A 256922-nucleotide genomic window follows, 5' to 3' on the forward strand; every position below is an offset into this window, starting at 1 on the left:
TCAGCTTGTGTTTTGTATTTGCAAGGTGGTGGTGAGGCAGGCAGCAGACTGTGGGCCAAGTTTATGACTGGGACTATGGCACATTGTAGGCAAGTGTTTAGAGAAAGAAAAGCACGTGTCATACGGCATCCTGTGGGCACAGATCACCTCCAAGGGAGGCTTTGGAGAGAGGCAGAGAAGGCACAGAACATGAGTACCAGATCAACTGAGACAGCAAAAGAGTGTTGATGAAGTTCTCCACTGCTTGACCCCCAAGCTCCTCTGTGCGCTTCCTCACTGCTTTTTGACTACCCATCCCTCTTCCCAGTCCAGGTCTGAACAGCAGTAGCATAGTAACTAGAAATACAAGCTGAACAGGACACTCTGCTGGCTTTAAACTCCCTCAAAACAACAGCAAGGATATGCAGGCCCTTGAATTTATCAGCTCCGTCTGCCCTTGCTGCTGGCTGGGTCTTGCATGAGCTTGGCACCTGCAGAATTAGGAGGCACCTGCATGGGGGAGAAAGGGCTTTACATGGTCTTGGTGCAAGAAGCAAGATTTTGTGTTTTGCAGTAGGGCATCTAAAGAGGATATCCTGCTCCAGGAATGTTTTTTTCCATCTTGAGATAGCAAAAATTTGTTTTAACTGTAGTGTTGCTGTGAGCCTTGTGCCAGCTATGAACAAGACAGAAAGATGCGGACCTATAGAGAACCCTGGAAGCTTTGGGAAGGTTTGCTACAGCAAGTATATCCTTCTGTATGAGAAGCGGCTGCAGGAGGAGCTGTGCCTCCTGAGCTGTAATTTCTCTTGGACTGGCTCTGCACCAAACCCAGCACAGACATGCACATACATGGCATAATTCGCAATTCGCCCATTTGGGCCAAATGTGCCATGATGAGAGGTCATCTATCCTAGGCTTCTGTCACTGTTCCCAGGAGGGAGAAGACAGAGAAGTGCTTCGCTTGCACCCATAGCAAAGATCATCCAGCTCTTCTTGCATGCCTCTCACTGCCCAACTCATTCCCTAGGGTTAAGATGTTTGTTCATTGAAAAAAAAAACCAAAACAAAACATAAAAAAACAACAAACACAAAAGAATAGAGAAATAGCCTCACGAGATTAAAAAACATTCAAAGCTTGATCACACAATCTTAGCAATATGAGTACGCAGGAGTATTTCTTTCCAAACACACGAATAACCTTATTTTTGATAAAGTTCATTGCAGGTAACTCATGCCCTAGGTTGTATTAGTAACATAAAACACACTAATACTTTACATACCAATGAGTTATTTTATGTTTCTTCCAGAGCATTTGCTTCTCACTTACTGACAGACAGTAGAAATTCCCTAATTCTCCGCAGGTATCTGTTTTATTAACCAAAGTAATATTGAAAGCAATAGTAAAAATAAGACCATCCTATTTTTACAGCATGTGACAAATATCTCATAATAAGTAAAGCCTACTTAACATATGCCTGAAATTTTTAATTTTTTTTTTTTTTTTGTGTAAGCTGTAGTACATTTAGAAGGTTAGGTTGAAAGATGAAGCTTAGATTGTGTGGAGTTTCTCAGTGTACATAACAGTTCAGCATCTACAATTTGTAGCCTACTAAAACCACCTGTGGTTACACTTCAATGTTAAAATTCTTTGGATTGCAGAAGGAATAGAATAGAATAGAATAGAATAGAATAGAATAGAATAGAATAGAATAGAATAGAATAGAATCGTTCAGTTGGAAGGGACCTACAACAATCATCTCCTCCAACAGCCTGACCAATTGACCAATTCAGGGCTTACCAAGTTAAAGCATGTTATTGAGGGCATTGTTCAAATCCCTCTTAAACCCTGACAGTCTTGGGGCATTGACCACCTCTCTAGGAAGCCTGTTTCAGTGTTTGACCATACTCTCAGTAAAGAAATGCTTCCTAATGTCCAGTCTAAACCTCCCCTGGTGCAGCTTTGAACTGTTCCCACGTGTTCTATCACTGGATCCAAAGGACAAGAGATCAGCACCTCCCTCTCCTCATCCCATCCTCAGGAAGCTGTAGAGAGAAATGAGGTCACCCCTCAGCCTCCTTTTCACCAAACTAGACAAATCCAAAGTCCTCAGCTGCTCCTCACAGGACATTCCTTGCAGCCCTTTCACCAGCTTTGTGCCCTCCTCTGGATGCAGTCAAGGACCTTCACATCCTTCTTAAATTGTGGGGGCCAGAACTACACACAGTGCTCAAGGTGAGGCTGCACCAATGCTGGATACAGCGGGATAATCACCTCTCGGCTGGATGTTTGTCCTGTGTTTGATGCACCCCAGGATGGGGTTTGCCCTCTTGCCTGCCAGGGCACACTGCTGACTCCTACTGAGCCTGCTACTGACCAGCACCCTCAGATCCTCTCTCCAGCCACTCCTCTCCCAATTTAGATTTGTGCCTGGAGTACAGGACTCTGTATTTGGTTTACATGGTGAAGTTTTGTTAGCAGGGTGGGGCACTGCTAGAGTGGCCTCCGTGGCTTCCAGCCACATTTCAAGGCTCATATGCAGAATTTTATCTCTACTTTCCAAACAAGTAGATAAAGATATCCATAGTGTGCTTGGCTGAGTCATGTCTCTCTGAAGCTTTAAATAGCATCTTCAGAGGCTGGTGGAGGGAGCAGGACACAGTACTTCTGTAATGATGTGCCAGCCAAGGACAAAAGTGCACTGTGCGTCTCCCTATTTTAAAATACATGGGAGAAAGAGTGTCAGTGGCTGGGAGGGGTGTCTGTGAAATGCCTGCCTTGTTCCTATGAAGGACCTCTCTGGATTCAGTCATGCTTTTATTTCTGTACTGCTGAAAAGTTGTAGCTTTAACAGTGTGGTTTGTCTATGGCAGATTCTTAGAAGATGTTTTTTTTCAGATTATGGACAGGTTCTGGCTGTCAGTTCTTCTTCACTTTGCGTTTATCCTTCCAGAACGAAACTCTCAGAGTTGGTCTTCTTGTAGTCAGCCTGGACTGATTTTCTCACGAAAAGTTCACTTTCACGGGCATGTGACCCTCTTAAGGGGTGGTTCTTACAGCTACAAACAGGTCAGATATTTCCTTGCAGAGTATCACTAGTGCTTCTAGCTTCAGCCGTTCACACATGGTTTTGTGCTTAACTTTTCTTCTAGGATGCCCCCCAAACAACTGTGGTCATTTGCAAAATGTCTCATTTTAGATTTTCTGGGGCATGGTTTTGCTCAGTCAGGCCCAACTCAAGATTCAACAAGCTTGAAGGAGGCTATTTACATCTTTCACATGTGAAGCCAAAACAGTAGGTTCAGCAAGGAGCAGCAGCAGCCTGCAGCAAATAAGACTGAAAGGTCTTAGAGAGATGAGGAAGGCCTGCAAAGCTCTTGGAAGCTAAAGCTAAGCCTGGAGGGGATGTTTATATTGTTTGCACCCTTTGCCTTTGCAATCCTTGTTCACAAGTACATAATGATAAGCCTTTAGCAAAACATTGAGGAACAGTTTTCTGGGGCATGATTTTCCCACTGTTTCTTGCTAAATGGTCCTACCAGCTTGCATTTCTTTAATACATCCACTTGATAACACTGTACTGAGCTCTCTAATTGTTTGACTCTGGTCAGCTCCTATTAGGCTGTGGAAGAAAAAATTAGAAAGCAAATGCACTTCTGTATTTGTACTACACTACTAATCTTACTTCTTCCTATAGAGTTATAAACCAGAAGCACCATCAGATCATCTCGTCGGACTTGTTAGATGTCAGACCTGTTACCTGCCATGCAGTTACTTAAATGTTAATCCTGATCACCTGTGGCTGACTAAAGTCTATCTTGAAGAAAAACGACCCCTCTTCTTTTAAAGATATTTGGAATGATGAAGTCACCACATTTCATGGAGGGATGTTCTAGTAGGTGATCAACTTCCAGCAATAAGTACGGACCTTGTTTCCAGCCTCATTTAATTTGGCCAGAGCCCAGACTTTAGTTCTTGTTAAATCTTTTCCTGGTAACTTAAAAGCCATTGTGTAACTACTGTTTCTTCATTAAGGTTGATTTTATAAATTACATCAAGGTTACTCGCAGTCTTCTTTTCATCAAACCAGTAGATTCAGCCCTTGAAGTTCTCATTATAAAACACCCTTACTTGCTAACTCCAGCTGTATCTCTGATCTTGCACTCCCTGCAACTCTTCATTGTTCCTTTGTCAAATGCAGACTCCAGTAACCTTCCCACTATTGCTACACACCGAGATGAACATTGCCTTGTTATTCTTACATTCTTACAAATATATGGCTTCCCAGTTTCTGTATACAGAATCCAGTAATCCAGTTGTCCTTATTTGCCATTAGAGACTTCTGCTTAGTTGTTTGCCTTCCATAAGCTGGTGTGCTAGTGTTTGCCACACTACAGTCTTCCCTTTTGTAAGAGGAAGTAAATTGTAACATGAATTTGTCATTCCTCTAATCATAACTTCACACTTCAGTGTGTTAGAATTAACTGTGGTTAATCAGGCCAGTTTATCACGCAGGTCAGATCGTTCCGTACAATTGCCCTGTCCTTGGTATTACTCAGCACTCCATCCATCTTCTACTGCATATCTGGCCAGTCAGGATGTCATGCTTGTTTCCAAATCCCTCATGAAAACATTAAATAGAGTTTGAGACTGGTAAACTCTTAAAAACTTCTCAGAAGAAAACTTTTTTCACTGATGTTTTTCACTGAAGACTAATTCTGAAATCAGCTAACAAATTCTTAATGTTAGTAATATATACTGTTTTTCAATCTTTGCATAACAAAATCTAATTTGCACAACAGACTACAAGTAAAAAATCCCCCTGCAATTACAGGATAGAACAAAACCAGCTTCTTATTAAAAAAACCCACTATTTTATACTGACAGGCTTCCAGGAGGTAGCTCAGGGCTTACCAAAACTGCTCATCACCTTACAGGGAATCTGTAGCTAATGCTAAACCCGGAAAGTTTTCTTTCATGCAGTTACCTTGCATCACCATTTTACTCTCCCATGCACCTTACTGGTGGGACACCCTGTAATTGCTTTGACATCCTTTACAGCTCTATTGCACTCTGGTCACTGAAAGACAGCTCCAGGACCCTGGTTTGCAAGATCAATGCATCCATAGGAACAGCACACTTCTTTCTTGGCCATATACCAGCATTACCTCTAGTACATAGCTAAGATAAGGAAATAAAGAAGAATTTCTGTGCATAATCCAGATATAGGTAAGACTCACAAAGCTTAATAGAAATAGATTTTAAATAAATGAAAAAGAAATGCACAATTATATCTACCTTTATTAAGATCAGCTTCCAACAGATTTCCTGTCCTTTTCTTCTGTCCTTTTATTTCCCAGCTATATAGTTCTTAAGCTCTTTACTGAACCATATGGCTAGGCATTCAGTTCATATGCAAGTCAGGTAGGTCCCTTATTTCTGCCTTCATGGAAAGGGTTTCAGACATCATTTTTACTCCAGATCTCCCTGGGTGTTTTTATATATGTATACACACACACACACACACACATATATGGAATTTGACTGGGTGGAACCATCTGCTGTCCAGACAGTAAATTGTACTAGTTAATGACCAACCTAAGGCTAACTAACTACATGTCATCAATCTTTTTTGGGGGAAAACACTCCCTTGTGTGGTGAAGTTTTCAGTGTATAATTGTTTTGTACGCTGAAACTTGTATTTAATATAAACATGCATACATCAGCAAATGCTGTACAAAACATATGAAACATGAATCAGAAGAATGTATGTAACCCGAAACTGGTTACATGCATTAAAATAGGTATTGCTATTAACTACTTCAAGGATGATGGAGCTTTTGGTGTCTATGACTACCAGCCCACATTTTTGAGTAACAGCAAGAGAATCAAGAGTGGTATTATATGATAACTGATTTTTAATTATTCACATATTGTGCCCACTACTGCAATGGCAGCCCGGGTAACCAATCTACTGGTACCTCAACGTGTTCCTCTTGCTATTTTCGAAAATTGGTACGATATTCACTTTCTTTCCATTTTCTGCAGTTCTGCAGTATCCCAAGAATTAAAACAGCTGGACCACAGACAGTCAAGAATCCTCCCAGACTACGCTTTTGGAACTCACTGGTAAGAATGATCTCTGTTCTGTCTTAATATGTGTTGTGTGGCTATGTGTTGTGAAGCAGTTCGTAATATTCATTGATGAAACATGTAAAGTCTCTTCTTTCCCAACATAGAATACAAGTGTTTTATTAGCATTCCTCTTTAGCTGCATCATTAGTAATTATTTTGCTATCTCTATGAAGTAATATGTATAGGCCTTTAATAGGATTTTGCTTTCTCCTCATATAGGTTTCCTTTATATTTGTTTATATACATGTGTATATATATATGCTTCCTATTGTCACCCTTGGAAAATGTGTTTTTTCTATATTCTATAAGTTTGATTTATGTTGAAAGTTTCCTTTTTCCCATTTTCCCATGTACTGTGCATTGCTTTGTCACATCCAGCTGCTGCCTTCCTACTGCCTCTGAAAGAGGTCGGGCTTTCAGCCAGAATTGTGCAATTGGGATAGCCCATATACCACTGAGATTTCCTCAGCTGCAGCAGGAACAGATAGTTATGTCTCCAGAGACATCTTTTAGCCCACCGTGACCTTTCCCACTGTTTTTTAGCATGAAGCTGCAATGTTGAGCCTCCAAAGCAGTAGGAATTCCTCATTGTCAATCACACAAATGTTTTATCAACTAGTCTGACCTTATCATTGTCTTGGACTTGTGGAACTACAGAGAATAATTAATTTTCCTTTCACGTCATATCTGTGCAACGTGATCTAATTGAGTAGGTTTTAGTCATTATATCACATACGGTCAAAGTATCAAAACCATGTGAGAGTTGCATGCTATATCTGCTTAGACAGGTTTCCACATGCTTCAGTAACATGTGGCTCCCTTTCATTTATTGTAATGGATATTCAGCAATGTTCGCCTCTATAAATTTTTCTTTCTTTAATCTGTGTTTTCTTGACCTGACCTAAGAGTCATGCTTGCCTTTGATGTCTGCGAGTTTTAGCACAGTATCATGTTGCAATGGTGTTTTAATTCAGCATGTAATAGGATGTACTTACATAGTTGTCTATCTTGATCTCCAGGAGAATGTTTCTTTCCTTACGCATTTCTGAAACACTTCCTTAAGATGTTTTGCAATTGTTTCTTTAAAGCCTTTCCATGTGGAGCTGTTAACATAGTTTAATCTTTGTGATCAGCCCTTTTGTGAGTAAGTGGCTACACTAGATTCCTGCACAGGTTTATATTTTGTTCAGTGGGAGCATGTGGAATGATAGCTGGATTCTTTTGCCTACCAGCCCCAAATTCTCCCACACTCAGCTCCCCAAACAACTGCAAAGCCTTTTGGGACTCCCTGAGAAATGGCTTTGTATTGTTAGCAGCCGTGTGGAGTCAGGCATGTAGCATCACTAAGACCACATCCCATGGGCAGCTGGTGCAAGGCATGGATGATAGGTCCATCTATGATGGCAATAAATGCAGGTTTACGGGGTGTCTGTGTGACTCCCAACAGAGACGGGGTTTGTCAAGCACTGCTTACATGACCTACCAAATGCCCTGGAAAGGCTGTCACTCCATCCTCCCAGTGACAACACACTGTATATAGGGCAAGATACGCTGCCATGCACACCTCTTCAGATTGCACAATGGGTCACAAGGCTTGAAGGCAACAAGGCAATGGGAACACAGCCTCTGCACATGTGGAGAGATACGGGATGCAAAAGCTTCTGCAACAGCCAGGCCTTTCTCATGCAAGAAAGAAGCACCAGGAATTTCAGCAGTGCAAGATTAACTGGAGTATCACCTAACCCTGTGCTTCCTCTTCCTCTTCAGCCTGCAAGTGGGACGGGAAAAGTCCACAGTGCCTGGCAGCCTTTCCTTGGTTGGGTATGCCTTCCCTAAGATTGTCTTTTTCTTATAGCTTGTGTTTTCTTGCCGGGGCTCTCATACTGGAGGCAACCACCTGCCCCAGGTTGTGGAGGAGAAGGGAGCTGATTCTTTTAGGGCAGAATCCCTTGGCTGTTTCTGTCCCTCTCAGTTGATTAGGAGGGAGAGTCTTCATTCTCTTGCAGTACTGCATCAGATGTGAGCTCTGGTCTCAGAGTGCAGTGTCCTATCCTCTTCTGTAACACAGCAAATGACAGAAAAGTTAGCAATTTCCTCATACCGAAACCTAAGCCATTGCCACATTGAGAAAAGCAGTCTCCTGATGTCTGCTGAAACACTCTGGCTATGCTGCTCTTGGCTGAAAAGACAATGCACTCAGAAAGGTGACATGCTCACCTTAACACTGAGGAAGTAAAAGAGATCCTGCTTAGCAATGAGGAAGACTTTGAGGAGCTACCAGAATCAGTGGCAAACCTGTCACCTGCATCAGGGTCCCCTGATGCTGCTTGGGACTTTCAAGTAACAGTCTTTATTGGAAACAATTCTCTCTCTCTAGTCAGCAAATGCACTCTGGTGACCAACAGTTTTATGCATGGACTAGATTTTTGTAATTTAACTCTTGGAGCTAACTGAAATGAACACTGGAAATTTAAAGTTGATGACAGCATATGCTAGACAAGAAAAGGAAACCCAAAGGCATAGCCCACCAGCACTTGCTGCTTTTATTAAGATACCAAGATACTGTTAACTTACCACAGCTGGAAAGGTTTAGAAGCCAATTATTTCAGGATAAGTTGCTTTAGCAGTCTTAATGTGTTTTAGTGTTTGATGGGAGGCTATGGTGACAGTGGTAAAAACTAGGATCCTACACAGGGCATGCCTTACAAAAAGAAAGTCTAATATAAGAAATTTATATATAAGCTTAGTAATAAAAAGGTATCGTGCTCATTCACATGCACAGGTCTCACAACAAGTTAGAACAACCAGAAGAGAGGTTATGTAAGAATAACCAGACCAAATAATCTTGCAAATCCGAGCTATTGTCAGTATTTTTCCGGGACATTAAGCACTTCTTGGACTGTTTCTGAAATATTTTCTGAATTTAAGTTTTCTCTAAGTTTGGGTAAAGTTAGTACATTTGTAATGACAAATATCTATACCCCATATTTGTCATGGGAGGAGCATACAGGGCCCTCCTAAAAGCAATATAATACTCCTAGTGGAGAGAAACACCTCTTTCTCTGCTGATCTGACTATTGTCCAATTTTTCTCAGGCCATTTCCCTTTTTCTATACTAACGTGTTCATATTTGTATTATGGATAAATATATATATACCTTTCTTATGATGAGCAATATATTTATGTTATTAAAATAAAGGGCATATTGTTCAGCAGCAGCAACAATGTGGATCAGGCAAAGTTGCACAGCCATTGACATTATAAAGCTTGATTGTTGTGAATAATATTTAGTATTGCTGTCATGGAGACTGCTATGGTCTCTCAGTTTCTGACATGTACATTTTTGCTTTTATTCAGATGGAGTACCATGTATTACTGCTTTTAATACGTCTGAAGCATCATACTGTTATGAGTCACATTGGCTGCATCTTCCTGTATCCCTGGGGAGTAGAAGATGGCTGCTTCTAGTAAAGATACTGAACAGGAGTAAACCAGAAGGGCTTTCAGGGAAGCTGGACCCTCCCTTTCTCCTTTTTCAAAAGGTGATCTGGGAAATCTGAGGGGAAGATGTGCTGAAGCAAGAGGGGCTGATGACTTTGCTAGGGCATGATATGAAAAAGCCCATGATATGGGGATGAGACATAGAGAAGAGTCTATAAGCTGCAAAGGAGCTGGAAAGGATGGGAAAGAGGCTGAAGGGGGTTATCAATGGGAACGATTGAGAAAAGTCAAAAGAAAACACAAAATCTAGCTGATTTTTTATTTGTCCTTAGCAATCACTTTAATAAATCTTTGAGGAATTAACTCTGATCCAACAGATGTCCTTGAGCATTAATGTTAAAACTGGCCTAGCTGTGTCATTGGTTGTAGTTTTAGATCATGTTGATTGCAGTCTCAGCTTAGTCAGGAAAAATAAAAAATTATTACAGGAAAAAGCCTCAAATGAAAACCAGGTCAAGGCAGACCAACTTTGAATGATTTCCATCTCACCAGTAGCTCACCAGCTGACAGACAGACCCCAAAATTACCATAACTGTGGGTACCTAAGGGTGGCCTGGCATAGATTTTCTGCTCCTTGAGCAGCACTTTGACCTCTGGAGCTCTGCCCCACAAGTGTGGGAATGCATTGCTTTCAGATAGCTGTAGCAGTCCTCTCCTCTCTGTCTTTCTCTCTTAGATTCCCCATTTGTCCCAAACATGCCTCAGATGCTTATGAAGCAGCTGCTGAACTTCCATAGACTTCAGCTTGGGGTTTCATGGAAAACTCAACTTTGTATTTTTCCCTTAATACCCCTGGGCACGAGCTACCACTGTGCAGCCTGTGCTTTATGAACAGCAGTCCCATGTCAAGCTGTCCCGTTCATGATCACAGCGGCCTTAGGTGATTCTGAACTGGAATATGGCAGGAAGTTTGTACTTGTACTGGTACTTGCAGCATTGCATTTTGCATTCTCTACCACTCCGATTATTGCAAAACCTCTTCTTTGTTATTCGAAAGAATCCATGAGAGGATTTTTCATTTGTATGATAACAGAGCTTTTGCCCAAGGGTGTTTTGCAGCTTCACATTTTGACAGGGTGAATCACATGTTAACAACACAACCAAGTTCCTCAATGTCAGGTTCCCTCAGCATCAGTAACTTTGGAAACAAGCAATCAAAGAGGACATACTGATTACTCAAGGTGGGATTCACCTCACCTACCTTCAGCCATTCAGAATTTAGGTGTCAAGTATGACCTGGACATTTAGGCTTCTCCAGAAGAATCCAGTATAGGGGGACTTAGTCACTACCTGCAGTTGCCACACTTGCTTTTTCCTCCATTGAGTACACAGGGAACACAGGAAACCGGCTTCGACTGACATTTAGATTACTTAATTCAGGTGAGGTCAAGCCTATCCTAAGTACGTGCCTTCTGAAAAGGCCATGTTTGCCTCAAAAGGAATAGTGTTTCATAGCAAAAAGCAATCTGAACTATGAACTAATTTAGGAAATTCAATACCAGTGCCAGCTTTGAGTCAAAGGTACCTTTGGCTGCCTCTGACTTGAGCTTAAAGAACAGGTATTTCGTATCAGGAAGTCTTGAGTCAGGAAAGAAGAGTTAGTTGTTAGGCAACAAGCAACTCTTAGTCACCTAAGGGATGCTGGAGGCTTCTTCCCCTGCCTCATTTCCTTTTGTCTTAAAACCAAAGGTACAATATGACACACGTAAATGAAAACCGGATCTCTGCAAAAACCTCACACCCATTAGCTTCTATACATAGCAGAAACAAGACCTGGAGCTGATAACCTTTGTGGGGCACAATTACAAAGAAATTGTAGCTAACATTCTCATCCCTCTGTTGTGGTACCACACCTCTTCTAGGCACTTCAATCAAGGATACAGATAGTCTGTAACAGAAGAAACAGAAAATGTGTGTGCTTTTGAGTGTACGGCTACTTTTCTTTAAATTGTTTCTTGCAGATTCTAAATTTTTTTTTACAGAAATGTAAGTGCTCATACTAAGCAAAGCATCAGCTGAAGTGTGGGAGAGGCTTGTGACTATTCATTGGCTACTGCCGTAGTTTGTCTAATTTTGGTTTTAATTAAGCAGTTCCTGTTCCATCAAAAGGTTTCAATATAATGATGGCAAGAAAGGGAATTTACATCAAACCTTTCCCTTGCACTATGCATTAAAATAAATGTGCTTATTTAATTTAAAAAAAAACCCCACACAATACAAAACCAAAACAGAAAATGTAGGCATAAAATTAAACCTAACAAATCAAACTTTTGCAACGATGGAATACTGCAGGTAAGACGATCAAACTGTCTTGACTTGTTCTCCTTGTAACCCCGGCTTTTCATATTGATTCCTCTGTGCATGTAAGAAAAGTATGTAATGAGACTGCTAGAAGTGATTTGGTTTGTATCTAGTTTCTGTCAGTCAAGGTTCTTGTACAACATTGATTGCCACAGTCAGCATGGCTGTGATTTCATACTTATGCAGGTCTCTACTAGGAAGCATCATGCTTTGTCACCCTATTAATCTCAAGCCCTTTCATAATCACTACTTTTAATCATTTGGGAAGACTTTCAATACAAATGTATGTATATCTAATAATGCTTGCATAATGTATTAGAAAATTTAATCATTGAGCTTCCTAGAGGTGTGCTGAACACATACAGATCCTCATTAAATAAAAAAAATCATAAAATGTACAGGATTAGTCCATTAAATTCCAATTATCTGCTAGTAATGCCCAGCTGGATGGTGATTTGAATAAAGTTGCTCAGAAATTTGAATGTTTTTTGCATCAGAAAATTACATTCTGAACTGGGGGGGAAAGAAAAAGAAGAATTAAAATCTCCTAAATCACTAAATTATTTTAGTTTGTTGGAATGTTTCATGATTTTTCAAGGTGAAATGTTTGAATCTCATTTAAATTTCTTAAGATATATACTGTATTAAATGTAAAGTCCAGAAATAAGTAAAACATTTTAAATGGAAAAGTAATACCTCATGTTTTAGAGGGCACAAAAATGTTGCCTTTCAAATTTCTCCCTTATTCCATTTCTTTTGAAGTAGAACACAATAACAGAAACAAACACGTATGCACAAATCATGATGCAATAGCACTTTTCAGGGTAAAATATTCCTTCAGAAGAATTCTTAATACCTTCATACATAAATGTCTTGCTCCTAATGATCAGCCTCATTTTTTTTAATTGGTTTTTTATTGTGGAGGCAATGGCATGTGAAATTCAGGGTCTTTGCATGAAGACAATAGGTAGATGTGTCTATTAGGCTATTATTATAATCACTTTTAGATTGTCGCAGTAGGTTTACCTCTCATAGATCATCTCTATCAGATCATCAGTCAGGTTATCACTGTTGTTACATTTCCATGAGCCCCCAGGTGGGAAAGATTTACTCTCCTAAGCAAGCTAGCTAAGTCACAAGACCTGCAGATACGAACATTCACACCTTACAACAGATGTGCTCTTTGGACAAGTAATGTGGGTGGGAAATTTTCCTGTTTCAGAAATCATGGAGGGGTGGAGCTCTGACTCAGTGTAATAAAGCACCTGTTCAGCAGCTTCTGACACTCTTTAAGGCTGTAAATTTGTTTCAGAAGGCACTGGCAACTGTGGAGCCTAATACTCAGGAGCCATTTGCAGCACCTGCTTTTAATGCAGCAGCGATCTCGATGGCATCAACCCCTGCTTTCCCTCAGGTAAGTGGAAAACAGAACAGCCCTGGCAGGATTCTCTGAGAATTTGATTCAGATTGTCCCCAGACTATAAACAGGTCAAGTCCACTGTTATCTGTAGGACGTAAATCTATAAGAAAACAAGATTGTCCTTCCTTGGCTATTGCAGCTGTGAGGACCTGGAGTCAATATCTTTCCACATAGCACAGAAACAGCTGCCACTTTCCTGGCACGTTCATTTTATCCACCATAAACAGTGAGGAGGTGTGAATTGCTCACACCACATTGCAATTCCACATTGAGGAGTTTAAATAAGTAGAAAAATTGGTCTTTACTCTCTTTTTCATTGCTTGTTCTCTGTCCCTCAACAGCATTCAAGCAGCAAATCAAGCCTCTTGGAAAATGAAGAAAGAAAAGGGATGATGCACTACATAGCCCCAACCAACATTGATGCTAAGGTACCAACCTCAGCAAATTAAATATAGGTGGGACTAAACCAACATTTTTTTGAAAAGGGTAGCATTTTTTTTTTTTTCTCAATTTGGTCATTGAAGGTTCATATGTGTATTTAGAAATAGAAATATTTCATGGAAGAAAATTTTATTTAGGTGAAACATCTGCATTCCATTATTTTTTATTTCATTCCTTTATTTACATAAAGTGTGGGTTTTTTCATGGTTTTATTCCTTGGATAAATTCCTTAGGGAAAATGTTCTTAATTTACTGCTAACATGGAACTGACTTTGGCCTTCTTTTAATGCTATCTATCTCTATTGACTCTAATGGAGTTTTAGCCCAGAATGAATGGAGAATGTTGTCAGTGTTGGAAAGTCAGAGCATGGTTGGTGGCGATCCTTTGGGTTTTGGTCATTGATGCTAGTTTCCAGAACAAATGCTCACTTTGATCACTGGGCAACTCATCACAACAGAAGAAGAATAATTCTAGCAACCTTTGCAGGGCCTGTGACAGAGATACATTTGCATCAAACATATACCATCTGTATCAGTGATGGTGTTGCCTCCACTCTCGGTTAGCTTGCAGCTGAGTAGGCATTGTGTCAAGCTGCCTCAAAGTGAAACTGGGGGCCTCCAAAAAAAAGTTAACTCACTTTTGATGATATCTTAAATGGCATGTGATTCAAGTGTCTATAGCTCATAGGAAACCTGTATGTTTAATTTCTTGTTTGTGTAACCAGACTTCCAAATTGATAGAAGACTAAGAATGTAATTTTTCTTATGTATGTCACAACCTCATCAAACTGATCAATCAAACTGATATCTTGTTAGCAGCGTTCTGCCATCTCCTACAGATGGAAGCTAGTGTACAAAAAAGGTGGCAAAATATCAGTGGGGTGTGAAACAATGTAAATGGCAAAGTAGCATAACCAAAACTGACACAGTATTTGGGTGTTCATCATTTACTCTGTGTGTGCTAAAGCTCAGCAAGAGAATGTACTAAAGCAGGAAAAGCAGCTATTGGGGAGTGCAATGACATGATCTCCGTAGCATTTTTGTAATGATTTACAGTATTTATACTGAAGTTGTATTTTGGTTTAGAATATCCATGGCTAAAAGCATCCAACCCTTCTTTATCACTAAGGTAGTTACATGTCTATAAAGATTGTTAGAATCCAGCACACTTTTGAATGTAAATAAAGTAATATTTAAAAAATCCTGTGGCCATAAACCCCATACAGGGGTGATGGGACCCTTTCCACAGATTCGTTGTTCTTGTCACAATTTCTCCTTATCAAATGAACCTCTGAAAGTTCTGTTTGCTATCCACAGACAATCCCAGGCACTCTTTAGTTGCCACCTGCTTTTGAATATGTCTTCTCTCTTTTGTAATAAAGCTCGGCAGAAAACTGGCATTAAAGGCACAAACTTGTGCAAGCTTGCAAATTTCTGCCTCTTACTGGCATTGGGTTTCCTGGGCAGCTTTCAGTAATTCCCTTGATTTTACAAGCCATAGCTTGCCATCTGCAACAGGAGGTTATTTATTAGTAGAGAGGCATTATACAGTATAACGTGCTTACAGCAGATCTTGAGTTCCAGAACAATCAAACAGGTGCAAACCTTTCCTTAATGGTAATGTTTAAGTATTTGCCTGAGTACTTGCTTCAGTTTGGGAGGACTTTGTGTAGCTTTGTGATAAACTGAATAGTTACTGCATTGGGTTTAGAAAAACACGCCCAGGGTCTGCGCATGGAATTTAGCGGTGTTGCCTACCTACAGCACAAAGTCAAATATGCCCCATGCTAGATTTTCAGGAAAATGTAACAACCTTGTGAAACCTCCTTTATATTTTAAAATGGATAGGAGCATCAGAAAACATCTCTTTAGCTGTTCCAAGGAGTTCCAAGTTGACAGTTTGCCTTCTAGCACCTTACACGTGAATACAGGAAAGATGAAACATACTAAAGGAAGATCATAAATAGTTGTAAGGTAGCCCACATTACAGTAAATCTAGAAAATGTATCACTGGATATTATTTGTTAGTGCATTGTCTTCTACAGAGCAATTTGTTATTTCCAAAAGTAATAATAATAATAAAAATATTAGTGTTTTCTTTGGCTTAGCAGCTTAAAAAAATAGTTGTTGGCTCATCATCTGTGAATGCACTGAAAACTTAAATATGGTAATGCAAAGAGCAAGAAACTAGGACGCACACTTTCAGTTCAGGATTAGTAGTATTAACACAGGATAGGGTGGGGAGGCCCTCCCAAGTATTCTGCTGGACACAAAATCAGAAACCAGAGAAGAACTGGGACAATTTTAATCAGTTTTTTATTTGAGTGATACATGTAGTCATGCACATTCCTTAACAGTTTGCCACAAAACTAGAAAAAGCCATGACATTACCAAGGGCTCTGTCACCCCTCCCTCTTAAACAAGTACCTGTGACTGAAGTGTGTCATGTAAGGTTATCTTTTATATGGGTAACAATGAGCCTTTAAGGATGGCTGCTCAGTCTGACCATTACTCTGTCATTGCAGGGATTAGCCCAGAGGTTCAGGGTACACAGATTTTATCTTTGTTAGAGTGGACTGCAAGAGGATTTTCTTATCTACTGTGAATTCTCAAATTTTGGTAATACTTTCTTTGTTCTAGGTATCAGAAATTGCTCCTGGCTTAATATGGAATGCAAATTTTGTGCTGAAAATGGTTGTTTATGATAATTAGTCACTCATGGATAGTTGATTACATTACCAACTCCCTCAACTAATCATTTTTCTAATGTAACACAAATGATAATCAGTAGCAGCAACACACTTGCTTTTTAGTTTATTAGCATTGTTCAGTGGGTTATTGCAATGAAATGCTGACTGAAGGGAAAAGCTGATTAGTTGCATGACTTCCATTGATGGCACCAGACACCTGAGCTTCAGTTATAAGAAGATGTTATTCTGCTCTTTGAATTTTCTGGAGTAGTTTTCATGTCTGGCATTTGGCCATGAGAAAAGTATTATATGGAGTAATTTTTCATTAACTGCCTTCTCTAAGGCAGATAAGTCTCCTTCTCATGTGTCTCAGAGATGTGCTTTATAGTTAATAGTTTGCTTAATAGTAGCAGCTCTCTTCAAAGGCATTGGTGTCTCAAAGTATTATGATGATGATCACTGAATATTTTTCCTCCTTTGATGCCCTAAGAAATGGATGAAAGTGTTTTCTAGGACAGATTGTTTTTTTCTGAAGGACTTTCATTTAGGTGGTTTGGCCATCTGAGTGTTATACTGAGAAAAAGCAAGAGGGGTTCAGAGTCAGACTCGTTCCAAGTGCTGTGAAAACTCTTTTCTAATTGGTAAAAATGTTGAGAATATGGAGATAAAACTAGCATTTTCATTATTCCTTCAAATTTAAAGTAACCATTGTTCTTGGGGGCAGGCTAATACCAGAATTAATGTTCCAAATAAACCATGCTGACCCAATGAGTAGACCCAGAGAGCGAGGCTCAGGCTGAGGGAAGTTCAGCCGTGACTTGCCTGGCTGCATGTTCTCTGCCACCAAACACACTTACTGAATGCACCTCTCAGGTTCACATCACACTTTCCCCTGTTTTTAATTCCTTGAGTCTCTTTCTCCATTCTCTCTCTTGTGGTCTTTGTTCCATGACTGAATGCTGGGTGTGATCTGGCTGATATAGCCTGTACCTTTCTGTCTCCCAGGACTCTGATTTCTCAGGCAATAGGGTGAGATTTTCTCCTGGTACACAGAGTTTCCATGCACAGCTCACTGGCTTTTCTCTTACACAGCCCTTAATCAGAGCTCTCCTCCTGGAGGTGAGAAATAATTCTTGCTTCTCATTCAATCAAATTTCTAATCTGTACATTATGGCTGATCAGACACTCTGCCTTATTGTTGCCTTGGCAAGCTCTGCAAATTTAAATAAACTCCTGCTTTTTGCACCAAGCCACCTTCCTGTGACACTAAATATCCCCATTCTCTTTCTCACCATGATTCCGCATGAAATTAGGTGTTTGAACCCTTGCATAATCTTTGATGCTATCTAATCTGTGTAGTATCTTACTATTCTTCATGGAAACACCGGGTATGTTGTATTGTTTTGGGGTTGGGGTTTTTCCTTCCTAATATAGCCCTCCCACACACTAAATCTCTTATCCGTTTGTCTTCATTTGCATGCAAAGTATGAGGTTCTTGTGATGCATTCTTCATATAACCTCTACTCTAGTCTGCTGCAATTGCACTCAGGAATTAGCGCACAATCAGTGCTTGGTGTAAACGTGTCTTCACAAAATCCACACTTGTTTCTGTCATTCTACTTCTTAAAAAGTCATGGTGGTTCATACACATCTCTGACAATCTTTAAAAACACATGTTCCAGAATGCTGGCTGAAGGACTGGTGGCATTAAAGAAGGCTAAGAGAGCACCAACACTAAATGCAATTCCTTTAACTCTTTCCTTTATTTCTTCTGAAATATGTCTGCTAAAGTTTTTATATATTTCTCTAATTTAAGTACTATGTTTGAGAAAGGTATAGAAACAAATGGGCACACCCAATGAGTGTTTGTCCTTTAAGAACACAACAGGTTGAGGTAAGAAGACACAGAGTTATTCCCTGATGATGAAAAAGGAATAGTCTAGCAATAACCGCTGAAACAATAGTGTGGAGCTGGCTCAGCCTGGATTCTGATAATGCTGAGATCTTACCTCCCCTGTCTAGAACAAACAGCCCTATAAAATATCATGTGCCCTATATACAACTTTAAGCAACAGTGATTAATTTCCTATTTAGTTTTGGAATACGCCCACCCAGAAGCCAAGATCTTCTACTCCCATGCCTGATAAAGGGAATGTATTTGTTCTGCACTTAATAGCCCTCTTGTTTTGGGTGTGCTGCTGCTGCACCTCACAGCAAAAAAGTATTAGCATTTTAACTAGTCAACTTATCGAAAACATTCTGACACTACAATTCCTGGTTATAAGCTTGAGCTTGTGGGCAAAGCATTATGGTTATTTTAGGCACTGGTTTTAATATAATAAAATAAACTTTTAGTTAATATGTGTTTAAATTACCCAGCATTTTCTCAAAAAAAATCATTCTTGCCATTTCATTGGATAATTTCATAGCTTGAGAATTGTTGAAATTTTGTTATTTTTTTCAGCAGGAAGAAATGTCACCTTACTCCCTGCTCACTGTAAGAATCATAAAGTTGACAAATGCTCATCAGGCAGATGTTTGTAAGTACCAGATTTTCTTACTGACATTATACAGTTCTAAAACTACTGAATCAGCCCCTGCCTGTGCTAGCCGCTGCATAAATGCAAAACACAAAAAGAAATCACAATCGAAGCCAATTTCTGCCACAGAATATCTATTCACAAATTTAGAGGTACTATGTTGTCTTTTTTTTTTTAAGAATTCAACAACAGACCAATGCCAGGTAGGCTATTGACTAAATCTTTAAGACTTTCATCAGTCAGAAAAGCACAGACAAGTTGGCTATTTCAGAGGTGTCAAAATATCCTAACACCAGTTTTAATACCCAGGTGTTTATATCCCACGCCTATAACCAATACATAGAACACAGGGCTGAAATATTTACACATCAGTCACTCTTAATTCTTTTCTCTAAAGAGCCGTGACACGTCACATCTCAAAAGTTCAGTGAGGTGTACAGTGTACATGTCCTAAGCAGCCACGTTTTTATGGTTGTTTCTGACTCTTGCCCACCATTGAAAGCTGTATAACAGGAATCTTTTGGGGACTGTAGTACATGATAGCTTTACAGCTTACATGCAAAGTGTTCTGAGAATATGCGGTATGTCACCAGCCCTTACCTGGTGTTCCACTTCCACAGAGGTTTTTCTCTGGAGAATTTTCTCCTGCCATTCCTACACGTGCCTCATGAACATGGCAGGTCAGTAACTACAGTTTTACATATCCCTTTACCATATTGTTCCTCCATTTGCTGTGCATTTTCTTTCCCTTTTGGGAGATTGTGCTGAAGTTCACTAACACCACAGCCTCTCCAGTGCCCAACACTTCACATAACACGTTACCTCACTCCTCTGTCTTTCCACATTTTAATATTTTTATTACAGCCAGAGGATCCATCAAAGTGAAAAATCATTTACAATTGCTGTTTGCACAGGCCAAGAGTCAATTCTTTAGCTATGGTACTCCAAAATGTGGTGGTTTCAGTGCAGTTACCAAAGTTGTCACAGAAAATGGCTGTACATCGCATGTCACACCCTCAGATTGTCTTGATACACTCCCTGAAGTTAGAAACTCAGACAATATCTATGACACGCACACTTTTCCAAAGAAGTAAGATGAGGTACCCCATTCTGCCAGTAAACCAGCAGCTCTGATCCAGAGTACTTTGGCCTGGAGATCCTACAAGTTTTTTTTCAGAAGACTACTCTGGACTAGACTCCTCACTAGTGGTCAGGCAGCTCTAAAGGTCCATCTTTCCATGAGGCAGCAAGTCATCTGACAGACTTTGAGGAAGGCTAAGGACATGGCAGGATACCTTCTTGTTTTCTCCAAATGAACATTACTTGTTTTCCACTGGATAATTCAGAGACAGCAACATTTTCACCTCAAACACTACCATTTGTTTTTATCTTCATCTTCTGATGGAACAATATTCTACAGAGAAAATTTCTTACCACCTCTGTATTCCACTCACTTTGGCATTTCAAGAATGTGGATGTCAACACTGTTGATTTTCCAACCAAATGGAGAGAAGTGTTCAGTTCACATGTTCTGGGTTTCAGAGAATAGAAGAAATATCATAGGACAGCAAAGAAGGTCAAATTAATCTCTGTTCTTTTTCACAGCTATGAAGCACTGCACATACATGCAAGACCTCATCTTCATACTTTTGAAGTGCTGATTTAATTTCTTTTAATGGCACCCTTGATACAGAATGGAAATTGAATGACAAGATTAGAACCATGATTCACTGGCTTATGCAAAGGGATTGCACAAAGCAAAATGATGCTGCGTTCTCAGAAAACAGAGTTACTGTTATGACCTTGTCCTCCATCCTGAGGACAGTGGGAATTCAGAAGTCTTGCATAATGAGATGCAGACATTTAGAAAATTCCCATTATAACCAAAATGTAAATCTCTGGAGCAGTGATCAAGATGTGCTGGCTCAGTTTTTAGCTCTGTCAACAGCCTTGTTGTATAAGTTTAGACAAGTCATCCAAACACTCTGTGCTTCTGTTACCTTACATATAAAACATAGATAACAGAGTATCTTCTCCCGTACATTTTCTCTCTTGTCTATTTAGATTATGTGCTCATTTTGAAAGGGATTATGTGTTATTATGTGTAGAGAGATCCTAATTTAAGATGCAAAGTAAGTCCTAGAAACAGTGAGAAGTATCTTCAGACTCTATTGTTAATTACCAGTAAACAAGATTTGGGGACCAGCAGGTGAAAAAAAGGATGTCTTTCTCTCCTTTCTGCTGGTAATTCCCCAGGTACTCTGTGACTTTGGGCCTGTTTCTTAAGGATATCATACCATAATGGAGCACTGTAAACCTTCACACCATTGAACAAGGGAGATAAACAAATACTGAATAGCTCTTTGTTGACTGAGCAGAAACCTGCCTGTGCTCTCAAAGAAGCTGGAGTGTCCCAGGAAAAATAGTGTGAGACCATGTGATTTAAATACTTAAGTATTTAAATACTAAAGTACAAGGCAAAAAGATATCTTGTAATTTTTAAGTGCTTGGTTTTGCACTGATACTGATGTCGTTTTAACTTAATGTTTTGTTTTTAACACTTGAAAGTACTTGAAGTATCAGAAAAATAAAATAGTTGTACATGTTGATGTGGGCTAATGAGAATTAGTAAATGATGTTTACCTAGCCTTGTCTTAGCAATAGGATCTTTTCCCCTGGAAAACAGATTATAAGCAGCTGATACAGGTGCTATCTGAGATATCAGTGGAACGCTGACAATTTTTGTGATAACATATTTCAGATTTCCCTAGATTTTCACCTTCCAAGTATCAAATCCGGGAACAAGCCACCTTTCCAACCAAGTGCAGCAGCTTCAATGACTTGCTTTTTCTGCCCACATGCTGTCTTCCCATCTTTCTAAGCACACAGTTATCTGTTTGCTTGAGTTTCTGTTCACCTCCACTTGGCTAAAACCTGTGCCATTTCCCTGATTTTTTCTCTCAGTTCATTGCAAGTGTAGTCATGCCAGGTCCTTTGGCCATTAGAGCGCTTATATTTTTCTTTGACTGACTTGCCATATTCTGGCTTCATTGAACGCTGTTTTCTATATACTTTCATTGACATTCCTCACTATCACATACACCCAACTTGATCCTGGGTGTTTTTTAAACACACATCTCAAGATTCATGGGATGCATGTTTCTCAAGCCTGGGATGGAGTCCCAGTTTATCCTGAAAACTGATGTTACGGCCTTGTCTGTAAACAACACATGCTGGCAGAGCCTGGCAATGATTGTATCTGTTTTCACATAAAGAAAAAAATTCAACAAAAATAAAGCACCCTGATCCTCCTCAATGGATCAATTAGCCCTATTCATATACCTACAGTCACTCCACCACTTTTGTGGGCTCCTCTACACTTAAGTAATATTCAACTCCGACGTTTGCTTCATACTTCATACAACTGGTTTCTGCCTTATCGTGCAAATGCTCTTGACAGACCTGAGATAATTAGTTTTCACTGTGTTCCTAACTGACCTTTATGCCACTTTGTAATCATGGGGCAGACTCAAACACACATTTCTGGCACTCCCTGACCTCACTGTGGGCACTGGAGAGGCTGGTGTGTAGATAAGATCTCTTACACTCAACCAGTCAGGCTGAGGAGGTGGTGGGCATGCTAGAAAGGAAGCAATCCTGGTGAAGTTTGTGGACTCCTAGAGTCTGGTACCTGTTTTGCAGTGCTATTGCCCTCCTCTGTCTGAGACTGCACACAGCCTTGGGTAAAATAATTATTTTTGGTCATCAATGTGTTCATTTTCTCCTCCTCAGCTGGAGGTTGGTGCCAGAGGCCTTTACCAAAGCTCATGTTTCCTGGCTCTATTAACAGCATCACTTCAAGAGAATTCCCCATGTGTAGGAGGAATATCTGGACAGGATGAAGTTGCAGGGGAAACTGTGTATTAGCTCCTTTCCTAGATGCTAACATCCCTTCCAGTGACTTTCCCAAAACGATGAGAAAGGAACCAGGCGATGGGAGAAAAGAACCACAGTGGCACAGGCTCTCCAACAACTTCCAGCTGCTCTCTTAACAAATGAGTTATTGGGTGGCCACACAGAGCTGCACCAAGCTCCTAGCCTGGCCCACCTTTGCCATCATTAGTTTTTCTTGTTGGTTTATGGCAGCCCCTAAAGCCTACAGCCAGAGCTGACCTCCTTACCCCACTCCTGTGGATGAACAGCTGATCAGTGAGAGGATCTGCCTGTCTGGCATGAGGGGAATTGCCCTGAGGCACCATGAGTGGAAGCAGACGTCTCCCAGGTCCTTTGGCAATGCCAGTGACACAGATCTGCAGCGATGCCACCCTCCCAGCTACAATTTAGTACAAAGTGAAAGAGCTGAACTCTCGGACTCCACTGAATCGCACATAGCCCTGAAGACCTGAGTAAAGGGGTCTCTGTGACAGGCTGCTCTCTGAAACCATGGCAGCCTCTGTGGGTACCAGCTGATACCGCGTACCAAGAGCTGACCTTTGCTGCTGGAGAGCATGTTCGGGCTCATTAATGCAGCAGGATTGAAGAGGGGGGGGTGTCAGGTCTGGCTTGACACACTCAGCCTCACTGGTGCTGAGTGTTTGCAACACTGCCTGGACTGCAGAGGTGAATTTGAGCTGTGTGTCCCAGTAAGAAATTACTTGGAGTGAGTTTCAGGCTGACAGGTGATTTCTTCCTGGAGGCAGAAACTTCTCTGTGCATGTTGCCCTGCTAGTCCAAGAGGCTGTGGGTAGGGGATCTCTGTGATGTAGCTGTCAGAGCTGAGGTACGACAAGGTGAAATCCTGGGGGGGGAGGGGTGTGTGTTGAAATGTGACTGTGATTATCAGGTATATTTTCTAACTGTAGAAATCAGGTGCATGTGGAAGCTGTCTCAGCTGTGAAAGGAAACTTGTTGGTCTTAGCTGGGAGGTCAGAACAATCACAGTGGTCCCGTTACCCTTCCTTTTGTTTTCAGATCTTCCGGTTTTTTCATCTTTGAAGAGAGACCTTGCATATTTATAAAAGAGGAGGTCAGAGTCTTTCTCCTCTCCCAGTTTATGAAATTATTTTGTGGAAGCTCCTCTTTTATCCATTTGGAAGAAGTGAGTCAGTTCTGGGGTGATACACCCAGAGTCTTTGTAAATCAGAGTAATTCTTCAAAGACATCAGGGGTTATTTTTGCTATGGAAAATAAATGCAAGCAAATTAGGGAGAATACGCCCAGTGCAGGTGATAGTCACGGTCCTGCCCCAAGAATGCAAGTGGTGCTGGTGGTGCAGGAGGTAGACAACCCAGGAAGCGAAAGCTTTGCTCTGTGACTGCAGCAGGTGCTTCACTCCCTGAGTCTGCGCTCCAGGGAGAAAGCCCTACTTTGCCACTCAACATAAATGGCTGGACAGGGTGAAGGGCTCATTCACACAGGGCTCTGTTCATTCCTGGTAAAGGACATCACTGATTAAGCACAGCAGATCTATGAGCATTTGTTATTTCCACAAGCAAGCTAGAGAGAGTAATATTATGCTTACAGATGAGTGTTTCATGTGGATACTTTAGAGGACAGAGTTCAGTTCAAACAGCTCTCAGATAGACCTCAGTCGGAGGTTACTTCTTAATATTGTTTGCATCATACTATGCTGCTGAGGGAAAATATCCCCAGAGTCCATGTCTGATGATTGAGAAATGGGAGTGGCTCTCCTCCTTCTAGGTGAACTGTAGTAAACTAGGATTCAAAGGGAACCCATCTGTGCAGGCGGAGAAAAATTCACTAAGAGAAAATTATTTCTTCTTTTTGGCATTCTGAAATGCAGTAACAGGACAGATGGGATTTTATAGTTTCCATTCTTTGTACTTATGAGACTAGTTTTTCTTACATGCTTTGATTTTTCAGTGCTGTAATTTTCTTCTTACTTGTGATGGAGGTGAATGATTTCAGCATGTGATGGTTCATTTGAGAAACATGTCACAGGACTGTACTCACAGAGCAGCAAACAGCTGCCTGCAGTTCTGAACTTCTTGGTTCAGTTCTGAATTTTTAGCCTGTCTTGAAGACAGAGTTGAGAAACAGTCCCACCAACACACAAATGCAACTGAATCAGAAGTTAAAAATTGGGAAAGGATATCAAGGTCACTTAGTGCTGACTTCCAAATAGACTCTAATTTCAGATGTCTCAGCATTGGCATGGGGTGATATTATGTCATCAGGGAATGAAGTTGCAACATGGGAACTGAAGTAAGGGCCTGGCATGGTGTGAAAATGTTAATGATGCCCAGCAGTTTTAAAATTAGAGCATGAAGAAAATGCAAATATATATTTTTTTGGTACTAGCTCCCAGGTAGCAATGAAAAAACTGGAAGATTTTCAGTAACTCTCTTGTACGCTTTTTTCAAGCATAAGAGGGAGCAAAAAAAGCTCATTAGTCATTTCAAGTGCTCCCACGTAATGAGGGTATTGTAGTCTTCACAGTATTCAGCAGACATCCAACTACCCTGTTATTTTTTATTTGTCCCACTGTTTGCCTCACAGCTTAGCCTGGCTTCAAGTGAACTGCCACTTCTACAGAAACACATAAGCTCAGTTAGACTCACAGCATGGGGAATAGCTGGTACTGTTTGTACAATTCAAGGAAAATATAGAAAATCACAGGAATTTTATGAGAAACAATAACCTCTCTCCATCAGTAGGGACTGTAGATGAATTGTGGCAAAACCACATATGGCATAGTCCCCTTTCTCCATGGGAAGAGGACATGCTTTGTCCTTAGTGGTTTCACCTGACCTCATCTGTATAGTTAAATTTGCAATCAGTAGTTACTAACAATTATATGTAATTTGTCTGTGACCAACTAGCCTTGATATTGCAGAATCACAGAGAGTGGCTGAGGTGTGAAGGCACCTCTGGATATCATCTAGTCCACTGCCCTGCTCAAAGCAGGGTCACCTACAGCAGGTTGCTCAAAGCCATGTCCAGTTGGGTTTTGAACATCTCCAAGGACAGAGACTTCACAACCTCTCTGGGCAACCTGTGCCAGTGTTTGACTTCTCTCATGGTAAAAAAGTTCTTCCTTATATTTAAATGGGATTTCCTGTATTTTGGTTTGTGTCCTTTGCCTCTTACCTTTTGCTGGGCACCACTGAGAAGTGTCTGACTGACTTTTCTGTTTCCCTCGCCCCACCCCTGCCAAATCAAGTATTTACATGCATTGATAAGATCCCCCTGAGCCTTCTGTGCTCCAGGCTGAAGAGTCCCAGCTCCCTCAGCTTCTTCTCATATGGCAGATGCTCCAATCCCCCATCTTCTTTGTGGACTTTTATTAGACTCACTCCAGTATGTCCTCACCTCTCTTGTACTGGGGAACCCAGAGATGGGGCCTTGCTGAGTACAGAGGAAAGATCACCCTCCATCTGCTGGCAACACTCCTTCTAACACAGCCTAGGAGGCTGTTGGCCTTGTTTGCCACAAAAGCACATTGCTGGCTCATATTCAACCTGGTGTCTACCAAAATGCACAGGTCTTTCTCTGCAGATCTGCCTTCCAGCCAGTCAGCCCCCACCCTGTCTCAGTGCATGGGGTTATTCCTCCTCACGTGCAGGACTTTGCATTTCCATTGCTGAACTTCATGAGGCTCATGTTGGCCCAGTTCTGCACCCTGACCAGGTCCCTCTGAATGGCAGCGCAACCATCCATTGTGCCAACCACTCCTCCCAGTTTTGTACCATCTGCGAACTTGCTGAAGGTACACTCTGTCCCATCACTCCCATAAAGATATCAAGCAGCATCGGCCCCAGTATCAACTCCTGGGCTACACTACTAGTGACTGGCCTCCAGATGGACTTTGTGCTGCTGATCACAATCCTTTCAGCCTGGCAGTTCAGCCAGTTTTTAATCCACCTCACTGTCCATTTATCTAGAGTGTACTTCATCAGTTTAACAAAGAATTGTCAATAGCTTATTTTAAGCAAATATTTATGAAAGCAATACACATATGGAAAAAAAAATTAAAAAGTAGCCTCATGAAAATGTTTTGTCAAAGAAAACACTGCAGCAAATCAGTAAATTCCAGACAAAACAGTAACAAAAGACATTCATAAATGCTGCAGCTGTTTATTCATGCTTGGCTCAGAGTTTTAGAACTGTCAGCTTTCTCAGTTCTATCATAAGTCTTGTTTTTCACACTGTGTGGGTGAAAGCTGGAATTTAAAAAAGTTTTCATTAAGAAGAAAGGACAAGAAAAGGATTGGCCTTCACAACTACACCAAAAATATAGAATTGTGTCCTTCCTGCACCCTATGATGGCCAGAAACCAAAAAGGAGAGAAATTATGTCTCGGATCAGTCTAGTATTTCTGAAGTATATACTATCTCAGCCACTTTGGCGATTTTGGGGACGCTGGACTCATATCTTCAGAACACTCGAAATCAGCAGTGCTAAGTGCATTAATGAAAGGAGGGATGGTCTAGACAGCCTGAAGCCACATTTGGTTCTTGGCCTTTGTACAGGCTTCCTATGTGCTCTTGAGAAACTCTGTAGATCAGAGGCAGTAATACCACTTATCAGGATGAGTACATCACAGCTTGTCAGGCTGTCAGACAGCATGGCAAGGGGAGATGTTTCAGTTATCAGACAGATGGGTAATCAAAGCCCTCCTGCACTTTGTAAATTGAATATTACACTGGTAATTGCCAAAGTCAATATATTATTCTGTCACTTTGATTATGTAAACATCTGAGATGCTGTGGAATGTCTGTGGAAATAATTTCAAAGACAGAAAGGTAACCTACATCCTTCATGAGGGAAAACTCCTGGCAGTGTCAAGAAACTCCTTCAGAGTTAGCATGAAAAGTTACCTGTGAATCTCCCTGCCTGACAGACATCATCCTCCAGGGATGTCCCAGTCACAGGGCCTCTGGATTTCAGGCAATACCTTATATTTAGGCAAAAGTTCCCAAAGCAATGATATCCTGAGCAAAGACACCAGGATGAACTCTCTTTTAACCTTAACTGACTCAAGACCTGTGCCACGCTTACAGATAGTAAGTGTTCATCTCTCTGCTTATGAGGTAGTTATCTCTGTTGACTGCCATGGGACCAGACTTCTCCCCTTCTCCTCTTTTCTCACCAAAGCCTGTGTTTACACAACAGGATGTATCAGCCCTTCCAGTTGCATCTGGAAAAGTTCCTGCCCAAGGTCCGAGAATCTCTTTGGTGGTTGCTTGGTTAATGTTCTACGGGAGATGATCCCTTCTAGTAAGTGCAGGCTCACTCCTTTCATCCACAAGATCCTTTCTGCCACTTCATTTTTCCTGGGAAGAGACATGGAGTAGGAAATAGCTTCCAGGTCTTTCAGGCATTGGCAAACACCAGGAAAAGGCTCCAGCTACCTATTGGCCTCCTGAAGAAGCGATTGTACTGCTGGTAGGCCTCTCCCTTCCTACCCCACCTACCAGACAATGCTCTAGGTAGTTGGAATAATTAATTTTCTATTGTGAAGGGTTAATAACCAGGTATGTCAGACATTTGTTATCTGAATCAGACTCAAACCTGATTCTTTTAAGATTTCTCACAAAGCTAAATTGCTGCAAAGGCAATCTACGCCAAATCCCTCTCAGGGTCTGAGGCTCACTCTCTGCTGCATCAGTCGCAGTTTCCCCTCCTGCCAAATCTGCAGAAAGCTGAAGCAATGTTGACAAGGAGCAATATAAGACTCCTGGCTATACATGTTGTTCTATCCACTGGCTAGGACTGTATTTTTTTTTTCAATATGTAGGATTGTGCATAGTTATTTGAATATACTGCTTATTAAAAACAATGTGATGAACAACAAATTAATTTTATCCAGCTGTGTGATTTCTATCTTTCTAGTTTGGCCCATGTATATCAGAAAGAACGGGCCATCTCTCATCCATGTTCAAGCTACAGAGCATTTCAATGCCTCCACTTCTTGTGTCATGCTCCCACTGCCAGATATTTTATGCCTATGTTTCTACAGTAAGCCAACCCGATTGCTACGTGAGCCTCTGGTTGCCAACCGCTTCAGATGAAAAATTCCATACCAAAACCATCAAAAACTGCAGAAATCCTGTGTGGAATGAAACTTTCTACTTTCGGATACAGAGACAAGTCAAGGTACACAAACCAAAACCTCTTTTCTTCATCTCATTTCTATGCAGCTTCTTTCAGTTTAGCCCAAAATAAGATGTCATGTCTTCTAATGCCTTTCTGAGTTTACTTAAAATTCCCCTACCAACCTGGAGCAAAACAACTTTGGCTTTTGCTAGAATCCACTTCTCTCCTAACAGACAGTTATTATTTATATATCAGTAAGGTGAGTATGACCTCCTTGGAGAAGGCTGATGGGACCAATGACAGAGTGACAACAGAGAAACTACGAAATGAAAATATAAAGCAACACTATAACAGAAAAACACATCTTTCCTTGAAAGGACACGAAATAATGGCCTATCAATGCCAGGAAGCTCCAAATTATTGATTAAGATCTTTCCTCAGTTTGCTGCTGCTAAGCACACTACACTCAAATACCTATGAACAGGTGGCTGAAAGTGGAAAGCTCAAGGACATAGAAAGGTGGTTATTGATATGAAGTGACCTCTATTGCCCCTGTTGATAAGGGGCAATATAGGACTTCTGTCTATACATATGCCTTCTTAAAATACTGCATTTTTGGTGAGAGATACTTAAAAGCATAAAAGGTGACTCAAGAGAAATCTCAGTTTGGCCTTAACTGATGAGACTAGAAGCTGTTCCTTATAAAGCGGATTATACCCATTTTCTTACTCTTCCTTTTGGCACCTTGTCATCAATATTTCCTGTTTCCTCTCTGTAGAGCAGGGGCTGAACCTAGAAGAGCTGCAGAATGTAATTCTTCTTGAGTATATGCTAACAAATTAGATATTTTTAATTTCCTTTCCCAGAATATTCTGGAAATTACTGTTTCTGATGATGACATCATTCACGATGATGACCATGCAATTGTGCTTTTTGATGTAGCTAAAATCCCACTTGGAGAAAAAGTGTTTATGGCATTCCTACTAAATCCACAGGTAAGACCTCAGTCAGACATTTAGTACATCTTGACATCTAGTCTCTCCCCTCTGATTAAAGCAGTATGCTGTCTCTTCCGTCTTTTACCACTAGGACCAGCTTGGTGGTAAAAATGTAACAGAATTTATTAAAATCTTGGAAATTGCACATTAGTGACAAAACAGATGGCCTTCTCAAATTCCTGACAGTTTCCTCTGGCACAGATCACAGCCAAATTCCCAAGCCCCAGAGCAGATGCAATTTTAGGGAAGCTTTGCACTTTTAATAATCTGACAGAAAATGACAGAGTTTATCTAAAAGAAAAACAATACAAGGACAGGAAAATGGCCTGTTTCCACAGTATTTTAGTAAACACTAAGTCTTAGCATGTTGTGTTCAGCACATGGAAGCTGTCAGGGAAGAAAGTGTGAAAAATAAAGGTTTACTAAGGAGACTTGTAAGCACCAAACACCCTTTGTTCCTAGTACAACTGAGATCATCTTTTTCTTGGGGAAGAAAAAGCTGCCTCTGTCCTCTAATGCTCACAATAGCAAGGACAAACCACAATATTTTTACTTATTAAAGCATAAAGGAAACTGTGCTTGCAAAAATGAAGGTCACTTTGCAAACTTCTGCACATGTTAATTGAGACCATTTCATTTCTTTCTTCTTTCATTTTCAGAGAAGGGAGGAGCTGGAAGTTGAGTTTGTATTGGAGAGCATGTGAGTAAAACCCCATTATTATGGAAGCAGCAGCTTGGAGTAGTGCATCAGTGCAGGGAAAACTTTTGTACACCCAGTATCATCTTGATAGCCAGTTTCACCCTTTTTCCAAACCTAATGTGTGCATCAGCAAATCATTGCAAGAAAGGAAAATGCCATGATGTGGAGAATGAGTCCAGAATTTTTAATTCTGTGACTTTCTCTTAAAATTTATATATTACTGCCATAGTTCAGAGATGGTTTTCTGGGGCTAGTAAACCCCACTGCAGTAAGTCTATAGATTTTTCTGGAGAGCATTCTCTGGGCAGCTTATGGCCGAGGAGAATGTCTCTACCCAATGTGTGACATACCTATGCTATTGAGGCTGTTACAAGCACTTTCCATGTGCCTTATTGCAGTTGAGTAATTTCTGCTATGTAGTTAAGCAGCATCTAGCGGAAAGTGAGCATACTTCTACAAACAACGGGGAGGAACAAATGAAAAAAAAATAAAAGAGAAAAATGTGACCTGTTCAGGACAGTACCGGATTATATTGTTTACAAAATGCTATTTATTTGTTCTTGTTTTCTAGCCGGGGTCCTCCTGAAGCCATCACCACAAATGGGGCAATAGTGGTAAAATGTTCTTTGCTTTGTTCTCTTGTGTTCTTTCCCACACTATTCCTTATTTAGCTGACTATGATGACAGTGAAGTAAACATTGGAAGTCTTCGTTCTTTAGTGGTAGTTTTTCTCTTCGGAGCTGTATCTTTGAGGAAGCCAGCATGATCTCAAAAGAGCCTTCAGACTGCCATCATTTTCCCTTGTTCTGTCTGCATCCATTGACAATTACAATGTGTTTAGACAACACCACCTTCCCACATGATGATGAAGTTAATTCTGACTTTCACTGGGTCTGGCAGAAGCCTCTGACACAGTTGGCCCCCACATTCAAGCAATGACACTTCCTACAATGACCCTTCCGACATCTGCCAGCACTGATGCTGAGGTGGCTGGATGAGTAATCTAATTCTCTCTCCCCATCACGTCTATTCTAGTGCCGTGAAGTAGCCTGCTTGGAAGTTCACTTGGACAGCAGAATGAAAAAGAAGCATTTTTCAGGTAATCTTGTTAATACTTTAACAGAATATGAGTGATTTTACCCTGTCTAACAACACCTAGAAACTGCATTATCGAAATATTAAGGTTTTAATTGACCATATCTAAGGCCATTTGTAAAAACTTTGCAGTGTGTAATGCCACTTGTTCTGCAGCAGGTGTAGGTTCAGGGTTCTGACTTCAGGGGAAGCCTTGTGCCAGACTAGAAACAACATCAGATACTTGTACAGAAGGTATCTAACCCCAAGCTGAGATCCTGAAAACCTCTGCTGTAGTACTGCTAAACCCTGAAAAAGCTTACTTCCTTAGGCACAATAGTCTGTGGCTTTAACTTTCCTCAGGATCGACATTTCAACTTCTGCATATGCACAGAAACACTTAATTTTTTGCAGGGGTTAGCCACTCAGCAGCTGGCTCCCACCTGACCCTGATCAAGATCCAGAATCTAGAAGTTCCTCTGCTCCCATCCCCTGAGGGGATGGATCTGGTAGGCAACCTCAGAGCATGTGTAGCATGCACCAGCTGGATTAGCTGATCTCTTCATATAAATATGGTCATCTGCTGCAGAGTCGGGTCTTATTTTAGGGGACTGAGAACTTCTCTTGCTCTTTATTTGGCCTGGGATGAGGATGATTTACAATGCAAAGTACCAGGTTGCATTCATTGTGTCATGATGCAACTGCAATAGAAATGCAGCAGTCTAAAATTCAGTGCCATTCACATCCCACTCCCATCTGGCTTCTTGCTCAGCCCATTATAAAGATACAGCCACCTGTAATGTTTGGGTCTTGGATCACTTTCAGAAGACAGCTTTCCAAATACAAAGGAAGGGGAGAAGGGGTTTGCTCAAAGCCGCATTTTGCTGCTTTTTTTTTCCTTTCTCTCTTTTTTTTGCAATTAGAAGTAACTTTTTGTGTGCATTTTATCTCATTGTTTTAGAGAATGAGCTAACGTTTACAGTGAGAGGATCCTTTGAAGAAACCCAGAGAGTTTCAGTGGGCTGTGACTCGCACTTCCCTCTCCCAGATCCCACTTTCTTCCACTATGCCAAATACAAGCAACCCTCCCTGGATGTTGCACTCACAAAGAAGAGGAGGCTTCCCGCCTTTGTACGTTACCCCAGAACATGGTAGACAACACAGACAGTCTTATGATCTGACCTTTACATGTGAGTAGGCAGCAAGAGGAGAACATGTCTGTCTTAATCAAAAAGCACTCCATGCTCCTTTTCAGTGTGCTTGCCTGCCACGCGGAGCAAGGAGAAGCGTCCCCCTGACTCTCCCTCTGAAGTCGCTCCCCTCTGAGCAGGAAGTAGTTGGTGAGGTAAGCGTCCGCTGGCCATGGGGAATCCTTTGCAAGCTTTTCAAAATTGTTGCTTGTTCCCAAGAAACAGAAACCGAAGACCACCTCTCTTTATACAGAACCAGTTGTTTTCTAACCTCCCTCAAAGCTACAGGGATGCATAATGAAGTAAATTATTTGAAGCAAAATAAAATGGGAAATCCAGGGGAGAAAAAGGAAGAAGAAAAATGTCTAAGCTTTTGCTCATGCTCCTTCTATTGTCCATGAACTTAGCCAGGCTGGCGGTCACTGGGTGCCACCAGGACAGAGGGGTGAGGCTGCAGCCTGGCACACTGCTATGGGAGGTAAACCCATGACACACTTCTGGGCTGCTCAGCCTCTTTGGCTTTCCCTTGTATCTCACATTTGTTGTGCAAGAGACTTTGGTTTCAAGACCTGTGTTTAACGGAGGACCCTTCCAGGCAGGCGAGGCGTAGCCCTGCAGCTCTTCTACTATTTATTTGTGTAGCTAAGTAGTACCAGTGTTTGAGTTTCACAACCAAGAGAAAATGCAGATGATCAATGATAATACCAAAGTCTTAATTCATTAAACTGGTGCACATCTCTGGATACTAATGAAACATTGAGAGGAGAGTCTCTCTCCCCGTCTGAGTTTACAAATGTTCAGAGCTTTGAGATATAATGATGAGCCAAAAGAGGCAGTCTCATTTTGAGTGGGGGAAAGATACTGTTTTAAACAAAATATCAATATTCATAATTTTACCTTTTTAATTTTCAGCACAGAAAATTTGATTTGCACTTTAAGGTAAAAAAATGGTAAGATATCTTATTTATCTTCCTTCTGTGTTTTTCCCCTTGGTTCTTTGAATTTGGATAGTTGTCAGTCAAGTTCTAATCCCTTTGTTACTGCCTGCGTCCTGAATGCTGGCTTATTCTCATTTCAGACTATAAAATAAAATGGACTCAAACACAGACATTTTCAGTGGCCACAAGTTTATGCAATGGGCTATACAGTGAGTTAAGAAAAGGTTTTATAAGAACACACCACCTTTCTATTGATATTTCGTAATCAAAATTATGTGCTTAGGGCCACCGTAGGCACTCTTTGACACCTCTACAAATTTTTGCCAAATGTGGATTTTCAATAAAAGCAGCATTTCAAAACTAATTGAAAGAAACCTTTCTGCTTCTCAAGGTCAGAGGAAAAAAAGACCAAAGTCAGAGTACCTGGCCACTCTACGATATGAAAATAATGAAATCATAAATGTACGTGCATTTATTTTTTAATACCAACTCAGAGATAAATGCAAATTAACTCAATCAAGTGAGTGCTTATTTCTAAACCAAAGAAACACTTCGTGTATTTTGAGTATGGTTAAGGCCTTAGTAAAATTTATAAGATGAATGTGTTACACTATGTAACATATTGTAAGGAACGTTCTCTTCCCTCACAAAAGTAGGTTCATCTTCCATTGTGCTGTTTATTTTCAGTAAATATGCTATGAGATATACATAGAGTTTACAGCTGTCATTTAAAAACTTCATCCTTACCACACCCAAGAAAGACTTTCATAGCATCTTCCTAACCACTCAAAAGCCACCTTTAAAGCACTGCCCTCTGCAGGATTTTGTCTTCATGTCTTGAAGGGAGCAATTATGTTACTTGTAGCTATATTTAATTTCAGGTGTTTTTGGGGGAAAGAAAAAAAAAAACACACAAAAAAAAGAAACCCTCTCAGTCCAAAGGAAAACATACTGTTTTTTTTCCAGGAACAAACTAAAACATTTCATCTCTTCCTGCTTTGCTTTATATAGACCTTATGGTGAAGGCAAGTCTATTTAAGAAGTAGAAGCAGTTAAAATGCTGAATTAGACTATAAACGTGATGTGAGATACTTGATCCTCTGTTCCAGCCAGGAAGACCTAGACATACGCCTGGGGTTTGACCTGTGTGCCCAGGAACAGGATTTCATTCGCAAGAGGAAGAAGGTGGTTGCAGCTGCTCTGATGGATATTCTCCATCTGGAGGAGGACTTGCAAGACGATGAGGTATCTCAGACATAATTATTCTCTGCTTTCTCCACAGCTGAGTGTCAAAATGTAGCATTTGTTTCCAATTCCCACTTTCCTGGAAACAGGGTAGTTTCATGTGCAAGCTAAGGATGACTTCTTTTCTCTATACTAGGGAAGAAATGAGCGTTCATACGAAACACTAATAAAAACTTGTAGCCCTGTTGCTACAGGATCTAGATTTGTGTTGAGTAGCAGTCTGCACAATAATGCAGAGAAGGGCTAGGTGCTCTCAGGACCAAAGCCAAAGCTTCTTCTATGCCTCATAGTCATCTTGGCCAGATTTGAATCATTCTTCAGCACTTCTTTCCCTCATGGTTCAAACTGGACTTCATTTTATTGTGCCTTTTGTGTTGGCATTTAGGCTCTCATTGTGTGAGCACAGCATGCTGCCAGTCTGACTTCATCATCTGCTACAGCTACAGCATGCGCTTGCTTGGCAAATGAGGATGACAACAGAGGGTCCAAGACAGGGAAATATCAGGTTTCTCTTTTTAAATTATACTCCCATGACTGCAGTGTGAAGCCTGAATCCAGATGGAGAGATGACAAATTTTCCTCACTTCGCCCTAAACTGAATTCAGCTGTTTTTTGCACAGTTGGACCTTTCACATACAAGACCTTGCTTTAAATGCCAGCACTAAGCTGTGGGCCATTTCCTCCCCCTCAGATGTAGGGGCACCCATACTTCCCTGCAGAACTGTCTCCCTAGAGTATCCTGATGATTTGCACATGGGATAAATTCACCCCAATGCATGGTTGCTATCTTTACTGTTAATGGAACCAATTAATATTTATGGATTAATCCTTCTTCTAAGACTACCAGACCCTGGATTTCTGTATCATCACAGAAAGAAGTAATTGTGGCTGACTTGTATACTAGTATTGTATGTACACACACGGGAGGTAGAGTAAGCATGATTTCTCTTTCCCTTCTGCAACTGTAAAAGAGGATGGTGTCACCAGCCTGTAGCCTAAGGGGATCTGAACTGGTCAGCTCTCTTAAACCCATCAGTCATGATACATCTAGAATGGCCTGTGAAATAACTATACAATAGTAGACATTTTCTTTAGCAAACTTCAGTAACAAAGTGTTTATTACTACTTACATGAAAACTGCAAGATAGCACCTATGTTTTCTGGTCTATCACATCTGATAAAAATCTGGTTCAGATGGCAGGAGGTATCATTCCCCTAATTTTTTTCCTGGTGTTACTGGTTTTGCAATATAGCACTGAAAACCTGATGTTTGAGATGACGGATTCCATGTCCTAATGCACAGCTGCTTGACAGAGGAAACATGAAGTATTTCTTACTCCCTCTATGCCCCATTACTAATTCAGGTTTTTCTTCTCTGTGCAGACTGGTGGCACGCAGCATCTTTATTTTATCAGTGCCGTAACTTTTCTAATCAGAGGTGTCTTTCTCCCTTCTCATATTATATCACTAAATGCGTGTATTTTGGGATTGAACAGGTACCTGTGGTGGCAATCATGACAACAGGTGGCGGAACTAGAGCTCTAACAGCCATGTACGCTCACCTTCTCAGTGTGCAGGAACTGAATATCTTGGACTGTGTCTCGTACATCACTGGTTTATCTGGTACAACATGGTAAGACCAAGATAAGCAAAGTCTTCATAGAAATTTTCTATATGTGATGTCAAAGTTATCTGAAGATTTTTATCAACTTTACCATCCACAAAGGGCTTTCTTTTTCTGCTGTGGCTTTTTCTTGTTTCTTTCACTGTGTATTTGCCCACATCTGGAATTAATTCAGTCCTGATTAAATATGTGGATGGTAACACACACACATTTGCTTCTTCAAGTAAATCAATGCATGATACACAAACCTTCATAACTTCCCAAAACTCTGCTTCAGAACTCACACTTCTTCTGGATTTTGGGGTTTTTTTTAGGACCATGTCAAACTTGTATGAAGATCCTGACTGGTCCCAAAAGGATCTTAAGGAAACACTCAATGATGCCCGAAAGCATGTTCTCAAAAATAAGTTCTTTACTTGTTTTGCACCCAATCGTCTGAAATACTATTTGAAACAGTTGTACCAGAGGGAAAAGGAAGGACATCAGATATGTTTCACGGATCTATGGGGACTCATCATTGAAACCATGTTACATGAAAAGGTACAAAAGCAGCACCTTTCTCTTCAGATTTGAATATTTAGCGAATATTGTGGTGAGGGCATAGAATAAATTAAGAAATAGTTGAGATTGGAAGGGACCTCTGGAGGTTGTCTTGTCCAACAGCCCTCCTCAAATAGGATCAGCTAGAGCTGGCTGCCCTGAACCATGGGCTTTTGAATATCTCCACACTGAAGACTCCACAGCTTCTTTGGGTGACATATGCCACTGTTTCACCACCCTTAGAGAAAATGGGCTTTTTGCTTGCTTGTTTGTTTGTTTGTTTTTCAGATAGATGCCTAAAGCAGTGCCTTGGCATTATCATTCTTTGTGCTTGTTGGCTGTATTATGCAGATCTTAACATCACACCTAGTACAGAAAGGGTGGGAACAAAGAGAAATAATGGGGAACTTCTAGTATGAACAACTTTAAAATGAATTCACATGTAAATATTCAAATTAAAATCCTGCTATGCACAGTGCGACAAGGCAAAGAAAAATCGCAAATCCAAAGACAGTATCTCCGACTTGCTACTGGGACTAAGTCACCCTGTAAACATTTCCACCAAAAGGCAATGTTTGGGCTCTATGTTAGCATTCGTGAATATTTCCTTCCCAATAGGGCATTTGTACTTAAGAAAGAGAAAACACTCCCCCTGTTATGTGATTAATCTCACATGCATCCAAATTTCTACTGCCTGAGCACAGCCCAGTGGTAGAGACTCCCTGGAGGTGCACTCAGCAGGGAGCTGTGAGTGTCCCTGCAGTGCCATAGTGCTGTCCCTGGACCAGCACAACCCCAGGAAAGCCCAGTGGCACTAGTGGCACAGCTGTCCTTCCAAGGGCTGCCCCAGTGTGCAGGAGGACCTGCAGCTCCCATTCGAGGAGGACTTGAACTCAGCACCCTCTCAAACCTTGGTGCTACTCCCAAACGGCCCTGCCCTTCCACCCTGCCTGACTATGCAAGATGCTCCACAGCAGAAGCAGTAAGGGTCAAGGCTCGATGAACATGAACTCTGTTGGAGCTTTGGCTCTCTCAGAGGTCTGAGGGAAAGATGGCTTTCTGTGCAGTCAGGGAAGGGTTTACTCTCATTGAAATATTTCCTGCCAAGGTGCTTTTCAAATATTTCCTGAAAATTTTCCAGAAAACATTTTTCTGAAATAAATAATGTGAATGTCAACATTTTTTTCCTGTTTTTTTTCAGCATACGAACTTAACTTAGGACTATTTGTGTGCTGAAGTGCTGGGGCAGCGGAGGGTTGGAGATAGGGATGACATCACCTCTCTGAACTAACCCAGTGGGGAGCACCCTAGTTGGAGTCTGCTATACACTGCGTTGTCAGAGCCCAGGCTTAGATGAAGTGGGAGGCTCTTTGTGTCATCTAACTGTCCTCAGCTACTGTACTTCTTCAAAACAGGAGGACTCCCACAAGCTCACAGATCAGCAGCAGGCACTAAATCAGGGTCAGAATCCCCTGCCCATTTACCTCTCTCTCAATGTGAAGGATAAAATCAGCGACCAGGATTTTAGAGGTAATAACACTCCAGAATTGCCTTTAATATTTAATTCCAATAGTGGTCAATTTAGGATTAGGTAAAGAAATCAATTCAGTGCACAAATACTCTAAAAGGCCAATCCACCTAAGAGTAGAAATTTAATAGTTAAATTTTTGAAGGCCTTCGTATATGCAGCTGTATTGAGGAGCAAAAGCAGGATGATGGAGGACACTATCATGAAATTACCTGCTATTCATTTCTGTAGAAAGCTTCAGAAATCTAAAGTTTGTAGAGAAATTTAGATCTAAGAGAACAATTCACTCTTCATGTTCACCTCTGTGAAATGTACAGTGAATAAACGTCTGCTTGCAAAGTGTGTTAGTTAGAAACCAGTCTGCCTTAACCTGGCCAATATTATATGTTTCATTCAACTAATTTGTGCCTCTGCTGCTGTAATCAGCCTGTCTTGTGCTTTTTCTTTCAGAATGGGTGGAATTCACCCCTTATGAGGTAGGATTCCCAAAATACGGCGCCTTCATTCGTGCAGAAGATTTTGGTAGTGAGTTCTTCATGGGTCGCCTGATGAAGAAAATCCCGGAATCCAGAATCTGCTTTTTGGAAGGTGATTTTTTGCTCCGGGGACATGTAATGTAATATAATATAATCTGCTCCTGTGCAAACCCCTCTTCTGAAATGAAGCAGTTAGTATATTTTGTATCTGCCAGGAGCAGTATATGGTAAAATATTAGAACTGATAACAGGTCACTAGCTGCAGGATTTTTTCTTTTCTCGGCAATTTTATTCAGCTGAACAAATTTATTTGATGTCATATGTGGTTATGCTTAATGACATGAGGCCTTTGCAATATTTACATGTCTTCATCAGCAGCAAAAGTTGTGTAACATTGTCACTAAGTTAAATCATTAGTCTCTTCTGCAACCCACATCTCTAAACCACATTTTATCTACAATGCTCCTGCTGCACCTAACCCTGTTAAATCCTTCAGGATAACACTTCCATTTCAGAGTGCAAATAGGTCACAATATTTAACTTTTTTCCCTCTTGCGTAAGAACGGTAAAAGCAGTAAGGAAAACTTTTTTCCCTTTGTAAAAGCAACATCTTGTCTCATTGTTCTTCCTACTTCCACCAATTGCATAAAGGAAGTTTCAGGGTGTTTTTGAGAAGTTAAGACTTTTTGCTTGTGTGGAGATTTCACTACAGCTAGTGGTGAGGCGTAAGGAAGAAAATCAGAATCTCTCCATCCCTGGCTGCAATGTCAAACAAAGCACCCAAGTCCTCCCTTCTGTAGTCAGAAATGCCAGCAGGTCACCAGCCCCCTTCCTACACCCCCCACCTTGGCACTCTCTTCCTCCCTTCTCTAGAGTGATGCTGGGACATTTCTGCCCCTGTTCCTTGCCAATGACCCAGAGTCCCCTCATTCAGGCAGCGTTACTTAATCCAGTGACACAGTTATTTGAAAGGTTTTCAGCAAATTCCTTCACACCCCAGCCCCTGAACAGAGCAGGGACTGACTACATAGGTCCTGCAGCTCTCTCCTGCATGGCTGAGCCCATTCCTCTGACTGCAGGCCAGCATTGCTGGGTCAGGCAATTGCCAGGCTGCTCAGGTGTAGCCTCTTGTATCCCTCCCTCAGTTCCTCCCAAGAGTGCCAGGTTTAGTTCTGCAGTTTGAAGGGTTTGGGAAGGCACCGTTGCACACTCGGCACATCTAACCATATCAGATAATGGTGTTTTATCAGCCTGAAAGCCTGGAGATAGGTGGCCACCTGGACTGCCATCAACTTTGCTACATCTACTAGTAGAGGAACTCGAAAGTGTAACTCAGATATGCCCTAAACCTTAAAAAACAGAATACAAATCAAAAGACTCATATATTTGCAGTTACTGTTTTCAAAACTTCTAAGTCAGCTTCCTCATTCTAAGGGATATTAGTGTACGAATCCTGAGTGTTTTGCGGCTGACAGTCTTGCATGAGAACTGCATACCTGTAACAGGATTATGCTAGAAATAAATAAAACCATTAGAATTGCAAATGCTGGCAACTTGGGGAATAGCAAATGTTGAGGACAGGTGGAAAATACTAAGATGAACTTGACAAAATGCTATTTGCCAGATAGCAAAAATGAATCTGTTAGCAGATATACTGAAAATACTACCAGCCCTCTTAATATACACCAATAAATTAAATTCTTTATATACATTATGGATTCATATACCAGTTTATAAGGACAGACCCTTTCATTTGTGCACTAAGATAATGTAATGGATAGTTTGCTAGAGAATGCAGAAGGTACTGAAGGTCATTGTGAATTAAAATACTTCCCGGTCTTTACTGGTTTACTTTCTTTCAAATAACCTATGCCACAGGGATCTGGAGCAGTGTATTTTCCTTGAATCTTATGGATGCTTGGTATCTATCTGTTCATTCAGAAGACTTCTGGCATAAATGGACCCGAGACAAAATTACTGATATAGGTGAGTTATTCTTATGCCACTATGTTTTGTTTGTTTTTTTTTTTTTTTTTTACCCTCTGTGATGCTATTCTCTCACTCACTTTTTCAAAGCCAGGAATTCCTGTAATCCACATGGAAACCAGGAGGAAATTCATGCTGTGTATAACTGTTTGGCAGTCATTTCAGTTGTGTGAGAAAAGAATCCATGGAATCTGTCACAGGAAAAAAAAAAAAAAAGAGAAAATGGACCTCATTTGAGCCATTTTCAGAGCACAAGGGTAAAACTGGAGAAAAATATCCCTGTAGAGTAGGAGAGGCTGACAGCCTTCAATAGCAATCTGCAGTCTTTCAGTTCCTCTCTTGGAAGCTGGAGTGTGGCATAAGGCTTCACAGAAACAAGAGAAAACACCATCCTTGCGTCGCTGGAGTCTACAAAGCATGGTTGTGAATGTCAGTACAGTTGGAAGTCATTCCAAACTAGTCATAGATTTGCAAAACATGCTACCAAATTAAGGAAGATCTCCAGGTTGGGATTTCAAGGGGAAATACACAAGATAGGCATACTACAGAGAAAAAAGATGAGAAGGAAGAGAAAAGTAGCAAAAAGGCTGATATGGTTTATCTTCTTGCACTTGTAGGGGATAGCCTCTGGTTGTTAAAACACAGAGCTTGCATTTGCTAGTAAGGAAGAATAATTATGTTTGTGTGGCTGAGAGATCATGATTCTGTGTCTTTTTATGTGTGTGGCTGAGAGAGAAACCGTAACATGGAGTAGAAAGGAAGACAGGGTAACTGCAGGACATTGTAGTGGATAAAATCACAGAAAAGCAAAGAAATTTACAGTAGGTGAAATGGACTCTTTTGCAGCACAAACAAGGCCTTTACCACTGCGGAGTGAGAAGAAGAAATGGATTTTTCAAAGCTTAGCTGAAAAACTGTGAGATTTGTAGAGATACTGGAAATAAAGAGAAAGAAGTCCAAGTTTTGCCAAACATGCTAAAACAAATTATGATTGCACATATTGTCATCAACAATGACACCACACAAAAGAGCTGTGATCCTTCCTTCTGCAGATGATGAAATCCTATTCCCTACAAGACCAAATGAGCTGGATACTCGAGTGGTTTGTCCCACTGACAGCTTTTCAGACATTTTCCGAAATGTTGCCATGTCACGTCCAGCAGCTTCAGAGATCCATAACTTCCTGAAGGGCCTCCAGATGAACAACAATTACATAGAGAGCAAGTTTTCCAAATGGAAAGGTATGGTAATAGCACCCTGCTTTTAGTTATATTTTAAACTGTCCTTGTGAAAAAGTAACAATGTTTAAGAGATTATCAAGCCGACTGCCTTTTTGTTCTGTTCCCATCCTCTGCTAATATTTGAAACTGTTAGACACTAAAAGCTGAAATTAGGTAGCAGGAGAGGCTTCAAAAACAAGTTCTTAAAAATTTCATGAAGTCTGGTGACTGATAGATGAGAAAGATCCTGTTTAGCCAACCAGCTTATGTCTGCTGATGTGCCAGCCAGCCAGCCTGCATGCTTGTGGCATGGCACTGGTGCCATCACACCACTGTCTCTTACCCAGCCAATACTCAAGGGATGTGGGAGGGAGCCCTGTTCCATGTTACCTTTTCACTTGTAAGTAAGATATAACCTTTGTGACAGTACTCCCTGCTACTCGGTTTGGGAATTTGTGTTCAGTCTGGTACCAGATCTTCTGTGTACCTTAGTAGCTGTGTGCCTGTTCTTGTACCATGCAGGGCACCAAACATCTTTAGTCTTTAGTGTGTTGAGACAGTGAGATGCCATTTTAATTTTTTTCATATTAAGAGGAAAAAAAAAGAACCAAAAAACAACCTGATCAGTGTCACACATAAAACAAGGGCGTGGAATTAACCCTACTCTCCTGAGCCCCAAGTTAATCCCTCTTAATTAAAGGAAAGCCAAAGAAATTGCAGAGTAAATAGTGAAAAGAGGAAGACAGATGAGGAACTGAGAAATGACTGAACTGCAGCTATCAGCGGTTATAGGTATGTCGAAGACCCAAGAACAGCTGAATTCTCTTTTTGTTAACAGTTTACTTTCCTCAGCACCTCTCTTGCATTGAGCACCTACTCTGAAAAAAAAATATGTTTCTTTTATAGACTGTGAGCTTGACTCTCAGCCCAACCACCTGACAGCAGGAAAAGACTACCTCATCCTGATTGATACTGCATTTGCCTTTGCTACCAGTTACCCACCCCTTATGAGACCGGAAAGGAAAGTGGATGTCATTTTGCATTTCAACTACAGTTCAGGTTCCCAGACAGGGGTGAGCCTTGTGCATTCTTCCTTACTGATACCTGTTTCACCACTAAGTTCCCAGAATGGCTAATCATCTACTTATAGAAGCATTTTTCCCCAGAGGGCTTAAGAGAGCATCTATCATTCATTAGTGGCCAGCCCAGCCCTAATCCGTGAAAATCAGTACCTGGGAAGTGTAAATAAACTAGCAGTTTACCAGGGTGACATATCTTTACCGAACAGTACAAGTGTTTTCAGCAAGTAAGAATTTAGTAAACTGAATCTGCACATTTCCATGTGTAAATGTGCTTTAGCTGATTTGAAGGCAGACAGAACAAAGCTAAATGCATTTTTAAAATTGTCTAAGACTCCTCAATGCAATCATACATATTCTTAGGCATGGTAAAATGTACATTCAGGACAATACAACTATAACAATAGAGGGGTTTGATGCAGAAGACCAGAGATGCAAATAAATGCAAGGAGAGTTTGAATTCAGGAATTTAAAATTCCTTAGGAATAAAAGGTTGTCTAAAGACAACATTTGTAATATCCAAATGTGGGATGTAGATTTTCAGAGAGGCATGTGGACCCAGATTCATCTCGCTTAACTCTGGCTTTCCAGGTCTTGGCTCCATATACAGCCTACACCTAAATTGGGCGCATGCCATAATCTGTCAGAACTTGGCCCTTGCCCCACAAACATTCCCAGTGAAATTGGGGTTTGGTCAAATTCAAACATACGTTGTGATGTTTTCTTTCGTTTTGTTTTCCTATTGCGGCAACCAGCCCCTGAAAGAAGCCTCTAAATACTTTGCAAAACAGGGAATTCCTTTCCCTACAAAGTTACCAGATGATCAGGAAACCCTACATCTGAAGGAATGCTACATTGTTGGTGACAAGGAGAGCCCAGAAACGCCTATTGTGATATTTTTCCCTCTGGTAAATGACACCTTCAGGGACTACAAAGCACCTGGTAAGTTTACAGTTGCCCATCATGTTAATGGAGGTAGCGGCCGCCTGTTTTCTCTTTTTTATTGTACAATATCTGTTCTTCAGATCATGCTGTAAACACAGACTCAGACCCTCTTTGCTTAGATCTGAAAAATATCAAGAAGCTTAAAATATGTAATTTTTACTGGACAGGAAAGTTGAGCAGAAGTTGGGCTCAGCCTTTGGCATATACACCCCTCTTCAGATTTTTTTTTGGGGGGGGGGGGCTTTTCATAGGTAGGTTGTAGAGTTTACTGATGGAAAGTATATTCTGTTTATCTGCAGTGGCAGAAATCAGTAAGGTTATTTCCTCTCATACTTGTCATCCTTTCCTGTTAGAGAACGCTCTGGGGAATCTAAGGATTTCATTGTTTAAAATAATTTTGAGGCTAACAGCTAGGTAGATAACCTTGAAAACAAAAGTGTGAACTAGCAAAGTGACGAAAATACAACACTGAGTCATAGTGAAGTGATGAAAACACAACACTGAGCCATGCCAACCATTTCTTTTCACTTCAGTGAGTCCTACTTTGGAATTTTAAAAGAGCTTCAATAGCAACATTGCCAGTCACTTTAAAGTCACTTTAAAGATGAATTCTAAATCCTGGTGCCATATCCCATGACTCCACGCTACCTCTGTTAGTGTCAAAAGTCTCAGTTACTCCTTCTCCAGATGATAAAACTCCTAACTCATGCTGTGAAAACACTTATTTTTCAATCACTTCAAAGCCCCACAATATACTGAAAACCGAAAGTTGCAGGGTGGTATAAAGTACATTAAATCTAATAAAAAAATAAATGCAGAAACTAATGTCCAAATTGTATTAATTCTTCTCCTTTTTTTTTCAAGCAAGTCATAAAAAAATCATGTGACTTTTGCTTTGTAGATATTCTGGATTGAGTTCATGGCACATTTGAGGTATACAACTGTGGTTTTGAACAGGTTTTACACAAACACACACACCATTCTACCCCAGCTCTTATCACAGATCAGATAATTGAAAGGCTGTTTTCTGCAGTTGCCCTTTGTAGAAGGAATTAAAGAAAGGAGAAAAGGAGAAAGAACTAGAACAGGAACTGACAATTAGCTTCTGTACTGCTCTGTAAGGGAGTTTGCCTCCCCTCTCCCCTTCAATAATTTCTGGAACCCAGGGATATTGTGCCTGACTCAGTTATCTAATACCAGGTGAACATCAGATGATGTGCAGACGCTATGTGTCAACATAAATTATCAGGGAATCTAAAAAAGGGGTGTTACTAGGTATGTAGAAGATGAATATGAAGATCTGAGTGATATCTGCATATTACATATACTTGTGGCAAGCTTGTGCTGCCCAACTGGTTCAGCTGGTAGTTGCAAGCTAAGACGAAACAGAAAGAGAGAGAAGGGATCCTTCTCAGGCCCCCACAGATGACATGTCAGCTGAGCCGACATGGAAAAGCTCAGCTCATGCAGTCTTTTGGGAGGGCTGTCACCTCACAGCTGAGACATGACCTCCACAGCAGCAGGATAGATGCTGCAGAAAGTCCTGGGAGGCTGGAATAGATGTCTGCCCTTTCTTAGTGACAGGCAGAGATCAGCTTAATTTATAGTGCTCCAGTACCATGCCCTAGCCCAGATCTAAACTGCAGATCATGTGAAGTATTAGTTCAGTTACATGAATGAGCAGTTTTTCCATAGCCAGCTCATCTATCAGCTTGTTCAGCAAAGGGAATTTACAGCCTGGGCAGTAAATGAGTAAAACTCACGTATTCACACTGGGTTACTCCTGCATTGGTTAGACTATTTCACAACTGGAGTAGAAAGGGGAAAACCTTAGGCAGTTTAGACTGCTTCACTCGAGCAGTACCAGTTGCTTTAAAACTCCAGAAGGAATACATCTATCAGACTTGGAGAGACCCTTCCAGAAAAATCAGAACCCTTTGATCAATGTTGTTAGAGAAGATCCCCCAAATGCATGTGGTCCTGTCAGTAGGACAGATGCTGACTTTTCACAAAGCTTACTGCCCTGCTTTGGTACAGATGGTGCAGGTATCTGTGACTGCGGAGGTAGATTTTTTGCTACGATAATGACCTCCTGCCAGTGTGATGTTCTCACTGGAGGCTGACGGAAAAATCCTCCTGTCTCTGATGCTCTCTTATCTGTGATGAGAAGGGGATCAAGAATAGTACTTCCTGCCTGTGTTAACCTATACTACCTATCCCTGCCAATATTATCTACCATTAGTGCCCACTTTGGGGTTATTGCTGCTCTCTTTCCCTCACAACAGCGGTTAGAAAATTGAGGGGTCCATTGTAATGATGGGGAAGGAAAAAAACACATGTGAGCCCTCATGTCAGGTGTACAGGCTAGCATGCAGCAGTGGATCTCCACATCTTCAGGTCTCTGGCCCAGGGGTGGGAGCCTCAGCTGTTCTTTAGCAAAGACATATACTGGAGTTCAGGAATGGGCAGAACCTAATAAAATTCATTGACCTTTTCCTTTCCAAGAACCTATTTATTCTATGTACTAACAAGTAAATATAATTTCAGCTGGCCCATATGCTTTGTCCCACCAGTGCAGAGTCAAGCCAAAACTGGTATGGCCAAGTGGGCTTCTTACACTCTCGAAGCGCAGTCAGAGAGCGCTCACTTTTGCTTAGTTCAGGAAGGGCAAGTTTGCCTACTGTGCATTGAGTATATCACTTAGACATACCCTCAGCTCAGAGGGTGCATTTGCATCTACTGAATTTAGTGTACAAGTGTATTTTCACCAATTCAGTAAGTGGTGGTGTGTCCAAAACAGCAGCTAAATCAAAAACCACTCATGGTATCACCATCTAGTGCAGATGGCCAGGTCTGAGCCGAGATCAGCTTTACTTTGAATTACAGGTGACTTACAAAGGTCCTAGAAAAACAAGTGAGGTGATGTGTTTTACATCTTCTGCATCCATAAATTCGTGGAAATTCACAATCCCCATGGTAAACCTTGGGTATTTTTCTCCCTCTACCAGGAACCTACTGTGGAGGTCCCTGTGGATATTTTCTCTGTGATAGCCTACAAATAAACTTCTGCATTAACTTTGGATCTTGTTTCTACTGTCAAATGAATTAAAATAAATAAGTTAATTTGTTTGTCTTCAGATCATAAGATATGATGGATCTAATATTTCCAGAGATGACACTTGTGGAACTACCTGCCTAATTATTTTGCCTGGATCCGTGATGCATATGTTGATTATCCAGGGATGATGAAACTGGCATGAAAAGTTCTTTCAGTATTCCAAGTCTTAGTGATCCAGGGAATATCAGGTTCACTCTCATTGTTGAGGTTACATAGAGCCCGTAGTTTTTTATATAAGTAGGTAGCTCAAGGAAATGACAATAAATATTTGTGCCATCTGCTTTTGGGATATGCCCGGATAATGGCTTTGTGAAGTCTTTTGGTTTAGATAATAGAATTTACGTTCTTAGGTCTGTTTTCTGTATTTTTTACATTCTTCCCAGTAGAAATCAAGAGTTGATGTAGCAGATTGTGCTAGGGGATGTCCTAGGTTGTGCTGGGTGAAAGAATACCTGTCAGGTCTCTGAGAAGGCAGGTGAGCTTTTGGAAAGACTGAATCACTGAAATACACGGATTTTCAGCAGCTTATTTCTGGAGGCATGAAGGATAGTACTGAGAGAGATAACGCGATATCGAGTTGAGGCTGGAAGGCACAGAAATTGGCAGTGGCTTCAGGCTCATGGCCCAGAATGAAATCATACTGTCATGAGGTCCTTGCCGCTGTTGTCTGCTTTGGGAGAAAGGGAGGAAGGAGAGAAAGAGTAGTTGCCATGTACTTGCACCTTGGCTAGAGGTGTAGCACAGGGTGATGGCTAGGAGACAGCAGCAAGGCAGAGGCTGGGGCTGGAGAAGTGTCAGCGCTGAGGGGGGCCTGGGGACCATGCTGACAGCTCAGTCCGGAGCGAGAGGAGGCAGCAGGGAGCTTCAACCTCCTGTGCTCAAAAAAGGAGCTACTACTTGTTTTGGCATTTCCAAGAGTACCCAGGACAACCCCTACTTGCCTCACCACCACCAGCTTATCTACACCTTACTGCCAACCAAATATCCCTGCAATAAAATGTCTATGGAGAGAAAATTTTGTGTTGTAATCCACTATGTGTGCACGCCTGAGAAACACCCAGACCCTAATTGCATATCGCTAATTAACCATGTCATTATTTATCTCTTAGGTGTGAAACGTAGTCCCTCAGAGATGGCAGAGGGTGATGTTGATGTTGCCAATAACTGTGGTCCATATTACATAAACAATCTGAGTTATTCAAAGGAAAATTTTGACAAACTCGTGAACCTAAGTTACTACAATGTCCAGAACAATAAAGATTTGATTCTTCAGGCCTTGCGTACCGCCGTGGAGCGGAAAAAGCAGCATAAGAAAGAGCAACCACTGCAAAAACCACCCGACGAGGAAGGTATGTGTGTGCCTGGTCGAAAAGGAACCCAGCATTTGGCTGACTGCCCAGCACTAGGGAATATGAAATAAAATATCTATGAGTCATGTTAATGAAGAAGAAAAGGAGTTTGATTAGAGAGTGAAGAAAAGACAAAGAATGCTAAGAATAGCACTTCATTTGTCATCGAAAATGTTAAAGCCTGTCTGTCAGTGAAGGGAATAAACACAAAAAAACAGAGCTCTTCCTTAGTGAATTAATGTGCTTCCCTTGTTGACAACCTCAGGAGCATGGCTAGGTGAGGCTGTGCTCTGCCTGTGCTTGCAGAAGTGACCTTTCAGGCCAAGGCCAAAATGCGTGGACAAGGAAGTGTAAGGAAGTTTACATTGACTGTGTTTGTGCTCTACCTGTGCTATAAAAAGAGAGGATTGTCAGTCCAGAAATGCAGCAGAGAACAAAATCCTTTATCTCTAAAACAAAACCAAGAAGCCCATTTGTCAACTAAGGAGTCTTTATGTGAATGTACATAAATATTAAACTTTATATAATAAAGCACTTTTTTGGAGTCAGAGTTACAGCAAATAAACATTTTTCACAGCAAATACATGTTAAAGCCATTTCTTTTAGGTGCTTCTTCCTCTACTAGCAAACAATTAAAAACAAAACATGCAGACTTATTTCATAGCTTCTGAAAAATTATTGAAAAAGAAAATTATGCCTGGTCCAGACCCACATCTGAACTGCCCCAGGATCCTGGGACCCCTTGAGCATACGATTACACTTAAGACCCATCTCTACAAGAACTGACTCATGCTAATCTATTTTATTAAGCTGGATTTAAATGTTATTGATACATATCAAAGGTTTGACGCTCTAAAGTTTTCGAGACTGTTACATCTGAAAAGACACAAGAAACACAGACAAAGCAGATCTAAAATTGTGTACCTAATATCACTCGCCCAAATGTGATTTTTTTTAACTTGCTGTAGATCATTGTAACTGAAGTTAACAGAACATTAACTTAGAACTTTCTGATACTATAGCCACCACATTAACACAGCTCCTTTCAAGTAAGCAGTCTGGTTTTTTGACAGATGGAATCACAAGTCTCCATTTATTCTTTTTCTAAATTAACTTTTATTCAATGCTATTGATTTATTTATTAGACATCTTGAATCTACAAGACCATGTTTCCTACAGGCTTCCCTGCTCCTCAGTTCTGCTGTAGTATCTTTTGTCAAGAGATCCTATTATTTGGGGCCAAAAATGGAAGCCTTACAAACCCCTTTGCCCTCAAGGTTGAGGGTCTGCTCCCAGGTGGTGCACATAAACGTAATCCTTCTGTTTACCACTTAGGTCAGTGAATGCCTACCTATGGTGCACACTACAGGAGCCCATACAGCTCCTGTATGGGCTATATGCCCAGGGTTTACTTCCCATGGAAACAAGAGAGCAAAGACGGCAGTCGTGCTGATGCATACTGGATCTCATCGCAATATGGGATGGGAAGTAGCCAGAGGGCATAGCCAGACCTGGGAATCTGGAAGCCCTCCCAGGTTTCCGTATACAGTTAGAGCTTTATTGTCTGAAGGGCAAAAATTATCCCACTGACAGCAGGAAGCATCCAGGCAGGAAGTCTGAAGACAGGGAGAATGAGGTGTGTGAGTGCAAACACTTCCCTGCCCTTCCTGCAGCTTTCAGCAGCCACAAAGGGGTCACAGAGAACAATGAACACTTTACCCCATTTCAAAAAGCTTACATGAAAGAATTATTCAGTCTCTCTGAGTTCTCCATATTCCCCAAGAATACAGTGGAAAATGTCAGGGCTGATCAAAGTGGTGGAACAGCTTCCACACAAGGGGTGAAGAGATAAGGAATCTGCAATCTAGAAAAAGGACAGCAGGAGTGAAAGGCAGAGAGGAGAGAGATCTACAAAACCTGGAGTGCCCTGTGGAAGATGAAGAGGGAGTGACCATGCACCTCTCTTCTAACACAAGAACTGGAATGGATCAGACAAAACTAGCAAGCAGCAGGTTCAAAGTTAATAAGGTAAGGTAGCTCTGCACACAACATGTAATTAGTTACAGACTTCTTTGACACCCTGGATGTTTGCGAGTTCAAAAAAACTGGTTGATGCATTCACTGAAAAAATTTTAAGGACTAAAAAATACAAAGGCTCCGCATCTGCCTCAGTCCTGCACTGAGTCATCAGTTCCCAGAGACTGAGAGGACAATTTGAGGCAGTGTTGTACCTCCCCCCCTTCTGTGATGTTCTCCACTCACTAAATACTGGATGCACAAAAGACAAGTGGGAAAGCAGTCTCAGCTCAGACTGCAGTACTTAGGTTTTCCACAGATCAGATATTTTTGCAGATAATAAATGATCAGGAGTTGTCAGAACTCCTAAAGATGTGGTGATACAAGACTCTTTTAAAATAAATCACTTAAGTAGCATGGAGAAGATGTAAGTAACTGCAAGGATAACTTAATTACCTATGGATTAATCTATGAGGAAAAGTCACGAAAACGAGAATACAAAACCAAACTATAAAAAGTGGATTTAAAAAAAATGAGGAAGCCAGTCAGCAAGACCCTACACGAAATAGTACAAAATCTTTAGACTCAGCATGGAAATTGCAACAAAAGAGTTGCAAAACACACGCACAGCCCTAAATAAAACCTAAGAAATGGCAGAGTGGTTAAATGCTCAGGATTGAGCATTGTTAGAGCCTAACATCTGTTCTTTGAGGAACAGCATGGGGAGGAGGGAGATGGAAAGGGTACATCTAAACCTGCTGATGTATTTAGAAAAGAGCTGGAGCATATAGAGAAAATGTAGTATTCAAGATGGAAATTAGGAGGAAGAAAGGTACACAGCTAAAAATGTGAAGCGGTAGATATGAGCAAAAAGAAATGTAAGTGCTAAGGATGTTGCGAAGGAGCCAAGGCCGTAAGTGTGTAACACAGAAGATACAATTCTAATGTAATATTTACATAGATTCAGCAAAAAATGCCCCTTCTTTTTTTTTTTTTTTTTTTTCTGAAAGCGCAAGCTTTTGTTTTCTGAGTAGTGAGTAAGCACAGACAAATTTATGTGTAAAAAAAAATTAATTTCACTGATTTCTTCAATGTTTTAGTGAATATGGTATTGTATTCTACTGAAATCTTTGCAAAATCAGTGGAAAAGGTGATCCTCCCACGTGGCTTAACACAGATTCAAGACCTAAGGTTAAAGATAATGGCCGTATCTGCTACACACGTCCCACAGCAGAATTTCAACGTTATACTCAGAATTTACACTGTAGCTGTCCAACGGCGTAGCTAACCCCCACGGCGCTTAGTCACACACGTCTTTGGCATCCAAAGACAGCACCCATCACCGGGAAAACACGCAAAGCGCTTGGGCCAGCCTGTGTTAGACCGGAGCTGTCAAAGGGTTTCAAGTGGCTGAAATTTCAGCGCGGGAGAGCAGCAGGTACAATTCACCGCCAGAGGCGGACTCGTGGCCGACAAAAATCCTCCCATTCTGAAAAAAAGTAACAACGGCCTCCTCAAAAACAACCCCCAAACCTACCCGACGCCCTGGGTATTTGCCACAGGCAGCCGCTCGCACCGACCCCGCACCGGGTCCGCCCCCGGGCCTGGGCCTGGGCCGCGTCTGCCCGCCCCCGCGGCGGCTGCGTGCGCGCGCGCGGAGGGCGGGCCGGCAGGGCGGCGGCGGGCTGGCAGTGAAGCAGTGAGGCGGCAGTGCGGCGGGGCGCTGGCGGCGGCGCGATGTTCAGCTGGCTGGGGAAGCAGGGCGGCGGGCGGGACCGCGTCGGCGGCGACGTGGTACAGACGGTGACCGGGGGGCTGCGGGACCTCTACCTCCGCAAGCTGCTGCCGCTGGAGGAGCACTACCGTTTCCATGACTTCCACTCGCCCGCCCTGGAGGAGGCCGACTTCGAGAACAAGCCCATGGTGCTGCTGGTGGGGCAGTACAGCACCGGCAAAACCACTTTCATACGGTAGGCGACCCTCGGTGCTGCGCTCCAGTTCCTTCTCCTGAGGCCGCGGTCGGCGCCCTGCCCGCCTCGCCCCCGCCGCCCGCTCGGTAATCCTTCATCACCTCCTGCCCAGGGCGCTTCTGCTACGCCGCGAACGCCTCCTGCGCGCCAGCAGCGCACTCCGCGGCGAGCTCGGCCGTGCTGGGCAGCGGGGAGCGGTCCGCCCGGTGAAGGGCGGCGAACAGCTCCCCGGCGGCGGGTCGCTTCGGCAGCCTGGGGCGGCGGGAGGCGGCCGGTGTCCTGCCGAGGAGCGGGGCGTGCCCAAGCGCCTGCCGTGCCGCTCCCGGGTCTGCTATACGCTCTGTAACGCTCTTGCCAGCTTCCTGTTCGAGAATGTAACCTCCATTTCATATTCTGCTGAGAAAGTGTCACCTCCTTGTCTGCTTCCTCTTAGCGTTTTCAGTTTTGTTTCTTTTTCGTTGTTTTTTGTTGTTGTTGTTTTTGGTTTTTTTTTTAATCTATAAATTATTTCAAAGGAGCACTTTGCGTTAAAACGGCATGACTGCATCGGCCATCACAGACCGTTTAACCTTACCTCCTCCTCCTTCTTTCCCAGTAAGACATAGGTTAGATGTGAAGATAAGAGAGAAACGCGACTACAGTTTTGAGCAAAAACCGCATGTTATCTGGAAAGTCGTGTCCGTCCCGTCCGTGTCAGTCCCCCGTCGCCCCCCGCTTCCGGCCAGTTGCATTGAACAAGCGATGTCACTAAAAAGGCAGTTTAACAATGTTGCTGCTGTTGTATTATTTTCTGGCTTTCCTGTCTTCCTTGTTGCTAAGTTTGTTAGTAACCGATTTTAGGAAGCTGAAGTGTGCCTTAGGATTACGAGCTTGTGAATATTTCGCATGTATTTGAGTCTGTTTGGCTCTCACATGCACCTTACAAATCAGTCTAATGTTATACGAAACTTTGCAAAAGACACCGAGGGGTCACTTGGATCAAATTTTGACCTACTTACTGTATCTGAGGTTCATTATAGTCCGTCTGTAAATTTTACAAATGTTTCTCTTGATTCCAAAGGTTACAGCCAGCATTGCAATAACACTGATTTCTTTTTACAGTGCAAAAGACCTGCCTCCCTTCTCTATTGAAGAGCGATGTTTACCTTTACTCACCTGAGATAGTTTCAGATGTTTACAGAGCTAATCATGTTTCTTTTCTAGTTTTACAGCTGGCTAATTGGAAGCTTGAAGTTGAACTTGGTTCTTTACCGGGTATTACTGAATTCCTGCAAACACTTAAAGTGGTTTTGCTCAGAGGGTTACTTTAAAAATAGAAAATAGGGCTGTAACTAAAAGAGACAGTTTCTGGATCTCCGAAGGTAATCACAAGAAAGCGTGTGTTTGTGGGGAGGGTGATTTGGGTTTTCCTAACATTTCTCTAGCCATGCTGATTCATTTTCTCCATTAAAATTACACTTGTTTTGTTAGTCCGTATACATTTCCAGGTAAATGTTGTTACCTGACTTATGGACAGGGAATGGGGAGAGCATGGAAATGTGGAGACAGAATGGTCCCACATCTGTACGTACCAGAACCTGCTTTGCCTGTCAGCTGAGTTGCTATGTCATTTGCAATCCATAGTATGAAATTTTCCCCTGCTGTTAGGAGTTTACTTTCGATGAGAACACATGTTCTTGATTTATGAACATCCAACTTTTCTGTCCTTTACAGTTGCCCAGATTGATTGGAGTGCAAGTCAGTATTGTGCTTAGAAACACTGATACTCCTTGCAGTGCCTTAGATGTGGTTTTGATACTGTTGCTTTGTGAGTAACTTGTCACCTTAACCATAAAATACTGAGCCAGAGCATTGGCCGACACTAATACACAGTCTGAATGATAAAAGAAGTGTCATTTATTACAGCTATTTCCAGCTTTTTTTTTTAGGATTGGTCACTGCTGGGCAAAGGTGGCCAGACGAATTTGACAGAGGTAAAGTTTTCAAAGATGTTTTCCTCATGCCTTTTATTAAAATATCTGACTCAGTGGAGGAGGTGACTTCTACTGTGATGTGCCCTTCTCTTCACTCACTCACCACTTTCTCTTCTCCCCATTTTAGGTAGATTGCAGTGGTTTAATCCCATACTAGGTATTGGAGAAGACAGGAATTGACTGTTGAGCCCCAATCAGTGATAGAACAGCTGTTACTGCTTCTAAAGGACCACAGTCTGACCTCACCATGATGAACATTCATTATGTCAGTGTTCACGATAATAGTTGGCTGAATCAGCATGAGAAAATGCTCCTTTCAAGATGGGCAGCAGCTTAGACAATAGTGTCACAGTGACTGTTACTCAAAATCCAATTTAGAGGAGGAAATTAAAAAATCAAGGAAGAGACGTGCTTATGTGGTGAAGGGAAGACTTAGAAGATCATGTGGGAAAATATTCTAGTGTCCGGGTCAGCCCCAAATAAATTTCCCCTCTGGTAGGCTGAATCTCCCATGGAAAAATGTCATACACTCTCGAGATTGTTATAATTCTGGGTTAATTGTAGATAGTTGTTCTTAGAATGAAGTTGGACTATATTTTTTTCCCTGCTAACCTTTTAACAAGCAAACATTATTTAAAATCTTAATTAAATCTGCTTTTTATTCCACATTTCTCCGTTTCGTAGTCAGAAGGGCACACTAGATCTATGTAAGTGTTTACTATTAGGTTTATGTGTGAACATAACCATTCTGTTTAGCTGACAGATATTAATTTGGGATTTACTTTGATTTAGATGTTACCATGAGATCTTCACACTTTCATACCTCTGACACATCCATATCCACCCAGTTTCTTCCACTATGTCTTCATGGAAGACACTGATATAGCAATGACTGAATGTCCCTGGGGATTAAGATACGCAAACAAATGCTTCCAGGTTTCTAACAGCTCTTCTGTTTTTTCACTTGATGCTGTTTATCCTCTTTGCACTTGGAACAATGCAGTGAAACTGTCCAGTTTCACTCTTTAGGGTGTAGTGTGGTGATACTGTTTTATTCAAGTATCTGATAATGCTGACAATTCAAACAGATATATCCAGGCCCAAATGTTAATACTTGTCATATTGTTTTTAATGGGGTGGGAGGATGGGTGAAAGGCAATGCTTATCTTGCATGTGAGCTGCTTGGCTTTGCGGCTTCTGTAATTCTCTGAATTTCTCCTGGCTGCTTTAGAGAAAGAAGTGGGGAAAGGAAGGACAGGAGAGAAGAATTGTTGTGTACAGAAAAAGAGATAGGAGCTGGTCAGTGCGAGTTTGTGGTTGCTGACCTTTTTGCTTCCTTCTAAAACTTCTGGTCTAATAATGTTTAACTTGTTAACAGCTTTTCTATTTTAAAAGTGTAAGAGACTGACTTTTTTTAAAAGAACTTATCAAGATGAGGAAAACCAGAAGTAGATTCCTCAGTTTGCTAGGGTGTGCTTTTACTTTGCTCACAGGTATTGCTCAGAGGTTAAAATGGTAGACTTCCTTCTCTTTAACTCAGCCAGAGCTGGGTTTTGTGAAAGCAACTTATTGTATGCATAATTTCTGGAGTCTGCAAGTAGTGTGCAATCGCTTGTACGGCAAGAATAGGCTGCATCTCTTTCTTCTGGGGGGGGGAGCGAGGGGAAGGCCCCTCTTGATGTCTTTGTGTGAAAGCTGGAACTTCTGTGTTACTAGCTCTACATGAAAGTTTTGAGTTATTTGGAACAGATTTCTTACACTAAAGCAAACATTTCCTAGTTTTGTTGTGTTTTTAAAAAAAAAAGGTGTGGATTTGATGCAGTATGTAGGTGAGCAGCCTTATGAAAGGAGACTTGAGTTTGTCTCCCCGTGCATCACATGGTATCCCTTCCCAGTGCTGCTCTGTCCAGCTCATCTGTGTTGGTGGGTTAGTATGGCTTAGCTAAAGCATTTAGACTTCAGATGATTATCAGTATGCAAAACTTTGACTAACCTTTGCTATCTCTGGAATTTTGTAAACCAGTTTCCCATAGTCTGGCTATAGATCTTGCAAAGGAACAAAAATGGATGTTTATTGGCAAAGCAGAAAGGTTATAGCCCAGGTAAAAACAAAGGGAGAAGAGTCAACAGGATGTCTGTTGTTTGATCTAGACTGTCTTTGGGATGTTCGCTATTTTTAAGCATTCTTCCTGTGAACCTTTTTGAACTCCCTTTCTGCTGAGAATTTCTGAGACGGGCATGCAGTTGCAGATGCTAAAAATCCAGGTATTTTCCTGTGTTAGTAGAGCACACTGTACAAAAACATTTGCAGCTTTTCTGCTTACAGAAGACTGCTCATCCCTTTTGTGTGGCTAAGTGAAACTGAAATTTTCATGCTGTGAGAGTTAAGTGTGATATAGCCTGTACACCCAGTGCTTGAGAACTAGGGTTTATTTTAGTTTGTACTTGTTCTTGATGTGCAACTGTGAGCCAGTCTTAATAGAAGACACTTGCCTTGCAAAGTGTTTCCTGTGTCTGTTGAATAGCTGTTACCAGGTTCAGCACTGTGACTGTTGAGTGGGACTTGGTATTTGGAAGGAGATCTTGCCTCCTTGGATTGTTACCACTCTAAAAGCCTGTCTTTTAAAGCCGCATCTGTGACGTTAACTTGCAAGTATCATTGCAGTTCAGTAGCACTTTATTCTTGTTTAGTCATTTCAATAAGCATCTAATCTGAATTTGCATTGTTTGAGTTCTGAGCTGAAAATACAGATGTTGGAAATCCAGAAAGGTGCTCCATACTTACTCTTTGTAAATTCTGCAAGTGTTACGTGTGCAGCAACTTCATGAACAGGCCATGAGATTAGTTTTTTTAGTTGTCTAGAAGACCACCACCAGTGAATGTCCATAACTATGCCTGGCAGGTTGATGAGCTTACAATAGATAGCAATTATCCTGTTACCCTGGAGGTGTCTTATCCTGCATTCAGATCCCATCACACAGTTTTCTGTGGCATTTTATTGTGACAAGTTAAAAATCTTATTTTAGAAGCTAGAAGTGTAATTGATCTTTCAAAATCAATGCCATTGGTAAGTCCAGTCTGGAAAATTGTAGTGGCTCTTGTGAGTTAGCCGTTGCATCCTGTTCTAGAGGGATCTAGTCTGCAGTGGTGTTCCATGAGGAGGCAGGAACACACTTCTGTTTCAGGCATTTAGCTGTTTGCTACAACACTTGAAAGTCCCAGATTTCCATGCATAAAAGGTTCAACTGCTGAGCTATCAAAGGAGTTTTGTCTTCATTTTGTTGCATGATCTGCTGCATTGTGCACTCCTGCATGTGCAGAGAGGTTTGAGTGTTGGTTTTCTTGCTTTTTGTGAGGAGTTAGTTTTATTTCTCTGTTGCTGTGCATTAGGTACAGCTTATTTGTAAAGTAAAACAAATTTACTTTGGTGTGTTCTGGCATTATGACTTATGTTTCTGCTTTCCCACAGTTTTTAACATTGGCATTTTTTTATTTGTTTGTTTGGAAGCAGAAAGCTGCAGGAAATCCCATGTAAATAACTGTTCCATGCTTTAAGCCTTCCAGATCATAGGTTGAGCTGATTGGAGCCAGTTTGCTAAGGCTAGTAGAAAAAGGTCTTTGAAATATGTAGTATATATTTAGTTCCTTAAATTCAGCTTCTGTGCACTGATCTATAAAGTCTGAATGTTTGAGTCTTGAATTTAAAGACAGATTGTTCAGCAAGTTCAGACACTTTGTAGAATGCTTTTTTGCAGCAAAAGAAGCCTGCAAGTCTTCTCAAATCAATATTGGTTTATGAAACTATAGCAGAAGGGGCCTAGTGCTATTTGATTAAGGGCCAGAACAAACCTATTATTCAAAGACCCATGTTAGTATAGATGGGCTCAAACCTAACTACTGCTGTCATTGAATGTAGGACCACCACCTGTGCCTGAAGAAGAATTCTCATTTAAATCCAGCTTTGATTATATAAAAAGTTAAATTGTAGTTCGTTAAAGTTGTGGATTTTTAAGAACTCCAGGGCAATATGGAACCCAATGTAATCTCGCATTACAGCATATTTGAAAACAATTTGGTATTGGGAGACCATTTCAAGCTGGTGCTGTTGTGAATGAAGGCAATAGCACTCATACTTTAAAGTTAAGCAGGGTTGTCTGCTTCTGTGTTTTAAAAGTGGCAGATGTCATAGTGTAGGCTGGAGGCTTGCTTGATAGGCTTGAGGCTTCTCTTGCTTCTCACTTACCATCTAGGAACGAATGCAGACAGGCTTTTTTCTGCCAGAATGCTCCGGTTCTGTTAAGTTTTAGCACTTAAATACGCATGTCCTTTGTTTGAGACTTTATTGTCTGGAAAGTCAAGACCTGCTGTATCAAACTTGGTCTACTGAGTATGTGCTGTCTGCATCTCTGAGTGGACTACTCAGAGAGATGAAAGGTGGTTCCTGTTGGTACAGCACTGCCTGACTTGATGCCTCTCAGAAATAGTTACTGTTAGGCTTCACGTTCTGCAGGTCTGACCTACTTAACAATTACTTTCAGATATGGAGGTCAAAAAAGAAAAAAAATCCTTTCCTCGCTGCCAAACAGATATAATTGTATTGTCTCATAACTGTGTTATTCCTGCCTGTGGTAAGATGAGTTAAAGTTAGTAAAATCATACTGAGTTCATTGAAGGGTTAGATCTGTCAGCAAACTGGTGCTGAATGTGCTGTTTCAAACTGCTCCCTTTTAGTAACAGCACTTGTGTAGGCTTGAAAAGCACAGAAAAGCAGCAATGTCTTGTTGTCTAACCTACAGCACTGGGATCATTTGTAGAAGAGTCCACTTGAATGGTTCAGGTGCAGTGGTTGAGGGAATACTTTCTGCCCTGTTTTTGTAAAGAGGTTTACTTTATCCTTTTACCTAGTTGTTGTGAAAAAATGGAATTCAGTTTTTTGGTTTTTTTTTTTCTCCTGGTTAATAGAAATAATGAAGTGCAGGAAGAATGTAATGTTATTATTATAGAGTGTGTGTATCCTTGGGAATTTTCAAGCAAATTATAGGTATTGCCTTTTGCCATAGCTTCCAGTCATTCATTCTGTTACTTTATGTATTCTCCATCTGTAGATACCTGCTTGAACAAGACTTTCCAGGCATGCGAATTGGTCCAGAGCCTACCACGGATTCTTTTATTGCTGTGATGTATGGAGATGCAGAAGGAAACGTTCCTGGAAATGCCTTAGTTGTTGATCCTAAGAAGCCGTTCCGCAAACTCAGCCGCTTTGGAAATGCTTTCCTGAACAGGTGAGATCTCTTTGCTTGCTGTCTTTTGATTTTTATATTTAAATTTCTACTTGTTACCATCTTCAAGCATCAATGTATTTTACTAAGTTTTTTCTGCTGTATTTGTTTTGAACAGCATGGAATAAATATTCAAATACAAGGAAGAGTGGTGGCAGTTCAAGTGAATTAAAAAAACAAAAACCAAAAAAAAACCCCAAAAGCAGTACTAGGTAGGATAGCACTGGCACAGATATGTTCTGTTAAAACCAGCTCACAGAAAATTGCTGAAATAAATGCTCCACCAGCTGACTTGTTTGTAAGGCATTACACCAGCTGGAACTCAGGATTGGTTTGAGCACAAATTCTCCTGCTCAACAAAACTGATAGATTAATACTGTTATTGAAAACTACCATCCAGAAAAGGAAAAAAAAAAAAAAAATCCCCCTTTGTTGCTGGCTTGTTCCTTTCTGCTGACATCACCAGAGGTCTTGGAATAGCTCTTTAAAATTGTGAATTGCTGTGATACATAAAAAGGCCTACAAGAATGGAGAATATTTGAATATTCTTTCTGGATAAATAGATATTCAAGCTGTTAAGTGTTTAATTTTGACTAACTGGTCTTCAAGCAGTCCCATAGACCAGGATGATAGCGTTAGCTTCTGGATGGCTGCTGTGTATTTGCAAAAAAAAAAGAGGAGTTGTTCAGGGGCTGTGAATATTGCCATAGGTAACTTAAGTAGCAGGCTAAATATTTCCAGTTAAAAGTTAATAATAACTGTGTTTGCATTGTGTGAGCAATCAGCTTGTTTTCTTCCTGTATTTGATGGTAGCTTGACATGGAGGCCTGGCTTTGCAAGCAAATTAATCTAAATTGGTTCTCTTTTAACAAGAAACTTTCCTGTTTGGCTGATAAACACTGGCCTATGTGTTAAAAGTTCTTCATGTACAGTCTTATCTCTTACTGTGCTTATTCATAGAAGAAAGTTTATAGCTGCTTGTAGCTGGCTTGGCTATCGCTTTGCTGAGAGATAAGAATATGTGCTGTGGGAAACTGCAGTCAAGTCCCATTTTAAATAGTAATTCTGTGGTCCAAGACCCCTTTCAGTGAGATGATTAGCCAAGTCCTGTCCCCCAGATCACTATTCTGTTTTTTCTCTTTGCCCACCATTGTGCTCTCTACAAAAAGTTCATATAATTATACCGTCGATAGTATTTTGCATAATATTCAAGTATTTACACAGAATATGCAATAGTGCTATGTGTTTGTTTGGATGAATGGTATACATATAACTTTTTGGCTAAATCATCCGTCTAGCTAGTTGTGTCAGGTCCTGAATCTTACGCAAGGAATATTGTTTGCTAGCTAAAAAGATGTACATTCAAAGTAACTGACTGAATTATTCCAGTTCTTTTGGTGACTGTGATATTGTTATATTGCAGTGCTGTGAGCAACCTTATCTTCCCCAACAGTCACGTTTGCTCCTTAGTTTTTCAGTGGAGATCTAGGTGCTTATATTCCCCTAGCATCACCCTCAATCTGCCACTTTGATCATATTGCTGCTTTTTCAAAAGTCATCAACTCCTTTCTGTTTTCTACTTCACCTAGTTGAAAATGTGTTAGGCTTCAGCTCAGTACCTTTGAGTAACTTCCCACTGTTCTTACCGGCAGACATACTATGTATTTTACTCTGCCTTCTCTCATTTGCCGTGCTGACAATCCTTTATATCCAGTATTATGTCTTTCATTCCTGTCTTAATAGATTTTTTGCTACTCCCTCCCCCTCACCCCTGCTTTTTTAAAAAATTATTTCCCAATCCTAGTGCATTGCTTTATGGAAGAACTTAAGGCTATGGACACTTGAACAGCGAAGTTAAGTGCCCTTTTCATCTAAATGTAACATGAAAGGAAATAGTGGCTGAGGTAATGAAGAAACTAAAAACGAACAAGAACACTAGCATAATCAAGGTTTGTAGCTAGTAATTAGCCACATTAATTTAGTGATGTTACCTTTCTTCTTTTTTCCATGACCCCTTCTTATTTCCCCCTGTATCTCCCTGCTTGTGATAGGTTCTCTGTAAGGCTCCTGAGTATAGAAACTTGAGAGGACCTAGAGTGCACTTGGATGCTGGTTAAAGTAAGTGGGGAAAGAATATTGCAGTATACCAGAAGATCACAGGAGTAAATTCGTGCTGCTGAGAAGAAACATGTGGTCGTGCTCTATTCTCATGGCTGTCTGAACAGACACAAAAAGGAGTATAAATTCTTACTAAGTTCTTTAAGTCATCCAAAGTTAATTAAAAAAATAAAACCAACAGATGATTACAAAGTTGTTGATTTCATTTTTGCAAACAATGTAATTTATTTTTGCAAGAGTAGTCTGACAGTGCTGGTTTTCTTTAACAATAGTTTTATAATAATATGAAGAATGACAATATCAAAGGTCTAATGTGTCATAAGCAGTTACAGTCATCTCATTCACTTAACTATTTTTATAAAGATTTTTTGTGAAGGTCCAGTGTTGTTAAGGTAGATGGTATGTAGTTTTGCTTCTTATGAGGTAGAACTTAAAAATCACACTTCGTACAGGTCATGTAAGAGTAGTGGTTCGGAGCCAAATCTCAATGTCAAAAGATATATTCAGGTACAATTAGCGTTATGGTTTTAAGTTGTCTGAAATACCAGTTTGATGTAAGATTTTTAACCCATCTGTTGCCTTTAGATTATGGATATATTCTACAAGCTATAGCCAGTTAATTCTGAGTTTATCCTTCTATTTCGTATTCTTTTCCTATGTATTTTCCTGCTCCCTTTGCCACCAATGACTGCTGTGAAGACTGCAATGTCTTTCCATTTCTGAGGCCTGCAGTTCTCTTATTTTCTTGCAAAGCCTTTTCCAGCTGTCCCAGTTTGGGTGATGCCTAAGTCAAAATACTGCTGTATTGTTCAGCTGAAATAATAATGCCTGTTGTCTTGTAAGATAGGCCTAGAATCATCTCAATGATACTAAACAAGTGCTGGGCTTTCTAAAGTGAAATAGTGTTTAAAAAAAAAAAAAGAAAGAAAATTCAGTCTGTACACCATTCCAAATTTATGAAAGCTACTTCATGTTGTACACACTAGTGATATATATTTTTAAGGCTGACATGGTCAAATGTATTTTCTCTGTCACTTATGCACATGCGTTATACTTGCACAAAATGTTTGCTTTAGCTTAGTGTCTTCTTTAGGTTTTCGAAGGTTTTTTTTAAAAAAAAAAAGTTATTTTATTCAATAGTGCCTCCCTACTCTTCCAAAAGCATCTCTTAAAAAGATGAAACTTAGTGGAAAAGTTTGCTTCAGGATATGCAGTATTTTCTACACCTGATGTTCTGCTGAAAAAAAAACAAAAAAAAACCCCCACCCCCCCCCCAAAACCAAAAACCATAAACCCACAACAACCCAAAAAAAACAAAAATAAAAATAAAACCAAAAAAGCCCCCACACCCCACCCCCTCCCAAAAAAGCCCCCACAACAAACACACAAAAACCCAACAACAAAACAAAACCAGAAATGGTAGTGCTGTTTATGTACCCTAAGGTGTTATCAGGCCAAGATGCTTGCTGTTTCCTTATTGCCTCTTGGGTTTCGGGGAGGGGCGTAGCTGATGCTGCTGTTTCTGTGATACTCAAGAGGGGATGCTGTGTGCTTTTGTTACAGACTCATTACACCTCCCTTCATCTTATTTTTCAGGTGACCTTGTAGTAAGAATTTTTTTCTTCCTGGTTTCCTTTGAATTATCTGGATCATTATCTCATGATAGCTTCCAAATTTTGATGTATCTTACATTTTGTGTGTAATATTTGACTACCTGAACTCTTCCTAACTCAGATTATCTTTAGTCTTAAAGTTCTTGTTTGACCTTGGTATGGTTAACACTTGCTGTTGGGGATACTGTATTTCTTGAGATGGTGTGCCTTCTAAAGGGATGCAGGGCAGCCATCTTATGGCCTGAGCCTGCAGCTTAACCCTATGCTAGGCTGCCTTGGGGAGAAGGGCCACTGAGCTCCACAGCCTCACAGGAGGAGAGGGTAGGTATCAGCTGCTACCTGATAAGAAGATTAAACTCCTATGCAAATCTCTTAAAAGCAGTTTGTAATGAAGGGAGGTGAAGTTCTTCAGTCATGAACTATTCCAGAAGAATCTGAGTAGTTTGGATTTGACACACAAAGTGTTCTGCATAACTATCAGAAGCCTCGTGAATGATTAATTTTTCATAATACCACCACTGAATTTGTGTCCCATCAAAGAGTCAGGAGCTTATTGTTTAGAGCCTGCTGGGTGTAACTTGAACTCTTGGTTCTGGCAGTGTGAAAGCTTTTACTCAGTTTCACAGGATCACAGAATGTTAGGGGTTGGAAAGGACCTCAAAAGATCATCTAGTCCAACCACCCTGCCAGAGGAGGGCCACGTAGAGTAGATCATACAAGAATGTGTCCAGGTGGGTTTTGAATGCCTCCAGAGAAGGAGACTCCACAGCCTCTCTGGGCAGCCTGTTCCAGTGCTCTGTCACCCTCACAGTGAAAAAGTTTTTCCTTATGTTAATGTGGAACCTCCTGTGCTCTAGCTTGCACACATTGCCCCTTGTCCTGTCATTGGCCATCACCAAGAAGAGCCCGGCTGACACTCGCCCTTTACGTATTTATAAACATTGATGAGGTCACCCCTCTTCTCCAAGCTCAAGACACCCAGCTCCCTCAGCCTTTCATCGTAAGGGAGATGTTCCACCCCCTGAATCATCTTTGTGGCTCTGTGCTGGACTCCTTCAAGCAGTTCCTTGTCCTTCTTGAACTGAGGGGCCCAGAACTGGACACACTATTCCAGAGGAGGTCTTACCAGGGCAGAGTAGAGGGGGAGGAGAACCTCTCTCCACCTACCAACCACACACCTTCTAATACACCCCAGGATGGCATTGGCCTTCTTGGCCATGAGGGCACATTGCTGGCTCATGGTCATCCTGCTGTCCACCAGGACCCCCAGGTCCCTTTCCCCTACGCTACGCTAACTGGTCAGTTTGTAGGACAAATACTGTTGTTCTCAGTCTTCTGCAAGCCCCATCTAAGAGCGTGGTGGGTTTGAGGCTGGGACTGCTCAAACACTGCTGGAGCAGGTGAGAGGGTGACTTGCCAGTAACTGGAATATAAGCGCGTCATGTATGTTATATAAGTATGGCTTTTTGCCTGCTTCCCTCTTCTTTTGAATCTCTTTGAATTTGGGCAAAAGTTGGGAGTACATTAATTGTTTCTTGTGTATACTAATTTTAGTCCTAGCAAAATTTTGTTTTATGCAGACTTTTTAATGTTGCGTGTATGGCTTATGTTGTCAGCTTTTGCAAAATCTGGAATTTTATCCAAATTGGCACTTAGAAGTGTGATTTTGCAGGCTTTCTTGTTTTTTCTTTTTTGAGAAGCTCTGTGTTTACGTTTTGTTTTCTTAAACATGTACAGTTGCTGAACATATGGGTTCATTAGGACTTAAGAAACTTTTTTTTTTTTTGAAATCTCACTCAAGTCTTTCTAAAAGCAGATACATAAAGGGGAGCTCTCAAGGGACAATCTACAAGTCAGCTAGAGCTATTGTTAATGTTTTTTCTCTACTCCTTTCCTGCAGGTTCATGTGTTCTCAGTTACCTAACCAGGTACTGAAGAGCATCAGTATTATTGACAGCCCTGGCATTCTCTCTGGAGAGAAACAGCGCATCAGCAGAGGTGAGTTGCAGGGCTTGAAAATAACCAAACTCCCTAACTGTTTTTGCTGTACTGGACAAGTCATTGTCTTAGTCTATTGGGGGCCTGTTTTTAGTGGTTTTGAGTGGTGGTGTGTTCCAAACTTCCTTACTGCAAGGCCTATTAAACCCATATTTTAAGGCTGGAAGTAGGGTTTGGAATTTTTTCGCTCGAAAACTGGTGGGGTGGGGATTTCTATCATCCTGCTGCTATGCTGCAAATAGTGGTCTGTTGACTAATTAGTGCTTTGACACTCCTGAGGAAAAAGCCTTATTTCCATAATTTTGATGGCTTTCCACAAAGTAATAATGAATAGATTCTTACATATACTACTGAAGTTCATGAATGAGGAAATGTTTCAAAATAGTTGTAGCTTTTTCAGGCTGGTCATGTTTAAAAACTGAGGGATTTGGGCTATAAGGTGCATTTATTGTAGGCACAGCTGCTACTGTTGCTTCTTAGGGTTGTTTAGTCATGTTATAATATAATTTTCAGTCAAAAGAGTTAAGGTAGCAGGAGGAAGAGGGAATGAGAATTTTTTAATAAAATGAAAATTCTGTGAAGAACTGAACCCTGTTTTTAACATGCTGTTTAAGAAATTAGTCTGTCTTTGAGAAACTATTAAAACAAAACAGTGTGATGTAAATAACTTTCTCCCTTGTTTCCTTCAGCTGCATTTAAGTGCATGTCAGAGGTTTCTGTAGAGTTGCAAATGGTAGTGATCCATTGTGTGGTTTATGCTGCCTTCTGATTTAAGAAATGGAAACTTGGGAGGGGGAAAGTAATTGGTTCTTTAACATATCACAACTGAAGTTTTCTGAGCAAATCTTGGAATGAGCACAATATATGCCAGCTCTGCAACCACAGTCTTGTCTTTACCTTGCACTGAGAGAATATGAGACTAACTTAAGACTAGTCTAAACCATGATGGCTTAGTTAACTGGTCTCCTAGATGTTTCTGGATTCTTTGTTCAGTGTCTGAATGTGGTTTTTGTCCTCTTTATTGCTCATATAGTCATGTAAAGCATTTATCATGGGGAGAGCTGTGTTTTCCCATGTGAATTGGTGAACCGGTAGAGATGAACAGCAGTAAGAGCTCTACATCTGTGCCTGCGAAGGCTTCAATGTTGCCAAACCAGATGAGTGAAACAAATACTGCAAGTTGGCACAGTATTTCTAGGCAGAAACGACCAAGTGTATAACTAATCGTCTTTAATCTTCTCATAATATGTCCACAAAATATTTAAGTCTCATTTTACACAGAGTTTGATAAAATCAAAGGTGGTCTTAAATATCCTACTTCTGCTTCAGCATTTTGGATTTCAGCTCCCTTTTTCCTCCACCAAGAAAAGTCAGGCTTATCTTTCTCCCTCTCTGCATCTTAAATCAAGGGAAAGTGATGCTTGGCAGCACTCAAGTGTCTGCTGCCACTTCTATAACACTATAGAAGTGAACATGAAATAAGCAGAAAACTAGAGCATCATCTTAATATGCCACTGAAAAAGTAAGCAATTGTGTGACAAAATTCAACACCGTTAGGGATTGCTGTGGAAGTCCCAGACTTCACGTGCAGGACAGTTGTGTTTCACTCCAGGTTGTGTTTCACTGGTAGTCCTGTGTTGCTTAAAGGACCGTGGCTCTTCACTGCCGTCTGGAATTGCTCTTGTAACGTAACGAAACATATGACTGCTGTTCCATTATTGCTCAGAATTTTTGATGGTATGTGCTTTATCAGTTGTTTTTATGGCCTAGCTGGCCTGCCCTTTCATATGCTAGACTCTCATCTAAGTTGACGGTGCTCAGTCATAACCTCCAAATCTTATCTGTTTCACGTGCTTTAGCTTGACTAGTTTGCATTTCATGAATTTTTTTTCAATGTGTTAAGGATTGTCTTGAATATGTAACTTGGCATAGCTCTTTTATCACAAATGAGGTTCTCCTGTATGCTGTTTAGCTTTAACCAGTGTGGTTGTACCATAAATAAGGTTTAGGGAGTCAGCTTTAGAGCACTGTTCTCTCTGTGCCCCAGGCTTGCAGGGCAACTGCTGACAAGATTTAAGGTTTCATATACGTAGGCATCAGCATACATGAAGTACCTACAAGTCACTGTATGGACCTGTTGCATGCACCTGTTGCATGCTCTTATGATTAGGAAATACTGCGCTCATCCTTGTCTGAGATATTGCATAGTCAGATAAATTTCCTGCATATGACTTTTGGGCTGCTTATGCAGTTTCCATACAGGTGGTTTTGAAGAGTACAAACTTAACTTGTCCTGTGGTGCTACACGCAGCAAGGCCTGTCTGACCTGCTTCCCAAAGGACTTGGACCGACTTTAACATATTTATGCTACAAGTCTCATTTAGCACATTTTGAAGTTCAAGTTGGTTAGATTACTTTTTAAATTGCTGTGTGCAAAAGTAAGCAAGATTCTACAAGATGGTTTCTGCTGTCCCTAAATGTGTTGCAGAAGGTTCTGTTTGTACACCTTCAGACCAACAAAGGTTTTTTCCTACAAAATGTGTGTTGTTACCCCTTAAATTCACTGGCTGCTTCTCACTGAAAAAGGTTGTAGCTGGTGTGCTTCACTGTGGGAACTGCGATTTACTTTCAACTGTGAAGGTGATTACAGACTTGAGCATAGGGATGCTTTTCTATGTTTGCTGGAAGGATCTAAATATACAGGGTGATTCTTCAGAATTTCTTTTCTGACAATTTCACAATTTCATATTTCAAAATTTTATAGTTCAGCAAATTTTTTAAGTTTTCGGTTTCTTTCTGTTTCTCTCTTAAACTTTTATTTTTCTTATGAACCTTGCTGCTATTTTCTAAATAGTATATACAAGATAAGATTGTCATAATTCAGTAATGGAATATGTCATTTAATAACACCTGATAAGTATTCTTAGATGCTTTCTATTCTGCACATTATTGGTTCATCAGTTCATAACTGAGTTTTTAAATTACCTTTCTAGAAGTTTAGCTTGTTTCTAACATTGGTGAGCATCAATTTTTCTTATTGGTGAAGTTTTAACGTGTTTGATGGAAGAACAACATTACAGGACCTCAGTGTAAAACCTTCACTGTGCTGGTTTTTTCCATCTTCCTCTGAGCAACTGTTTCAGTATTTACCTATGAATGGATGTAACACCTACATAATGATAGAATTTGACAGGTATCACTAGGAGTAAGGTGAAGCCTTTTGAGACCAACAAAGCAATCAAATGTTAACTTTCAGTTTTAAAATGCAGGAAAACAGTAAAGGGACTATGTGAAAAATACAGGATAGGCACTACTTCCCAAGATGTTTTATTTATAACTCTGGAAAGCATCCAGGCCACAGACGAAGGAGCTGATTGCTTTCTGAAGTGTCAAAAATATGCAGAGTGCAACGATCAAAGCTGCCTCTCTTGACACACCTTTCCCGCTCCTGTTGTAGACAAAGGGATGTGCCAGAAGCTTCATGCCAGTCAGTTCAGGGGCTGCATAAGTGTCTGGAGGAGAACGTGCAGACATGTGTCAGCATTGTCCCTGGTCAGTGGGACCCCAATGCCCATCCCTGTGCTGCTTCTGCAGCATCACTGGTGACGTTAACAAAGCCTGCATCAGACATATGTGCATATGGTCTGTAAGATATGGATGCAACGATGAGCATGAGGATAAGAGGAAGGAGAAGCAACGTCTGTCAGTGTGTGAAGAGGAACTGCTTTTTGAAAGGGAGGGGTTGTTTGGTTCATGATTGAGTGGCGTGAAGGCAAGGGTTTTGAGAAGTATGGGGAAAGAGCTCAGAGGAAAATGGGGGATAACGGTTAGCTTGCATTTTTAGAACTGGAGTTGCTTAAATACAGGTAACTTTCTCAGTTCAGTCTGGCTTGTGAAAATGTAGTCATGGATTAAGTAAGGTGATGGACATAGTTGCGGCATTGTGTCAGGGTTCCCCTCACAGTGAGACACTGTACATTCTCTTTAGGATTAGTCCACCAACAGGAGTGCAATAAGTGCGTTATCCAGAAGTGGTGGATGGAGACAGGCTTTCATTAACATAACTGGAAACTTCCACCCCAGACAGCAAAAAACGCATCTTTCCATGTGGGACTGAGCTTCATTTGAAAGATTTGGACAGTTTAGATGCTCACCTGTGGCAAAGCATTAGAAGAACAGCAGATGGACAGGGGGAAAAGGATGCTCTTGTCCACATCCAACTTTTGTCTTTTAGCCTTGATTATGTAGGACTGGCAGGTGGGATCGCTTCAGCACTCTGCCCACCCCTGATTCATCTGGGATATTGTTCTCTGAGCTTGGAGGCTCCTCATTGCAGGAGTCATCTGAAAGGCTGGTGTGCTATAGCGCCAGCCGCAGGGGCGGAAGAACTGTCTGTGCTCAAAGAGGATGGGTGGAGCCCATCAAGCCTCCCTGATTGTTTTCAGAATTGCAGATGCTTTGGGAGATGGTATTAGAGCAAGCTGGAAATTGTTTACCTTGGGCCCACAAGGGAAAGCCTACCGTTTGTTTAAATCTTTATTACTAACTGGCACAGAAAGTCGACCATGCTCATGCTGCACGATTGCACAGCTGTATCTTTGATAGATAGATAGACAGCTGCAGGCTGTCACGCACGGGGCTGGTACTTTGCCCTGTGCTAATGACACGTGAGAGCTCATGATCATTCCTCTGTCAGTGTTTCCAGGACTGGTAGCCACATACAGTTTCTCTCCATCTTTTTAATCTCTTCTGCCTTGTTTCATATTGTTCTCCTCTGTGGTCTCTGCTTAGCCCATTACTGATGCCCAACAGTTATGCCTCTGTCAGAGGCACCAGCTTGCTCCCTCCCTGCAGCTTGGGATGACCTCAAGAGCTCTACAGTGCTGCTGGTGGATTGTTGCTTTCTTCTGTCCTTTAGCTGGGTACAAGGGTGATTTGTGACTTTCTAATACGCATTTGCATGTAGATGTTGTGCCTGGTGAGACATAGATCCTCAGGCTGGATATGATTGCTGACATTGGTCGTTGGGAACGAACCTTTGAAGAAATAGTAGCAGTAGAGCAGCAAGAGGCTGAGAAGCATGAACACCAAATTTTTTTGGTCAAGTTTTCCAAACTGATCAGTGTTGACCTAGTACTGCTCAACTTTGAAAGCCCTAATCCACACACATGTACTCTATGTGACAGGATCCTAAATGTGCTGCCTCTCTACTTTTCTGGAGTTCAGATACACTCTAATGTATGACCACTGAATATGTATGTATATAAGATAGGTTCACATCTAATGACAAATTTTCATTAAAAAGAATAATTATTTTTTTCAGATTTTGTTGAGATCTTTTTCTTACGCATTTTCAACAAGTGAGCTTTTCTTTCTCAAAGCAAATGCGTCATTAATATTTAATTCATATTTAAAATTAATTTATTGCTAGTTAACATACACTTGTTGACTGTACAGTTGTTTTTACAGTTCAAAATCCATCAAATGTGTGGTGGGAATGTATATATTTATTTAACTGGCCTTATAAATCACCTTCTCACATACCCACTTCTGGAAAACTTAATAGAATTTAACTTGCTTCATTTTGCAATTTTGTGTGTTTCATTTCAAGCATATTTCCTTCTATGCGAGTGAAATCAGATCAGGTTATTGTGTAGCTCATATTTGTGCACAGTTGTGACTATGTTGTGACATGCAAGTGACATACAAGATCTCGATTCTCCCTTTCCTGCTAAATTTTTATAACGATAAATTATTCATTCTGGTTTTGATTAGATTGTTGATGTAAGTTCTCTTCAAGCTGTGTTTTGTGCAGCTTTCCTTCTTGCCCCCCCCCCCACCTCTTTCATCTCGTGTTCAGCCCTGGTCACAGGAAAGAATGTATGAAAGCACCAGAGCGGCATTATCTGCAAAGGCACCAGATTTTGCATTCCTTACAAAGTAATCCTATTAATGGGAAAGTTTGTTGGCTTTTTTTATAGGCAGTTAATGAGTCTGACCTGCATTCTTTGGGCTCCTAATAACATCTTTTTAATGTAGCCCATTCCTTTCAGTTTGATGTCTGTGCTGGATTTTTAGTGGAGTTTTATGATCTTGTTTTTGGGAGGGGGTGGGCAGGGAAGACAGGTAACTGGGGACATTTTCATACTGTTAACTAGAGTTTCTGGATTTCATTTCATATGCTATTTGTAATTTTTAAACAAAAGATTTACAGCCAAGTTATTTCCTCTATTGCTAAACATGCATAACTATGCTCCATAACAAATCTGGAGTTCACCATTTTTTCCTATTACTTTCATGTATGTCTGCTTTTCTTGATGCCCTAGTTAGGTTCTACTGGAAAGTTTAAAAAAAAAAAAAAAGCTGATTTGCTTTGGGATTCCCTGTTAAAGATCAACAACTTGAGGGTATAATGAATAATGATTTGACGGAACCAGCATTGTTTTAAGAAAAGCTAAGCAATTTCACAATGTCCCCATACCCTTTTATTTATACTTTTTAACAGATGCTAGGGAGAATGAGGAGTAGTGAAGAGTGTTTTGCTTGTATGTGGACCAGCTGTATGAAGTGTTTGGATAATTGGCTCATGTATGAGTAGTCTAAGTGGGTTTTCTTTGCTGGGGGATTGGAGGTTTAAAGGTTTATCTTGCACAGCTGCAAAATGACCCAAGACACTCTGGAGGGCTCACTGATGGTAACTGAGCTTGCTTTGCTGACGGTATTTAAATATGTGCTGCTGGGAGCAAAGCTGTTGAATCTGTTTGGGTTACGTTATACCAGTCCTTGCATTTTGACTGCTCCCTCTTTTAGCTCTGCTTTGTTTCTGAGAGGAAGAGGAGGGGTGGGATGTCTGCTCCCAGCTCATAGCTTACTGTTCCTTAAGATGAGTCACCTCCCTGCCAAGCCCAGTGCCACATCATTAGTGGTGACACTGGGGATTAAATGTGTCACTTCTGAATAAGGAGTTCCTGAATGCTGTTTGCGGTGCGGATTAGGTACCAGCTGCACTTATAAAAGCTTTCAGACAGGTACTTCAAATAGGCTTTCCTTTAGAACATCAAAAAGGTTGTTTCAGATGATTGGAAAGGTCACTGCTTGTGTTCTGTAATACAGGCATATTACTTGTAAATTGTATTTCTGAATCTGCTGTGACAGAAGTAACAGCAAGTGTTGCAATGCAAGGAGAGATGAGTTTGGAAATGGTTTTAAAATCCAGATATTTTCAGTTTCTGACTTAATGCTGGACTGCTGCACCTGTGCAGTTTTCCTTGTTAGTACAGATAGGCAGTGCTACCAAAGTGGCCAGTGTTAACAGTGATGAAGAGAGCTTGTAATAAGAGCCCCACAGACCTGCTTAGCTTGGGTGCTGTGCTGGAGCCAGAACTCTTGGGAAGAGGCAAATGTGGGTGTGAGACAGTAACTCACAGTAGCACAAAAGATAGTGACATAAGAAATAGATGGCAAAGTTGAGGGAAGAGCAGTAATAAAAACAAAAGCTGGTAATTGTGAGACCAATCTAAGGAAATGTAGGGTATAGTTGTCCTGACCTCCTTGTCCACAGACACTCTCCTCCAGGTCATCCATCTCCTCTTTTCGCCCAGGTAGATGCTAGGATGCCCTTGTTCTCTATCCCCAGCCCTACCTTCTCTGAGACTCACTTTTCTGAACAGTAGGACTGTAACAGTGTATTCTTCCTTCAGGCTACGACTTCTGCCAAGTCCTCCAGTGGTTTGCTGAGAGGGTTGACCGCATCATCCTCCTTTTTGATGCCCATAAGCTGGATATATCTGATGAGTTTTCAGAGGCTATTAAGTCATTCCGGGGCCAGGATGACAAGATTCGAGTGGTGCTTAATAAGGCTGACCAAGTGGACACACAGCAGCTGATGAGGGTCTACGGTGCACTCATGTGGTCCCTGGGAAAGGTGATCAACACTCCAGAGGTGCTGCGGGTCTACATTGGCTCCTTCTGGTCCCATCCTCTTCGAAACACAGAGAATCGAAGACTCTTTGAAGCTGAGGCACAGGATCTTTTCAAGGATATACAGAGTCTCCCACAGAAGGCTGCTGTGCGGAAACTCAATGATCTGATTAAGAGGGCAAGACTTGCAAAGGTAAGAAAAGATAAAAATGCTAAATGAATTGAATGAGCAGTCTCTTCTATCTCTTTCAGTGTGTCCTTTCTCACATTTCCCAATCTTTTCCTACCTATAAACTGTGTGTTTTTCCGCAAATAGATTGAATTATCAGTTTTTCAAGGAAGAGGTAGCCACTCAGGATATAGAAGCAAGTAGGAGGAAATAGAGACTTGTACTGGGTTGCCTCCCTAACTTTAGAGAACGGATTTGATGCTTCTTAGGCCATTAAAGCTATTGTTTGCTTTGTAGGGGAGTGAATATTTTTTTTTTTTTTTATACTTCAGTGAGGTAATCTTTAATGTTGCTTTTTGGAGATAAATCACTTTGTTTAATGATAGCTGGTATGTAGAGAACACTTTAAAAAAAAAAAAAGAGAGAGAAAAGAAAGAGAGGGGCAAAAAAACCACAACCAAAACTATTCACATTGAACATTCCATATGCTTTATTGCATATTAATGCCTTAATGCATACTATCAATCAGCTGCTGTGGAAACACTTTGACTAAATGCGTTTATGTTATACCCTGGAATACAAGACTGATTGTCTTGTCACTCTTGGTGAAGCACAGATACTGATGGATTGGAGAGGTGCTTATGCATTAGATTGAAACTCTCAGATCGTATCACCTTCATTCCCAGTCACAGAGACACTTGGATGATACAGACTTTGTGTTATCATATCCAGAAAAACCCATCTCTCGTCATCCAGGAACATGACTTATGTGCCCCACTGTAGGTAGCCCCTGTCACTGTTCCCCTTGTTTTTGGCTCTGGAGGAGTACATTAATTGTGTGCAGCTTACAGTCACTAACTACTGTGCGTGGGCAGGCTCTGTGTGACAGCGCTGTGGCTGTCTACAGCTGAGTATTGAAAACCCGTTTAATTTTTTTGATCGATCTCTAGTTGTCTTTGAATGAGTGGATGTTACTTTAAAGCTTTGTGAGTTATCACCAAGTTTTGACTACCTATTTGTGAAACCTTCTGGTTATATTTTACAGTAATCTTCAGACTCCCTGCTTAACAGTGCTAGCTTCATCTGGCCTTTCTTCTCACAGCCTGATCAGAATAAGCTTTGGTTGCAGTTTGAAATATTTCTTTGCTTGTTTCTCTGATTCTGCAGTGAGTTTCTTCTATTGTAGCACTGCAGCTGCTGTTAGAATAATAGTTAAAAAAACACTGCCAAGCTTCTTGTTGTTTTGAAAAGCTCAAGAACAAAATGGAAATTGGTGATTCAAGAATTACAATTTGTCATTTGGAAAATTGAAAAGAAGGAAAACTGACCTCACATACACTTAGGGAGAAAGCTGATGGTACAAGACAAATTCTGATTTCCCATGCAGATATCAAACGGAATGTGAGTTGAATTCATGCAGTTGTCTTGGAACACATTTTCATGGGGACTTCCAAGCAAAAATGAAGAGGACTTGCACTTACATTGATATAAGAATAGTCCTGTGGGGATGTATACCACTTCCTTTGTTGGTTTAATTAACTCTGAATATAATGATCCACTTAAAAGCTCAGGCCACAAAAACACCTTTAGGGCACCCCATAGTAGATGCTTCTTTGAAAATTCCATTTAAAATAAGGTTACAGATGATGTTGTGTTAAAAGTTGCTATGATCTCAATCTGTTTTGTGGGTGTTGGCAGCTTTCTGCTTTCATTTGTTACAGTTGTTTTGGAAGTAGAAGAGTGTCAGATGGATCATCTGTAGGTGTTTCTATGTAATGTTAAATAAAAATGGCTAAGTGTGAAAACAAAAGGCAATGCTCATAAGGCATGCTAATTCAACAGGTAAGGAAGGGGTATAAACTGTTTATCTGCAGGAAAGCAGCAATGTAATCTTTCCAGTGTGGTTTTTCTATCTTCCAAACTGAACTTAAAGTACTAACTCTCAAAAGTATTTTTTTAGTGTTGCATGGTATTTTTTTTGTCCTGTTTCTATGCCACTTTGTTCCTAATCTTTTTTAAAACATGTACAGTAACTAAAAACAAAAGCAAACTTGCTGTCAAATTTGGGCATCAGGCTTTTCTCTTTAAGTCCTGTGACTCACTATCCCGTTTTGAAGACGGAACTGTTCTTATCTACAAGTAACACATGTGCGTGCTGTCAGACCTTAGACCATGGAGCATACACATGTGAAACTGTTAGTGCTTGTGAACTATAAACATACTTTCTGGTTTTGCTAGAAGTATTATTTTAAACATAAGATCCATAAAATTGCTTACAATTATTTATAAACTCTCTTAGTAATGTTGAATCAGTTCTGTCATTCTGGAGAAACGTATCTACCGTATTAGAAAATTTCATGGTTTTAAGCAGAAACCCTGCTGCTTTATGCTGTTGTTTTTTTTCTCCTCTGTAGAAATTTAGATTTACCTGAAATTAAAATGCATGCACTCTTTTTAGATATGAGGAAGTGACATTGTCTGAAAGTTGTGATCTTAAGATGTGCAAATAAAAACTGGCTATACCATTTTGCTTTTAAAATAATTTCCCCCCCCCAGTGAGCCTCCTAAATCAGCAGGGAAAGGAATGGGAGAGCGCTTCCCCTGTACAGATTGTGTAAGGTTTGAACAGAGGCACATTTTGTCATGTTTTGATAGATATTAAGTATTATACTTACACCACATCTACATCATCACTTTTTTCTACTGATGCTTTTTTGTGGTAGTCGGTCTTCCCCTAGTCTTCAAAATTTCAGCTTTTTACTGCTCAACAGTTTGATAGACATTATTATTTGTTACTTTTTTTTTTTTCTTTTTTCCTGTGTGTGTGAAAATTGTGAGTAATTTCTGTTTTGGGAACAGCTGCATCCTTTTTCAATGAAGAAGGGCCTGGGTTCTGTGAAGATTTACGATGTTGTGGAGCTCATTTGACTTCAGTGGTCCTGGCCAGGTCAGAGCTTAGGAAAGCAGTTTGATTATTTCACCTGTGACAGGTGTGCGTTGGTTTTGAATGAACACTGCCCTTACGCTTCCCTCCTGTGTGCAGAATGACTATCGGTGGCCACACAATGAACTGAATAAGAGAACTCACCTCAGTTAAAAAGTGCAACCACCATTTCTGTCCTGGACCAGGTCACTTGCTGTGTGGCCAAGCAGATCCTTAAGGTGGTGGAAGGGCGGTAAAGGGGAAGAGATGAATGGTTCAGGGTAAGGGTAGAAGGAGGGTGCGTGGGCAGGATGGATATTTTGGTGGCAGTGCTGGATTATCTTGATCACAGCAGATGGGAAAATGTAAGAACTCTGCAAGTCTCAATGTGTTTTCAGACTAGGCATCCTAAATTAATGTCTCTCTTTATATGCTGGAAAGGTTCTACTTTTCTCCCTAAGTCTTCGCAAGGCAGCCATGCTACGCTGTTCTTATAGTATACTGACTGCTCTGTCATCCTCTGGTGGCTGTGTAGCTATAGGTGCTCACTTTTCTGGGTGCAAATAGGTAGGAATGCAGTGTCACTTCAATTAGATAGCCCTGCCACTTAGCATACTTGGATTACTTGAGGCATTATCCCATTTCTACCCACAGAAAAGAGATGGGGTGAGTGGAGTTACAAACCTCTACCACTGATACAGATGGACCAGTATGGCTAGCACTCTGTGTATGATCCATGCTTGTCGGGATGTGGTTTTGGGGCCTTGCTTTTTTCTTGGTAGTGATAGAATGCCGTACTGTGCTGCTTTTAAAAGAAATCTGTATTTCTTTTAAATGTGTTTGCTTTCTCTTTGCCCCTCAAAGGAGTGCTGAAACCAACAAAAGCTAGTTGGTGACTGTTCATGTAAACTTGAAGTTCCAGAAACAATCGTTGATAATATCTTACACTTGAACTGACTTAGGGAACCATATTATTTCTGTTTCTTTTTATGACCTAGGTGAAGAACACTAGTGTTAAGTGTAGATAAGCAGTAGTCTTGATTTCAGTTTTTCTTCTTCTTAGGTTCATGCTTATATCATCAGCTATCTGAAAAAAGAAATGCCTTCTGTATTTGGAAAAGAGAACAAGAAGAAGGAACTGATCAGCCGATTACCAGAGATCTACATCCAGCTGCAAAGGGAGTACCATATCTCAGCAGGAGACTTCCCTGAAGTCAAGAAAATGCAGGTAAGATGATAGATTACAATTCCACTGAAATAGTACAAACTTTCCACCAGGATTTCCAAATTAGAAAAGGTAGGACAGAGTGTCTCAGTGTTACAGTTTAGGGTCTTCAGCGATAGAGCTGAAGTGACAATCAGTGATGTATCTGTTGTGGGGTTGGCATGCCTTGGAAGCAGTGCAGAACAAAAAAAATTGTAACTTGCTTAGTGTGCATCCACTGATACAGGGCTATAGAAATTGCCATAAGGAATCAGATGTTCCGTCCTTTTAGTCAATTTTTGGTCCTTCATGGCAGATAGTACTAAACATTTTGTGCAAATAAAAAAGGCAGTGGACACTTGTAGGTTAAGCTGGTTCTTGTTTTGTGTCCTAAGTGTGGGTCCTAAATACTGCTTTTGTAATGCTGTCATATACTTGTGGAGGAAAAGATACCCTTAGTGTCACGTATTATTCATTTTTGCCCTACTCTGTTCTTGCTCTTACTGATACTGTTTGCCAGTGAGTAATAAAGGCAATGTGTTACCTGAAAAGTCCAACTTAAAACCTATCTCTTCTGAAAATGGTGCCTTTCAGCTTTTTTCTGTCCTTTTGAGCTTTTATTCTATGAAGAGGGAGAGAAGTTCTCAATTTAGACTCTTATAGTTACTTTTCAAATACCTTTTGTCTCTTGTTCCTGTTCTGATCTTTATGCAGTCTTACTACCAACTTCCTGTCACTTCTTCACCTTTTTATTTCTGTCCTCTGATTTGAGGTGAGTTGTTTAGATGTAGGGTATTCTAGAGGAAAACAGCTAATCTTGTGCTAGCAATGCTTTTCAATTTATTCCTCAAGCCTCAATTTGCAACTTTTGGACCTTGGATCATAGGCTTCTTAAAAGGCCTTTGATTTAGAAGATAATTGAACTTGGAAGCTGAAGAACATGATATCAGGAGTCTGCAGTTTGGTCTGACCGTGAGCTAGTCATGAGTATGATGGAGGATGTTTTCCAGGTTGACACTTGTGTATCATTCTGACAATTTATGTGGTACGCTTACGCTGCTAATCGTACAGAGTGATGACTGGGTGATTAACCTATCTATAGGGATGCATAAATTTTTTATGAATGAAAATATTTAATTTGGGGATCAATTATTGGCATTAGACAGTAAATTATAGATGCACAAGATCTGTTTCAGTTAGGTTTTATTTCAGTTAGGTTTTCACAGGAAGGATTGTTGGAAGGGTTTCATGAGTTAGGACATTAAAAGGGGCTTGTGGGGAAAAAGTTGACTCTTTCTTCCCTGGCCACTTTTGTTGGTGGTGAGAAAAGAGAGAATGAGGTGATCACTTGTCAGTTTGAATATTGAAACAAAATTTGAATGGAACTTTATCAAACTAATTGTACATGTCGCTTAGCCTCAGCACCAGATGGCAGCAAATACATACTTGAGAGATCAGTCACTCTGTAATGGGGAGCAAAATGGTGAGAAAACAAAATTGTGCCAAACCAGATAGCAGATTTGACCTTTGCTTTCTAAGATTCATTGCATATCATAAATTTATACTGATCTGTTGCTGTAAATCAGGTGATTATGTATAAATGTCACCTGAACAGTGTGATGGATGTTGGTTGGTGATTTTCCTATAAGAAAACCAAAGTTCTGCGTGCATGGGCAAAACCATTTGCCTGTGATTCGGGTTTCTTGGATTCATATCATTATAGTTCTGATATATATGGGAGCAGCTCCCTGAGGTGATAGATGTGATTTGTTAAAGCAGTTTAACACCATATTGGGGTGGCGGGGGGGGGGGGGGCAGGGTGTGTGTTTGGTGTTTTTTTTAAGCTTCCACTGTAACTCTCTCTTCCCGGCTAGCATTTTGCATGTAGAAATAATTTAATAATTGCTTAAATTGCCTAATAATTGCCTAAAGCATTTTTAATTTTCCAGTGGTCTGGTCTAAAACATGCTTGGGCTTGTGCAGGAATAGCACACATTTAAGCACCTAGTTAAACATCTCGCTGAGGTTAGTAGGAATTTATGTACAGCGTGTACAAACACAGCAAGGACCGTATGACTTCATGAGTTCTGGCAATACTTTTTTGTAAAAATGCTGCTGCTGTTATCCCAATTCAGTTTTTCTTTATTGGTGAAGGACACTTCTTCATGACCTAACCACAAACAAGAAGTTTAATCTATAAAATCAGATGGGTCCTGCAAACTCTTGGATTTATTTTTAACTTTAAACACTTGCATAAGTGCTAGCAGGACTGAGAACCTACTTGCATGCTTTCTTTGATGATAGGAAGAAAATCGCCAAATGGAAAGGTTTTAGGTAACTTACATCAACTGCCATGTTTTTATGCATTGCCATTTTGAAAATTGTATTGTAAATGTAATTTAACAGATGAGCTCATACACTGTTGCAAAATGGTCTTGGTGTGTTTGATCAATATATTGGGCGTACACATATGTCAACTTTGCTTCTCTTTCAAGAGGAATTTCAGTTATGAAAACTGCTTTGAAAGATGACAGATTAGTTTAATTTGAAATCCATTCTTTAACCTTTTCAGTGTATTGGAAATGTTTCTAACTGCTGCTACTGAAACCTTTGTCATTGACAGGAGCTGCTGGAGACTTGTGACTTCACTAAATTTCATTCTTTGAAACCAAAGCTAATTGAAGCTGTGGATAACATGCTGGCCAACAAAATTGCCTCCCTGATGAGCCTGATCAGACAAGAAGAAAGCAATATGCCCACAGAGATTGTACAAGGTGGAGCATTTGATGGCACCATGGCAGGACCTTTTGGTCACGGATATGGAGAAGGTGCTAAGGAAGGAGCTGATGAAGACGAATGGGTTGTTGCCAAAGATAAACCTGCTTATGATGAGATTTTCTATACTCTGTCACCAATCAATGGCAAAATATCTGGGATTAGTGCAAAGAAGGAGATGGTGACTTCTAAACTACCCAACAGTGTCTTGGGGAAGATCTGGAAACTTTCAGACTGTGATGGCGATGGGATGTTGGATGATGAGGAATTTGCATTAGCAAAACATCTCATCAAGATTAAACTGGATGGATATGAACTGCCTGGCACGCTACCTTCCCACCTGGTGCCACCATCTCACAGGAAACCTTTCCAGACAGCGGAGTGAAAAACACAAGGAGAAGAATGAGGATTTTCGAAATCTTTAAACAAATGTATTGAAACCACCAAAATTTGAAGTTAGGCTTAGAACTTTAAACCTCGCAGCATATTTCATGCAAGTTACTGAAATTAGAACACGGTAGCAGGGAAACATTCGTGTAGCTGTCCCTGCTGACCTTCACTCGGATATGCTCAGATATCACAAGTGCCTTGTATAGATCTATCATAACGTGAAAATGTTTTCATAGTCCTGCTTCTGTGTCTTGCTACCTTTACAACCATAAAGCAGAAGGGACCATGTATAAAAATCACTGACCTTCACCAAACCCAAATACTTATCAACCGTAAGTTTCTCAAAACTACTTTAAATAACGCAAAGAAGATCAAAGTGTTGAATTCACCTGCCTATGCAAGTAACGTTTGCTATGCTAAAAACGTACTTTAGGCATGGAGTGAATGTCAGCGTCTTTATAGTTTAAGAAAAGGCTGATAGAAAAGGAAATTTTATTTTTGTTCTTCTTATTATTTAATGTAGGGGGTTAGAAAAAGAGAAGAGTAATAGGGAGAGTCTTTTAAGTGCTCAGAATACAGACTTGTTTTTTTAAAACTTTACTGGTTATAGCTAGAACTGCAACATATTAAAATGATTCTTTGTGTCTGTCATCATTGTGTCTTGTTATCTGAAGAACTGCTTCTTCAGTTTTATACAGCACTATATACTCAGTGTTATCATTAGAAGAACTGAATCTCCTTTGTTCCTTGGATTTGGAGTTTCTCTTGAGGTTTTGGTTTAGCTCTTCTGCAGACAATAAATTCCTGAATTGTTGAAAGCGACAGCAGAATGTTTTCATAAGCTAAAAAAAAAAAAAAGAAAATCACATTCCCTTTGAAATCAAACCTCGTTTTGTGTTCAGAAAAGGTGCATTGCTAAAGTCAGCCTCTTCAAAGCACATCAAAATGTCTTGTTTAAGAAAAGTTTTTAACAATTTATTTTGCCAACATGTAGCTGACAACCACAAAAGAGATTCGACTCCTATCGTGACAGATTTGAAAGACAGGGAGGCTAACAGGAATCTTTACACTGACTGTAATAAATGATAGACTGGTCCCTCCAGATATTATTCCTTTACTGAAAACAATCTGTGAAAGGAATGGATGCCTAATAAACATCAGTTTTTCTAATAACACAATCAAAGTTGAACATATCGGCTGCTTACAACTGTGTTTTATCAGTACCTTAAAAGAATGCAAATTTTTGGCCCTGTGAACTTGAGTCTTTAGGGAGGGCCAGTTCTTTCTAAAATGAAGCTTGTGATCACTTTTGCTCTATGCATGTGAGCAGGAATTGACTTGTATTCCATTTGTAGTATGAAGTACCCTAAGGTACTGTAGTTTTGAACACTTTTTCTTTGAGTCTCAGTAAGTGGTAGCAGTAGTGCCTTCTGAGACAGTGCAAGCCAACAAGTGTTTTAGCATCCTTGCAGTAGGGGTGGGGAGGGAAGTAGTTTGGGTATGGTCTCCCAGTTAAGATTTTAGTCTCACTTATGTGTTCAGAGTTGTAGGTGACCTAACAGCCTCAGCTGCTTTATTCAAATCATACATTTGTAGGTTGTCAGTCAGGTTTAACACTTCAGAACTTTCCAGACCTCTTATCTTTCTGCATCTGTTCTATTCTGTTGTAAAATTACTATGAACTTTGCCAGGGCTCTACCGTGGAAAAGCAATTAAGCTATTTTCAGTAATGACAGAAGAACACCTTTACCTTGCCAGGCTTCTGGTCCTGTATCAGGGATATCCTAGCATAGTTAAATTGTTCTTGAGGCCTTGCTTGCCTTTTTTTATTTTTTTTTAAATTCTTGGATTTTTCTCATCATTCAAGCATACCAGCTTTATTTCTGTTAGACCTAATTAGGAGCCACGTTAGCCTTAGTTCATCTCTGTGCACTTTAGAGCTGTGAAACTTGACCGTGAGTCTACCTGTGTGAATGTATACCTGCAAAGTAACTGATTTTCTGTTTAATTTATTCTTCGTTGAGCAAAAAGTAGTCTGTAGACTACTCTATAGAGTTCTTAAAAAAAACCAAGCTGCAGAAGCAATGGTGTATGCTTGTTTGTGTGTAGTGTCTGCAGTCAGTAAGAAATTCGTACACTAATGTCCAACCTGACAGGAGAAAGAAAGCAAGCTTGTGCACTGTGACTACTCTAGTGTGGATGAAGCTGAGAGGATCTGGGAAGTTGCTGATCTTCTGACTCTCTCTGCCTTGCCTTGCTCTTCAGCAGTACAGGGTTCCAGGGCTGGACTCGTGTTTGAGTTCCCACCATATGTAGCTTCCAGGGGTGATGCTCCAAATCCACTGGAGCCATGGCATCCCATGCCAGCAGAAATATCCCACTTGAGTGAGAGGAGCAGGATAGTTTCTCAGTGATTTTGTTTTATTTTTCTAGCCTTATTGGTAGTAAAATGGAAAACATAGCCTTTTCTTCATTCTCCATGACAGTGTGCTAACTTGGGCTTAGGGGAGACAAATTGAAATGCATTATTTTGATGAGTTAAAATATTTTGTCTAGAAGGGGTTGAAATGTTTTCTTGGGTTTTGGGTTTGGGGTGGTTTTTGTGTAGAATTTGGCAGGGAAATGCATGAAGCATGTGTAGGAGTAGAGGTGGATCTTCTCTGTTTATCTGGAGGAATAGAGGTGTTTCAGGATTGGCATGCAGAGCTGCATGAGTAATTGTATTTCTACATAGATGGTGCACTAGCATCATACTTCGTTGATAGGCGTAAAGTACACTTCATATGGACTTCAAGCAGCAGTTTCTTGCACAGCTCAACTGATACAGTAGGTTGCTGTTGCTCAGGGGAAGGGATCTCTCTTTCTCACTACCTCCTTGCAGACCTGTGGGCCTACTGCATTTGCCTTGCTGGCTCTCTGTCTTGTCAGACCTTGCAAGCCCGTTCACTTGGTTAAAACAGCCACACGCAACAGTGTGGGTAATGTTCTGTGGAGTTCGTGAGTCCGTGTTTTAGCAGCATGAGAAGTGAGCAGGATTACCTTCTGTCCTGAAATTGTGCTCTAAGTAGTTATTGGGAACAGCAGCATGAAGTAACCTTTGGTGTTCGGTTTGATGTTACTAATATTGCTGAAGAAAGACTAAAATGTTGGATTTGTTGGCTATTTTATGCCTAGGATGTTGATTACATTTGCTGCGAGACCATTCAAAACTGTCAATAATTTGTCCCGTGAAATCAGTGCCCACTGGTGTAATTGCCACCATAAACCAAAGTAGAGACTGCTGCTTTTACCTCTTCCCCAGCTATTCAACAACACAGTTTTAATTCCCAACCCCGATTCTGTTCCCACAGAAATTAATTGAAAAGTTGTTGTAGAATGGAACGGAAAATGTGGGGCTACTGCTCATAACCACACTACAGGACAGCAAGAGCCTTTTAAAGCTGTGACACCTTGAAAATGGTGAGTTTACAAAGATTTTTTATGTCAGGATGAGGTCCCAGTTGTTAGTTGGGGGTGATGTGGATTTGTGTGGAACCTTATCTCAAATCAGCAGTATCCGGTCCCTGACTTTCAACAACATCATTCATCCCCAATACTTGAAATGTGCCCTCTTCTTGCTTGCTTCCCTTCACAACGTGCACTCACTTGGTCACTCTTTTTATTGTTGGTATTCAAGCAGAGTTTGCAGTTTGTGGTTTGATGGGTATGTGTAACTTAGCACTGAGAGAATGAACATGAACTTTGTTTTCTACTTCACATACTCACTTTTTCAAATATTTTTGTTAAATACTGTGTTTTCACTTCAAAGGCACTCTAATTTTTGAGGGAAGGCTTGGACTGTGTAGTGTGCTTCAGTTTGTCCGACTAGGCAAACAAAGTTGTAAGTCCATTATTGTTGCACTTTTATTACACAATATATTCCTTGCAGATACTGTAATATATTTTAATATGCTTTGTAATAATTTTTAGAAAGTGGTGGTAAAAACTGCTGATTTAATAAACTAATATTGAACTACCTGAGATATTCTTTTGTAAGCTTCTTTCTGGAAGGTAATCTTTCAGTGACCAGAATTTGGTAATCCTGCTACTTAAGGCTCATAAGCATAGTAGGTATTTGGCAAGCTGCTTATTTTCCCACCTCGGTTTATGTATCCATAATAGGTTATGGCTGCTCCTCTTCTGTGCCCTTGAACTTGTTGCTGAAATTACTGCCCACGCTAAGGCTTGACTCCAGAATTACATTTATATTTAAACAAAAAAAAAACCACCAGCCTCCAACGCCTCTAAGTAATTAGCTTTTTATAGCAGAATGTCATTTTGGAGTTTCTGAATGTCTACGTGCAGAAATTTCTTAAAGTCCAAGTGTGGAAGATTAATCCACACAGGAAATTTTTCTTTAAAGCTTGGAACTTGAGCTGAGAGGTACTTCTTTTCGTTTCAGCGGGGGTACTAATCTTGGAAAATCAGAGTAGATTAAATAGTTTAGCAAAAAGTACTTTGGTATGTTTGTCCCAAAGAATGCAAGGGCATCTTCCACACTGTGCTGCCCAGTACTTAGAAATACCAATTATAGAACATTAATTTTAATGTCATCCTTAAATTAATTCCTCCTGACCCTCTCCTTCTCCTGTATACACACAACATACTTGAAGCCTCTCCAGAGGTACATCTGTGCCCCCAGGAGGCTACAGTTTGGCTATTGCGCCTACTACTGTCAGATCTAAGTTGCTGCAGAGTTAAAAGGATTTGTATGTAGCAATGTTAGCAAGCGGGGCTGTTATGCTCGTGGTGGTCATGCTGTGTCACATGAAAGCAAGTGTTTCATGTACAAACAATATGTTGTGGGATCCTGGAGGCTACATTGCTCTTGAATTGCAAGGCCTTGTTTGAGCTGTTCCTTACAAAAGTCAGAAATAGTTTGGGGAAGTTGAGGTTTTTAATGGGGTTTGGAAGTGGGGGGTTGGTTGTTTTTTTTTTTAGTAGAATGGTGTTTTACATACACCTCACACAAGACATTTCAGACTTCGAAAAATTTACTGCACACTTCATAGTTAAATGTTCTGCTCTGATGTGGTTCATATTTGGGCAACAGGAAAAGCAGATAAAAGTCCACACTATCAGTTCGACTGTAAGTTTTGCAGTAATTCTTACTTCTAATATTTTGGCACCCTTAAATTGTGAAACATGCCTATTTATGCTTACCGTACCATTTAATTTATCTGAAATGTGTTATTGGTTCCCATGTTTGATGTATTTGTAAGGGCTTTGGAGCAGGCCGTGTTCAGAGGTGCGGTGATCCAAGGCTCTATCATGCTGCAAGTCCTACCTGTGAGTGCAGAGGACCTCCTAGAAAGCTTGGCCCTTGGGCTAGCCTGCTTGACTGGGTAGGAAACCCCAAGAGAAAGAGTTGGCTGTCTTGCCTTGCTTAGGGCAAGGTGAAAAAAACACATCTGCTGAAGATGCCTCCCTTTGCTTGGGATTTGTGGCAATGAGCTATCTTCTAGAAATAATTGCCAATATATTCTGGAAATAAATGCCAATAAATGTTTTGTCATCAAAACACCGTCAGGAGGAGGTGTACAAGTTTTTTCACAATTATATTCCGAAGTCCTGTATCTATGCAGCTTTTCTGACTTCTTGAGGGAAAAGTACCTTCTCTCGTGGACACCTGTTGAGGTGGGTTCCCCTCCCTTTCCCCTCAGGACTTCATGCTAGCACAGATTTGTACCTGGTGATAGGCTGTGGACTCACAGTTACTTTCTGTCCCAGTGAATGCTGGAAGCTCATTAATGCCAGGTCTTACTTCTTCTCACACCTATTCTTTTCTCTGAGATGGAGCTTGTCTGTGTTCTTTCCAAGGTGTTGCTATCCCGGCAACCCATATTCTACTTCAGTCTGGAGCTCTGAAGATTTCATTGTAGTGAAAGAAACCCATTTTATGTGGATAGTATGTATCTTTCACCAGATGCTGTATTTCGGATGCACCGTAAGGTTTGTATGTATTAACAACCCCTTTAAACATTTTAAATAAGGAACTACTAAAAGATGCTGCTTGTGCTTAGTGATTTCCTTTTCAGATCATTCTGTGTTGTTTTTTTTTCTCAAAATGCATTCATTTCATGTCTAGTCTGAAAGTAAGAAATCAACCAACAGTGTAACTGTAAGTTCAGGGCTTGGCAATTTTAACTTACAATGTAGAGTAATTGCAATTTTTCTTCATTTTGCACTACCTTGTCTTACTGCTAAAATTTGCACCTTTAATGTTAATTGTTTATACAATGCCCTGTCTTTTGCCGACTACCTTCAATCATTCCACATGACTGGGTGGCCTTCACGATGAAACTGGGATGGTTGGACTGGGAGGGAGCTGCTATTGTAATCAGTAATCTGCTGAGTGGGGCAGTGGGGGACCAAAACCTGGGAGCACACCATGGTGTGTGTCTCCCCTGTGAGTAGGGTGCAGTGCTCTCTCACTAAGGGCGCTGGGAGCCAATCTGCCTGCAAGTCTCACAATTTTTTTATTTCATTGATAAATAGAGCTAAATGCTTTATCACTGATGTACAAACAACCCCCTAAAATACAGCTGTAAAAGAAGTTTTGCCCTTGTGTAGCGGTCTTCCTTAGTAGCAATGAATAAAAATGAAAATATCTGAAGCAGATGATAAAAATACACTAGTTAGATCTGGCATTGCCAACACAGCAATTTCTAAGGCCCATTTTCAGTTTCATGTTCAAAATATTAAGGCTATTCTGTCACTTGAAACCCTTTATCTATGTTTGTATGAAATGGAAAGAGAATTGAAGTCCTCTGTCCCATGTGTTCACCCCGCAAAGCCTTTGAAGCTCTTATGTTAACTATTGGAGGTTCAGAAACAGAAGGAAAATTTCAAGATAAAATAAACTTCTCCAAGGAGAAAATGTCTTTAATTCATGGCTAAACAAGCAAATGTATATTTTCTAGAAGTTTCAAAAAAGATGACTGAACTTCTTCGTGCCAGGAAAAATAAATCCATCTGATTCTGCTTTAAGCTGTCCTCTTTTTCAAATGCAGGAAGGGGCTCCAGTTGCTTTGGATGATGTAATTCAACTGTTCTGCTTGAATTCTGCTCCCTGTTGATGTCATGTTGCCGCTAGCCCACTATTCAAAGAGAAAAGCAACTTCTAGTTTAGACTAGAGCACGGGGAAGCTGAGGTTTATAACAACACAGCATCCCAGGATGCTGGTTTAGATCCTCCCAGGCAGAGCTCAGCTTTAAGAGGAGCTGGGGGTCCATCCTCAGGGCACCCCCCTGCCCACGGGTGGGTGGCACTCTGGGGCGGCCAGTGATGGCAGCGCTGGGAAGGCAGGTATGTGGCAGGGTGTGGGGTGGGGGTGGTGGTGTGCCTGGGGGTGGTGAGCTGAAGCCCCTCGGGGAGAGAAGCTGAGAGAAGTATTTGTCTATTTAGGAACAAAGTTCGGCTGAGAGGCCTGTGAAAGCAGGGAATCTGTGCAGACTGGCAGCTCGAGTTCTCCATGCCTCTCCTAAGCTGCTTTTGACTAACTCCCCAACTTTTCTTCAGCCTTAGATTCCTAAATGAGTAGACAGCTTCTTACATTAATTACTGCCTGCTTCTCTCCAGTATTCTCAGTATCCAAAACGTAGCTCCTCTGTGCCACAATGAGGTCTAAGATTTGCTGTAATTCAAGGTGTGGCTAGGAAATACTCTGGGATCACAGATCATCTCACCTGTGTCCACAGTGCCTTGATGAGACTGGGCATCAGCTGTTTGCTGGGGAGGGCGGCAGAGGGAAGGGCTACCTGTGGGAGCTAGGGTGCTGGCCCCAGGCAGCAGGTTAGTTTCTGTGCTTACTTGGCACACTGTGGGCTGCAAGACCATGGCCATGCAAGGGGGCTGCCTTCCTACTCCACCAAGTCAAGGACCAGATGTTTGTTGTTTTGAGGCTCTTACATGTGGAAGCAACATGGCTAGAGACACAGTAGGGGGTAGAGGGCTGAGTTGTCATGCACGTGTTTGCTCTTGACGTACTTAGTTTCTTTGAGATTGGGGGAGCCTTCATCAGACAGGATTTTCACATACCTTTGGGAACATGTGCATGCAAAGCATATGTAATGGAGGGTCATGGGCTGTGCCAAACCTTTCATCTGAGCCACGTGAATAAACACCATCCTCTCTAAGAGCAGGCATGAATATGGCCATATGGCTTTTAAATCAGAGCCGGCTTTGCTCAGTGGCAGCCCAGGGCATGGATGCAGTAGCTTGGTACAATGAAGGGCTCATTTAATTACAGGACTGTCAGCTATGAATGGCCTTATGTAGGGACACTTTGGCACATGAAGGCATCTGCACCCACCTGTGTGAATGTATTCCCTTCTGGCAGACTCCTCTATCCTGGTGGGTGAGGGCAATGATGGGGGGAAACCAGTGTTGCTGCTTGGAGAGCAGGACCAGGGGGGCCTCCACAGGACCAGGGCTCTGCTATCCTGGGGAAGCTCACAGCGATCAGCCCTCAGTCAGGTCAGGGGTGGGAGTGGGAGCAGCAGAGTCCTCATTGGCAACCCTCTGCCAGTCCTGTGACCACTTCTATGCTCTTTGCGACAGAGGGATTAAACGTTTCTTCCCATCTTTGAGAGGAGCTGGGAATTCACATACATGTTGTGGGAGGAGGAGGATGACTGTATTTAAAAAACAGAAAAACAACCCAGAGAAAATTTCAAATAGGTGGATCGGAAGTGTCACATCCCCCTTTACCTTACATAGTGTTGCCAGGAATGGAAGAGCAGTGAGGGAAGGGCTGAGGGCAGAGGAGTTTTGGGGCTGCAAGCCAGGATGCTTGGGCATGAGGTCTGTTTGATCTCCACCATCTCCGTTTCCCTCAAGCAGAACAAGATTGTGGGCAGATAAGAAAGGGTGCTAAGAAAAACCTAACACATCTTACATGACTGCTACTTTGCAGAAGGGAATCCCACATCAGGGCCCTTCCTGTTAAGAAACAATATGATGCTGCTGCTGTCGTGGAAAACCACTTCAGACAGAAAACAGGGCAAGGGGAGGGTACGCTTTGGGCCCTGTGCCTTTCTGAGGTCAGTGGCAAGGCTCCCCTTCTCTGTGAACACAGCAAAAGAGGACCCATATTTTGCTTGGAGGGGTGGTTTTTTTTGCTGGTCCCTCCAGGAAACTGCATACAAATATTGTGCCCTTCCCCTTACCTTGTTAGGATATAAATAACAGAGGAAATGGCTTTATTTATCAGTGTGTATAAACATCCAACATTTTAACTTTGAAAGAGTTACAAATGGAGAGAGAGATTCAGAAGTTAGTGAAATTTTATAACAGATCTTTGATTTCCTTGTATCGTCATAAAAAGCAAAGCCAGTGTTTCACACGTTTAACATTTAGATAATAATTAACTTGCAATAGGGTGAAATGTTGGCATCCAGGGCCAATTCACCTACTGGTTCTCTGCCTTCTATTTGATAGGAGCAAGGACATTTTCTCAACATGCACAACCTAGCCAACCTATACCAGATTTTAGCCAACAACCTGTAACCCTACCTTTAGAAGAATGCAGCTACAACTGAAAGCGAGACAGGGAAGAGAAGAGTGGAATCATAACGAAGCAAGGAGCTTACAGAAGAGATGTAAACAGTTGCTGAATTTATATCACTTTCCCCCTGTCATCCTATTCCCATTCAATGATCTTTAAAAATTACATTGTATTAGCTGGCTGGTGAACACTCTAGGAATTTGGAGAGAATGCTTTGAGTAATACCTGTAACATATGTATTCAGTTTTTTATTTTTAGCTGTCTTAAGTGATGCTATGTATGACATTTCTCTAGAGTGTATATGAACTTACAGAATTTGTTCATCAATTTTCATCAGTACTCAGTATTGAGGGGGGGTGGTGTGTGTTCATTTCTTCTTACGTATTTCCTCCCATCACTTTTGGCTGCTAACTAAATGACACTTGCCAGAAGGGAAAAGACTGCTGTTCCCTTACCTCATCTCTGAGCTGGACATCTTCACTTGCAGCTTCTGATTTCAGATGCCTGCCTACTTTCTAGCACTGATTCCCAGCAGCAACCCTCTGGTTCCTGGCAACGATACCAGGTCAGTGTGTTTTGTGCTCATGTGACCTTGTAAGTGACAGAAAGGACTCACTGCTATATAAATTACCAGAATTATTTTCCCTTTTGTTGTTAATGAGAAGTCCATCAATAGTGAACTTTGGAAGCAGCTGGTGCCACCAGCTTAATGCCAGTTTGCCCTGCCAGCAGCAGGTGTCTGTGCGCATGAGCTTCCTCAAAGCAGTGACTGGCAAATTCCTAACACTTCACAATTTCACCTTCTCATTTTCTGTATCCCCTTTTAGCCACTTGGGAGTTGCTCTGATCTTTGTACCCTCCGCTGTGCTTTTATTTTTGGACTCCATTGTTGGGTTTGATTTCCCAGGTAAGAATTCCTTTAGAAAAGCAGCTTGTGATCAGCCAGAGCCTTTGGTGCAATTGTGAAAGATGCCCTTTATCAAAGCATCAGCATTGTCGATGACTATTTTCGCTGCTTTATAGCAATTTTGGTGCCATTCATATGTTATTTTTGAGCATAAGAATTAGACAAGACCTGTGGCAACCTTTACTCATTGTGTTCTGATGGGTTATTTCCTTCAGATCAGATGAAAGGTTCATAGGTAGATCATAAATACTGCTCTCTGTTCCTGAATTCAAAGGTCACTTTGAGTGGAAACAGTGAGCTGAACATAGGAATAGGAATGGATCTACAACTGAAAATCATTCTCCAGAAGATCAACTGCTGAATGTCAGAAAGGAGTTCCTCCAAACCTGAGTAGGTCCATTTTTTTCACATTCTTTGATCTTTTTTCTGTAACTTATCATTACAGCCAGATTTGGCAAATGCAGATAATCTATTACAGATCTGTCTTTGGGTAATCATCTGCCCATGCAGGGAGCATTTCTAACTTAATTTAATAGAACAAGTGAGCTGTTGTTTAAGGTAATAGTTCAACAAAAAACTTTCTTCAGACCTAAATGAAATCAGTTTGGTCATTGTTCAGTGTGGCTGCAATGCTTGGATAACAACCCTCTTTAAAAAAGGAGCCTGCAGACATTCTGAGAACCATTTGGCAAATTCAGAAATGTCATTATGATATGGGTTGACTATATGGGTTTATTACACGGGAGTAAATTAATATCACCCCTTGGCAGGGAAAGGCAATTCTTTCAATACCTGTTCTCCATATGAAGAAAGTAGGCAGTGCTGCACTAGCCCAAAAGATAAGAAAATATTGTGATGATCTTCTTTATAGTTCTATGTTAAACTTAGCTGAATTCTTCCCTTCACAAGCCTGCCAGGACAGGCATTCATCTATGGTCGTGATCCTTCCCTACGTTGTTGCTGAACTGTCAGGCTTCAACGTTGTCCCTGTTTTGCAGAAGTCAAGTGCTGGTGATTAAGAAACATCTTAAAAAAAAAAAATAGAAAATGCAATAACAAATCCTTGCTTCTGTACTTCCCGCACCTTTTCATCTTGTAAAATAGCAAAATTCTTCATATTTATCAGAGCTCAGAAAAATATCAGGCAAGTAACTTCCCATTTGCAGTGGCTGCTGTTGCTAGTTTCCTGCTGCTGTCTTCTCACACTAAAACAGATAATTATTTTCTTTTCAGTATTTTATGTTTTATGAATTAAAAGTGCACGGGGCCCAGAATAGCTCAGAACTGGGCCTTTGCAAAACAGACACAGAATATTTGGGATGCAGGTTGCCCTGCTCCGCACCTCTGCGGTTTGTCAGAGGTTTTAATTTTTCATTCCCTTCTCTGCAGCGGGTTGACAGCAGCAGACACCTCCCTCCTCGCGGGTTGACAGCAGCAGACACCTCCCTCCTCTTCCACCATTAAAACAGGTTTCTTGGTTTCACAGTTAGGCTGATATCCAGGTAACAGTTATAATTATGGCAGTAGTCCAAGCAGATGATGTTCGGACACTAAAGATATCTGTAGCTATGGATGTTTCACTGATTTTATTTTATTTTTTTAAAGTGATTCTCTTGCCTTCATAACAGCAAGGTTACTGTTCTTACAAATTTACACTATAAACCAAATGACTCCGAAAGAGTTTTCAGATGAGCTGAAATCCAGTTTATTGACTCACAGACTGTAAAGAGAAGACTCCTCCGCTCTAATCTTCCTGAATGTTCAGCTTGTGTGCTCTGATGAATTAAAAGCCTGATTTTTCACTGATATGAATGAGGAAGACTGGTCTGTGACAGCCTGGGGAAGAGGAATAACACTTCCCAACTCCCAGCCTAGGACCTTGTCCTTGTGATTATGAACCTGTGTCTCCATCCTTACAGTGATAGATATGCAAAAAACAAGGTCATGAGAGGAAAGAACTAAGTTGGTTTCATTTACTTTCTAAGCAGCCATTTGATTTCTGTTGGAAACATTTTGCTCTGAAAGCCAATAGCAGTATCCCAGCTGGTCCTCAAAGAACATAACGCACGTTCAAGCACTGCGTTAGAAGTGATTTGCAGATCCCTCTTTCTGACAGGGTGTAAGATCAGTTCTCTGTCATGTGCTTCCAGCACACCCAAGGAAGTTTTTGACGGCTTTCAGATCATGGTGCTCCTCATGGGATCATGTAACTGGGGGGAGACTGAAAGAAAGTAAGTAAAGCTGTGTAGATACATCCTGAAACTAGAGATGCGTTTTAAAAGGGAGAACTCCAGTAAGATAAAAATAAAGTTGAGTGAAATTAAAGCACAAACTCAAGCAAAAGGAAATTAAGGTATTATACTGGATGTGGTATTGAATCTTCTACCTGTTGGGACTGGGTTCCCTACATATTGTGGGCATGTTATTGTTTTTTTGTAGCTGGCCAGGCAGATCTCTTCAGCACTAAGCATTGCACTGGAATTTTTGACTTCCTAGGTGACCATGGGTACTGAATACGAAAAAGATTATATCAAAAAGCTGCAGGAGCAGCGCATGTTCATGCAAAAGAAAACCTTCACTAACTGGATGAACAATGTCTTCGTCAGGAATAATGTAGGTATCTTCTTCAATCTGGGAATTTTTTTTTCTTTTTTTAAAAAAAAAATTTATTTATTTCCCCCACTGTAATTTTTTTATGTTTGGTTTTTCTAACATATTTTTCCTGAGTATTGTCATTACACATATATGCAAGCAAGAAAAGCTTTGATTAACCAGAGTGGTACAGCCTGTGTCTTTTACCTTACACCTGTCTCCACTGTCCGTGTTACCAATCTTCCATGAAATCAGGGTTCACTTTTGTAGACTATATAACCCCGTCATATTGTGATGACCACTGTATCTGTCGTCATCTATGAGGAAGATCTTTATTTGCTCTTCTTTTCCCTATAAGAAAAGTATCTGCAGATGTCTGGATTTCCCCAAGCAATGATCAATTCTTAAGTGCCTGGCCAAAATTTAAGACTTTCTACTTTGCCTAATCGGTCCAGCTTGTGTTGCTGCTCAATGGCTCTGAAAATAGTTGCCTTAAGTCTAGCAATTTCAGACGAGCTGCCGTGCAAGTACAGACCAGTTTGTTTTCAGTATGTCTTAGACTTCCAAAAAGTTCAGAGCTAGTCTACCATTGATTTGTGTGTGCGAGGTAACTCCAACATATTCCAAAATTCTCCAGACTTAATGCAGATGAACTCATTTCAGGCACAAATTATGTAGCTGTGTCACAGTAGGGAATTACGTCATCCAAAACCAATTCCCTTTACTAAAGTCTGTAGTTGATGTTAATGAAAATGGACCTTGGTGACACCAAACATGACCAGGCCTCTTGGTTCCATTCTAGTTCATCACTATTATATGATGTTTCAGTACTAGATGCATTTTTTTCACTGCAATGTTTTAAGTTAGTGATTGGTGCAAAGGCAGCCTCAGAGCGCAATAAACTTTTAAATTTATTTTTCTTACTGTGAGAGAAGGACTGCAAAACACATTCTCATTTTGCCACCTGCAGAAAGTTAGGTTTTTATGGTGTAGGAAATTATTTCTTTTTAGCTACAGATAGATTTTTCTCATTTTAAAAATACCTTCAAGTTCAAAGATTAAAATGTCAGTTTTAACTTCCTGCACAGTACTTGTACATGTGTCATAAAAGCATGGGGAAAAAACCTGCGAGAGCTTTTCAAACCATATATGGTAAGAAATGGTGCAGAGACTGACAGCTTATCTAGGTCTTCTCAGCAATGTACTCTCAGCTTTCCAACATACACTTTAACATGATTGGATCACGCTACAGGACACTGCAGTATTCTCAGCTGCACTGTTGACTGCAAGTCTAGTGCTAAGGATGGTATTGGATTGAATTTGTTAAGCAAACTGTGGTTGGTATCTTTATGAGAAGAACAATGCAATTATTGCTGGGTGAGGCGTAAAGCAGATATATGAAGACTGTCTCTTTACAAATTTAAATGGAACTATTCTTCATTTATAGAAGTGTCACAGAATATAACAGCTTTAACTTCTTTTATGGTAATAAACCATAGGCAGAATCTGAAGTTTATTTAATGTGCAAAAAGAAATAATGTTGGCAACTAAACAAGGAGTTTTTCATGGACGTGATCAGTCAGAGAAAGCTGTAAATTCTTGTTCCACACACAGTATAGACTTTAAGTCTCTCTGAGTTGCTTTTACACTTTCAGTATTTTCTTCTTTCTCTGGAGAAAAGATCTGTTAAACTGATTAATAATTGATCAGGAATCAAAAAGCACATATTTGTTACTTGTCCTTTTTTTCCCCTACATGTAACTATTTTCTGAATTAAAAAAGCTACTACTTAACTTCAGAACTTTTTTTTTTTTTTTCTGAAGAGAAAAAGATTATTTACCGTGATTTCAGAATCACAGTAAATTATTGTTGAGTGTGTGTCATGATTTTAATGTCACTTCTTGATGGCTAGTGGCACAAGTCCAAAAGGAAATGCCCAAGGCAAGTTCTTATTAGGTCAGAGTACACACTATGTCATGTTTTATTACCTAAGTGCTGGCTGACCTCACTACCGGCAGCAATGAGATACATTTTTGTAGAAGATCTTAATCTTTCCGCTCAGTGTGAGAGTGGCTAAAAATATGGAGACTTAGGGCGGTAGCACAGACTTTGTGGAGACTATGGAGTAAAAATTCATTGAATGGGATCATCAGATCAGTTTTTAAATGAAGTGCATTGCTCAGAATAAAAAGTTGAAAATATTAATTTGAATTGAAATAAAAAAGTCAGCTCTTCCAAAATATTTGATTTTGAAAATGCTGAATTGATTTTTATTTTTAGAAATCTCCTGCTTTTTTTTTATACTTTATAGTTGTGGGGTTGCATTTGGGTTTTTTTGCTTCAGCCTACTTTCATAAATAATATCAGTCCTCCTGCAAATGCACTTTATGTGAACTAAGATTCATCACTTTTCGCATATTTGCACTTACATACAGAAGACTCGGTGAAACAGCAAGGTGTTTGTATAGCATTAGAAGTAGAGGGTTCTGTGGGCCAAATGTTCAGCTGGAGTCTGTATTGTCTGACTTGTCTTTGCAGGTAAAGGTTGAGATAGAAGATATTTACACAGACTTGAAGGATGGCATCTCTCTCATGCAACTCCTGGAGCTGGTCTCTGGAGAAGCTTTGCCCAGACCGAACCGGGGAAAGATGAGAGTGCATTTTCTAGAGAACAACAGCAAAGCTATCACATTTCTGAAATCCAAGGTAAGTTAATATTGATACTACAGATCATAACAGCTTATGTACTATGTTATTAACTATAGTATTATGTTCATTATAATTTCCCCCTCTACACAGTAAGATATTTGAAGACAGGCCGGGGGTTTTATTAAAAGAAAAGAAAGTCATCAGATTTGAATTTCTTTGTTATTTGAGTAACATGACTTATAAACAGCTAATGTTCCCCCCCCCCAGTAAGTCACACATAAATGAAAACGTACCGCATTTATATAGCTTTCTAGATGTTATGTTTTCCCAGATGTTGGGAGAGAGCAAACATCATTAGGCAAAGGTGAAGCTACATGGTATAAAAATGGAGATTTTTACAGCTCTGATTCTAACAGTTTCAGCAAGTCATTGCAGTGGTTTTATTTATTCCAGTTGCGCACCATCATTTCAGCTACAAGTTAGTATGTAATTTTTTTTCTTTCCCAAGCAAACAATTCATTGTAGACCTTTCTGGAAAGTCACCACACAAAACTCTTGCTATGAATTCCAAAGGAGCAGGGCGGTTTCATAGCAGTAGATGTGGGAAAGTATTATAGTGACTGGATTTTTGCTAATTACAAACCAAATGCAATACAACACGGGGCTCCAGCTAACTCATGCCTGCTAAGGGTACACACCAAGTAAGGCCCAGTGGTATGTGCACATCCAGGCTCCACCAGCTGGACCAGCCAACCATCACTTGTCACATGAATCCAGCATCCAGGTCCAGAGAGGGGATAATACAGATAGCAGGAGCCAGTATAACATGCTCAGACTTCTTGAAGAGATATCGCCTTGTTGGCATAAACTACAACCCTACTAGCTGCTCAAGTAATAGTGAAGAAGGCAGCTGTGTCTTGTTTAATAGGATGTTTGTACTGTTTGGTGAGCCCAAGAGCTATATGCCGACCAGCTGGCTGGAGACCAGACAGAGGAGATGATCTCTGAGTTTGCTCTGCCATCACTCTTTCAGAGGAAAGGAGTATTGAATTGTGTTTCTTCCCTCTCCTTAACCACCACTTTTCAAAACCGTTATAGGAACTTTAAATCTTTGAGACCACTGTCCCTTTGCCAGGCTTTTGCTGAAACTCATCCTTAGTGCACATGAGAGCTAGGGTGTGAACATGGGAGCTCGCAGGTTTATAGACAAGTGAAGAGATCATGTAAAACCTGTTTCCTTGAGAAAATAGCCTGAACACCCCCTTCAATAACAGCTTGTTGCACAGATATCTCCTTCAGAGAGCAGGACATGAGTACTTTTATGCTGGATGAATGTTGGTTTATTAGCAGGTACAAGTAAAAGTAATTGGTCCTGAGAATATCGTAGACGGTGACAGAACCTTAATCCTGGGACTTATCTGGATCATTATACTTCGATTTCAGATTTCATCTATCAAACTTGATAAGGTAAACCAGTGTCTTTGTCTTTTTGCTCAATTGGAGTATTTCAGAGACTTTGCAGAGTTTCAGGCTGGCAAGGACCATTTTGCTGAAGTTTCCGGACAGTTTTGATCATCCAGATCTTATTATATTACCCAGTTACTCAGCAATTGAATCCATTTTAGAGTTGAAGAGACAGAAAATAGTAACTTGGAGATAGATGGGATATTCATGTTCCTCACTCTCTTCCACAAACTTTTTGCTGGTTTTGACTCCAGAAATAATTTCTCTGACAACAGTTGTCTCTATATTCAAACTGCGTGCTGCTCCTTTGCTCTCTCTGAAGAAAAGCATTCTTTTAAAAATTATTTAACATGTACTCTTAATACATGAAGCATAAGATCCTATGAAATCAAAGTTAATAATTTCTCATGTTAGACCTGGATACATTATATTTTATTTCTGAGTTCTAGTTCACAGCTAAGGAAGCAAATGAACTGACCTTTGCTTTCCATTTGATTTCTACAAACCTTGCAGAAGAGAAACATAAGTTTTTAACATCTGCATTTCATGTTGTAATTTCTGAGTTCATTCAATTCACTTTTACTTTAATAGAAAACTTCTACTTTCATGTTATATCATTCCACCTTCATGGCAGATACAGTCTGAAAGCCATGACTTTGAGGAGATTTGCGAATAGGATGGAAGGAATACAAAGTGATCTTTGGGACTGTAAGTGTAAACCCACAGATGCTAGTTTTGTATATTGTTCACACTGATTCTTCTTTTTCCTGCTTTCTTCACAGGATGAATTTGGAGGCAGAGCTGACGTTCTGTTTGCCAATGAAGCCTTACTACTCTGGTGTCAGCATAAAACGGCCAGCTATTCCAACGTGAATGTGAAGGACTTCTCCAAAAGCTGGAGTGATGGACTGGCCTTCAATGCACTCATACATGCTCACAGGTAATATCTGATGGATCAGGAGTTGCTCATTGCTGTTTCCAGCTCTGGCACAAGTTGTTCCAGGGTCTGAATTACAAATATTTGTCAAGAAACTGTCAAATTCTCTCTTTGCCCTTTCTCAGTAAAGACTCTCCTTTCTTAAATCAATATCCTCTCTCAGAGGAAGGAAGGACTACAAGTTCCTGCTTGATAATTCCTTTACTTGGGCATAAAATCAAATTTCCAAGCGAATATCCCATATCTGAACAATGCTGCCCATTGTTTGATTTAAGCTCCTCAGTCATGTTCCCATTGCTCTTTTTCAAAAGTTATTATTTTAGAGACTGGTTTTGTGGTATGAACTTTGTGAGCCTGTATACCTTCTGGTTCAATTGTAGTACAGTAAGCAACCTCCCAATCTCTTTCTTTCTCCCTTCTCTGTCGCTCTGAAAAAATGTGAAGAAAACAGCCCAAGGCAGGAAAGAAATACCACCTGGGAGAACCTTGGACATTTCTTCTCATATTAACAGTTCTGCTACATTGTCTTCAATACTTATAAATATCTAACGGGTGGGTTTCAAGAGGATGGGGCCAGGTTCTTTTCAGTGGTGCCCAGTGACAGGACAAGAAGCAACAGGCACAAACTGGAGCACAGGAAGCTCCACCTGAACATGAGGAAAAACTTCTTTACTCTGAGGATGACAGAGCACTGGAACAGGCTGCCCAGGGAGATTGTGGAGTCGTCTTCTTTGGAGATACTCGAAACCAGCCTGGATGCAGTCCTGTGTGACCTGCTCTAGATGAACCTGCTTTACCAGGGAGGTTGGACTAGATGATCTCCAGAGGTCCCTTCCAACCCCTACCATTCTGTGATACTCTCCAGGATACTATGGTGGGATCCTGTAACTTCCCCAGCTAGGAGTCACCTCGCTTTTCAGAATTGCCTTTCTGGTGGGCTTTGGTTTTCACCCATCAGTGAAGAGGAGAACTAAGTGAAGGGTAGAGATTTGCTGGGAGTGGTACTTCAATTTCATAAGTGATAATTTTCTTCCTGTTATGTAGGCAAGGGGTGATGCTCTTTGATGAAGCTCAGGGTCAGACAGAGTAATTTCAGCATTAATGTCACATTCCTTAGTCTAATGAACAGTTTATGGATTATAATCTGAGCGTATTTATGACAAACATAAATCTTTCTTCCCCTCCACGCCCTGTTCTTCTCCTTGCCCAGGCCTGATCTTATCCACTACAGCTCACTGTGGCAAGACCAGCCCATCAAAAACCTGAACAATGCCTTCGATGTTGCTGAGAAACAGCTAGGAATCAGCAAACTGCTTGATGCTGAGGATGTGGCAGTACCCTACCCAGATGAAAGATCCATCATGACTTATGTGTCACTCTATTACCACTACTTCTCCAGACTGAAACAAGGCCAGACAATACAAAAGCGACTTACCAAAGTAAGTGCATTGCTGTCTCCAGAAGTTAAAAGTTAAATACATAAAGCTAAATTTATGTTGGAAATGTGGGGATTTTGTGCACTTCAATATTGCATTCCTGTCTTCCTGCATTTCTGACACAAACAAACATTCAGGAGAATGAAACAGATGTTAGTCTCTTCATGTCCTTAGTCCCCTCAAATAGGCAGCTCTAAATTTACTAATAGGATTGGGGAGGGAAGCCTGAATGCGTTAAGAGTTCAGACTAAGTGTGTGACCAGGATGGCAGAGAGAATCAGCTCAGAGAGGTAAATCTCCTTTCCCCCTCCTGTGAGAGGTGACCATGCATTTGCTAGGATCTTTCAGCGAAAACTGGGTACGATGGCAGAAAATACAGAAGGATGCCCTGACGTCACGGGCTGCTTTTCCTGCACTAAATGTTGGTGCTATTTTACTCCTCTTCCAACACTGTGACACTTATTCATATTGCCAAGTGTGCTTTCTGGTAGGTAAAAGCAGATTACCACTTGCAGGGACTTGGTCTGTGCTCAGTGCCATCTCTCTTACTAATCTGCCTGGCTGGAGCAGGCAGGCTCAGGGGAATGACAGAGGCAGACAGCATTGTTCAGCATTAAACTTGACATCTGCAAGAGTGCTACTGAGTTAGGGCAATGAAAAAGATATACTATAAAATAAAAAGGTACTTTTATTTCGTCATGGATTTCATTCTCCACGGTTTACCTGAACTTGAAATAAAGGCAGGTCAAACCACAAATGAAACAGATAAATGTCCTGGACTTGGAAAATTAGTATTGAATCAGAGTTAATGTCCTTACCAAACCCCTGTTTAGCTATGGAATGTTCTCTAATAATTTGTATAAAGAGAAAAGTTTGAGATGGGGCTGTTTGACCAGTCTGCTGTGAGTGTGTGAGAGAACCAGGATCTTGTCAGGTGGTCTCCTAACAGCCTAAGCAGGTGAAGTTAAGAGGGTGTAATTGCACGTTAGATGGGATAGAATTGTTTTGATTTTAGGGATGAGAGTCAGAAAAAAAACAACCTGGGGTTTTTTTCCATTATGAAACAAAAAATCTGAACCCTCAGTTCGGGATTCTTGCTTTCTAGTAAGCCTGCATACAAACTGCTGACAGTCTCCACATGTGTGCTGTTTATTCCAAAATTAACCTTTTCTTAAATAAAAACTGAAATGAGACATTAAATAATATTTCTTTATCTGTGTTTTATGGAAGGTTATTCTATGATTTTACGTGGCCTCAGACGTGACAGCTATCACCACATTGATATGAAAATGTGATGACTGTGGCAACCTGTATGTTAGCTACTATTTTCCTGACACGTATACAGTGGTTTGAATCCTAAGCCTGGTTTATGAAGATGGTTTCTGTTCACCCCTTGCTTCATTCTGCTTATGTGGCCTGTAACTTCATATTCCCATCACAGATCGTGTTCTTCCTGAAGGAGATAGATGACTTGAAGCTTCTATATGAGCAAATGGTCTCTGACCTCCTGAAATGGATTAAGCAGAAGGTGGTGGAACTGGATGACCGTCATTTCCCCAATTCTCTTCATGAAATGTGGCTGCTCATGGCCAATTTCAAGACCTTCCGTACTGTGGAGAAACCCCCCAAATATCAAGAGAAGGGCATGATTGAAGCTCATCTCTTCAGCATCAGGACCAAGCAGAGAGCCAACAATCAACGGCTATACTTGCCCCCAGAGGGGAGGACGCTGCAGGATGTGGAAAAGCACTGGATTATCCTGGAAAAGGCAGAGCACAACCGGGGAAAAGCATTGCAGAAGGAGATGCTGAGGCTAGAAAGGCTGGAACAGCTAGCCCAGAGGTTCCTGAAGAAAGCAGCCCTGCGTGAGTCCTACTTGGAAGACATGAGGAAAGTGATTGGGAAGCAGGACTTCTGGCCAGAAAGCGCAGACAGGATGGAGGCTGCTAGTAAGAAGCTGGAAGCCATTGTGGCAGATGTGCTCCCCAGGAGAGAACGCTTCACAGCCTTGGACAAAATGGCAACAGTCATCAGCCAGGAGAACTATCGTGGCAAAGATCAAATCATGAAGAAGTGAGTGACGGTCATGAGACTGTAGTGGTGGAGGTTGAAATTAGTTGAAATTCTGTGGTGTGGTGGAAGAAAAGGAATTGTAGCTATGAATCACAGCTCTGTTTCTTATGAGTAGAACTGTCAGGAATTTCTTCTACCTGTGAACAGTTTCAGCAGATAAGACAAATGCTTCATCTTCTTTAATTTTTCTCTTGAATGATCAAACCCTCAGACTGATTTCTGGTGAAAAATAGTTTTAAGATATTTTCATTATATATGAAAATACTTGTTCTGCCAAAAATTCTATCTTCCATCAAAAATGCTTAAAGGGATACATGTTTTCAAAATCAACATATTTCTTTTTCAGTGTGTAGTTTGGGGATACTCAGTTTAGTTAAGGCACAAAATCTTCTCAGGTTAACTCTAGGTTGGAGCAAAATTTGAGAAATTATGATTTCTCTGGTTATCAATATAGTCTGATTTGGGAATGGCTAAGAATGCCATACAACTAACTTCTCTCATGGTGTTTCAATACTTTTCTAAGTTCAGACAAAATCAGAAACCTGTGGGGAAAACTAAGAAAAACAGTTATAAAAGAGTAAATCAAACTGTTTACGAGATGAGGTTGTGACTCATGACATGGTTTAGATTATTTTTTTACTTTAAGTGGCCATTTAAAGAACATTAGAGAATGTCTCAGTGCTACCCAAAGTCTTTGTTCTAAATTGGTCATTTCTTTCCCTTCCTTCTTAGGCAAAACAGCATTTCAAAGCAATGGCAGGATCTTCTGGATCAGCTGCAGAGACGACAACACTCCCTGGGTACAATGCAGGAAATTCTGGGCCTCCTGAGGGACGTTGATGCCATTACAGAGGAACTGAAAGAGCTGCAGGTACTGAGCCCTCTTCACTGGCACACAGCTTGCACTGCTAACAGTGTGTCTCCCTAAAAAAGCCCCCATGTTCCAGGGACTGCCTAATGCCAACAGAAGTCTATCAGCTGTGGAAAAAGTAACACCATTTTTACTTAGATGCCTAACTGTGCATTTCAGTTCATCATTGCAGGTAACTACAAGACAAAAAACAGGCTGTGCTACAGTGTCTCTCCCTAATCAGAAAGCCAGATATGGTATTACTTGGGAGTGTGCTACAGGTTCAAGTTATGTAGTAAAATAAAGATGGGAACTAATCTTACCTAAATTTAGAAGTGTAGAAGCAAAAGTAGAATAAAACAGCCTCCTGTTCCCATTCCATATAATTATTCTGAAACTATCTCCAGCAGTTATACAGGTGGGGAGTAGCTCAGGTGTATGTCTGGCTTTCAGGTATCTAAACTTGTCAATTCCACTGTAAGTGCACACTGATTGCTTTTAGCAAGAATTTCAAAGTGTTACCAGTGTTAGAGCCCGAAGTCTTCTCTTTAGCATACCAAATAACTAGTTTCATATTGATTTTGTAATGGCAGGAAGTATATATACATCCTTTGGTCTTGCCTTATTTAAAGTCAGAAAAATCCTTATGACTACAGGTTGCCTTGTTCCTAAGTTGAAAGAACAAAATTGTGAATTTCAAATTCAAGACAAGAGCTATCTGTAAGTAATGAATCTTCCTGTCCTAGTGTTAGGAATCAAAGACCATCTAATTGCAATAATGTTGTTGGAACCAGGATAGCCTGAGAATCTGGGAGAAGACTGGTAAGGAAAAACAATACCCTACAATAGGATTGATAATTGTCTCCATTGATACAATTAGAAAGAGGACAGACTTTTAAGCATTTCACACCTTCATCAGCCACCAATTAAATACTAGGAAGTACTTATCTTCATTATTTGGATAACAAAGGCAAGTAAGCTCTCAAATAAAAAAAAATTGAGGTCCAAACATACCATAACATGCGATATTGTAGAATTCTTCCAATACAGACTGTGAATCAGTCTTCCTACAGATGGGTGGATTACAAAGGGCTGTTCCTTGCACTCACGAATTCTGAGACCTTGAGTGCTTAATCCATAGAAATAACTTATTTGAAGAGACTGTTACTGCAGTAGATAAAAACTGGATTGTTGCCATTAACTTGTGAAACTGAAAGTGTGATTCCTCTAATTAGGCAGCTTTTCAGCTTTACCTAACTGACATCATTCGTTTACGTTTAGAAGCTATGAGAGTCAACAGGAACCTTTCAACCGATTTCTTTGTACTGAGCCCCTGGATGCACTCTCTGACAGTGCCTTTTGTTTCTCACTTTATTTGCAGGTGCTAGTGAATTTGCAGGACTGTGGGAAGCAGCTCCTTGAAGTAGTAGATTTGCTGCAGAAGCATGACCTGGTTGACTGGCAGATCTCTTCCTATGATGATAGATTGACACACATCACCCAGAGGACAGCAGAAATCAGCAAGGACAACACACTTAAACCAGAAGTGCTTTATGCAAAAGTTCAGATGCTTCGTCAGCTGTATCAGAATCTCACAGCCCTAAGCAAGTCACGGTAGGGCTGTGCTTATGTGTCTGTTCTTCCTGATTAGGATGGCTAATCACTGCCTTAATCAGAAGACACAACTTCCCAGCATTTAAAATTTTTCACTTCTCCATTTGTAAAGACATAACACAAGCAACTTGAGTGTCTTGATTGCAGCTTGCTGAAAGAGATCACTCGGTTTCATAGGTGAAGAATAGCTTAATTCTCAGCATTTATTATGACTTGCTTTGTATGAAGTCTGAATAGCATGTGGTTATCTCCTCATCTCCTAGAGGAAGAAGGAAATGTAATTTTGTTTCCTTTGTCATCTGCTATGAATAAGTTAATCTATGACAAAGAGGAATTAAAGGCATTCAAATTTTGGATTTTCTAAATTCTTCCTTGATTATGCTACCATTGTCTCCATTGGATCCTAATTCTGACTGAGATACTCTGCTTGTTTCTTTGTTTCAGAAAATCTCAGCTAGAAGAGGCTTTGAAGCTTTTTGAATTCTTCTGTGACTGCAAAGAGGAAGAATCGTGGATCTCTGAGAAATGGAAGCTAGCAAGAATGACAACATTAGGCAAAGATGTCAGCCAGATTACAGCCTCTATTCAGAAGCACAAGGTATCTTACTTCGCTGGTGGTGCCTTGTCTTATAGCGAGATTTTAGAGTATCTATATCCTTCAGTTCAGTCAGTGTAGCACTTACAAGAAAGCTGTCAAACCACTTGTTATCTCAAGTATCATGACCAGTTTTTGGAATTTTAAAAAAATGTGTAGAAATTTTTCCCCAAGAGGGGAAGGAAAGGATTAAGAAGCAATATGCTTCATACAGGCCTAGAAGTACTGCTTCTAGTGAAGACACTGGGCTCTGTATTAGCTCACGTTGGATGAGAGGGGAAAAAGGTTGCTAGTTTGTTTTTTTCCCACCTGCCATTCCTGGCCAAGAGAGATGTAGGGAAAGAAAGAGATGGTGAAAAGAAGACAGGTATCAGCAGGCAGGATGGATAACATTGTGTGAGCTTACAAATCTGTTACCACTTTTCCTAAGAGCTTGCTGTGGGCTAGTACCAAAAGTTCAACTATATGAGCTACTGCCTTCTTAGGGCAAAGAATGACTGTGAACAAGTGAACAGACCTGTGAACTTGAGAACTTGCATGACAAAACTGAAACAGAAGCCTCTTCTGTAATTTTAATATACATTTATGTGCATCTGTTTGTGTATTTGCTGCTTCTGGAAGGCATAAGACAGCTGAATTGGTGGATGACAAACAAGTACTTCCTTCAGAGAAGAGTGTATAACAAGCTTCACATCAAAGGCAAAAAGTAGGACAGTAACTGGTGTGTGGGGAGCCAAGGGGCGATCATCTTGGGGCTAAGGGAAAAGTCATAGGCATGGATAAGACACAGGGCTCTTGGAAACATATGTATTACAGTAGCAGAGAATAGGACCTCGTCTTCACTATCAGCTGGTGTGGAGTGAGTTGTGCTGATATGTCTCCCATCCTTCTGCTAGGCTCTCGAAGCAGAGTGCAATTCCCACGGGGCCATATGTGCAGATGTGATGAGGAGGGGCTGGGAGCTGAGTCAGAAGAACCTCACGCACCAGGAGGACATTCTGAGGCAGACAGACAACCTCCAGAAGTTGTGGCAGCAGCTCCAAGATGAGGTGGCTGATCGCAAAAGCCGCCTGCAGGCAGCAGCTCTTATCAAACAGGTTAGCAGAGCTCTGCTGTGGTGTGTGGTATTGGGGACAGCGATGTGGTTCAGTTGTGCCCCATGCCCGTGCATGCAGGGCAACAGTGGCAGGAAGCCTTCAGGTGTCGATCAATCTCCAGCAGTGAAGTCTCAATCCTCCTGCAAGCCAGCCAGGCAGGAGATTTGAGCAGCTGGGAGTTGCTCTGCATTAGTAATGCTAATGGAAATAGCCCACATAATAGTGCTGATGCAGAGTGGTTTCTGAGGGTGGGATCCAGGCAGCTGTGTGGTATTTTTCTAATATGAAAAAAAAACCCCAAACCCAAAAACCAACAACAAAAGAAACATGCTGTAAGACTGGGATCGGTTGTGAACTTCCCAAAGGCTGGGAAACATTTGACCCTGCCATTCCGATCTACATGTTTACACATATAAGCATTCACATATCTGCAAATAAAGAACTCTTATAAAAGCAGCATTCACAAATCACATAATTATCTCAGGTATTCTTATTCTCTCTTTCCTAAGTTTTTTTGCTCTGTCTGTCGTTCCCTGAGACACTTGAACAAAACTTAACAGCTTTGTTCTTGACAAAGTCTAAATTCTCTCTTCGGTCTAGTAAATTTAACATCATGGTGTTTTAGTTCGTTCTTTCTCTTTCACTACTATGGGTTTTCTTATTTTCTGTTGTACCTTTGTTTTATATGTCAAAAACTTATTTTGCTTTTTTACAACCATAGCCAGGCAGACTTGAAATTCTAGAAAAAAGAAGAAAGCTTTTGTTGTAGACTGAGTTCATTGTTCGTTGTTGGACTATTCCTTAGAACCTTTAGAAAATCTGCTGGAATTATGTGGTGCCTACTAACGTTGTACATTTTGGGTTCCTTTTACCACTGCTATTAAGCAACATAAATTTTTAGTTACTTAGGAGTTTTTGAAAAGTTATCTAGGCAATCCTTGAATCTACTTATTCACTCTGTTTCTGTGAATTAACTGTGCTTGATGTAATCATGAAATACAGCACAGATTTAGAGCTACCTTATTGATAGCATTCACAACATCTGGAAGTAACCTTACAGCTACAGATCTAATGGCATTTCTCCTTATACATAATTTTCAAAAGAGGAAGGAGCTGGATGTGATACTTTCAGGATGAAACCAAGTGTTTTCTTCCCTATGTTCCTTCAGTACTTTGCTGACATGGATGAAGCAAATTCATGGTTGCGAGAAAAGCAGCCTCTTCTGGCCAGCAAGGACTATGGAAAAGACGAATCGAGTGCTGAAGCACTGTTGCATCGTCACCTGCGTCTGGAGAAGGAGATTGCAGCCTACTCCTCTGAGATGAGGCGCCTGAAAGAGCAGGCTGACATTGCAGCAGAGCAAGCTTCAGCTGCAGTAAGTAAATGAGGGGTTGTGTCACATTTTGTTGAAGAATGTAAATGAAATGGTTTTTAATTATGTAAAATATTTTGACTTTGCCAGAATAGAATATTCCAAATGACGTAAACAAGAGCATTTCTTTTAATTCAGAAGACATTTTTAATTAGAATTGAGGCAAATTTTTAGATGGCATAGTTGTTCATTGGCCACTTCGAGCCCACCTTGTTAGGATTTTGTGAAATGCTAGAAATATGCTTATCTATATTAGTTCCCTCTACTGGTTCTCACAAATACCTTCTCACTCTTTATTCTCATAACATTATTAATTTCAATCAGCTTTAAAAAGTGGACATGTAATCTGAACATCTTTACAAATTCTTTTTGCATCCTAATGTTGTGATGAACCATCCCACGTCTCCAGGAGCAATTCATACTATCCCAGGAAGAATGTTTAAGGCATGTGGGATGAAGTCAACCTCCGCGGATGCCCTTATTTTCAGACTAGAAAGGGATTCAGATCAGCTCATTTTACAACAGAATTCAGTGGAGATGAAGGACACATTTCATAGCCTGCTTTTTTCAGACTTCTGTGATCACTCAGTGTTTAGCCAAACCAGTTTGAGAGCTGTGAACAGTTCAGGTCTTTCCTTTACCTCATCATTCCAACATAAATTTTTCTTAGAACAAAAGTTTTATTGCTTTGTTATTAAACATGAAAAAGCATGTGACAAGATGATATCAACATGCAAATAAAAGCATTTATTCACTAAAGCACTCACAGGCTTTGAAACTGGAAATGTTCAAGTACTAAGACATCACCACAAATAGAACTGTGAGCATAGTCAATTCCTTGGTTTGTTGGCAATTTTAAAAATAAAAAAGAAAGGCAAAAAAAAAAAAGCAACCTTGGTGTGGGCACAAAATGAGAATTTTTACTGAGTAAATATACTTTAAAATGAACTACATGAAACTTCTTAAAAGTAAAAATTTTTCAGTTATTTGATTCATTCTTTCAGAATAAAACAAAGGAAATGAATTCAAGCAAATACTGGAAATGTTTTGTTTAAAGCATCAGAATGCTGTGATTTGAACTAGCAAGTCCAAATTTTCCTTCCATGTGAAATTTTTATACAAATCAGAAATATTCATCTGATTCTGTTAAATTGATTCTGTTAAAAAATTAAATTTATTCTGTTAAATTCTGCTTAACAGATGGTGAAAACAGAAGCCCCACATGACTTAAATCAAAAGACAACTAAGCTATCATTCAGTCGAACCTGGGCAACATCTGAAACTGCGTTCCCTGGAACCTCCAGTCCAGATGTTCATTTTCTTCCACAGAACATTTGGAAGACCCAAGATGAAATAGATTCTCTTTACGAAAATCTCCAGAGCATGGCTGAGGTATAGTACCCCCTCCAGTGCTTTGCAGTTCATAAAAACAGTCAAGTTGAAAGCAATGCAAAGTGAGGTTAAGTGCTGTGTCAGCTTCCACTTGTCAGTTTAATAATGTGCCTCCATCTTGTGAAGTCCTGTGGGACTTCAAGGCTTGAGATTATCATTGAAGTTTTGCATGAAAATGCATTTTATATTTGCAAACTTCCCATTTATCTACTAAAAGTCTTTTTACTTTATGAAGAATGGATTATTTTGTCTAATTTTTTTCCCCATAATGTTTCTTGCTGCAGCTCCTAAATCTTTGAGCTGTTTTACCCAATACCAGAGAAAATAAACAACCATAATCTGCATTCTCCATTTATTACTTTTCACTTCAACCTGACACAATCCTGTCCTAAATATGAACAAAAACATGTTGTACGGGACTTTTACATATTCCTGAGATTACTGAGGTAAATCTTCAGTCAGCAGCAGTAAACAGCACAGCAGCCTTGCTGTCTGTCAGCAGCTGAGTGCTCTGCAACTGCTTCTATTGTGCTTTTAAACCACTGGGAAGAAGTGTTGTGATCTTAAGGTAACATGTTCTGTTCTCTTTTAGCAGCATCTGGCAAAACTACTAAGCCTGTGTATTGTAGTCTAAATGCAAGGTTCTTTTTTTTGTTTTTTCCCTTCAAATGACAAGGAGTTATTACAGCAATACTTAAGCCTTCATCTGTTTTACAGGACAGAAAAAAGGCTCTGGAGGAGATGATTGGATATTACCGCTTCTGTAGCTCTTGTGAAGAATTTCAGTCATGGATGAAAGATAAAGAGAACATTCTCCAGACTCTTCAACCTCAAGCAGACAATGTGGAGGTCATGCAGGAGAAATATCAGGTACCCATTTTCCCCGCTCACAGATGATGTCTTTTAAATCAGATTGACCTTAGGAGAATAGATAAAGTTGAGAAATAAAGTTTGAGAGTCTTTTCATTCATTTCAACTTACGTGCATAGATCATGTATTTCTTTCATATAAACTATGCCAAGCTTATTGAAGCTGGTGTAATCATGTCTCTTTAACTTCTCCTGCAAATGCTATCCTGTACAAATATCACAGTACAAAAGGACTCTTTTTGTGGTTTATCTTATGCCACTTGAAGAAAAAAATGCCAGATGACAAAAAAATCCTACAGAGCACTTGCATCCCAGTAGAGTGGGACATAACGTGCACAGGCATAGTGGGCATACCAGAGAAGGTCAGGAGGGCTATAGGGGAACTACATGGGCAGGTGTGTATGGTGTCGGCAGACATGTAAATGGAGAAGCCAACTGTGAAAGTGGGAGAGGAATGGATATGACAGGTTATTGAGAATTGTGTACATAGAAGTGGAAAAACCCCAAGTTCTGCATTCGTGTATCTTTCTTACTTTAGACCATTTTAATGGAACTGGCTGCAGTCGAAGTCCAGCTGAGAGATATTGAAAACTTAGGTCTTGAGTATATAAAGACCAGTCCCAGCGAATATTCTGAGATCCAGAATTGGCTGAAAGAGATCCACATCAGGTAAAGGTGCTACTGATAAAACAGGATTGTCTCACGGCGGCAACTGGAGAGTTGATCTTTCACACCTGATCTGGACTACACCGATACCCATTTGATTTGGGTATCAGTGTATTCTGAGATCCAGAATTGGCCTGAGGGGAGGTTTTCTTGTGTGGCTGAGGTTCGTTGTAGGCAGGTGCATCTGTTGTCACCAAACAGGGACTGTGGCAGAGGGGCAGGGGCCACTCCCTGGGGCCTGGGCTGGGCCATGAAGCCGAGGCCTGTCCTGCTGCCCCAGCCAGGGAGCAGGGCAGGTGGTGGGAGCAGCTTGTAGTCCCCACGGCCAGACTACTCTGTAGTGAGGGGGAAGGGCTGCGGCCTGGCTGGGAACCCTATTTTTGGTGTGAGGCCTGGCCCTGGACCAGGCTGTCAGGGTGCAGGGAGGGATGGCTGCTCACTTTGTGATGGGGAGCTGCCATGGGGAGAGGGGTCTCAGCATGCAGGGCCAGTCCAACCAGGAGGGAAGCAGGGCAGGCCTGGGATTATGGTAGCCAGGGCTAGAGGGGTATCCCAATCCTCAGAGCCACCTGGAAGCTCGTCCCCACTGCCACCAGTGGGAAGGGGGCAGCCCTGAGCCACACTGGCTGTGGGCTGGCCCTGAGCCCAGTGTCATGGCTCCAGGACTGAGGGGTGCTTCTAGGCCACTGACACTGAGCTATTTACACTGCAGCAATTCGTGTATGTGTGTTAAAGCGCAACATGAATCCACCCACAGGTGACAGCAATGGATTCAGAGCAGTTCTGTCTGTATTGCACTGCAGCAGCTGATTTGGTTACTTAAACATCAGAGTGAGGGTGCTTTTCACAAATATTTAAAGGAACATCAAAACCTGTTTGATGAGAGACGCAGCCAGGTCCTGATTTTGACCACTGTTGTTTATTGGCATTGGGTCCAATGTGTCCTGGTCACCTGAGCAGGGCTGGCAGTGAGATGAACTTTGAGGTTGTGGGGGAGTTCTAGTGTTCACCTGCTCAGCCCACTTCAGTCCTGATGAAATATTTATACAAGACCTTTTCTGACTAGCAAAAGGATATAGGTCATGTATAATGAAGGCTATAAATTAAATCTGCTACCTAGATGAAGTCAAGTTTTGGGGTAGTGGCTGAGGCTAGATGCAAATAATTGGGTCATTTCTCTCCAAGGTGGGAACAGATGGAAATTCTGAAGGAGAAGAAGGGCTCTGAGCTTATTGGAGTGGCTGATGTAAGGACATTTCTTCAGGACTATCAGAGCATAGGAGTACTACTGCAAGACAAGATGGTCCAACTGAGGGATCTGGAACCAGGGAACTCGCCTGCTGGGCTGGAGTCAGACAAATGCAAACTGTCTACAGTTGAGAGAGAGGTCCTGGTGATACAGAGGAAAATTGAATATTTGAGGACTGTTGCAAAATCGTAAGGAACCTGCACTTTGTTTCTATATTCTTTGCTAGATCTCTAAGAGCATGTTGCAAATTATGGGTATGAAGAGAATGAGCAGCTTGTGCAGTTTCTCTTTCTAGCAACTTGAAGAACTGGCTTGCCTGCTGGATTAACATCATCTCTCTTGAGTATGGCTGGGTGACTGGTGGAGTGATTGCTTCCAGTTTTCACTATTGTAGGATAAATACCACAGGATTCTTTGTGGCTCTAACAAAGTATCTCTGTTAATGGGAGTTACTTCCACATTTTTAACTAAATATCATTTAGGTCCTGAAAAAAGGTAATCAGGGAAGCAAGGATGAAGGAAGAAAGATAGCACAGAATTGAGCACAGGCGTTTGAATTTGAAATGTGAATTTAAAGTTTTTTACTTCTTTAAATATTCTGTGCATTTGTAATGGGAATGAATCATTGAACCACAACAGTGTTACCAGATCTTTCACAGGGATGCACTTTCTGCAGTACACCATATTCACACCAACATTACTTGCTAGTGTGGAGCATTTGTTGCCTTAGCTGACTTTCTTTTTAGTAGAAGTGTAAATATCCAAATATATTTATTTCAAAGAGTATTGGTGCAAGCTCTAAATGCCTGAAGTGTTCCTCTAATTTAGTGTATTTTATTTCGTTTTGTAGGATTAAGGACACTAACCCTGCAGAGAGCAGGGCCATCACTGAGCAGGTGGAAAGCATGGAAAGGCTTCTGGCAAAGCTCAAACTGGAGACCCGCAAGAAGCAGGACATTCTGCAGTGGGCCCAAAATCAACAGTCCTTCATGCAAGACAGCTGCAGGCTCCTGCTGTGGGCAGAAGGCATCCGCGAGAAATTGAGCAGTGGAGAAATGGGTGTGGATGTGTCTTCTGCAGAGCAATTACTGAAGGAACATCAGGACCTGCTGAAAGATATTAGGTCTCAGAAAGAAAGGTAGAGCAATTCTATGAGGGTGGACAGAGTGGGGTGATATGACAACAGTATTGTAAATATGAAACATGTCTATCGTACATAAATTGTGTATGAAAGTGATGCCAAGAGTTTATTCAAATGCTCTTGAAATTTAGCGTCAAAAAGAGACTGCGGAACACAAAATCCAGATAGCTTTTGCGTGCCTATCCTGATGGCTGGTGGAGGGGGAAGGAGGAGCTGTATTTTTGGAGCAGTATTCCACAAACTCTTCTGACACTCAGATAGTGCCATCTACACTTTATTTTGGTTCCCCCAGTCCTTCCCTTCTCAGGCTTTATGCTTCCAGTTGCCACCATCTTCAGTTCTACTTCTGCACTGCTATGAAGTTCCAGCTACTCTCACTTTTAGTGGGAAAGCCTGCTTATAGGCTTTCAATCCAAATGAGGAAATCTCACCTACTGCCTCCAACATGTGTCCCTGAGCAAACAACCAGCTGCACTTTGTAGTGCACAGCCATGTCTAGAAGGAAAAGAGTGAAAGGGAGGGAGGGAAGCTTAATGTCTAGGCACTGCTAAAGAAAGCAAAGAGTTGTGATGAAAAAGAATTTATGTTCCCTCATGCAGTGAGGTCTCACTTTTCTTTTTGACTCTGGGAAGATTTGTGCAGCTGGAAGAGCTAGGGCGCAAAGTAATCCACGAACAACCCAGTAACTGCAGGACCATAGATGTCCACCAGTCCATGGAGAGGCTTGCCGAGGAGAACAAAGAGCTGGAGAAAATGTGGGAACAGCGACGGAAAAAGCTGCAGGATGGCCTGGAATTGCAGAAGTTCAATAGGAAGGGAGACCGTATCAGTGCAGCCCTCTCTGGCCATGAGGCCTTTCTCCGGGGGAATGACCTTGGGGTATGTACAGCAGCTGATTTTGTTTTCTCCTACTTTGTTTCCCCATCCAAGGAGTAGCAATAATTTTCTTAATTAGATCAGTTTCCTTATTCTTATGGTCATGGCATTTTAATACTTGGAAACTAGACTTTCAGGTTCTTATTAAAGTTCTTGTGTTCTTACTCATCTTAATGAGAATGAAGCCTGTTGTGTCTCAAAAAAAATTTTAAAAACAGCTACAATTGTGATTTGTTGCTGTGTTTGTACATGTCAGATGGTTCATATACCATTAACTCATCAGTTTGGTGGCTAACCATTAAAATAACAGGTTTCAGCTTGAACACAATATTTTTTTTGGTGAAGTAAGAACCTGACTTTAAAAAAAGAAAGATTTTTCCTTTAATTGAGTATTTTAAGAACATTAAAGCAAATGAAGGGAAAAAACAAATGCAGGCAATATTCAAAGGATCAGTGAAAGAGAAAGTTGTGGTATCTCACCACCTTTTATGTTCTTAGCTGAAACTGAAACCGATACTTTTGGGTCAACTAAGTGGAATAAAGTTTTACTTAGTTACAGCCTTTTATATTGCTCGTACCTATGTTGCATGTGCCAGAGTGTTGTCATACAATCAAAATGCGTATTTTCTTAAAAGGTGAAAATGGAACCATAATGGAAACATAAAACAGAAGAACCAGATATCATACAAACCTGAACGCCTGCTGCTTGTTTGTAGCCCTGAACATCCTTAGGCACATGCAAAATGTACACTATATCTCCTGCCTGAAAAAGAAGGGGGGAAATAAGGTCAAAAATTTTTTTCATTGATATAGAAACAACATATGACCAAGAAAAAACTTGATGAAATTTTCTTTCTTAAATGTAGGACCATGTAGATGCTGTTCGAAACCTACTGAAGCAACATCAGGAATTTGAGCAACTGCTGATGGTGCTAAAGAGACGAGTTGAAGCACTTAATGAAAACGGCGTGAATCTAATAGAGAGCAGGCACTTCGCGTCTCATGTGTGAGTGCACGTTCCTTCCCTTTTTATTTAGCTTTAATAAACTATCCAGTGTGATTAAGATGAGGTGAAAAACTTTATCTAAGCCAGGATTTAGTTGACCTCCAAGTTGTGACCTGCTGGATAAGGGTGGGGAAAAAAGAGATTTTTTTTTTCAAACAAATACAGACTTCCTCTGCTCTCCGGACAAAGAAGGGAAATACTTTAGGTTAAAAGTGGTATTTGACAGAACGCTAGAACACTACATATAGCCTTAAAACTTCTTTAATGTAAACATTAAATGCCTACATAAACCAAACTTGCCTTCATTTATCGGTATCACGTATTAGAATTAATGTTTGCTGTTAAAAAGTTACAGAAAACTTCACAAGGAAATAATTCATCGGGATCAGCTCGTTCATATTTTTGTCAAAGCTGAACTGTCATCTGTAATTCCTTTACTGTGCTAGAGCCACTATGATCTAGTAAGGGGACCTCTGCATAGAGTTAGAAATAAAAGGTCAGAATGGACCTCTTGGGTCAAAAGGCCATGTTCTTGTCATCACAAGTGATAGTATCTTGAAAATTCCCTCCACAAATTTATAAAACTGTTCTTAAATCTGATTTCTTGCCAGCACTACTACCATTAGAAGGCTAAGCCTTATTGCACTTACATCACAGAGAAACTTATTAGTTAAGGTGGGATATTTGAGAGAGAGAGAGGTCTGTGTGTTTTAGGCAAACATACATGACTGCAATTTACTAATATAACAGCCATACAAAAGGAAAATCCAGAGCAGCTGGCAAGCAATAGCTGCTTTCCAGATGAGCCCAGCATGGTCATGGGACAGGCTGTGTATCCCTTCATCCTGTCAACAGAGGTGTTGAGCTAAATTTCTTTTATATCATAGTCATGACTACAGTACAACCAAGGGGAACCAATATGTCTAGTACTGCATTGAACTTCCTGTTTTTCTTGGTAGTATTGAAGAGAGAATGGTCACTCTCCGGCGAAGGTGGGAGTGGCTGATACAAAGCAATGCCGAGAGAAGACAGAGGTTGTTGGATTCCCTGCAACTGCAGGTAAAAGGACTGATACTGCAGATGTGGTCAAGCATGTGTGAAGTAATTTTACCCCTTGTTTTAATATGGGACAAATCTCAAATTGCTGAGCATTGATACTGCAGCTCACTTTCTCTTTCCTATGAGACAGATAGTTTCACTGTCCAGGGAGCAGGTGATGCATTGGTGATAAATCTTACAAAACCATAACCATAGCAAAATACCAAAACAAAAATTGTGATATTGAATGAGAAATATCAACAGAATGTTTTGTCTACTGGATAAGCTTGTTCTGCTCATTGTTCTGGGCCTTAATAATTTGGCACAGTTACTTACAGTAAGTTTACTTCTGTAAAACAACCTTTACGTAAAAATATATCACATTTCCTAACTGTCAGAAAAAAAAATCAGGGCTTGATCCTGACAGCAAACTGCAAATGCACTGCAAACCCACACAGAATCATAAAGTTAAATCAATTTAATCCTGTTTGTTTCTGTAAGGAGTTTAATCGTGATGCTGCTGAGCTTTTGATATGGATGGAAGAGAAGTATAAGATTGCATCAGATGAATCCTATCGTGATCCAACAAATGTTCTACGCAAACTGAAGTGGCATGAGGCTGCTGAGAAGGAAATGATGGCTAATGAGGAACACTTTGCAACACTGATAAAGGTGAAGGCAGTTTTGGAGCTTCCATCTTGTCCAAAACTTCATAGAGGCTGATCTGCTCAAAAAAATGATGTGCTGTATTTCTCCAGAAAGGAAATCAACTGATTCAAGACAACCATTATGCTGCAGTTTCTATCCAGGAGAAGATGTCAGAGCTTCAAAAGAAGTGGAAGGAATTGTATGGCAAGATGATAGAGAGAGGTGACAAGCTGAGACAAGCTGGGCAGCAAGAACAGCTCATGGAACTGCTCCAGGTCAGGAGGTGATGGGGAACAGAGGGGAGGAATTGCCTAGGAGCCTGGTTCCTCTCTTGCGTGGTCCTCATAAAAAAGACCAGAATACCATCCAGAAATTGTATTTTAAGGTGTCCATTTTGTCTACAGTCTCAGGAAAGAAAACCCAATATAAAGCTGACCAAGCTCACTCCAAAGCTATGAGCAGGGTAACAGTGCCAGCATAGCACCAAGACACAAAGCTGCTGAACTCAGGCTCACACTGTGTCTGTGTGGCCATCCCGTACCAGGAAAACAATCAAAACCGTCTGCGTGGGTCAATGCTGTGCAAACATAACTGCTTGCTTGGAGTCAGTTTGGAGGTTGGAGGCACGGCACTGAATTAAGTACATTATCTATGGAGATTAAGGGCATGGACTCCAATTGAGGGTGAACTGAAGACCTTTATTGTTTGCTACAGCATCAGTATATACTTTCCTCTACTAGTACACGCGCCACTAAGTAAGCTGTGATTGGTATTCAGGCATTGTCCACGCGCCACTACCGCTAACCCCATTGGCTGCTATTTAGGAGGCTCACAGTCCTCTCATGTCTAACGGTCTGCACTTGTTTACTACCCTGTTATCTTCCTTTACTCTTGTTCAAGGCTCAGGGCAGGAGCTGCCTGAATCCTGTTAACTCTTTCCATCCCTTCTCTCCTTGTTTCTCCTCAATGCAACAATGCCTGGACAGCTTCCAAAGGTTGCCTCTGGCTTACTCCTACACATTGTCATCCAGGCAAATTGTATAAGAGGAACAACATGCTGTGAAGCTGTTTCGATACCAGTATGTCATGAAACTGCTGTTGTGTTGTAGCTACAATCTGAAGTCTTTGAAGATCAATTGTTTTGTATTATGCCACTGAAGATAGTTTGAAGAGACTGTTTTTAATTATGTGCTTTGGTGTCTTAGAGAGAACTTTGAAATAGTATGCAAACCAAAATATTCCCAGGAGATGACTATTAGAGACACCTGGCCAACATGTTATCAAGAAAGGACACATGCATTTAAAAATTGTGTCCAGGAAGTTGTCATTGGAGGGGCTGAGTGAAAAAAAATGGTGTTGAAAGGTCAGTACAAGTGGGTTGTAACCTTTTCCTGACAGGATGCCAAAAAGAAGATAGAGAAAATTGAAAAAGTTCTTCAGGAATCTGAGACAGGCCATGATTTGCGCTCCAGCCGTGATTTACTCAAGCAGCACAGGCAGCTGGAAAATGAGACACATGAGCTGGCAGAGAAAATGAACTTTATTGTATCTCATGCAAGGAAAATGGCCACCAATCACTTTGATTCCCAGAGGATTCTGGATGAAACACAGAAATATCTGAAAAGGTGAGGTGTCCCTTTCTTTTTGTCTCCACCTGTTGTGACAAATAGCATATTTTTTTTTGTTCTGCCTCCTAGATAATGTCTTTCAGTTGATTAAGTTTAACCCACATTCAGGAATGATTTCCCCTCCCAGTTGTTCCACAACTTTATCAAATCTGCACCTACACAGCTGCCTGTTGACCCACCTCAACCTTTATTACTGGACCTTTGTCCTTGCTTGCTTCACTCCTCCTCTAGTCCTTTGCTTATCCATAGGTCACCCACTGCTTTCTAAGAGGTGCAGTAATCCAGCATTCAATAGTGACTCATTCCTTAAAACATCACAGGACAAGCCCAGGACTTCAAAAGTGTAAATCAATTTTTCTCTGCTTATGTTTAGTGTTATCGTGTAAACCTATTTGCCAAAAGGAGCCTTCTGGAGAAAGGATCCTTGCGTGCGCAGCCAGCAATAAACATTGAAATTTAGTTGCAAAGAAGTGCCCGGTGTTTTTTAATATTTACAGTGGTATCATAGCCTAATTCCCTTGGCAGAATCAGGAAAAGCTTTGTTTTAACATTTATTTAACGGATGATACCTAGGTTTGAGTCTTTGGAAGCACCTCTTGATGAGAGGCGCAAGTTGCTGGAAGCTGCAGTGGATCTCTATGAGTTCTACCATTATCACAACATGGAACTGAACTGGATTAATGATCGATTGCCTATCGCCCATTCCACTAACCGTGGGAAGTCCTTGGATGTGGCTCAAAGCCTGTTGCAAAAACACAAGGTAACTCATTTAATCAAGTGTATTATAGCATGTTGGCACATTGCGTTTCACCTCAGCCTGCAAACCAGCACCTGCACAATTGTTCTTTACCTTCAGGAAGGCCATTGCAAGCAAAATGTATTGCCACACTTTCAGTGAGTACATTCACTGATTCCAGCACTAGCCCAGCTAGAATGGTCCCAGTGGGTTGAGACAAGTCAGCAATATGCAAACGTGAAATTCCTATGGGAACTGAAATTTGTCATATTTTGCAGTATTATTATTCTGATAAATTTTGTAGCTCTTCCCATTGAAAGTGGATAAAAAGCTAGTGTTCCTCACGCTAAATAGAAAAAAAAGTGAGGGTTTTGCTCTGTGGGTTGGTCTGGGTTGAATATTTTGACTGTTACATGCTCATCCTGCTTTAGTTCTTTGCTTACTGCTTCATTATATGTGCAGTCTTGAAGTATGCGCATGCTAGATTCTCTAGGAGAGCTTATAACAGCCATTTAATATTTGTTTTAGTTCTGTACTTGCAAAATGGTTTGAACAAGCCACAGTCAATATATTCATAAAGACAAGTTAACACTGATTTCCGGCGAATTTGATTCTTTGTAGCAGTTCCTCACAACCAGAAGCACTCCTCAAAGCTGCCCTGCACAACAGACAGCACTGGATTTTGCAGCACCTGGATTGCAAGTTCCATGAGAAAGGTTGTAGGACCAGTAGGGAGGCTTTATGGAGCAGGAGTTTAATGATTTTTCATGACACTGTTGACAATGTCTCTCTTCCCATCATCCTCCATTCATCTTCTGGGTTATTTTATTTTCCCATTAGCAGCTCAACACTCTTTATCCCTCAGCTTCATCCCTCGTTATGCTCCGTCTCGCAAACCTCCCTGGCTGCTGGGCAGGGAAAGGGGCAGGTGCGTGGTAAGGAGAAGGAGTAGAGCTGAGCTAGAGCGCCATGCTGAGGACTTCAGTGGGTATCACTGAGGGTGTAGGGAAGCTAAGGGATGTCTGCTGCGACCTTGCAGACTCTCATCACCTCACTTGATAGCAGCACGAGAGCAGAGCATTATACAAGCGCAGCAAGGACTGGCGGCTGAGGCTGCAGCTGTTGTAGAAACAGACAGTCCTTCTGTCCACTGGCTATACTCTGCCTACCATCCCCAGCTGCCAGTTTTGCTTGAGACTAGGAGCACATAGAATTTCTTTGTCCTTACATACCCTTCCTTTATTCCTGCTTTTTTCTTTTATGTCATTCCCAGGAACTGCAGGCAGAAGTGAATGCCCACAAACACCAAATCCAGCGGGTCCTGGATAAAGGAAAGACAATGGTTGTAGGGCAGCACCCATCAGTTCAGAAAATAAGTGACAAATGCCAGGAGCTTGTGACTGCCTGGCGGGTTTTGGAGAAGGCCTGTGAGGAAAGGATGAAGCAGCTGCAGCACTCTGTTGGCTTCCAGGAGGTACAAATTACAGCAAAGTGCCTACATAGTAGCTTCTTCAGACAAACAAGAGGACCAAAGTTTTAAAGTGAATAACAAAACAGCTTTGCTGGGACTGGTATTCACTTCAGTTGCTTGAGACTCATGGGAATGGAGGGCTGGGTTGCAGAGCTGAAAGCAGCCCCCGGTCTAGAGCTGCTGCTCTAGAGGTCTGCCTTGGACTCTGTACTCATCCCTTATGGTTGTGTGTAGAACACACATTTCTCCTAGTAGCAGCTCCTCCCTCAATATCTTTATATAGCCTCAGGCTCTGACTTAACTAATGCAGTGAATCCTGAGCTGTCCCTTCATACTGGAGAATTATGACAAGGAAATCGGAAAAGAAAGGTTCTCTTGTGCCACCCAATCTTTGCCCGTTCAGTAGTGTTCCAGGCAACAAAATGATACTGAGAAACCGGTGACACTCTTTCATTCTCGGAGCGAGTTAGGACTTTTGGCCTTATTATTTTTGACTGGATACTGGACCTATATGTTTAGCCTGTTTAAAAAAAAAAAAAAAAAAAAAATTTATTTGGATAATCCAAGTTTTCTGTCATCAGTGGGTCACGCAGGAGTACAGTTATTCAGATAACACATGTAGTTCTGTAGACATAAACAGCATTTGCACAGAGTTCATAGGCCCACCTGAAGTATCTTCCCCGGGGAGTTTGATCATCTCGCTCTTATTTCCTCCATCTATTAAAAACAGCTGTCAAAACTATCGGCTTTATGAAGCTTGATTTTTGCGGGTGATTTGAACTTCTCAGGAAGGGGAAAAAGAAATATCACACTGATATTATACAGTTAGCCCCTACACTTAGTGAATAAGTTAAAGGAAGAGTCAAGTAAGGATAGTGATGTGAAGAAAGAAAAGTGAGACAACTTAAAACTTACTGCCAGAGCTTTGATGCCTGGAGAAGACCTTAGTTATCTTGCGCTGAAGTCTTCTGTCTGTGGCCTCCTTCACCTTCATATGATTCGACAGAATAGGAATAGTATTTATTTATTCTTTATTTGTTATTTAATAAAATACCACAGTAAATCTTACAGTGCACCCTCCATTTAGAATTTATTAGGTCAAAAAAATGACATGAGTATTTTGAAAGTTGAGGTAGAAACTAATTTGCTTTCTCTTTAACTTATAGTTTTTAATGAACACTTCAGACCTGGAGGCTTGGATAGCAGAAAAACATCCACTTGTGACAAGCAAAGACTATGGTAAGGATGAACATGGAACACTGAAACTCCTCAAGAAACATAAGGTATGTCTCTGTTAAATTCTGTATGCTGGCCTAATCTCCTGATCAGTCTGGGACTGTAAAATTTTCTGTCTCATTGGTACTTAAGTGTCCAGCCATCTACAAGATATTTTGCATTAAAGTGTGTCTACATGTGAATGGACTGATAAAAAGGAACAATGTAGCTTGCTAATATGGTTGGAAAAAATGTAGCTTTGGGGAAAAGAACAATGGTGAACATTCTCATTTTATTTTTCTGAGGCCAAGACTGATATGATCTGACATCTTCTTTTCAGTCTCAAGAGATGCATGCAGAAGCCTTATTTTGTTTTTCCCTAGAATCAAAAATACAGATAGAGTATTATTGCAGGAATACTTCTCTCTGGCTAATAATGCTTCAGGAATTTGTAATTGTCTTTATTCACCTAATTTGTTTGAATTTTGCTAGAAAATGATCTAAAATTGATCATGTCTTGGAAACATCACATGCTTCCAGAAAGTTTTTCTCCTCTTTTAATGTCTAAATAACTACATCATAGGTTAGAGCAAAAGTTCAAACAGTGGATATCTTGGACAACCGGCTTTCAATCCACTCTTTTTCTCTGCCAGGCACTAGAGCATGAGATTGCCATTTATGAAAATTTCCTGAAAGAACTGAGTGAAAGTGCTCAAACTCTTCCTCTTGTGGGCTCCATCCAGTATGTTGAGATTGATGCACCAAAGGAACAAGTTCATTCAAGACTCCAGGAGTTGCAGGAACTAGCAGAAGCAAGGTATAAACTAGATCTGCCCCTTGGATCCTAGGTTTGATTCAAAGCCCAGTAAAGTCAATAAAGGATATCTCCAGCTACCTCACTGGAATTTAGATCATGTCCATTATAGTGTTTTTTTTCAATTATATTTATGAAATTGCTTGTTTCTGTATTAGAAATCTGCACACCTGTGAGTTTTTCGTTATTGCTAAGCAAGAACTCTACATTTTGTTCAGGAAATCTTTCCACATATTAAGGACTTGAAGCCTCCAAATTTCCTCTTTACCCTTCATCAGAAGGCAGGGAAGAACTATTCACAAGGGTTTGTAACGATAGGATGAGGGGTAATGGTTTTAAGCTAGAAAAGGGTAAGTTTAGGTTGGACATTAGGAAAAAATTCATTAATATGGGGGTGCTGGATTACTGGAACAGGTTACACAGAGAGGTAGTGAAAGCCGCATCCCTGGAGACATTCAAGGTCAGGCTTGATGGGGCTCTGAGCAACCTGACCTAGTTAGAAATGTCCCTGCTTATTGTAGAGGGGTTGGACTACATGGCCTTTAGAGGTCCCTTCCAACCCAATACATTCTATGATTCTGTGATCATCCTCCTGTAAAGTGACTTGAGGTGCTGATTCTGACTTGCCTTTGTGGTATTTGGAATCTGCTATCAAAAGGAAAAAAATAGTTTTAAAATGTTACCTTAATGTTGCTTGATAATGGCTTCATTCATTACTTAGCAGAAAGGAGACAATTCCAGTTACACTTTTTGCTCAGTGGCTGTGCTAGTATACAAAGGGTTTTATTCTTGAATGAATCATTTACTTTTAATTTCATTTCCTTTCTGTTATTGTTACAGCAACATGTTTGTTTGTACACAGAGATTTAAAACACTTCTGGTTTCTTGTCAGCAAGGAACAAATGTCTGAACAGTTTAGGTTTTTCCTCCACAAAGATTTAACTTAGTAAAAGAATGGGGGCTCTGCAAGTAGAATAACAAATAAATGAGTCTGAATACTAGAATAATTAAGCCTAGAGGAAATGTTGATATTTTACCAGTTGTTTTTATTGCTGTTTACAATTTAAAAAGTAAAAGCATCAGTAGAAAATCCTGTGAATGAAAAGTTCAGAAAAAGAAATAGTCTAGAAATACTAAAAACACTTGTGCATATTGAACACAATGTTTTGTGTTCATTCATGCTTAATGTTAATCTGGGTCTCACGGTGCTTTATTTGCACTCTGGTTTGTACCTCTGATCACACATACACACACACACACAGATCTGCATTCTCCTTGGTGGGCTGGAATCTCTCAGCAGGCTACATCTCTTGTGATGAGCTTTTGTGATTCAAACAGGGAAGCCAGGTTCATGTTTCCTGGAATGTTTGCACAATGGCCAGGCAGTGTTAGCAGACAGCAAATTGGTATTTTGTTTATTGTGGAAGGCCTGTAACATGTCAGGCTGTATATAAGATACTCTAGACAATCATAAATATGCAGCAGGTTGCAGCAATTTTGCTGAACAGGCAATATAAACAGAAATGCATAAATGACTTTCATAGCACTTGCCTCCTTGGTTCACCATCCTCAGTTAGAAAGATTTCCTTCTCATTTTCATACATACTACAATTATCTTTAGAAAGACAGATCAGGATAGATCTCAAAAAAAAATGAAGCGTATTCTCATGAGAAAGGAAAAAAAAAAACAAAACCAAACAACCACAACAAAAAACTAAGAAAAACTCAAAACCAGGGAGAGAGCTCAGCTAGGCACAGTGCTTTTCTGGGAAACTCAGTCAGTGAGTCTGACCTGGCTAACAGCTGTCATCCTACAAATGTAATTTCTGATCTTGAGAAATAACATCATCCCTTTCATTAGAGGGAATGAGTCTTGATGGTGGGAACTTCTGGGGACTAATAGGAAGAAAGTTACTGACTGCCCTACTCTTATATTGGTCTAATTGTATTGTTTTTTCTCCTTTCCCAACAGAAGGAAGAAGCTGGATGAGACTCTTGTCTTGCATGAGTTTCTGCGAGAATATGAAGATCTGCAAGACTGGATCACTCGGCAGAAACAAACAGCCAGCTCTGAAGACTATGGAAATGATTATGAACATGTCTTAGTGAGTTTTTCGAGTAACACATTGAAAATCAACCAAACCGTATGTAGTGAGACTGTAAAAAGATTCTAAATTGTCCTTGAAAACTCACAAGACAGTGTAAGAAATAAGCATAAATAACTGGGAGACAAGAAGAGAAGAGGGTGAAGAGTGGGTAGGAAGGACTGACTCATTATGACAGGCAGGCATCATTGCTTAACACTTATGTTCTCTTACCATGGGGGCTGAGCTGCGTGAAAGTGTTTGCCAAAATATCTACACCTTCATGAAACAACTGCATGCTAAAATTTCTATGCCTTCAGAGAGCATTTCCTTTCTATTTTTAACAAACAGATATTTCAATGTGGTGTCCGTTAAGGATTTTTCTTGTCACAAATGCTGATGTATGGACATCTACAGCTATACCTCTTCACATGGCACAGAAACTAATCTAATGTCAGCCTGTTAGAAATCAATAGCCATTCAGAATCCTCATTTTTATACTTTATTTCAAAATATCTTGTGTCCTAAATCTTAAAATTGGACTACATTATTCAGTTATAGTACTGAATACACATTTGCATTCTTAAGTGAAAACATATAATTTAGTAATTGAAATTCATTGTACATTGAATGTTTGTTTCTATCCCTGGTAATAATGTTTCTGCCTCCCATCTGCATCACAAACCTCATCTTTTGCTAATAGTTTGTCTTTGGAGGTAAAATCCAGTCATTCTCTGCAGTTTCTCCATCTCCAAATATGATCAGCTTGTTACCTGTCTTTTGGCTGTGCAGGTATGTTTGGGAAAAGAGAGCACTCAAAATGCCTTTTTGTTATTGTTGTTTTTCCTTCAAAAGCAACTTTGTGCCAAATACGACACATTCCGACACCAGTTGGAAGCAGCTGGGAAAAGAGTTGTGGCTTGCCAGCAGCTGGCAGACAACTTGCTGAACTGTGGGCATTCTGAGTCCCGGGAAATTTGGCAGAAGCAGAAAGAGCTAAGGTAGGAGACTTGTGTTAGCTCTATAATGCTTTGTTCTTTCGATGCACTCTTGAGGAGGAGGAAGTAAGAAGGAATTAGAAAAGGATAAGGCATGTCCTCCCAATTCTTTAATTGCAAAATATGTGGTTTGGTCACTGATACAGACCTGCTGCCATGCCTCATTTGAACATAAACGACTATAATGCAGACATTGTCTGCTTGCTGATTTGGCTTCTTGTAAATTGCATCAGGGGTGCTTTACAAGTAAGGGATGAGTGACCTTCCTTTGCCCTTTGAAATAGGATCAGCTAACTGAAAGACTAGGAGTCAGTTGCTTCTTTATTGCTTCTGATTTTTGAGTTTGAATCCCGTGACTGCTCTGCAGGTTAATATTTCTGAGCTTCTTATGTCTGGCATCAGTCCAAACTGGCCCAAAAGAGAAGCATGAAGGAATAGTAGGGTCTGACTCAGTCCTCCAAGTCCTGCATGTAAAACCTGAAAAGCACACTGAAGAGGGACAACCTTATGCAGGACCATCTATTTAAGTGCCTGAGCAGACGGGAGGACATGGACAGGGTAGGGTAAGAGCCACGGTGCCCCTCAGAGAACAACTCCAACAGAATTTAATGGTTGGAATGAAAAACAAAGTAAGAGGAGGTCTTGTTTTCAGTCTTTTTTAAGATTGTTAATTTCCTTTACTCCCAGTTTGAATTTTTTACGTGGTTATTTTCCCCATCCTCCCCTGTAGGAACTCCTGGGAGGAGCTGTTGGAAATTACCAGATTACGAGGTGAGCGGCTGAGAGATGCCCAGGCGATTCACAAGTGTTACCAAGATCTGACAGATGCTCTGGCCCATATTGAGGTAAAAAATAATGGGAAAGTCTAATTTAATGAGAACTTCATTTCAGCTTAATTTGTGGAGTATTCTTATGATTCTCAGCATGTTTAGTGGTGACTTCTTGTCTTGGTTTGAAAGACAGGTGTCTGCTGAGGAAGGCAGGACCCTCCCTTGAAATGGAAAATGCAACCCCCTTCCCTCCAAATTATTATAATTTTGAAATTAACGGGCCTTCAGGCAAAGATATGGGGAATAGGAATGGCAATTCTTTACTAATATATATATATATATAACACAAGGCAGGAAAAAAAACCAACAACCCCCTGGTTTACACTGACAGAGTCAGAAATACAACCTGACACCCTGTTAGGGTGGCAGTAGCAGTCCGATAAGATGGTGACTGCAGTCCTCCTAAAGTGATGGATGTAGTTCTGTTGAAGCAGCGATCTTGTAAAGGGGTCTGGTCTTTCCTCCGAAGGTCCAGTGGTAGGTAGGTAGCTCTTGTCCTCTGGAACTCCAGTGGGGGGAAAACTCCTCTGGGAATTCAGTGGAAGAAGGCTGCTAGGGTGTTCAAGATCTCAGTTTTTATTTAGCATGAACTGCTTGGCTCCTTCCCCCCGGGCGGAGCATATCACAATGGGATGGGGAGTCGTGAGGCAGTTCCTTGATGGGCCATTAACAGGAGATAGTCCAGAGGGGGGAAGCAGGGAGCACCGCCCCACCTGGTCTCAACAGCTCCTGAAGATGGTAATAGAATACTTTTTTTTCCTTTTGGCACATTTTACACTGTAACCTAGGACACTTCTAAAGAAAATCCTAGTAAGAAATACTCAAAGTGTTAAAAAAAAAATCCTGGGTAATCCTTAGATGCCTGAGTGGTCACCTTATAAGATCATTGGTGAAACCAGATGCAGCTGGAGTTGCTCATCTGTGGGATAAACCGAGAAGACCAAGGCTTGAACTAGATTGTCTCACAGTGCAATGCATATAGCAATGTTGTTTGCAGTCATCAGGCCTGACTAAGAAACTGTTTACTGCCTGGTTCTTCTTTGTACACCATTGTAGCTTTATGTGCTGAAGAAAGAACTGTCTTGTGAAAAAGGCATTTGTCTGGATTACAGTGACCATTAGCCTGGAAAGTTGTCAGGCAATCATGTGACCTGATGCAAAAAGCTGGGCCGAAAATCTTTTCTTCTCATTTCAGTGCCTGGTACTGGGAATAATTTCAAACAGTCCCAGTGTGAAAACTGAGGGGAGAAGTCCCAATGAAAATCTTCAGGCTTCTGTTTTATCTGAGCATCCTGAAGAGCTTCACAGAGAAACCACATCCTTGCTGTAATGAGGTGTGCTCTCCCTAATGCAGATGTGTACAGGAGGCAGGGATCCAACAGAGCTTCCACTGTTTGCAAGGCAACAGGGCTTTGTTAGGTTACATGCAGTAGATTTTCTGCTTGTTTGTGCTGGCAGAGGCTGCCTTATTCAACTATGTTAGTCCTCTTTTCTTTCCCTGTTGTGAATGGAAAATCAAACATCAAAATATTTCACTGTATACCAGCTGGGATTTTCAAAACCTGGTGCATATTTAATTTCAATGACGAAGTAGTTTATTCTGTGCAGGGATAAGTGGTAGTTCAGAAATACTTCATAGACCAGCTGTTGGTTTATCCCCATGCTGAGTTTGGCCCAGGCAACCATTACACACTTCTTGCATTACATCTTGTTAATAAGCTTCACTACTGAGTGGGAGAGCAATTCAGTCAGCTTGCCCATCCCTCCTGTGTACCCTGGTCAGATGTCTACCAGGGAAAGTAATTTCTCATAGGAATGTACTACTAGAAGATCTTGGTTAAATCACCAACTCAAGTACCGTCATATCACAGGCAACTACAACATGCATCTCCTTTTACAGCACCTTACCAAGATGCATTGCTGGTACCTCAAACCAGCCTGTGAATCTGTTACAGAAATGGTCTTCTCCAATGTTTAGAAATGTTTTTCTAATTTTCACCTAAATTGACCTGGAGTAAGTTTCTAATAATTTTATTCTAGCAACAGTGTTGTCCTCCAGCTGAAATACCTGTTCTTTTTTCTTGCTGTGTTCTCAGTGTATGTCTGTGTAACAACTAAATCCCCTCAGAACCTTTGTGGAGCTAAATAAATGTATAAGTCTCCCTTTATATGATGTTTTTTCTGGTTTTCTCATCTTTACAGTAGTCTTTCTTTGCATATATGACATTTTTAACTCACCTTTCCTGAGCATGTGTAACTAAATTTTTAGATAAAGATTGATCACAGGTAGGCCACCTGTATCCCAAAGAATGACCTGAAACTGTTGGTTATTAATGCTACTTTAAGAATTCAATATATGTCACTGCAGTAGCTATTCAAGATTGATTCCCGAATTAAAGCCTGTAAAACATTCTCCTGTATTGTCTGATCAAGGAAAAACTTGAACCTTCATCTCTCACAGTCCATTTGGGTAGCTTAATCACTAAGATACTTACAGATGTCCTAGGACAGATTTTTCTGGCTTCCTTTTACCTGTCTTAGTTGAGTAACGCGGGATGTCCTTAACTGTGCAGTATGAGTTGCACTATGCAAAATGACTGAAATAGGCTTGTAGTGTGTTTTGCTGGGAAGTGGAAAGTAACAAAGCTTTCTCTGATTTCTTCCTTCTAGGAGAAGTCCAAAAGTATTCCAGATGATGTTGCTAAAGACACAAGAGGTGTTCAAACCCAGCTGCGGAACCACGTGTCCCTGGAGCATGAGCTTTCTGGGAATGAGCAGCAGGTAATGAAAGTAATTTGTCCTCTTTAATGTGTAGTCAAAATTCAAGCTTCCGAGACAATCATGGTAATAATTTGGTATTGTGATTCAAATTATTACAGGCTTATGTGAGAGCCTGGAAATCTCTAAGGATCTTCTTTAGTCTTCTGCTTTTTTTTAATACTTTTTTTTTAAAACATTCAAAGTTTGATGGCATGATAAAGTAGGTAATTTAAAACCTTACGAATAAGGAGCGTACTATAAAGAGTGCTGACTATTGAAATGATTCACAGAGATATTTTTGATTCCTGTTTGAAATGTATGATTATGCCAGGCTTTATGATCTGTTTACCACCTTCTTCAAAGTGTTCCAAGTGATTACAAGGAAAAATCCAGAATCTGTTCTATGTGCAGAGAAACTGAATATTTGTTGAACACAAAATGCATTGATTAACTATAGAAAATTACAGAAGGAAGGATGGGGCAGCAGTCTGGAATTTTCAAGAAGTTTAGAGGGGTAGGAATTGGACTGTGAGAAAGAAGGATTGGGCTCATTAAACAAACTTGTAAAAAGTTTCAGCTCATGAGAACAGCTGATTTTTAGAAAGCTTCCTTGTATGTAGGAGATTTGCTTAGCTTCAACTAGACCAATAAAACTAGTAAGAGTTTTCTCTTCATCCCTTTGTTTAGTAAATATAATGGTATAGTTAACATGGCGTGTGTTATATTGAGATTACTGAAATCATTATCCTGATATCACTTATCAGTGGCCTCATATCTTGGCCTTGTGGCAGATAACACTAGAATTGGTCCCACCAGCTGCTTGTTACTTTTAAAGGTAAAAGAGCATGAGGCATGCACGAATAGAATGTAGTCACAGTTAATCTATATTGTCACTGAGGAAAACAAGGTATGGTTAGCTAATATTTGTATTACTCATGTAATAAATGGGATAGTAAAAAGGAGAAACAAAATCTGCCTGCCTATTTGAAAAAATGCTGTTGTGATGAGCCCTAGTAAACACTGGGTGTCACTGTTATTCCATAAAACTGAAATTAGAGAAGCCTTTGTTTAGCGTGAGGAAAGTCAGGTCCGAAAATGTTGCTTGTAGTTCCATGTACAACTAGCACAGCCCTCATCATAACTGTTCTGATAATAGCTGGATCTCTGAATCGCTCATTCACTCTTCTTTCATCCTTCTATATAGCTGCAGGAGCTGATCCACTCTGCAGATCATGTGCTGACCCATTGCTCAAAGAAGCAGGTGGAAGACTTGAAAGCAAAGCAGCAGGCAATAGTGACCAACTGGAAGGCCTTGAAGTCTAAAGTGGAACTGCACAAGAAACTTCTGGAACAAGCATACAAGCTTTACCAGTTTCAGGCACATGTAAGCATTTCTGCCTTCTGTCTATTGGTACACAGGAAAGCTGCCTTCAGTGTGTGTGAATCACAGGTGTACTTCCAAGCTGCCAAGGCTGATGTAAAAGGCTGAAGGTGCCATCTGTGTTACTAATCAAGTGTTTAAGCGCTTGTAGCTATTTGAAAGACATTAGAGGATAAAGGTCTTCTACCTTCTGTAGGAAGGAAAGCTTGTATCCAACTCTGTAAGGGATAATTAATAGATGTCAGAAATGGTCATCACTTCGCAGGAGTAGCGGTAGTCTTTTCAAAGACTCTGCAATTCCCACTGAGTAAGAGTGACAAAATTAGATGTTAGATTCCCATATATAATGGCTAAAAGTTTGTTCTGTCTCTCAGGTTATGCAATAACCCTCAGTTAGCTTGCTTCATGGCATGTATCAAATACAACTCACTGGTCTTTGTAGTAACCTCTCAAGTTGCTTAAATACAGTGGCATTATGCATCAGCATAATATATTCTGCAATGCACAGTAGCTATGTCTCCGAAGAGCTCAGTAGGTCACTGAGCTATGATTTTGCCATGGAATACTTTGTGAATGTTGAATAGTCTCAGTGGAGGCACTTGAGCTACATCACTTCAAATTAGTAGATTATTGCTGCAAGTACTGCAGTAGCAGGTACTAAAGCAGCAAGGGTGCCCCCTTTTATCATGAAGGAAGCTGCTAATATAGATTTCTGGAATACCTTTACATTATTTGTATTCTTGAACTGTTCCAAGTGTAACTTCAGTGTCAATTAAAGATACCTCTGATAAAGTCATATTCTGTTTCCATGTTTGCTGGGAAGCAGAGAATATCCAGGGTATGCTCACCTGGAAAAAATCTTACCACCAGTTTGTCTTAAGGTTATAAGCTGGGATCAAGACCACAATAGTGTGAACATGATTCTTTTGTGTTCACAGGAGAGGCTTCTGCACATTGGGCTAATCGACTCGAAGTCTCTTAAAAGTGTTCAAACCAGCATTACCTGTCATATTTCATCCAAGAATATATTGTACAGTTAGAGATAAAGGATGCTTATGGCACTTCGTTTTTTCAGGGGTTTGGTTTGTTTGGTTTTTAATTGTTAAGAATCATCTTCTGCAGAACTCTTGATGGGGAAATAAAATTAGTTAGAATATGACTTAAGGAAAATTAGAGTGGCTATGCTGATGTAGGTGAAATGTTCATTTGTCCACTGTCCTTCTGACAGTATCTAGGAATGAAAGTAAGAACAAGGCAAACTTCTTCTAGTATGTATTCTTCTAACATATGTTAAATCCTTGAAGTCTTCACCCTGGGCGCATCTTCACAAGGAGATGGATCTTGACGGATTTCTCCATTAAAACATAGTCACTCAGATTTCACTTTGTGATTTGTTTCATAACTTACATCATAAATTTGGTTATTGACTTCAGATAGAAAATATCCTGTTGGTGGGGGTGCTTTTTCTTTTTTATTGCTGGAACCATAAAAAATAACTTTGACTTGAGTTTTGTCTGAAATCTGTGATGCATTCTCTGATCTGAATGGCAAATCTATAGCCCATATCTTACTCTGGTAGTGAGTCTTTTCATCTGCATTCATAAATTTACAAGCAATGAACACTTTAAAATATATAAATCTGTCAGTGCTTAATACAGGACTACACAGTCATTAAGGCACTTTCTTAACATCATTAAACAAAGTGACGAAGCCAGGTGACTGTATTCTCAGTGACATGGCTAGGTAGGATTATGCCTTAGGCATCAGCCTCTCTCTTTGATGTGTCTGCTGGCAAGAAGTATTCATGATCCTCTCAATGTTCTCTTCCTTTCCTGACAATAATTCCTGAAGAAGTGAAGAGCTGGTTCTGCAAATTCGATAAGCTCGTCTTTCTGCCCAGATGGGACAAGGCAGGCTATACATCCATGTCTAATGACTGTAAGAATCTCAGGAGCTCTAGGGGTGGTTAGAGCAGCTTTGCTGCAGAACTTCCCCCCAGAGTGCTGAGCACAAAGAGGCAACTTTGGTCCCTTTCCTCTTTCAGCCATACCAAGAGGTCCACAAGCTTAATATTAGCCATGGCTGTTCAGTGTACCTTTTTCATTAGCATTGTTCATATGCAGTCCATGGGGCTTTTTCAGTATGAAATGGTACACAGATTAAGAAACAAAAACAAATCAGTCTTTCCCTGAAATAAGAATTCTGCACAACCATCTAGTGCGTTTCCTTGCATCCCATCAAGTACGATTTTAGTCTGATTAAACAGCAGAGCTGGCCCTAACTGACAACACACAGTAACAGCAGAGGGCTTGAAATCTTCCAAGAAACTCTGTCAAGAAAGAGGAATTTAGACATGACTCAAAATTATTTTTGAATGATCTGAGGTTCTTGTTCTGAAGTTTGTGCTAGGATCTGCATGGTCTCAGTCAGGCTCTGCTTAGGAGTTTCCTGCAGGCTGATGCCTAGCCAGTTAAATGTTGCTGGCAGTGGCAGTCCAATAACCTCTTATTGGCTCTTGATGTGTTTCATTGCATTAAGTATCCTGAGATTTATGGATTTTTTCCTAATGCTTAGCTTAAAATCTCAGGCACTCTTAGATATTTGTAGAGCCAAGTGCAATGTCAGTGTCTACAGTGACATCCAGCTGTGTGTGAATTAGTTCTGCAAATCAAAATGATACCAACACATGTGCACTACATGGACCCCTTTAAAAGTATCACGGTCCTTCTAAAGAGTCATTTAGTGCCTGTGTTCACTGGCTTTAAGAAAAGAGTATCTTGTCTTTAAAGCCTAAACTCTGAGGACCCAAATTGGCCAATTTCTATTTTGTGCTTTTCTGAAAATATTTTTTTCTGGCTGGACGGTTCACAAGACAGCTTTGAGCTGTGAAAAATTTTGGTGATAAGGGCAAAAATCCATGGGTAGAATGGAACAGGCAAGAGGCTATTTCCATTACACAGTTTCCTTCAGTGGAAAAGCCAGCAACTATTCACAAGAGAAAATTTTAATTCTCTGCAGTAAAAGAGCATTGTTCTTCGGCAATCACTTAAAATACACTTAAAAACTAAAAGATCATTTACCACCTCAGAATTGAATTGACTAATCCAAATACCATTAAACTGTAGCGAAACTTACTTAATCATCCTATATAATCCCCAGTACAGTCCCTTGCAGTCCTAATTTTTACCAACTGACACATAAGAGCAAAACACCTATTACAGATTCAGATGAGATGCCTAAAGTGGGCTGGTGCAGAATCAAATGCAGAAAAGGACGTACAGGAAAAGTAAAATTATTTTTACTTGCAAAAGGTTCTGCAATCACAGTCAAAAAATAATTCTCATTAGAATTTTCTTGCTCACAATTGCCTCAGCTGAATGCTTCAGACATTTTAAGATATTACAAATATATTATCAGTTCATCAGATTTTTAAAGTAAACTAGCATTACTTTCTTGTTCCTTCCAGAACTGTGTTTCTGTGACAATTGCAGCCATACAATTCCACATATCAAGAGCTGAATCTGCATACTTGATATGCGTAAGCAATTTTTTCTGACCTGTGATTTGCCTTTTTTCCACCTCTATTAGAGTGAGCGCATTTGTTTTTCACCTGAAAATTCTCACTCTCGTTTTAGAATATGTGTACAACTTAAGTTTCAAATAGACTTGTGTTAGTCAAATCTAAGTCTCAGAAAAGTAAAGTGATATTGTTTTATTATCTGTGAAGGAATAACACCAGAAAACAACGAAGGAATGATGGACTAAAGGGCAATAAATGCTCTCATATTGTCATTGATGTGATATGACACAGTTTGGTTATGATTATGATATTGCAAAACATGTATGATTTAACACAGTATGTAGAAATTCTTGCAGTCATGTTACTCACCCGTGCTAAAATACACAGAAGTACTCCAAGCCCTAATGAAATACTGTCTTTCTTACCTGTGATTTTACTACCAGTTATTCACTTAAAGTTCAACAGTCAGCCTATGATTTTCCTGGCTGATAACACAAGCTTGAGCTTTAACCTCAGCTTTCACATTTTCTTGGGTTCCAGGTGTGGGACTATTTCTCATGGACAGCAGAAACAATAAGAGAAATGAGAGCCAAGGAGACTATTCGGGACATATCTACTAGCAGCCTGAGACTTACCCAGCATCAACAGCTACTGGCAGAGATTGAAGCACGAGAAGGAAAGTACAGTCATGTTGTACAGCTAGGACAGTCACTCCTGCAAAATGAGGAAATACAATCAAAAGAGGTAACTGAAACTCATTTGAGTTCAGTCACACACATTCAGCTACCAAACACTAGTGTAGCTGTCATTCAATATGATATCATGCTGTAAGCATAAAAATACTTGTGTACATTCACACATTATCCATATGCATGGCCTACATTTGTCTCAGTGTGTTACCTAGCTTGGGCACAAAAACATCTGTTCCATTTCCTACCTCAGCAGCAGATGAGTGCTGGTGTCTTCTGAGGGCCCACTCACTGCAGCAAAGCTGGGCTGATTCAAGAAGTTCACTATGTTCTGGGCAATGGAGATAATTCTACCCACTTCCTAAACTGGGTTTTCATACAAACACAGTGCTTCACATTACAGTGCTATATCCATACCAGACCAGGCTGGACAAAAACCTGTCAACCAAAGAATTAAAACACTCAAACATATGAGAAAATTTAAAGATTAGTTGAAACATCTTCTGTAGTAATGAATTATGCTGGTATATTTAACACACCACAAATGAAAGATGGAAATCAAGATGTCAGTTTACTCAAGACAAGCAGCTTCTAAGAGTGTCACAGCATTATTTCTTTTCTAGTACCTACTAATTTACTTCTCCCCTGACGATTCATTAGCACGTCTCTTGGATATTTTTAGAAAGCTGCAGAGTTCATGCAAATTACTCTCCCATCTGACTAAGCTATTTCTTGAAAATTTGTTGTATATTGCAATGTATTACCATAGTAACTAGAAATCTTCCTGACTGTAAAGTCCTTTGCCTGTATAAAAATGTGGGAAAAAATCATTTATAGAAGGCCTGTCGATATACAGGGTTTGGAAGCTGAAATTATATGAAGTCTAACACTGAGGCATGATTACAAGAGTATGCTATGTTGATAACTTATTTAAGTATCTGTCCTTATCCCAATTTGAAGAGCTATAATTGCACTGTTATGACTAAAGATAATGGAGAATTAGGATTTGATTCTAGAAGGTACACTTGAGAAACAGTTACCTTTGTTTGCTCTTGGCTTGAACTTGCTGTATGTGCTGTAAGAAGTACTCCTCTATTCCTGAAATAAGGCACCTCTGATTATCTCTCTGCCCAAATATAAGTGCTATAACTTTTCCTACTTTTTTCTGTTTGATTATTCTGTTGCAATTTACGGTGTTTATCCCATCACTCCACTTAATCCTTTCTCCTCCCACCTTACCCTGCTCCATGGGGTATAAAGACCAACATGAGTTTTTTTATTGGAAATTGTGTTCAGATTCAGCAGAAGCTACAGGCTCTGGTGGAAGAGAAGGAAAATGTATACAATGAATGGAAACAGAAGAAGGAGTGGCTGGAGAAAATACACCAGGAACAATTGTTCTACAAGGATTGGGATCACCTGGACATGGTCCTGAACTCACAGGAGGTGAGTGAATTATAAACTTGAAATAAGCCATTAAAATCTTCAAGCATTTGAACTCTTACAAATTAAAAGGGGCACTACTGTTCACTTACAATTTAAAGTCCTTGGGTCTGTGTGTAGACAAGACACTCTTTGTATTGTTATTATTTGCATTGTGCTATCACTTGGAGACTGTAGCGATGTACAAGACCCCCACTTTCTTATGGGGCTTAGGTGCAGAACCAGAAGCAAAAATATTATCCTTATCTGAAAGGTAATTCATTGCCAAATAAACATAAGAGCTAACAGATGAGAGACACAACAGAAGAGGGAGACAACAGTCCAGTATTAGTCCGCTTCACAAACAGATCTCAGCATACCAACTGCTTAGCCACTGGCAAATTGTTTTGTAGGCTTCAGAGAGAAGGGAAATTGTAGTGACGGTTTGAGGGAGGATAGGGAGATTACTTCGCAGGTGTTGTTGGAAACCTCACCCCAGGCTGAGGGTTAGTGCTGGGGAAATGCAACTAGTGGAAAATGGATGTTGGCAGTGTGAGTTAATCCAGAAAAAGGAATTGACTTCTCAATTCTGCAAGGGAGTTGCTAGCAGTGTGGAGAACAACCATGAAAGAATTTGATTCTAAGGAATATTAGTTTCTGTTTGATGCAATAGAGAAAGATGAGCTAGTGAAAAAAGCCTCTCACGAAAAGAGAGGGCTGATACAGTTAATGCAAAAAAGACAGAAGGATGTTCTTGTTATCATAATTTTGCAGCTCTTGAAATAGATTTTCTTTTTCACTGCTATTAAATTATTTTTTGTCTTTCTTACACTTTCCTGGATTTGTGGAACTATTTAAAAATGTTCCAGCTTGAGGGCTGACATTTGGTATTACAAAACTGAGTAAAGAATTCAGACGTCTTTTCCAGTCACTCTGTGCATATTCATAGATGGATTGGTTGCTGTAACTGTGCTGAGACTTGGCATGCAAACCACATCAATGGATTGAAGGTTGCCAAACTGAAGGGTTGAAGCAAAGCTGAAGGAGATTGTACCTCTGGGTCATTTCTTATTAAGGAAAAATAATTCTTAATTCTTCAAGACCACTGGCAGCATAATATAATGGCTCTCAGTTCGTGCTGAGCTCTGTTTCCCACCAGTGCTTTGCCATTGGCACTAAATCTTTTGGAAACTGACCCAGAGCTGTGCCATGCAGTGATACTTAATCCCTTGTGACACATGTGGTTGGAGCCTTCTGCTACTCAGTCCTTGAAGGAAATGCCTATCTTCTTAATTCCCTACAACTGGCACCCCTGGCAAGTATGACCTGCATTCTGAGTTTGTGCCGAAACATGAAACTAGGAGTTTCACCTAGGTTCAGGTTTCTGGAGTAAAATATTACACAGTTCTACCCATTAAAAATTTTTATCTGTTGCTTGATTACCAAATGGAACAGTTTGCATTATATCTATCTCAATTCCCTACCAAGCAGTGAGACATCATTGCTAAGCTCCTGCGTGGGTAGCATCATCAGGGAAAATGTAAACTCTATAGAATTTTGGCCACTGTAGTCTTTCTCTTTTCATGAAATGGAGATCAACCAACATGCAGAGGTACTGTGACTAGAGCATCTGCTTTGTTGTATATACCTTAGAGGTAAATGCATAGGAAGCTACTATGGATTAGTGTTTCTTCTTGCCCCTCAGTCATGAGTCCTGGTTGCAAAAGACTACATTACTCTTACATGAAAGGGGTTGCACCTGGCATTTTCAGTATGCTCCCAGCACATTCTGTACAGGTAAACTGCACTTCATATTACTTCTTTATTCAGATAAATTTACCATTGCCATATGCTGTGAGGTAGACTGCCACAAAAGGGGTGGGTGTTCCTCATAGATCGGGTAAATTCTCTTGGAAGGATCAGTCACAGTGCCTGCTCCTACCACAAGTTTCTTCAGCCAAAACAAAGCCTGAGAATGAACACTGTGATCTTGAGGACCATGAAGGGCAGTTCTGTTATCTGAATCTTTCTCTCAGAGTATTTTCTCTATGAACTTGCAAGTAGCCTGGTACTCGGTTGTGCTCACTGTGACTAAGCATTCAGAAGGTGGAATAGTAAAGCGTGGGTACTTGGCTGTCCCTCCCAGCACCCCTTTGCACAGATGGCATTTTATGGTCAGGGAGAATGACAAGAAATTAAGGAGAGGGGAATGATGACAAGGCGGTCTCATCCATGGAGGTACAGAGAGTGAGGGAGCCACAGTCATCATATGTTCTTATGTTCTCTCCACCACCCTCTGCAACTGATTTGTTTGGTTTTTTTTTTAAAAAAAAGAGCACTCAGGTTGAAAAGAACATTCTAGCTATGGAAAGAAGGTTCATAAACTTTTTGTTTCTCATTTTTGGATGTATTAATCCTCAATAGATTACAGCTGATTAAAGAACTGTTTCTTCTGTGAGAGCTCTGTGCATGTAAAGAATTACAGATGCATGCTCACAGAGTTGCGGTTATAAAATAGAAAAGTAGGCCACAGTGGAGTGACCATACAGACAAATGTCTCTGATATTGCAGTCAGCGACCAAGTATCTACCTGCAATATACCAGGGAAATTACAGAATGACATGAATTTCTATATTGATAATCTGGATATCAGTCAGCCATATGTCTCCTTCATTGACACAGTCCCTACCATCACCAAGCTATCACAATGCCTAGAAGAGGCTGTTATGGATTTGTGCTCAAATTTAATCCAGGAAATATGTAAGTGCTGTTCGGGGGGGAGAAGAGATGATGAATTTGTTCATAGCCAAGAATGCAAACAAAGAGTTCCTCAATGAGCTGTGAGCATTTGGGATGAGTTTTGACTCTCACTACTCTGGATGCACCAATTAGGCCAGTACTGTGAACAACTTTCCTTTCAGGAATTACTAGCTTCCCTCCATCATAATGACTCACTCCTGCGTTGTCCATTCTTGTGATCTTGGTTTTAACCCACAGCTGACACTAAGCAGAAGTACCATGGAGAAAAGGCTGCTAACCCAGGAACATCAGCTTGCCTCAGAGCTGAGGAGTATTGGTGAAACACATCTCAGCTGTACTTCACAAACTCCACTGCTACCTGCTCATTTTAAATCATATTTTGCTGTCTTTAAGTCAGTTTTACTGACTTGAGACCTGGCAATGTTGGCAAGCACCTCAGTGTCCAAAGCAGTCAGTCCACAGTGAGTATGAATAGAGTGATGCAGGTTTAGGCTGTTATGCTGCTAAGAAGATGGAGACCATGTGTGTTTACAAACAAAGTAAGCTGTCTCTTTGAAGAATTTATGGGATGAAATCAATAAAGAATGCAAATCATTGCAAGAAGAGGCTCATTTGCTGCTGTTCATGAAAGAATAGGAAGGAATTTACCTTCCACTGGGTTCTAGTCCATCCTTAATATGCAGTGCATCGGCCTGGCCCTGAATAGAAACAGTAACATTGTTCTGATTCTTCTACAGCTGTAATTCCTATATTCCCAGAATATATCCCATTGCTTTTGTTCTCTCATCACTAAGTGTGATCGTTCTTCAAATGGGTTAATTCCTATGCTCCAGGACTCCCATTTAAATGAGGGAGAAATAGCAAGAACTACAAAGCGGTCTTTTGCAGCTGCCACCATCTGCCTTATGGATTATATACGATTTAACAGTGAACCGAGGTTCTTTAGTCACTATTTGTATTTTACTTCTCTGCACTGAAGAACGTTTGGAAGAGGAATCTGTTCCTATTGGATGGAGCTCTGTTACTACTATATGGAGCTAAAATCTGGCTGCATGCTGACACAGACTCCGCTCCCTAGGGAGACAGGCAGGACGGTAGGAGGACAGTCCTTTCAAATGCGTTTTCAAAAAGTATTCAGGCAAGACATCAACTGAAGACTCTGAAACCACTTTCCCAATGGGAATTTTGTCATTGCCTGCTTTCATGAAGGACAGAAGCAAACACACATGCAAAAAGGATTCTTACCCAGAAAACAAATATAAGCAATATCTCCATGCCATGTGTTTCTTCTGACTTTTGTGTCTGTGGCAAAGCTCAGTCACATGCATTTCACTTTGCACATCTGCAAAATATGTATGTAAGAAAGTAGCTTCTGCCATCCCAGAATTTTTGAATGCTATTTTTCCAGTACTACATATGCTTTAGACCAAGTATCTCTCCCAGCAACAAGGAAGAGGGGCAGGAAGAAGGCGACAGAGGAGTGTTTTAAAGTAAGACCTACTACTGAGAACTGCTCTCTCATTCGCTGTCTGTGCCAGTGTGACAGGTTTGGCGTGATGCCAGCATCGTATATTACATCCAAGTTCCTTAAACCTTTGAAGGATTTCTGCAGAATTTAGTCTGAGATTGTTCTATCCTAAAGAAAATAAAGCACATGTGGAGAAAATTAAGCAAACATCTGTATTTTTAAATTTTCTTTTAATTATGAATTCAGTTGTGCCATTGCATGGAACTGTTGTAGAAGGCTCTCCTAAGACCTGCAAACTGAGATCTTGCCATATGGAGTTCAGACAAGCAACAACTGAAAAAGAGAAAGAAGAAAAAAAATTATTTTTGCTTTGAGCAGAAGCCATGTCCAGTACACTCTGCTCCGTTCTAACCTTTTCGCAGCAGCAGACGCATTGCTCAGGTTAGCTGCTTTCCTTTTTTTCACAGATGAAATAACAGCAAGTTTGCAGGCTGTCTCTGGCAGGCATTTTTGGCTCCTACTCTGTCTGCAGTCTCACTGTCAGAACATTCAGGGAGCAGAGCCTCATGCTCCGTAATTTATCTTTCTGCCCATCCCACACTCTATCACTTTGTAGACGTGACAGGCGGTGGTAGCAGTAGTAGAAGAGCTGTGCATTTTTATTTTGAATGTGGATTTTTTTAGTTAATGAATTTTTTTCCTGGAGAATGTTTATTCATCTCTCATTCCTTCGCTTCAGAGAAAGAATGGAAATTTCCAGTGCCAAAGGAAAAAGGATTAGGAGTTGGTTTTAAAAACAGGGGGAAAGGCAAGCTTCTGTGGCTTTGATTTTTTTACATCGTTTAGGACTAAGCTCCAGGATGTCATGCAGGGACCATCGCTGCAAACTTTCATCTGCAACCTATGTCTCCACTGTGGAAGTGATGCTGTCTTCCAGCAGAATGACCCCACCTCTTTCTTTTGAATCTACTGTGCCAGACAGGCCTTTTCAAAAGATGCCAGCATCAGCATGGCATCCTCCCACTGGTCAATCAATTGCAGAGCTTGCTCCAGGAAATGCCAGCTCACCACCAGGCACTGTGTCTTCTGGAGCTTACTGTTCAAGGCTAGATGTCGTCCTGGCACACACAGACCAGAGGAAATGTTTCAGGAGCACTAGTCACTGTGTCAATCCTTCTGATGAGACATCCAGGTGTTCCAGTCCTCCCAGGGACCCTCAGGGCCGTGGATATGAGGGTTCTGGCACTCAGTCAACGTCTGCATCTTACAAGCAATATTCAGAAAGAGAAAAAAGTGTTCATCATATTTCTCCTGAAAAAAACAGTCTCTTGAAGCTTGCTGTATCTTTGCCCTCTGATGTCCTTTCCTGCAAAGCTCCACCAAGCTGGACATCACGCCTAGACATTGATCTGTCTGCTATTCCAACTGTTTCTACACTCCGCAGCAAAAATCTGCATGCATCCCTGGAACCTTGTGATTCTTTCCCACCCCAACAAGGCTGTAGCCAGTGCAATGTCCAAATGCCAGACCTCCATGCTTCAATGAAGCTTTACATTTCAACTTGCAGCTTGACGATAAAGCCTCTTCGAGCAGATTCCCATGGAAGCAGTCATGCTCATTCAAGTCTGTTCATGCCACAGTTAGAGAAGATGCCTGGAACTCCATCTGGTTTTCCAGCAGGATCCCAGAAACCAAAACAAGGTTTCCCTTCAGGTGGATCTCCAGCCCTTCAAATCACAAGATTTCATGTGACTTCCTCTAAGTATCCTGGCCTTCCCCAGCAGACTGTCTCCAGAAATACATGGCTGTCCCCAGCTGTGCTGACTGGAAGAGAAAATTCAGCTAATGGGAATGAGATCATGAGCAGGGATTTAAATCCAGAGCTGATTGTCTTTCAAAACCATGCTTCATCTAGGCCAGAGTTTAGGAAGACTCCATGTGATCATCTAACACCTGCTCACCACAAGGTTTCCAAAATCACCCTGATACTTGCCACCCCTTGGACTGCTATGCCTATGCAGGTGGTAAGAGAATTTAGAAGAAGCCCAAGTTCAACAATCTTTATCAAAACACATAATTCAGATATAGCTGGTCCATCCTTTCACCCTGTGGATATTGGGGCTGGCCTCTCTCTGTCAGTGAATCCAGCTTGCTGCTCAGGATTGCTTTCTGGCCATTGGGCAAGATCTGGTTTGAGACCTCCCCAGGAAACATGCACTCTAAAAAGTGTGTGCCCTGACAACCTTTTGACAAACATACCAGCTCACACCACGTCTTCAACTAACAGAGACATGGAGGGTGCATGGTGTCCATCTATCGCTGTCAACATTGCATCCTTTGGATCTGGGAGGAGAGTGGTGAAGATTTCCATTCCATTCTAAGAACGTTTGCAAAGAGAAGTTTTGTGTTAATCAAGCCATGTGGAGTTCTTTTTGTTTGCTTCCTGCCATGTTCCCACTCCCTGGAGATGACTCGTAGGACAATCAGAAAGCTACTTGTATTCTGCTGTCACCGAGGCTGCAGCTACAGCTTGATCCACCCTAAACTAAGCTGAGCACTGTGATCTGATTGAGCACTTCACAAGTGTTTAACTTTAACCCTCACAGTACTGTTGTCAACATAACATGCTCAATGCTATGCGTATTCTTACAGATTTTGCGTAGTTGGGCCGTAGTGCTTAGCATTTGAAGGTTCAAGATTTCAGAGCCAAGAACTGGTTTTCTCCTCTGCTAGTCAGTCTGGCACCTGGGATAGTCAGTCTGGCACCTGGGACAAGTCCTCAGTGTAGTTTTTCTTCGTTTTTTTCTGCTGTTTCACTGTTTTCATTTTCTTACTTGTCAGATTATGCTGTATTTCTAAATGGTTAATTCCTGGGTTTTTAACTTTTAAAAGTAATACTTGTTTTCAAAACCCAAAATATTTCAGTGTGTAGGAAGAAATAACCTTTTTTTTTTACCCTTAGAAAAAAAGAGATGCCACCCTTTCCTGAGGGAAATGAAGGGAACTTAGTCTCCATAGCATCTCAAATTTGGATATCCTAGAAAAGTTTCTAGCAGTGAAACTATGGGGAGTTTAAGAGGAATTTAGATTGTCTTCAGACAAATGTTTCATAAGTAAATATTTTAATGATGATGTTGTATGGGCATAGGTTTCTGGTCTAACACCTACAACTTACACGATAGAGGCTGAACTTGTGAATTTTGAAGAAGGAGGGGATAGGTGGGAGGAAGGGATTGTAGCCGTTATGGGAAAACAACACTGACTTCTGTGTTTTTCCTATATACATTTCCAATTATGTATATTATGGACCGCATGCAGTACAGTGGGGGAAGGAAATTTTAGATACATTTAACATTAGAATTTTGCATCTAGATTGTGAGGTCAGAGATCAATTATACAGTGATGTCAGTATGATAGAAAAGGTGTATGTGTTTTTCTTTTTTGTAAACAGCTTCAGTGTGTTTTATTCCACTTATGGTTATAGTATGATACCTTGTTATAACTTTTACTGAAATGCAGCATAGTACAACATATTTGTGAGCCATATATAATCATGGTATTAAGCACATTTATTTACTTTGTTAAAACAAATTTAAATGTGGGTGGTTTTTTGTTAATTCTTTTTTGTATTTACTTTTATCAGAAGTAAGTCAAAGCAAACCTTGTTGTTATCTATCTGGGCAAGGGCAGAGAGTTTATGTGCCTTGAGTGAAAGCATTTAAAGCTGGGAGTAAATCTGGCTTTTAGTACAGCCTTGAAGCTGAAAGATATTCAGTGTAGGTCCAGCAATCTCAGCAGCAAGCCCAGGGCAGGCAGTGAGGGGCAAAATCTATGGAGCGCATTGCACTGTAAAGAGCAGAAGTAGGATAAGGGAGTGAATTTGCACAAATACTTAAAATAGTTTTTCTGCTAGAGAAATAAAAATGACGCTCCTTGGAAGACAAATTTCTTCTGGGGCTGTGTCAGCTTCCAGTGTGTATAAATGCGAAGTTGTGGCATCCAGAGAGCACAGTTATCCTAATGACAAAAATGTTTCATTCAGTATTTCTGCAAAAGTTACAGCTGGCCTGTGCTGTCACTCAAGTGTGTATATATACTCTTTTATTTTTAATGAACTTTTTTTTTTTAATTGGACTTTGCATTTAGTTCTACATTAACTTGTACGTTGGAGGCCTTATGACAGTGTGGCTAAATCTATGCAATTAGCTCAGAAATAGTGAAAAACTCCAGTTAAGTATGGTTAAAACCTCCATTTCTGTGTTTTGCGTTGTTAATAACTTGGCTATTTGTTACATGCTCCATTTCAAATTTCAAAAAGGGCCAAGTGCTTTTTGTGATTTTAAGTGTCTTTGCAAGTCTCCACTTAAAAACGAGTCCATTATATATAGCGAGTGGTCATGTTTTTGGTGCTTTTTATGGCTGAGCATTAAATTCCTGATGATGGGCCATGATTCGTAACTGAAACAAACTTGAAAGAAAGTTTATACCTGCTGTGTGCCGTGGGAGACCCTGGCGTAGGTTACCTGAGGAGAGCTATGCAGTGTTTTATATTTGAAATCAACAGGTCTCATTCAAACCAGGAATTTGGGGACCTGTCTAAAAATATGCCAAAAAGTGATGTAATTTGCCACAGGCCAGCTTTGTGGTATGGGAGCCAGTTTCCACTCTGCTTCAGATTGGTATAACAAATGCTTAAATGAAAAAAAATTGTTGCAGTTCTGATTCTAGCAATTGCTGTCATAAGATTTCTGTTTAAAAGATTAATGGAAAGTTTTTACCTCACCAGCTCTCCAAGTAGCACTGCTAGTGCTACTGGGGCTGCTTTCTTCTGAGCGTATTGCCATCACCTCTCCTGTAATGTACACAGCCAATTTTCTCTTGCACCAACTTTCTTTCTGTGCACCAATTTTCTTTCTCAGTATTAAAACCTGGGTTCCCAAGAGCATTTGTATGGCTTCTACTTGGAGGACCTGGTCCAAAGCTTTCAGAAGTCAGGAGGACTTTTTCCCACTGCTGTAGCAGTTAAGGAATGGGGCTTTGAATGCTCGGTGCTATTTGTGTGCAGTGATTTTCAGTGGGAGCAAGGCAGTGAGCTCTCCAGTGGCAGCTGCTTATGACTCACCATCCCACACCCCTGCTCTCAGATGTCTTGTTCTCTTTTTTGAAGGAAAGTAACCATCTTCACCGGTAGATGTCCCTTGCCTTTTTCTTCCGCCACAGATACACAAGCAGGAAAACCAGTAGCTGACCATTTCTTCAGGTATCACAGAGTTTGTAGTTTCACTGCTAAGAGTTACAAAACAAAGATCCTGGAGTGATATGTAGGAAATTGTGGGAATTTTCTGTTTCCTCAGGTAAATGTTTTTTGACTAAAAATGGTAGATAATCCACAAAGTATGCCAGAGAAACTACAGTGCTTTTAAAACAACATTTAAAACACCAAAATAGAGATGCAGCATGTGGCTGTTTGTGTACCCTGAACAGGAGTGAGTTAGATTCGTCCAGTAACTTTTTATTTCAGTGTTAGTAACAGCAGTGTAAATATGGATAGTAACTATAAGTGGTTTAACAAAGTGTTACAGTAGACAGACCTGGAGCCCACACGTGTGGAGATCTTTCTCCACAAGAGCAAACCAAACCCAAACACACTAAAAAAAAAAAAAAGTCTGTCATAATTTCACACACTTGAGGAGTAGGATAGATGAAAGGATTAAAGTTTGAATGATAGAATATCTGCCTTCTGGTGGGGGTTGTGTTTAACATAGAGAGGCATAACAGAGGCATTAATGTTAATGTATTTCTTTAGGCATCCTGGTGATTTATGAGACAGGCTGATTAAAACCTTAAGTCCGTTGTACAGTGTCCTTTGTCTCTTCTTGACAGTGATTACTGTGTTGGGATTTATTTACCTTTCTTGTGATACTCAGCACGGATTAGTATAGAGCAGTTTGAACATCTGGCCTGGGCATGATATTCTTCTGTGCATTTTTCTGTATATGCAAAGTATTCCTCTCATTAACTCCTAAAAAATGAACCAGAAAGGCCAAGTCTGGCTGTTAGTCCTCTTAGCCACAGCTGCCAAGGAGGGCTGAGTGGCGGCAGCAGTAACAAGGTCCATCAACCAGCTGGAGATCAAGACAACAAACCAAGGTCCTGAATGACATCTGAGGTTTGTCCAGGAGGACCAGGGCAGGGCTCGGGCCTCACCTCAATGCAGCTCAGGCAGGGCTTGAGCCAGGGCTGAGCCTCAGAGGGAGCCCTCAATGGGAGCAAGGGTCTGTCCAGGGGTGGTCAGGACTGCCAGAGCCTGTGGGTGCACTCAGACCCTGACAGGTAGGTGTGGATTCCCCTGCGTATAACGTGTCTGGAAAACCTGTCCTTCAGAAGATGCCTTGTGGGGTTAAACAGTCGTCCAACACTTCCATGCAGACAATGAACATTGTTATTGGTTTTCTAAAGTAGCTGCTGAAGAATCTTTTCTCTCCTGTAAAAAACACCCTGTAAAACTGCTACAGAGCTGTAATGTTTTCAAAACAAGGGATGTTTCTCTAGATGCTATTTTTCCTGTGCACACCTATGGTTTCAAGGCACTCATTTGTCTATGTTCTTTACCCTCTTCTGAAACTATTAGCAGTTGTGTTTTCACTGACTCTATTGTGTTTCTTTCCAGCCTCTTAGTTCTTTCACACTGTATCACTGATCTCAAATTCTTCTTCCATGTCTGCTAATTTCACTTTACCCAGGTAGAGTTACTGGTTGGAATTTCTCATCCTTATTCAAATATTTATGATTCCATGAGCTCACAAAATGGATTACACAGTGCTATGTCCCAGCTGATAAATGCAGTCCCTCATAGCAGCCTGAACTCCATAAGTCTTTCCAGTCATATTCATTCCACTGTGAACCTTGTCCACAGGTAATTTTTGTTCAAGTCCCATCAGAGCCTCTGATTGGGGTTTTTGTCCCGCTGTTGTCTCGTCATTGAACAAGGGAAGAAACTGTAGGCAATTAAAACCACTGGAAAATAATAAATTCCTACTGGCCTGCAGAAAACCTTGTTTATTTTGTTGACAATAGATAACTACACTGTTTATTCTTTTGCATTTCACAAAACTGAATGTAACAGAATGCATAGGAGAAATAGTTGGACAGTCAGTTTTCTTAACACCAGAAAAGAGTCAAGAAACACCGTGGTGCCTTAGAGATGTATGTGGATTAGTTAGAAAAGGTCCTCACAGTGTTAAAAGTGAATAGTGTGGAGGTCAGTTTCCTTAAAACTGCATTTGTTATTTTAAACTAAGGTCTTTCTGCATCAGAGACTGACAGGACAGACAGTAAATAAAATTAATGCAGGCAAGTTGGAAAGATGGCCTGAAAAAATAACAGATGTAATGCACTTGGTACGGGTGCAAGATGTGACATTCTTCAGGAATAATCAGCTGCATAAATACAGGGTGGGGACAAGCTGGTATGATAGCAGTTCTTCTGAAAAGTTTCTGGAAGCTTATAGTAGATTGCAAGGTGAACTTGAGTTCATGGTATTGTGTAAAAGATAAGCACCATACACAGATACATGCAGAAGATTACAGCTTGAAAGGCACATGTAAGCTCTCTACTGTCTTCACTGCCTTCACTTGGGCAGCCTTATTACTTATTGCCACTTATTGCATGAGGTATTAGGAACCGCGTTTCAAAATAAGTAGAAATGGAGAAAACCCAGAGGAGAGCAATAAGAATAAACAGTCAAGAAGACACAGCCTTTGTGAAATAATTGATTGGATCAGGGTAGTTTTAGCTTAGAGAAGATAGAAATCCCAGTATGCAAAAAGCCTGCAAACATGTACAAGGCTGAAAAAATGTAAAAGGAATTATCTCCTTAGTGTGATGAAGAGGGTAGTATGTAGTGAGGTGAAACGTTAGCAATGCATTTTCAGTCTGAATATTTGGAATATATTGCTAATGGTAAAGGTAATGAAGCACTGGAATACATTGCCCAGGGAGGCTGCAGTCTCTGTTATTGGAAGTCTTCTAAGAAGGTATCACACAGACATCTGTCAGACATGACAGTGTTGATCTTGCTTTGCATTACAAGGATGGCTTAGACCTCTGGAATTCACTGCCAGCCTTGTGACTTAGTGATTGTAATAAGCAGTGATGGGTCACTTTCCTTAGCTGGATCTCTTGCTCAAGACCATGGAGCTCTAGTATTTAATTTCCAATTTCAGTTGCCTCCTGTTCCTTTTTTTTAACTCTCAAGTGTACTTTCAACTGCAGAGTTGATACCTCTTCTTGCGTTTATGAATCAGATTTATGTGATAATTAATACACTAAGAAAAATATTAAACTTTTTTTTACAGATTTATTTGAAAAGCGGTGACCTTGGAAGCTCTGTAGATGAAGTAGAGCAACTGATAAGGAAACATGAGGCTTTTGAGAAGCTTCTGGCATCACAGGGTGAGAAGGTACAAAAATCAACAACAAATATTCTACCAACCTACAAGATAGAATGATTTTATTTAAAAAATATATTTTTTAATATGGCAACACATTAAATTGCTGACAGGTGTGATATTCCTGATATGCTTGAACCAAAGAGAAAATGGGGAAGCTTAGTGAAACAAGAGGCAGAGCAGTGGAGAACAAGTCTTAAATACACCATGTCCAAGACCTGCCTGTATTGTCTTGCAGTAAACAGGAAAACCACTTAGCAAATTAAATAATGGGACTTACCAGAAGAAATATATAAAGCAGGCCATGTTGTGTGTTATGGATGTCAGAAGTTCCTACTTTTTTCCTAAAAAAAAATCTGTTGCTTTTAAAGCAAGTACAATAGAGTAGGTCAGAGGGGATGACTCGTCTAATTAATTAGATATAAATTTGGCATACAATATCTGCACCAAATTGGCTAGCCTCTTTGCACCTTTGGAGAAGATGCTGAATTGCTCACCCGCATGTAAATGAATCTGCCTGGCTGGTGGCCGCTGCTGTAATTCATCCAGGCTAGGGCTAAACTCAACCCTGGGGCTGTGCCTGGGTTGCCCAGAAGGAATGAGCTCGCAGAACCTGTGCCAGCTCCCTGCCAGACTGATTGCTTATGTTGAGAGCTGCCTTCCAACACCTGATTTCCACAAAGCAGTAATACCTGAGCACTCATGGGTGTCAGACTTGCTCCATGATTCCTTGCACAGGATGACCAGTGGTATAGGGACTCCTGGAGATACAGCTTTAATTCATTTAAGTAGCCAGGGTTCAGAACAGAGACCAATGACAAGGATGTCATAGATGTAACATAGTACAGGGTGAGGGTGGGGGGAATTCTGATTAACTTCTCTCTGCTATTCTTGCTTCATTCCAGAAAAAAAGGGGAATATTTTAGGTATGGAAAAGAGCCTGGCTTTTGTTTCTTACACACCACTTGGAAGCATAAAAGTAATTTCACATTTGTTGCCTCCTCAGATGATGTCTCTTCAAGAACAGGCAAACAGGCTAGAAATGGTTGGTGGACTGGAAGGGCTAAAGATCCAGCACAAACTGAATACCATTCATGAGAGGAAGCAGCAAATCAAGGATCTATCCCAGAGTAGGAGAGAAAAGCTGCAGACTGCCCTTCTTCTGGCACTTTTCTACCAGGACTTGGAAGAGGTATGAGGGTTTTAGACTGGGATGGAGGTGGAAGTCAGAGGAGCTGCCTGCCTCTGTTGGATGAAGTGCTTGCCCTTGCCAGAGATTAGGTGGATTGATAATCTACTCTGGTATGGCAACTCCTGCCACATTCATGCAAAGAGGTGCTCCAATGCTGTTGCTGTTACTATACCATCGTTGTGGCACTGTGCCTATTACAGCTGCTTTACACATCAGGAGCTCTGCTAAAATAAAATTAATAAAAGGAAAACTGCCAGCTGCTACCTTATGTTTCCTTTGGTGGGAAAAAAAAACCATATTTCAAATCAGGGTGAATACAAAGTGGAAACGATTATGGCAAGAGTGCCAAGCTTTACTAGTGGGTGTTCACTGAAGGCCTTCAAAACAGTGCTGTAACTTAGCACCAGGTTGGATGGAGCCATGAGCAACCTGGTCTAGTGGGAGGTGTCCCTGCCATGGCAGGGGGGTTGGAACTAGATGATCTTTGAGGTCCCTTCCAACCCAAACCATTCTATGATTCAGCTGCTGTAGAATGGTATCTGCAGATCATGCTCATCTCTGTCTCCTGTTTCGGCCCTAGTCCCGTAACTGAGTAGCTCTGCTTCTGGCACTACTGTTGGAAAGACATACTAGGTCAGTCTTTCAAAGGGCAGCACAATGTGTGTGACTGAAAAATGTGCTAGCATCCGGTGTGCTGGCATAAACAACAGCACACAGGCCCAGAGGGACATTTGCAAACACTCTTGCTGGTCTGGTATGCAGTCCTTCTACTGCTGCATCCCATGGTATATCCTCCATGGTTTAAAGAAAGACTGCAGGTGCTTGTCACCTCCCAGCCCATGAAAGAGGCACGTGTCCTGACACATGTCAAATTGGAATTGTCACCAAAGCAGAATGAATGCCTATAACACAGCTGCTGCTGCCAACCAAATTTACTCCCCCTGCAAAAAAATAATCAGACGTTTAAATACCCTCTTCTTTGGCTACACTAAAGAGCCAGAGCTGCACGGTTTGGTTTTTTTTTTTTACATGAACTTTATCAGGAATAATTTACACAGCCAAATATTAATTCATAATTTCCTATCACATGAACCGATCCACCAGTAACGGCCAGTCCACCTTGTGGACTAGCAGAGGGTGTGGATGGAGTGGATGGTGCACAGTACTAATATTTTCAGAAAAGCAATGTACCTCTGATGAAAAGGTCACAGAACTGCCAATACCTTCTTTGGTAAAGAAACTATCAAAGCCCTCCTAGAAATACAGTCAACCCATTAGATAGGAATACTCCTGCATTTCTTTCCATATCTCTGTAATTGTCAAATCACTGCTTGGGCTGGGATCCCCCTTCATTCCTGAATCACACACACATAGCAGAGGATCTGGCCCCATATAGTGAGGAACACTTGCCTTTTCTCATCCACTTTCTCCATATAAATTCAGCAAGAGTTGTATAAGGAGTTTTTGCTCTCAAACTACCTGCTCATTTACTTCGCCAATCTAAATTCATTGCCTACTGCTGTAGAATGTGAATGCCACCAAGGAATTTAAAAAATAAAAATCTTACAGTAATATCTCTCTTCCTCTTTGTTGGGTAGCATGGAAAGTTTAATTTGATTTTAATGATGTTCTGGGTCTGTACGAGTTCATACATGGGAATAGTCCCCAAAGGGATGTGAAATTGTGGAGATGAGTTTTGAGTTTAGCTGTGAAATCAATGAGGTCATTGCTTATTCCTACTTATTCGAGAACAAGTCCCATAGCTCAGGTCCCACTCCCCTGAAAACCCCCCATCCTGCAATCATCCTAAGTCATTTCTATTGATCAAACAGAATTTTTTGTGCTAGCAGAAAATAGTAATCACTGTCATTGTTGAAAGTCTCTTAGTTACTCTCTAGCAGCAATCACACAGAAAGCTACACACATTAGTACAAAGACAATACAGTCTGTGATTACTGATGAGTTCAACAGATGGAGAGCTCAACATCATATGCTCTGCTTAGAAGGCTAGCTCCTGCAGTTTGTACCCTTTTCAGGACATAGGATTTTGTTTTTTCTTCACAAAACCCATGACTAACTCAGGAGATCACATGCTGCTCAGAAAATAGAACAAACTCTCCTACAGTAGAAATAGAGTGCTTTTCTAGTCCGGAAGAAGTGAGACAGACTTATAGACTGTCCTGTTGTGACAAAGTTTGTACCTCAGGTTAACATGGAAGGCAAATGAACCAGTTGCTACTTAGAAATATGTGTATTTATTTAAGTTATTGCAGAGGAAAGATCATAAAGTTGAAAGTTTTGACTTCTAATGCTGGCTCTGAGTTTTAATGCTGACTTTGAAACTTGCTCATCATGTTAGTCTCACTTAACTTCTTTTCCCTTTCACCCTCTATACAAGTGAATAAAACCCACTTTATCTCAGAAGAGTAAGAGAGAGAAATGTTATCTCTAAATGTCTGGAAGAGGCACATCCCTTTATGCTTTAAATATTTCTGTCATTCAAAATCAGTTTAATTTACAAAAAGTTTGTCCTCTTGAGGTTACAGCAACTGATATTTTGAAAATATATGTTTCTAAATTGGTAGTGCCCACATTTTTTATGAGTCCTATAGAAATAAGTCTGGTCCCATGTGCCTACACTGAGTATAACACTAGTCTCGCTATTGTCTTCAACAAAGTGAAAATGCCTGTCCAGACAACTGTATGTCTTTCTATAGAAAGATCTTGGGACAACAGATCAGCCTTGCTTCATATCTGAATGTAGACATGGGGCCAGGAGAAGGATCTCTCACTCTCTAGCCTAAGTAAGCCTTAAAAAAATCCAAACCACTAGAGTGCAGATGTGATTTTTTTTTAAAATGGCTTTGTTTAATCTGTCATTAAGCCATGCTGATTATTAAAAAGTAGGAGAAAAATCACCCTTTAAGTGGTTATACAGAGGGGATTGACTTTTTCTCATCCTAACTGTGTGGATGAGTCTCTCCCATACAAATGAGAAGTCAGTTAAGTGATGTTAAAGTGTTAATGTGTGGCTGGGTAATGGGAGAAGGCCCTAGCTTGTGAGGAGGGTGTCAGAACTGAAAACAGCAGATGACAGTGTGCTGTCCTGGGCAACCTTGACATAAGGCTCCTGTTTGAGTCTCTAACTGTGCTTTGGAGGGGAACACTTTCTGGAGAGCGTGCTGCTAGTGAAAGCTATTTCTGTTATTGTTTATAGAATTTCAGCAGCTGAAACAACACTTAAAATCATTAATTAACTGAGAAAATCCTCCAGTTGTCAAGTCTTGTGTACAGTTCCACAAGGACAGCCAAGATGTTTTGAAACTGATGAAGCTGGCTTCAATTTGCTGTTCTTGTGTTGTCAAAACATTAGGTTACTTCAGTGGTCTAAGGGCAACAGGATCAATTACAATGTAATGTGTTCAGTTCTCAGTGTTTTGGTGGATAGAAAATATTTCCTTCAGTGCTAAGGGCTAACGTTTAGCAGACTTTAAAGAAAATTTTTGAAAACTCATCATCCTATTGTCAATTTTATTCTGCATACATTTAAATCCCCTAAAAAAGAATTTCCTGAGAGAAACACACAACCCTTGCTTTGTTAGTCCTTGTGGTACAGCTGCTTGTGTGAATCTGATGTTCCTGACTAGATAATTTTGAATTTTATCAAGTGTAAAAGCAAATAGAGTTGTATTTGCTTTCAAATAATCTGACTAGTGCTTGGCCCATCAGTAAGGCTTTATTTGCTTTGCATTTTCCATTTAAGTCTCACAACATCGCCGAGATCAGTGAATCTTAGTGCTGTTTTACAGGTGAGGCACAGAATTCTTAAGAATCTTAAACCAGCTAACAGGTAGGTTGATGACTGAGATAAAAGATGAAACTCAGAGCCCTAAATCCAAGGCTCAGCTGTCATAATTTCATTTTAAATATGTCTACCTTGTCAAGGCTGTACATCTGCTCAAGGATTCTCTATAACTAATATAGAAGACTGTAAAATCTGTTTATGGCTTGTGATAAAATTTGTGGTATTCAAGAAATTTTTCATTATTCTTCTGGTCAGATAAAAATTATTTTATTTCCCACCTGCTTTTATTTTCTAGCAAGTAGAATAGTTCAGAAACTGGAGAGCCACCTTGGCTGTCAGCTCCCAGCTCAATCTGCTTAGCCTAGGTGTAGGCTGTTGCACAGAAAAATGACATGTCTTGGGAGGAGACCCCAGGAAGGCATGTCATGCTAACTCTGACCCCTCACACTGCTGCAGGCAGAAGACTGGATCAGCGAGCGCATGCAGAAGCTAGAGGATCCGTCCACACAAGACCCCAGTAGTCTGCAGGACAAAATGAAGCTACTGCAGAAACATCAGGTCTTTGAGGCAGAGATTCTAGCAAATGAAGAAATCGTCACAACTGTTAATAAGGTAACTCTCTCATTCTGCTAGTGTTTTTGCAGATTATTGCTGGTTATCCAAAGAAGGGCAGATAGATGGAATGAAAAGGAAGGGCAGCTTGTTCACCATTTCTATATCAATTATCCTACTTGTGTGACAAGAACCAGTTGGTACCCCATGGAAATGTAATGCTGTTAATTTACAACAGAGAGATTTGTTAATTGCCCTATCCAAAGAACTTCCATCTTTCCTTAATGCCTGAATAGGAAGGTATCACTGACTTCTTCCTTGCCTGGGGTGATTACTCCTATAAAAGGTAAAGAGGATTTCACTCCCAATTTCTGAACATTCTTGTTGAAACTGGGTGAATCACATAGCTGAAGGGCACAGTCATCTGCAATACCTCTCTTGTTGCTTCCACTCCATGAATGCCATTCTTGGCAGGGAAATACTCAAATCCTGGTGTTCTTGATTCCCTCCAGATGTAAAAGCTTTCCAGCTGAGCAGTATCATTTGGGAGGAAAGAATTTATATTAGTAATTTATTGTGCAGTCTGGGTTAGGAAAGTGAAAGAGTCCTTCTAAAAATGTCACATAACATGGTAATCGCATTAACAATTAGGGGAAACCTTAATTTCTAATTTCTTCTTCTGAATGTGAAGAAAGGAGAAACCCTGGTATCAAAAGGCCACCCAAAATCAGGAGAGATCCGTCGCCAAGTCCGCATGCTTCAGGAGCATTGGGAGAAGTTGAAAAGAGCTGTTGCTGCCCGTGGAAAGACGCTGGAGGATAGCCGGGACTTCCTGGAATTTCTCCAGAAGGTGGACCAGGTGGAAGCCTGGATCAGGGAGAAGGTAAATGGATTCTAGTATTTAACCCAAGCAGCCCACTAAAGACTTGGTATTTAGCAGTGAACCTCTGATAAATGTGTCAACTTCCAGGACATTTTCTTAGTGGCTTTTGCCTGGAAGAGTCATGACATGTTCTACAAACAATATGGAAGGAATGATTCAACAAACTTTAAAAGTTTTCTGGAGTGTTTCCATGCCAGAGTCAGTTGGACAGTATTAGTACATGTTCTCATGTAAAATGTGCACATAAAGAGATTATAATTATTGGTGGTCATTTTGTGTGTCTCTGTTGAAACAGAGAAACGAAAGCAGACTAGAAGCATTTGGCAACTGGCACTCACTCTCATTGTGTATCAAATCTGAAAGTTTCTTTTTGTAAGAGTGAAGGTAGAGTTACTTGATCCACTAAGTTTGTATTCAGAGGTTGCTTCCATAATCAGTAATAGATTGGAGAGGGAGCTGGGACTGTGTCTCGTAATTAAAGATCAGAAAAGACTACTTCAGAAGCTGTAGGTCAGTGATTTACAGACATATCACAGAATTTATTGCATCAGCATAAGCATTAGGATGTGCTGTGTTCTTGTACTCAGCTTGAATGTTTGCCTGTCTGCTGCTTATTTCCCCAGGAAGTCATGATTAATGTAGGTGATGTGGGAAATGACTATGAACACTGCCTGCAGCTCATGAAAAAGCTGAATGAGTTCCGTGGAGCAACATCAGGGGTAAGAGGTGTTTTCCATGCACATTCCTTGTGTGGCTGGAAGCAGCAGTTAACTTTTCAGCCCAGCAGTATATCTAGGTAGCAAATACAGTTCCAGTACCCTGAGGAGGTGAAAGATCAGGGGGTAGGAAGCATTACCACTTTATAAGCCATTAAAAAATACAGAATTTCCCTCATTGTGCCTTCTGCTTTGATGATGTCTACACAGAGCTGTCAGGTGCTTATGACACAACCTAAAATTTTGGATTGCAGTACATGACTGGAAAGCTGGCTGTGTGAGCCTGAATTTGAGCAGATTTCCAGTTTGGTTTATGCAGTCTGCAAAGTCACAAGGAGTTCCATCCAAAAGTGGATTAAAAATGGTTGTTTCAGCCAAGTTTGTTTGAATCTGAAAGTTGGTATAGACCATCCATGAACAATCCCATAAAAAAACATTGACCACTTTCTCCATTTCCCTCCTTTATTTCTCCTTTCCTCTGCTCCTGAGGAACAGTCAAGTTTCTCATATTCATTCAAATGAAGCACATATATTTGGGGGCCTTTGTTTATACAGTACATGTTGTTAGTCATGAATCATAACATTAATAATCAGACATGTAGTAAAATAGAGCAATGGTTTACACTTTGGATAGTAGCCATGTGACAAGACAGCTGCACATTTCACCTTTCTGTGCTGAGATCTCTGACCCTCTTTTGTGGTGCTGAGTCTTGCCAGGTGCCTCATTTGCCAACAGTGAGATGTGCTAACCTAGGAATTAAACCTTGGGAAAGCTGGGAAACAAGTCCTGCCACAACAAGGTCCTCCTTGTGATGTGCTTCAGCTCCCGCCATGAGAGCTGTGAGGCCTTACATCGAGGGCAGCCTCTTGTTCTCTCTATGTGAACTGCTACAGATGTGGACTAACAGGAAAGATCACTGTGCTGATTTGCTAGTCAGGAATCTGTGATCAAGGTCTGGAAAGATGTGTATTAGGATTTTGTGAGTGAGATTTACTCTAAAGTTCTCTCCTAATAGTCTTTATCCTTTGTTTGCCTGTTTTCTTGTTGCCAGTTCCTGTTATGGCAGCTCCTATCTTCTATTTCTGTTGCCTAATAGCAGAAACAGACAATCCTCTTCTATGCACAGTAGCAGTAGAGATATGCCTGACACCTGGGAGAAAACCCTGAGCTCCCCTTTCCAGAGCCTGGCAGAATTTCCTGTGACAGTGTATTAGTACTGGATTTGGGTAGAGAGCCAAAACACTCAAGCTTCAGCACCAGCTAATTAGTGAAGTGAAAGACCTTCATTGGCCCTTCAGTCCTCACCAGCTGAGTGGTGAGCTAAGGCATGAAGCAAGGGCTCTGCTATAGGTTGTACCAGCCAAAAGAAGGATGTTGAAAGATGCAGAAACAACGCAGTGTCCCAGTCAGCTTAAGACTCTGAATAGGAAAGTCTTTCCATAAACTAAGGTAGATTTTATATGCCACAGGAAGCTCTTGGCCTTAGGTACTATCAGCTTATAGCCACTGTGGCTGTACCACTCTGAATATGACTCCTGCAGAAAAATGCTGGGACAATGATACCCTCATAGCTGGTGCTTAGTTATAAAGTACTTCCTAGGGTGATACGAGCAGAAGCAGGCTGGTCCTGGCACAGTGTCTGCATCCATCCAGCCGAGGTTTCCCCACTAGACAAATCTGAGAACCAGGGTAGGCAGCAATCATGCTGCACTGATGGCTGCCAGATTTTCTACTCAGATTCTGTCACACTGTGATGATATTATTTCCTAGGAGAGGAGACTTCAGGGTTTCTGAAGAATATCTGACTGTATATTGGTTTCTCTTGTTTACTTCATGGCTGTAAAGCACATATGGAAGCATGCACGTTGATAGGGATGTAGCACAAAGAAAATACAAATGGAGTCCATGCTTCTATTAACAGTGTGCTGGCATCTTACAGCTGTGCTTCTACTACAGCAGTGATTAATGTCCCCCTGCTAAGCTTGTGATTTATTAGTCTTAGAAAAATAGAGAATGTTTGTGATTCTTGGAGCAGTGTTCAGTGTTGGCCATCCATCATGTTCCAAAGAACAATTATTCCACTATAGTCCAGATTATATGTGCAATGTGCAAACATTATCCTTTCTACGGTATGTACATGTGAAGCAAGTTGCCTCGAAGACTTAGCATATCTCTTAAAAGGCAGTGGCATTGCTTTAGAAGAAAACACAATGGCATGGGTTGTTTGGGTTTCTCAAGGCTGTATGGATTTTAAGCCTGTTGTCCACAGCACAGAAGGCACTTCTGGACAGAACCCTATCTAGAGAAAACAGCAAGTAGGCCTAGGAGTCACAAGTCACTACCTGTTTGACAAAGGAACAATCTGCCACACGTCAGCTGTTCCACAGCAACCACCTATGTAACCAGCAACTGCACCTGTTTCTTTAACAAATGAGCCCCTGCTGGGCCTGCTTAGAAATGACGCTCTGAGAGTCCTCGTCTAGATCTAGATCATTGGTGTATCTATAGTCATTAATGTTCTTTCTTGCCTTTACTGTCTTCTTGTCAGTGACTGGTAACACCAGCAGTTGTAATAGAGCAAACCGTGTGTGTCTGAAATGTTTGGTAGTGAGGTAAAACTCTTGCTTGTTGCTGTTATTGTTGTTTTTCACATCACAGTGGAAAACTCAGTCACAAGCATTTCAAACACATACATTTGTTCCTTTTCTCACTTTACAGGAGACAACAGTGGATGATGCTCACATCAGGGCTATCAATGCCCTGGCCATGAAACTGGAGAGACAGAACAAGGAAGAAACAAAAACAATATATGAACGCCGGAAGCAGCTCAATGAGAAGTAAGTAAGCTTTTAAAGCTGTAAAGTAAAAACAAGAAGGGAAGATTAGGTGTCTCGGGCTGGGACAAATGGAGGAATTGTGACATATGTTTTCTTCATCAACTTCATGACTACCAAACATCAGATACTGCAGTTTCCTTTCAAGGCTCTCAGAGCAGTTAGCTAGGATTTCTAATCCAGCAGGGCCAAAGTCATGTTTCTAAGCTTGGAGGAAAATACGCTATTTCATAGCACTTTATGAATTAGATCCATAAAGCTGAGACACTTCCTTCTGTTCACATGGTTGTCCTGGTGAGGTCCATATTGCTCTAGCCCACTAGCTAAGAACCAAATGCACGAAGATGGGGATTGTGAGGTTATTGAGAGTTTAAGGAAACTGGACCAGTACTTTTTAGCTTTTAACCTCTGTGCCATCCTGAAAACTTGGAGTAAGTATAACCAGATAGCCTTATCAGGCTAATGCTTTATCTCTGTGATGTGTCCCCTGTTGAACTGTGGATCAACACATAAGGTAGTTCAGAAATCCTGTCTCTTTACTTGGATCTGAGCATCATGAAACTCAGCTGTGGAAATCCTCACCTCTGAAATATTCTTTTCAATAAAAGGTGGAACAGTTTCCATGGTAACCTGAATGCATACAGGAAGAAGTTGGAGGGAGCCCTAGAGATTCACGCCTTAATCAGAGAAATTGATGACATCACAGAGAGAATTACTGAGAAGGTGAGTTCTCAGATTTTGATTAATCAAGACAGGAAAATATTCTGTTTTGCCAATGTGGTGGTTTGGCCCTGGCCAGATGCTAGGTACCCACCAAAGCCACTCTATCACTCTCACCCCCTCAGCTGGACAGGGGAGAGAAAATATAACAACGGGCACGTGGGTCAGATAAAGACAGTTTAATGAAGCAAAAGCCACGTGCGGAAGCAAAAGCAAACCAAAAGATCTTATTCTCTACTTCCCATCAGCAGGCGATGTCCAGCCACTTGCTGGGAAGTAGGGCTCCGGTACACGTAGTGGTTGCTCTGGACGACCAACGTGAAACGAATGTCCCCCCCTTCTTCCTGTTTTCCCCAGCTTATATTGCTGAGCAGACGTCATGTGGTATGGAATATCCCTTTGGACAGTCTGGGTCAGCTGTCCTGGCTATATCCCCTCCCAAGTTTTTACCCACTCCCAGCCTACTGGGGAAATGTTGGGGAAGCAGCCTTGGTGCTGTGTGAGCCCGGCTCAGCAGTAGTCAAAACACTGGTGTGTTATCTAGCTACCACTGCACAGCACGGTGAGGGCTGCATCTCAGGCAGACCCATTACAGCCAACAGTGATAAACCCAACCATGCGATTGCTTAAAAGATACTGAGTATCCCGCAGTGACCTTTGATAGTTGCCTACGTACCAAGTTTGTAGGAAGACTGAAAATGTCACGAAGCACTTTGCAGGCTACCAACTCTAAGGCATTCATGGTTAAAAAGGTACATTTGAAATATATTGTGGGAAATTACAGATTAGATTCTGCAATAGAAGGGGATACTGTCTTTACCTAATGAGAGGTTACAGGGCAGATGAAGCTAGACACTTCTTGGAGATCCATAGTGAAATGGTGAGAGGCAGTGGGTACAAATTGTAATAAGAAAAGTTCCAAATAGGCATAAAGTAAAAAACACCATGAGAGTGATCAAACACTGCAACATTACCTAGAGAGACTGTGGATTCTCTGTCCTTGGAAACATTCAGATCTCAATTAGATCAGACCCTGACCAATCTCATCTAAGGTGGCCTTGCTTTGGGCGAAGGTTGGACTAGATGGTGGTCAGAGGTCCCTTCCGACCTTAACTCTTCTGTGATTCTATTGCTCTAATTAATGGTCTCTAGTCAAAAGGTATTGTCTATTAAGTAGTACTTTTAGGTGGTAAGTTGCTATATCAAAAGTAATCATCGATGGTTTCTTCCGCAGTCAGTAGAAAGAAGTAGATACATCTAGAGCTCAGTGAGTCTGCCCTATTTTGAAGTCTTCTTGAGGATGAGATAAATTATGCTCCAGCAGTGACTCCTCCTTTCCCCTAACTAAGGAGAATTAGACAAGTAATTAAGCTGCAACATCTTTACATTTGTAGACATCTCCATGTGGTCTAGTAAATCGGTCCACAAGAAAGGAACACAGCAAGATGCAGTAACTAGGATACAAATCTAAGAATCTGAGGGACTGGTGTCTGGTTTTTGCTATGTTACTGACATGAGTGTACATCTCCTTCAGACAGTGCTGAGCCAAGTCACTTCTGAATACCAAAGCCAGATAGCTGAGCTACCACAGAGCTTTTTCTGTAGTATCTACTTAGCTTGGATATAGCAACTTCTAGTGTTCCAAATTCAAAGCTAGTTCATTTAACACTAGCTTGCATATCTCTCCCTACTGTGCAATGCAGATGTATTAAATATGCAACTTAGGAAGTTGTATAAAAATCTTATTCAATCAGAAAATGGAGGTAAAAATGCCTATCCTGGTTTATAATTTTGAGATTAATAGAAGAAAAAGGCTATATTAAAAGTAATTATTTCATCCACATAACAAATTATATTAATTTAACTGTAAGTCAGTAGACAGGTACATAGTGGTACTATTTAAGGTTACAAGGCTGTTAGTTTGAAATTTTTATTACAACTTTTACAAATGTATTTCTTCATTGTATGGGATTTTATTTCTGACAGCATGCTGAGGGTCAGTTTTATTTTCCACATTTTCATAAAACACACTTGAAAATTTCTGTGCCACAATTTAATGGGAAATATTTGTCTCGTTTAGTATACGGTAAAAAAGGGAAAAGAAAGATTTAGAAATATAGGGAAGCATTCCTGTCTTTGTTTTATATGTGAATGACCAGAGACACCTTAAGTAGGATTGCAACTGTTCAAAGAGTTGTGAATTCTTGTTCCATTGCTGTAAGGAAGTGCCCTATTGATGTTTAAAAAGAGAATAAGAGCATTCAGATGGCAATACAAAGGAGGAGACTATTTGAAAGAATTAAGACATGATCCTTTTGCTTTTTATCATCTTCACAATTTGCACGTCTTGTTGCCCCCTCCAGAGTGTACTGATACAAGCACTGGATTATGGGAAGGATGTGGAAAGTGTGGAAAACCTGATTCGAAGACATGAAGAGATGGAGAGAGAAATCAGTGTTATTAAGTCCAAAATAGAGGTAAGAAGTGGGGAAGTACAGAGGATACTGTAAAAAAGGTCATTTTTACTTCTTGGAAACATGGTGCAAAAATCATAATGACTCTTCAGATTCATTAGTATGAATTGCACTGCAATGCAAATGCAGCATAGATTTCCTCTCAGTAAAATGCTATGCTGCTTAATCCTACTTTATCATGTCAAATATTATTCTTCCTGATGCACCAAATCTAAGAAGAGAAGTCCCTTTTCAACTTGTTAGATGATTCGCTGGCCCTCACCTACAAGTCAGATTAGACAGTCCTATATCTTTTGTAAAGTATGGAACCCAAATTTAACTCCCTATCTTTCCCCCAGTTTCTGTGCTGACTTGAATGAAAATCACCACTCTCTTTCTGTTTAGAACTAGAATGCAAAACCACAGTGCGTGTAGTTTTCTGACACAGACTTCAAAACCAGAAATCTTAGGTTATAATTGCCTGACTGAACAGCTGTGGCTTTTGTAAAATGGCCTGTTTGCATTGTTTAGGACTAATCTTGAGCATTAAATATGGGTCTGAGCTCCTATATAATTGCATTTTTTAATAGAGAGAAATGTTTTTGGCTGAACCACAGTAACAGAAATCCTGTGACAACCTCTCACAGTTTTCACTGTTAGGCAGTGTTAAGGCTTTTCACATAGAAAATATTTTTGCAAACTTTCTCTAAACTTTTTCTCCACAATAGTATGCAAATGGTGACAATATGTGTGATACCTTCACACATCGTGACTTTGTTATCTAATTCTCATATGAAATGTGGGTGATTACTAGTCAGCATTCCACAGATAACATTAACAAGTCTGTATGGGGGAGTGCTGCATGGAAACAGAAAGATGAACAAGGTTTGGGTGGGTTTTTTTGGTGCTACCACAAATATCATGTACAAAGTAATATCTGTACTTTTCATATGGATTAAAACCAGCCTGGCATATTATCCCTTCTGCATAATTAAAATTCTTCATTTTCATCAATTTGATGGAGTTTCCCAAGAAAGATACCAACTTTAAACCTGAGTTGGTGAGTGTTCATTACCGTTTATCAGGCTGTGTCAAGGAAAATAGCATTAACTAGAAGTCTGCACTGAAAGTAGTGTTTTGATGCTGCTTTAGCTGAAATAGATAAAAAATGGGGTTTGAGTCTTCTACTGAAAGGCAAATCTGGTTGCTTCTGTGTACTGCCATATTTTCATGGCTTTTGTTGCCCATCTTGTTAGATTAAGCTAATAGAAGTTACAATTAGCACTTAATTTTCCTGTACGGTTGTCCCTATTCTGCAAAGCTACTTTCTTAATTGTAACACACACATGTCTGTCTTCACACAGATGATTGCTCACAAATGAGTATGCATTTTTTTATACATATAACAAGACCCTTTGTATAATTTTTTATTGTAATTTAAGTACCTGCTTTTGAAAACTGGGATCTTAAAATGGACTACTTTTCCTGAAAGGCAAACTCAGGAACGAATATAAGCATTTGGCATAAATTCACTCCACTATAAATCTCTTCACAGCCATTGGAATTGGAATCTTTCCGCCTTTCCACAAGGAATCCATCCATAAATGACAAACTGACTATGAAGCAACAGGAGATGAAAAACAACTGGCTACGACTCCAGGGACAGGCCAAACAAAGGTAAAGATTTCGAGGGGTCTGAATATCTCTCAGCAGGAGCAAAGCTGCTCCCTGGGGTCTAAAATCTGCTTGCCAGGGTCCTTAAAAGTTTTTGAGGATCCTTTATAAAGTTTGTACAGGCAGCTAAGACACCTGCATTGGAACAAGCGCGACTTGGTACAAGAAAAGTTCTGCTGATGTGACTTTGGGAAAACTAATACAATGAGCTTGTGGCTTATCCCACTACATAATGTTACTAAAATGCTTCCAGACTATCAGATGTAATCTATCATGAAGCCTTTGTGAAAGGCTAATTTTTGGATGGTTCTGGAAGCTTATTTTTTCTTGAATCTTTCCAAAACAAGAAAGGCTTAGGCCTGAGCTGTAATCGTTGCTAGAAGCAGCAGTTACAAAGGCTTTTTCAGCTTTCTTGTGCTAATGAACTGATGTAGAAAACAAGGTAAGCATGTTGTCTCCAAGGCAGTGTGCATCTCCTGTGATTTTGTTTTAACATGAGGACTGTTAGGAGCTGTAAGGGAAAGCTAGGAGGCTTGAATTCACTTTGTTTGGCTTCTCCTAAGATACCTTCCTCTGCAAATGGGGAGGGAGAGGCAACTAGATAATTCTGTGTTGGATAATGCTGAACTGCACATTGTGTGGCAGGAAGGAGAAGCTGGCAGCCTCATATCAGTTGCAGAAGTTTAACTTGGAGATGAAGGAGATGCTAGATTGGACCCAAAACATCAGAGGCTTAATGGAAACAGAGGGACTTCCTAAAAGCACAAATGAAGCAGAAAGCATGATTGAGGAGCATCAGCAGAGAAAGGCAAGTATCATCATTGCTTCCGATTGAACATATTGGGAATCTTTCCCATGGGAATTAATTGCTGCAGACGCAGCAGAAATTTGCCGCATGTGTCTGTCAATAACGTGGTGCAAAGACTGTTCTCATTAACAGGCTAGAGACAGAAGTCACCTACGTATTGACAGAACTCTATCCTATGGGCTGTTTGGCAGCTCATGTCTCTGCATAAAGTCTCAGGAAGCCCCATTAGCTCTCACGGGTACTGCTGTCCAACCCTGTAGGTAAAATCCGGTTTAGTATCAAAACATGTTCACTGCCGATCTCTTTATTCAGATTGCCAACATATTAATGCCAGTTAATTCTAACTTTGAGTTAGATTTTGTCTTGCAAAATCCATTTGCCCGAGAGGAAAATAAAACCAGTAGTTTGTCTCACACAGGGCACTAAATTACTATCAGATGGTACTATACATTCAGTTCTGAAACACTTCATATCCCAGTACTAATTGCCACACAATCTTTTGGTGGCTAATTTGCCTAATATTTTTGGTGGATTTTCTAAAAGGAGTGATATTGTTAATTAACCCTAGAAAAAAGGTAATATTTTTCTTTTTCCCAAGCATCATAGCTATCTTTCAGGTGTGTGTTACCTTTTCTTTGTAGTTGTTACTTTTTCTAAAAATAGTGTTTCCAGAATCATGACTAATATCCACTGTTTTGTGCATCCCATTATCAGCACAAATAGTTTGTAGATTTTGATTCATTTTCTAGATGCTGATTTAGTATGAAGTACCTGAAGTCCCCTCCTTTTTCAGAGTCTTCCATTTTAACAATGCTCTCTCATGTCACAGACTTAACAATGTTTTTGCTAATAATTCTTTGTCACAATACAAATACCCCAGGCCACTGATGTAATGTACTCCAAATTTAGATGGTAGCAAGATCTAAGTCTTTAATATCTGTTAGGAAGGAACCCAAATGGCTCTAAGGGGGTAGTCACACAGAAAAGGAGGAATCCAGGCAATATTCTTTTGTATTGGGCTGACTAAACTAAAATTATAGACAAGACAAGAAAAATGGAGGGTTTTTTTTTTCGTTCAGTTTAGTGGCTCAAGCCAAAGTCCTTAAGAGAGACTAGAGTTGAACACAAGGTTCTAACCTGAATGAAAAAGAATAGAGCAGCTATCTTACAGCTGTGTTATCTATGATTGAGCAACACTACCTCCCAAAAGCAGTTCTGCTTTCAGACTTTTAATAGTACATGCCATAGTTTTAAGGTAGTTTGTGAGTTAATATGCAGTATTATTTCAGGCCATGGTTATATTTCTTTTCAAATTGTTTATATTAGGAATTCCACATTTCACCTTCAGGATTCAGTGTACAGGCATAACTCATTCCTCAGACCACGTGAAAAATTTCAACATATTTCATTTTAACATCACAAAATAAAGTAAAACCGTGTCTTTAATGCGATAACCTGATGTCAACTGGAACAGATATATGGTATTATGGATGTTCAAAACCGTGTTCATTTATACTTAAGCATTTTCTAATCTGTTTCTAATTTAATCCTAATTTTGATTTGTAGGAGACCAGTTGTTCCTAGAGCAATAAAGTCAGTTTATTTTCTTTTAGGCAATTCTATGCTTTTTCAGTAACATAGCTCAAAGATGAATGATTTTCCATACAAATAATAGTGTTGGAAAGTTACAGCCCATATTCTTCCCCTTAAGGCTTGTATTCTGAATAACTGGCGTTCTGTAAACTCTTGACATCAACCTTAGTAATATATTTTAGGAGGAGATTGAAGCACAAGTGGAAAGATTCAACTCTCTCAGTAACTATGGTCAAGAACTTGCCAGTTCTGGTCACTACGCGACCTCTGAGATTCACCAGTCCCTCTCCAGACTACAGCAAGCCTGGTCTGAATTGATCCAAGCATGGCAGAAGCAATATATAAAATTGTTTCAGGCACAAGATTTACAGGTGAGTAGAAAGACATTCAACAGAGAATGCACGTGCCACTGACAACTTTTTCAGTATAAACAGCAAATTTATAAGATGGTATAACGAAAGACACGCTAATAATACCCAGTATTTCGTGTACATTTCACTGGTTTCTGGAAGGCACGCTGAGGGCCAAGCACATTCAGTGGTGGCAGGACTTCTAGAAATTGTGCCTTTACAAATCAAAGACATTTCTGTGGAATATGTGCTCATATGTTTTGCAAAGGCTATAGAACTTAGCAAAATTTGGTCAAACTCTCATGCAACTGACAAAAAGCACATACTTAAAATGGAACATCACTACTCTACCAAATTCTATAACTGCCCCAAAAGACATAGAGGCAGGCAAGTATTTTTTAAAAAAGAATATCTGAATAAAAATTTAGCATGGACAGAATACTGTATTTTTCTCTGGCTTTTTTTCTAAGAAAACAACAGTTTTGGCTACAGTTTTCCAGAAATACTTCCCTGTAACAGTCATCTCTCAAAACTTCTGCTCAAATGACTTGTTGGCAAAAGTTAGAAATAACTGAAATAGAGATTTTACAATGGGGAATGTCAAGTACCTTGAATAACAGCTGGCGCTACTAGTCCCATTTAAAAAGCTTCATGTATATGAGAACTTAAACCCTCTGGTAAGGGCTGCTTTCATGCTTCTTTATGTATTACATTCTACTTATTTCAGGCCATGTTACCGTACTTTTTATTGGCCAGTTACCTTACAAGCACTCTCTACACTATTAGCAAATACGCTACAAGTACTTGTATTGTATCCTATGTCTTAGATAAAAATAAATAATCATATTATAAAGGAGAAAGTTACAATAATAATTGTTAGACATGGTTTTTCTAGCATCTAATGCTTATTGCCATCCAGTGCTATGCAATTAATTTCTGGAATAGCCCTGGAAGTTTGTTTTTTTCACCCTACTCTGCCAAAGTCAGGTTTGCCTCTGTTTTACATCATGTTTATGACTGCTTTTTTTCCCCTATACAGAAATTCTATGGCTATGTGGAACAGACTGAGAGCTGGCTCAGCAGCAAAGAGGCTTTCCTAGCTAATGAGGACTTAGGGGTAGGTGCTCCAAGAAATTACAATTTTCTCTGCAATTGGTCTGGAGGAAAGGGAGCTGTGAAGTACGATGATGTGCTCTGAACCTTCCCCGTGATCTTTCTCCTTCTGAAGTTACTGCTCTGTCTTATTGACGTTTTATGATCAGATTGCTTTCCTTGATACTTTACACAGGATAGGGTTCTCAGCCCCGAGAGTAATGAAACAGTCCAACTACTCCGATTATAGCAGAAAAATGAGACTGCATCTCTCTAACGGGTCGTATCTGACCCAAATACATTTGCCAGCAGTGCACAAGTCATCCGTGTTGTCACTGCTGACATACCCAGTGTAGCTTTAAATTACCTACCTTAGGCACCAGTAACACTGCGATAACTGAAACTGCGGCTGGTGCATGGGTTGCAAAAGCTGTGCAGGATGCCGGATGTACATTCTGATGCTTAGCTTACCCTGCATTTTATATGGGTTGTGCTACCACATCAGCTGTCTGCAGGAACTACCATTACACCTTAGAGTTCAGTGTAGACATAATTGGTGCAAATGGTGTGAAAAATGTACAATGCTAGTGGCTCGTGGCTGTCTCTGCAATTTTCATCCTGGAATTATGTGTTTACAGTCCCTCTATTGAAGTATAGGAGACATAGAAAAAGCTACCCATTTTCCAGTCATATTTAGCTCGGCTATGTACAGAAAATATTCTGTGAGTACTTTTCCTTCCAATGACTCATGTAAACACGCAGGACTTTAGATTTTTTTTCTGACCCATTTGATGATGAGCTTTATTCCTTCCTTTAGAATAGTGGGAAAGCAGAGTTTATTGCAGTAACAACATTTTGACACCACTGATTCTAAAATTAAAAGTGTAGAGGTGTGCTGAAAAGAGAACTCTGAGTCATTAAGCTTGGGATTCACAAATGTTACAAGAAGTCAAAGTCTGTGTTTCTCTCCAGATTAACTGTAATGTCAGACTTCAGTCCTTAAATTCAAGTCTGGATCTGAGCTTTTTCAAATTCCATGGATTGAAATTGAGGCTCTAATTTTAATCTCTTTCTGTGACATATTTGTTCACTTAACTCTGATCTCAGTTTGGCATCCCACATTTGCTTCCAAAATAGCATCTGTCTTAAGATTGATTTACGATTAGGAGCTGATGCTTTATCTCTTGAGAAGTGATATGTTCTATACAGCACAATAATATGCAGGAGAAGCTAAGCATCCAGCAGTTCAGTTTTCATCCTGAAATAGTGGCCTCACACCATGCATAGAACATTATTTAGGCCCCAATTCTCAGGTTCAATGACAATAAATTTCAAAGATCAAAAAAATTATTTGACAGCTTACAAATGTGGGGTTAATGCCATTTAGATTCTGGATTATCAGTGTTGTGGTTGGAAAAACTTTGACTGAAAGCAGCTTCCCTTTGTTGAATTCTCTCCAGGACTCAGTTTCTAGTGTGGAGAGTCTACAGCGGAAACACACACAGTTTGAAAAAGCCCTGGAAGCTCAGATGGAGAAAATTGATGAAATGGCTTCATTTGCTCAGCAGCTAACACAGAACAAGCATCATGACTCGGACAACATCACCAACAGATGCCAGGCTGTTCTGAGGAGGTGAAGTCAAACCCTTCCCATGTCAGCCACCCATCTCTTTTGCAATGAGACTCTCCTTATATGACTGATATCTTTAAATGCTTTAAGAGAACCATAAACTGGTTTGCATTTACTCAACTTCGTGTTTTGCATGTGGTCTTGCCAAATTGACCTGAGTCTAGTCAATATTTCAATAGGAGGTTTCCAAAATACACTTAAGTGGAGGGGGAGCGGGATTCAGAAAAAGGCAGTTTTCCTGTAATTCTGTATCCTACCCGCCTTAGGGACAGTGCTGCAAACAAAAGACAAAGGCCTGCTGTGCCATTAAATACTTCATTATCATTAAAAACCATCAAGAAAGGTCGTTTGCTGCACAATTGCTTTTTCACTGCTCTAATGGGGTTGATCTTAAAGCCCTGCTCAAACTATCTGTTAGGGCATTTGCATTTTTTTTCTGATCAGATCTTGCTCTTTCATGTGAATTACTTTATTTCTACTAGCATGTTGCATATTGTTCATCTTAAACAAATGTTGATAGCAGAAGCAGTTGTATTCAGTGCTACAGGAGATGAAAAGATATATATGAAAAAAATTACAAAGAGAGATTGAAGATCCCTTATGATTAAAGTGAACATAGGAATTTATTAATATGATCCAGCTATCTCATGCCTGCATTAACATGCATAAAGTGCTGCAGGTCCACATTTGGAAAAAAGATGAAAGGATAGTGTAGCTTTGGTTTATCAGTGGCAAATACCATCATATTCACAGGCTTTCCATGTAAGAAACATGCTGAGTTTATGTTCTCTTGTATTCTGAAAGGCAGTAATGGTAATTCCTATAGGCGGATATCATATATATATATAATTTGTGTGTACGTCAAACATTGATCTACCAGTAATCCTTCCTATAGTGTCCTGAGCATCTTCCCTGACAGTCCAAGTCATGGGAGGCTGCGTATTATGAACATTTCTCTCCTAGAGAATGGAGGGTTAGGTCACATGTGTTTTAGAGATGAAAATGGAAACCCCTTATCCTACCTAATTCACTCTGTGGCTTTTACCCAATACATCTGTCTTCATCTCAGAAAAGAGAAACTGCTGGAGAATTCTGCTGCTCGCAGACATCTGCTAGAGGAATCAAAGCTTCTGCAGAAGTTGCTGAGGAATTCCTTTGAGGTACAATTACACAGAATTCATGTTATTCTGGTTTCTTAAAACATACTGTGCTCCATAGATCTGAATCTCTGAATGGATCTGCTGTGAGAAAAATCAAGGAACTGAGTCTGGGATGAGATGATTTGGGGAAAGATGAGGACAAGAGTGAAGGAATATTTTTCAGCTTTTAAGTCACATCTTACTTCCAGTCACAAAATGGAAGATCTGTTGCGCACTGGATGCCAGCAAAATGCAGAAGAAATAAATGCGTTTTTTAAAAAAATGCCACCATTTTAAAATTAATGGGAAAAGACAAATCAGTTCTTTTCTTGTGAGATACTGCCAGTGGGTTAGAAACAGGGAGATAATTGTCCTTTTCCGCCCATGCACACGTGTGTCCATGCGCACATGTGCCCACACACTTTCTCACTGCATTGGGACTATCTCATGGAGACAGTCCCCTTTCTGGGTAACACTGCTGGTAAACAGAGATATAGGGGCGACTTCATTATGAAAGACAGGAGGAGCTTAGGGAAGCAGAGCCTCAGAAGGACAACTCATTTGTGTCCCCACTCGCTAGTCCCTGGTTTTATATGTATTAGAGGAGAGCCTGGCAGGTTGGAGGTGAAGAAACACTGTAGGCTTTGTCTACTTCTGTTCTTTCCTCCCTGAAGGTGGCTGCCTGGATCAATGAGAAGAATAGCATTGCCCAGGATGATAGCTGGAAGGATCCAAGCAATCTGCAGACCAAACTGCAGAAGCACCAGACTTTCGAAGCAGAAATCAAGGCCAATAGAAATCGCCTGGTCGCCATCAAATCTGTGAGAGAAGCGGGGTTGATGGCAAGGATGGGCAACTGGCATGACAGACTCTGCAGGCAGTCTGAGTAACAGTGATCTCAAACAAGCGAGAGGGAATCATTCTCCCCTCACTGACATTGTTCATGTTGTCTCTGAAGGGACTGGGAATCTTATTCTTTTAGTGCATGAAAAACTTTCAGTGTCCATCGTTTTCTTTCAACTTTTCTCTTGTTGCCTAGTGTGAGTTTGCTATCTGTATTCGCTGTGCATTGAACAGCAAGAGATGGATGCTTTCAATGAAAAACTCAATCCATTGACTTTAGGGACTCCTTTCTGGGGTGAAGGCCACTTTAGAGGTACACTGTTTCTTTCCAGCAGGGAACCTAGCAGATTGGATGCACAACTTCAACAAATCAGATAAGATGTATCCAACAAAAAGAATCAAGAAGAGTTTTCAAGTGTTGCCTTTGCAGACACATGCTAGTAAGAGAGGTATGAGGGAAGTCTGACAAGCTTTGTCAGATACTTGGCAGAAGCTGTGATCAGATGATGAGTTTGGAAGGACAGACTGTTACGTGTTTATGAACCTTATTTTCAGCACAGTGTTTACTAGTTGTGTTTTGCAAAGCTAACTAAGCATTAAAAGTAGATTCCCTCCTCAAACTCACCTGCATCTGGTATTGTAGAACCCTTTTTTTAAGAAAAAAAAAAAAATCACCACAAAAAACAAAGCAAAATCTTTTAAACCCCCTGTGTGCAGACACAGCAGGGGAGTTAAAAAGTGGAGTTATGGTTCTCTCTAAACTAACTTGTTTTTAAACAGTTGTTTGCCCAATCTTTTTCTCATTATTTCTGGATTCCCCGTCTTCTTCATTGAGAATAGCCTTAGTAGTTGCTCCTTAGAAGGAAACTAATATCTGCTGTCCTGGTATACCATCTTTCTCTTGCTATGCCTCCCCTTCCCCATTGCAAAATGTAGAAATAGACCAGTTTAACTTTCTAAAGCAGACTTGACCCCAGCTTAAGGATATACCTACAAACTCCTCTACCTGATGGAGGTCTTGCTGTGCTCCCTCTACCTCTTAATCTGCCAAGCTGTTAAGCATCTGCAGCTCAGGGATTAGAAATCCAGGTAGACTTTTATTATGTAATGCAGTGATACAAGGGTACATGGTTGAAAGATGTTTTAGTATCTCATGCAGTGGTTCACTTACATTGGATAGTCCTCTCTTAACGTGCAAGAAAGGGAATAGAAAAGGACAGGTGGCTGGGCAATCTCAAACAGCAATCACAGAATGTGGGACATCACAGAAAATACTGAATGCTTGCAAACTAGCTTTTAGGCAACATAGCTGTTTTGTAATCAAGATTCTCTTTACTCTTTGTCTTCTAATATTGTCTTCTAGCATTTCAAATAATTTTAGAGATCAGCAAAACAGGAAAATCTGTTTCTACCCTAGCTTCAATAAGCATTTTGCCTTTATCTTTTTTTGCTTTGTCTCTGCAGCCTCTATCTGTTATGTCAGGAAGTGATGGCTTCAGTTGGCCCGTTACATATCAGTGCCAGTAGACTTTGTTTATGGAGGTAAAAGTGGTGTATTCAGCAAAGGAAGAAAACTTTGAATGTTCTCTCTGCTGTAGGAAGGGGAGAAGATGCTCCGTGAGAGGCACTATGCCCCTGAAGCCATTCAGTCCAGACTGCAAGAACTGGAAGAGCTTTGGGAGGAACTGCTAGGAAGTTGCCAGGATAAACGGGCCAAGTTGCAGGATGCTTACAAGGTAATACAGGGATGCCAGTGGTTGGGTCTTGGTGTCATTTCCAGAGATAGCATGGCTGCCTGGCTACACGTCTCACCTACAGGTGTGTCATCTAATACAATCAGACCTCAAGACCATTAGAGCAAAGAAACTACTAGATATAGACTGACTGAATGGAATCGGCGGAAGAACTGCAGATCCCTATGGAGGGAAAAGGATTTGTAGGCTGTGTTTCCTTCTAAACTTTCCTTCTAAACAGCTTTCTGCTGCTGGTTTAGATCAGGATTCCAGAGAGGGATACTGAGGGAAATGTGTTCTTTCATACATGTCAACTCTCTGCATCTCTCCCAATGGCATCTTTTCTTCAACATATTGAGAATGAAGCCCACAGCTGCTTTTCATTCTTCTAGCTCCAGGCACATGACCTCTCATGACTGTGAGTTTTGCATGGGCTATCAGACACTCTGTGTGTATGAAACAGAGCTCTTCCTTTAAATGGCTGCCTTTTAACATACTGTATCCATCATTTGTATTTGTGCAACACAAGTAAGATTAGCTCTTGATATTCTCTGCATCTGTTCTTGCATTCACTCTGACTGAATTCTCTCTTCATTTGGGCCAGCTTCTTTGTGTTTGTGTGTAATTCTTACTGAAAGTGGCCAAGGTTTTTATATCGTATCGTCTGTCCTAAAGGTTTAAATGACCTTCTCTTCTTGCTTGTCCTCAGGGCCTTAATTTTCAGCGAAGTGTAGAGGATATGGAGAAATGGTTGGATGATGTGGAAACTGAGTTGAAAGCGCCATATAGTAACAATGATCTAGTGGTTTTGAAGAGTCATCTGAAGAAACAAGAGGAACTGGAGGAAGATATTGCTGGCCATAGGGACCGGCTGCAAGAGCTTGTAGTCACAGCTCAGCAATTCCAAAAGGACAAACATTTCCTTGCTGATGAACTAGAAGAGAGAGTGGATCAACTGGTGCAGAGGTGTGTGAGTGCCTGGCCTGTCTCCCGCCATTTTTTTTCTATTTTTATAGCCTTTTTCTTCCCTGCATATTGTTTTCTTTGCTTCTCTATATCATTCTGAAAAGAATGGTTTGCATTTGTTCCTTATTAATCTGTGGTCCTCACTGGGTTCCCTTTAAACCCTGCAGATACAAAAGTCTACGTGAGCCACTGCAGGAGAGACGTGGGAGTCTGGAGGCAAGCAGACTTCAGTACCAGTTCTTTCGAGATGTTGACGAGGAGTTGGCCTGGGTTCATGAGAAGCTCCCCATCGCTTCCTCCAGGGATTATGGCCAATCCCTGGCAACTGTTCAGAGTCTACAAGAAAAGCACCAGGTAATGTCATGTGAGAACCATTATCAGTCTTTAGAATCAAACAGAGAACATGGAATTCAATTTGCCTCTGGCAAACTTCATCTGCTGTGCTTTGGCTAACAGGAGTCATGATGCCAGCAATTACTCTTAGCCTTGTCTGATAATAATGGCATTTTTTTGAAGGATATGTCCATGACTTGGCAACATGTGAGATTCCATGCTGTTTATCATTGCAGTGGTGTAGGTACTACACCATATGCTTTTCTGTGGACACATTGTCTCTTTCCATGAATTTGCAATACAAAATAGGTTTTACAAACTGTTGTGCTTGCTGTCATAGCTTCTTTGGGCCACAGATGTCCTAATAAATATGCTTTGAAACTCAGTCAGTACATCCAAGCAAGTGCATTGCTCAGATATCTTAGGATGAACTCCCAGGAAAACTTCTTTCCCCAAAAGTCTTTCTGCTCTGGAGGGAGGAGTTAACAGGATATTATGATGATCCTTAGCTGACCTTCTTTCCAGTGGTAGCTTTCAAGATAGATGCTGAATTATTTCACAAAGTTCAGATGGGCCATCAGAGAAAGTAGTGCCTGGAACATTGTCATCTCAAATACCAATAAAACAGCAGGTGCCTTCCTAATCATTTTTTAATAAGGAGCACTGTCTCTTTGCAAACGTGAGGTGAAAGAAAAAACCCAAACCCTCCTAAAAGTTTCCAGCAGCTATTGGTATTTAATGTTAGCAAATGACAGCCCATTTAAGTGCCAGGTCAAGTGCCTCTGGGAAAATCTGTGCAATCTGCAATAGGGCTGGGAAAGATGGAAGATTTTATAAAATGAGAGTGTGCGTGATATACACACACACACACACACAGAGATTAAGCCCATGCATTTGGTGCAATCTTCATGTCTACGAATAAAAATCTGAACTTACAAAAAATTAAAATGTCTCCAGGGTGAAAAGTGAAGACTGCTACAGGTGACGTACTAGGACTGGGATGAAGTCTTTTAAAGTTGATTTATCCTAGTTGTGCTCACAATTTAATAAACAATTGTAAGATGTTTTTAAATGCATCTTCTAGAATATTCCTGAGTAAGACCCATGGGTATATTTTTAATAGTTTGCACCTTCTTAGTATTTGGTGTAATTCTCATTTTTGTAAAAATTCTGTATTTAAGCAAGATGCAGTTGGTGACTTTGAGATTAGACAGTAAGAAGGTAAAGCTTGTTTCATCATGATTAAAAGTATAAATGTTGTTATGTGTGCAATTACTCCTAAAAATTATGAGCTGATTGACGTTGTCAGGAAGTAAGGAAGAAAGGAATGTTTGAGATGAACTAATCTGAGAAGGTATTTGGGGTAACTGAAGGAACAGTGGAGATACTGCTTTAGGCTGCAATTATCTTTGTGTTAATTGGCCAGGTCTCAAAATATTTTAGTGAACTGTAAGAATGAGAGATACAGACCATAATAGCAGCACATAATAAAATGCCAGTTCTTCCTGCCGTTTTGCAACTTATTCTCCTAGAAGCAGGATTAGAACATAAGCTTTCAATTCTCAATCTTTTAGTAGCTACAGTCTCTACACCTTTTTTTTGATGTTGGCTTACACACAAGCAAATGTCAGGGGTAACGTAACAGTCCAGAATTGAATATACTATTAGTTTCACCCTCTATTGTTTGTCTTAATGAGCCAGATTCGCAAAATTCAGTCCTTGGGTTGTTACCACAAAAGAGATTCTGTGTGAAACATATCAAACTAAAATAAAACACTGTCTTGCCAAACTTCATTTACAGACAAATATAAACATGCGTAGGCATAGCTGCTTGCTTGGAACAGAGTTTCCCCTCACTTCCCACCCCCCTTTTTTTTTTAATTTCTGTTGTTATAAATGAACGACTGTGAATACACGTTCATAAATATTCAACTGAAAAGTTGAACATTTATGCTGCTAGCTTATTACTAACACACAATACATGTTGGTTTATAATCTTTGCCACTGGATCCATTCTGCCAGGGTCAGATATGGTGTCACTTTTCAGCAACACAGTGGCTGTCTTGAAATTAATAGGGGGAAGTTAAAGGCAAGATTAGAATCAGAGCTCTTTTCCAGCCAAGTCTGATACTTCAATTGAAAATGCAGCTCCTCTCCTCAGAAAGGGCATCTCTTCTACGTTAACACAGCACTGCAGTCTAACTCTGAAACTGCCTGTTTCATAGCTATGAAAATAAACAGAACAATTGTAAAATGGTGGGGTTGGTTTGTGCTCAAGATGCCCAGGCGTAGTTAGCCACAGAACGCACGTCCACCCACAGACAAATTGATGACATGGTCCTTGCCCGCCCAGGCAAATATCATATGAGGGGGTATATGGAGGTATGCGTATGGTTTTAAAATCTACCAGTCTTCAAAATTAATTTCAAGTCTTTAAGAACTGGTTCAGGCAGTTTTCCTCTTTCCTTGTCCTCTTGGCTGCCTGGTAGTACGTGTACCCACAGTGTTTGCAATGGCTGTTATGCAAATCTGCATCTCCTACAAAGGCGTTGGCAAGTGATACTGATGAGCAGGTGCATTGTTCTTCCCTAGACACATTTTAATTCAAGAAACACCATGTAGTGGGGTGGAAGTGGGCATATTACAGTGGAACCCACAGATAAGATGTTTGTGGTCAGAACCTTTTCACTCTACATTTTGAGGTGGATACACACCAAGGTCTAAACTTCATGGCTGTATTTGTTTTCAGTAATCTATCCTTCACCCCCAAAAACTCCTCCACTCCATTTCAAGCATTCACTCAGACTTTGAACCTCTAACCCATCTTCGTGTACAGAAAACAAAGTTATAATAGAATTGCATGACTACATTATCTGGTATAAAATCCTCCATAACTTATATTTTTGGCCTGTTATTTTACTCTTTACTCTTTCCAGAATTTGGAGAATGAGATAAGCAGTCGGGATGCTTTGACCAAAGCAGTGCTCAGTACAGGGCAGAAATTGGTAAGGGGAGGCCACTCAGCCTCTCGCAAGATAATGGAGCATCTGAAGGAGCTAGAGGCTTCTGTAGAAACCTTGAAGGCAGAGGCTCAAGAGAGGAGACAGCGGCTTATGCATTCATATGAGGCCCATCTGTTCCTGAATGAGGTAAAGATGGTCAATGAGAGATTTATTTTGGTCTTTCTTTACCTAAAAGAACTTATATTGTTGAATGGATGCAAGTGCTGAGATAGGAGCAGAATTCATACTGTCCTGATTTTTCATATCTGATAAATATGGACATAGTGGAGAAATAACAGTTACTTTTCCACCTAACTGCAGTGGGTGATAAACATGTAACTTTAATTGCTGGGTTCTGAAATAGTGTCTGCTAGATTGCATTACAGAAAGGCACCTAAGCTGCTCTCTGTTTTCACTGATGTGTCTCTTCGGGCACCACTGCTTTTCAGGTTTCTTTGTCTTGACCTAAATCACAAATGTGTTCAGGCTCATCCCTGTATTTTATACAGCTGCTGGAGGTGGAGGCATGGCTGGCAGAGAGGAGCTTCATTCTAGAGACCTCTGACTATGGGAAGAATGAGGAATCCACACAAGCTTTACTTCGTAAACTCGAAGCTACCAAGCTGGACATGGATGGTTTCAGGCCCCGGATTGAGAGAGTACAGGAGACATGTGCCAGCTTAGTAAACAAAGACAGCCCAGAGAGGTAAGAAAGTGAAAACAGGCTTCCGCTTCAGGTCTAACAGAAATGCCCAGAGAAGGCAAATACGGAAAAGTTCAAGCTTCAGTAGCTATTTGATGGCTAGTTCAGAAATATGACTTCAGGGGACATCAATCCCCCCTTCACCACTATTACACACACTCAGCTCCCAAAAAGCTTGATGATTGTTTTAATGTTTTCATGACGGTGGTTTTTTAACAACAGGCTGATTAGTGTAGGTCAGCTTCTTTGTCCATTGTCTATTCCCAGGAAGTCATGTAGTTGTCATTTACCATAGAGGCTGAAAAAACACTGTGCCTGGGAAAAGAAGAGGTCATTCTTCACAGCTCACTGTTTTTCATTGCTGGCTTGCTTTTATATCTGGGGAGGAGGAAGTGAAAAGAGCAACCATTCATATGAGATACTTTAATTTCCTGAACTAAATGGTTTTAACGGCTTGGCATAACTCACTCCATGTTGTTATCTGGTTTCTTCTCTATTTTGAATGTGTTGCAAATTCAACCTGTCTGACTCTTGTTCTTTGCAGTCCAGCCATACTTTCAAAGTTCCAGGGGATCCTAGCAGACTATCGGTCTCTTCTACAGAAGGCTGAGACCCAGAGAAAACGCCTGCAAGAACAATTACAGCTCTATCAGTTTGAAAGAGAATTCCAGCTGGTGGATGCGTGGTTTTCCAGTAAACAGTCTGTAGCAGAGTCCGATGACTATGGGCAGGATTTAGATGATGTTGAGGTAAAAGAAAATAAAAGGTATTGTATGTATTGTGTGGTAAAGCAGGAGTATATTTGCTGCAATTTTTGTGTAGCTGCTGACAGTGAAGCATGTTACAGTGACAAAAACTAAGCAAACCAGTTATCTCTGCAGCAAGGACTCAGATTGGTTTCTATCTGCTTATAGAGGGCTCTCTGAGGCAGCATCCTCCAACAGAAAAAGTAGGTGCATCAGAAAGTTAGCTTTTTCTTGGGATAAGGTGAGGTCCGCACAATTCACTGCTGGCCCTGATTATAAATTTGACAAGGCCTAAAAATTTGACATGACCAGGGCTATGGTCTTGTAACAATTTCAGTGGAAAACACTGGGATGCAGCATTCACACCTCTAGCTGCTGATTTCAAGGATAAATTTCTCCTGAGGGCACAAAGTGCAGAGAGGTATAATTTGTAGTGTCCACTCCTCAACAACTGCTGCATATGTGGACAGTCTAACAGGTTATGTTTCTTAGCTTTTGACCTGGGCAGCATCTGTTTGTCAGGATGTGGGTGATTTTTCTCTGTGATGTAAGATGTTAAATGTTCAAGACAATAGATATCGTCTTCTGACTCCAGATCATCTGGGTTTATCAAGTGATTTGCACTTGTAGACTGCAATACATACCTTTTGTATTATACAGTACAGAGAAAGTGATTCCTTCTGCCTCCTTCATAGAGGTAGGCAGAAATTCTTGTATCTAAGTCTATGTCCCCATTTACCCCTCAGGTGCTGGAGAAAAAGTTTAAAGATTTTGTAAATGAGGTGAAACCTATGGGACATTCCAAAATTGTCTTCTTGAATGAGTTAGCATCTAAACTAGAGAAGGAGGGTCACAGCAAGATGGACATTGTCCAGAAGAGAACAAAGCAAATCAGTGAGACGTGGGAGAAACTATGCCATGCCATCCAGACAAGGACAGAGGTAGGAAATACATGAAAAACTGGGGCATTGAATTCACTGCAGTTTCCCATGTCCTTCTTCCTTTCCCAAACCAGTGTATTGCTGTTGAAACACAAGGTTTATAAGAGCAATGGGTGTGTTCTGGTCTAATCTTTCTTGATCCGCTACCCTTTATAGCCAGTGCTTACCTTACTGTTCCTGGCAAGTCTTAGACTTGAAGGATACTTATCAGCCTAGAGTAACTCTGTTTTCCTTAATTCACTGCTAGCTCTGGTTCCTTGAAAAACTGAGCCAATCTAAGAGTTTACCACCACTAACAGGAGGCTGGTTCTGGAACTTCATTAGACTCTTTATTGAACTACTTTGGCTTATTAAACAAGAAGAAAACTCTCCATATTTTTTTATGGCATTAGTTACTTGAAGTCAAGGAAGGGGTATGGGAAAGAAGGTGATAGAGGACACAGAGCCACCCCCCTACCTTTTGGTAGCAGTTAGCTGTTAAACCAGCTCACCCCCTCTCATGAAACTGTAGTCACAGATGTGTTTAGAACAGCAGAGAGGACACACAAAACTCAACATTTTTGTTTGCTTTAAGGAGAACATAAAATGTCAGATGTCTTCAACTCTTTTTTTGACTACTGTTACATACACATTTTGCTTATGAAGTAGCTCAAGCCCACTATTGTCTGTTAGCAGCAGTGAACGCGTGACAATTGTTAACGTATAGTTTGAATGTAAAAGCATATTAGAACATTTTTTAAAAGTTGTATTTCAGAAAACTTCTAATTTTCACTTAACTCCTCTTATTTTCACTGTTTGCAGTGTAGGCCTCTATTCCAAGCAAGTTCTTTAGGACACTTTCTGTGGTTGAGAGCGCTACCTTTAGAGGGCAAATCCATCATGATCATTCATCTTATGATGATGCAATAAATTACTCTTTGGAGACATCTGTTTCTTTCCATTGACAAAGAGAACTTGGGGAAATTAGGTAGCTTGAACACTTCGCTTTCAGGCGACTTAATTGGGAAGGTATTTCGCTCTTGCTCTTGTTCAGTCTATGCTGCATTAGGACATATTATGGTTGCCCTTTTTTGTGCTGCAGGTATGATATATAGCATTACCATTAAAATGTTTCTTTATTCCAGAACCTAAGAGCAGCCTGGCAAGTTCACCAGTATGATCATGATGTGGATGAAGTAAAGGACTGGATGCAGGAGAAAGAGGCAGTGGTGGATATAGAAGATTATGGATATGATCTTCCAGGTGTACAGACACTTCTCAGCCATCTTGAGGGAGTAGAGGTAAGGGGATCTGTTATGAAGCAGTGATAGAAAAGCATAAATGGTCAAAAAAAGTAGACTGATGCTTGCTTTGAAATCCTCTCAAGTGCCTTGTTTGTAGGCCAACAGAAGATAAATTTATTGCACTGAAATATTCTTTTTGCTTCACAGAAGGGGGCCTTTTCCTCCTGTTTTTAACATTGTGATATTACATTATTAATGTTCTTGCTTCTGAGGGTGGGCTTCTCTTCTAAAATCTATTCCAACTTTTTATTATATTTGCAAAGGTGTCATCTGAACTACAAGAGACTTCAGTTCCACACTTACCAAAACAATCAATGTGTCACATCTAAAGAAGCTTCTTTGATGTTTGATGATGAATGTTAAAAGGCATTAGGAGGAAACTGAGAGGAAAAGTCTTGACAGAGTCACATTTCTAGCCTCTGTGCAGCCAGTGGCTAGAAGAGATATGTACCATCTTTAAAATCTACTTTCGATAGATGTTAGGTAGTTACTTGGTCTTACAATACATCCTGTCTCTGTTTCAGAGAGATCTAGCAGCCATCATGAAAGAGCTGGAACGGATTCGGGGAGAGGCTTGGCACCTCAGCCACACATACCCTCAAGTCAAGGAAAACATCATGGAGAGACTCATAGATGTGGATCAGTCCTGGGAAAACCTGGACAAGAAGTTTCTGGAGAGGAAGGCAAGACTGAGCCAGGCAGAACAAGTCCAGCTCTACTTCAATGACTGCAGGGAGCTCATGTATGTGGTGGCCCCTCGAGTTTGGCAGTGGGCCTTATTTCTTTTCTTTTCCATATAGGTTTTTCTAAACTACACCTGTTAGTTATTTGACTCTTGTCCCAGGTGCTCTGCAGCTTGCTTGCAAATCTCTTTGAACAACAATACATGGCATCTTCTCAATAGCACTTCTTAGAATTTACCACGTATCAGAGGTGACCATGCCACTCCACTTCAGCACAGTGTGTGTGACAAACCCACATTTTTAGACTATTTCCTAAATAGTATTGGAGAATTCAGTCACTCTGGATAGATTTGGCAGTCTTAAAATTCTAGCAAAATACTGTTGATTCTGTAGGAAGATGGGGGAGTCTCAGCAAGATAGTCATGTAATTTGTACACTTGTACAGACACCAGTGCCCATTTTTCTCAGAGTCAAAGCAACTACATTAAAGATAACCTTCTAGAATAGGTTAGCACTTGCTCAAGTGCTGAAAGTGTTTTGCACACATGTATTTAATGTCATGGCCCATATGCACGTACTCTTCTGTCAATTCTTATTCAAGGTCAGTTTTTTGCAAGAATTCAATAGCTGGGAAATGCCACGATTTTTTTTTCTTTTTTTTTTTTTAATCTGAATTAGAACAAAATGCTGAATGTTTAAAGCAACTACAAAACAAATTTTAAAAAAAAAAGATACGTTGAGCTAAATGTCTCACTTCGTTTAAATCAATCATGCCGAAGTATCTATACACAGAAGTCTAATGTAAAAATCAAAATAACTAATGGAAATGTGCTATACTCAAAGTGACAGACCAACATTAAAATATTATATTTTATCATTTTTGTGTCATTTTCATCAAATTTATACATTTTTGATGGAAATTCTGTTTTTTAAAAAGGATTTCTCACAAAAGAAATATGCACATTTCTAATTCAGTGTACTTAATCAAAGAGTTAATCCATGACAGGAGCAGAAATACAAAGACAGTGGTTATCACTGACTATTGGACATTTACTGTGCTAAGGTAAGGTACTGATCTTGGGTAAATCAAAATCATGAATCATAGAGTCATTAGGTTGGAATAGACCTCTAAGACCATCAAGTCCAACCATTGACCGAATACCACCATGCCCACTAAACCAGGTCTACAAGTGCTACATCAAGACATTTTTTGAACACCTTCAGGGATGGTGACTCCACCACTTCCCTGGGCAGCCTGTTCCAATGTTTGACTGCTCTTTTGGTAAAGAAATTTTTCCCAATGTCCAATCTAAACCTCCCCTGGCGCAGCTTGAGGCCATTTCCTCTTGTCCTATTGCTTGTTACTTGGGAGAAGAGACTGAGCCCCACCTCACTACAACCTCCTCTCAGGTAGAGAGCAATAAGGTCTCTCCTCAGCATCCTCTTCTCCAGACTAAAGAACCCCAGTTCCCTCAGCCGCTCCTCACAAGACCTGTTCTCCAGACCCTTCACCAGCTTCATTGCCCTTCTCTGGACATGCTCCAGCACCTCAATATATTTTCTTGTAGTGAGGGGCCCAAAACTGCACACAGTATTAGAGGTGTGGCCTCACCAGTGCTGAGTACAGGGGCACGATCACCTCCCTACTCCTGCTGGCCACACTATTTCTGATACAGGCCAGGATGCTGTTGGCCTTCTTGGCCACCTGGGCACACTGCTGGCTCATGTTCAGCCGGCTGCTGACCAGCACCCCCAGGTCCTTTTCTGTCGGGCAGCTTTCCAGCCACTCATCCTCAAGCCTGTAACATTGAGTGGGATTGTTGTGACCAAAGTGCAGGACCCGGCACTTGGCCTTGTTAAACCTCATAGCGTTGGCCTCAGCCCATTGATCCAGCCTGTCCAGATCCCTCTGCAGAGACTTCCTACCCTCAAGCAGATCAACACTCCCACCCAATTTAGTGTCATCTGCAAACTTACTGACGGAGCACTCAAACCCCTCATGCAGATCATCGATAAAGATGTTAAACAAGAGCAGTCCCAATAGTGAGCCCTGGGGAACACTGCTTGTGACCGGCCACCAGCTTGATTTAACTGTGTTCGCCACCTCTCTTTGATACATTTGCTTATGCCAGTTGAGACTTATGGAGTAGAAAAATTTCCTTAAAACTATCTATCAATATGCTTCTTTGCAGGAGTGCTCCATATCCATATGAAGTACTTTCATGCATGGTGATAAGGTTAGATGGACATCTGAAAGTCTTTGTGTCCCTGTACGATGTATAAAAGTACTGTGAACCTGTACAGCCTAGGCTTTTGCTATTACAGGTCTTCCTGAGGATTTGAATGTGCAAACCTTCAGTACATATAGATGCTGCAGTTGCCTTTCTATAACAGGCTATGTATTGAAACTGTGAAGGAAATACTATATCAGGTTATAAAAATCCATAGATGCGTGAGTTGACCTTCATCAATGTATTTGTATATTAATCTCTTTCGTGAGCAAATAAAAGTCTGTATACGTGTATCCACACCATGGGATATGTGCATTCGTGACTACCCAACACATACAAATTCCTTCCCTTTTTACCCTTTTGACTCTATTCTGTAGGGCCTGGGCCAATGAGATGCATGCACTAGTGATATCTGAGGAACTGGCAAATGATGTCCTGGGAGCTGAACTGCTTATCAAGCGCCATGAGGAATACAAGCGTGAGATAGAGAAGCAGTGGCTAAAATACGAAGAAATGCAGCAGGCAGGAGGTGACTTGATGAAGAATGGACATTTCATGTCTGTAGAGGTGTGTTGATGAGTTAAATATTTTACAAATAAATGTGGACAAAGAAGACATTAAACAGGAAGCAGTTGCAGCTTTGTCTCTCTTTCAAAACAGAAGAACTAAACTGGACAATCAAATTCTCTGCTATGAAAAGCTGCGGACTTCATGTGACATGTAGGAAAAAGAAAACACCTGAAGTTCTTTCTCCTCTAAAAACTGATTTTGAAGCTGACCATAAAAGAACAGTCACTGGATTAATTATGGCTATATGCGGGGATTAGGGAGATATTGCTGTTCCCAGAAAAGATGTGCCCCACATAAATGAGATTCTAGCATTTAACTACACAAGACCTAGGATAAAAACATCACAATGCAATCAACTATAGGATGGAGTGATTTGCATGTCAAAGCTTGTCATGATACTGTCTGTAGATCCAGAGATCACACCATCAAAAACATCTTCAGCGTTTATGCAAGATTACATTTCTTCTGTTGCAGAAAGCATTAGAGAACTTTCCACAGTTTAAGGCTCTCCATTGTTGCCTTGCCATAAACGGATGTATTTGTTGAACCTTCTGGTTCTCACTAGTTCTATAATAAAAAGTGACTGGGTATAAATTTTCATCGTGGGAAAACATACAGCAGAATATTGATCGTACAGTATGTGGAATATGTACACAATTATATAGTTATACAACATACATTGTATATGTTGTAATTCAACATATACAATTCAAGTAACAAAAATGAGGACTCAGACATCCTTTCTAAACTATGTTAACACCACAAAGTTATGTAGAGGTCATCTGCTGGGTCATGAGGGCAGATTACACACTAGTTGGCTGTCACATGAAAGTCTGATTGGATTTTTTACCTGCTGGCATTGCAAATATTATTTTTCTAGATTGAGGAAAAACTATTAGAGCTGTCGGAGTTGATGAAGAAGGTAAAGGAGAGCTGGGACATGAGGAAAGAATTATATGAAGAAAACTGGGAGATTCAATTGCTTCGCAGAGAGCTAGAACATGCAGAAGCATGGCTGGCTGCCAAGGAGAGTTTTCTTTCAGATCCTAGCTATGGGGTGAGTAGTGACAGTGCAACACTACTGAAATGCCTCTTAGCATATACAGAGTGCTTGGAGTGCGTATCATCTCAGGCCTGAAGTTAATCACAATCTAAACATTAATACATCCCTTGAGATTACAAGGGGCAGGAGCTCTTCCCTCCTACAGAAGTGAGCCCAGGACAATTGCTACATTTTAGATAGCGAAGGGCTCCAGGAGGTGATAGCTTCCAGGGGATGGTAGAAGACTGGGGAGAATTCCAGGCTGTTTTTTCACATAAGATAACTTGCAGAGGGTTCAACCTCCCCTGTCGTGCTAAGAGCCTGTTTCAGAAGGAGAAAGGGTTTTGTCCCCTCTTGTGTTGGGCGGTAGAATGTTTTGCACAGATGGTCTGATAGCTATCTCATAAATTCCTATTTAAACACCAGCATTCATAGATTTGTTTTTTTTTTCTTATTGTTGACTGTCTTCTGGTGGTTCATAAGATGGGAAAACAATGTCGTAAACTCAGGTATCAAAAAACAAGCAGAGAGCAAGACAGACGTTTAAGATGTATGTGTTATAGGGCAGGAATAAACTTTTTGTCTAGCACAAGCTGCAATCCAAGTAATTCATCTCTATGTAAACAGTTGTAGAGTTGGAAGCCATGGTACCACATGGCTTCACAGAAAAAAGAAGGTCGTTATTTGAGCCCTTTTTTTCATGTACAGCAGACAGACTGCAAACTACAGGCCCTTTTTTTTAAGTGTAAATTAAGATTTTTCACACACTACTAGGGGTTTAGACATTCAAAACCAAAAATTTCAGAATCGTAATTTGGCTAAGCAGAATGGGTAAATCTGAAAATTTTAGGCATAACCTCTGCTGATAGACTTGATTTTGGACTTCCGTATCTGATAATTTTTCCATTCAGGATTCAGTGTCTGAAGTAGAGGAACTGCTGAAAAAACAGCATGATTTTGAGAAGATGCTTGCAGCTCAAGAGGAGAAATTTGCTCAGCTCAGCAGGAAAACTAAGGTGAGAAGCAGAAGGTTGATGAGCTGTGTATGAGACAGGATGATGTGGGTTCTTGAATATTTGAGTTTCAGTCACTCCATGTAAGAATGAGCTCCTGTGCTGAGATGGAGTAAATGAATGACCAAAGCCAAGATATTGCAGATAAAGCAGTTACGAACGAGACCTGTACGTGGATCAAAAGAGTCCACCTAGGTTGCAAAAGCTCTAGGGGAGAAGTGGAAGCTTTCTTCTTCCAGGAGCAGCAAAAAGCATGTGTAGTGTGCACTGCTGTGTGAGAAACAGCGTGATTCCCCGAGCGTGGAGGATTTCAGTAGGGAGCTGCAGCGACCTGACAGTGCTGGAGGACAGCAAAGGGCTGAAAATAAAGGGACACCAAGGCAAAGATAGGCTTTTTTTCCTTCTGGCATCAGAATTCTACAATGAATTGTATTAAGTACTAAAATCATTGTCAGCCTCCCAGATCTTGTTTAAATGGGTTTTTTAAATTATTTTCTTGAAATAACCAGCAAAACATAGCTTTTGTGTTTGGCATTAGGCTAAAAATTAGCTTAGCCAGGTCTGCCTTTTGTTCAGCATTTTGCAAATTGGCTAAACAAAGGGACAAAGGTCCTCCACTCTACAGTTTTCCATGAGCACACCCCTGAATACATACTGTTCCTGCAGCAAACTTAAAGAAGCAGTGCCACAGAAGAGAAGCATAGTTTCTCTAGAGCTCATTAAAGACTCAGCCTCTAGACGACTTACCAAGGGCAAGATTCACTGTATTTGAGATTAACCGCCATAAGTTTGGGCAACTGCGGGCCAGTAACGGTTTGGGCAACAAAATAATGCTCAGCACATAGCCATTAAGTTCAGTGCTAACTCTAAGAGTGCCAGTGGAGATACAGGCCTTAAAATTCGATGCTAGGAGACAGTGTATTTGAAAAATTATTCCTCCTTAAAAAAAAAAAATTAAAAAATCTTAATACTTGTGTCCTACAGAGGGAGATGAATCTTCCGAAACAAGTGGACACAGAAGAGAATGAGCAGAAGGATAAAGGCAAAATTGTACGAGTTCCCTCTCTGAAAAGAAAAACATCTGAGAAAAGAAATACACTGCCAAAAGTGACAGAGATAAAGCGCACAATGCCACTGCCATCTGTGCCCTTACCCAGCCTGTCCTGGAGGGCCCCACTTGAAACTATTTTCTCCCCTATTGAAAAGTCTCCATCGACATTACAACAATTCATTGCTGGGGGAGGCCCAGAAGTGCTGAGCGGCAACAAAACAGAAATGAAAGCTGAGAGGAGGCTCAGTGAAATTATCACTCCACCTACGCAAAAGACAATGGGCCCACAAACTACATCTTTGGAAAGTGATAGTTCTTTAAGCTCCCCTTTATCTCCTACTCCCACAAGCCAGCAACACAGCAGCAATTTGTCAGAATCGTATGCCACAGGCGTTTTATCACCCCAAGAAAAATGCGCTACAGGCTCCTCCTTCTCCAACCTGCAGACAAAAATAATGGCAACTCCACCTGAGCCTGACCAAAGGTCACTAAATAAATCACCAAACTTACTGCTATCTAACTCCTCTTGGGAGAGATTAGAAAATACATCTTTGGTAAGTCACGGGGGTTCCTGGCTCTTCCCTCACAAAACTGCTATTCTGTGTTAGTTAAAGCAAGTAAATACAGGAAGTTCTGTATGAAAGTCACAAAGAGCACTGTGCAGTGAGCATTTCAGTGGATACACTCATGGATCTGAACAGCAAGAGGCATTTTATGTGCTTTTGCAGCTGATAAATTTCCAAAAAAGGTAGTTGACTTAAGCAGCTAGGATAGCTTTTTAATTTGCTCAGCTTTATAGCCTAGGTCTTGACAACTGTATCAGTTTCTGGTTTTCCTTTCCAAACTAGAGGTTATTCATACTGCTTAATACTCAGCAGAGCACTTGACAAGAGCCAGGAGACACTGTCTCACAAAGAGGCAAGACTGCTGATTTACCCATACCCTCTATGTGAGGTGGTGGTGCTTAGTGTCCACTGAGTTTAGAAGTCAGAGAGGAGGCAGGACTTAGTGGCACCCTTGCCAAAGAGCTGATCTGGTGCAAGACTAGAACCAGCAACTCTTGTTTGCTCACTGTGGCAGGAAATGCACTCGTAACTCATGGACAGGTAAAAATTGTTCCTTTCCCCTCTTGCACTTTGAGAGAAGTGTTTGTCCCGTACCCAAGTGTACCAGTACCACACTATACATTGGTGTAACTCAGTATTATTGCAGAGGTGGTGTGAATAACTTTAGCAATTTAAGTTGTAAATTATATTTAATAATATAAAAATAATATTAATTAATTAATACACCATGATAGAGCAAATTCCATGAGCAAATTGTTCTAGAAGGACATGAATTCTCTTAATTTAGTAGTGTATCAGAGGTGGGACTGTAACCTAGAGATGATTTCTAGCTGTGCTGTGAATGTAAAGGCTAGAGGCAGTAGAGATCAATTTCTCTGGAATTTATCTAGAAAGACCTTCAGAAACTAAAACATATGTTTAAGGGTAATTTTAAAGTTAAACAGCAATGTTCTTATGTGTCTCAGGTTTCTGCAAGTCTCCAGCACATGGAGGGAGTCCTAGAAAAGAGAGACCAGCTCCTTTCAGGAAGAAAACAGGTAGAAACAAATGCCATCCAGATCTGGTCTGACTTCATCAGGATAAAATCTTATTGAAGAGAAGCTCAGGACTGCGGGTTTAATTCAGTTACCACTAAAATGCTCATCCAGTGTCCACTGACTTTGGCAGTACCTGATAAGTCCTTAAGGGATTCAGACAATGGAATTTTACGTGTCATGGGAGTCATGCAGACTAGGGTCTGTCTACATTTAATGGATTTATGAACCAGAGACTGGCTATATGAACATGTTAATTATGTTCCCCTAATTATAAATACAGGTTTCAATATGTCAACTGAATTGGGGAAAAAAAAAAAAAAGTAAAAAATAAAAATACAAGCTTCAAGACCCTGTATCAGCATGTGACAGTCTGTGAGCGGAAGCCCTCACTCCCATGTTACCAATGCTTATAATTTCTAACTGTGCTAGAAGAGAATTAAGGTTTCTATTTATCTTTGAAGAAGTGATGTGTTTAACCCAGGGCTGAAGTCTAAATTCTCATACTGGGAAAGAATATCACTTCAGGTCAGTAGGCTAATGATCGTAACAGGGCAGGAAATTTTCTAATATTCACCACCAATCTGTAGACATCTGAGTGTTTGCTGAGGTATTGCATGTAAAAAAGTTGTCTTGGATTGTTTGTCCCATGGAATATTTCCTCTGAAACTTTTAACTTGAAACATCTATTTAAAAAAATGAATCTGCTATGGACTCCATCTTCTGGAAGAGAAATTAATCTCTTCTGGACGCACTGAAGTTAGTCTGCTGTATACTGAACTTCCATATTACCAAAACCACTATGACTTATCTTCCTCAGGACTTTTTCCTTCCTTTTCTCTGAATGACCAAATTGTCAACTTGACTCACTGGCATAACAAAACAAGAATATACAGAAGTAAAACGATCCTTCATCCAGAAGGGTCTCGTGGCACTAGGCTAACTTTTCAGTGCTACATAGTTGAGGTAGGAAATAGCAGCTACTTTTGCCCAGTGTTCAGTAGCATTCCACTGGTGTTAGTTTAGGAAATGAAGCAGAATTCAGCAGACGTATTACATTGAAACAACACACTTACAAAACTAGACTGTGGCCAGCATGCAAGGGCCAGTATTACATCTGTGAAAAAAACAGAGCTTTTAGTGGCCAAAAATAGACATAACTTTGATTACCCACCTTCTCTCAAAGATGTTGCTGACGACAATATCTTTGGTTGTACAGCGTGCTTGCACCAGGTTATGTCATTTGTTCAGTCCTGACTCACAGAGAGACCCTTCCTGAATCACCCACATCACAAACTACAGCAGTTTCTGTTTTTCTAGGCGGTAATCATGACTAAGAGAGCTTCTGTGATCATAACATGGGCAGCGCCTGGCTTCCTGTGGAAGTCACACATGAAAAATTTCACTACTCCAACAAAATATATAGCTAATAATTGGATTTCATTACCCTTTCTATTCATGTAGCCAGGCTCAAGGTCTTGGAAAGCCTTCTACGTAAAACTTGATGGATCAAAGCTTGATTTCTATAATGATGAAAAAGAAGCATCTAAGGTAATTTGGTTTTTGAATCTTTCTAGAAATCTCTGTGTTTACTGATGTAAAAACTCACTTAAACCAAAATAGAGTTTGCTTTGATTTGGGGCTGGGGTAATCAGTTCACTTTCAAATGTCATCTGAATGAAAATTCAACAATTGTTCAACCGATACCAACTACAGGACAGAATAATGAGCTTCCAGAAATTTTAAAGCATATTCCTTAAGAGAAGTATCTTATTCAAGAATTGCCTTCACAATACAATGCAATAGTCCATTGTTCCTCTGTGGTTCTTCTTATTCAGTGATCCTAGTTATAAAGTTAGAAGCAGAAAAAGGTAGTATGGGTGTGTAGTCAGCCTGCAGGTTGGTGTGGAATTGAATCCTAGCAGAAAAGACGCAGAAGATATTTTGGTTTAATTTCATCCTCCTTCAGAATGTGTCCATGCTCCTGTCCCTCAGCATTTCTGGTGCCAAATGTGAGAGGCTGGTAAATTACATCAGGAAAGAGAATGCCTTCATGTTGCGGTAAGTCTTATGGAGAAGTGCACTGGCAAAGACCTACACAGCTACATGTGTGGTTGTATTTACCTACAGTCACCCAAGACTGTATGTTGTTAGGCAACATAACTGAAATGTCTTACAGTGCTTTCCCCACTCACAAGGACAGAAAGGTATACCGCAAGTCCAACTAGAACTCGCCTTCTCCTGTCTTTATTTACAGGCTGAGAGATGGGGCAGAGTATTTCTTTGCAGCACCTTCTCAGACACTGATGGAGGACTGGCTGCGATCACTACAGAATAATATAGGTACATTCTCACTTCCTTCAAGAATGAACTGTGTTTTTAGCGAGTGATGGCGAGAGAGAGAGAAGAGAATGAAAAGGTGTCCTTAGTCTGGGGCATTTTGAGCTGTCCTTTTTGCATCTGTTAGACAGGAGTACACAAGTCACCTGCTGCCTTGCAATGTAATGACCTGGCAGGAGAATGTCCAGGATGACTTGTAAAGCAGTCTTTCAGTTGTACTGCAGCCAGCATCAGGTTATCCTCGGGGGGGGTGGGGCTTGCCCAAGGGCTGTATTCATCTTTTTATTAAGGAGTTGCTTTGGATCTTGATCAACAGCTTTTCTTCTGAATATAGATCTCTTTCTGGACACCTCACTAGGCGGTGGCTTACTGGAAAGGAAGCTAGAGAACAATTAAAACTATGATGTTCAGAGAAAATTATTATGGACCCAGAAATGGCAAACTCCATTTCTAACAGTATTTTAGAAGGTTTTTATTTGTGTTCTTCGGCTCTGCAGGGCACAGTAACAGATCACATTCCACAGTGATGGTGCACTCTCCAAACACAGAGACTTCCCAGACAAAACTGTGGGACTTCCCAGACAGAGACTCTGCTGAAAGACCAACCAGCAAAAGCTCACTCCTGAGGTAGGGTCTTTGTGCTGCAAGGCTGAACAGACGACAGTGCTGTTTGTGCTCAGGGAGCAGTCGCTTACAAAGGGAGATTGCCCTGAGGTCAAACAGTCCCAATCCTCCGTCATTAATGTCACAGAAATAGTGTGGCCAGCAGGAGTAGGGAGGTGATAGTGCCCCTGTACTCGGCACTGGTGAGGCCACACCTTGAATACTGTGTGCGGTTTTGGGCCCCTCACTACAAGAAAGACATTGAGGTGCTGGAGCGTGTCCAGAGAAGGGCAACGAAGCTGGTTGGGGGTCTGGAGCACAGGTCTTGTGAGGAGCGGCTGAGGGAACTGGGGTTGTTTAGTCTGGAGAAGAGGATGCTGAGGGGAGACCTTACTGCTCTCTACAACTACCTGAAAGGAGGTTGTAGTGAGGTGGGGGTGAGTCTCTTCTCCCAAGAAACTAATGACAGGACAAGAGGTAATGGACTCAAGCTGTGCCAGGGGAGGTTTAGATTGGACATTACAAAAAATTTCTTCACTGAAAGGGTTGTGAAGCATTGGAACAGGCTGCCCAGGGAAGTGGTGGAGTCACCATCCCTGGAGTTGTTTAAAAGATCTATAGACTTAGGGACATGGTGGTGGACTTGGCAGTGCTAGGTTAATGGTTGGATGTGATAATCTTAAAGATCTTTTCCAACCTAAACAATTCTATGATTCTAATAGAGTAAAATACATTATTTTTTGAGTATGACCTCAATTAATTTGTGCCATTTATGATGATCTACAGCCAGTTTTTAAAAATGGGCCTCACTATAGTAAGCTGTATCTTGACTCTGGTTGATGACCTAAAATTGGGACACCCAGAGGAATTCTTATATCACCTATTGTGGGCACCAAAGTTACTGAAATAGAGTATCTGATCTGAAGACTGGGTTACCTGTGTGCTCAATGCAGAGAGACTTGTTCCGAGAGACAAGGGAATCAGAGCAGGAGACTACAATAGGTGCTTTGGATTTTCCTCTGAACATTCTCTCCAGCAGGATCAAAAGGAACCCAGCCTCCTAGTTTAAGGAGCCAAACCAGTTGTCTAAAGTTGCACTGTTTGAATACTTTCCTCAAAGGCTTTTTTGAGAATCCAGACACGGAAAACACAGCCACAGCCAAGTTCAGAAAGCCTGTAGTGTAAATCTGTTGCATATGCAGTTTGCAAAAATCTGACAGGTTATGATGTGAAATCCTCGTCCCTCTGCCTGGTAGATTTTTGCTGCTGAGCTAGATGCCAAACAAGTTCTTACATATGCAGAGTGACTTAAACTCTTCTAGACCGTACCTGATTTTCTGGTGATGCGTGTTGTTGATAGAACACCTTCCTTCAAACTCAAACCGGAAAGAGAGTCTGCGGACTTTTCCAGAGTTTTTAAGGAAGACAGGACTGCAGTGACACGAGCCTCCATCACCACCCTAAGCCTAGAACAAAGTGGCAATAAAACAAAACTGCTTCCATCTCTACTAGAAGCAGGAAGAGAAAAATGACATTTGCCTCAATGAATACCAGATCCTCCACCATTATATCTTAACCCAGCCGTCTGGAAATGTACTGATATGTTTTAAGTTAATCACTACCCTTGGAGCTTATTTTAATTATGTATTAAATCTAGTAAAGACATTAAAAATAATGAAACAGGACTGCACCTGTTATATTTTTGTGTATATGATGACTCTGTCATTCATCGTATCACCTAAGTGATATCTACTGCAAGCTACCTAATGGAAGAGCAGAGGGACATCTAAGCCAGACAGCTCAAGTGAAGTGACTCCGTGAGACAGAAATGGGGAGCACTGAGCAGAGCGCAAGGTGCAAGCTGTGAGTGAAGAGCAGCCGCCTGCAAGTAGCTTTGCAGATATCAACAGATAAGATATAAGAGGGTTGGGCAGTCTGTACACCACAGAAGCAGAAGTCTCAGAGGGTTTGCTACATAATTCCTGCAGTGTTTTGTAGTCTCCATAATCCTTCAGTTTTACAACACGTTAACCAACAATTCCCTAATTATTTGCCAATTCTTTCTGGATGAGGTTACCAGGAAAAAAAGTCCTGCAGTGTTATTTATTTTTAATGGCATTCTGAATGGAATTTTTTACACTGAACAATCAGTCTTTCAGTGCAAAAGGAGAGGAAAAGCTGGATAGCAAGAAGGAGGTCTAGTCCCCAGACCACTGGTCTCAGAAATACCAAAACCTAGGTTGATTAAGAATAACTTATTGGGAAGCTGGGATGAGTAGGATTCATTTAATAGTATTTTGGGTAAATATGGAGGAAGGAAAAAAACATGTCCTAGAGTATGTTATCTGTATGAAGTCTCAACTTGTTCTCATTACACTATTGGCCTTTTTCGTTCTTCTAAATCCCTATAGCTGAACAATGTGTCAGGTGACACAAATTACCAGACTTTTATCCCCACAGTGCATGAAGCAAAGTCCCAGCGTGATGCAGCAGCAGCAGTGTGATGACAAGTGACCTCACCAGTAGGAGTCTGTTCTTTTAGTGAGTAGTACAACGCTTTGAAAAGAAACCACTCCTTGGGCTAAACATGGAAATGTTGGTGGGATGGGACATCTGGAGGCCTGTAATTCAGTGTCTTTCTCAAAGCCAAATAATCAATACTAGATCAGATCAGGTACGGTTTTGTCTAGACAAGCTTTAAAAATCCTCTGAGGGCGGCAATTCCACATTGTCTCTGGGTGACCTGTTTAGTGCTGCTCTGTTCCGAGTGAAAATTTTCCAGAAGTTTCATATGAACCTTGCAAGCCAAGACTTGTGCCTGTTGTCCTCTGCTGCGTCATATACAGCTACCAGAAAGAGCACGGACCCATCAGCTTTGTGCCTGCACTTCAGCAGTTGAAGGTGCTGTCATGTTGCCTTCTCCTTTTGCCAGACTAAGCAAGTGCAACTCTACCACTCTTCCCTCATACTGTGTGCCCTCAAACCCCTGACCATCTTGGTAGCCCTCCACCACACCCCTTTCAGTCTCTGCTTCCCCCTTGAGCTGGGCATCGCCAAACTCTTCATTATATTACATGTATGTCCTCATCACTCCTGACTGAAGAGGGTTGCATTCCTGACATAGCTCATTATGGGGTTTGCTTTGCTTGCACTGCTTACTCATACTGACCGTGGCATCCTCTGTAACAGCCAGGCATTCTCAGCAGAGCTGCTACTCAAGTGCTGATGAAGGGGCATATTCTATTGCTGAGTTTTGCACTTTTCCTTCTTCAACTTCATGAGATTTCTGTTGGCCTAATCCTCAAATTTTCTTGATGTCCTTCTGGATTGAAATTCTGCCATTTGTCATGTCAGCCACGCCCTGATTTTTTTTCGTATTGTCCACAAACGTACTAAGAATGTGCTCTACCTTCTTGTACAACTCACTGATGGAGTTGTAGAACAATATTAGCCACAGTATTTACCCCAGGATACTCCATTTGTCACCAGCCAGTGTCTAGAAGTCAAGCTATTAATTGTTGCCATTGTACAAGACAGCTCAGCCAGTTTTCAAGCCATCTGTTTATCCAGCAAGACTTACACAACTTCCAAAGGAGAATGCTCTTAGAGACAAGGGACAAGCCTTACTAAAGCCAAAATATATTACGTCTGCTTTTCTCCACACGGCCACATACCCAGCTATTTCACCATGAGGGGCAATCACATGGTCCAGGCCTGATGTCCCCTTAGTAAATCTGTGCTGAATGTTCCTGATTGCCGCCTTGTCCTTCATGAGCTTAGGATGAAGTCCAGGAGGACTTGCTTCATGATCTCACTAGTGGCTGTGGTAAGGCTGATTGGTCTTGTATATAGTTTACCAGATCCTTTCTTGCCTTCACATTAGACTGTACCCTACCACGGGAGACCTCCTCCAGCCATCATAATACTTCGTAATGCAGTCTCAGAGTCACACAGCCTTCTAGTGCAGCACTTTACTGAACGCCTACCTTCTCTAAGTAGACCCTGATCTGTTGCTTCCCTGATGTTGGATCTCCCAACTCCTTCCCTAACCATGCTGGTACACACAAAGGCCTGGTACCTATGAGTACTGAGAAGAAAAAGAAGAAGAAGAAAAAAAAATTGAATACTTCAGCCTTTTCTGTATGGTCCATCACTAGGTTTTTCCCCTCCATTTGTCTCCCTAGTGGCCCCACAGTTACTCTGAACTTCTACGTCATTGATATCTATGTGGCTGAAGAGCAAAGAGTAGCTAAATGAACTTTAGTGATTCCTGCAACATCACAAATCTGGGCTCTGGCAAAGGGTCCAGGTCTGGGCAGCTGTCTGGTGCCCCTGTACCACACAAGAAGCAGTCTCCTGACACTAATGCTCTTTGATTCCTGTAACGGGTCTGCGTGGCAAGGTTTTGGGAGCGAGGGCGTTACAGGGGTGGCTTCTGTATGAAGCTGCTAGAAGTTTCCCCTATGTCAGATGCAGCCAGTGCCAGCCGGCTTTAAGACGGACCCGCCGTTGGCCAAGGTCGAGACAATCAACAACAGCGTTTTTCGCCTCTGTGATAACGTATTTAAGAGAATGAAAAAGTTGTTGTGCAGCAGCAATTGCAGCGAGGGAGAGGAGTGAGAATATGTGAGAGAAACATCCTGCAGACACCAAGGTCAGTGAAGAAGGAGGGGGAGGAGATGCTCCAGGTGCCGGAGCAGCGATTTCCCTTTGGCCTGTGGTGAAGACCATGGTGGGGCAGGCTGTCCCCCTGCAGCCCGTGGGTGGTGGAGCAGATGACTGCCCGCACCCCGTGGAGGGCCCCCACGTCGGAGTAGGTGGATGCCTGAAGGAAGCTGTGACCCCGTGGGAAGCCTGCACCGGAGCAGGCTCCTGGCAGGACCTGTGGCCCGTGGAGAGAGAGAAGCCCACGCTGGAGCAGGTTTGCTGCCAGAGACCCCGTGAGGGGGGCTCACGCTGGAGCAGTCGGTTCCTGAAGGACTGCACACCATGAAGGAGACCCACGCTGGAGCAGTTCATGAAGGACTGAATCCATGGGAAGACTCACACTGGAGAATTCATGGAGGACCTTCTCCCGTGAGGGGGACCCCACACTGGAGCAGGGGAAAAGTGTGCGGAATCCTCCCACTGAGGAGGAAGAAGCGGCAGAAAACAACAGTGTGATGAACTGACCACAACCCCCATTTCCTGATTTCCCCCTGTGCCGCTGGGGGGAGGAGGGAGGAAAATCGGGATCAAAGTTATGCCTGGGAAAGGAGGGAGGGGTGGGGGGGAAGGTGTTTTAAGATTTGGTTTTATTTCTCATTACTTCTCTCTGAGTTAATTGGCAATAAATTACATTTTTCCTTTAATGGAGTCTGTTTTGCCCATGACGGTAAATGCTGAGTGACCTCCCTGTCCTTATTTCAACCCCACAAGCCTGTTGTTATTTTTTTCCTCTCCTCTTTCCTGTCCAGTTAAGGAGGGGGAGTGATAGAGTGGCTTTGGTGGGCACCTGGCATTTTGGCCAGGGTCAACCCACCACAATTCCTCTTCATATGTCAAATAAGAAATCTGAATCTAAGTATTGAAGACCACTCCGAGACTTCATAGACTTGTACTGTGAGGCTCCCTGTTGGCCAGGCTGTTAGCCTCCAGGCTTCCTCCGCACAGCTTCTAGCAGTTAAAGCAGAGATAAGGAATTGGAACAAATTCAAATGAAAACTTGGGTAATAATTCTATGGAATTTCTGGATTAAGCTATGTTGAACTGAATCTTTTCCTACAGGGGACTAGACAGAACCTTCTTGATGGACAGATGTGTGCACACCGACACACATGCCCGCACATATGTGTACTTGTGTGAGGAGACACTCATGTTCCAAACTCGTCATCCCAACAGCGATGCTGTATTACGAATTCCTTTTCAGTGGCTAAGACTGAGGACCAGAGTGTAAAGATGAGGCCCCCACACTAGGTCACTGACCCCAGTTAAAGAAGTTGTAGAGCCTGATAGAACGGTGGAGAAACAAATGGAATTTAAAAATGTCTTTTAAAAGTTTTTTTATTGTGAAATAAGAACATGGCCTGCAGGGATTTTCCTGGACAAAAGTGTCTCATTCCTTTCACAACACTTTGTTGCCTCGGAAGCTAGATGGCAAGTCAAAAGTATGTACCAAGAGAGAGGAATGATCATCTAATCACAACAGAAGCAATTTGCAGAAAAGAGTTGTCACCACTTTCAGAAATTGAACTGTAACAATCCAAGTGGCCAGAGCTGCCAGCCTGTGAAAGACTTCAGGCTTTAAATTGTTCGAGCTTGGTATTGACAAACGAGAGGAATTAGACGCTGTCAGGTCCGTACCTCACTCCCAGAGATTGTCAGTCCTGGCAAACTGCATTATTGTGGCCTTAGATGAGATCAGAGTAAGAATAACTGCAACATGATCCCCAGCCGCCACAGATGAAAGATAATTGCACTTCATGCTCATCTTGCAATGTTTTCATGCTCTCTTTTTGCCTTGAGGTGCTGGTGTAAATGACCCATTGAGTTGTCTGTGCACAGTTAGGGGGGCTTCAGCATAACAGATTTGTTTGTGGTGCTCTGAATGGCACTCTTCAATGTCACAGCAACTGAACCTAAGTAGTAACCTCACTCTGTGATCCAACAAAAATCCCTTGGCAGCCACCTGAGCATCACTCCTGGGATGAAGGCAAATAAAAGAGCAGTCCTTTCCTAATAAAATTAGCTTTTTAGGGTTTGCTAGATTCTTGCAGGGAAGACATTCCGCCTTTCAAAAGTGATTTACACATGAAAAATGCAAAATGCTATGGGATTTAATTATTGAGCATAAGCCTGTCTTTCTGCATCTGCCAATGTATCAACGTACTTTATGTTATTCCACTATAAATTATTGTCAACAATTAAAAAAAAAAAAAGGAAATTATCATCAGATTTGGGTGGGCAGTACTGTTGGAGGTTAGAAAGCATGACTTTTTACTAAGAAAAGGGTACATTTGCAAAATTATTTTTGCTAAGCTATAGTCAGTTTTCAAAGGTAGTTTCTGCAATTGTTTCAAAAGGGTTTCTTATACCACTGTAATGAACAAATAAGGATGTAAACAACTCTTTTGCCATTTGCCAGAGGGTTGGGAGGGGGAGGGCTTGAACAACGTAGCTGATGTGATGGAAGCCTGTCATTATCAAATGTAAGCATTTATTGTGCTATTGCAAATGCTAATTGAAGAATGAGTAGGGTTTGGGTTTCCAGGCATCCACACCCACAGGTAAGCTGGGGCTCACCAGTCATTATAGGGGCAATGCCTTAAAGCATTTTATATTGTAGGTATCTCAATGTTTGTCCTGATAGGAGAGATGTAGTGGCCTGCTGATCCCAGCAGCTGGATTGCCCAGTCCTTGTACTTTCACCACATCTGGCTGCCCAAAGCAGAATCTTCATGTGCCGTGTGACCCCAAAAAAGGACTCCATCCACCTCCACACAGCTCTTGTTTCCTCATCCCCACACACCTACACTTCAAGTCCCATGTCCTTACTGGCATGCTTAACTGCAGTGCACTGTGGGGGCAGCTTAGGTGACTCAGGCAATTGCTTCCCGCAAGACATAAGCTGCCATTGCTCAGTAAGACTCTAATAACCACCAACAGTAACTGTTGAAAGTGCGGCTCTAAGCTGGGGTGCATGTGAGACATTTGAACATTGTTTATACCAGAGAAGCTTTCCCAGCAGAAACCCCAAAGAGGCTAAGAGGAGACACACTCTGTGCTGAACAGCAGCAGCAGGAGGACACACCCCCCCCCCCCCCCGAGATGCATTGGCAGGAAGGGGATAGTGTGCTCAAAGATAAAATTACCAGACTTAGTTTCACCATGTATCTTCTGACAGTGCTTGCTGCCAGGAATAGTCTGAAGCAATGTCATGTAGTTTTATCTCAGGCACTGAGAGTAGTTTGGCTTTCCAGTCTTAATCTGTTTCTGCCTGGATACCTAATTCTCTCCTGCAAATACCTCTTTTACTGTCAGGAACTGGTCTAGATCCCATGACTGTGGATTATATTTTCTCTTAACAGTGTCATTACCATTATTAAAACTGCTGTTTCCATATGCCCATGGGTCTTTTAAGGTTCTGCCTGGATTTGTCACATGGCAGTATGAGCTGGTTGGCAGTTTATCATTACATACAGTTATGGTTTTATGCCGCTTGTAGTACACGTACCAATTATTTAGTTGTGAATGCTTGAAGCAGAAAGCTAAAATCCTTGCGCAAGGTATCTTGCTGCCTGAATAGAATATATTGGCATCAGCATTGAGGGACCTGGTCACACAGGACGATACCTAAACTCTTCCACAGCAGGACTATAATATGAAGCTGTGAGCCATTTCTGGGAGAGAGGACTCTTGCCTACTGCTTCTCTCCTTTGGTACCAAACAGCAAATTTTTCTAAGGCTTTGGTAAAACCCTTGCATCCCTAAATATGGGGCATTGTAGAGGTGCAATGGGTTGAACTTTTATTACACATTTCAAGCAGGGAAATCTGGGCTAGCTATATGTGACTGCTCCTGTCCTGGTTTCCCACAAAGAGAAAATTCATGGTAACTGATGTTCTGCGAGGGTGACAGCTAGGAGATACAGATTTTGTTCTTCCAAGGACTTTGAGCAAGCGAAATGAAGAAACTCATGGAGGTGCCAAGCAAGCAAGTGCCTCCTCCACCCCCTGTAACCCAAAACAAAACCCTATTTATCTAATATAATTCAATGTTTATGAACATCATGGATTTTCCCCCAAACATCTTTAAATGCCTTAAGCTTTCCTGCTTCCCAAGGGAAGAACTGCAAGCACAGCAGTGAGCTCTGATAACCACCCCGATGCCCTAATTCCTGCCCAGGCCCAGCCTGTGTGTGTCCCTGGAGGACTCCACCTGGCACAGCTCAGACCTGGGGCTTGTTACCAGCATCACTCACCAGCACACTCACCCAAACCAATATGAAACGCCAACAGGGACAATTTAGCAGGCTTGTTTGTACACTGTAGGTTAGACAGGTTTGCTTGTTTTGGGAAGTGGAGATTTTGACCTGCAATGTGTGTTACTCTTTCCGTCCCTTTTACCACCACAAAACCAATTTGTCTGTACACCAGGGCTGCTCAAGATCGTCTTTCTCTTAAGAGGTCCTAATGAATGGTGTGTTAGCAGTGTGCTATACCTGGAAATTTTTAGCAGCTGTGGACAGCCTCCTTTCTCATCAAGAGGGGAAAACTTAGTAATTAGCATGGTTCTCCTCTGCATGAGCAGAGGTGCAACTGCCAGTGCTTTTCTAGGGAGAAGCCCAAGCCTGGAAGAAAAGCATTCGGCACAGGGCTGCTGGTGGCTTTGCATTTTCTTTTAATGTGCCTCAGCCTGGATATGCAAGTGGATTCAGCTGGAATTTTTATGCCTAAGAGGTAAAATAACACAGAAAAGTGGCAGGCATGCCATTAAAGCTGGCATGTGTTTTTTGTCCAGAGACCAAGCACGCTCACGTCTGGAGGTCCACCCCCTGCACTTGGGCTCATAGAGAGCAAGTTTCAGCTCCGATTCTGAATTTGCTTTTTTTCACCAGTCAGGGTGAAGCACAGCAGAGCCAAAAGGGAAAGGAAGAGACTCCTGGTGCACCTCAAAATAACACGGTGATGAGACTGTTCACCTGAGACACAGACTCAAGTCCTGCCATGCCAGACTTAGCCCAGGCTCCTGAGGTTAACAAAGTGATCAGATGAACCCTCCAGCATGGGGTGGAGCCTGTTTAGCCCTTTTTTGCTCAAATACATATCTACAAGCAAGCACTTGGATTTTAGGTTCCACTTGTTAAGGTATGGTGAAATCCTGAGGAAGAATACATTTTTTTCCCTACTTATCTCTGTTTCTGAGCCAAAGAAAAGTTACCCAGCATGAAGCTGGGGCGAAATGTTTTTTGGTTTTTTTTTCCCAGGACAATGTAGTGGCTGGGGCTTCTTCCCTGACAGGTGGAAGCTAAAGCTTCAAGTCCTTAACTCCTCTGGCAAGGACTTCAGCCTCGGTCCTTTTTTAGCCAGTCTGAAGCATGCACGACTCTTGCTCTTTGTTTGCAGTCTCCTCCTATGCGTTGACTAATTTTCCAGTGGGAGGGAAGAAGAGAGCATAACACCAAGTTTATGTAAATACTTTATGGGTACATGAAACATCTAGAGTTTAAATTTCTGTTCAGACTGATTCAGATCAGTCGCTCGCATCCAACAAGGTGATCTAATCATTATATTTTTTTGGCTAGGCCAGCTCTCTCATCTGCTGTACCTCTGCTGGGGCTGCTGCCTGTCCCAAAAAATACAGCAAAGGAAAGTAATGGGCAAGTGGTGCATTTTCCTTTATTGTTGATAATTTTTAACTGCTTTTACAAAAACAAATAAAACCTTTTTTTTTTTTTTAAACTTAGGTATTTTAAACTCAGCATTTAACCGGTAACAGTAAAGTTCATTGAAAGGCAGACTTCTGTACACACTTAGTTCAAATCACCAAGTGGCCAAAAAAAAGCTGTGTCTTGGCTCAGTACAGCTGCCTTCCTTCCCTGCCCTGTGCCATTCCACTGAGGAGGGTTTTACCACAGGAGGTAAGATTGTCTTCCACTTTTTTCCAAGCTCTCAATGCCTTTGTAAATCAGAACGTCCTCTCTCTGATTTTTCCACCCAATCTTGAAGCCAGTAAATGTTCTACAAATTGCTCAGCAGGCATCTAGCACAAGTAGTGCTAATACAACTGGGAAAAAATGTAGTCTTGTGTTTAAGTGCATTAAAGACTTTCACAGGGCTAGTGCTCCTTTGCAATATTTTATTTTTAATGAATATATTATTAAACGGTTAAAAGACACAAGCAAGCAGTTTCTATAAAGAGTAACTAACAGTTATAAGAACAAACTTTTGTTTCCTTTGTGTTTGGCAGCAGATAGCAAGCTCTGTATTTGCGGGTGTTTTCCAGCAAAATGTTCATCTGAGAGCAGTGATCTGGGGTGCATTTCAGATGAGGTTTTGGCACGCAGAAATTTGTCATCAGTGGTTTAGCAAACATAATGCCAGAACAGCAAGGCCTGGCTTATAAGCATGCCATGTGCCTTTTCACATACATCTTTTTATGGTGAGACAGAGAGAGACAGCTTTCTCCTCGCAGTGCCTGCTTTCCTTTTCATGCACTCAGCCATTCGACATCATGTGGCATGAGGCCAGGCAAGACTGGGGACAAGGAACAAACACACGACATTTCAGTGGTCCATTCCTTTAGACTCCACTTACACCCTAAAGGAAACAAGGAGCAGACCTGAGCGCAGGTCATTGATCAGCTGTACGTCACTGCAGCTATGGTCTATAGTTTTGTGGGTTTCGGGCTGTGCAAATTAGCATGCTCTGAACCAGAGCCCAGGCGTGCTTTGGGGCTGTGCATGGGACAGTATGTGCCAGCCACAACCTCTCAACAAGCCACATGGATAAGACTATGCCAGATATGGGTCCCTCCACCCTGCAGAGTTATCCAACAGCCTTTGCCCTCACAAATGCTCTCCAGGTCCTCCTGCCACATCATCAGGCCAGCAACATACTCCCTCAATGTCATGCTACAAAACCAAAAAAACACCCTAAAAAAAAAACACCCCAAAAAAGAACCAACCAAAAAAAAACCCCGCACAAAAAAAAAAAACCACAAAAAAAAAACCAAACAACCCACCCAAAAAACCCAAACAAACACCACTCTGGTGGGCCAATGATACAGCCCTCACATAATTTCAGGCTCTGAAATGCAAAAAAATATTTTAAAAAACTATTGTAGTTTAAGGGCTACACGGGGGCCCAAGGAGATCAAGGGGCACAGGCTTGTCTTGCCTCTGGGCTGCAAGATTAAGCAGCAGTCTCTCTCCCTAATTTCAGTGTTGGCACAACCTTGGGTGACAGTTCTCCTGGCAAAGGGAGAGTCACATCACCTTCCCACCACCTTCCCTACCCACAGCTACCTCCCTCACTCTATAACAGGGTTCAACTGTCCCTCAGAAAAGTTATCCTCCACTGACTGTGGGTTACCTGAAAACCTTGTGGGTTTTTTTTGGCTCTTTCACATTGTAGTGGGCATTTCTGTTCGCATTAGCAGCACTAGGAATGCACTGAACATGCCCCTGTTATCCATCTGTGGAGCATTTAGAGAGACCCGACTTTCTGAGCAGCTGGGCACATGCTGCCAATGTTCACGAGGGTTACAGATCACTCACTGTAGCCCATGAACAAAACAGGGCTATCTTTTTGCAGCAGCAGAGTGTAAAAATTAGGTAGATGAGGTAAACCAGTGTTCCTATTTACAATATGGATGATACATAAATGAAAGGCAATGACGTAACATCATTGGTGGTCTTGTTCCTGATGAATCTGCTGAATCACAGCAGGGGCTGTCCTGAATCACTGTTCCTGAAGGCCAGGTCTTCCAGCTTCAGTTAAAGATTGGGTTAGTGTCAAAAGAAATCTCAGTCTGCTGTGGGGAACACCAGTGACTCTGACTGAACGGAGTCCTTTAACCACTGCAGCAGAAAAGCTGTTGTCGGCTGCTATTACTGGGACTCCCCACAAGCTCTTCAGCTCCCAGCCCGCTCCTCCAGCTCAGTCCTTTGCACCTCCTGTGTAACAGCATAATGCTGGGAGACAGAAGCAACAATTTGACACCTTAATGCAGTGAGGGCATGGAGACTGGCAGCGCGATGGCATCACGCACTCCTGGTCCATCCTTTCTGCTCCCGCCGTCCAGCTGAGGTGAGCAGGGGGTCAAATGACGACTGGCTCTGGGGCCAAGCACTGAAGCCCAGGTGAATCAGGGCACACCAGGCCACGGGACGTGGCAGCATGCAGCCTCTTTGCAGTCATGCTGGAATCATTTTTTTGTTCTGTGTGAGCAGGTTATAGGAAGGGGTTTCTTCACAGGACCAGCCAGAGGAGCACAAAAACAGTGCACAGCCTGTTCATGTGCTTGTGTGTGCCTATACCTGCCCCACAGCATAGCGCACCAAGACGCGCTGCTCTCCTACATGAAGGCAACAGATCCTGCTGGTAGGACTCTCTTCTGATAGCCCCCTGCTGCCAACCTCACCTTTCAACTCAAAATTTTTTTCTTGCAGCCAATATCCAATTAGTTCTTATCTTCTCATGGTCTGAATTCAGTCATATAGTGGCATTCCAGCTGTTAAGATTCCTCAGGTTTTGTATGGTATTCCTTAGGTCATTAAATAAGCATTGTACAAGGAATATAGCTGAGGCTTAGTCATTGCCATTGCTTGCAGCAGAAGAAGCATTTAGCAGATCTAGAGTTCAGGCAATGAAGCCTTTTGTAAATGCTCTCCCGATGCGCTTGAATACTGTCTGTGTATACCAAAAAGGCAGACCCTTGTTTCCTTTTCTTTGTCTAATTTGGTATTTCAAGTAAAACTAATTCTAGATATCAAGTATATTTCCAACACAGAAGAAATGTATAAGATTTTCCTTGGAGGTCCTGATGAATATGCTGTGTTTGGATTAAATAAGCCAGAAGCAGGTCCAAATCCTTCTGTGATAGGAAGCCTGGAAACTTCTCTGACTTCTGTAGAGCTCCGTTTTGTATTGCTCAGCATCCTTCCCTACCATCTTTTTAATATGGTGGAGGGCTATAAAGATGTTCCAAGCTCCTAGTTCAAGGCAAAGTCTCTCTCCAAAGCAGATGAAAGCCAGGCGGCATTTTTCCAAATATTTTCCTCCAGTAAGGAGGTGTGATAAAGAATTTCCTTTTTTTTTATTTGTGCTCTATTGTAGCACCTATTAAAAATACCTTGCCTATGATGTTAGATTGTTACGGGGAAAAATCTTCTGGGTGTGAAAATACAATGGCTATGCACTCTGTTAGTGAGTCATGTTATTCTACTTTCAGTTTACATACGTAAAAAGCACTAGCTTATGTCTCGGTCACGATCATTAAATTACATGTACTTGAGTCTATGGTAATTACTCCTCTCGAGTTTCTGGTATCAAAAGCTTGTTTCAGGCTCTTGACATTTTCATGCATAAAGGCACTACCCGTATAAATCGATATAATCACTCATGCCTTATGCAGAATATTTCTTCCAAGCCAACACTCGAAAGAACCGCACTCGCTCTCTGCAGCTAATGTCCTCTCTCCTTGAAATGTAACTGCCCTCCTCGTGGCAGTCTGGAGCAGCGTTTCTGTGCCAAACTCTTGCAGGGAAATGGAAAAAAGGAATAATTTCTAAATCAACAAGGGGAATCGGCCAGACGGAATGCAATTGTCCACGTTGCAGTTTGGCCGTTGTTCACAGATATATACGACTCTTTGGCCTGACTTCAAAGCTGAACCCACCAATTCAGTGCAAATTCTACCTGCTCAGCCTGTCTGAAAATCCGGACATCACTGAATGCAAATGGCCAGGACTTGGTCTGTAACGAAGCATTGAAAAAGACACCGACAATGGGCTCAGGATTGAGGGGACAGGCGAATATGAAGAATTATCACTATCACCACCACCATATTCTATAACACCAGGGAGAACCTGGAAGGTCTCTGCTAACCAGCACCCTAATTTCTTAACAAGTAACACCAAAGTGTGAGGTTCTTGTTGTCTGAAAACCTGGGGGGAAGGAGACTAAATAAACCCTTTTGAAAGCCAGGAACTTCAACAAGCAAGATGAGAAATGTACAGGTTTCCTTAGTTTCCTGCAAATAATTAACACTGGGACGTGTTGGAATGTGACTGCGGCATGTTATAACGTGACTGTGATGTGTTGTAATGTGACTGTCATAGCCTTCAGCGGGGAACGGTGCAAAAACTCAGCCTAAGGGTATCCAGCTCCAGAGTGGCTGGGGAAATTCCCAGTCCTGATGCTTCTCCTCCGCTCTAATGCACTCCGTATTGCCTGGAGGAGCAGGTCTTTGTTATTGAGGATGTTGTATTTGCTCAGGTTCACGAGTTTGTCAAAATTTTCGGAAGAGTAGATCAGCCTAATGAGGTAATAGGGTGAGCAGTTGTTCTCCAGATTGACTTCCCCTTCTTCCATCTCTGAGAGACAGCGCTTTACCCCTGAAGAGAAAGACAAAAGCCACCACAGTGAGCTGAATCTGGAGCACAAAACACATGGTGTTGGAGGAGACTGATCTACTTGGCAGAACCCGCAGCTAAAAACAGCCTCCAGGAAAGATTGCACACACCCCCAGCTTGAAAGAGCCATTCCTGATCCGCTTTCCCAGCCGTTCCTCTTTCCCCCTCCTGCTAAAGCTCAGACCTGGAAATCCCTCAGCAGGGCTGGCAGGAATTGTTACTTTCCCCCTCATCCTGCCCCTGCAGACAGTCATTCCTGGACAACGTGCCCCTGGGTCCACACCCTTTCCCAAACTTTATAAATCTGACTCCCAGACAAGCCACACACCTGGAACACCTTTCAAAATACATCAGACCTCAATTAGTGGTGATGGGACATATCTGCCAGCTAGAGCAAGCGGACAATCGAGTACAGACAAGGCCTTGTGATGGTAACCATGCAGGATTACCTGTTGTAGAGTGGAGGTGCAGAGGGAAAAAAGCACTCCACATCAGCCTCTCATCCTTCCACTCCTTCAACTCAGCCTCAGGTTAACCCAACCCCTTGATGTCGCCAACATCCATCCTCCTTGCTAGGTCAATCTTTTTGCTTAAAAGGACAGACCTTTTATTACCTCTACCGAGGACTTCACCAGCCTCATGTTTATGCTTCTACAAAATGTTTAGAGTTACATTTTTTATTTTTTTCTCTTTTTTACCCATCTCCTTGCAGTCTGAGCCAAATAAGCCCAAACCACAAATGTATTGTTGGCTGTCAGCAGGGCTACAAACAGACTGCCAAGATATTCCTTATGATGTCCACCAGAACTGCATGAAAAAGACACATGAATTTTCCTTGAGACACAGCAGGTTTTAGTCTAACCTAGTGGTTTCTGGACAGTGTGATCTCCAGGTGCTAGGCACAGGCTGTAACTTGAAGTGCCTGCATTGAAAATGTCCAAGTTTTGCTTCATTGAGCCTCCCAATATTCAGAGAACCATATTATCAGTGCTATCCACACCCAGATACAGCTGCATCTGCCTCAAGCACACAAAAGTACAGTCTATATTGCATTCTAAATGGGCACTTCACAAGCTGAATCTCTTCTCTAGAATTTAAATAGTTAAAAGCAAGAGAAGTAGTAAGTACCCCCATTCCACAAGGTGTCTCTCAGTCATCTAGAAATGAAAAGCTCCACTGTTAAATTCGAAATCCATGCAAGCAGGTTGCCAGGGTCCCTCCTCCCCCAACCACCCACATCAGTTGCTGTCAGCTTGATTGATGAATCACTGGCTGCTCAGAGACGAATTTTCACCTGGAGCACTGAGAAGCTGCAGCAGCTGCTTTGCTCTGCATAATCTCATCCATCTTCTATTCAGAGAGACTCTAAAGCACTCACCTGTTTTACCGGCTAGCCACTCCTCAATGGCTGTATCTCACTGCGCATTGCCATTTGGATCATCTCCAACCTCCACCTGACAAGCCTAGTTCCCTCTACTGGGTATCTCCTCTGTCCACCCATAAAGTTTCTAAATATGATTTTATTGGTGTATCTCTTACTGCAGATATTCTCTGAGCATTGGTGAATATCATAGCAGAAAAGGAGCTTTACTTAACCTGTTCTGCGGCTGTTCATAACCTTTCCCAAATGTTACCTCAGAGACATTTTGCTGTGATCCTAGTACCACAATATCATTTTTGGTAAAGCTGGAAGGAAAGAGAATGCTCTGTGTTGAGCAGTAGCACAGGAGAGCAGAAGTTCCCCATTGCCTGATAACTCAAAAGGTGGTGTGTGAGACACTTCAGGGTTCATTGCTGTAACAGCTCCAGCACAGAGGAAGGTCTCAGGCTAAGGAAGTCACACAGCAGAGGCACCAACAAGATACCACCTGTCTGATTTTTGCAGAGTATCCCACAAGCTGTTGGAAAAAAATAGTCTACACTGTTCTAAATGGTCTCTGCTGCTTCATGCCTGCATTCAAAGACAACACCTGAGGGCAGACACCACTGCCCAGGGCCTGCTGCACCTCCATGCAGAACCAATCCAACTGCCTATGCCCCACAGAAAAGCCATGTCTGTTGTTGAATTCCCCAGACTGTGTTACCCGGGAAACTTAGTGTTATGCTGTCTGTTGATCATGTACACAAGGCTGCCAAACTCACATGCAAAGCTGTTTAGCAAGTACGGGACAAGGCTCTTCTCTGTGAGCTAATACAGGCTTCCCCATGTGTACACCACACACTAACAAAGCTTTTCTGGTTGCTGTTTCTATTCACTGTCTTTTATTAAAGGAAGTAACCTCCTTCTCCCACAATGCTTGTAGCAACACCATATAATGACTAGGCCGAGGTAGGATGATCAGTAACTTTTATACTTCTCACTCTTATGCCAACGAAACATTGCATCCCCTCCACCTCATACTCTTTATTTTTCTGAACATGTTCACAACAGAATTGCTTGTGCCTGTTCCTTCTGCTCTGACTCTTGGGCCACAAACATCACTCTTGTTATTGCTGGAGAGACTTGCTAATTCTCTCCATCTAGATGGAGGTTGGCACAAAGGCATGAGAGTACGGGAGAACCAACAAGTGCTCAGCCTGCTTGCTTACTTTTAGGTCTTAAATTGATAGGGGGAAGGTGAGGGAAGAAGCAGTTGGCAGATCATAGAATCATAGAATCATTTTGGTTGGAAAAGACCTTTAAGATCATCAGACCCAACCATTATCCTAACACTGCCAAGCCCACCACTAAACCACGTCCCTAAGCACCACATCTACACATCTTCTGAACACCTCCAGGGATGGTGACTCGACCACTTCCCTGAGCAGCCTGTTCCAACACCTAATCACTCTTTCAGTAAAGAAATTTTTCCTAATATCCAATCTAAATCTCACCTGGCACAGCTTGAGTCCATTACCTCTTGTCCTGTCATTAGTTTCTTGGGAGAAGAGACTCACCCCCACCTCACTACAACCTCCTTTCAGGTAGTTGTAGAGAGCAGTAAGGTCTCCCCTCAGCATCCTCTTCTCCAGACTAAACAACCCCAGTTCCCTCAGCCGCTCCTCACAAGACCTGTTCTCCAGACCCTTCACCAGCTTCATTGCCCTTCTCTGGACACGCTCCAGAACCTCAATGTCTTTCTTGTGGTGAGGGGCCCAAAACTGCACACAGTATTAGAGGTGTGGCCTCACCAGTGCTGAGTACAGGGGCACGATCACCTCCCTACTCCTGCTGGCCACACTATTTCTGATACAGGCCAGGATGCTGTTGGCCTTCTTGGCCACCTGGGTACACCGCTGGCTCATGTTCAGCCGGCTGCCGACCAGCACCCCCAGGTCCTTTTCTGTCGGGCAGCTTTCCAGCCACTCATCCCCAAGCCTGTAACATTGGGTGGGGTTGTTGTGACCGAAGTGCAGGACCCGGCACTTGGCCTTGTTAAACCTCATAGCATTGGCCTCAGCCCATTGATCCAGCCTGTCCAGATCCCTCTGCAGAGACTTCCTACCCTCAAGCAGATCAACACTCCCACCCAATTTAGTGTCATTGGACTCTTCTAGATCAAGGAGGAATTCTGGCCCTACCTTTTCCCCACCTTACCATTGTAAGTGCTGCCTTCTCCAGTATGCCTTGCACTGTGAGTTGTGGCTTAAAGCCTTGTTCTGTCCTGTGTCTTACTAAACATCACTGAGTCAGCTGTGGTTTGTTAAACTGCCTCTTGAGCAGTACATGGAGGTTAATCAGTAGAGGCATGGACCTGTCTCAGCTACCTCTGTCACATCACGGTTTACTGGATGAAAGATACAGTTCCACCTTGTATATGGGGAACATAAACCCATTTTTGGTGAGGTTAACATGTCTAGGTTAACAGGAAAAGAGTTGACACCTCCTTCTTCTCTGCCATGGTGGAAACTCAGGTACTTTCTTGCTGAATGCAGTAACCTAAACCTGGCCTGACAGATGAGTGGGCATGCTCATTCATAGCCCAATGGAAGAGGCAAATATATGTGTATGACCATGATGGGCAGGAGACAGGATGGTCTCACTCAAACAAAGGCCGTGCCCTCACTTAAAATTATTGCCACAAAGGACAAATAAGATCCATGCTGTGGAAAGACAAATGGCCCGAACTCAACTAGAAAGCATAGTTTTGTTGACTGAACTTACCAGGCTCCTTGAATTCCTTAAAGGTGTCATTTACCAGGGGGAAATGGATTACTATGGGTGCTCTGAGGTCCTCCGCATCTGAAAACACGTAACATTCCTTTGGGTTCTTCTCTTCTTCTTTACTTAGCTCCACTTTGGGGAATGGGATTTTTTGTATCTTGCAATATTTGTATGTCATCTGTAATTGCTTTGGACACAGAATGTTATAGTCTTAAAGCTAACACCAAGACAAGAATCAGGTTTACTGAGGTATCATAGAAATACTATGGCAACATAATTCAGTCCCTAGAATCACTCCGCAATGAATGTGTAGTCCAAAGTAGCCACAGTATAACCCTACTTTCTGCCACCATTCACCGTAAGTCAGAAGATGCTTGTTATCACCCTACAATGTTTTTTACAGCTAGAGGGAGTGACCGAAAGCCACACTTAGAATTTGTCATGAGGACAGACCAGGAGAGGTCAAGGTCATGTCTCCAATAACCAATTGTTACTGCAATTCCCTGAGGATCCTAGGAAGTGTATGCTGCAATCCACTACAGAGAAGAAAGCCTAACAGTTTTTATAGTTCTGGTCTTGAAGGAAGTTTCTTTCCTCCTCCAGGGTATGGTGACTGGTTTGCTCTTGGGTATAACAAGATATGGGAGAAGTAGAGCATTAGATCTAGACTCTTGAGGAGATCAAGACTTAAGACAGTCACTTAGTTAAAAGTTTTAGTAACACAAGAAGAGTTTTACCAGGGCTGCAAGGAGTAAAGCATGTTAATCTTCTCACCTTGAATACATCCCCCAAACCATAATCAAGTGAGATAATGACATCTACATTCCTCTCTGGCTTGAAAAGTGCTGCACTACTGGTGTTGATGAAATAGCCAACATCTATGAGGCAAAGGTATTTCTGCAGTGGTGTCAGATTGTTAGGGAAAGCGTCCAGCACAGTGTCTGAAAAACATTTTGAATATAGTTAGTGGTGTATGATAGGAAATGAGGAGTCAGTAATTCTGTCTGTACTACATGTTAAGGACAGCCCCTTGGTTGCCCTCAAGACCAGGCTCACCTCCCTCCATAACATGAGCCCACAAACATGGCCTCAGGAGCACACCCTCCAAACTGCACGTCTGGGCACATCTGGCCTGTTACCACACTCCCCCAGGCACACTCATAAAGCCTGGCCATTAGGCAGCCACGCAGGTGAGACACAGACTCCACTGGCCTCGCAGCTGCTCTGGGGAGTGATTTTTCACAGAATACAGACTTTAGTCGATTTTTTTTCCCCCTAAGAACTGGGAAAAATGCAAACAACAAAAACAGTTTCACAGTGTAGCAACAAATCTAACAAAATGCAGTACATCACTGCACTTCTGCACTGCTCTTTTTTTGCTTTCGCATTCTCCAGACTAGACTCCTCTCCCAAGATAAAAAATCTGACTCCAACCTGCTTTCAGTGATCTCATATAAATTATCTTAGCCATGCTGCAAAAAAATACCACATCATGCACACGGCATCCCCTACCAACAGCTTAAAATATTGTTTGAATTAATTAAACCTCACAGTAATGTCAAAAGGGGATTATACCAACAGGCAAATTGAGATCTAAAGCCAGTTTCTGATAGCTAGACTCTAATTTCTCTGCTAGCAACCACACCAGCCTGCCCTTTAGACAGTAAGTCCACTATTGTTCCCCTGGTACCATTCCTAGTCCCATGGAATAAGAAACATTTTGCCATGGTTTTAAATATCAAAATAGTGGTTTAAGAGTGTTCCTCAAGTTCACAAAATGAGGTAGCAAAGCCCAGAGCAGACTCCTTGAGCCTTAAATAATTTGTGCTTAGGTATTTTAAGAAACTGTGGATCACAGAAATACTGCAGGTAAGTTCCAGCACTTCATGTCTTTCAATCTCTCTGCCTCCTTGGCCTGATCCTGTAGTGTTGATTTAAACCATACAGAATAACTCTAGCTTGTTCCATAGCCTGGAATGTTTGACAGCAGCTTGAAGTAATAACTCATATTTTTTCCATTCCCTCACTGTCAGGTCTTTACAAAATTATTTGCTTATTTTAGCATTCATGGCTGCTGGGAATTCACAGGTTCTGCTGTAATGAGAGACATTCGCTTGCAGTCCCTCACAGAAGAAACAGAGCATACTTTTTATTTGGCTTGGTGAATCTTTCTAGCTGAAATTCCATTACCCCCATTTTCTTGTCACAGAGATGGAACTGTGCAGCATTTATTCATGGCTGGATACATAAATCAGAAGTAAGCATTTCCTTGGGAGATTCTCTCCTTCCATCCCACACCCAAAAAGGAACTTTAAAGAAGTCCTGCCTCACTAATTCCCTTGAAAGCATGAACCTTACTGTAAAAGCATTACACTAATTCCAGGCTATGAGTTCTCAAATTTCTGACCGTGAAAATGAGGCTATGGCATTTAAAGTCTCATTTTAATGTGTCAGATAACCTGAGCTGCAGAGAAGACTTTAAAAGAAAGCTATATTCTGGGTACTTCAGCTACCATGAGGCTATCATTTCTGCTCACAGAGTTGGCATCTCCTCTTGCTCCTAGAGATGGACCCATACCTGATTTTAACTTGGTCTCATGCAGTCATCCCAAAGAAGATACAAAATCTGCTGATTTTTCCTACTCTAGACTTTCAGTTTCTTTTCCCACTCCAGACTTCATGCTTTCCACTTACTTTACTTTATTTACAGAATATCTACCCTGAGGTAGTCTTTAGCATCCCTCTATGCTCTCTTCTTCCAAATCCTCCTTGAAATCTGCTCCTACCCATTTGCCTTTACAAAATTGCTTCAGTAAATGAAAGGAAAATGAGGGGTTTTTAACATTTACTGACTGACAATTTTATCCTCCATCCACCTTCTTAAGATATTTGCTTGCTCCTTCTCTCACCCACCCTTCTTACACTACTTGTTTTCTCCTTCTCTCACTTGTTTTCTTAGAGCAGGCTCTTTTAGCACATGGACTTTTTGCCTGCTGAACATTTAGAAAACAGTTAGCACACTGTGGTGCCTGCCTTAATCCACAAAAAAACTCCACCATCTCTTACTATTGTCAGCAAACCACATAGCAATAGCAGCCAGGGACAAAATGTGTTGTAGCTTGCATGAAACAGGGGAGAGAAAAGACAATGTGCCAAAGAGAAGGGCCCAGAGAAGGCAGAGAACATGTGTTTTCTTGCTGAAGCTAGATGGACCTTAATAATGTGGGGTCCTCCCACACCTACTTGCTCATGGAATAAATGAGGACACTGGGATTACAGGAAGGCTTGTGATGCACAAAACCTCAGCACAATCACCTTGCTACTGTCTCACAGATTGTTTCATAGATTTTGAGGTAAAACTATTATGATTGTTTACTTCTCCTGCCTGCAGAGCACAGCCACAGAAAATTGCTGTTCAATTTACACATCAAGTCTACATATTCTGTTTGTTTAACGTATACAGCCTAAATCTATGTGGCTTTAACTTTCTGTTGTTGGATCTTTGTGGTTGCAGCCAATCCTTTCCTTCATCTGATCCACATAATAACCTGCCATTTTATGCTTCTGGTGTTACCTTTGTTTCTTGACCTCGAAAGATTCTACCCTTTCTGAATCTTTTGACTTCTGTACCTATGCAGAGTGACAAAATTCCTGTAGAAGAGCATGCTTTGACACAAATTACATGTATCTTCAGGAGGTGAAAAGGTGGCCATGGACTAGTTCATTTCAACCTATTACCCTAAAGAAACAGGCACCATGAACATAGTTCCATCTCAGCAGATTTCCAAACCCTGAGAAAATATCTCTAAACGTGAGATTTCCAAAGACTAAAAAAAAAAAAAAATCTGAGATGTTACCTGCACACTGCAGCTAACTCTTTGTTGCAGTTACCTTTCCATTCAACAAATTTTTTCTGATGTATATAATCCTTATGAAATTCTAAGCCTCTCAGGAAGTTATGAGACTTTCCCAGTAGTGGACGCTTGGTCATAATGTCCTGAAAAATTTCATACAACTTCCCTGACAAACAAGACGGAGGCTCGATGGTACTGACATCATCCTCAGGGGAACGTTTTTCTGAAATAGAAAAGAAACTGTGAGAAAATACATCAGCAATCTGTTATGCCGGGCACCTTTACTGGCTAGCTGCCCTTGCTGTCTTCCTGTGAGTCCCCCCGCTCCCTGTTTCTTGCAGTCTGCTTGAAAACATATGCACATGACCAAACCCATTTAAACAAAGAGATACTTCGTTTTGTTTAAAGCAAGCACAGCTTTTGTCTTTTACTCTTTCAAATGACACACTGGCTTTGTACTTTTGCCTACAAGTAAAAGCCACCCTTCTCTAACCCATTTGCGGTTGTGGAGGAGTCATGAGCAAATTTTAAATGAAAAACATTTGTAACCAGCATGAAGTGTGCCTCTGGGTTAAAATTACAAAATAAAATAAAATAAAATAAAATAAAATAAAATACAGTATCACATAGTGATCATTCTGATACAGGTGAAAATCATGCTGGAAGATCCACAGTGAGACAACACAATGTGCAGCAGTTTAGGTATAACATATGAAAGATTATTCACAAACAGTAGCAATAGTGTATCTTTCTTAATCTTCTCCTGAATAGGAAGCACTGTCTCGTCCAAAACAAACACTGATTTTGAAACTCTTACCTATATCTACCATATCTTTGGCCCATCGTTCCCAGAATTCATTTGAATTTGAGGACCAGTACAAGCCATCCAGCAAATTCCTAGTAAAGATGTTTGTCCAAAGACCTGCAAGTCAAATCACATGGGAAAAATATTGCATCACCACAGGTTGACCACTGACTGTTACACTACATACTATTGGCCCACGTGAACTGACCCTGTCATGACACAGCTTAAGCAGTAGGTCTCATGGAGTTCAAACATAATGCTCTCCAATGCTCTTTCTCGAGAGATAACTACACACATACCATTCACTGTACAGTACAGAGTAACAAAATAAGAGGTATCAGTCACCCAAATGACATTTTAGAGTGTTTACTGTGTACTTGTGAAAGAAAGCAGGCTTTGAAAGCATAGTGAAACCATATTAGCATAAGGCCCTTCTTTAAACCGATTTATTCTTTAAACTGATCTAAGACCCATTATTTCCTTTCAGACATGTTTTGTTTCTGTGGAGTTAACCAGTCCAGGATCAAAACAGAATTGTCTCCATGTGTGAGCCTGCTTTTGGAAAAGAAAGAACTATCATTTGTCATTAAGCCCCATGCCAGGTACTCACACAAGGAACAAATTCAATCCCTAGCAGACTTCAAACTGAAAGAAATACAATTTTTGTCTCCACTGGATCCTTGGTTTTGGTTTCAAAAGCTGAAATTCTGACAAGGATTTAAAATCTGCCTGGGGCAGATGGATTCCTCTGACCATCTGCTTTTCCCCCTTTCTTCTCCTTTAGAGGCAGAACATCCAGTCAAAGCAGTGGTTGGAGGTTAAAAGGGCTTCCTTCATCCTTATGGGCATGGAAGATTAGTGACACCATTCTCAACCCACAAAGCTCAGACGGTTCTCACCTTTGTGGGTTGTTCTATATCAGTTATATTTTATTTTCAGCTCCTTCCAATTCTTCCCCAGCAACATGTTGTCTAGAAATATAGTTGATGAAGTTGAAGAGTTGATGAAGTTGAAGAGTTGATGACTGATCAGGGAAGAAAGGCTTATCATTTCCTCAACTTACCTTCTCCACCTTCTTATTTGGTTCAGAAAATGGGAAGGGGAACCATGCTGCTATTTTCCCAAATTTGGCCAGGTTAAAAGGGAGGACAGAAGGAAAGAAGCTTTACAAGAGCAGAAGTGTACAAAAGGGGTGAAAAGCCCATTGAATCAAGACCTAGAGCAGACCTGCTGGCAAGGAATGTTTTACACAGACCAGTGGCTAGCTAGTACCATGTTTTCTACCATGTTGTGATTAACTATATTGCACTGCTAGGTCACCTTCCAAATAGCAGATCCGAGATTCTGGCAGCTTCTTCACTCGCCTTCCCATGAAGAACTCACTGTCAAAATATTCTGAACGAATGGAGGCTCCATATTTTGGTATGGCCACCTCGTAAGGAGAGAACTCGGCCCACTCTACAAAAGAATTAACACATGGCATGTTTACTGTAATAAAAATAAGAAAACAAAATGTTGCCTTGTGGATAAAGCTATCCACAAGCTCCACAGCACTCACTTGTCTCAGCAGCTCTTTACTATCAGTAGCTTTGTATTGCAAACTACACTGTCTAGTTCCATACAAACTGAGAGACGATTTGCATACAAAAGGAACTAGCTTTTTCACCTCAGAAGGAGTCTAATGTTAGCTTCAAAAGCTTAGATATATATTTCTATATAAAGATTCTGGGATCCTGCTTGCCTCCCTAAATCAAGAGCATCAAATCTACAATATACGAGTGTGATCCAACCTGTAAAGAATGACTGGCATGAAACCTCTACTAACCCAAACCTGTCGGTCTACACGATATAACAAGGCAGCCTGAAGACATAACAGCTCCATACTAGAAAGCATCATAGTGTGGACATGGCCATGCAGTTTCCTGACTCAGGCTGTCCTGTACAGATATTGCATAGAACAGTAGCTATAAACCTAACCAAACATAAGTACTAACTGTTTTTTCCTTCCAGATGCTCATTTTAATACCTTTTGTTGAATGTAGCCTAGACTGTGTCCATTGAAAGGCTGTTATATCACACACATCTAGCAATATACTCCACTCCATTTTCACACCTTTATCAGTGTAGTATTTAGGGAAGTGACAATTACATTTCACAGCACCTCTACAAACTAAGGAACCATCAAAGCCATTTTACAGGTGTGGAACTGAGGCAGAAAAAGATCACGTGATTTGCCCACACACACTCACAATGTCTGCGGCAAAATCTGGGCACTTCAGCCCAGATCTTCAGAAATGCCCTCTTTGTGCTTGAGGGTGTTATCCAGCAGATCTGCTCTTTCTAATCAACACCCAGCAGTTTGCAAAAAAGACAAACATTTTATTAAAAGATGAATACTGAGTCAGGGCAAGCAACAGATGCATTCCCCTTTTATTCTCCACGCGCACCCTCCCTCCAAATTCTCTTTAGTCCCTACTCAGAGTCATAAGAAACTCTAGGAGGACTTACCTCTAAATTTGAAAGTACTGAACTTTTCCTCTTTCACGTTGAGGACTGCATAGAAAGGCAATGGATTTTGTCCATGCTCCAATGCCTTGCGCTGGTCTGTGAGTTTGTACTTTCTTGGCTAACCAGAGACAAAAAAAATCACAATAAACCTCTGCAAGACCATAAGGCAAAAACACTGATACAATCTACCTGAGTACGGATAGATAATGAATGTCTTTCAACCCAGAGGAATCTGTGAGTCACATTTTTATGAGACCTCTTCCTTCATGTTCCTGCACTTTCCTTCCTGGTTGCCTTTTTGTTACCTAGTAACCTCTTCATTAATATCCAAGTGTTCCCTGCATCCCACAGATCTTTACTGAGGCTGAGACCAATGTTCACACGAGGACAGATTACTTTAGCTCTCAAGTGTCCAACAAGAAACAGACTTTAAAAGACCTGACTTTTCAGGGTGGATTGCTCAGTTCTTTCTGAAAATTTGCCTACTGAAGTCACTAGCTGTTGGGCAACTTAGTATGGAGGCACCATTAGCTATCCTGGAAAACCCTGGCTACAAGATCTTCTGTCATTGTTTACAAACCACACTAGGATGCCTCAGTGACTTTGGATTTTTTCCACACATTACATCATGCCCTCCAAGAGTAAAGTTCTAAAGAAAATAAATGGATGTTTCCCAAATGCGTGGCAAAGCCATGTACATACCCGTTCGTGTAAGAACATTTCCTGGACAAGAGACCACAGAGTTGTAAAAGATGACACATGTCCTGCTTTTGCCCTTTCAGTGAGTTCCTTGTGATAATACTTCAGAAGCTCTATAGACATAAGGTTGAGCTTGCATTTTGTCACTTGCTCTTTTACTGTCTTAAGTGGCCCCTCCAGAGATTTCTGTGACCAGTCGGCATGCTCATACAGGTCTGCTAGGGTCCTAAAGAACAGAAATGTGAGAAAATCATCCATTTATTTGGATGGGTTTGGAAAATGACTGTATTTACCCAACGACTTCCGTCAAAGAAGAGAATGAGCAAGCCTAAACTGAAGTTACAATCGACGGCCAACAATACTATCTTTACCAGGGAATTGTGTTCGCTTGTTAACAACATAAGACTTTGAAAAAGATGCATCTCTCTCACTGCGTGGAAATGTAGCATCAGAGTCATTCCAAATAGAAATCTCATTTTCTATACACACCATGTCGAGCCAGAAGCTCCGGTGAGATAGGTAACACAGTCCAACAGATTTAGCTTCTGAAGAGCTAAGAGGTGTCCGAACATAGCTGACATTGCTCTGAGGCCTCCACCTGTTGCCATAACAGCTATTACCGGAACCTGTTCAAAACATAAGTATTATCTTCAAAAAAAGTTACTCACTTGCCTGCTTGGAAAAGTCTAATTACAATTCTTATCATTTCCTCAGGAGACTTCACTGGAGGACAATGAAATTAAACCAACTTTCAGCCAGACTTTACCAGTACCTTCTTTAAATTAACCTCTAGATATCAGTGGGTTCTCTTAACCCCAAAGCTTGGATGAGTTTGAAAATGCAGTGATTTTAACTTTCCTTCTTCCCCTTGCTCTTTATAATTGGAATTGCAGGTAATGATATGATTTTATTATAAATAGCAAAAATTGCAATAAATGTAGTTAAGAATGGATTCAAGGAAGTCCTGAACAGGGTTCAGAAAAAATACATTAAGCAAAAAAATGATTCTTTGGACAGCATCCATTCAACAAATATAATTCCAGCAAGAAAAATAAATGTTCACTTAAAAATTCACCCTGGATCCTGGCAACAAAACATGCTTCAGCTGGACCTTGTTATAAAATATTCTTTCTCCACTCTAAGGAATTTCAATTTCTTGTGTGAAAAGTGTTCTGAAAATTAAAAAAATCAGTAAGTCTAAAGAAGGGACATTACAATGATTTCATTAATATCTATGTGAGATGAACTTCCAACACTCCTGTTTTCCTACTTGGTTTGGGTTGCCTGGCTAGGCTGTGTCTAACACAATGTACCAATGCCTCATATCTTGCTGACCCACTGCATCACGCTGTTGGAAACTCTGGCTTTGAAGAGTGGTATATTATGTCCTTGGGAATTTGACCCATTGAAAAGAATGGAGGCCTGAATAGCTGAGCTGAAATTTTAGATGAGTAGGGGGTATGCCACACTGACAACTTCTGTTCTGCTGCCATTCAAATCCATGTGTTTGTTTGTCATCAGCATGCAAAAACTACTAGAAATTTTGTGGGGTTTGTGCCAACCCTAATTCAATAGACCCACACCCCAGGCTTGGATTCCAACTCACAGACCTCCTGTCCATGTAGATCTCTTTCCAGATGAAGAACCTTTTTCAAGGCATTGGCAACCACTCTCTTCCTTTTTTGCAAGAATTCCTGCTCTTCTTGGCACAGATCATACCCTAAGCGCACATCTAGCTTTTCTGTGCTGAAACATAAATAAATCCAGATACACAGGACTGGTGTTTAAAAAGGATATGGACCTGTTTTCAGCAACTGCAGTCTACTAAATATCATATAAAATCTTGATTCACTGTTCAGATTTAGAGACAGAAATGCAGCTTCCAGTTTCAAAGAAATCAAATGCTTTGCTTCTACACGGTTGCTTTATTTTCTGATGTTTCAGTGGTTTATTGCCAGCTAAGGATAGCAAAGACAAAAAAAGAAAGGCTTCTTTGTGACTTTCAGTTGCTTTGTAAGCTGAATCCTTTCTGTTTCTGTTTCATACCATTTCTGAGCAAAGGGTGACTTGAACCTAACAAGGTCTTTCATAGAGATTTGTCCCACAGATTTCTACAGAAACGGTAAAATGAAAAAAGATATTCAAATAGTTTTGATTTATTTGTTGCCTGTCTCATTATTTTACAGTGTAACACTTCATCTTCCCTAGTTTGTGCTTCTTTCTATTGGTATCACCAGAGCCACAAACCTATTTTCTTAAGAATACCTGTGTGGTTTGAGAAATGTATGGACTCTGGATGTTTTGCTTATTTCAAATTCCCTTTTCCCTCTGCCTTCTTCCTGCTTCTGTGTCCGTTTTGAAGAAGCCTCCAATCTCAGTCTTTGGTTCTTTGACGCAAAGGACACTCAGTGACTAAGTTCCTCACTGTTCGAAATTCTCATAATTTTTTTTTTGTTGTTTGCGTCTTGCTGTGACTCTTTTGCCCCAAGGACATTTAACTTTGATCCGTTGTGGTGACTCTTTAATGGTGACTTAACCATTGTTATATTTTGCCCCTAGTCTTGTGCATTCCTTGTATCTAAATAAAGGATACTCTGCTCTAGGATTCACAGTTCAAAGAACAATAAAACATTTACAGAAAAAACTCAGTCTTCTTACCAATCATTTAATTGGAGGTACAACTGCAGCGGCACATTCTGTAAACAAAGAAATGACAGCAGGGACATGAATGACCGGGAAAAAGAAGTTTTGAAATCCAGATTTTCAGTGCCTCCTGGAATGCCTCACCACTACCACCCTGCACACAGGTTTTTGGAAAACTGTACCAGAAGAGAGAAGGTACACAACTAAACACCAAACGTATTCTACAGAGAATCAAAAGAGGCAGGGGGAGTCAAAGTGGCCAGATGAACAGGCTGTGAAATTTCTTCCTTACTGTGAATATACCTCCATGAACTGTTCTAACCCAGTAGCAGTATCACATTGCCATCCTCCTATTCTTGAGGATGAAGTACAGCAGCCAGATAAAGACAGTGATAGAAGAGGAAATACAAGTCACCATATCCTTCCAAAAACCTACTGGACGTAAAACAGAGCCCAAACAGAGGGGTGGGGAATCACTAGTGTCAAAGCAGGCATTCATTCTCCCTTCTCTTTACAGGAAAGGCTGCTGAGAAATCCTTCTTCTCCTATTTTTGCCTCTCATTTGCTGCAAGGTCTGGGAAAGGATGTCTGACTATTGTTAACAGATCCATCTGGCCACACAGTAGCATTACTACTGCTTTCAAAGCAACTTGGAGTTGTATTTCTCCACCAGCTACCATCATGACTGTAAGCATAGAAGAATGTGGCAGAACTGTTGTCAGAGGGTAAGATTCAACTCATCTAACTCTAGCCATGTAAAATTTAGGTATATAGACTAGCTAGCCACCTGGGCTTGATAAAGAGCAGTGGGGCACCCCAAAGTCTTCTAGGGGTATGAGTATTCCCCTTTAACTGTGTAAGAAGACCAGATGTTAGTCTGAAATGCACCTAAAACTGGCCAGGATGAATTCCCAGTTACTGATTTTATTGACAGAAAATTGATATTTCTCTGAGAAAACAAGCCTTTTTCACAGAAAACTTGTATTTGCACAAAATTCTCACTCAGACTTACCAGTTGGGTTTTTTTTTTTTTTAAATGTTATGGTATTAAATACTGAGGGTTACTCTATTCTCTCGAAAAGATTGTAGAAATGGTGAAGTACTTACATGTCTTACAGGGAGGGTTACTTTCACTTTATGTCCAACAGGGAGAAATTTCAGTGGTACTGTTAAGGTGTCACTTAAATTGCTATTGTCATCTTCCTTATCAGAAACTTTCTAAAGAGAACAAAAAACATCGGTTTTATTCACAGAATAGAAACAATCCAGTTCTTTACTCTTTTGATGACACTGGAAATAAGCAAGCAGTGTGAACAGTGGTATTGTATAGTGCCCATTACCTGCAGCCTGACTTTCAGAACCGGCTCCCAAGCCTTCACACAATGGAAGTAGAAAGTATCTGTGTCCTCTGTAGTTTTCTGTGTTCCCTCATGAGATGCAGACACCATAAGCACAAGATTTTTACCCTCTAGTGAAAACAGAATTGGTTAGAGAATAATACCACTGTTCAGTCAAACAGCTAAAAAGTTGGCAAACTTTCTGCTGGAGTCATTCTCTGGTAACTCCTCCGGAGGTGGTAACTCCTCCATAAGCTGCCACACCGGCAAGTCTCCTATAGCACAGGAACTGGTACTCCTGCCTTTACCCCATAGCTTGGAGTGCTCCCAGAGTCGGCACTCTCTCATACTTCCACAAGCAAAGTTTACTGTCTCCAAATTTGTTGGCTTCAAGGAAAAGACACAGAGATCAGCATTATTGTCTTTAGAACATTCTTAGTCATCTGGGTCTGAATAACTATGATAGGGTTGATTTGGTCACATCCTTGCTTCACAGAGAAATTGGCATACCTTGCAAATATTTCCTGCTTTCATTAATGTTCACTTGCACTTCCAAGCAGCAAACCTCACGGGACTGTAAAAGACAGGAGTGGAAAAGTGTGAAGACAGCAAATAATGAAACATCACACAGACAGCCACTAATATAGAGTCAACTACACCGGTCTCAGTGCTGAAAGCAATCCATCTGCACAAGAGTAAATTCAGAGCTCATTATCCCAGGACAGTAGCTCAGCTACATTGCTCCAAAACTAGCTTGTCCATACAGCGGTGCATTGTCAGAGGTTATACCCACTCAAGTTCCCAAAATCGGGAAACTCTGTACAACACACTGTTGCCCAAACAGCTACACATATATCTGATAGTTATTTAGGAAGGGTGGGGGAAAACACCTGATGATGAGTTTCTGTGTATTGTGGCAGTGATTAGTCTACAAGGCATCTTCTTGCTTGTCCTGAGGTAGGGAGATCATGGATTTATTCCACCCTACCCTCCACCTGAGTCATTCCAATTCGCCTTTAATAACTCATGCCAGGACAGTTTTCCAAGCCATTTCAGGAACAATGTGTGCCAATCATTACAGCTCTTATGCCTCACACAGAAAATGAGGGGGAAAGAACAGAATATGTGTTACTTTGTCTCCATGGTATTAAAGGCTAGCATCTGGAAATCATGCGCAAGCTTGGAGTAGTTGGCATGAAGTACTTTGTACTCCTTAGCTGCTGGGCCAGCCCAAGGAGATAGGTAATGTACCACATGCTGACTAATACCAAAAGAGGACTCTATGTTTCAACAACTAAAATAACTCTATATTAAAAAACTCATTTCCTAAAAAGCTGTTCTATTAGATAACCTTCCAGTCATAAGCACCCTGAACACTTACTATTGCCTTCTACAGACTCATCCTTTTTATAACCTTTGTTTTTCCTTCCAAGTGCCATGCTGTATTACATGAAACACAAGCAGTTCTCACTTTGAACACCAACAAATACAGAGTTCCTCAATATTAACAAACCACAGCTGGGCAAAATATTGACATCTATAATAGCTGAAGACTTCAAGAAACACAGCTTCTATTTGTGCATGGAGAGGGCAACAGTTAAGCCGTAACAAATGTGAATTGTCCCACATCTTTCACTTTATAACACACACCATGCTCTTATCTATCATGGTAGCTTCTGTTCTCTCTATAAAATGTCAGAGGTCTAGAGGGAAGAGGAGAGAATCAAAATGAAGGAAAAGTCACTCCAAGCTAAATTCATATGTGAACCTTACCACTAGGACATCATTGGTAATGAGGTACTCTGGAGGGCCGGGACTGAAAAGACAGAATCAAAAAAACCAACAACAACGACAAAAGCTTTGTGAGTATCTGGTATTTTAAAAACATGATTGTTTTATGATCTTTCCTGCTTACATTTGAATATAGTTATGTTAGTCGCACTATTTGTTTTCTAAAAGGCGTAATACATGATCACCTCCTCAGCACATGAACCAAAATGCAGTAGCCAAACAAGAAGAAAGGCAGGAGAGCCCATAAAAATAGCAATGCTTAAAACTATATGCTGAGATACAGTAGAACAAAGACATTGGTCTATGTGGAGTCACATCCTGCTATTAACAAAGACTACTATTAATGTCTTCTGCAAATACTTATTAGGAAAAACATTTCTGACTGTTCCAGATTATAATTTACAGCTGATCACAAATGAATGGCAAATAAGAATTAGCTCCCACTGTGCTATATGCATGAGTGGAAAACACAAAGTAATAGAAAGTCTTTGCCCCAGACATTTTGCCTTGTAAGATCTAGGTCTGTCACTGAATGGATGTAGTTATTTAATACTATGAGTAACCTACAGAGTCTACTAACAGCAGCCCTTGTTAAGGCAAATACTCCAACATCACTATGTTACACCCATTCTTAAGTGCTTTCATATATCTGAAAGGACCATCAAAGTTATGCAGTATGTCATCTTTGACTTTCTGCAAAGAGCACTTCTGTTAAGTTTTACATGCATCTTGTGTACAAGTTACCACATCATGCCAATGTTAACTACATTTCCACGATCAGGATATGTATGTCGAACAGAAGGTAAGATTCATATGAAATACACTGAAAGGCAGAATTAGCTGGGGAAGTTAAGGTAACAAAAAGTTTGAAACTAATTTTGGCTTACTGCTGGGAGGAAGAGCTGGAAGACATTCCTCTTTCTCTGAGATATTATTACTCCTTGGCAGATCTATACCTTTCAGCTTTGGAATTTTACTCACATTCTTTCCAGCCAGAATTCCACTTCCAAACTTTCCCATTTCTTAGTGCACATCTCTTTCTAAAAAGAAAAGAGTAAAATAAATACGCATTATTGGAGGCTGCAAGAATTTGGCAGTATAGACACACCTAAAAAGCACTTCCATGGCTGACATCTCTTTGCTAATGTTACCAAATAAGCTGTGTGTTACCTCTTTCCAAAGACTGCAATGAAAACCACAGGCTTGCAAAAGTTATGTAAGATTAATATTCTCCCATTGTGGGATATGTAGAATTATACATATTTCCAAAGATACAATCAGAGAGGGAAAGCTTGACTGAAACAGAAATATAATGGCTTCCTGCAAAGATAGTGTGCATGGGGGAAAGGCATTGAAGCCCAGCAACAAATGTGGCTAATGGCAGTATAATTTCCACGTACAAACCATTTAAAACACATCCACACTGAATGAGCAGAGATGAAGTAGGCAAGAGTACTCTGGACTGAGGTGGTTACCGAATCATTCTATTTCCCAGTGACTCATCCACTGTCTGAGAAGTGCATGGCATCAGCCTGCAGAGTCACAAGGAAGATCCATATTAATAACTTTCAGCATTGGGGAAGCAGCTGCTCTTTTGAGTATGGACTGTCTCCTTCCTGCAACGAGCATGTAGCAATACCTCAGCCACAGCTCAGACAAGCTCAGGAGCTGTCACAGGCCTATCCCAGCTTTGTTCTCTGGACAACTCTTTCATGGGCTCCTTAACAGAATACCAAAGATGTTACCAGAATAGGCATCCCTTTACTATGGGCTAGAGAAATCTGAATCACCTAGAAGGAAACTCAGCATGAACACCAACAGCAGAAGCCTGAAATAATAATTTAATTCAGATCGTGAGTGGATTGTCTTCATGATTTTAATAAAAAGTTGCCATTTAAGAGGAAATGTCTTGTAAGCATGGCAAACGTGGAATAAAGCTGAAAGGTAAGGAATTTATTTATTTGGATTATAAAAGACAAAAATTACTATTTACAGATGCTCCTTGTTAACATATTTTGCCCCCCCAGAGATGGTGGGCATGAGAGAGAAGCTGCTTCATATTCTGAATCTGTGAAAAGAGATTAATGAAGTCACAAAAATTCAGCACACTGATGTTTGGATGAGATATTGATAATGATATATAAGGACATCTGTTTATGCAAAGCCAAACCCCACTTAACATGGAAGCCAATGTGGATAATGAGGTCTTGCCGATCTCTCCCTATATTTTCAGTCCTTACCTCTGATTTCAAAGCAAATGTCTCACGGAGCGTCTCCCCAGGTCTGACGCTAGCAACATTAAAAAGAACTGTGAACTGCATGTCATCTTTGGAGAGTGGATCTTCATCACACACTGCCAATTCTAAAATGTTCTGGTAGTAGAAGAAAATAAATAAGAACTCTTACTGAGCTGCTATTACACAGAAACAAAAAAAAATATTATAGACTTTTGCAGCTGCTTGACTAGCACGGTGGTAAGAATAAAGAAATGTGCTTTCCTTCAGGAGTTTGCTAATGTGGACACCATCATTAAACCCAGCCTTGGGAAACTTATGAAGTAGAAGACAACTATCTATAACAGAGAGCTCCCACTATCCTGAGACAGAAAATATGTCAGTGCTCTGCACCACACTGATAACCCACCCAAAGAACACACTTACTCAGTTTCTTCATCCCCAAAGTTCTCTTAACTACACAGCTTAGGGTAGGATTAAATTTGTTGTCTATACCACAGCAACTCCTTGACCCTTCCCTTCGATGGTCTTTTGAAATTAACCATCAAAAATAGCCCAGATGAAGCATACTATAGCAGTACTTATTTCTCTCAGGTGACAACAAAGGGAATCTAGAGTAGCTCAGATGTAGGCATTTATATCACCAATGTCTGTAACTAGCTGAGGGGAACAATATTGCATGTCTACTGTTTTGGGTTAACCAGTCAGTTGCAAATTCTGTTACACAAGCATTTTCTTATGCATAGTTGATAGACAAGGTGTCAGCTGAGGATTCCCAGCTGTTCAAAATGGTGAAATTTCTGTTTCTTTTACTACCTCAACTTCTCTCTGGATCCTAAAGTAGAAAGTCTCGTTCCAGACAGGGTTGTCAGAATTCTTGATAGTTTTGGTCTGAAGCTTTCCATTTGAAGCAGATGGCAGCCACAAGCGCACGTAGCAGTCTGATGCAGTCACTGCAGCAGAGAAAAATTTAAAACCTGATGCCAATATTATAGATTAAAAGTAGGGCAAGGCCATGATTCTGGGGACTGATAAATATCACTACTTTTTAAAAAAAATAAGTAAAGAGACCGTCGGTTGGAAGCAACCAAGCAAAACCATCTAATTCCTGGGTAACTACTAATTGCAAACGTATACACGCACACACAAAGTACACTAAGAGCCATTGTTTCCCATGTGAAGAGAAAGAGGTATAAAAGACCCCACTGACCATTCATTGGGCATATTCCTTACAATTCCAGACAATGATGTTAAAAAAGTTTAACTGAAACTAGAGCTAGTTCCAAAAAGGGCTGTTAGGATGATTACAGGAAAGAAGAACACATATTATGGAGAAGACCAGAGGAGACTGGCTTGCTCAGCCTAGCAACACAAACATGCAGAGGGAACATGACAGCTGTCTAGAAGGGTTAGGTACTATGAAGATCTGTTGCAGCTAAAGGCCAGTGTGGCCCCAAGAACACGAGGGCATGAGCAAGTCAGAAATCTTCATCTCACTTCCAGTCTATATCTACTCCTTATGGTTAGTGCAGTCAGTGCCTCGAGCAGCCGTCCTTGGGAAGAGCCGGGGTGGGAAAGCGCATTTACTTTGTGAAGCTTGACAACGGTGTGAAAGAAAATCTCCAAGGTGATGTCTTTCAGAGCTGGAGTCTGGACTTGACTGAAGATGTCTACTGCAGCCAGAGATGCCTAAATACTTCAGACTGGTATCAAGCAGTGAATAACATTGCCCCGCAAAGTTTTGGCAGGAAAGTGGAGCTGTCCCTTCAACAGAGTAGATAGAAGAGATCACTGAAACTCAAAAATACAGGCCTTGTCACACTACCACCTTTCTAGTGTCCACCTCTGGAGGCTGCTACATGGCATTTGCCACAGGAGTACGGGAAGCCCTTCAGCAGGCAGTTACTCAACCAACAGGGGATTCACTCCCTCTGGTCTCCCTCGCATCCGGGCTTGGCCAAGGTTGTGCTTGATCCTGCATGGCGAGACACAAATGGTCTCAGCTGTTACTGAAACAACTCACTGCAAAGTGATGCTTTTTTGGCTGAACATGTTGTTTTTCACTAGAGGAATACACAGTATGAGAAAAGACAGCTCAAGATCTCTGGCTTGACTGAGGAACCCATATGATACCTCTGAAAAAATGGCAGCTGAATGGCTGGGCCATAGTACACCTTGAGAAGGAGCCCTAGGAGTCTGTGAAGGTGAGATAATGGTTAAAGAAAGTTGAATTCAAAAGTACACAGTCTATTTTGCCTGCATGTTCAGCTGGACCTGCAGAAGCTCTCCTTAACCAGAAACTATCAATATAATTTAACATGACTGGTCATCTGAGAACAGCAAATACCCCAAATGTATTTTAGAAGGCTTGAAATTCTCTAATTTACCTATGATTATTGTGTGTAATTGATACATTTCAAGAAAAGGTCCCTAAATATGAGGTCTGTGTGGCAAAATTCCAGTCCATTATGTGATTTATACCAATAATGAACATCAAAACCAAACAACTCCAAACAGTTTTACAGAATGTAGTGTCCTCACAAGGGTCTACCTTCCCTTGTTGGCCCAGGAAATTCATCCGGGAGTCTTGGTTTTTACCAGTTCCCCAAAATGCCACTAGGTATGTCCTCCAATCTAACAATACCTCAGGCATTTGATTTAATTATAGCCCTCGCATTAGTACTGCTATTGCTGTGCTTTATGTACATTGCTTGTATACCTTCAGAACTTAGGAACATTGCTCACTGTGTAAACTCTGGAGGTGATTAAAAATGCAATCAAACCACAACTCACACAGGTCTCTTGACTTGATGTTCTTAGCTTGTATGATTCTTACAGAAAGCATGTGGATGGGGCAAACCTTCATCTGCAGAGAAAACAAATGCAATTAGTTTTATCAGCTCGGAATACAAAACCAATATGTGTTTTGAACAATACAGGGGACAGCCTGTCCTTCCTTTTGTCTGTTTGAAGTGAGAGGACCACCGTCCAGGGGAAGTACACCACACTAAGATGGTAGCACGATTGCACTCTGGGCTATTTGCTAAGCAGCTTGAGCAAGCGAGGACAGAGAAAGAAAACATGGACTCAGACAATGATATGGAAAGCTTTCGTAGCCACCCTGGAGGTGCCTATTTTGATACAACCTAACGCATGCATGGCCATGGTGATGGTTGTACTGCCAATCTGCCGAGGGTTCTGTGACACAGGTAGGTCAAAACCCGGCCTTTGGAAGGCAATACTAGGAACTTGCAGCTGCCTGCCTGGGTCCTGGCACAGCACTGACAGTAGGCCAGGATGTGGCAGTTACCAAAGTGCTCTAAAAACTTCCAACTTTGTATCCCAACTAGGATTAAATATTCGTGATGCTCGTAAGTAGGCCAAGCTCACTGAACAGCATCTAGAGGGATGCACTGCTGACTTTGAGTGAATGGAACACAGGCCCAGCAGAGACCTTTCAGATGAAGAAAACAGTGCCCTGCTTTGGAGACATAATATCACAGAATCCCACATCATTAGGTATCTTGAAAATATCTAATGGGAATGGAACCACTTCCCTTCCAGACTTGAGATTTATTTCTATCAAAGGAAAGCTATCATTGTGCCACTTGTTTCAAATTATTTGTTTCTAACTCTAACAAAGAATTAGGCTTCCCAACCTAAGCTTGTCAGAAAATATCTGCCATTTTCAAAAGATGTTCTGATAAGCCTGAATGAACACACATACACAGACACGTGACAATCTTAATACTAAAATATTTCCTCCTTTTTTCAAATTGGAACATTTAAATTTCTCCTTAACTTCCTGTTGAGTATTTTATTTTTTTGTTTGCGTATTAGCACAGCTTGTCAGTAAGAATAAGCAATAATAACATACAGTCCTGCTACCACTAATAAATTAAAACAGGGCCACACCATGTTTGAAGCATTAGTTTGAATGGCAGCTTGAACTACACACTGACTGAAACATTGTATGTATCAAAATAATTTGATGATTTTATTTTGAAAGTTAGCGCCATGATTAGTTTTCCTGACACTAAAATTATTAACTTTGGAGATACAAAGAGGTGGGCAAGGAGGAACATCTCTATAGAAGGAGTAACTCACTACAGTTAATCTGAAATTCTTTTAAAATGGGGTGGAGGCTATTGGACACATTTATTAGAGATGAGAATAGCCTTCATTCTGTTTCATTCAGTTTCGTTTAGAGGTAAATTATATTACATCAAACGGATACCATTTGAACTGTGAATTATCATGTTCAAATAAAGGCTTAATATTAAATTTTATGATGTCACTTTTAAAGTTACATCCTTTTTAAATTCAGATTAATATTTAAGAGTCGCCCTGAGCAGAGAAACCTTGTTGTTAAACCTACAAAATCACTAGTCACTCTTTCTCTTGGCCTCTTAATGGTTGATTGAAACACTTTTTGTATAAAAATGCAAGACACATTTGTTCTTGTGTGACAAGAACAATTTCTATTATGTTTTCCTCAATTTGAAACTGACCTATGTAAAACATTATGAGTTTAATGCATTATGGACATTACAAGTTCCAGTTGGGACACTTCCATGTTATTCCAGTTGCCCACTGAAAGAATTTTACTTTAATTTTCCTGTGCAAATAGTTATTTAACATAGAAGTACCAACTGGAACACTCAGCCAGCATTCCTAGTGGGTTACATTAACATGAAATATTGGAGTATGTAGCAAATTACAGAGCTGACTCTTTTTAATTAATATGTTAATTCTGTGTTCTTTTGTAATCAGCTTCCCTCTTGCTCAACAGAAGCCTAAACCATTCTGAGAGTCTGCCTTCCCTGGAGAAAGGGATGTTGATATACAATTTGCTTTGAATCTTTTGTGATTAAAATTTCCTAATGGCTTATAAAAATGGTACATCTGCCATTCATCATCAGAGTACTCTCAGTTGTGATAGGTGTCACGTTTTCATCCTCTCCCACTGGAACCAGAGAGCCTCACTCCTCCTCCCTTCCCCTTTCAACAGCAATCACCTCCCCTAAACATGTCAACATCTTCCTGCCAATGGAAACAAAATCAAAGATGACTGTTCACTACTTCTGATTTGGTGCAGCTTAGTCCTGGTGTTGTTGCGGGGTGAAAGAGAAACAGGTTCTGATGGATAAACCATGGTCATAACAAACCCTATGGGCTGTGCAAACCCCCAGGGGAAGCCTGAGCCATTCCACTTCCAAGACTGCACTTACTCCAGCCTGTGATAACCATTCAAAATTGGGCTAATTTTTTTTTCATCAGAAAAAGGCGGAGCTAATTTCTTTTACGATGGTCCAGAGCAGATTATTAGGGTCTGATTTGGGTGGTCTAAAACAACATCCTTGCCCAAAAGTGCTGGAACTCCAGAATACCCTTCTAGAAAACATAATTATGGTTAGAGATGCTATTTGCTGTTTTCAAAACATGAAAAACAATGTGTAATTTCATGATTAATGCAAATTGATAAGCACAAACATCATATCCAGACAGCTCTTGACAGTTTTGCAGCTGTACTGGTCTTGGGCTTTTTAGTTCACTTCCTTGGGAGAAACATAGTTCCTGCATAGGTGCACAGAGAGTAACAAAACCGCTCTGTAAATATCCAGAGTCAAAGGTAGCTTTCCCAGAAGTGCATCATTCTATGACTGCTGGAAAATTAGTAGTGCCACATTGAGGCCAATTACAGAGTGCAGGCTTCAGCTACCTGTGTATGTTTGCATCCTAGACAATAACACTCTGGACCAATAAACAGTAGCATGTCCAGAGTTCCAAAGAGTAGGCTAAAAAATGTGAAAAAAATAAAACCCCACTTCTTTTCACTTGATAGCATTTAGCACTAAACTACATTTCTGTGGCCTCAAAGCAAGTTTTGGGGGAGCCATTTCAGGTCTAAAATACAGAAAAGTCAATAAACAGATAAAGAGATAAAACTAGCAGGGCAGAATTGGCACAGCTGTGTCAAACCTTAACAAACTGAAAATTTACATCTGTTGCCAACATCTCATTGGTTGTAATAATACACATCTGCTGGCCTACTGTCTAGCTTCCAGACAATAGTCATATGCCAGCCAGCTTCAGGAGGACACATAATTCTCCTGTTTACAGGCAGTTAGTCGCTCCAAGGTTTCATCGAAAAAGACAATTTTGAGAGTATGAAATCTTCTCAAAAATGAAAGCTTCTCAAAAATAAAGAGGAGCCTACGGGGTTTTTTGGATTGCAGCGAAAGAAGAAGAAACCTACCAAGAGCTCATATCTTTGATTTCATCCCTTATTGCCCCTCCATGCTGCTCCTAAAATAAGATCTTATGGCTACCTTGACTAGAAAGTTAGTCTTCTAGTAAGGGGTAGTTTCTGCAGAGCCTGGCAATTTGGGAACGTCCTCCCATCACCACATCTTTTTTCTTTCTTTTTTTTTTTTAAAAAGAAAAAGTCCTTAGTTTGTATACATTGGAAGGCTGATTTGAATCTCAGCGTTTCGCTCCCCCTGCACCAAACCTAAGTAGTTCTGAGCTAAGTTATCACCATGGGATAACACCAAGGTATATGAAGTTTTATATGAGGAGTTTGCTCTCTGTCTTTTGACATTCTGTAAACAGCTGTAGGATTTATCACTCAGCTTTATCAATATATTTCAGACATGAATAATTACTTCCTTTCATGGGTTACGTTTTCTTTCTCCAGTGGTGTAGTAGAAGCTGTACAACATCTTATGTACATGATCTAACACCAAATGGAATCATTTGGCATATCCTTACCGTTTAATTTATCTTGGATACTGAGGATTTGGTTCAGCTACAACTTGGCAATTTCTCAAATAAGGTCAAAGCTATAAACATATAAACTATAAAAAAGTTTCATGACCAATCTGGTCCCAAAGTGCTCTCTTCCACATAGATTCTTTAGTATCAAATATGGGCTGAGTTTATTAGCCCCTCCATCAGTGAGAATACTACTAGCAATTTGTCCTTCCAACCAGCTGCCTTTTTTCATTAAAATTAGAGGAATGCAAAGTTCTGCAAGGGAAAGTGACTGACTGAAGAAACATGCAAAACCAGGAGAGGGGATAGAAGGAGAGAGCATGACCATGAAAGCCTCATTTTCTTAGGGAATCAAAATTAACTAAAATCTTATCATTGGAAGTTGAACAGTTAGTGAGTAAATCTAATTTGCCTTACAAACATTTCTGTAATTTCACAATGGATTTGGGGTGCATCCCCTGTTCATAGTCTATCAGTCACCTCTTTACATGTACAAGTGGGTCCCTCGGGACTTTGAATTGACAGAATCTTACCACATAAAAATGATTCCATAGTTCACAAAATAAAACTGCTAAAGAGTGATCACTCCTGTCTGAGCAGAAGAAAAGACCCTGTTAGGAATATCAAAAGCATTCCCATAAATTTGTAAATTAATATTGTCGATCACTTCTGTGCCAATTTGATAGCTTTTTTAAACAGCAAAAAATTAACGGGGAGACTTTTAGTAGGTCTTCCTAGATAGTTCAAAGTAGCCACGCTTTTCTAAACAACTTGGGTTTTTAATATAAAAGAAAAAAGAACACAAACCCACTCAGTCCTAATTTCTGTATTCATTTACCCATTTACACATACGGAAAAATGCATACACCTGACAGAATGGCAGAGCTACCTGCAGTATTGAATGAATCCCCTTCCTTGGGAACAGAAGCTTTCTGACCTGAAGCTATGCTTGTACTCTAACCTTTTGGCAGTGTTGCCTATTAACCAGGAGTATGTCTACACTCGTGGAATAGCAGATGTAGCATTAGAATGAAATGGAAGAACTTTCTCTGTAATTGAGACTTTCTAGATAAAATTATACCTAAGCTATCTACTAATCTATCAGATCCAGAATTATCTTATTAGATACAACATTCATATTTAAAATTGATAGATACTATTTATATCTAAGACAGATTGCTCTGGATTGCACAGGTAAATAGATTAGATACAAATTTTATCTAGAAAGTACATTACATTTACAACTTATATTCTTTGCCCTGAGCATCCAATGTTTGAGTATTTTTAATCCATCGTTTGAGCTACCTGCTCAAGCTACTGCCGTTTTCCTGAATCTTTTAACTTCACCTGCAAATATTACTATGGAACAAGTACAGCAAGTATTCTTAAGGATTAACAATTCTGTATAAGCCATAGCACGTAACATTGTTTCTCACTATATTTAAAACCCATGAATGCCCATATTTCTTTTATTTGCTGCAAAATTTGACACAGGATTTGATACATAAAGAACGGTTAGTTGTAAATAATGCACATCTTGCATTTGAGACACCACACCCATTACTTTTAAAGATATACATAGGAAAATAAATCTCAGCTAATAATTCTGTTGATTTATAGCAAAAACTATCAGTTAAAATGTCTCAATAGAACTTACTAACAGAAAACTCAAGTCCAGACATGAAATACTTCCACTAGAATCGCAGATGCTGTAAACATTACATTAAAGATAGCTAAATCAGCCAAATAGCTCATTAGAACTCTCCCCCACAGCTAAAGTAATATAAATTACACTTTGTTGCTAGAAAAAGTTGCTTTTTTTCAGCTGGGACAAGCAACAAACATGTGCTGTCCTGACAAAAGCATGCAGTAGGCTAAAGCACTTTCATTTTACAGTGAGGTGAACTCATCAAAGTCAGCTCTCTCTTCCTTCCCAGTGTTCACTCCAGCGCATACACTTCACGATAAAATAAAAGGGCCACATTTTCATGACATTTTTACTGAAGCTCACTTACATATTAGTTACTGTGAGGTAAAAGGGGAAAACGGTATATCTGCAAAGTTCAAGATAACCCTGCCACATCACACCAGCAGCGGTTTGTCTCTTCATCTCAGCAGATGCAAAGAGGAGGGAAGTTGCTCGCGAGAACTGAAGCAGGGAGGTCCCAACAGCAAGGTGCCAGGTCAAAGCAAAGCACGGAGCTGCAATTGTCTTACCTTGGTTGGTGGGCTCCCCATGACACTCAAGATGGCGACAGCAACAGAAAACCCAATTTGGGTAACAGATCTGTCAGCTGACAAACACACTCACAGCTTGTTGCTGCCTGAATAACCTGAAGAACACATATAATTTATACAGGCACTGAGCTCCACCCTCTGCCTCCTCTCTGTGGAGAAGAGTCTGCCTACGTCTGAGAGGGAAAGATTTGCAATGTCAGAGGTGAGAGGAAAGCTGCAGTTACCACATCTTTGCCTGTCACTTTATTACCTCTCACAATTTGTTATCATGCCAGTACTATCCTGCTCGGTTTTTGGGTGGATTCTGCCATGTTCATAAAGTCTTCCTTCACTCCCCATCTCTTCCATCTATCTAGTCAGTAGCTGAATTTTCAGTAGCTTTTAACTTCTTCCACAAAATACTAAAAAAAAAAAAAAAAAAATCAAAGGGAGGGGATAGCCAAACCTCATCTATTAAAATATCTGGTGGGAGACCAACCCAATTCTGAATGCTCTTTTTAACTCTTCCTACAATAGGGACTTTTTTTAATATATTATTTGGAATCTTTCTGCCAACCAGTAAATCAAGTCTCCTTACTTTGAAGTATCCACTAGATGATTACCTGGCCAATGCAGGGATGCTTCCATGCCTACCATGGACTGTTGACAGGCAGCCATAGTGTGCCTGTCAGTACGTTGCTCCAGGCAATCTGTTCTGACTGTATCTTAATCCATACTTGCAGTTCCACGCTGGATGTCATGCAGACCCAGACTCAGAAAAGGCCTAGAAGCAAGTTTGCAGAAAGATATGTCCTTACTGGGGGACATTAATATCAGATAGGACCAAGTCTCACGGAACAACCAGTGGACACCTGACACTGATGGAAAGGGAGAGTGTCAAGAGTTAATTTTCATCAAATAGTAGTTATGAGTTTGGCTTTTGACAAGAGAAAAAAAAAAAGAATTGTAACCACAATAATTGTTTAGGTAAATAGGTTTACCTGAAATCTTTGGCTTTAGGTTTTTCCTGAAACTCAGGTGCACACTGCAGATCACCTTTAAACAACTTTTTAAAGCATTTTCCACAAAAAGCAGTGGAATCCAATATCAGTTCTAGTCAGATGCTCCTGGGCTTATGCAAGTGACAACCAACAGCTCAAATGGACATTTCACAAAGACTCTGCTGTGGCTGGCAATGCAGCCACCAAGCTAGCGGTGAGGACTGGATGCTGGCTTACCCAAGCAACAGGGTGAGAACTTGAGTGCTTCATTACGTTACCACCTTTGAAACACTGCAAAGAAAGATATCTCAAATAAAGTTGTGCTGTGTATGTGCAGCAAATTAAAGAGCAGCTACAAAACTCCCTGAAAAATAAGCCAAATTCATCAGAAAGCAATCTGGAGTTCAGAGCAATTAACCATGCAAGTCTTGCACTCCTGCAGTAACATTGTTTTGACAGCTTCACTTGGACATTTTTACAGGAGCAGTCAAGACTGTGGTGCAAGCATTCTTCACCATGCTTCCTTGGACACAGGAGCCTGTAGCATCCCATTTCCAGAGATAAGAAGAAAAAGCAGAGAAAAAAGGAAAAAAGCTCTTATTCAGAGTGGAGTTTTGGTTTTGCTCCATTATGTTGCTATTGCAGCTTTGATTGCATGTTCTGCTGCTGTAGTGAACTGAGAGACCGAAATAGCAGGCTGACAAATGCACCTCCTAAAAAGAAGGCAAATGGAAAAACCACCAGAGAAAAATGAACTCCACTCAAAGTGGGGTATGTCTGCCTGGAAAGGGAGCAACACGTTAAAAACAGAACAGCTGCAGCAGGGAGACTGAGGTCTTAATGGAACAGGAAAGAAGAAAAAAAAACCCTCCCAGAATGTCTTCAAATCAAGGTGCAAAAGTTATTTTGGAGAGCTATGAAACTGATTTTTCCAATAGCCCTTCCAAGAAGTTACTATTTCCTATAAATCAGTATGGCCAAAATACATAAACCTTTTTGTGTTGCCTGTCAAAAAGCATGCTGACAAGTACCACAACCATTTCCTCCTGGACATGAGGGAGATGGGCTACGTGATGTCAGGCCTTACTACAGACACAAAAAATGTACAGCGTGGGGAAAGTAAGGCAAAGTCAACTGCATAAAGAAGGACAAAACTAAAAGGTTACATCTAAAGAAAAGAGGGAACAGAACAATGCATTGGTGTTCTAGCTAAATAATCGGCAATATCTTCAAGGAGGTACACAAAGTCTTCCCCTCCCTCTCCCCTTTTTTGAGAGAGGACATAGTCATGCCAGGCTTATACTAGTGGAGTTAGACTCAGAAAAAGTAACGCTCTTATCTGCGGTCTCAGTCTGTAAAAGGCTGTTCAGGAGAAAAAGAGAAGACGGATTCTGGAAAGATTGCACAGGTTAATCAAGCTGGTCTCATTCCACATTTAAGACTCAATCTTATTTCTTTTCTGAATTAATATTAAGAAAGTACTTAGAAAGAAGTATGAGGGGAAAAAAAGACATAAAAAGACATCAAATTACACTGAGGATAAGTTGCTTCATACGCTACCTGTTGGCACTCAGATAATGCACACAAAACACTACGTGAAACAGAACCAGAATGGAAGGAATGAAAGCCCATGCTGCTCCCAGTAAGCAAGAAATGAAAGTTAATTAATACAGTGTTCAGCTTCATGCAACCTACCCAGTGGGCTGTTCACTAACAGCCCCTTGCAAGAAGCTACTCAGAGTCACAGCTGAGCTGCCAGAAACCAAGCAGTAGAGCAGCAGCAACTCTAAATGCCTGTGATTTGGATCATCCTACTGCTGGCATAAACTTAAAAGCTAACTGGGACAGAACTTACCAAAGATACGGAAGACTCATTTAGTGGAGCTCATTATTTACCCCAGCAATGGCAACAGCACAGCAAAACTTCATACAAACATGTCTCAGCTTTGGTGTACAAAAAACTGCCCTCAGTGAAGCACTGTGTCCATGCTTGATTCTAACAGCTTCACAAGCAAGGATGGCAATTACTGAAACACTCTCCTGTGAATACAAATCTCCTGTGATTTTGTTTGAGAACTTTTGTTTATTGTTGCCATGAAAGCTGTTTAGTAGAGATAAGGGATGGATCTTTCTAGGGCTAGATGCAGCCACACCATTGACAAGATGGAGGTGATCTTTGAATGCTTTCCAGACAACCATTTTCAGCACACCTGATGTTAATTAGAACAAAATACCAAGTCCTCTATCGGAGTGGCAGCCAGGTGATAGCAGCATTTGTAAATGAACCATCCTTCTGGCTATCAAGATCTAAACCTGTTTCAGAAAAGTAAAAGGTGCTACATCCTCTTACCTCTCTCCTAAACCACTGCAATCTTAAATAAAGATATCATAGAGTAAACCCAGTATCACTGGCTCTTTTTCCTGGCCAGAGTAAGAGAGCTACTAATTTCCTTAGACACTTTGCAGGTGTGGTTGTAAATATGGCAAGATAGTGATCTTTGCAGCTTCAAGACGGGAGGAAGCTGCTTATTACTTACCTGGAGTATCTGAGGACTGGAGTGTTATCTTTCCAAGACACGTCAATGTAAAGCCACACATTGAAACTCACTGTGTTTATGTTTAGAAATTGTTCTTTTATTTTAAACCAAGTGGTTGCAGAGCATCTAATTGAAATAATTGAGTAAGATACTTCAATGTCATTCCACTCAAGCCAGTTTCTGAGACCTTTATCTTCAGATCTTATTCAAATAGTCTGACACTGATGTCAGTATGAAATTGCTTGAGGAAAGACCTCAGAAGAGTGAGGTAAGTATTATACTTCACCACTTGACTGACAGGAAGACTTGACTTATGGTTATGGTATTTAGCTTCAAATTATCAAGAGAAGGGTTTCTTTCTTAGTTGCAACCAACCTCTTATATTTTTTTAATAGTCACTTTTTTAGAATCAAGAGAGTAACTCTTGTTTCCTCCTATTGTTTTTCACTCTCTATGACTGTCAGTTCTTCGGGGCAAGACCTACTAAGGAAATATTTGCTACTGATTGCCATTATACTAGGCAAGAGTAATTAAAAACCAAAGGTTACTGTGACACACATAGCAGTATTCCTTTCTAACCCTGTTGCTGTGTCAAATCCTCTTTCAGCCCTGTATGTGATTTTATTCAACATTCTACCTTTACATGAGCACAGCCCTTAGATGTTGGCTCGGACAGAGATAAAAGATATACAAGGATTTATTTCAAATAATATGCAAGTCATTCAGGGTTCAATTAATTCATTCCTGGCAGTAACTTATCCTCTAAGTAGCCCTCCAAAATTAACGAGACTAAAGAGAGTAGCAGGTATCCTCGCTATGTAATTCTGTAGGTTAGTATAGTTAATGGGTAGGCTTTTTAAATAAAGCTACCATCAGCCAACCTGTGTCCTAGCTTAAGCACTGCGGAAGACTTCAGTGAAGTGTAAATGTAAGAAAACCACTCATCTGAGCATAAGAAACAGAACAAAGAAAAACAGAACTGAATCCATCCAAGTATTTCACCAGTGGCTTTGGAAACACCTGCGAAGTATGCCCTTGTGGTAGACATACTTATCACAAAGAAGAAGTGAATACTGGCACAGAATCCTTTCTAGATACCTGAAAATGCTCAAGTCTTAAAAATATCTGAGGGTGAAGTTTCATGTTGCAGCAAAACTCATCCAAAAGCTAGTTGTCACTAAAAGAGGAGGTCTTGCCCCTATCCCAGTTCCAGTCTTGGAGAGCTCTGCCCCTACCCCACAGTATTTGCTCTGGCACTCTTCTGGCCAAATGCTAAGCTCATTTGAGGAGCTGAAGCAATAAAAAATTACTCTTTTCCTTTTTCTGAGTAATTTCCAGGACTGCCCTTTTTTAGTGGCATGTAGCCATTACCTCAGCTTACTAGAACATACAAATTCACCTTGAGTTCAGTAGTGTGAATCTGACCATGGGCAAATAGCATTGTCCACAAAGCATCAAGACTCATAGGGAAATGAGTATCAGAAGCGGAAAAGACATCAGACAATTCAGTGCACACCCCTGCGAGTGGATCATTACAATTCACTGACTTCAATACCAGAAAGTTGTGGGGCTTTTCACCTCCTCTTTGTATGGTTCTTCTAAGGTTACTGTAAGGTTGTCAAAATTGAAAATGGATTTTTTCTCTTCCTTCATTATGTTCATCATTGTATCTTTTTTTTTCTTTTAATACAAAATCTCTAGACATCAAGCAAGCTATGAGAACAATTTAAAACAGAATAATCAGAGTTTTACTTAGCTATTACAGCTATTATGAGTTATGAGCCTTGTAAGCTTATTTACAGCAATTAAGAACCCTGTAACTCCCTCCTGTGGATTATAACTTCTGACAGCAGAAAACTACTTCATCATGACTTCATGAGTTTTACAGGGTCATGACGATTTTAATACACAAGCTCCTTCTGCATTGATATTTATCCCTACAGAAAATATTTCTCATGAGAAAAATTTCTTGTTTAGGTATGTGTCTGTTCTTCTAGTCCATTTTTACCATTCTTGTGACAAAAAGAAGTCAGAAAGTTTTCCTAATAGTGCAACTGGGAATTCACCTCGCTGAGAGCAGTCTCAGGTTTTATTCCAGTAGTATGAAAGCAGCTTTCTGATACATGCTGCCCTTAACCCAGTGTAGAAGACAGACAAGTATGAGCAGAGAGCCTGGCACTTGAAACACACTGAGCATCTCAGTTGGTCTTAGGAAAGCTACTCTAACCTGTGCCAAGGCAGAGTCATCCTCGGAGCCTGATATTATCTCTGAATGTCTCTATACATGCATATTAGGTCCGCTTTAATTCTTCTGTTTCAGCAGCACATGAAACGTAACACTTGACTGCAATTTTAAATGTTTTCATTCTAGTAGAAAACTGATTTTTCACAGGCACAGATCTTTTTTAACCTCTTAATTCATGTAATACTTTGGGACTTCTGAAGCTCCTAAGATTTTTGTACAATGCTTCTTGAAACCTGAGAACCCAGAATAGAAACTCCCATCAAAGCCAATAGAAATTTATAGCCTTCAGCATCTCAGTGAACTAGAGTGGTTTTAACCTTAGCCCTCCAACATTCATGGTTTATGTGGCAGGTAAGACATGATATGGCCAACAAGCCAGAAAATTTTTGTGTAGGTCATGGGAGGCACTGAGACTGTTCAGAGCTGAACATTAAAATAGGCTACTGGATCCACTGCCAGAGGATCCAGATTCATGTGCCAAAGGCCCCAGATTAGGTCTCCTGGGCCTAGCCAGGGAGAATCCCAGGCTGGAGGACATGCACTCACTCAGAGACTCTAGCTTCCAGGGGTAGAGATCTGATGGAAGACTAGATTTCAGATGGTGACCTATTCCATAAATACCTCCAGGAATCAAGCCTCACCCACAGCCTGCCAATGCAGCGGATCACAAACCAGTAATAGTGCCTTCTTTGCAACACACGCAATTTGTACTCTGCAATCTCTCTCCATGCAATGGATACATTGCAAAGTGGCAGAGACCCTCGCCTTGTATGATTCAAATCCACTAATTGTTGGTCTTCCCTACTGTGTACTCACACACATACTGAATGCATTAGTCAGCCAAGCACTAGCAAGCAAGCTGTGAACCACAAGAAGGTAAAATGTCTTGTGACTTGCCTGCACCAGTGCTGGGATCAGGAATGTTCATCCCACAGAGGAAATAATGCTGGCACACCTCCCCTCACCCTTCCCAAAGAGGTTTCACTCACATATATAAGAAATATTTTTAAACATTTCTGGGCTGGTACTTCAGTCCATATGCCAGGATCCTGCCCACATAGCTGTTTTGCTACCACATGGGTGGCTAGGCATTCACATGGGCAGGCTAGGAGCTTCAAAGCTAATAGATCTAGGAAGCTGGAAGCAAAGGAACTGGCCAACAGCTGAAGGACATCTAATGGGCAGCTCATTCAACTGCTGACCAGCCTAGGGGGTAGCCCCTGGTAACTGGGAGAAGCCAGCAGTGCTACGACATCACAGAATGGTGGGTAGCCAGTGGAACAGGCCAGGTGGGTCCACAAGGTTTACGACAGCAGGACAACTTTCCAAGCAGGTTTCCACGAAGCTGGAGAACCAGCCAACCCAGCAATACAGAATCCAATCAACATTTTCAAAAGCAGAAGTGTTGCATCAGAAAACTTATGATTGGCTCTATTCATCAGACAATACTTCCTCATGTATGCTAAAGTTGTGAATGGGAAGTAGCTGACTGCTGTTAACACACCTCTTACGTCTTCCTTCTCCTCAGACGTGATACACAAATAGCTGACAGCATAGACAGATATGTGGAGCACAGAATGCCTTGTGCAACAACTGCATGCTCTTGCTTACAGGAGAAAGAGGAGAGAGGAAATGAGAATTAAAATGGTGATGTACCCCCTGCTCCATTTGAATACTCTTTGGCTCTGTCATAAATTCTCTGCATAATTTAGGCAAGTTAGCAAACAATTGGTAGTGTGAAATGAAAGTACCAACAGCCAGTTCACCTGAGATCACAGAAACTGGAGCAACTCAGAGGAAAGACAAACTAGAAATGCAAAGATCATGATTCTATTGTTATAGAGTACTACTGGCCCTTCCTCCAAATAATTATCTTTTGAAAACATCCCTTTTAGAAACCTTCCATTTATGAACCCAAACATTGTATACTGACACTGTCAATGTTCAGAGAAATTTAGTGTATTCCCCACCAAGTGTCTGTATCATGGGAGACATCATTTTACACATGGTCCAGAGAGCACCAAAATGTCCAGCAGCCATAGTATGGGTCAGAAAGGTGTCCCACCCTCTGAATTCATACTTGAAGATGCTTCTTGTTCCCCATAGGACACTGTCTAGCTTTATGTGGCTCTGAATCAAATTAAATGAATGGTTGTATCACATTATTACAGATGCAGCTAAATGCTGTTCACTTGTCCCCAGCAAAACATCCTTAAACTCTGTGAGGAATAACCTGGGAGTCAGAAAGTTAATTAGTGGTTTCACTTGGCACCAGGGACAGTCTGTAAGAAGTAGTGAGCAAGGCAGCTCACTTTTCATTCAATACACTCATGTACTAGGAAGTCTATATTAATAACTTCAACAGAATATATTACGGTATTATTGCAAAACCAAGAAACAAAGATACCACAAAGCTATTTGATGCTTTCCTAAATAGGAACAGATCTTATTGGCTCTCTATTAACAACTCCTTTTATACCTAATATTTTGAAAGAAGAACTGTACAGATGAACTCATGCCAATCCATTTCAGCCTCCAGAGACAGGAACACCTATTTGATTTCTTAATTCTAGTTCTGGTTGTGATCATTTGAGCTTCACTTCCTTTCTTCTGACATATGTAGTCATCACCATTATGCAGTCTGTCTGTGTCAGGACAGTGTCTAACACAAAACATACTGACAACAGGGCATCTCGGGGATTTTACTGCTACCCATGTGCTGCCGAGCAGGAGTAAAATCCTCGTCTCCATGCCTCCTGTCCCTCACCACTCCAGATTACTGAGGGGAGCTAGTCAAATGCAGCTCAAATTCAAAAACTCAAAAAACAACCTACAGTAAAATTCTGAAAGTTTAAAGCTGTCTGTTTGCTGTCGGAAAAAGATGTGCTGAAAAGATTCAGAGACATCATCCTGATCTGCAGCTACTGGTAATTCATTAGTAGGTTTTGTGGTTAGACAATACCAGCTTTTCTGCTATCCATTTAGTAGTTTTTTCACGCATTTAAAAAGTCAAAAGCTTTGACCCTCTCAGACACTTGTACATGTTCCGCTCAGGAATAGTCTAACTGATACTAATGGGATAATTCACAGTTCAAGTGCCACCTCAGGTGCACAAGTGTTTGATGAATTGGAGCACAACCAAACAACAGACAAAGGAATATGCTCTAAACATTAGCCCAGTCTCTCCTCTCCGCTCCCCACGAAAACCAAACATCTCACATTTTATTCATAGGCTTAATTACTGTTTAACTCCTGTCCTTTTACTTCTATTTTCTCGTTTGTGTTGTTGTTCATGTAATCTATTTAGACTGCATGTTTTTTTCTAAGTAAGATCTATAGCTTATCTGGAAACTTTTATCACTTTTAGCAAAATGGAGCTCACTCCTCTGTTGACTTTTCACAGTGCCACAGTACCATAAATGACAATAAATTCTATTTCTGATCCTTGAAACCCGTGTTATAGCTAAACTATTTGTTTTCCCTCCTACACCTTCCTTTCACATTGTGACCCCTGACGTTTCTCCGCCTCCACACCACATTTCCCCCACCATGTGACAGCTGAATTTAAATCAAAACTGGATGATTGTCTTTTATGTGTAGCTCAGTCAGACCTTAAGAACTTGATTCAGGAATTACTGAGAAAAATGCATGCATTGTGTAGGTCAGACTAAAGAACGATAGCCGGCCTTAGCTTTAAAAAAAATCTCATTTTCGTCCATTCATCAAGCTTTTCTTTACATCTCAAACATATAGTAGGAGCCTGTAGCTGACTAATATCCATAGGCAGTGATGGTCTATGTGCTTTACAAAAAACCTTTACATGAAGAGACAAGCTGTTCTCATTATTACAAGGACATTTGCTCTGTCTAATAGTATTCTACTATCTAGACTACTGTAGTAGACTAATAGTATTAGAAACTAAACATCCTTGGCACTGATATATAGTGTACACCTTCCAAAAACTATGGAGTAACAGAGCTTCCCAGAAAATACACTGTACAGGACAACATATAAAAGCTTTCTCAGAAGGAGCCTTGGTTCCAGGGCCTGGGGCTCATAAAACCACAAGAGGAAGAAACACACATCTATTGCCTTCTTCACACCTTTCTTCCCTGAGCAAACATTTTGAAGGCAGTTCCTGAAGACAAATCTTGAGGGATTGCCTCAGTCAGTTTCTGTTTCTTGTTTGTATTCCTATAGCAGAGGCACTGGCCCTTCATTTGCACCTCATCTGTGTCAGTGGCTTTCAGCCTTTCCTGTTGAATAGTTTATATACCATCATAGCAGCTGTGCTAGGATAATTATAGTTATGATAGAACTCCCTTGCACACTACCAAGAGACATTTTGTGTCTAGGTAATGAGGTCAGCAATTTCCAAGATTTGCAGAACAAGGACAAATTGTTTTGACAACGTGCCCGATTTATTCCCCAGTTTGCCCGTACCACCTTCTCCTACAGTAAACCCCATCCGCTTTTCTGCATTACTGTTCAGCACCACTTTCTGCTTCAGGCTCTTCCTCTCCCAGGATGAACCGTCTGCAGAAGCTCCCACATTAAGGGCCACCACCAGCACAGAGGCAAATGGAGAATTCTTCCAGTTAAGATAATTACAGAAGCAATGGTGAGGGGGAAAGGGGAGGAATCATACGCCAAAATCATAATCAAGTAAGTGTTCCTAGATAAACATCATTGAACATACTTCTAAGCTGTTGTTAAGTTGCAAGTAACAAGAGGAAACACAACTTAATCTGCTACTCACAAATGTGTTCTGGTCTTCTGAACCCACCCTGTATGCTGTTGCTGTCTCTTCAAGGGAGTCACATACTCCAGGACATCTCTGCTCTACCCTAGCCTGTGAGATCTGCCAAACCAGGTTTTATTTAGCACTTAGTCTCACGTCACACTAAAGGCCAAACTAACACACCCGTTTCCTCAATTCATACCGTTGCACCAAAATTCATACCAAGGCACCAGAATTTTCACACAGCCATGGTTTGTAGACCTAGTAACTCTAAATACAACTTGACCATCCACTTAAATTGAAGACATGGACATCAAAACAGGTATATTATAAGTGAACTCCTGGCCCAAACAAAACCAATGGCAAAACTGTCACTAATAAATATGCATCTTAAAACAGCGCTCATTCTCAGCAGCTATGCAGAGAGTAAGCTTCACACAAAGCAAAGCAGCTGACTTTGGAAAAGCATTGCAACTACCTAATGTCCTAGCAATCAACACAAAGCACCTTGCTCTCTACATGAGTGGTAAGTCATTGCCAGACATTTATCGTTTCTATAAAATCTTAATGTAACCTACACAGACTATCAGGATGTTAGCATAAGGCCTGCTACACTAGGCTCACTTACCATTTTACAGAAGAAATAGTGCACACCAACACTTATAACTGCACGAGATTTTGCAATCTTTCAACATGCCCTGAGCCAGATATCATCTTCTTGGCTAAGGCTCATACTGTATCTGTACACAACTGTTTCTCTCAGTGTTGCTATAGCTGTACATTACGAAACTCCTTAAACACCCAATACTTCAGCTTTTGGCACAGCTCTCTTGAGCAGGAGTGTTGTGCAAAGCATTCTTCAGGACTAGCAGGGATGAAATGGTATTTAATGGGTCCCAGGAGCCGAGGTTTATATTGCTCTGAGCTCCATAAAGACAATTTTCCTCTGCTCAGCAGAGGCAAAAGATGTTGTGCATTCAGACATACAAAGACAGAAGAAGAAGAGAAGAAGGACTATGATTAAAGTGTAGGATGAGTCCAGCACCACTGAATTTTTAAACCTGTGACTTGTCACAATTGAAGATAAAGCTTTCCATATAAGCGTGCTCCCAAATGCAGACACCTGGAAAACAACGGCTTCTGGGCTCAAAACATTTCTGATGTATTCCAGGAAGGTACAAGAAGCCGGGAAGCAGATGCTTGTATAAAATGTCTTCCTAAAACACTCCTACAGCAAAGCTTCCGTGACCTTGCCATTTTTGCTGAAGCATCTCCTTAGATAATATCATATGGTTGGGATACTTTGAAAATGTGGAATTGCTAAAGGTTTTATTGCTAGAGGTTTTGCTGCCTTACGACACAGTGACACCATGTGGCCAGTTGCTTATCCCAGAAACAGCACGCTAATGGAGAGGGTAGCGTACAATTTTCTCATTTTTCTTTTACTTTACTAAATTTAGCTTAGGGAAGCTCAGGTGCAACTATATTTACTAGTGAGAGTGAACTTGGATAGAACAATTGTCATCTGAAGAAGTATACAAAACCAAAGACAATGACCATTTGGGATTTCAGCATATGTTTAAAAGTCTAATGTCTGCAAAAGCATCCTCTGAAAACATATGTGTAAATTCAGCAAGTAAATACCCATATGCAGAGTTTGCACATGTGCCAAAACATCATGTTCACTTGGTAGATGCAAGCAACTGTTAGAACTATGATTCTACGTTCTTCACAAAAAGAAGGTGCACCTAACAATGGTTTAATTCTGCAGTAATATCATAAAAAATTGCAATTCGTTTTGAAATTGGATAATTTTTGCCTTGGTCTCATGGCTTGTTTTCCTTCCAAAATATATGCAGATACCTCCATTTATTTTTACAGACATTCCTGAGGAAAGTATTTAACTTCTCAAGTGGGAATATTGCTGCTAGAAATGTTCTCGGTAGTTATCACCCTGTGTTATATAATACGGTAACTGATGCGATGAATCACCTCTCCCTAGCACAGTTCTTTTTTTCCAAATCAAGTACTGCACATCCGAAAGGTACAGCTCATGAAGAATGGTAAGAATGGGCAGATTTCTTTGAAAGACAGATGAAAACTGAATACAGAATACTCACATATCCCTCAAACAGAAAGAGAATAATACATTAAATAAGCTCTTCACAGAGAGTAAGTTCACTCGGTACTACTACAAAAAAACTACTGATCAGTAAGAAATGTGTATTTTGAGGCAGGGTTCAGAATATCTTGCTCTCAAGAGCAGAAAGGAAGAGTAGATATTAAAAAACATGACTCTCAGTTGCATAGGTTTTGCAAAGTCAGTGTTCCATAAATGTCGCTTTTTTCATTGATTAGTTAGATAACATGCTGCTGTGGGTTTTTGTTCAGTATTGAACGCCAGGAGATTCATTTATTTCAACACTATCACAGTGCATCTGAACTTAAATAGGCTAGTTTGAAAAGTGATGTAGCAGGATTTTCACCTACATATGTAATAGTTTCATCTATATACATAGTAGTTTAGAGCCTGGGAAGCACCAGCTAGTTAGACTCAGGACTTTCTGATTGTTTAAAATAGGAGTTTGAGTTGAGGAAGATAAATGGCCTGATTCCTCAAATTTTGTCACCCTGACTAGTGAGATTATGCTGCCATCTTGTGACCTGTAAATTTTACTTTGCTACAGTGACAGCAATTTTCCCCTAGACTGGCAGGACAGCGTACGTGTTTCCCTGGTTATACACGTGCAATGACCATGCTTTGAGCAGCTGAGCCTTCTTTCATATTCAGATCCATGTTTTCTCTCCTTAGCTTTCTCACCTGTGACTCACGGCCTGTATCCTTCAATGTCATTGTCATCGCTAATGGAAGTGCTGTCCACGGACAGGCCTGGGTAGGGATGGAGGCAGCCCTGCAGTCTAAACCCACAGTTTAAAGGAGTAGAGTTTTATAATGAAGGCTACAGAATGTCCCCCTGCTGCCAAGAGAATCATCCATACTGGAAAGCAAAACATACACTTTGCCAGCATTTGAATATGACAGTATACACTGAAAAAATACATCATCTTTACAGCTGGGAAGGAAAATTATTATAAAGGATTATACAGTTTTGCACATTGATGATAAAATTTTCCTTTCCATCTTCCGAAGTGTAAAGCTCATGTATTTATGACAGAATATTTCTTGCTTGAAAAAAAACTGTGTTATGATTGGCTGTATTCTGAATCTATATGGGGTTGTTCCACCTGGTCAAATTAAATAAAACAGCTGTATGTCAAAGTGGTTATGCTGTTCCCTTGAAACAATACAGATTTCAGTTGCAGCAACTGTTCACATAGCATTTTAGAATACCTGGGAAAAGCTGCAATCACACTGAAAAGCAAGCTGGGAACCCTCTGCTAGTAACCTCGGGTTCTTTCCTTATACCTCAACTATGTGTGATTCCATCAGTGTTCACTCCCAAGAAACTTTGGAAGTGAAGACATAGAACCAAACCTTGAAATACTGACAATATCTGAAATGCATGTGAAGGAAGGAATAGGGACATACCAGGTACAAGCAGGCTTGAGAGCTCTGAGCTAACAAGACTGCTGCTCTGAGCTTTTGGAAGAGTCCACAGAAGGCATGCATAGCTAACAGGCTCCCTCACCATGTCTGACTGGAGACAAATCGTCAGTCTTTCTTCACTACCAAAGCCTTAACCACCATTATACACCCAAATCATTGAAGTATTTTCCATGTATGCCAAAGCAAACTTAAGCATCCTGCATTTAGACTCTGATTACAGTTTCCAGGACGTAATGTATTTTCTTCAGGATACAGCATAGCAGAATGAGGGTTCCCAGCCAGCAACTGAAGGTAATGTTTGCCTGTTCTCTGTTTTTGAGGAGGCCAATTGCATTGCATTGATTGCATAACTGGAACCTCAAATCTTGTGACAGTAGGGACTTTATACGTTCTTATAATACTAAAATATTCAGGGAAATACACAGCCAGCTGAATCATCTCTGTGAGACTTAGCAGCATATTTCAACAATCACAATAATAACTACTACTGCTGTGGCAGTGCAAAGCTCTGGGCAGCTTTACAGCTAGTCCATTTGCAAAGCTAAGTCAAGAAAAAAAAAAAAAGAGAAGAATGTAAAGTCATGCTTCAGTTCCTCAGTGAGTCAGTGACGATAGGTATTGACCTTCCTTAACATCAGCATTTGTACCTTTAGAGCACAAGGAAGGTGTCTCAAGTTTCTTTCTTTCCAACATTCCTGATAGCAAAGCAATTATCAGGGGAGACATTCAGTATAATGACATCAGGAGGAGAGTCCTTGACACTGCTGCAAGTTAGCAGCAACCTGTCTGACACGGCACAGCACAGTGCAGGAGAGACACCACAGCTTGCACAGCTGATGTGCCTGAGATACAGAACGTAACGGTAAGGGCCAATAGCGAGAGTCTAAACTTACTGTGTGAGATCCAGCTGGGGTAGCTGAGCCTTCTGAAAAGGCTCAAAAAGGATGTGTACACTATTGTTTCTGCAACTGTAAATGCATTTTACTCTGGAGAGCCACCTTCCAATCCCCTCTTCAGAACTGAAAGCGAATTTCAGTTCTCGTGACTAACTGCTACACCTCCTTTGCAAAAACACAATATACTGTTTAAGCAAGCAATAGAATTAAATCATCTCACATCAAAGCTTATCTTAAATATGCTGTATCCAAGTAAGAGAATGGAGTTTGTTCTTTGCCCTTCCTTTCCAGCAAGCACCAGCTGATACAATGAAATATTCAGCATCAGCCGGACATCATTTCAAGTCTGCTGGGGCTAAAAGCAGATCTTGATGACTAGCTGGGGAACAAATATTCCTCTCAGCAGCACATACTTGGAGCTGATATACTCCTATATACATAAGTATAAAAATGCTTCTACTGATCTTTGTCTGCCCCCTCACTATCTGTCATTACTGTCTGTTTCACAGTCACCTTCTTCCACAGCCAAGAAAGTATTTAATCTTTCTGCTGGGTTTGGATGAAGTGTGTTCTTGTGCAAAAGGTCAACTGATGGCAAGGCACCAGTGAAACTCCAGAACAGCCTTCAGACTACAACCTGTTTCAATTGCAAACAATTGACACACCTAATCTCTGCACAGAAAAATGCTCTAGCCCCAGTTCTTGAGCCCCCACTGCTCCATTACTGACTTCATACCTATCCAGTAAACCATGATTCTATAATATGGAAGAGGAAAAATTAATCTCTATACTACTCGACATTCATTTCTGTAAGATGCTGATCACTCTGGCACCAATCTAATATTTGTGGATGTGTAAAATCCCATTGATTTCAATTGGAAGCCTTTCAGGATGTGTGGCATCTGGTTTCATAACAGTCTCATGGTCAAAACTCCTAAAGACAGTGTTCAGGACTCCACCTGGTGAGCTGAAACAAGTCTTTAGAGCAGACAGATACTGCTAAAGAGACCCTTCCTTTCCTCTGAAATGGGTAGAAGACCCACTTATGAGAGCAGAATGTATTCTGTTGTCAGAAAACCTCTATGAATCCAGACTAATGTTCAGAGATTGATGATGGGTTTTGTAGGATGGTAGTGAGCCAAGGATACATTGGACATCCATAGCTGGCAAGGACATACCCTTTCTCTCAGGTAACCTTAATGCACATGTGGAAATAGACAGTCATGGGTTAATGACAAAGGTAAGAAAGGGTCCCATTTCCCTGTGGGAATCCTTGCCATAGCAGCATTTGCATCTCCATATTCTTAAAGCCCGGATTCAGACATATAGATATTTTATTTTTAGATAAAATCCACCTCTGCAACAAGAGTTTTTGCTGGGCCTGCCGTTTCTTCCTCATTCCACAAGGAGGTCTTAAGAGGTACCATAAGCACTGAGTGAGCCCCTCTGCCCTGAAGCAAATATCATCTTGAAATCTTTCTAATATATTATAGCAATACACCAGGCTCTTCCTTCTCTGATACAGTCTGCTTCCAGAATGGATTCCGGTTGCAGCAGCAGTCCGGAACAGTCAGTGGACTCACAAAGAGGTAAGTCCATACCAGTGTTAATTGAAGTATGTTGTAGTTTGAGAGCCTGCTAATTGGACTAAAGCCTGAGACTTGATAATGCCTTTCCTTTTAACCTACTTCATCACAATAATCCTATCATCTGTACTATAATAAGAGACACAGAACTCATTCTACAAACTTTGTCAACGAGAGCTCAAAAAAAAAAGGCATTCTTCTTATGAGACACATGAGGAAAGAAAGAAAAGTAGAATTCAGAAAACTTAACAGAGTGAAACAAGCTAAAATAGGAGAACAAAACAAAGGACCAAGGACAATGCAGGGATTAACAGCAGAAGCTAAGGCCTCTAGCTGCCCTGGGGGCAACAGCAGAAGAGCATGGTGGTTTGGTCTGTGGCTCTTCCCTGAAAGTAGAGGTAGGTACATACTGTGCCTGCTATTTCTGCTGTGTCTGCAGGAAGTCAGAGCTGATGGTGCTACAGAATTGCCAGACAAGCAAACAATGTCATGAGATCTAAGCTCATTAAAGCATCTCTTGTTTTAGTGAAACATATTCTAGATGATGAATGGCTTTTGAGAAACCAGGGCTTTTCTTTTTTCCCTCTTTCTGCTGAAAAGTCTGTTTGGAGTTACATGACCCGATACTATCACTTTCAGAGGCATGAAAAGATTGAAAACAACCTTAAACATGCTTTCAGCTTTTACATTTGTTTAATGAAAACCTAAAACACATGAAGAAAAATCTCAGCGATAAAAGCATTCCTGATTGTCTCCACGTGGAACCTTGCACTGGAGAACTGGGGACCACAGCAAGGAGTACCATCCTTACAGGCCACAGACACTCATTTGCTCCCAGAAGAACTACATTTCTTACACTAAGTCACCTTCCAGCTAGAATCGACTTGACCGTGCATGTGGTGACCCACCAAAAAAACACTCCCTAATTTTTATAGGTAGTAGGAGGCTCTGTCTTCCAGGAATACCACCTCATAAGGAGAATTTTGCACCATTCTACAGACAGAATAACAGGAAAGCAGCTGAGACATGCACAGGCATTAGTCAAGTCATGACTGTATGTACAATGACCTAACCTGAACAGCTGGCTAGGAAAGAAACGTGTTTTTACTACATGAGTGCTAGATGAAATGACCCTGTTGCCAAATTTGGCTAAGAGCTGGAACAGCTGCAAAGCATACACAGGATTTATGAGACTAACCTCTGGATCCCTTCCTGAGCCCAGGAAATTGCATTCCTTTTAGGTCTGGACTTATGTTCATTGATAATGCAAAATTACGCTCTTCTGCAGGGAGAAGAAAAGCAAAGCAGAAGCACTGGAAAGCCAAATAGCCTTATGTGGAGAACTGAAAGGAATGAAGAAGGGTAATAAATTACTCTCTTAAAAAATTCTACTCTCCTGTCAACCCAGATGAAGGGAGAATTTGCACATGCAAAGGTCAGGGAGCAAATAACTCCTCCATGTTCTTAAAAAATCAAGCTCTTTTTCTTAAATTTCTTAATTGAAAGGTAGAGTGGTGTTACCTGCCTCAGCCCATTATCATCCCATGTGTGGTGTCTGTTAAATGGCTAATCAGGCAGACACAAATGATGAAAATACCCAGAAAGCAAATGTAACAAGCAGAAAATGAAGCGGAGAGAGAAGACAGCTATGGCCCAAGTACGACTGAACTGTCTCTGCTTAGGAACTACTAGGCAGTACCACCTTCCAGGATCAAAGCTTTCTCTCAGGCCTCAGAAGATGAAGAGGCCATGAAAGGAGATGAATGGGGTTGGCTTTTCCCAAGTCATTCTTTTGCTCATGGACAGTAGTTCTTACGCTATGCAAAATGCACTTAGTAGCCAGACACGATTAAAAAAAAGAAAAAAGTTAGTGTTTATCTCTAGTCTTCCTTGCCCCTCTTCTGGGCATAATATTCCAGATGAATCAAGGGAAACACAGACAGGACACAGCATGAGCCGTATATCCTAAGGAAGCCGAATCACCAAAAGCCTAACTTCATATTATATGATGTGTAAGGTAATGGTTGATAAAAGAAAGTTTCGATCTCACGAAAAAAAATCAAGATTTCAAAACTCATTAGTCTAACGTGAAATAAAAATCACGACTTTCTTCTGAACTGACCATAACCACTCACATACCAACAATCAACAACCTGCTGATCAGAACACTAGTCTGGGAACAGGAGGAACCCAAACAAGCACAGCCAAGGCAAGAGTCTCAGCCTCCTAATCCCCATGGAGAGCCCCAACTTTTAATTTAACTGCTATTTCAAGGAGACTTTCACCACCTTTCTTTAAGAGGACAAAACAGAGTTACACAGCTAAGTGCTAATCTTTTCCCCAGTGGGAGAAAGCATTATTTTTTTTAAGTACCTTTCTTACCTCAGGACTCTCTAGCAGTTAGAGAAATAAGGACCATGTTATTTTCATGTCTGCTTAGTGATGTGATTAGGTCAGATTAGAAAAGTCTGAGTGGAATCAACAAGAAATGAAGTAAGTAGAATTTGTTCCTTGGTTTCTACATCAACCTCAAAGTAAGAGGTCTTGAAAAAAATTCTATAACCTGTCACTAGAGCTACAGTGATGGAAAGCAGTTATTACCTCTTCACAAAAGCATTAGTTGTCAGCATCCCAAGACAATAACTGTACTAATAATAACTGATTGCAAAACCACTTAGTTATGAAAGTATATGAAATACAGATTTGCTTATAAGTAGGTATTGTGTCCTGTGGCAGCCAGTGACACTGTCATTCATTGTATTACCGAGAAAAACGGATTCACCTTATTGCTGAGCAATTGGTGTCTTGTAACCATGCTTATTCTACTAATCCTGGAGCAGGCAGCAGTTACTGTATGCTCACCTCTGGCACTGCACAGTGAAACCAATCATCTGGCCAGGACCTGAGCCATCTTGCTTACACTTGCATATGTACGTCTTCTGGCAGAAGGAGATTTCTGCTGGGACCCTACATTCTACAAAAAAACCCATCCAAGTAATTACAAAACAGATTTTTTTAATCTTCTGTTTTTTCTTTTCTTTACACTCTCCATTCCTCCCCTCCTTTCCAATACACATTTATATACATCCATACCCCACACACACACTCTCACATACTCCCTGTTATGAAGGGGAGAAATTTAAGAACTGATACTCTTTGAATGCAATTTTTTCCTTCTTTTCTTTAGAAATGTGACATTTATACCTCTATTTTAGTTGTTTTTTTATTTTGCCCAGCTGGGTTATGATTTTGATTTTGGATATTGCACATACTGAAATTCCACTGCAAATATTTCTACATAGTTTCCCACCATTAAGTAGAAACCAGTAAAAAAATCACTTGTGAGACATTAGCAGCAACAGGGCTTGAATCACTTCTAAAAAAGCCACTATGTTTGAGCTGCACAATATTTTCTTCCAGAGAGCTG

General features: G+C 40.9%; 4 protein-coding genes across 5 annotated transcripts; 3 read left to right on the forward strand and 1 right to left on the reverse strand.

The window, feature by feature from the left end:
* Window positions 1–11894: 11894 nt before the first annotated feature.
* Window positions 11895–49148, forward strand: LOC104342814 (cytosolic phospholipase A2 epsilon-like). Its single transcript, XM_086462990.1, has 21 exons — window positions 11895–11908; window positions 13627–13765; window positions 18933–19008; window positions 28991–29127; window positions 29934–30062; window positions 30725–30765; window positions 31337–31379; window positions 31801–31864; window positions 32801–32970; window positions 33095–33184; window positions 33942–33979; window positions 35077–35212; window positions 36709–36845; window positions 37151–37376; window positions 38792–38906; window positions 39355–39492; window positions 41259–41366; window positions 42419–42607; window positions 43493–43659; window positions 44421–44607; window positions 48838–49148. Exons 1-21 carry the CDS (start codon window positions 11895–11897, stop codon window positions 49146–49148), a joined length of 2655 nt encoding a protein of 884 aa, XP_086319116.1.
* Window positions 49149–52830: 3682 nt separating this feature from the next.
* Window positions 52831–85446, forward strand: EHD4 (EH domain containing 4). 2 transcript variants are annotated; one of them, XM_086462287.1, is made up of 6 exons: window positions 52831–53063; window positions 60143–60319; window positions 65948–66045; window positions 73746–74158; window positions 78121–78285; window positions 80885–85446. In XM_086462287.1, exons 1-6 carry the CDS (start codon window positions 52831–52833, stop codon window positions 81419–81421), a joined length of 1623 nt encoding a protein of 540 aa, XP_086318413.1. In that variant the 3' UTR covers window positions 81422–85446. The 2 variants fall into 2 exon arrangements, with proteins under 2 accessions (XP_086318413.1, XP_086318414.1); XM_086462288.1 differs by lacking the exon at window positions 52831–53063 and adding an exon at window positions 54990–55036.
* An 8937-nt stretch (window positions 85447–94383) lies between these two features.
* On the forward strand, window positions 94384–194329 carry SPTBN5 (spectrin beta, non-erythrocytic 5). The gene is made up of 68 exons (XM_086462991.1): window positions 94384–94494; window positions 97012–97179; window positions 98470–98589; window positions 99369–99526; window positions 100734–100962; window positions 102401–103032; window positions 103765–103903; window positions 105264–105496; window positions 105941–106094; window positions 106988–107188; window positions 108358–108564; window positions 109762–109953; window positions 110671–110823; window positions 111361–111491; window positions 112674–112925; window positions 113588–113875; window positions 114511–114757; window positions 115621–115760; window positions 116720–116819; window positions 117300–117470; window positions 117557–117721; window positions 118845–119071; window positions 119648–119834; window positions 121084–121284; window positions 122448–122564; window positions 123150–123313; window positions 125283–125415; window positions 126250–126395; window positions 127123–127237; window positions 129893–130003; window positions 131187–131366; window positions 135424–135627; window positions 136869–137018; window positions 149580–149684; window positions 150679–150864; window positions 155126–155281; window positions 155913–156104; window positions 156728–156823; window positions 159540–159658; window positions 160264–160378; window positions 162739–162852; window positions 164384–164505; window positions 165148–165310; window positions 167086–167274; window positions 168293–168370; window positions 169806–169978; window positions 171045–171135; window positions 171789–171935; window positions 173556–173693; window positions 174400–174656; window positions 174824–175010; window positions 177926–178138; window positions 178501–178697; window positions 179239–179443; window positions 180187–180381; window positions 181506–181661; window positions 182189–182406; window positions 184956–185145; window positions 186029–186205; window positions 187102–187206; window positions 188188–188808; window positions 189786–189857; window positions 191319–191405; window positions 191824–191915; window positions 192112–192197; window positions 192692–192821; window positions 193215–193217; window positions 194158–194329. Exons 1-68 carry the CDS (start codon window positions 94384–94386, stop codon window positions 194327–194329), a joined length of 11673 nt encoding a protein of 3890 aa, XP_086319117.1.
* Window positions 194330–207649: 13320 nt separating this feature from the next.
* PLA2G4B (phospholipase A2 group IVB) lies at window positions 207650–236942 on the reverse strand. The gene is made up of 21 exons (XM_086463628.1): window positions 236922–236942; window positions 230721–230793; window positions 229515–229691; window positions 228744–228880; window positions 227934–228065; window positions 226675–226733; window positions 225676–225718; window positions 224413–224476; window positions 223906–224033; window positions 223673–223783; window positions 222581–222618; window positions 221533–221668; window positions 220412–220548; window positions 219926–220148; window positions 219224–219341; window positions 218036–218173; window positions 216728–216832; window positions 215948–216133; window positions 212831–212997; window positions 212057–212243; window positions 207650–207894 (listed from the first exon to the last, which is right to left on the reverse strand). The coding sequence occupies exons 1-21, from the start codon at window positions 236940–236942 to the stop codon at window positions 207650–207652; spliced, it is 2625 nt and encodes an 874-aa protein (XP_086319754.1).
* Between the last annotated feature and the right edge of the window lie 19980 nt (window positions 236943–256922).

The sequence above is a fragment of the Leptosomus discolor genome, chromosome 3 (assembly GCF_034619465.1).
Source record: "Leptosomus discolor isolate bLepDis1 chromosome 3, bLepDis1.hap2, whole genome shotgun sequence".
NCBI classification, from domain to species: Eukaryota; Metazoa; Chordata; class Aves; order Leptosomiformes; family Leptosomidae; genus Leptosomus; species Leptosomus discolor.

Bases quoted from the DNA above. Each gene is read 5' to 3' on its own strand.
- LOC104342814 (XM_086462990.1), top strand. The intron at 36,846-37,150 runs GTAAGACCAAGA...GGTTTTTTTTAG, and splicing joins GGTTTATCTGGTACAACATG to GACCATGTCAAACTTGTATG. The intron at 39,493-41,258 runs GTGATTTTTTGC...CCTATGCCACAG, and splicing joins CAGAATCTGCTTTTTGGAAG to GGATCTGGAGCAGTGTATTT.
- EHD4 (XM_086462287.1), top strand. From the start codon at position 52,831: ATGTTCAGCTGGCTGGGGAAGCAGGGCGGCGGGCGGGACCGCGTCGGC. The intron at 60,320-65,947 runs GTGAGATCTCTT...CCTTTCCTGCAG, and splicing joins GGAAATGCTTTCCTGAACAG to GTTCATGTGTTCTCAGTTAC. The intron at 74,159-78,120 runs GTAAGAAAAGAT...TCTTCTTCTTAG, and splicing joins AGAGGGCAAGACTTGCAAAG to GTTCATGCTTATATCATCAG.
- SPTBN5 (XM_086462991.1), top strand. From the start codon at position 94,384: ATGGGTACTGAATACGAAAAAGATTATATCAAAAAGCTGCAGGAGCAG. The intron at 127,238-129,892 runs GTAAAAAATAAT...TCTTCCTTCTAG, and splicing joins ATGCTCTGGCCCATATTGAG to GAGAAGTCCAAAAGTATTCC. The intron at 178,139-178,500 runs GTAAAGATGGTC...TATTTTATACAG, and splicing joins CCCATCTGTTCCTGAATGAG to CTGCTGGAGGTGGAGGCATG.
- PLA2G4B (XM_086463628.1), bottom strand. From the start codon at position 236,942: ATGGGGAGCCCACCAACCAAG. The intron at 225,719-226,674 runs GTGAGTAAAATT...CTGTCTTTTCAG, and splicing joins GAATTCTGGCTGGAAAGAAT to TCCCGGCCCTCCAGAGTACC. The intron at 216,134-216,727 runs GTAAGAGTTTCA...TTTCTATTTCAG, and splicing joins CAAAGATATGGTAGATATAG to AAAAACGTTCCCCTGAGGAT.